The 284,886-nt window shown below is 50.2% G+C and overlaps 5 protein-coding genes and 1 long non-coding RNA gene across 11 annotated transcripts in view; 4 read left to right on the top strand and 2 right to left on the bottom strand.

Moving 5' to 3' along the window:
* Positions 1-32,017, top strand: part of RAB15 (RAB15, member RAS oncogene family) — a 32,122-nt gene extending 105 nt beyond the window's left edge. The window contains exons 1-7 of one of the 2 annotated variants that reach the window (XM_006270831.4): positions 1-95; positions 21,035-21,095; positions 23,361-23,421; positions 25,207-25,284; positions 26,669-26,758; positions 27,873-27,938; positions 29,432-32,017. The exon at positions 1-95 is cut by the window's left edge and continues 103 nt beyond it. In XM_006270831.4, coding sequence (XP_006270893.1) covers positions 1-95; positions 21,035-21,095; positions 23,361-23,421; positions 25,207-25,284; positions 26,669-26,758; positions 27,873-27,938; positions 29,432-29,590 — 610 coding nt within the window. In that variant the 3' untranslated portion in view covers positions 29,591-32,017. The remainder of the gene's footprint in view (positions 96-21,034; positions 21,096-23,360; positions 23,422-25,206; positions 25,285-26,668; positions 26,759-27,872; positions 27,939-29,431) is intronic. The other variant, XM_019498736.2, reaches the window with a different exon arrangement.
* A 99-nt stretch (positions 32,018-32,116) lies between these two features.
* On the top strand, positions 32,117-36,889 carry GPX2 (glutathione peroxidase 2). Its single transcript, XM_006270830.4, has 2 exons — positions 32,117-34,852; positions 36,275-36,889. Exons 1-2 carry the CDS (start codon positions 34,631-34,633, stop codon positions 36,623-36,625), a joined length of 573 nt encoding a protein of 190 aa, XP_006270892.2. The 5' UTR covers positions 32,117-34,630; the 3' UTR covers positions 36,626-36,889.
* Positions 36,890-43,281: 6,392 nt separating this feature from the next.
* On the bottom strand, positions 43,282-64,642 carry CHURC1 (churchill domain containing 1). Its single transcript, XM_006270829.4, has 5 exons — positions 64,534-64,642; positions 55,755-55,890; positions 52,256-52,326; positions 46,097-46,203; positions 43,282-43,975 (listed from the first exon to the last, which is right to left on the bottom strand). Exons 1-4 carry the CDS (start codon positions 64,570-64,572, stop codon positions 46,111-46,113), a joined length of 339 nt encoding a protein of 112 aa, XP_006270891.1. The 5' UTR covers positions 64,573-64,642; the 3' UTR covers positions 43,282-43,975; positions 46,097-46,110.
* A 126-nt stretch (positions 64,643-64,768) lies between these two features.
* Positions 64,769-82,579, top strand: LOC106740024 (uncharacterized). The gene is made up of 3 exons (XR_002093926.2): positions 64,769-64,896; positions 81,586-81,667; positions 81,879-82,579. It is a non-coding gene; the product is annotated as an uncharacterized LOC106740024 (long non-coding RNA).
* A 23,656-nt stretch (positions 82,580-106,235) lies between these two features.
* On the top strand, positions 106,236-241,738 carry SPTB (spectrin beta, erythrocytic). Of its 5 annotated transcripts, none has more exons than XM_059722418.1 (36): positions 106,236-106,437; positions 142,490-142,690; positions 147,477-147,628; positions 150,264-150,437; positions 156,458-156,549; positions 157,241-157,321; positions 157,792-157,907; positions 158,571-158,683; positions 159,986-160,173; positions 161,494-161,611; positions 166,959-167,117; positions 167,711-168,013; positions 170,237-170,387; positions 171,953-172,823; positions 173,853-173,990; positions 174,777-175,533; positions 182,785-182,987; positions 183,162-183,252; positions 184,465-184,611; positions 185,574-185,837; positions 188,063-188,278; positions 193,819-193,908; positions 195,439-195,717; positions 206,133-206,263; positions 206,893-207,097; positions 207,539-207,913; positions 209,317-209,561; positions 209,739-209,877; positions 210,991-211,075; positions 212,115-212,311; positions 212,842-212,951; positions 217,470-217,548; positions 233,343-233,602; positions 235,277-235,453; positions 236,464-236,506; positions 237,122-241,738. In XM_059722418.1, exons 2-36 carry the CDS (start codon positions 142,543-142,545, stop codon positions 237,287-237,289), a joined length of 7,065 nt encoding a protein of 2,354 aa, XP_059578401.1. In that variant the 5' UTR covers positions 106,236-106,437; positions 142,490-142,542; the 3' UTR covers positions 237,290-241,738. The 5 variants fall into 5 exon arrangements, with proteins under 5 accessions (XP_059578401.1, XP_059578400.1, XP_059578399.1 ...); XM_059722417.1 differs by having other exon boundaries at positions 233,340-233,602; positions 235,280-235,453; XM_059722416.1 differs by having other exon boundaries at positions 233,340-233,602.
* A 7,543-nt stretch (positions 241,739-249,281) lies between these two features.
* PLEKHG3 (pleckstrin homology and RhoGEF domain containing G3) lies at positions 249,282-282,709 on the bottom strand. Its single transcript, XM_059722420.1, is given in 21 exon segments — positions 249,282-250,474; positions 251,047-252,538; positions 254,363-254,476; positions 255,258-255,491; positions 255,923-256,081; positions 256,084-256,208; positions 257,748-257,786; positions 258,177-258,272; positions 261,752-261,862; positions 262,260-262,293; positions 262,546-262,632; positions 262,894-262,986; positions 263,612-263,794; positions 264,350-264,481; positions 267,006-267,156; positions 267,614-267,660; positions 268,059-268,128; positions 268,856-268,956; positions 269,663-270,036; positions 270,480-270,535; positions 282,553-282,709. Coding segments are annotated over 19 exon segments (4,365 nt in total). The 5' UTR covers positions 269,993-270,036; positions 270,480-270,535; positions 282,553-282,709; the 3' UTR covers positions 249,282-249,707.
* Between the last annotated feature and the right edge of the window lie 2,177 nt (positions 282,710-284,886).

The following is a 284,886-nucleotide window of genomic DNA, read 5'->3' as shown; positions in this document are numbered from 1 at the left end:
GCTGCTGCTCATCGGCGACTCCGGCGTGGGCAAGACCTGCCTGCTCTGCCGCTTCACCGACAACGAGTTCCACCCCTCGCACATCTCCACCATCGGTACCGAGCCGCGCGCGGGGCCGGGCCGGGCCGGGCCGGGCGGGCGAGCATCGGGGGCCGGGGCAGAGCTGCTCTTTGTCCGTGGCGCCGCAGCGCGGCCCAGCGCGGCCGGGCCCCTGCCTGCAGCAGCCGCTGCCCCTCGCGGCGCTGCAACCGCCTGCTGGGCCAGGGGTCGAGACCCAGCTTGGGGTAGCCTCAGCAACGGGGTGTCCCCGCGCACTGGGGTGGCCCTCAGCCCCGTGGGACCTCTGTGGTGTGCGTAGCGGGCGCGGGGAGAGCAGAGCACTCTTAACGTTTCCATCCCTGTTGGGTCTGAGCTGGTCCCTGGGCCGCTGCCCTGTCACCCAGGGAGCCCTGCAGGAGGGAGGTGCCAGAGCCCCTCACACTGGACAGGCCCCATGCCCACAGGCGCCTTCCCCTCGCAGTGCCCGGGGCAGTGTGCTGGCTTTGGTACGGGGGGCCTGATCTCTGTGACCCTTCTGGTGGTCGGACTGGGTGCGGGAGTCTTTCTGCCGTAGCTCGGTTCCACCGTTGGGAGGTCGTGTTGCCTAATCTTCCCCTGCCAGCTCAAGAGGTTTCTGTAGTCTCCTCGCTTCCCACCACAGACTAGCACATCCTGTTGCTGTGTGTTGTGAGGGCCCTGTTGGGCTTTGCCCCAGGCCTGGCTGCATTGCAGCAGGGGGCTGATATAACCATAACCTAAATTGAGTGGGAGAGAGGCTTTCCTTCAACATCCAGCCCTTTCTCTAGCTGAAGTACACAGCAAGGACTGCCATTTTCTGGAGGAGAAAGTAGTCCCGGAATCAAAGAACTAGAGCTATGTTTCATTTAGGAGGGGAGTGAACCTGCTTTCTTCCTGTGTATACTCATCTCTCTGTTGGGCTATACACTCAGCAAAGGGACTGGTCATTCTGTGCTTGAAGTCACTTACTCTCCTATGTGTGAATCCAGCCCTTGGGGCAGCAGCTTTCCAGGAGCCAAGATCTGGCTATTGCAGGAGGCTCTGTTCCATTTAATTCACCCTGCCCTGAGTTCTTCAGGAACCACATTGTGGGGCTGCATAGCTAGATACTGTGTCTGCCTGTCTTCTGTTTCACACTCACCCCAGCATGATCAGTGCCCTGGAGAGTCTGGGGAGACAGAGCTGTCTAGCTGTGAGAAGAGAGGAACTCATGTTCCTCCAAGCCTAGGTGACCCATCCCAGCCAGGGACAAGGAACTAGCCAGGCCACCAGTTGCCCTTGTGCTCTCTGAAGCCTGGAGGCTAGTGGGACCCAAGCTATTTTCTCTGCAATCCCAAGGGCTTGCTTCTTAAAGGAAAGCTGATGTTTTCCCAAAATCACCTGACTCCAGGGGTGGGGCTTCATGAAAACCAACCGATGCTGAATTCTGGGTAATCAGATGGCGGGAGCTGGCAATGCTGGCTGTGGTCCTTGGATGCGTCTGCCTGGGCACCTGTATCTTGGCAGGCAGTCTCTTGAATGCTGAATTAGTGTGGTTGCCTCTGAAGTTGCTTCCTTGGAGTGGGGGTGGTCTGACCTAGTGTGACCTCTGAAGGAGGGTAGACAGCAGGCTACTTGGAACAAGTCATTGCTGCTGAACTCAGGCCTTCGTCCTAGTCATAGCAATCTGGGCAGACTTGTATTAATGCCACTTCTCTGTGACTCACCCTGGTACAAGTTTAGCCCTGGCTCAAACAGGCACAACTCCTGTTATCACTAATGCTTATGTCCCAAGGTAAGTTTTGGCCCCCGGGTACCATGCTGAATGGCTGTATGGCTTTCCTATGCTACTGCTTCTGTGTTTCATGTGGTACTGGCTCCTCTCCTGGTAGGATCAGATTCTGAAAGGTGCTGCATGATGTGGATGCCTGTGATGGTACAGGGCTAGCTCAGTGACCTGAGAAGGCCTTTCAGGTCTGCTTGCCCTGCTGTGATTTGACTGAAACCAGAAAGCAAACAATAGCTCACTTGGAAGGGTCTTGATCCTTAAGCCTAGCTTCCGAATATTCAGGGGTGGTTATATTGTACCCAAAGCAATTCAGCTTGGTGGCCCTGGTGTGATTTTCCCAGAGGAAGAACTCTTGTTTTCTTTCTTCTCTCCATCTTTCTATTGATTAAGCCACACCTGAAATGTGATGTTTCACTGTGAATTTCAGATCTGGAGCTTGAGTTCTCATAGAATATGATTGCTTGGAAGTGATGTATGTAAGAGTAGAGATTAATTCCATTTAAAATAGCAGCTAGCTGTGAAGTCTACAACTGAAGTATGTCAAAACTTGGGGTGATATCACCCTGGGTTCTTGACTGATCATGAGAAACAGGATTGGCCCTGCCTCACTTCCTTAAACATAAGCCTGAATTCAGATTTAAGCTTTTTCAAAGTTCACAGGCATTTGAGGCCTGAGACTTGTCCTGACAATCTCTATTGTAGTATCATTGGTTTTTAGGGCACATATTTGAGGTATTTCTGTGTGTTTTTCCTTGAAGCCTCACCTCCTGGAGTCCAATGATTGGACAAGACTCTCTGCTCAGTTGTATAATGGACATTACTGGCCCTTATGGTTGTGGAGGAAAGCTGGAAAAACAAGACTCTCAAAAGATCCAACACCAGAAAACAAATTTTAAAATCCCCAGTATTGTGAAATGATGGATTAAGAATGAGTCTCCTGGCTTTTGGGGGCCTAACTCATGCTTCTCTAAGGATCTGTTCTCAAGACTGCTGTCACACTGTTTCCCTAGAGCAGGAGTAGGCAACGTTTTTTTGGCTGGAGTGCCAAAAAAACCATAATGTCTACCTTGGAAGGTGCTAGAGTGCTGACATGTTGGAGCCTGGAGCAGCTGACCATGGGCCGGCTGCAGCCAGCCCATGAAGCCCAGTCCACTTGCAGCGGGACTTGCAGCCTCCAAGCTTCCTGCTGGGAGCAGCCTGGGCTCCGTGGCTGGCAGCAGCTGCTTAGAGCCTGGGCTGGTGGTGGTGTGCCAAGCAAAATGGCCTTGCATGCCATGCTCGGCACATGTGCCAGGGGTTGCTGACCGCTGCCCTAGAGGCTGGTAGAGAAATGGAGTAGGGCAGTAGGAGGGGCCCTTGTGGTTAGGTTCCCTCATTTAAAAACACAACAAGTTCCAGCTGGAAAATGCAGCAGCTGAGGCTTTTTACAAAATGGGATCCTCTGTCTTCATCTGACAGATAAACAAATAGTGTGGCTGCTGGGAGGGCCAAACACCCCCCAGCCCCTGTGGAGTTTAATGGAGTGACAGAACAGCTAATCCTAATCTGGATTTGGAGCCAGTGATAGAAGAGACCTAGGTTTGACTTCGTAGAATCATAGAGAAGTGGGGCTGGAAGGCACCTCTGCAGGTCATCTAGTCCAACCCTCTGTCTGAGGCAGAATCATTTCTATCCAAACAATCCCTTGCAAATCATCTAACTTGTTGCTAAAACTTCATAGTGAACCCTGTCATGCAACTACAAGGTGTAGCACCTTAATCTGCCACAGGTAAAGCAGGGGGACAATGATGGTCATTGTCTTGCTGCTACAAGGATTGTTAAAATATGCTCAAAAGTTCTAAGGAAGAGAGCCACACATCCCAGTACAGGGAAGGCAGACCCTCCCCCCTCCATAGTCCACACCAGTCTGACCATGGGGTAAAATTCCTTCCTGACCCCAAATGTGGCAGTTGGTTGGATCCTAAGCAAAGGAACCTCTGGGTTTTAGTTCCAGCAGGAGCACTGGCACACCCCAGTCAAAATCCCCAGCCTTGGCTGCAGCCAACCCCCAATGCTTTTGCAGAAGATGAGAAAAAAAATCCCTGTTGTGTAGCAACAGGAGGGGGAAAATTTCCTTCTGGACTCCACGAGGCAAACAGCAAAGCTCAGAAGCATGGGAAATACCAATAGTAGAGCATAGGCAGACAAGGTTCCTTGGGTGAATCTGATATCTTTTATTAAACCAACCCAAATAGTTGCAGAATAGTTATTAAGCAAGCTTTTGGGTTCAAAAACCCTTCATCAGGCTAAGGAAGTTTCAGCAGTCGGTGTGTGCTCTTCCTGGATGGAATGAAAAGTAAAGAAGCCAGCAGCTAGGCTGGTATGCATACAAGACAGGTAGTCAGTGAAAATGTAGATGAGTCAATGGGTGAGAGACAGGTGGGTGGGGGGAGAAGAGAGAGAAGGGGGATGAAAGTGGAGAGATACCTGGGGAGTCAAATGTCAGGCAAAATCACCCCGACTCTCCCTGTGGTCACTGGAAATGGCTGCACTGTCATATGTGGTACAAGCATGCAGCCCCTGCCCAGGCAGATCCAGAGGGGGTTTGGTAGTGCAGTTGCACTCTCCTTTAATTCCTGTTCTAGTCAAAGTTTAACATAAATTGCCCAGCAGGGACAGCCACATTTCTATTCAGGTGGAACTGAGGGAGTCAGTTAACTTCATGGCTCATTACTATCTGTTTGATTCTTGCTAATCTCTTCACCACATAGCTATTAACAACCCATGATCTTTCTCTAATCAAGCTATTTTCTTCTACAATTGTTACATGTGTTATCTATTCCTGGCAATTTGCTCACCTACCCTAGGGTGTCCAATACAGGTGTGTCCCTACCTAGGTACCTGTACTGAGTGGCATTGGGTGTTTATAAACATGTTCTGGGAGGAGGTGGGGGGCACTTTAATTAGAGTGGCTCTGAGAGCTGCTCTAATTAAAGCTCCCAGAAAGTCTCATATATCAGTATCCTTGTACTTCAAAATGGTGATGGGGGCACTTTTTCTAAAGCGCATTGACACACAAGATGCAGGAGGTTGCTGGAGCACAGTAATTGAGCCTGCTCTGACATGCTAGAATTACAGCATCTCAGAACAGCCTCCCTGCTCGTGTATAGGCACCCTGTGTTCCTAGGGGATTTGAACCCACAACAAATCAGATGCAGGGGGGGACAGGGCTGGGTAAACTGAACTGTGCCATGGCAAAGTGGTAAGTAACAGCAGGGATTTGCAAAACAGGTAAGTTACTGTAGTGACCCTTTCCTTCAGTCACATTTGGGTGCTCAGAGGAGCAGGGGAGGGCTCAGTGGCATGTTAGAGCGGTGCTGCCAGGGCAGCATAAACCCAGGTGAAAGGTCCAGGTGGCTGGGGGATGATGGGGAAGAATCTGTTCAGGGTGCAGTGGGTGCATGGGGGCAGGATAGGACTTGGTGGGACATGAGGGGACAGTGATGTCTGATAGGGCTTGGGGAATAATGGGGTGAGGCTGAGTATGGGGGATATGTTGGATAATAGGGGACAGAGTAGAAACACGGGCATTTGAGGTGGCAGGGGCAATGCATAAAGGGCAGTGAGGGACTTCTTTGGGGGCATGGTGGAGTGTCTGAGGGACCCACATGTTGGGGTTCAGGCAGTTCTGTGTGTAGTCAGGTTGGGGGTTAACAGCTGTACTTCTCTGGCACCAGGTGCCTGCCCCACCATAGAGCTGGCAGTCATTCCTTGCCACAAACTCAGTTATGTTTTTGTTTGGATCTCAAACTGAATAATATAGCTCTAGGCCCCTAAAGCTTCTAGTTTATTTTTAATTGGAGAATAATATGCATTGTGTTATGCGATGATACACCACACCACCTCACTCCCCTTTTCAAAATCCTAGAACCATCCACGTACCTGCTGTGAAGGGTCAAGAAGTTTTCATTCTTTGTGGTGCCATGCAGTGGATTAAAAATCCCCACAGTGCCTCCCTGAAGCTGCTCCCAGCTGCATCCTTTCCTGAGTTTCTGGATAGGGTTGAAGCTAGGTGCTTTCTGACGAAGCAGAACCATGCCTTTCATGTGCGCCACAGGCACCTGAGCATTCACCCTCTGCTGACAACACTTCTGCCAGCAGTGAGGATGACCTCGTGCCTCCTTTCACAGTCTGTCCCATTGCTTTGATTAAGTCCCTCTCCTTTGGTCAGCTATAACCTTGCTTTGCTACCTTGTGGCTAGTAGATGTTGTTCCCTAGCAACTCCCTCCCAGAGGAGCAGCCCTGGAGTCCAGACGATGGAAGGTATGCACTCAGTATGCTGGTTAGCCCTCTCTTCTGTAAGGAAGCAAAGCAGGTGGATTTCTTTCTCTTCCAGAGTCTTGAGCTCATAGGCAAGAAACAGGCAGGATCTGTGATCAGACGGTAATTTAACATGGTTAGAAGCAGTCTGACAAAACTCAGCTTGTTAATCAAAGGCCCCTGGTGTCTTTATGCATGTGACAGATGCTCTGGAATATTACATAGATTTTTATGGGCTTGTCTGTGACTGTATTCTTGGTTCAGTAGGTAAGATAAAGGATTCATCCTGCAGGAACCAAGGGTGGGTAACAAGCCCTCTGACATGTCCACACCCCCTGCCCAGGGTAAGAGACAGACTGTTTTGACTAAGTGCAAAACCTTTTCAAAGGCCAAGGCCTTGAAATGTCATGTAACAACCTGTCCTAGGAGGAAAGAGACACTTTAAGAACTGCCAAATCCAGGACTTCAGCAGGCCTTGCAGAAGGACCTGGAATACTTTAGACCTGCCAAGTTTCCTGTCCATGAATGACACGTGCCCCCAGTGGCTGGGGGGCATGGTGGCGCTGGCAGGAGTGGGAGCATGGCAGCAGGGAGCTCCCACAGATGCTGCCAGCGCTGTCGGTGGCAGGGGGTGGCAAGCGCCAACCAGCAGTCGGCGACCACCCACACCACAGTGGGCAGTGGCCAGCAGTGATCACTGACTGCTTGCAGACGCTGCCGGCAGTGTCGGCAGCAGGGGAGTGGTAAGTGGTGACCACCCGCAAGTGCAACCAACAGTGTTGGTGGCACCTTTTTGTAGGGGGTGCACCACCACGCTCAGGGGGTGCACGTGCACTCGCATGCACCCCCTACACATCGCCACTGCTCCTGTCCTTCCTGTGACTACCCATTGTCAATGGGTCATTAAACTCAACATGCACCTGAGCTGTCTGTTGCTTTATGATCTGCTTTCTCCAGAGGGTTTTTGTTCTGAATAGATGGTACTTTGCTGTGTGAGAGCTGACTGGTCATTAGTTAACCTGAGGGAGTATGGCTGCAAGTGCTGAACACAAGTATGTTCAGCCTATGATGTGATTACAGTGAACAGCAAGGGTGTGTGGCCCAATGTCCTGGCCTGGAAAGAATCATGGAATCTGGTTCTAAAAAAAGAGGACAACTGGATGCCTGTGACTTGGCAGAGTACCACAAGAGATGCAGCTAACTCTCCTGTGGACAGCCAGAAGCAAAAACTAAGCTTCTGTGTCCACATACTACTTCACAGCATCTGGGTGACCAAAGGCCTCTGATAAATTGGGCCATTCCTCTTTCTGTATGTGCCCAGCGTGCAGAGACTTTATGACTTCCAGTGGTGCAACTGATCTGTCCACACACTTCAGTATTCAGCACTGCAGCCAACTATGCCAGTTGCTGTTTTTCCTTTATTGATGCCTATGTCCTGTGCTGCAGTTGAGGGTTGGAGCGGATTGAGCTGCTCCCAGGCTGTGGGGTCTAGTGAGCAGGTGTAACCAGGACAAGCTCCAGGAGGACCCTTGATGCCCCTTCTCACCCACCACACCTTGATGTGCTTATTGCATTGAAAGGGAGGCTGCTTAAGAGTCCTAGAGCAAGCCTCAGTCTACCTAATAGCCAGCAGATACTCACCCACCACACCTTGATGTGCTTATTGCATTGAAAGGGAGGCTGCTTAAGAGTCCTAGAGCAAGCCTCAGTCTACCTAATAGCCAGCAGATACCTGCTGGACCCCACTGATCTCAATCCTACCCTCAAGCTGTGTGGGTACTTTCAGCCTGCCTGTGCCTCATGGTTCCCATAAGCTTTAAGGGCTAATTACATAGCTCTGACCTCCCCTTTACACCATGCCCATGTCTTGCTAATGTTACCTGTCCAACCAATCTAATAACTTCCTTGTAAGGGACTTGGCCTCCACCCCTTCTCTCACACTGGGCCACTTAGCTCAGGATCCACTGTGTTGGACCCAGCTTCTGGGCTCCAGTCCTGTTGGGCTTTGGCTTAGCCTCTCTCAGGCTTCAGGCCCCTGGCTCCATCTCTGCCCTGCTCTGGGCACTGGGCTTGTGGCCCCTGTCTCCACCCCTTTTGGGCACTGGGTCCCCTGGCCCTTGTCCCCACCCTGCTCTGGGCACTGCTACCCCTTTTTGGGCTCCACGCCCTCTGGCCCTAGGCTCTGTCCTTCTCTGGGTTTGCTGCCATTTCAGGCTGTGGGCCCTCTGGCCCCAGTCTGCACTTTGGGCCTGACCCCTAACAGGGCCCAAAGCAGTCACGTGCCCCTCGGGCACTAATGGGACCTCTGAACTAACCCTCAGTTTCTTCTGCAAACCAGTATAAAATATGACAAAGAAATATGCCTATCTGGCTACCTACATGTACAACAAGGCTTCCTCTTATCCTGGGTCAAATTCCTCTGCAAGGTAGATGCATTCTGCTTGCCTTCCCCAAGGTAACACTGGTGCCAACTATAGGAGCTCTCTTGGTCTTTGTTGCTCCTTCCCCTTCAGCCTCCAGGACCAGACTGTCCACTCTGGCTCAGCCCCTGGGTTTATAGAGTTGGAAGCCATGCCCCAATTGGTCACATGGCTCTCTGAGTTCCCACAGGTGTTTCCCGAGTAGGCTTCCTGACTAGCCTTCAGTGCAGCTTGCTGCTGCTGGTCTCACTGCTTGGAAAGCAGGGCCTGTGCTCCCAAGCAGGGTTCTGGCCTGCTGGATTATTACAGAGTAGCCAGCTCTGTTGAGCAGAGTAACTCCTAGCCTCTGCCACTTCCCCAGGCTATATATTTTCCTTGTAGCCAGCCCTGCCTACTACTCTTTTCTCTTCAAGTAACAAGAGCCTTCTGGCTTTCTGTTCCAGCAGGACAGCTAGACACAGGATTAAGACCTTTGGACCTGCTACTACCCTGGTGGGTGACCCCTGAATAAGTTGTTTCCCCTCCTTCCTGGGACATGCTTAGACTTTGGGCTGTCTGGGCACAGACACCCTGTGGGGCCTGGCACTCTGGGACCTTGATGTGCATTGGCACCATTGGGGTACCCAAATAAATAAAAGACTCTGCTTTCCCCTCCTTTCATGCTTCTGGTAGTGGCTGGTTTTCTACATCCCTCTAATCTCTCACTTAATAGCTGACACTTAGTTTGGTGGTGTGAATGGGAATGTTTGCATGCTGTAGCAGGCCCAGTGAGTGTATCCCAGATCTGGTAGGGGGAAAAGCAGAGGGTGGAAGGGTCAGTGCAGTGAGCAGAAATGGCTTAGATGGAGTTTGAATTCTCTTCCAGCTCTTCTGGAGGCTCTGTAGTATGGTGGCAGCACTGCCCACTGCTTTCCTTTTCTCTGGTTCTGTTACAATTCTGCTGAGCTTTAAGCAATCAGGCATGGACTGAATCTCCCTGGAAAACTTGTCCAGTCATTTCTGGGGAGAAGGTTAGGGAAAAGAATATAGTGGTTTGATGCATTAAAAAAAAATTCCATGTTTTGTGGGTGCTGGTGGGGGCTGTAGTAATGAGTGATGGGCTGAGGGATCAATCATCACCTCTAGAGTCTGCATGACAGAACCACAGTCTCCTGGACCAAGCCCAGCGTGAGGCCTTGTCAGGGATAAAGCCAGTCTTGGCCTGTGTCCCTATGCCTTTCATGACCATGAGGATATTCTCTCCATGATTCGAGTGTGGGGTGCACAGTAGGAATTTGAGGGGGACATGATAGGGGATGACCTTCTGAGACTGTGAGTCAAGGGATGGGCATCTAGAGGGGGAAGCCTTGAGTGACTTTTAGGGAGGGCACTGGTAGGTCTGAGCGGGGAAAGAGGCTTCACTCAGGCCAGGCAAAAAATGGTGAGCAAGGAACTGGATACTCTTCAGTTAGGATGCAGGCTCTGCTAGAGCCTACTTGTAGCTGGAAGCTTCATCCTCAGCTCATACTTGCTTGCACTGCAGTCTGAGCTGAGCCCTCAGTGAGCCAGTTCAGTGGGGTCATTTGTCACTGTCATCCCTCTCCATCCTTATGGGCACGTGCTTTCTTCCACACTTCAGCCATGACTGGGGGCAAGCACTGCCTGGTATACTTACAGGGACAAGGGTATATCTCGAGCAATGCTGCTGCCTTGCTGTTTGCTACATGCTCTTGTGTGGTGGGTCCTCAGACCCCTGCTGATCCCCACAGAGACCTGAATCAACTCCTGATGACATCCTGGGGCTACAAACTCAGCTTCCTTTTAACAGCCCTCGCCCCTTGGACCTCTCAGCCCTAGTGCTGTGCAGCAGGCACTGGCAGGGGCCTGAGTCTGTGGTGCTGTGCACATTCTCACCACAAGGTCTCCCTGGTCTCACTCTGTCATGCCATGGCAATCATTCCTCTCAAATCCCACCCCATCTATTCTTCCCCGGAGCATAAGTAGCCTGGGAAATTGAAAAACGTCTATGAGCTCTGAATCTTAGAGCTCAGATGGCTGCTGAGGGAGGTTTGCTGCTGTAACTGATTGTTTGAGAGGGTGTGAACTCCTTATTGCAAGGAGTTCTTATATGCCGGTTAGATGACCACTTAGCTGGGATAGTTCAGGCAGGGCTGATCCTGCCCTGAGCAAGGGATTGTACTAGATGTGACCTCTTGAAGCCCCTCCTGTCCCTGTTTGTGAATGGACATTGGCTAACAATGCCAATCCATCGATTGATCTCTCTCCCTCCCACTCTCTCTGTCTCTCTCTCACACACAAAACCATGCATGTGCAGCAGTGCCTGCACAACAACAGCAATGACAAAGCCTTCACTGAGTAGTCCAGCAAAATCTGGTCTCTTCTTCTGTGCAGCTGGTCTTCTCCAAAGACAGCCCCAGCCTTTTCCTCTATACCAGAGGTGGGCAATTATTTCAGGCAGAGGGCCACTTACTGAGTTTTGGCAAGCCATCAAGAGCCACATGACAGGCAGCCAAGGGCAGATAAATATTTATTTTCTAAATTTTTTAGGGACCCTTCAGGCCGGATAGAATGGCCTGGCAAGCCGCATCCGGCCCATGGGCCGCATTTTGCCCACCCCACTCTATACTGAAGGGGCTAATTGACTATGTAAAAAAGCTACTCAGACACCCACCTTTCTGGTTCAAGAACTGTTGCTGTCTCCAGTTCTGTATCCATTTGGTTATGACAAGATGAACACCTGCTTCAGAGCAGGGGGTCCATTTAAGGTTAAGTTGGTTCTTCCAAAGTCATGTAGAGTGGCCTACCAGTTCTTTAGTAATGCAATAATAATTAAGGGCTGGGCCTGGCAGTTTGTACACTGTGGTGTGCAAGGTAGTATCTCAGGATCCTGGTGCTTTCTGCAGCTGACCAAGCTCAAGGTACTGGAGTCAAGTGACAGGAAAGCTAATTGACAAGCTAGGGACATATGCAAAAGCTGTGAGCAGAACTGAATGGACCCCATTTGTCTCAGAGTGACTATGCCAGTGTGCTGGGTCAGTGCTCAACACCCACAGGGTTCCAGGAGCAGCTTTTTGGTTAGATATGGGAAGAGGCACTTACAGTGCCAGGGTGCTGCCAGCTGCTCATCTGGGCATCTATTCTACGTCAGTCTCACTGGGAATTCAGACTCTTCAGAGCAGGAGCTGTTTCTTCTGAGCTTATCCAATGCTGAGCACAGTGGAGGTCTATATCTGTGGCTGTGAGGCCCAGACTGGCAATATATATAGTGCTCATGTGGAAGATGGAATTTGGTGACACTTTTAATACGTTCCCCTTTGCAGGGATATTTTGGGACTCTTAGAAAAGTGTCCTGAGATACTGTCTTCTGACGGTGCCTCAAAAATATGGAGCAGCTTGCAGGAGCAGCCTTCTCACAGTCTCCTTGTGCACGCTGGGCCTGTCCTGTTCTTTCTTTATTTGCTAAATCTATATGCTTCCCTTCCGTCAAAAAAAGACTCAGGTGGCTTGTGATACAAAACAAAATGTTATAGAAACAGAATAAAATATTAAAGTAAAATAATACAATCAAACAAGCCCCCAAAACACCAACAATTCAAAAGCAATCCACCCCACCCCTCCCAGTTCCCTGCCTCTGAAAAGGGGAGTCTCTTCCCACCTTCTCAACCCAACCTTGCTTCCCAGCCCACATTCACTTACTCACTACCTCTATAAAAGAACACAACCAGAAAATTGTTTCCTGTCCCCCCTCATATTTTTCCCATCCCTATCCATTCTCACTCCCCTGCCTCACACAGTGGAGCCCCCACCACCACCCACCCCTCACAATGTTTATTTTCTCTTCCACTCTTCCAATCTGTACCTCCCTCTCATAGAGGGCTGTTGCTGTCTCAAAATCCACTCACTCAATTCTTGCCCCACTAGGAAGCATATTATTCAAAATCTAAACAATAACATCAAACAATACAATATCCACCATCCCTCTCTCTGTCCTCTGTCAAGGGGCAGACAAGGGCAATACCAGAGCAGGCTGCTGTTCTTTTAAAAAGCCCCAGGCTGGTCGGAGCCAGCCGACTTCTAGCTTGGATAGTCATGTAGCATGCTTGATGCTCAGTATCTCAATCCCTCTGCCTCCCCTGTTAGAGTAGGCATCTTTAGTGGGCTAGCACCAGCTGCTTGTCTTCCTGATGCAGGTCTCCTCTGGAGCAAAGGATGGCCCCTCTATTGCACTGCCAAACCTGAATCAGTGTACCTTGACAAGGCAGACTGAGCAAGCTCAGGTGACAAGGCTGCCTCCTGTTGAAGAGGTATTGCTAGGCTCCTTATGGCATCATTGTAATGACACTGGCCTACGGCTCAATGGAGTCAAAATACACCAAATGAAACCCTCCAGTGGTAATGGTTCCTTCTACTGGAGCACTGCCCTAATTAGCTGGCTCTGGAAGGTGGCTGTGTGCACAGCACAGCCACTGCTGTATAGCTGTACCATGGACAGCTCCACACAGGGACGTGCTTCCTCTGCGCCTCCATCCGGAGTCTCCTGTTTCTGTTTCAAACACACCATATGTCACAGGGATCAGATGGCTGTGAACCCTGGTGCCCTCCCCCAGACAGGCAGTCTGAGACACAAAATGACTGTTGTTACTGTTGGGATTGAATGCATGACTCTGCTCTCTAAATAATAATAATTAGCAGCTGACGAATTCTCAATTTCCTACCAGGGCAAGATCTAAATTGGTAGAAACCAAGGAGGGGGGAAATGTTTAGAAACACATTTCAATCCAAGGCCTTGGTATTCTTCCAAATCACTCCCAACAGGGGGAGGGCAGAGAAAATGAGTCATGGGCCTGAGTTGAAATCCCAGCTAAAAAATTTTCAGGGGCATCTATGCTGCACAGCACAGCTGGTCTCAGTAACCAGCCACAGTACTGTGCATATGGACAGGTGTTGGAGGTGGGCTGGGCAAGAAATTATTTTTTTGTCGCACAAAACATTCTGAGATTTCAGAAATATTCCTGTTCTTCATCCAGACAAAACCAAGAAGGTTTCCCTACAAATCAAGAGGGAGCTGCACTAGACAGCCAGGACTGGTGGTTCTGTGTGCCTCAACTGTGGGAGACAACTTTACATCCTTTCTTTGACTGCTTCAGAGCAGGGACTTGCATCTGGATCTGTCTCACTTTCACCAGAAATGCCATCATTGGAGAGAGCTTCCCTGGCAAAGCTTAGTCACAACACATCTGTTCCCATAACATTTTGATTTTGATACCTCACCCTTTTCTGACCAAACTGCTTGAAAAATTCCTGGCCAGTTTTAATTGAGCAGTGATGCTCCACTAGCTCACAGTGAGCAGGATGGTACCCACACAGTTTTCTCAAGTGATTTGCCAATCTGGGAATATATGCATGTCTGCATGTTTGACTGGTGAAGATGTATAGAGCATTACTGCTGAATGTAGCCAGGCAAGGCTATTCTCTGTTTTCCTCTGGGCAGCTTTACACAGTGGGTTTCTAGAGCTGATTAGCATTCAGGGGCTTCTGATTGTTTGATGCAGTTAGCTGTGGGGAGGAGGGAACATAGCATAATAAATGGTGCCAGCCCTGCAGCAAGGTTTTCCTGCCCTACATTTACCTGCTTTGTATCAATTGAGCTTAATCTCATAAATTCCAAATTAAACAAAATTGGCATAAGCCAAAATTACATGTCCACCTATGCATTACCATGGATTTAGCTGAACTGAAGTTAAATGGGTGTAATTGTTATAAACAACCAAAGTCTCTGGTAGCAAAGGCAGAAAGCCTGGATGAAAAGACATTGCAGGAATCTCTTCTTTCTCTGAGATTTTGCAAAATTCCTGTTTTAGGGTGTGGCCTACCCTTGCCCTCAGTGCTCCTGTGAGAGAGATGCCCCCTGTCCTGTTTTTTGGGATGATTATGTATTATGCCTGAGGTTCATGGGGTGTTTAAGGAGGGGCAGAACCTTTGTTTCTCAAACAGCAATACCTTGTTAAGGTGGTTTGGGATTACTGGTCCTCACTCATATCCAACTCATACGAATAGCTCCACGTGCTGTACCTTGGGCAACCACTTTCGCCAGTGGGCTGAACTTGGTAAGGGGAGACAGTTCTCATCATTAAGAGCTGTCCTCTGATCATCACAATGGCAGCTGTGCTGGAAGAAGATATTTTTCAGTGGCAAAGCTGGTGGACAAAGATGACAGTAACCACAGCCACTGCTTTGGGGATTGCCTTGCGAGAGGTGAAGGCTAAAAGTAAACCCTGACAGAAAATCTGGAGTGGAGCCCCTAAGGCAGTTAGGCAATTATTTAGTCGTCTTTCTAGCAGCTTCTGCAACTTACCTGGCCCCACATCGTATTGGTTCTACCTTTCCAGTAGATAAGTTGGCAAAATCAATAGGGTGATTCTGAAGTTTGGGCAACTCTTGATCACCTAGCAAATGCCCAGTCTTTTGCACCCTGGAGAGGTTACTCCAGCTTTGTCAACACATTGAAAGAAATGGGAATCAACAGTTACTGGTTATAAGCCATGGATTGATTGGCATAGATCCAGGTGCCAGGGATTGTCTCCCATGGTGGGAGAGGTCATCACACCTCATTGGAAAACTACCACCTGCCTGAAGCTGGGCAGTCCCCAGCCAATAAGGTGTTTTCCCACCACAGTCTGGTGCTTCAGTGGGTGCTTGAAGCTTAGAGATTCAACTTGAAAGCAGACTGCTATCACGTACTACCAGCTACTACGAAAAACGTAAGGAAAAAACTTTATATCCTAAAGAGTGGAAGTTGGAATGTACGGACAATAACCCCGGGTATATCCAACGACCTCCAAACCATTGACAACACATGCGAAAGTACAGTAATTGATGCAGAACTGCTGAGACTGAATGCTGATATTGTCACTCTACAGGAGACCAGACTACCAGGCACTAGCTGCCTGAAAGAGAAGAACTACAACACCAGAAAAGGGTAGTTCATAGATGCATAGATTCTATGAATTTATGAACTACCCTTTTCTGGTGTGGGAAACAGCCCAAAGAAATTGGAGAGCATGTTGTTGGGTTTGCAGTCAAAAAATAAGTTGCTGTTTGCAATAGAACCCACAAACAAAGGCTCTGAAAGATTTATGGTTCTTTGACTCACTAGTCCTGTCAGTCTCTTATGTGCATACGCTCCAACTCTCACCACTTCTTCTGAATCAGAGGACTGCTTCTATGATGAGCTTAGTGCTTTAATAATATTTCTCCCAAAGAAAAAATCCTCCTGCTCAGAGACTTCAATGCAAGGGTTGATGATGATCACGCTGCTTGGCCTTACTGTTTGGGGACCAATGGTGTTGACAAAATGAATAAAAACAGACAAAGTTAAGCTATGTTCATGCAGTGAGCTGTGTATAACAAATTCTTTCTTCAGTGTGAAACACACAAAGTATCTTGGTGCCACCCACGATCTGGACACTGGTATCAACTCGACCTGATTATCACTTCCTCGTGAGACTTCCATGATGTAATCATTATGCAATCCTATTGGAGTACTGACTGATACCGATCATTCATTGGTATGCACTAAAGTCAAATTGCATCCCAGGAAATTGTACAAGAGCAAGAAACTCTCCTTACTATGAATAAATGCCACATGACTGAAAACTGAAGACACATCCTCTCAATTCACTAAAATTCTCTCCAGGGCTCTATCATATCTTAAGCTGTATAATACTGCTGAGGAGAAATGGGTTCAGCTCAAAGGAATGATCTATCGAACTGCCTTGGACTCTTGTGGTACAGGCAGTCTTGACTTACAATGCTTCAAGTTACAATGTTTGCACTTATAGCGTTTATAAATTGATACCCTGTTTCAACTTTGACGTCAGTTTCGACTTTACAACGCTTGATCTGATGCAATGCCATGCCAGTGAACAAGTTCACTGCATAGCCCATCTCCCCGGAGAACATCTGTCCAAACTTCCACGGACACTTTCTTTAAGAAAGCAGACAAGACTCCAGAAAAACCTGCAGCCAAGACTCCTGAGAAGACTCCAGCCAAGAACCCTTCAAAAAGCCCAGCAAAGTCACCTCAAAGAAGCCCTTCCAAATCAATATGATTACTATTTACAATATAAATACATTAATGCCACTATATTACTCATCTATAATTAATTGAGTACAACATTCTGGGGTATTTTTGGTGAAAATAGGGTATCGGGCCTTGGTTCAGGAACCAATCCCCCATTTATAACATTGTTTCTTATGAGAAAATTGGTTCTGAGTTGCAACATTTCGACTTAAGTTATGGTTTTCAGGAACCAATTGTGTCGTAAGTCTGAGGACTGTCTGTACCTTGCATTGCAGCTCAAATGGCTGGCTTGATGAGAACTCATCTGAAATGATCCCACTCATAGAAAAGAAATGGTCAGTTGTCCTTAAATATAAGTGTGACCCTAGCCACTCCAACTTTCAGGCACTTCAGGAGATCCAGCATAAGGTCAAACATACAGCGAGACGGTGTGGAAACTATTATTGGCTACGACCGTGCAAAAGTATCCAAAAAGCTGCTGACTGAGGTGACATGCAAGCAATGTTTGGGGGCATCAGGAAAGTTCTCAGGCGTGTTCTATGGAAGACCACCCCTTTAAAATCCACCACAGGTGAAGTCATCAATGACCACAATAAGCAGATGGATCAATAGGTTGAACATTACTTAGAGCTCTTTTCTTGTGAAAATGTGGTCCGTGACTTTGCTCTTAGCACACTTCAAAACCTCTCACCCCTGACAGCACTTGGCCATGAACCTACTGTAGACGAAGTAGAAAAAGCCATTGATCAGCTTGTTTGTGGTAAAGCCCCAGGTGTGGATTGCATACTGACTGAAGTTAAGTGCAGGAAATCTGTCCTCTTCTTCCATCTCCATGAATTAATATGTAAGTGTTGGAGACAAGGTGAAGTTCCTCAAGACATGAAAGATGCAAGCATAGTCACTCTACAAAAACAAAGGTGATATGAGTGACTGCAGTAACTATCATGGTATATCTTTTACTTTGCATCATGGGGAAGCTGTTCACCAAAGTTATTCTGCTAAGACTGCAGACCCTTGTGGACAGAGTCTACCCTGAGTCTCAGTGTGGTTTTAGATCTAGTAGTTCTGTGACAGATATCATATTCTTCTTGAGACAGCTACAAGAAGTGCCATGAACAAAAGAAATATTTGTACATAGTATTTGATCTCACCAAAGCTTTTGATCTTGTCAGCAGAGATGGCTTGTTCTGAATCCTGAAGAAGATTGGCTGCCATCCTAAGCTGAGTATCAAGGAGTTCCTTCTACCTCAGTATCCATGGAACAGTGCAGTTTGGGTCACAGTCAGAACAATTTGAAATTAAGAGTGGTACCAAACAGGCCTATGTCCTAGCTCCAACACTTTTTGGGGATTTTTTTTCAATGTCCTACTCAAATATGTATTCAACAGCTGTTTGGAAGGAGTATACCTACAGACCAGATCCAACTGGAAACACTTTTACCTTGCTCATCTGAAAGAGAAAATGAAAATGCGAGAAGTTCTTGTCTGTGAAATGCTCTTTGCTAATAATGCAGCAATTGTTCATTCAGAAGCAGGGCTGCAGAGTCTCATGGATCACTTTTCTCTTGCTTGTGACTATTTCAGTCTGACCGTTAGCCTAAAGAAGACAGTAGTCACGGGTCAACAAGTTGACCACCCTCCTGATGTTAGAATAAATTATGAAAGTCTGGAAGTGGTTGAAAAATTCACTTACTTGGATTCCACTATTTTGCAAGATCTTGGCTTGGAAGCTGAAATTAATGCTTACATTGGAAAGGCAAGCAACACCATGGCTAAATTTCAAAAGAGTTGGGAAAACAGAGCTCTCACTCTGTCAACAAAGATGTCCATCTACGGTGCTTGCATACTTAGCTCTCTATTGTATGGCAGTGAAACATGGACTCCTTACACCAAGGAAGAAAGAAAACTGAACAGTTTCTATCTTCAATGTCTCTGTCATATCATGGACATAACATGGTGTGACAAAATCCCCAACTTTGCTGTTCCAGAATGGGCTGAGATACCCAGTATGTTCGTGCTTTTAAGACAGAGATACCTCAGTTGGTTAGGACGCATGAATCATATGAGTGATGGCCAAATCCCCAAGGACATACTCCACGATGAGCTGTCCACTGACAAATATCAACTTGGATGGCCCAAACTTCATTTTGTTGATGTCTGCAAGAAAAATCTTCATGAGCTGCGTGTTGATGGCAAGTGCTGGGAATCAGTTGCTTTGGACCACTGAGAGTGGAAAGCTGCTGCGAAGAATGATCTACATCACTTCAAAATGGAGAGGGTCAATGATAAGCTAAAGAAGATGCACCAGAGGCAAGCAAGACAAAATGGTACTCAGCATGCCAGTGCAAGCTCAACTGAGTTTGTATGTGTAGCTTGTTGGAAGGTCTGCTTGTCATGCATTGGACTCCTCAGCCACTCGAGAAGTTGTGGTGGTATCTGGTAACTCACAAAACCCACAGTCTCCCTGGTCTCCTGAGACTGATGGCTGACAATGATGATGTGCTATGCCTGCTACCAAGGGGTGCCCTAGCTCAACCAGGAGCTGTAGTGTCAATACCTGAGTTCCCTGTGCAATATCTCAGCCTTAAAATCTGGAAAGAGTGATTGAGTCCATTCAGGTGAATACAAGAGCATGGAGACACTCTGACCGATGCCTTGTGTGGTCTAGGCCATGGCATGCACGCAGTCTTGACTTTTGGCTGCTCACTGTAGTGCACCAAAGTAAGGGAGCTGTTGCAGTCACAAAGAGCTGGCTCTTGGGGAACAGGGGATGGTAGCTCCAGAAAAACAGGTGAGTCAAGTGCAGAGATACCCATTACCAAATGCAGCTGCACTAAGGAGTGTGTGGAGGAAAGTAGCATGTCATAGTGCAAGCACTAACACAGATCTAGTCATCATAAGATGCATGGGTATCAGGGCCTGCCATTCAGGCCACCAAACAGATCTGTTCTCCCCTTCTGTTTTTCCATGCTGTGTGACTTCTCCAAACTCTTCTTCTCCAGGTGGGTAGGTGTAGTGTTCTGTCTTTGCTGCCAGCTGAACTGCACTATGAGGAATTTGTTCTTGGAACAAAGCTGAACAGGAATAGGGTAACCTCTTCCTAGCTGTCACACTGTTGCCCCTTGGAGCAGAAGCTCTCCCTTTTTTAGTCTTGAGATTGGAACAGTTCCTTTTGCTGCCTTTGGAAAGCCATCCTGATTTGGCCACTTTGCAGAACTGTGGGAATTTGCACAGGTGCCCATTCTGCCTCTGTTCCAGGGGCCCAGTATATGCTCCCAAGCCATCAAGCTAGTTGCACCAGCCTGATTGTGCTCTCACCTACATCAGATGTCCTCTAGCTTAGGGAAAATGTACTATGCTGAGAGCCAGGATGTTGTGAGTTTGATTCACTGCCTTGCTTTCTGCATTAGTTCTTGTTGAACTGACGTGATCTGAGATAACTGGAAGTAACCACAAGGTTTTAGCCTCTTTTCCTCCCTGAAGCACAAGAATATGAAGCAGTGATGAGGTGTATGTAGCAAGGCAAGTACCATGCTCATTAGAGAGGCATCCACTATATCTCCTAATAGCAGTGGGACTGGCAGAGCTGGAAAAGTGCTATTCACCGTTCCTGGAAAGCTGCAATTGCCCAGTGCTGCCAATGCTCAGTCAATTGGTCAGAGGAGGGCTCAGCAGAAGCCCTGTGGATGGGTGGTGTGAGGAAGCCTGCCTGTACCAGGGCCTGTGGGCCCTGTTCCTAGCAGAGCTGCTGAAGTGAATGCTCTCCTCTGCGTTGAAAAGCTGCCTGGCTAAGGCACATACCTGTGTGGTGCTGAGAGTGTAGGGGTCCTTGCTCTCCTCCATGACAGAACCCCTGTGCCAGGACCCCTCCTCTCCCCCTGCCCCCCCCCCCGGTTTGATATGTGAACTGGTGGATCTGCATCTTGTTCAGGTAGGCTTGCTGCCTTTCAGCTCAGTTTTTTGTTTGGCACAAATCTGAAGGGCCTCTAGAAGCAAGGAACAGCAGGACACTGGCACTGGGGTACAGAAGGAACCTGAGGGATATGGGCATTGCTAAGGACATAGGGAGTGGCAGGGGCAGGGCATAGAGTGAACAAGGCAGGTAGGGAGTGGAAGCCAGGGCACAGGGATCTACCTGCCCAACCCATCCTTTCCTATTTAGGTGTCCTCTCTTGCTCTGCTGCTCTAAGCACTGCCTCCTGTCTCTGTAGCTATTGGATGATTTTGGAAATATTGGTCAATAGAAATTTTGGTTCTTGCCACTGCCCCTGCTGATTGTGTTTGTGCTTCTGTGCATGCCTTTCATCTTGTGCCACAACCCCTGTGACATGCTCAGGAGCAGAGCCATGGCCAAGGGAAGGCCACAACCTGGTGCCTCATAACCTCTTTCTCTCCTTGCCTCCCCAGGGGTGGACTTTAAGATGAAAACTATTGAAGTGGATGGAATCAAGGTGCGAATACAGATCTGGTGAGTGCTGAAGTGAGGTTCCTGGGTGGAGGTGCTATGCTTACAAGCTCAAGGGCAGCAGAGTCAGAACTTGTGTGTAATGACCTGTGGGCTGCTGCAGGGCAAGGTGATGGCCAGGAGGAGCTGCCATTCTTAAGCTAAGTCAGTGCCCCAGCATCATGGTCTGGGGTTGGGATAGAGCCAACTGGATGTGCAGGACAAGTTTGCTAAAGACAGCAGGGGCATCAGCAAGGAGACAAAGGAAGAGTTCCTCAGTGGGCAGTCATTCATTGAATCTATTGTCCCGTTTTAGCTGGTTACAGCTTTCCTCTTCTACTTCTTCCCTAGGCTGCTGCTTGGCATTTTTGCACTCAATTCACCAGCAGCTGTGTTCTTCCCCAGAGGTAGCTGCATTTCAGTGTATGTAGCTAGTTGAGTTATTTGGCATTCCCAGCCCCTCATTGTGTGAGGCAGGGCAGTGTCTCATTTAAAGCATTAAGGACCTTAAGGCAGAGCAGATGCCACAAATAAGTCAGTGCAGCTGTGACAAGGAAGGCGCTGCCTGCAGAACTGTCCCTAGGGGTGTGCAGGGCCCAGGGCATATCACCCTGTGTGGGGCCAGGGGGTTGCAAGCAGCCAGGAGGGAGGGAAGGGCCAAGAGGCTGGAGCGACACTGTCTGCTGGGCCCCCCAAAGCGCAGGGCCCGGTGCAGTTGTCCCGATTCGTACCCCCTAGGGATGGCCTTGCCTGCCTCCCTTCCTCCCTCCTCAGGCAGACTCCTGTGTGTATGTCCATAGGTTTCATACCTGCCTCTGTCAGAGGTGGGTTCTGGCACTAGAAAGGCCATTTACCTCACCCAGCAATACCCTGTAGTCCCTCTCAGGGGCAAAGCAGGACACTGCCAGCCAAAGAGATGCAGAGCACCAAACCCCAGGCAAGAAGGTATTCTGGGGCTAAAGACACTTTCCATGGATAGGGAGGAGTGGGTTCAAAACTGCTGGGGTGGAGTGGACTTAGATCTCCACACCCTGGCAGGGTGAGGAGCTGCCAGCACCTCCACCTTCATTTCTTCCACTCGCATGAATTCTGCCTGGGATATATTTTTTTTTCTCAACTAAAACTATTCAGTGTATTTGGCCCCAAATCAATACATTATGGGATGGCTGAACCCACAGGACTGTGGTGAACTTCCTCTGGTGAATTTCCTCTCTGCAGCAGTCTTCTGGCCCAGTTCTGCTGTGGGGGGCAGGGGAGGGCATATAGATGCAGCTCTGCCTGGGGTGCCTCAGTGGAGAGAGGGCAATAGAGTTTGCCTGAGTCTTTGTGGGAACTGGTCTGTCACCTTATGGCAGCAAGGAGGAACAGCAACCGGTGGCACCTGGAGGACAGTGGGGAGCCTTTGGTGGCAGGGCAGGTCGGTCCCTCTAACCCAGGTTCTACATCCCACAGATCTGCTACACCCGCTGAAGAGGGGTTTTCCCTGGTGCATGTCACATTTGACTTGTACATCTACCCATGGCTATTTGGGGCAAGCCACACCATTTAACCCCTTAATGATATTTTCATGACTGCTGATGCCCAGAATAATAGTGAGCCTAGGGATGTCCATGGGATTTTCCTTCCCAGGGAAAGCTTTTTTCCCCCCCACCCCTAACCAACCCATTTCCCATGTGGACCTTTCCCCAGCCCCTTCTGAAGCTCAGTAGGCAGCTCCCCCTCTCCCTGGTTCCCTGCCTCCTGCTCTGTATAGAGAACTCTTTTGCTCCCTCCCCTTAATTCTGCTCTTGTCAGGAACAAATTGTAGAGGTGTAGCAGGGCAGATCAACACCTGGGGCAGTGCCCACTCCTGTCATGCTAATCACAGTGGCATGCCCAGCCACCACTGCAGCAGTGACCACTTTTGTGCTTCCTCACAGAGTCGGCACCCAGGGCTACTGTCCTGGTACACCCACTCTTGTGCCATTGAAAAAGAGATGAGGGAAGCATTGCTGGACTCCCTAGCTACATCCCCCAGATCAACCTACTGGGTCCCCCTTCTCTATTTACCAGCCTGTCCCTGTGGTCAGAGGCAGGTCAGCCCCTTGTACACCAGTCTGGGTGGGAGCTGAGGTCCTGTAGCCCTGAAGGGACTGAAGGAAGCAGCCTCAGTGCAAGGGCAGCTTTAACCCCTGCTCTACATGGCTGTCCCATGGCCCACATTCCCACCCACATGCAGCAGCAGGCACTATGTATCTGCCATCATCCAGGGAGTGCCCCCAGTCTGACCCCATCTCTGCTCTGCTGCAGGGACACAGCTGGCCAGGAGAGGTACCAGACGATAACGAAGCAGTACTACAGGAGAGCCCAGGTAATGTGGCCTGCTAGGAGTTTGGGGCCTTGGTCACCAGCAGTATCAGCCAAAAGCAAAAAAAAAAGGGGGGACTGTTGCTTGACCTGAAGTAGCCTAGCCCTTCTGATGCATCCAGACCAGGCGTGGGCCTGATATGGAGGGGAAGGTGTGACACCCCACAATGCCCTTCCTGTTCTGCATTTTGGCCCTTTGAAGAGGAGATGGCAAAATCCACCGTGATGGAGTCTGAGGGCATCTTGAGAGTGGACTTAACGTGAGCAGTGAGAATCAGGAGGGGCCTCAAGTGACAGCAAGCCCTGCTCCTGTATCCGTGGTTACAGGCAGGAGTCTTCTCCCCCAACCCCTGGAACTGGCTTGTCTAGATGTCTCTGCTGGCTGACTGTATCAGGAGGCCTTAGCCCTGTCATGCTGGGCACTGTGCTGAATGATGCACAATGAGAGACAAACCCTGGAGGCCAAACAGAAGAGACAGTGGGAGGGGAAGGGGCCATAGTCACCCAGCAGAGCCGAGAAGAAAACCCAGGTGTCCCAAGTGCCAGACCAGTGCTGTTTCTACTGGGCCACTGTGGCAGGACTAGCCCTGCTAGGAGGCTGTAACACTCAGCATCCAGCTAGCTTGCCCCCTGCCCCTTCTCTCCCCCCTGCTCTTCCAAACTGTCACCCTATATCTTATCTGCCACACCTTGATGGAACAGCCTATTATGCAGAAGGCATTATGAGTCTTAGAGTGGGGTTTCTCTTGGCTCCACCCTTTTTATACTTGTGCAGGCCCTGACCCTCTTGGCCTGAGCCTGCTTGCTCTAACTGTTACCTGCAGCCATAGACCTACTTAGTCCAACCTTGGCTCCTTGGTAGCAGCAACACAGCTGGGAATTAAGCCTCATGGCCAGGGCTCTGGGCCCTTCTGGTCTTCCAGCCTTGAAGGGGTTAAATCCCATATGTGCATGACCCCCTTCACCAACAAGGGTTGAAGGTGAATCTTATAAGGTGTTTTAAGGCACTTGCAATGTGCTCTCCATCTCTCCTCAAAGTTGTTCCCGATCCTCTGGTAAAACCGAAACAAAAAATGTATGCAACTGCTCTGAACTAAAATAACCACCCTTTCAGGCACTTTCAAACCAACCCAAAGTGAAGTGAAATCCTTTATCCCTCCTGGGTCCTGTGGCTGGGTAAAAGGAAACAGCAAAAGGAAAAAAAAAAAACCTCTTTCAGGCCTTAGTCCCCAGGGGTCCCCTTGTTGTTTCTGGGCACCCCCGTGGCTCACCTGAGAGTTCTGCCTCTTCCTCTGCCAGGGCTAGAATGCCCCTCCAGCCTGAGGGTGAGCCTATTTACTCCTCTGACCCCTCCCCTTCCAGTCAGGCTTGCTTGTTGCCTGGCTTAAGGACAGAGGTTGCTCATTACCCTCAGCCCTGCCAGCTTCCTGCCCTTTGGCTGCTATCTCCACAGCATGCAGCCACTCTCCAGGGCAGACCTACTGGCTGTTGCAGCTGCCTTTTCCCAGGGCCACAAAGACCAAGCTCTTAAATGGCCCTGCTAACCCCATAGCCTTCCTGCAGTAACAGGGCAAGGGTTTCCTGTTACAGTTGCACTAAGGGCAATCCTGCCTTGTGTTGGGGGACCAGAGAGCCCGTCACTGGGATGATAGTGGCCTTGAGCTCCAAGGCAGGTGAGGGGGAGGACAGCAGTGAGTTGCATATGTGAAGGATACACCCATGCACCATGGATGAGTCTCCACCATGATGGCTTTCTCCCATCCCATTTGTGCCTTGGTTCTCTTTGTAGGGGATATTCTTGGTCTACGACATCAGCAGTGAACGTTCCTACCAGCACATAATGAAGTGGGCCAGCGATGTGGATGAGGTAGGTGGCACTACACTGTCTTAGCTGCCTTGTTGGCCCCTAGCTGTCTTGTCGGGGCATTGAGCTGGGAGGAATTTAGTCTTGTGCATACCTACCCCGGAAGAGCAGGCAGCTCAGGGCTATACTGGCAGCTATATATGTGCCAAGCCTAGCTGAGCCCTAGGCAGGGAGACACATTAGCCATCATGGCATCCAGCTGCTCTTGACCAAGCTCAGAAGCAAAACTAGGAGCAAACAGACTAGCCAAACTCTGTGAAAGGGGTAGATGGAGCTGTGATCATGTTGCTGGAAAGGGATGCTCTATGGGACATGCAGTAGCAGGTGTGGGCAGCAGGGGGCATCTGGCCCACTGGCAATGAAGGCTGAAATCCACAAGGTGAAATGCAGTAAGTAAAGGTGCAAAGGCTATACAGAACAGGGAGAAAACACTAAACTGGAATAGGGACTTCTGGCTGGGCAGCAGCGCATCAGGGCAGGCCCAGGGCATGGGGAACATGGCTGCCCATGAGTCAGCAGCATGACGGTGGTGCACCTCATGCTGGCGTGATGTTGGGCTGGTTCTACGTCTGCACAGGAGATGATGATCTGCTCAGCTGGGGTATCAGGTCCAGGTTGAGGCACAGCACTGTCAGACATGTATAGCTCCAGTCCAGATGGGACCAACAAGAACAAGACCAGACTTGGAGAACACATGGCCTTTGAAGAGAGGTAGAAGGAACTGAGTTTTTATTCCATTTAGAAATCAGAAATATGAGAGGGGAAGTGATAACCCACGTCTGGGAAGTATGGGCTAGGCAGGGATTGATTGGCTTCCATGTCCCTGGGGGGCTTGATAGAAAGAGACCTACCACATTTTGAGCAAAGAAGATAGAGGATGGATGTCAGGGGAAACATTCTGTCTGCAACAGTAGTGAAGGGGTTCTGGAGCAATGCCTGAAGCATGAGGGGCTGGGGCTTAGTTAGTTCCTGGCAAGGAGCTGGCTCACATGAGCATGGGGCAGCCATGGCCTCATCAGGAAGTGCTGGCCTCAGGTCCCATTCAACACCCATTCAGCAAGGACTTCAGTCCTTGAAATGCTCTCCTGCCAGTGGGCTGGTATCACAGGCACCTCAACCCCCCAGGACAGGCCTGCTGCCTGGCCTGGGCCCCTGTTATGTGGGCACTGCTGTTACTGACTGCCACAGTGTGTGGGTTAGAGGGTGACTGGCAGCTGATGGTGCCCACATGAGAGGCCTTGGAGACCTTTTACCCATCCAGCCCTGTGTTGCTACCAAGAGCTGTGATGGTCACAAGGGGCCATGGCTTGTTTGTGGAGAGCTCTGTGCAGGACTGCTTGGTCCTGGCAGTGCACACCAGGTTGGCTCATGCTTCCCCTTCTCCTAGTATGCACCAGATGGGGTCCAGAAGATCCTCATTGGGAACAAAGCAGATGAGGAGCAGAAGAGGCAGGTGGGCAGAGACCAAGGCCTTCAGGTTAGTGCCAGCCCTGCCCTGTACCCCCTGCAGGGAGGAAGATGGGGCACTGGGGAGGGGCCATCCCAGAGGGGGCTTAGCTCAGGCAGCTGCATTGGCATGGCCATAACCTTTGCTTCTGTAGGAGTCAAGTGAGACTAGGGACCCACAACGAGAGCATGGGGGGCGGAGATCAGTAAGCAGAGTTCAGGTCTGATGGCAAAGGTAGGTGGATCACCAGTAGGTCCCTGGGGATGTTCCTTCCCAAGGGACAGGGGGCAAGCAGGGTGTGGGCTGTTTGCAGAATGGGACTGGGTGCTGGGGTCTGGGTGCCACACCATACTGAATTGGTCAGGGAATGACTCTGTTCTCTGCCTGACATTCTCAGTGCCAGGCTGAGACCAGTGGATGTGGGCAGCTGAAAAAACCTCCCACAAACATGGAGAAAAGGTCTAGCTGGCTCCTGAGGAGTGGGAAAACCTATCTGAGGAAGCAGCCTGCAGCCCTTTCTACCTGTAATGTGGCCTGGGGCTGTCCTGAGCAGTGGGCATGTGTTATGTGCTGAGACTTCTGCATCCTGGCCTGAGGGACAAGGAACCCACAACCTTCGTTGATGGTCATGGTGTATGGCCTGCAACCCTTTCCTTTGGGGCCAGAGTCAAGAGAAGGGGAGCTCAGAGCAGGAGCAGAACTAGGATTTTGAAAAGGGGGTGCAGCAGAAAGCTCACAGGCACCTGCAACTGGCAGTGAAGAGCTTACTGATTGTGCACTACATAGTGGGGTGCAAACTCACCACTGCACTTCCTTGGATCTGCTCCTGGTTGTGACATGTGGGATTCCTACAGACATGTTAAGAAGCATGTACCACCCTTGTGGCCTGTGGGGAGCAGCTGAGCTAAAGTTAAGAACTTAATGGGGAGAACTTGGGAGTCCCAGCTCCTGGTCTTCTGCTCTCACCCCCAGGCCAGGGTTTCCCTTTCTACCTAGCTGTTCAGCTTTCTCTGGAAAGAGCTTGGGAAGCCCCTGGGGGGCCTCTGAGCTGCCCGAGGGCCTGTGTCCTGTGGAGGGGAGGATGCAGGTCAGGAGATGGCTTCTTCTCAGGTGTTCCTGACTCTCCAGGACTATTCCCTTCCAGCTGGCCAAGGAGTACGGCATGGACTTCTATGAAACAAGTGCCTGCACCAACTTAAACATTAAGGAGGTGAGAGCCCCTGAAGGACCACTCTGTGTTGGGGGAGGGAGCTTTTTACCTGATGACTCCAAGAAACGAGCCAGTGTGACCTCAGAGCAGCACAGTCCCCTCTCCAAAGCAGGAACGGGGCTGTTCCCACATTTCTGCTGTGATCCAGCTTACAGGGGAGCCGCTACCCAGGCCAGTCAGGTCAAAGGGGCGGGGCAGCTGAGGGTTAAGGTCAAGGGAAAGGTGGCTGAGGGGCCACTTGGAGCACATGGATGGACATAAGGAGCTCTCTGGGGATCAGTTGTTTGTGTTGTAGCACGCAAGTCCAGCCAGAGGGACTCTCATTCCATGCACCATGGACAACTTGGCCTTGTGGCTGGTGAGTCCCAGCTGGCTGGGGAGTATCTAGAGTGTGTTCCCCCCTACATAAGGGGCAGTCTGAGGAGGGAAGGGGGAGTAGGGCCACAGCCATGGGATACAAAGGTCCAGCATTCAAGTGTCTGATGACCAGGCTTGGCATAGCCTGGGGCACAACTCCCTTGGGCATCTGCTGGGAAGAGAAGTCCACTTACATGGAAGGGCTGGGCCTGGGCATAGGGGATCAGGAGTCAGGACTCCTGAGTTCTCTCCTGCTCTCCCTGCACCTTTGGCTGAGTTGCTCCATGTTTGTGCCTGCTGACCCTGTGAGGTGGGGGGCAGGCTCTGGGTTGATTCCTGGCTGAAAGATGCTGTTTATCCTGTGTATTGGGAATGCCCAGAAGCCTCACTAGGGCTCCTTGTGCCCAGCACTGCATGAAGAGGCCCCTGTATCTCATCCTTTAAGGAAAGATAGCACCCTGCTACCCTTGAGTTGATGTCTCTCTTAGGCATTTCCTCATCCCTCCCCATCTAGTACTTGCCTAGTGCCCATCACCACAGCCTTTGGGGCCCCTCACTCACCCTAAGACAGAGCAGAGCTGTTGTGCCCTCTCTGCAGACCAGGACAGGAGAGGCTAAGTAATGTGCCCAAGGCTCCACAGGAAGTTTGTGGCAGAGCACAGGATTGAACTCAGCTCTCTCAAGCCCTGGACTAGCACCCTGACTACTTGACAGTCCTCCCCTGCCTCCCCCCATCAATCCAGCAGTATGGCCAACCAGAGGAGGAGAATGGTAGCCAGATTAGCCTTGGGAGGGAAACTGAGACTCCCCCATGGGTTTCTGAGGCCAGGAACCTGGGCCCATGAAGAGCTGCAGGGCTGGATGAGAGCTGTCTCCAAAGGCCTGGGAGTAGGGCATGGCACTGGTGATCAGGAGGAGGTACTCTTTCCACTCTGGGGGTATTGACATGAGTGAGGGGTGGTTCCCACTCCCAATTTATCCCTGGCCCACCCATCCTCTCCTGGGCCTCTGTCAGGGACAACAATCCCAGCATGGCACCACACAGGCATGTTAGGGTCCTGTTTTGGGCTGCACCTCAGAGGTAACTGTATTCCAGTGCCACAGGTGCCTGCCTAATAGTGTGGTCTCTCCTGCAGTCCTTCACCCGGCTGACGGAGCTGGTGCTGCAGGCTCACAAGAAGGAGCTGGATGGGCTCCGCACGTATGCGGCAGACGAACTGAACTTAGCTGAGCTGGAGGAGGAGGAGCGCAAGCCGGACGGGGCTGAGAACTCTCCCAAAACCTGCTGGTGTTGAAAAGCCCCACCCTGCCCCCATGTTACCTCTTCCTGCCCCAGGCCTGGCTGGCTGCCTCCGTTCCTGCCCTTGCATCCTCCAGTCACTGGTCTCTGCTGCCCCCAGTGTCCCCAGCACTGACATGCTTCGTGCCCTCCTGCCATGCCACATGTGCCATCCACCTGGCATGATTCTGCCTGCCCTGGCGGATCAGAGGCGCTCAGGATCTGCTTCCCCTGGAGGCGCCAGCAAGCATGGGCTGTGCTCATGTTGCCTGTGGGCTTCGCTACAGAGGGTAAAGCCACAGGCACTGCCAGTGTGATGGATTTGAGACAGGGCTAAGGAGCAACCTGAGCTCATGTCCCTCTGCCATCCCTTGGCAGGGTATCCCAGACATCGGCCTTCCCTGGACATCCACTGGCTGCAGCTGACACTGGCCCCTGCATGGGGGCAGAGGAGGGAGGCTCCCCAGCAACAATCCCCCCAAGTCTCAGCTTTTCCAGCGTGGAAGCTGAGGCCAGAACCATTGGCTCAAAATGGTGGGATCTCAAGAGGGGCTGATCAGCCCTGGCTCCTGCTGGGTCTGCCCAACTCCTTTAGGTTTCTGTCCTCTTTGCTCAGGTACCTGGGTTGGATTTAGGCCTCTGGGCTATGATTTCTCCTCAGCTGGTCAGAGAGAGAGTGGGGAAGGCCCTTGGCCTGTCCCTGCTCAGCAAGTGATGAGAGGTCTTAAGGGCTGCCCCAGTGCCCTCTTTGCCAGCAGGCTCCCCTGCCTGTCATGACTGCGGCAGGCAAAGATCTTCTCAGAGTCCATGGAAACTACATGGAGACTTCCCTCAGCTCTTCTCAGGCCTGGCCTGGGCTGGGAGGGAGTCAGGCATGGGGTCTGACTGCTGGATGGGGTGGGTGATGGGGCAGAGGTGTGACAGCCTGCTTTGTTCACTTCTCTGGAAGCTTCATTTGCAGGGTGCTGTCGGCTCACATGTGGAGAGGAGCCCCTGAGGGTCCCAGCCCAGCCCTGGGGGCTTCAAGAGGGGTTGTGGACCATGCTCCTACCCAGGGTGATGCAGCATAGGCCGCACGGACAGGAGCTTCACTGGGCTGCTGCTCTGTGTGCCATCATCCGAGGAACCCTTGCTGGCAGGGGCAGAGGGGCATGCCCAGGTGCTGCAGTGGGTGGCAGAGCTGAGCACCATGCTTCCCAGAAGAGGAAGGAGCCTGGGTTTTCTGATAAGTGTGCAGCTACAATAGTGCTATTGACACAGCTCTGCATTGTGTCCTGTAAGCAGCAGGGGCTCTGGGAGGCTGCCAAGGGTGGCTGGTAGGGCAGAGGTGTGACTCACAGTGCACTGATTAACCCTTCCTGCTCTAGAGCTTGCAATCACTGCTGCTGTTCCATCAAGTCCTGCACCACTGAAGAAACAGCAGGTACAGGGGCCTTGCGCAGGGTGGTGCTGCTAGAAGGGAGGGTGGAGAGGCCTGCAGGAAAAAGGGCCTTGTTTTCTGCAAACAGAAATGTGACACAATGGGCTGTTTGCCAACCCCACTCCGTCCATTTAACAGACTTTGGTGTGCTCAGGGCAGCTGTGGGACCTTGGGGCCCTTGCACAAAACAGGTGTGGAGAAAGAAATGGTCGGTTTGTCCTGTGTGGTAGGGGCAAACAGTCATCCTTCAGCTGGCATTGGGGATGGGGGGCAGGTTTTGGGCTTGTTGTTGGGGGGTCCCTCAGCAGTCACGTACTTTTACGTGAGATTCCTCCCTGCCTGCAGACACTGCACAGTCCAGCTTGGCTCCAAGTGTCCAGTCATGTTCACCTCCAGCCTTTGGCATAAAAAACCTGAGATCAAACCTGAGCTAGGCTGGGGGCTCATGATACCTAAGGCTGGGGAGGCGTCAGTTCACTCTGCTAGCTTATCTCAGCATGGACCCAGCAAGGGAGCCACAGCTTCATGAAGTGTGTGTGATGGGGGTCAACACTGGCTGTGGTGAGAGGGACAGTTTCAACCCTGCTAATAAGTTGCCTTGGGGCCTAGCTTAGTGCGTGCTCCCTTCCTGCCAGGCTGCATTGCCCTCCAGGTGATGCATTTGGAAAGCTCCAAACCCCCAGCCCTGGGGGAGGGGCACCCCTTCTGCACTTCCAGCTGGGAGATAGCAAGACCTGTCAATATTTGGACACCCTGGAGCTTGGCTTCATGCCTCAAGCTTTTGCACAAAGATGGCAGAGGTTAGAAACTCCACCTCCCCCAGAATCTCTGCCCCAGCCCCGTCATCTCATTGTCTGTCTGGAAGCTGTCTGCCTCGTCACCAAGACACCAACCACGCTGCAGCTCCACATCCCAGCTGTATGTGCACATCGTACTCACGGTGCCTGCCACCTCCCTTGTGTGACCCTCCCTGAAGTTCATTATTTTAGACACAAACGTTTACAAAATAAAGGGGGTTCTGAACCACTGCCTGGGCATCTCCTTTCTGCCAGAACTGCCCTGTCCACAAATGGGTCTGGAGGGCAGGGGTAAATGCACCTGTCCCAGGCAAGCTTTGGGTGTACTAGAGACTTCTGCCACAATGAAGAAGTGGTCTCAGGGCAGCTGTCCTAGGAACACAGGATGGGCAGTGCTTAAAGGAACAGTGCTAAAAGGAGCGAGGACTACATCCGGCTTACATTATTTCTGGAGGCTATGGCCAGAGCTGCACCAGAAAGGCTGGAGGCCAGCTGCCTTCTGCAGGGGCTAGGACATCAGTGGGAATCTGGTTTGGAGCCAGACTTGGTCATACTCTGCTTTTTGGCAAGGACAGCCAGGGAGATGCTCCTGCCAGCCAACCCCTTCTGGGGGGTCATTTGGAGGAGGTGGGTTCAGGACTTCTGCTGCTCTTAGAGCACAGAATGGGGGTGAGGGCATATGGAGGGGAGATTGGCAATGTGTGCTCTGCAGGAAGCTTTGCATAAGCATAGCAGGGAAGGTTGTGCAGAGCATCCAGAAGTCCTCAAAACCCGCTTTGCTCCTGAGGGTAGTGCTGGGAGTAAGTAGCTGTGGCCAAGCCTGTGTTTGCAAGACATCTGATCCTGCCATGAATAATTCAGGCTCTTTGTTGGGGCTAAGACCCAGATCCTGGGCACCTGGTGTTCTATTTCTGTGTCCTGCATTGCCACAGCTTTTCTTCAAAGCAGTGTCCTTAGCTCTCACATTCCCTCACAGAAATACTGTTGGAGTTGGGGGAAGAGTGGAGTGGTTGGAGAGACAGTGACTGCTTTCTGGGGAAGGGAGACTGGAGAAATCTAAATTCAGGGGCTCCTGAGGAAAGGAGGCAGTGCAGGGTGAGGGGAGGCCAAGGACCAGCCCAGTTGGGGAGAGGGAGGAGTGTGGGGTCTGACTAGTCAGTGGTGGTAGGTCAGCCCCCGAGTCTTAGATCCTTTCTGAGGTCAGAGAGAAGGGAGTGAGCAGCCATGGTGACAGCTGCCCAGCCTGATCAGGAGCCCTTGAGTGTGGAAAAGATGGTATAGTACCTCAGAGCGGTGCCCTGGTGCTGGGTGGGCAGCCAGCACTGCAGCAACACACACAGGGACAGAGCTGACCCATTCAGGCTCCTATCTAAGTTGTGATGATTGGACCCCAAGTAATGAGCCCTGGGGAGCCCAGCCCACTGTCACTATGGGGTGGCCCTGAAAGTATGGACAAGCAGCCCATCTCCTAAAATGAAGGTCCTCTTGGCGGCTGCAAAGGCCTGGCAGTGTGTGAGGGGCAGCAGGGGACTGGAATGACCTCTGCCTGCCTAAGGCAGCAGACAAGCCTGAACAGGAAGGAACACCTGGCAGAAGGGTGCTGGGGCCCTGGCTGGATGGCAGGAAGGACCCATACAGGACTCAGAAGTAGCCAGCCTGGACCCCTGCCCAATGCCCAGACCTCCCTTGAGCTGCTTGCTTGTTCTCATCTATTTTTTTAAAAGGTAACCTTTTATGATGTTGTCAGGAAAATAGCTCCTGAGTTGGCACTGCCAAGTCTGCAGCCAGCCTGGGGCTGGGGTGCAGTGAGGTTTGTACCACTCTCATTGGGAGCAGGAAGGGGTTAACATGGGTGCTCCAAGCTATTAACTGTGTGGGTGCATGGGCTGGCCAAGTCCATGCCCCATGCCCACAGCCCCACAGTGAAGCGGGACCCTCAGCATCACCAACACATCACAGAATCAGAGGTAGGGCTGAAAGGGACCTCAAGAGGTCACGTACTCCAACACCCAGCAGACTGAAAATCCACCCCATCTGCTATGAGCAATGCTTCTGTTTTCTCAGCTTACTTTGCAAGTGGGGCCTAGGGAACCCTTGATGCATCCTCAGTCTGACCCATATGCTTACGAGAAGGGTAAGGGTCGTGTATTTGAGGGCTGAGAGGCAAGAATGGTGGAGTGGGCTGGAGGGGAATGCGGGGAGCAAGTGCTCAGGAGCCAGTGTTCAGAGCTTCTTAGGAATTTGGTCCCTGATGGCAGTCAAGCCCACAGCAGCCAGACAAATATGTGTTAAGACACCTTGAATCCCAGAGTGCTCCCTGCCTCGGCCAGTCAGGGCCCTGCTGAATCCCACATGGCAAGAACCAGGCTCTGTACCAAAGAGCTGGCAGTTGAACTAAACTATGGGCAGGAAAGGAAACTAAGCCAGCCAGGGCACTTAGACCATCTCTCACTCCTTAGCTGCATAGTGCCTGGCACAAGGTGGCCCTGATCCTGGGGGCTCTTAATGCTGCTAGGAGCTTTGCAGTTGCAGTGTCCTAGAAGAATGTGACTTGCATGAATAATTGAAAGCTACCAGGCATATCATGTTGGTCTGAATACCCTTCTGGAGCCATCAGCCTTGCAATGAGACCTGTACTGGCCTGACCTGCTACTTCTGTTCTGCATCTGAAAGCAGCCAGATCACTCACAGGTGAGGTCTCTGATTTCCGTAAAGTCACGCCAGGGAAAGAGTGAAAGAGAGAGAGAGAAACCTTCGGAACAGTTGGTCACGTGGCTTGCAAGAGACAGCCTTAAGCTGGTTCCTGCCTCTTTGCTGGGCTCACAACACAGCAGCAGCCATGACGCCCATAGCCAAGTCCTTTTACGACCTCAGCGCTATCACCCTGCAAGGGGAGAAAGTGGATTTCAACAACTTCCGCGGCCGGGTGGTCCTGATCGAGAATGTGGCTTCACTCTGAGGCACGACGGTGCGGGATTACACCCAGCTCAACCAGCTGCAGGCCAGGTACCCCCGGCGGCTGGTTGTGCTGGGCTTTCCTTGCAACCAGTTTGGCTACCAGGTAAGTGGTCCCTGCGCTGTTCCTTCCCCTTTTCCATCAGAGGGACATTAACTGACCCATCCAAGCCATCTAATGTCTGTGGCAGAATCATCCCTGTTGTGAAGTACTGGCTGGGTGCTTTCCACAGCCAGTATCTAGAAATGATGTCTATGTACAGCACCAGCCCCTTTAGGGGCATGTGGGCCCAGGGCGGGCACTAGGGGGAGGGAGGTGAATGGCTCTTTCAGATCCATGCAGTGACATTGGTCCCAACTCTGACATCAATTCTGGAGCTGTTTCCATCTGCAATATCCCTCTCGCAGGGGCCAGCTGCCCCTTCACCACAGTGATGTTCCCCTTTCCACACCCCTTTGCAAAGAACAGGTCTCACCTACTGACTTTGCTCATCCCAGGAGGCTGAGATCCTCCTGAGTGGCATTGATCGCAGCTGCACTCTCATGGGCCAGTGCTGCTGCTCAAAGTATGGGCTGGTGTGCCAGCCACCAGTGTTCTTCCCAGGCAGCAGGACCTGGAGGGGCATCTCTGCACATCACTTTGTCCTGCATGTCTTAGCCATGTGAGTGCCTGCCAAGAGCAGCCCTCTCTGCAGCACTGAGCACTAGCCATAAGGGGTCACTAGAGCTGCTCCATCCTCTATGGGGAGGGAGACAGGTTCCTCCCAGGACAGGCCTTCAGAGCTATTGCCTGGGATAACATCTTCCCCTGGCTCTAAATGATGCTGTTTTGGGGGAAGGAAGTGGGGGAGGGCATGTTTTCTGGAAGCTATTGAGTAGCCTAGTGACCAGAGCACTGGGCTGGGAGTTGGGATGCCTGGGTTTTCTTCCTGGCTGGTGGCCATATCCCCTTCTCTGTGCATCAGTTTTCTCTGTCTTGCCTCTAACTGCCTGGCTCTCACTCCTTGTCTAGGTAGCACAATGGCACTCTCCACCCAGCTCTCCCCCCCCCCATCACTGCTCAGCCCCCTTAAAATGGGGTGACCCAATCTTGTTAGGATCCAGCCTAATGGGTCTTGAGAGGGATCAGGGGTGGCACTGATTTTTGCCAATCCATGCAATGCCTGATATGACTGACCCTGACATTATCTTGGGGTCAGGGGCACCCAGCGTAGTGAAGGGTCCTGGTCTCAAGCAGGGCCTGGTGCAAGGTTGGGGGCTCAGAGCATGAAGCAAGCCCTCTTCTGGCCGTGCTGCATGCAGTACCACCATGGGGCAGCCCCCCTCGGTCCTCCCCTCTCTCTAGCCCCAAGCTGTCTGAGCGCTTGTGGTAGAGGCCCCAGCTGGCAGAACTGGTTAAGCCAGGGGCAGAGAGCATGTTGTTGGGGGATGGGGGGCTTGGATGTGTCAGCCAGAGGATGAGTCAGCAGGGCAGGGCAGGGCTAGGCACCCTGCTCAAGGTGTCTTTGTCCTGTCCTGTCCTCTGCAGGAGAACTGCACCAACGAGGAGATCCTGAACAGCCTGAAGTATGTGCGCCCAGGTGGAGGCTTCGAGCCCAACTTCACCCTCTTTCAGAAATGCCAGGTGAATGGGCAGGACACCCACCCAGTCTTCGCCTACCTGAAGGCCCACCTACCTGCCCCCGTGGATAACCCCGCCGCCCTTCTGACAGACCCGCGGTTCCTGGTGTGGAGCCCCGTGCAACGCGCAGACCTGACCTGGAACTTTGAGAAGTTCCTGGTGGGGCCCGAGGGCGAGCCATTCAAGCGCTACAGCCCCAAGTTCCAGACCAGCCACGTGGAGCCTGACATCCAGCGCCTCCTCAAGCTTGCGAAGTAGGGGGCTTGGCAGGGCAGGAAGGGAGCAGGTGGGGTCCAGCCACCCCTGCTAAAGGGGCTAGCGCCAGCCCTCCCTAACTCTCATCTCAGCATGCAGTGTGCCCCCTGCCAGGGCTGACAGCAGCCTTTTACTGGGTGACGGCCCCCTTCATAAACGCCTTGGGGAGGGGGGCCTGAATGGGGTGAAGGGCCTGCGTGCCTAGCTCTCTGCCTGCCAGCGGGGCACCTTGTGCAATGCTGAGTCCAATAAATGAGCTGGAAATTAGGGGTGTGTTTTCTGTTTGTGCAGCCCAGCAGCAAGGCCTGCTGCATAGCCCAGTACCCGCAGGTATCCATGGGTGAGCTGTAACCAGGTCAGGTTCAGGTGGGAATGTAAACTAGTTCACATTTTGCAGTTCAGGTGCAGGTCAGAAAAAAATATTTGAGGGTTAGACTCAGATTGGGCTTCTGACAGACATGAGGGAAACCCCCCCCCCCCCCCAAATGGCTCATTTGAAACTGTGGGCTCCTGTGCCAAGCCCAGTGCATGCCCAGAAAAGGCATGTTAATTTGACCCTGCTTGCCCAATGTCTGTATAGATGGGGCGCTTTTATCTCATTGCTGATCGAATCAGCTATTAGATAAAATTGCGAAAAAACCCCACTAAAGTGCCAGATCTATACAGATGCTGAGGAGCTGGGTCCAATTAATGCACTGCTTCTTCTGGTAACGCATGGTTTTGGGGATTTTTCTCATGCCTGTCAGCAGTAAGGTTGTAAGTATCAATCAAATTTGTTTCACCTGTTGTAATTATAACAAGTTAAATGATTAATCAGTGGGTGCAGGGGTGGGGACAGTTGTGGGAGTGCCAGCCTGTGGCTCTGCAAAGTGTGGGGAGGCAGAATGAAGCCTGGGCCTGCCTTGCCCCTCTGTGGAGGGGCTGCACCCACCCAGGGCAGGGAGCCAGGGGCCAGAACTGCCCTGCCAGGGGGGTGGCACAACCCAGGGAGCCCTAGGGGCAGCAGGGGGGCTTTACCAGCTGCTGCAGACATGAAGCAAGGGAGGGAGCAGGCAAACCCTCCCCTCCCTGCAAGAGACAGCCTGCATAGAGTTGTAGCATCCCATCTGCCCAGGCTGCTGGTGGGCACAGCACTCTCTGTTGTAGGGCTGGCAGAAAGGGCACACAAGGGAAAGAGTGAAATGAGGGGGAGAGGGGCAAAAGAAGTGGTGCAGGGGAAATACCATGACCACTAAGGAGGTCTTCCTAGTTACAGGGGTGGAACCACTTTCTTGGCAGGGGGTAGTACCCTGACTGTTGTAATGCATAGACAGCCTCCCCCTTTCACTTCTAGTGGGAAGATCTCTGCTACACGCAGACTTTACGGAGAGTCCTCCCTAGCTGGTTCTTGTGGCCATACGGTTGAGAGCAGGTGAAACTTGGGGGCATCTGATCTGAACCCCAAGCCTCTGGGCTTGGGCCTGCATGGAGGATATCCACCAAAACATTTGGAAGCATCTGAAGCCCCAGGCAGGGGTGGAGGATGCTTGCCTGTAGCAGGGTCTTATATGGTTCTTGAATGACTCATGGATTTGGAATTGATATGGCTGATTTGCCCTGGAACATGAAAAATTTTCCATAAAAAAAAAAAAAGAAGTGAGGAACTAGCAGTGACAAGGAAGGAATTCCTGTTGAATGGAGAAGGCAGCAGCCTATGCCTGGCAAGGGAAGCTTGCAGCAACCTATCACAAAGGATGCAATGGCTCAGGGCTGAAGGAAACCTCGGCAATGCCTGAGAAGCAAACCAGCAGGAGAGCTGTTCACTGTAAATCTAGCCCTGGTGATGTCTTGGGAACAGCCCCAGAAGGGAGCATCATGCCCTGGTCCAAGAAATGCATTGGAAAAGGCTCAAGAGTGAGCAGGATAGGGGCCAAGGATGCGGGGTGTCCTCAATCCCTTTCCAAAGGTGCTTTTTCCTCCTCCTTGTCCCACCCCAGGGATGTGGCTAGGGAGCAATCCCTTCTCCAGGTTCTCCACTGCTGTTCCAGGTTGAGCCCCACACACTTGGGACCCTAAGGCAGGACTTTCTGGTGGCTCCTTCGAGCAAAACTTCCCCCCTTCACCCCCTCTCCACCTGAGGCCACCCAACCCAAGGAGCCCAAGGACTGCTGTCTCTTGGGCAGCACAGCAGCTGTGTAGCAGATGACATCTTCCTCAGGCCTTTCCCTGCCCACTGGACTTTCCGTGCCAAACTTCTAGTGTAGGCAGGTGGAAGGAGCAAGGAGAGGCCCCACTCCATTAGCCCAGCTGTCACCGAGGACCCCTGGGGACATGATCTGCCCCAGCATGTGGAGAGCCACAGTCCCTGGAATGGCAACTTGAACCTGCCACAGCCCAGCTGGATTTAGGTTCCACATTGTTTGATATTGTGATGGGTCCTCAGTGTGGCTCAGGGGCAGAATTATCAGACACTGGTCTGCCCTGCTCAAACCAGACCCTTCACACCCTCCCTTCAGCACCTCTCCACCCACAGTCCTTCCCAGCTTACCACTTCCCAGTAAGAGGCCACACTGCATGGCAAGGATGGCTCTAGCCAGCAACTCAGGAGCCCAGGTCTCCTCCTAGCTCTTCTAAAAATGTACTGGGTAACAGTTTCACTTGATGCCTCAGTTTCCCTCCCCCATTCTTGGGCAAAGACCATGTCCCATGCTGCATGTGTAAAGCAGCTAGCACAATATGCCCACACCATGGGATAGGGCCTGTATGTGCTCCCAACAATAACTTGATCGTGGCAATCCCTGGGCCTACGCAGTCAGAGCCATGGCCCACATTCTGGCCAAGGAACCCTAATGAACTCAGGAGGTGGGGACAGGCCTCACCCCCTACTTGCCCATTCTTACCTAGGGCAGCTGAGGAACAGTGAGCAGTGCTCACATTTCACTGCAGCCTGACACTCAGGTCAGCCCACTCCCCAGACAGAGATCTCTCCACACTCTTTACTCCACCTGCCTGCAATGCCCCTTCCACACACTGAGATACATCACACGATAGGCCAGTCCAGGTGCACAGGCCTACTGCTTTCTCCTGCAGGCAGGGTAGCTAGGAACAGCTAGGGATCTTTGCCAACCAGCTTGTCAGTAGGGCTGTGCAAAACGGTACCATTCTGTTTCAACTTATGTTTTGACGGAACAGCGTTTTGTTTCGATTTGAAACCACTGTTGTTTCATTTTGTCAAAACAGTTTCGCTGTTTCACCCATAGGATACAATGGGGAAGCTCAAAACAGCCTATAACTGTCATTTCTGGCCCAATTTAGATGAAACTTGCAGGAATGGTAGCCCCTTCTGAGGCCATGAAGCCTGCCGAGCTTCAAGGAGAATAGGGTCAGGGGTTTCTGCACCTCAAAGGAAACTGCACCTCAAAGTCTTGAAAGCAAAACATGTCACATGTATGTGTTACACCATAGCAGGGTCAAAACTGCAGGCATGCTAGCCCCCGCTGAGGCCACAAAGCCTGCCAAGTTTCAAGGAGATTGGTGCAGGGGTTTGGGGGAAACTGCACCTCAAGCTGTGGACAAGCAAAACTTGTGACATGGGCGACACTGTATGTGTTAAGGCATAGCAGGGTGAAAGCCCCAGGCATGTTAGCCCCTGCTGCGGCCACAAAGCCTGCAAGCTGTCAAGGACATAGGTGCAGGGGCTTCTGGGTTCTGGGGCCCTGCACCTCTAGCTGCTGACAGGCAAAACTCGTGACATGGGTGCTTGTACAACTGACTGTGTCTGTCTTACGGCACAGGGGGATGAAAACTGCAGGCCTGCTAAGCCCTGCTATGGCCACAAAGTCTGCCAGCTGTCAAGGAGATCGGTGCAGGGGGAGTCTGGGTTCTGGGGCCCTGCACCTCTAGCTGCTGACAGGCAACACTGGAACATGCAGCTCAGTACCTGACACCAAGGCAGAAAGCAGGGCAGTTCAAACAATGCTGCCTCTTATGCAGTTTTTCTATCCCCCCCAGCACGGGGATTGGAAAGGACCTCAGGGAAGGATGACAATCACAGGCCAGCTACAGAGTCAATAATGTGAGCACTCCTTCCCCCACCTTCCCCCTCCCTCTCCTTTAGTTCAGGGGTGGGCAAAATACAGCCCGTGGGCCGCATCTGGCCCTCAAGGCCATTCTATCCGGCCCGCAGGGCCCCTAAAAAAATGTAGAAAATTAATATTTCTCTGCCCTTGATTCCTATCAAAAATGACAGGACCCAAGGGCAAAAGGACCCAGGGGAAGCCCGTCCGCCCCGCCCCCCAGCCGGAAGCCCCAGCGGGGTTTCTGGGCTGGGAAGCTCAGGTGAGGGAGGGGGAAGTGGCCCCCTCGCCTCACGCCCGGTGCCCTACGCCGCAGCTGCTTGCAGCCCACGTAGGGCTGCCTGTGCCCGCTCTGAAAAGCCCCACACGAGCTGCGAGCACCTGCAGCGCGGGGCACTGGCCGCGGGAAGGGGGACGGGCCAGTACCGCCCCCCCCAGCGTTTCCCTGGGCTCCTTCCCTGCGCAGAGAAAAGCAGCCCCTGGCCCGCCCCAGGGCCAGCGCCTGGCGCAGCCTCGGAATGCCTGCAGCACGGGGCGCCGGGCATGGGGCAGGGAGGGGCTGCTTTCTCCCCCCCCAGCACTCAGCACCAGCTTATAACCCAGCCCCACTGCCAGGCTAGCAGTGGGGCACAACAAGCTTGTGCTGAGCACAAAGAAAAGTGGCCTCTTGCCCGCCCCATGGCCAGTGCCCCACGCTGCAGCCACCTGCAGCCTGCATGAGGCTGCCTGTGCCTGCTCCAGACAGCCCCACGCAGGCTGCGAGCACCTGCAGCGGGGAGTGCTGGCCATGGGGCGGGTGAGGGGTCACTTTTCCCCACTCTCAGCACCAGCTTTTTACCTGCTGGTGAGCAGGGGTTGGGGCTGAGCGCTGCCCCCCACCTGTACCGTGGGGCTGGGGGGCACTGGGTATGACCAGGCTGGAAGCCAGTGGGAGCACAGGGCCCACACCAGTGTCCTGGGGCTGGTGCTGGTGGGGCCCAGGGCAAGGTGGCAGGAACGCAGGGTCCCAGCTGGCAGGGGCTCAATGGATCTGGGCCAGCTCCCCACTCCCTGCTGGTGCAGCCCAGCCCAGCCCAGCTCCACAGACCCCTGCCCCGCTCTGGGCCCCACCGGTGCTGGCCCTGGGATATTGGTCCCAAGACAGTGACCAGGGGGTGGGGCACCTGTCAAGGAGCCGGGCTACCCATGCGGCCCTAGACAGCCTGCCAAAACTGGGTAAGCGGCCCTCCGCCCAAAATAATTGCCTGCCCCTGCTTTAGTTTTTGTTTCCCTGCAGGCAAGCCCAGCTTCAGCTTTGAAATTTGAAACATTTCCACTTGCCTCGTTTCATTTTGAGGCTGTTTCGAAGCTCTCTGTTTCATTCCGATTTTGCTGTTTTGAGCTTGAAACGAGTCAAAACAGTCTCGAAACGAAACTGCCGTCAAAATTTCGCACAACCCTACTGGGTAGCATGGTACCCAAAGCAGTGGGACCTGGGGTGTCTCAAGAAACTCCTATTGAGGTTCAGGCCACACTTCCCCCACCTTTTATTTTATACCCGCTCCATCCATGCATGGCTTCATCAATTTCACGCCTTGACAATTTCATGGTCGGATGGCTAGGGAACTGGCTCCGTGGAGGGACTCTGAAAGTTGATGGAATCAAATCAACTTGGTGCACTGTAAGCAGTGGCATCCCCCAGGGCTCCATTCTCAGACCTGACTCTTCAGTGTGTTTATAAATGATCTGGACTTGGGTGCTATAAGTGGAAAAGGGAACCCATTACTAGGTGAGGTCAGGGATCTTAGGCCCCTTCAGCATTGGAACTCAAGCCTTCAGGCCTGGGTTTGACCTTTGCGATAAACTCAAACCACATGCTTAGCTTGAATTGTGGTTGAGACATGCACCCAATGAAAGGAGAAGATGGAAAAATACTGTCCCTGACTTAAAAAGCATCAGGAAGTTGTCTAGCTAAATTGAATAAATATAATCTGGGCAAAAAAGGAACAGTCAGAGCAAAACCTACCCCCACCTAACTATGAAATGGTTACCTCAGAATAGAAATTCCAGTTAAAGTTAACCATATTTGGCAAACAGAAGATTATTAATATGCATTAGGAGGAAGGCTTGAACTCATTTTATGTTTAAGAAATGCAAGCTCTATGGTATATAAAGAGAGGTGAGAGCGTATCCTTTGGAACACTTCTGGAAGAAGCCTGAAGAGATCCTGTCACCGATCCAAGATCCTCAACATCAGACATGGGAACAAGGAGCCCCAGACAAGAATTCATGGTTTGATCAACCAGTGAAGTTGCGTTCGCAACAATACGGGGTGGTGAACATTTTGACTAACTAGAAACCTAAAATTTTTAACTGATAATGCTGCTTCAGTTCTAATTAGAGTTGTATCTGTTAGGGTTCAGTAAACTTCCCTTCAGTTTAGGACAACCGTGTTTTAGTTTCCTTGCCTGATATAAGACCCATTATAGCGCCATAGGGATGCAACACCAGGGACAGATGCTTTCCTCTTACTGCTTCAGCAATAAGGAGCAGCACACCACTCTGTCTCTCAACATGCTCAATGTACCCTGGGCTCTGGACTTGCTGTGAAGGAGATGCTGGCACTGTCCCAAAGCACAGATTTTATTACGTGCATGAGAACATGGTGTCTGCTACGTCTTTTGTCTGAAGGAGAATTTAACCAGGAAGGGAGGGGAGATGGGAGGAGGAGAGGGAACATAGGGACATGGTTGGGAGGGATAGCCCTGGGGCCGCACCGCAGCTACCCTTATCTTTAGGACAAAGAGAAACTATGGGCCTGGAACGCAACACTCTGGTTTAACCTCTGTGGCCTGGCTGCAGTCACAAAGCTGCTAGAACATCCCCAGCACAGCTCTGAACAGCCCATCATGTAGAGCCAGGGTTCCCAACCCCTGGGCCCAGTACCGGGCTGTGAAGGGTTGGCTGCCGGTCCACAGGAGGGTTGGCTGCCAGACCAGCAAACTGCGGACCAGCAGTGCCAGCATACTGAGGGCAGGCAGCCAACCCTTGTTTATACTCAGTATAAAAAAGGGTTGGCTGCCAATCCGCAGTATGCCGGTCACTTCCATTCCGCGGTTTGCTGGTCCTCAGCATAAAAAGGTTGGGAACCCCTGATGTACAGGGATAAACACAAGCAATCATGCTACACAGTGCACGGCAAGGAGAAGTGCAGACCAGCTTCTGGGATTCCCAAGGAGCAATATATGGGTGCAAAGGGCAGCGGGTCCAAACACTTTGCTTTGGTGATGGTTTGGTGTCATAACTGAGTTCAAAATACCTGTGAAAAAACAGAGCAGAATAAGGGTCCATTTGTACCACCCTCGAGAGCACCAAGACCCAACAGTCAGGCAGTAGCCTCAGCACGGTCTCCGGCATGCTTGCTGGCACGTACTCAGCGTTACACCACAACAGCTTCAGCACCTTGTTTTCAGGATGTGGAGCATGTGGAGTGGGGAGCAAGTGAGTAGGGCATGTTTGTGGCTGTGTAACAGACACAGGGCAGATGAGTCATGAGGGGTCCTGCAGGCTTACTGTAAGATTAACCTCCCAGCTATACAGCAGCAAAGGAATGGATGCTTCTCAGTAGCCACTGGGGATACAAAAAACAAATCTAAGGGTGTGGGCACATGGCAGGTTTGCTCATGAATAATTCAATTTGACTGACAAGCTAGCCTCAAGGGATGAGCCTGTCTAACTATCTAACTCCAATCCTCACAAGGCCACCAGGTGTTGCTACAGGCCCAGGTGCTAGTTGTATCTCCTCACCAACACAGACCACATCATCACTGGGCTGAACAACACAAATTATAGTGTCTGGGGTTCATTCACCTCTTCCTGTACTGTCATCTGTATCATCACCTGCTTACAGTGCCCTTCTGTTGTCTATGCTACCTGGGACATTCTTTCTTACATGAAAGAATGAATGGACATGGATTCAACATAAACTCTAGCATAAACTCTAGAAACACAAAAGCCTGTGGGCACAACACTTTAACTTCCCTGGACATTCCATCACTGACCCCAGAGCAACTGTCCTTAAACAAAAGAACTTTTAAAAACCAACTTGAACATGAAATCTCAGAACAAGAAATCATCCACAGACTAGACTGTACTAATCACAATTTCAAGAAGGACTGAATTCTTACCCATTACCCAGCCTAGGCATTTACTCTAGTGTTCCTCCAGGTATTAACTGCCTTGCTCATTTCAACTTATCTAATCAACTCACTCATTACCTCTTAACAGATCCCCTCTCCCTGCCCCTTTCCCTCCTACATAAAATCTTTTCCTGTGAATTCCTAGTATTTGATGAAGTAGGTTGTTGCTTACAAAAGCTCATACTGAACCAATTCGTCTCTAAGGTCCCTCTGCCCTGCCTTCTGCCCAACTTTACTCTGGGTAAAAGTGAAGTGGACACATGATAGGCATGTGAGCCATAATGCTCCAGGATAAACTTAATCCTTGGAAAACAAGGAGTAACTAAAGTTTGTGTCTGCTTCCCTAAGTCAAGGGTCAGAAACCCATGACCTACATAGCCTTTGGATCTGGACTACGGAGCTGTGCCTTCAGCAGCAGGGACTTTCCCCGTGTTGTGATGCAGTTGGGTACCTGCGGCTCTAGCAGAGGGGGAGCTCTGCCCATGCTGCTGCACCACAATCAGGCAACACAGGCTAAAGCAGAAGAGGGCTTTTGCTTCATCCTGCTGTAGCTGAGCATTGGAGAAAAGTGCCTGTGGTGGCCAGGTATTTAGTGCCCACCTTTTCCAACCTCAGCTGGGTCATTCTGGGGCCCCATGCAGGCAAACAATTGTTGCTGATCCCTGCCCTAAGCAATTCCATCTCCCACCTTGCACAATGCAAATAAGCTCTCCCAGCATTTAGTGGGCAAACACTCTGAAGCACACACTGCAGGAGGCCAACCTGCAGGAGGCTGTGTCCACTCCTTACTAAATAACATCTGGTAGAAGTTCCTCTGCAGTAACTGTGTTGTGTGTCCACACCCATATATTTGTTTGTGCCGGAGACTGATCCAAATCCCACCAATTGCCAAGTGTGGCTATGTACCCAAGCACATCCCCATCCTCTCCCTAACCCCATCAGTCCTGCCCTTCACAAGGCAAGCTGCTGCTTGTCCAGTCTTTGCATCCTAGGCCTCTTCACTGCTACTGCCTCCCTTCACCTGCAGGACATCGCTGCAAAGCAGGCACTGGCCTATTTGTGCCCACTGTACCGAGAGCAGTATGGTATGCTCCAAGCAAGGCCCTGGAGCCTGAGACTCTCCAATCTATGGCGTGGGCAGGAGCAGTTTGTAGGGTCAACCCACATGATGCTCATTCAGAACAAACTACGCATTTCCCACCCCCTCCACCCTGCCATTTCACTGCTAGTGGGTGCGTTACCCTGGGTGCCAGTTTCAGAAGAGCGGGGCCATCTGGCGAGGGTCATCGGGCAGGATGCTGATGGAGTCCTCAGCCCTGCCACACAACAGACACAACATGGTGTACTCCTGTGGGCAGAAAGAGATAGTAAATCACTGAGAGCAGCTGCTCTGATATACCTATGCTTCCCCAAAGTGCACAGCCTACACTTCCCACTAAAGGTGCATAGGTCTATCAGTCCATATTGTATCGGCACCAATAAAAGGAAAATTGACTTACCGGCAATCAGCTTTTTTTGGCCAATGGGGCTGATAATGTCACTGATAAATGGCCCATGCACGCATGGAGCCATAGCATGCATGTGGCCAGGAGTGCAGCCTGCCAACATGGAGAGTAGAGTCCAGCCAGTAAGTCTGTGGGGAGGAAGGAGCTATGGGGGGTATGGGGAGGCACACCAAAGCCCCCACAATGAGGGAGGGAGTGGGGCAGAGGCAGACACTGTCCAGCCGAGGCAGGGTGCAGGATGAAGCCGTGGGCTGCAAGGGGAGGGTGGGCTGCAGCAGCACTGGGAAGGGAAGGCTACAGGGTTGGCTATAGCCACCCCAAATTCTCTGTAGGCCTCCCTCCCAATGTCACCACCACTGCCCACCCCACCCCTGCCCACCCCATGCACAGCCCTGGCCCAGCCCCCAACACCCGGAAGAGGTTGGCTCAGACCCTGGCCCCAGCCTGCAGCAGGCAGCCTGACCCCACACACAAATCCAGGGCACATTCACCTCATGCCTTCCCTGGGGGTGCACACAGTAATGACAGCTGCACTCCCCCACCCCCGGCTCCATCCCACATCTCACCCCAGCTGGCAGCACCTGCCCCTGCGCCAACCCCATTCCCTCTCTCACTGTGGGAGGCCTCAATCTGCCCCTCTCATGCCTCTTCCCTCCCCTTGCCCCTTCCCCACCCCCCAGACACTGCTCTCTAAGCTGCCAGGCTGCATATCAGCAATCAGATCAGTATCGGCCAAAATGGCTGGCTAATAATTGACCCTCAGTATCGGCCCCAAAAAATCTTTATCAGTGCACCCCTACTTCCCACGTGCCCACCCAGGAGTCATCCTGGGCTCAAGGCTCCTCCTCTTTAATGCAAAGCAGCAAACCAGTATGTTGAGACCCATGGTCTCTCTGGGATTAAGGGGAGGACAGGCTTGGGCCAAGGGGTGTCTTCAGCCCTGGCTACATGTCCCAGTAGCTGTGTTGTCTTTGCAGAGCTGTTCCCATCCTGCAGTGTGTCCATTAGAAGGCAGCCTGCCCCTACCAGGTCCCTCAGTCAGACTGGCCTTAGAGAACAAAGGTGCTCACTGCTCCAGTACTTACAGGCAATGGCAATGCCTCCTCGTAATTCCTCTCATGTTCAGCAAAAAGCAACGCCCCGCTGCAAGGGACTGTCTTCCCAGTGCCAACCTCATTTCCACAGTGCATTACAGCCAGAGAAACTGGAGATGGAGCTGGCACCTGATCTTACTGCCACAGAGATGTCAGAGAAAGCCAAGAGAGCAGTCAGGCCTGCAAGGCTTGAGTTTCTCCCAGGGGACCTGTGCATAATGGCTCCCTGTAGCACCTTGTTTTAAAGCATACTAAGTGCTGAGGCAGTTGTGACCTCCCCAGGGAAACTCTTCAATGGCCATGTGCAGCTCCAGCCCCTTTCACCTGAATTATCCTTTCACTAATTCAGCAAGACAACCTACTCTGAAGGATAGCAGAAGTAAAATGAATCCATGACTGGGGCACTCCATGACAGTCACAGTAATCAGCACCAACCAATTCTGGGCAGGCAGGCTCCTGGCATGGTGGACCAAGTACCCTTGTTGAAGGTCCACAGCACAGCAGCTGGTTGACGAGGAAGTACCAAGGATGGCTTAGGGTACGCAAAGCCCTAGCACTGGAGCTGGCAAGCTGGACAGACTCTTTGTCAGGTGGTCAAACTTAAAGACCTGGGCATCAGGCAGACTGAGCTGGGCTTGGCCATGGTAACTGTAACATTTTAGTCAGTTTTCTCTGTAGCCAAGCACTGGTCCTGGGTCTGCAGTTGATCAATTTTCAGCAGTCACTCTCCTCAGAACAGACAGGGTTGCTCTCCTCAGGGTGGACAGGGCTTTCTCCTAATGAAGAGCAGGCACAGCCACTAAATGAGGGAAGGGGAAGCCTGGGGAAGTTTTCTGGCTGATCCATTTGGAATCACTGTCTGATTCTTGCTGTCCCAAAAGCGGTTTCAACAGGAACCAGAACTAGCATCCACCAGCATTGGTTCCTGTTTCCATGCAGACATACACTGAAATGGAACAGTACTAATTAGATTCAGCCTATGCTCAGTCCCTTCCAGAGCAGGCCAAGCCTCAGCCATTAAACACTGTAAGACTGGGCATCAGAACTTGATGTCAGATGTGGCTGTCCGTAGCCTCCCATACATAGGCTGCTTGGAGCAAAGCGGCAAGGCACACAGGTGGGTTGTGTCCTGCCATTTCTACCAGTTGCTGCTGTGAAGTATGAGACATGCAGCCCAGGCAATGCTTGGCTTGTGCAGCCCACTGGCTCCCTCTGATGGTCACAGGGAGTGGAGATCACACAGCATCAGATAATGCTGTGGCTAGGCAGGCACCCTACTGGAGCCCAGGACTTGAAAGGAAGCTCTGAACCTCAGCTTGGCAGGGAAGCTGTTCAGAAACCGTGGTGCTAGTCCAGCTCTGAGATACCATGGCAGCCAGAAAAGGAGGAAACAGAGGCACAGGTCAGAAGACAGCATTGATCTGTGGCTTAAGGCCAGGGGTGGACGCAAAGTAAGGTTTTGGTGGTGCAGCCGCACCCCCCACCCCGATGTCTGTTCCATTCAAAATTTAAAACAAGCTGCCTACAGGATCAGCTTCATATCTATTCAGGTGGACTGAAGAGACTATTGATTTCAATTTAATTTTTGCTCTTTGCTTCAAAGGTGTTGACAACCCGAGATCTTCTGCTAATCAAGCTATCCTTTCTTCTACTGTTATACTGGTAACGTTTCTCAGCTTGTCTGATAAAGGTGTGCCACTACCTAGGACCCTGTACTGAGTGGGTTTGTTCCTAGGGAATTCAAACACACAACAAATCAGACACAGGGTGGGCAGGGGCAGGACTGAAGGCAGGTCTAGCTGTCCAGTGGCTGTGGTGCAGGTGATCAGAGACAGGAGGGAGTTGCAAAGAGGTTAAGTTACTGCAGTGACCCTTTCCTGGGTTATTCATTGCAGCAGACGATGGGAAGCTGAACCAGCGGCACATTCAGGTCAACGTAAAGCCCAGCACTGGCAGACTCAGAGAGGTTGGTCTCCACTGGCAGGGGAAATGCAAGCAGCTGAAGCAAGTCCTCCCCCAACCCCAACTGTTTGTTTCAGTATTTGGGGTCAGAAGGAATTTTACTCCATGGTCAATTGGTACAGATTGTGAGGAGTTCTGCCTTCCTTTGTAGTGGGGGCATGGCCTGCTACCTGAGATCTCTTAAGCTATATTAACAACCTTTCATAAAAGCAGGAAATCGGCTGCCATGGTTCCCTTGCTTTACCTGTGGCAGGTTAGGGTGTTTTATCTTGTGTTGTGTCAGGATTGATGGTAGTTGTACTAAGACGTTAGATTATGGATTTGTGTAGGATGGTTTGGATAAGGACGATCCTGCCTCAGGCAGGGGTAGGACTAGGTGACCTATGGATGTTCCTTACAACCCTACTTCTCCATGATTTTTATGATTTGTATGTTGAGGGTGAAAGACAGTGGAAGACAGATATTGGCATGCTGTGGGGCAAAGGGGGGACACTGGAGGAGGGGGACAGTTACAGTCATGCCCCATGGCTGGAAGGGGCATATTTGGAAGGGGTTTTGAGGTGAAGGGGCTCCTGGAGGCCATCAGAGGTTAGACAGGGGTTCACAGGCACCAAGGGGCTTTTGTGGGGATGGAGGCCTGTGGGATAGAGCAGTGTGGGGTGAGGAGGAGCTGGGGTATTAGGGAGGTGTGGGAGTGTGACACAAAACAGAGTTTGGATCTGAGGGGTATAATGAGGGCTATGGTACTGAAATAGAGTCTGAGGGGGGTTGGGAAAAAGAGGAAGTGTGGGTGAGGGGGCCCCAGGGAGTGTGAGGGAAAGCAGTGAGGTCTGGGTGCTCAGAAGAGCAGGGGAGGGCTCAGTGGGATGTAAAGGGGATGGTGTGGTCTAATGGGGCTTGGGGCATGGTGGAATGGGGTTAAGTATGGGGGATATGCGAGATAAAAGTGGAGCCAAGGGCATTTGAGATGGGAAAGGCAATGCATAAAGGATAATGAAAAGGAATGTGGACTATCTGGGGGACCCAGTTGTTGAGGTTCAGGGAATAGTTATGTCCATAGCCAGGTTGGGGATTATATCAGATGTACTCCCCTAGCACATGCAGAGGAACCAGGCCCCAAGTGCATATGCACAATCTCAACTTTCATGCTTCACAAATGACCTCATTCTCTTACTGGGGCATCCAGAGCCAGCCTGCACCCTGTCATAGTTTCATAGTTCATAGTTGGTAGGGTTGGAAGGGACCTGAGCAGTTCATCAAGTCTGAACCCCCTGCCGTGGCAGGAAAGAGTACTGGGGTCAAATTACCCTGGCCACGTGTTCATTCAGCCTCCTTTTAAAAACGCCCAGGGTAGGAGCCAGCACCACTTCTCTTGGAAGTTGGTTTCAGATCCTAGCCGCCCTGAGAGTGAAGTAGCATCTCCTGATATCTAGCGTGAATCTACCCTCTGCTAGCTTGTGACCGTTGTTCTTGTCACTCCTGGGAGTGCTCGGGGGAACAGGGTCTCTCCCAGTGCCTGCTGGTCCCCCCTGACTAGTTTGTAAACAGCCACTAGATCCCCCCTCAGCCTTCTCTTGTGGAGGCTGAACAGGTTCAGGTCCCTTAGCCTCTCCTCATAGGGCCTGCCCTGCTGACCCCGATCATGCGGGTGGCTCTCCATGTTGTCCACATCCCTCCTGAAGTGCGGTGCCCAGAACTGGATGCAGTACTCCAACTGCAGCTTGACCAGTGTCGCATAGAGGGGGAGGATCACCTCCTTGGACCTGCTTGAGATGCATCTGTGGATGCATGACAAGGTATAGTTGGCCTTCCTGACCGCATCCCCACACTGTCGGCCCATGTTCATTTTGGAATCAATAATGACTCCAAGATCCTTCTCTGCCTCTGCACTGATGAGAAGGGAGTTCCCCAGCGTGTACGTATGCTGCTGGTTCTTCCTCCCCGGGTGCAGGACCCTGCACTTTTCAGTGTTCAAACCCATCCTGTTCTCTTCTGCCCACCCCTGTAGCCTGTTCAGATCCAATTGCAGCCTATTCCTTCCTTCTAGCGTGCCCACTTCTCTCCATATCTTAGTGTCACATGCAAATTTGAACACGGTGCATTTTACCCATTTGTCCAAGTTGCTGATGAAGATGTTGAACAGTGCAGGCCCGAGGACCGACCCCTGAGGAACCTCACTGCCCACATCCCTCCAGGTCGAATAAGACCCATCCACCACCACTCTCTGGGTGCGGTCCTCCAGCCAGTTAGTGATCCATCTGACTGTGTAGGCATCAACACCACAGTCTCCTAGTTTTTTTAATGAGAACGGGGTGAGAGACCATGTCAAAGGGTTTCCTAAAGTCCAGAAAGACTACATCCACCGTGACACCTGCATCCAGGGATTTGGTGACCTGGTCATAGAAGACCACCAGGTTGGTCTGACAGGACTTGCCTCTAATGAACCCATGTTTCAGATGTCATGTGAGCTGGAAGACATCAGTCAAGAAGCATAAGGCAGCCATGAACAAATTTAGGGCCAATTCAGAGGTATGCAGCTTTGGGTGTCCTGACCAGACAGCTGGAAACGATGCAAAGGATAAATCACCTTGTGCAGGGAATCTGGCCCCCAGGAAGAGAGGGAGGGTAGCTGTAATTATTCACCTACTCCCTAGCCAGAGAAGCACACAGCACAAAGCAGACTCAGGCATGCTCAAAGGCAATGGCATAAGACACCCAGAGAAGAGCAGTAAAGGCTTGGGTTTCCTATGCTTCTGCAGTGTTAGGTCTGGGGTCTTCACAAGACTCAGGAAAGCATCTGCAGAGAAATCAAGGAGTACATGTAAACAAGAGAGTATACCTGGTAATCGTCCACCACACTGAATGTGTACTCATGCCTGGCTATCACATGATGACAGTTCTCACACATGTCTGAAACAAAAACAAAAGATCACCAGTTTGCTGTGAGCCTTCCCATCCAGAATCTTGGTGGGGAAAAAGGTTCAATTTCTTCTGATTGGAAATGATGCTGATTCCAACTCTGGGACATATTATCATCCAATTCCTGGATACGAGCCAAGAGAGCACTCCTGATCCAAAAGAGCCAAGATTGATAGCTTTAAAGTCAAACATCGGTTGATCCCCATCCCCACAGTTAACTTCACGCTGATTTTCACTTATTTTTTAAGGAGCAAATTAGAAGTTCCTATTCCTTACTACAACACACACATGGATAAATGCTTGGTTTCTGCAGCACATTTCATTAAAACCTATTCAGTGTCTCCGACACCTGGATGGCTTGCTGTTAAAGCAGTAGCCAAGGATGTGGGGGACCTGAGTTTTTTCCCTGCTCTGCCATCCACTCCATGTGGACCTGGGCACATCACTTACCTTCTCTGAGCCTCCGTCCTCCACTTGTAAAACAGAGATAATAGCACTTTCCTGCATCATATGGGGGCCATTCCATGAGTATAAGAACAATAAAAGACTGTGAAGTGCCTGAACAGTGTGGTGATGGAGCTGTGTAATGCAAGGACAAGTCTCTGCTGGGTCTACAGCAGGTCTTGTGGTGGAATCATCAGGGAAAGACATTGAGTCCAGAAGGCTAATGAAAACATAGCCCCTGTAATCGTTCCCAGCTCATCAGCTGAGCCCATCTGGAAAAGCATGTTTACTTTCAGTGAGATTACCTCTTCTGCAATCACTCAAAGGAAACTAGGATCTCAATTCTGCTTGGGCCCAGGTGGTGATCCACCGAGTCACTAACTTAGTAGTTCAAAGACAGCCTAGGACATTTTGTGGCTGCTTATAGGCCTCTGAGTCAACTGTCAGCTCAGTTCCCAACCCACAAAAAACTAACATAAATGGACACTTTGGTTTCTGCGGGAAACTTGAATCCAAATGGGTGACGGAGAAGAGTTTCCAGATGGCCCCTCACAGTCAGAACTAACTTATATTTGCAACCTGTCTCACTGCAAAGTGTGACCAGCTACAGTGCTGGGGCCTTTACTCTGCAAGCAAGTAACCCCAGTGTCTTTACTGCTGCTCAGAGATTTTCCCTGAAGCAGCTGAGACCAACCTGACTCTAGTCAGTGTCACAGCTAGTATTCAGAACCAGTGCACTTACTCGTGTATTTCACTGTGCAGTCTCATAGTCAAAGTGAATGGTAACAAAGGTAGCGCAGCACAGAAATGATGTATCCGGGAGGACAACAACCCAGGAACAGTGGGTGAGAGAGGCATATGAGAGACCAGCTCTGTCTCAGCAGCCTGGAGTTTGAGAAGGAATGGTGCAGGAATAGTGAATCTTCCAGCAGTAGCATGGGGTCTCCTTTTCAGTCTCTGTTCTGCTAACAGTTATGTACATGTTCACCTGTCTGTGGGATTTGGGCCTTGACTTCTGTACTAATATAACCATGAAGGTCAGAAGGGCTATTTCATTTTTTTTGCCAATATAGTTATATTATTTCTAACCTTAATGTGGGTACAGTTATATTGTTGTATCTTGTTCTTCACCTGTCCAGAAACAAACTATACAAGATAAACACCTTGGTATCTGTGCCCATATAGCTCTTCATAGCTCCCTAGACTTTAAGGCCAGAAAGGACCTTTAGCTCATCTACTCTGCTCCCCCCCTCTGTAACACAGGCTGTACAACTTCACCCAGCTAAACTTGTGTTGAACCCAACAGCTTGTGACTAGCTAAAGCAGATCCTCCGGAAAGGCACCCAACCTGATTCCAAAGATACCAAGAGAGAGAAAATGCATCACATCCCTACAGAGTTCAATCAAGTGATTAATCACTTTTGCTGTTAGACATTTGTTTCTAATTTGAATCTGCCAGGCTTTAATTCAAACCTTGTGTATAATAACAGTACTTGTATAATTATAGCCACATAGTTCACGTATGCAGAAAAAGCTTGAGATACCTACCATTTGGATTCTGACACAAGATGAAAACCTCGGGTAAGATCCTAAGATAGCAGCAAGGTAGGAATCCCTGTGGACAGGATCCTGAACTCCTCCTTAGCGCATGACCTTGGATCTCAGTTGGGAGGCCTCGTCCATCCTAATATTATAAAACCCTACGTCTGTCTGTCTGTCTGTCTGTCCGTAGAGCTTTATTTGCTCTCTGATTGGCTGACAAACAGCCAATCAGAATGCGAATAAGCATTCCACCAGGAGCTGGCGGCTGGCAGAGCGCCACTTGTGATGGTGGGGACACGGGATGGAGGGGCAAGGCCAGCACAGCTGGCCTCAATCCCCCCCTTACTCCCTGGAGGCGGGGGCAACAGAGCAGATGGAACATGGCAGGCAAGGCCAGCAGGTGGCAAGGCTGGAGCGGAGGTGGGGGGCGAGGCCACCAGAGCTGGCCTCGCCCCTGCCCTTAATCCTTGCAGGTGACAGTGGCAGTGGCTCAGGGGCGGGGAGCGGGGTCAGGACACCACGGAGGAGGTGAGGCCACTGGCTCTGGCCTCGGCCTGTCCCTCCCCACTTCCATCGTCACCGCCTGCCAGGTCCAATGTGGGACAACGTGGTAGCGGCGTGGAGGAGCGGGCCCCGCACGGGCTGAGGGAATAGTGGGCGCACCACAGCAGCAGCAGTGGGGGGAGGGGAGGAGTGGGCCCGGGTCCCATGTGGGGGAGGAGGAGGACCAAGCCCGAGCCAGGGGAGAAGCCGACCTGCCGCGGCAGGGGGAGCAGCGTGCCCGGGCCAACTTGGGGAAACGAGAGGAGTGGGATCAAAGCCAACAGGGGATGGGAAGAGGCTCACTCCTCCCCTCCCCCAGCTGCTGTCATGTCAGACCAGGCCCACTGCTCCACCCCCAACACCATGGTGGGCCGGCTTCTCCCCTGGCTTGGGCTCGAGTCTCCTCCCGCACTAGGGCCTGGGCCCGCTCCTCCCCCACCATCAGCTCCAAGCCCACTCCTCCTGTTCCCCCACTGGGTCGGCCTGGGCCCACTGCTCCGCCTGCTGTGGTGGCCGGGCTTCTCTCCACTCTCAGGCCCGGTCCTTCCCTGCATCAGGCCCAGGCCCACTCCTCCCCTCCCCCTGCCACTGCAGCAGGGAGGGTGGGGAGCGGGCCGAGACCCCAAGCAGCAGGAGGTTAAGGGGGAGCAGGCCCAGGAGGGAGCCACAGGGCTCCAACCCTGCATGCCCCCCCCCGCCACCCCCGGTCATTCCTGATGGGCAATTGGCTAGTCTTTCATATCACCGTCTGGCAAACAGGTAACTTTTCCAAGTCAAGTACCGAAATACTATCCCTGCTATCAGATATAATACTGTGCCTCACACCCCCCACAGGGCAGCTTCCAACTGCCAACAGCCCCTGAGTGCTCATATACAGGGAATCTCCTTACGGTCATAGGTGATGATTTCTTCTCCATCCTCCTCCTCAGTTGCTCTGTTTGCGATCAGCACAAAGTCTCTCTTGTTGCACTCTGCACAAGCCACAAAGTTCAGCAGGAAAGACCCATTCTCCAGGCAGGTGTTACCCTAGAATATTGATGAGACAAAAATACAACCTTCACAATCTTTGTGGTGCTATTTACAATGCTTGCCTATCCCACAATTCAGTTCATCACCAAATTAAATTGAGTAGGACTGACAGTTCTGGCCATACATCAAAACAAGGGCTTCCCAAAACCCTGCACTGATTGGCAGTTGGACAGCATCCTGCTGTCACCTTCACAACAAAGGTTGAGCTGTTAGCCATAGGAAATTACAAGTCCAGACTTGCTATACCGCCAAGATCAAGATAGGGCATCACAAGATGACACCTAGCACCTTAGCAGCCCACGCTTTCGTACAGAGGTGAGATCCCATGTTTGAAAACACCACAAGGAAATAGGTGCAAACTCCAACTGACCAAGGAGATTCCCAAGAACAATTACAAAATTAGGAGACAGCAGCAATTATATGTCTGCTGCCTGATGCTATCAGTTTCCAAGTCACCCACAATGGCAAGAGACCGGTTGGAAGGGTAAGGACAAAGGGAACCACCCTCTGGTGCAGAAGTGGGTAGGTCACTGGTGCCCTAGGGGCAGATTGGAACATGCAGCCTTTTCAGTTCTCAGTACTGGTGGATGAGGGGCAACCACAGATTGCTTGATGGATATACTAGACGAGGGTTTTCCAACTGGCAGCCTGCAAGCAGCATATGGCCTGCAAGGGGTTAAGGTGCAGCTCCTGGGCTCCCACCCAGCTGCCACTCTCCCCCATCACTCCAGCTGCCACAGCAGTCAGAGTCCACCCCTCCTGCTTACACTTCGTGCCCCTGCTCCAGGAGGAAGGGTAGCATGGCATGACCCAGAGAGCTGAACGCGATGGCCTCATTGGCACAGAGTGTAGCAGTGGACTGGGGGAGGTGTCATGTTGCAGCAGTGGGGGCACCCATGCAGTTGAATAGCTCAGGGAACCTGAGGCTCACCCTTGTCGAGCCTATGTGACACGTAGCCTGTTGGGTATGAGGTTCCCAGCTGCTTAGGTGTTAAACAGCTTCATGCACGATGGCTTTCTCTTGCAGAGGGTCCCTTATTTAGGCATCTGTGACAGAAAGGCTTAACCTGCATGAACAGTCTGAGGACATACAGGGCTGTACTGCATCAACAGTGACTCTCAGGGACAATGGGACTCAGCAGGCCCTACCCATCTGACTGCAGATTTGGAATAATCTACCCTGAAGAGTTGTTTCATATTAACCAAAGTACTTAGCACAAAGGTTTATATATCCCTTCTGAAATACTTTAACAAAATGAGTCACAGGTAATACAATCTCATTTTCCACATTAACTGAAAGTCTCTGAACTCTGGGAAACTCTTTGTTCCACTGTGGCAGTAATTTCTTCCAGGCTGATTACACACAATAAAGGTGTTTTCTTTTATTAGTATTTAATATACAGAGTATATTAAATACTGTACAAATATACAGTCAGTGACAGACAGAAAGAGAGAGGACTGGAAGGTTTTTGCTGGGTTGTTGAGACTGTTTACTTGCTATTGATGGCAACCATATTATGTAATCTTATTTGCAACCTTATCAAGCTCCATCCTAATATTGTCTTTCAATGCTCTTCCAAGTTCCCTTTAATCATAAGAGAGGAGGGCCTCTACGCCACTCATATTTTTAAATGTATCTATCCAAGGAGATAAATTAACGAGGGGTTAAACCAGCGTGGGCAATTATTTCGACCAGAGGGCCACTTAACAGTTCTGATCAGCTGTCGAGGGCCGCACACATAAAATCTTTCAGAAGATATCATTTTAACAAAATATACATAAAAATAAATCATATAGTAAAATCAAATATCTACTATATTTTAATTTTATTTAAAAAATAATTTTCTCCTGATTTTTTTTGAATAGTGCATTTAAAGGGGACTGCATAGCTCAAAATAAAGTCTTACTCTTGTATATTGTGTGGGATGGGATGTGGGGGGTAGGGTGGGTGCGCGGACGTGTGTGAGGTGGGTGTGCACATGTGAGGGGCTGCCAGTATGCTAAGTCCTGGAAGCTGGTCAGGGGTAAGTGGGGAGGGGAAGGGAGAGAGGCAGGGGCATGGGGCACAAGCAGCAGAATTCGCTCAGACGGTGCAAGTGCAGGTGCACTCCAGGCCCCACCCAGCCCCATCTGGCCCACAGCTGCCCTCCGGCACTCTGCATGAGGCCAAGCCCCATCCGCTCTGACCTGGGGCAGCCTGCACCACGTTCACGGTCACACCCACTGGCTCTAGCCCCAGTCCCAGCCAGTGTGCACAGCTTCCCTGCAGGGCTGCTCCCAGTGCGGCTGCAGCTGCTCAGCTCTCCTGCCTCCAGCGGCTCCTCCTCCTGCCCCTGCTGCACCACTCCGGATGTGGGGGAAGCTGCAGCAGGGCAGCTCCTATCCCAATGCTAGGGGCTCCAGCTCCAGGCCACTTTCCACCTACTTGGATGCCCACAGATGGCTGCTCATCACACTTGATGGCCAAGTGGGTGGAAAGTGGCTGGGAGATGAAGCCCTGCATGTTGGAGCAGGAGCCAGCACACAGGGCTTCCCCTCTTCCTGGACTGGCACAGCAGGGGCAGGAGAAGGATGGGAGGGGAAGGGGACAGCAGTACTGAGGTGGCTGCAGCTGCACTAGGAACACCCCTGCTAGAAAGTTGTGCATGCTGGCCGGGGCTGCCCTGGGCAGGGCTTGGCCCCATAATTCATGAGTGCCCATCCACAGACTGTATTTTGCCCACCCCTGAGTTAAACACTCAGTCTCATCTTCTTGGTCTCATGATGAAGCCTTCTCAAGTCTCTAATTATTTTTATTTATTTATTTATTTGATGTATATACTGCCCTTCCCAACAAAGGCTAAGGGTGGCTTATAGTAAGAGAAGGGAATAACTTATAAAACAGGAGAACAAGCAAGAGAAGAAAGCAAATTATGAGGCAACAAGAGGATCAAAGTAAAACAGAACCCCAACAGAACAATATCCCAGTCTAGCTTTGTTTGCTAAGCACCTGCCCAAGCACTTCTGAAGGATGTCCAGGCTCAGGCACTGGTGGGCGTTGAGGGGGAGAGAGTTTCAGAGCTAAAAAGGAATGCCTGAGAATGACCTCCCACATATTTTTGCCAAGCAGACTTGGCACATTGATAGTACTATCTATATTGTTCTAAAACATTATAATTTTAAAAGTTGTTAATGCAACTCTGAACTACTATTTATTTACTAGCCAACTGCCTGTCAAGAATGGGGGGGGGGGGGGGGGGAGGGGCGCGGCGGCACACAGGCAAGGACAGAGCACCACCACTGATCACCCCATGTCACTGTTGCCTCCCAGGAACCGCCCGCCCCCTCACAGTCCCTCACCCCCATGCCCCTCATTCCCGACCCACAGTTTCCCGACCTCCCCCAGCCCTGCCAGGGGGCCCCAGCTATGCCCACCCTGCCTGGGCCAGAGTACAGTAGCTCCAATTCATACAGGCGGTGGTGGAGCGTGTCTGGCCCCAGCATGGGCTGGAGGGAAGAGGAGGGGAGGCTTGTGGCACCCCTGCCCCAGGATAAGGCTGCAGTTCCCTGCGAGCAGCCAGGCCACGGTTCCCTCCCCCTCTTTTCTCCCTTCCTCGGGCAGTGGCTCCTGGCAGCTCAGGCCCTCCAAGCACAGGCAATGGCGCCTGCACTGCCACCTGGCCATGGAGTTCCCCACTGCACCCCTGCCCCTTTCCCCTGCTGGAGAACAGGCAACCTTCCCCCACACCTGCCCTGTCGCAGATACAGCCCCCACTCCTGCCCTGACCAAATGTCTGGGATTTTGCTGTGCTCCAGGACTGGGGGAGGCAATCGGAGCCAGCAGGGAGCACCACATGGTCTGTGCACCTCTACAGCTGCAGGCAGGTCCAGGTCCACATGTGCTCCCTGCTGCCTCCAATCACCCTCCCCCCTGCTCCCACCAGCAGAGCAAAGGCAAATCCTGGACAACCTGCCTGGATGGCAATCAGAGGGCTTAAAAAGAGCAGGAACACATCCAGGGAAACCCAGACATATGGTAACCCTATCTTGGCAGCACATGCACACTTGAGCAAAAGCGTTATGGACAGACAGACAGACAAAGCCCTTTATTATATTAGATTTATTTAAAATATTTGAATCCTGCTTTTCTGCTTGCACTAAGCACCTAAAGTGGCTTAGGCTTAACAATATCTTTTTTTTTAAATTACATAATAGATAGTTAACTATTTCAATCCAGCAGAGCAAGCTTAGTCCTCAGGACAATGGCAGAGGCCAGACTATACTTCCCTTTGGCTCTGCAGTCCCAGGGCAACTGAGCAGCAGAGCATTCTTTCTGGCAGGGAGTGGGGAAGCAAGCTCCCTGCCGCTTCTCCTTCTCATGGAGGAGGCCAGACTAGACTAGACTAAAGTAAAAATCTTTTCCCCCTTTTGTTGCAGGAACTTGGTAGCTCAAGTGAAATAGCAGATTTACAAAAAATGGAAAATGAAAATGTTGAGCTGCCAGGTCTGGGGGAAGAAGAAGCAGGATTCTTGATTTCAAGATCACTGTCATCAAGCTTTGTGGACAAAATGTCAAAAGCAGATCAAGAAAAAGCAGATGAGACATTAGCTTGAGCTATATTTCAAGTACACCTCTTTCCATAACTGAAAATCAAGACTGGAAGGAACATTACAAACTAATTCACCCATCATATAAATTACTGTCACTTATTGCTTACCACATTCTCTCTTAGATAGAGAGTATGACAGAGTTCAAACAATGGTTATATTCAAAGGATTGGTCAAGCAGAATCACTGACTGATGTCAGATGGATGAACTGATATACAAGGAAATCCTTTATTGAACATTGTTAGCAACACCTGAACCAATATTCCTGAAAGCAACTGCTACCAAATCTTCTCATCTCACAGGTGAATACATAGCCAAATTACTGAGTGAAGAGATTGGAAGTGCAGGTCCCTCCAGGGTACAAGCCCTTGTAACTGACTATGCGAGTAACATGAAAGCTGCATGGCAAGTATTAAAGGCAAAGTATCCTCATTTACTAGTATTTGGCTGTCTTGCTCATGGGCTGAATCTTCTGGCAAAGGACATAGTAAGTGTGAATACAATGAAGACAATATTGGCAAACTACAAAGTGATTGTGAAGGTATTCAACAATCATCACATTGCTAATCAAGACTGTAAAGAAATTACAGAAAGAGAAGCAGGGGAAGGAAAGTGCATTTTTATTGCCACGAGAAACTAGATGGGGCTCGGCTACAAAGTGTTTACATAGTTTGCTGCACACAAAGAACTGTTTGCAGTGTGCTTCAAGAGATGACGCAGTATCCCAGATTATTCCTGTGAACGTAGGGAAGCAATCTCACCAATGATGCGTTCTAGGTTCGAGTTCAAGAAGCATTCAATTTGCTACTTCCAGTTTCAGTGGCTATCAAGAAACTTGAGGGAGATGCACCAAGACTTTCAAATATTCCAGAGATATTCAGACAACTGAATGAAAATCTAATTGAGCTTTTGCCTTCTTCACCTCTATCCAAAAAAGGAGGAGGAGTAAAACAAATGTTTACTAAGAAATCTGCGTTTTGCTCTCATCCAGTTCATCTGGCAGCAAACCTTTTGGATCCTCAACACCAAGCACATTTATCAGAAGATGAATTATCTACTGCTCTCAATACAATTATGGAAGTAGCTAAGAATGTCCCCAACATTGACGAAATAGCCATGATGACAGACATTGCCAAGTACCGACCGCACAAAAGAAAAACTTTGGAGCAAAGACATCATTTGGCGGGCAGCAGAGAATATGTTTCCCCTCCCATGATGGAAGGGATACTGTAACACCCGACTGTTGTCCAGGAGTGCTCTAAGGATCCTAAGCATTCCACCAACAGCAGCTTCCTGCGAATGGAACTGGAAGGCTTTCAGCTCAATCAAGACAAAAGGAAGAATAGACTAGCAAATGAACACACTGCTAAGCTTGTTTCTATTTCTCAAAATCTCTTGTTTCACAATTAGTGAAGAAGATTCAGTGTGATGATAAGTTGCCCTTGCCCATAGACTCATTGGTAACACCATCCTTTAGTGAAAGATAATGTGGTTCAAGTGGTTCTAAATCAGATCTGCCTCAATCTGATTCTGAAACGGCACTAGTAAGTAGTGCAAGTGATTCTACAGATAGTGACAGTGAAACTGGAGGTGCCTCAATGACCTCAGTGGAAGATAGTTCAACTCTGTTGAAGTAGATGAGTGGGCAACCACAGCATATCATGCACAGTTCTTTGGATGTGCTAAAATTAGTGTGTCAACAGTTTTCCGTGCTTTCATTTTTTTTCTTAAGTTTAAACAAACAATGTAGGGGAAGTACAGGCTATTGTGTATTGTTTTTACATTTTTACAAGTATTCTAATAAAATAATTGTTTTCATATAAAGCTTTGAATTTGTTTTAATATAGCATTTAAACCACATTAAGTGTGCTGTATTTAATTTTTTTCCCAATCAAATATTTCAGTTCATATACTTGTGGCTATTGGAACACAAAATTAACATGGGGGTACTTTTTTAGTTTTGTTTACTAAATGTAAGTCAAATAAACATGCTAAATCAGATCACACTCTATTTGGGGCATTGGAAAAAATTCCAATTCAAAATTTTCTGGAAAACCCACATCTCTGAATCTAATAGCCACCATCACCTCTGTCTTGTCTGAATTCAGTTTCACTTGGTTCACCCATATCCAATGTACAACTGCAGCCAGGCACTAGAAAAGGACTGAGGTTGCAAGGCCTGGGTCAAATGGGTATCATCAGCATATGGATGATACCTCACTCCAAATATCTCTGTACCATCTCACACAGTGGCCTCATATACACATGGAACAAGGGGTATGACAAGATGGACCCCCTAGGGACCTCATGGGAAGGATTCTGCAGGGCATGACATACATTTGCCCATCACCACCCTCTGGGATTCCCCTGCTAGGGAAGAGCAGAACCCATTTAGAGTAATCCTGCAAATTCCCAGTAGGTCATGTAAATCCTTTACCAGAACCCTCTAACTCATGGTCAACTGTATCAAAAGTACAATTTTCCCTGTCAATCTAAAAGCCAAGATCATTAACCAAGGCCATGAAGTCAGTCTCCACACTACTCAAGATGAAACCCAGACTCTTGAGTGTTCAGGAATCTCATGTCATCCAGATACATCCAGGGATGCCATTCAAAGACCTGCCCCAAAGAGTGGAGGTCAGAGACAGGGCAATAACTGGCTGGACTGGAGAGTCAGTGTCAAGTGATAGATTCTTGTGCAGGGACCAGACAAGTGAAGACGTGAGAACATCTAGCACCCTGCCATCCTGAAAGGAGGCACTGACAACCCTCACTAGTCTCTCCATGCTAGTTTCTACAAACCAAGATGGGCATAGGTCCAGTTCACAATTGGTCACCCTCATCCTCCAAAGCATAGTCTGCACATAGTGCGCGAAAGCAACATGATTCATATCAACAGGACAAGACCGGGCTGCCTCAACTTCAGACTGATCCTGCAGCAAAAGTGATGGTCCCCAAGCTGTGCCAGATACAGGCAATTTTGTCTCCAAAGTAGGCAGTCTGAAGACATGGCTTCCTGGCAGACGAGCTGGATTAATCAGGTCATTCGCCACCCAGAACAATTCCAGGGATGACAGTTTGCAGATGCAATGGCAGTGGAGAAGAAAAGATTCTTTGCCTTTGCCACTGCCCTGCCATAGCTCTTTAAGAAGGACAGTAATCAGTCAGTTCTGGCATGAGCTGAGGGCCACCTATGCTCTAGCCATCTACCTTCCTTTTCAAGCTGCTTGTTTCCCAGTGTACTGGAGGGGACTTGTCCCACTGCAACAGTAAGAATGGATGCCTGGGTTCCCCTATAGCTCTGACCAAGGTCACAGAGTTATTCCACAGACCAGAACAGCCAGCTCTGGAAACCCACTAGTTCCTTGAGTCTCAGGAGGTGGGCTAGCCAAGTCCACCATCCTGACAGGCGCAACAGAGGGCAGAGATCTGCACTTCTAGGAAGTAATAATCTGACCATGAAAGATTTTTAATGACACTCCCAGTAACTGGAGCTCCTCTATCTCAGCAGGTGGAAAACATTAGATTGAAGGTGAGCCTCATGGGTCAGCCCAGTTACTATCCTGGACAGCCCTGTGGTCATCATAGAGGCCATGAAGCCCAGCTCCAGCCCTGAAGAGTCAGCAGAGACACTTCAGTCCCCCAAGTAAGTCTAGGTATCCTCAACAGGGCCTCCAACGCCAGCTTGGCCGATCTGAGGGGGAACCTGCTGGGCAGCAGTGCGGCTGGCTCACCAGCAGGATCTGCGCCATCCACAGCCCCACAAAGCAGAGGCTCACGCCGGCTGCTCAGCCGCATCAAGTCGGACTGGGGGCGGAGGGAAAGATTTTCCCACGGGCTGAGGCCTGCCTCCACTCCGCATCCAAGGCAGTCTTAGCCGCAAGCCTGCGCCAAACCCGGCAGCGCACGCAGGGAGATGCCCGCGGGCAGGCTGAGGGGAGGCGCGGGGACAGGCCGCTCGAGCCGCCCCGCGAGCTGCACGGCGCCCTAGGCCCAACGCCCGGCCTCCAGGCCCAGGCGGGACCCAAGCGCCCACCACGGCCCGCCCTTACCCGGGCCGGGTACTCCGTGCCCACGCAGCCCCCACACATGGCGCTGCTGCCGCCGCCGCCGCCGCCCTTCCGGTCGCCGCCCCAACCCTGCCACGAGGGGAAGGGCTGGCCTGGGGGCGGGGTTTGGCCTCGCTGTGCTCCGCCCCCCTGAGGGAGGGCGCTGGGGCGGGGTGTCCCGTGTGACAGGTGTGGCCGGGGGGGGCGCGGACACGCGGCGGCACAGGGGATGCGGCTCCAGCGCCGGGGCTGCTGCAGGTGCTGGGCTGGCACCAGAGTGGCACGACCACAGGCTGCTTTGCTGCTCTCCTCCGCTCCCCGTGGGGAAAGCGTCAAGATTGGTATTAGAACAGTTTCAACGGTCAGGTAGCAATTTTTTTTTCCATTTAAATGTTTGCAGCACTGCATCAACACGTGCGTAGTTCCCAGTTACTGTTATTGTTGTGTAAGCCAGTGAAACAATATTATACTTACCTGCCAAATAACTGTGTGTCATGTTTGATCGGAGTTATAACATTTCAGGCTATTTTAATACAGGTAAGCAAATTCCCCTTTTTTTTAATATTGTGAAACAAGTGTCAGACTGCTGCGATACACAACGCATTAAAAATGTACAGCAAATTTACGAAGGGTTTTTGAACTCGAAAGCTTGCTTAATAACTATTCTCCAACTATTTGGGTTGGTCTAATAAAAGATATCAAATTCACCCAAGGAAACTTGTCTAGCAAATTTACTGTATTTTTAACTGCTGACCGGGAGTAATTTCTGCTTTTTGACATGGGGCCCAAGAAAAAGTCAGGTGCGCAAACAAAAAAGCTGGGAAAAAACAGAGCAGAAGAAAATAAGAAACTTGTAAGCAATTTAAAACATTGGATTTCAGCATCAGTAGAACAGCAGTCTAGGTCTAACAATGAGATGCCTAGCCAAGCAGAGGATAACAGTGATCGCTCAGATTTGGATGCAAGTTGAAAACATCAAAAATCTTTGTTTAAGTGAAAATGAAGTTGACCCTGAAGGGGCAGTAGCAGAGAGTGACAACCATTTAACACATCATCCCAGGCAAAACAGCATGGATTCAGCAAGGGCAAGTGATGCCTGACCAGCCTGATTGCCATCCATGATGAGGTGACTGGCTCTGTGGATGCGGGAGACCAGTGGATGTGGTGTACCTTGATTTTAGGAAGGCTTTTGATGTCTCCCACAACATGTTCGCAGGCAAACTAAGGAAGCATGGGCTGGATGAATGGACTGTAAGGTGGATAGAAAACAGGCTGGATCACTGGGCTCAGAGGGTGGTAATCAATGGCTCAATGTCTGTTTGGCAGTTGGTATCAAGTGGAGTGCCCCAGGCATTGGCAACGCATAGGGGGTGCATGCAGGTGCACGCGCACCCCCTGAGATTGGCTGTGCTCCGCCTGAGAGAAGTGCCAGCAACACTTCTGGTTTTGCTGCCGGCACTTTCGCCAGTGGTGGCCATCAGCTGCTGGGGGACCCCCTTCCCATCCTGGTTGGCAATTGGCCAATGGTGCTCTTCCCCTCCCCACCCCAGTATTAGGAGGCACCAGCTGCCCATGGCCCTAGGGGTTAGTCCTAATGCTGGTTTTGTTCAATATTTGAGCACTCCCAGCCAGGTCATGAGGCGCTACAGGGATTTGGGAGCAGGGCTCAAGGGTCTGGGGGCACAGGTGGTGTTCTCATTGATCCTCCCAGTCTCAGGCTATGGGCTGAGAAGGGACAGGAGGATCTATGTGGTCAACCAAAGACTGCGGTGCTGGTGTCGTCAGGAAGGCTTTGGCTTTCATGACCACAGCCCACTCTTTGGCGAGAGAGGCAGTGAGCTGCTGGGAAGAGATGGTCTCCACCTCTCTCCCCTAGGGAGGAGGCTCTTCTCAGCCAGACTGGCTGACCTGCTCCACCGGGCTTCAAACTAAGCCCGCTGGGGGACGGGGGGGCTACCGCCACTGCTGGCCTGCTGAGCAATCCTTGCAAAGCCAGCGGATCACGGCACTCAAGGGAGCCCACCCCAGCCCCAGCCCTGGTAAAATCTGTGGGCAAGGAAGGAGCCCCCCAGGGGGCACTTGCCTGCCTCTACACTAATGCCAGGAGCTTGGGGAATAAGCAGGAGGAGCTCATCCTCCTGCTCAGTGCAAACAATTACGATGTCATAGGGATCATGGAGACCTGGTGGGACTCCACCCATGACTGGACCACGGGTATAGATGGCTATGCCCTGTACAGGAGGGATCGTGTAGAGAAAAGGGGCGGGGGTGTAGCTCTCTATGTCAAGGAAAGCTACGCGTCCCTGCAAGCCGATATTGGCGACCAGGGTAGATGGCTGGAGACCCTCTGGGTTAAAATCCATGGGGAACACGGCACAGGGGACACAATGGTGGGAGTCTATTACAGACCTCCCACCCAAAGTCCTGAGCTTGACCAGGGGTTTGCCCAGGAACTGGCTGAGGCAGCTTGCTCCAGGACCATGGTTGTCATGGGTGACTACAATTACCCGGACATCTCGTGGGAGGATCGCTCAGCAAAATCTGAGCGGTTGCAGAGCTTCCTCTCGTGCATGGATGACCTCTACCTGACTCAAGAAGTCTATGGGCCAACGAGAGGCAAAGCGCTGCTCGACCTGGTGCTGGCTACTGGGGATGACCTAGTCGGCAACCTAGTGATCGATGGGAAGCTGGGTGACAGCAACCATGAGCTGATCACCTTCACCATCCGCTGAAAAGCTGGCAAGTCAGTCAGCAACACGGAAGTCCTTGACTTCAGGAAAGCCGACTTTGACAAGCTCAGGAGGCTTGTCAGTGAGGCCCTAAGGGACTGTGACCACAGGGAGAGGGGAGTTCAAGAAGAGTGGTTGCTCCTCAAGGGAGCGATCCTTAATGCACAAACTAAGTCTATTCCATCTCAGAGGAAAGGCAGCAAGAGGGCACAGCAGCCCCCCTGGCTCTCCAGGGACCTAGCAGACCTCCTGAGGCTTAAAAGAAAGGCCTACAAAGGATGGAGGATGGCAGTCACCTCCAAGGAGGATTATTCTGCACTGGTCCGGTCCTGTAGGGAGCTGACCAGGAAAGCCAAGGCTGCAACTGAACTCCAGCTAGCTTTGAGCATCAAGGACAATAAAAAGTCCTTTTTCAGATATGTGGGAAGCCAGAGGAAAAGCAGGGGCAACGTTGGACCCCTGCTGAACCAGATGGGGCAACTGACAACTGACGCCCAGGAAAAAGCCAACCTATTAAATAGGTACTTTGTGTCGGTCTTTCATCAGCCCCATGGGACGCCCATGCCCGCTACAGGGCCGGGAAGTCCGGGTGAGGGTGATCCCCTGCCCTCCATTGATGCTGACTTCGTGAAGGAACATCTTGAGAAGCTGGATACCTTCAAGTCAGCCGGCCCTGACAATCTTCACCCCAGGGTACTCAAGGAGCTGGCAAGCATCATAGCCTAGCCTCTAGCGCGGATCTTTGAAAACTCTTGGCGCTCTGGTGTAGTGCCCGAAGACTGGAAGAAGGCCAATGTGGTGCCTATCTTCAAGAAAGGGAGGAAAGTGGATCCGGCTAACTATAGGCCCATCAGCCTGACTTCTATCCCAGGGAAGATCTTAGAAAAGTTTATTAAAGAGGCCATCCTTAATGGACTGGCCAACGCCAACATCTTAAGGGATAGCCAGCATGGGTTTGTTGCGGGTAGGTCTTGCTTGACCAATCTCATTTCCTTCTATGACCAGGTGACCTATCACCTGGACAAGGGAGATGAGATTGATGTCATATATCTTGACTTCAAAAAAGCCTTCGATCTGGTGTCCCATGATCGTCTCTTGGAGAAACTGGCCAATTGTCACCTTGGGTCCTCCACGATCCACTGGCTGGAAAATTGGCTCTGGGGTCGGACCCAGAGGGTAGTAATTGATGGAAGTCACTCATCATGGTGTCCTGTGACCAGTGGGGTCCCCCGGGGCTCTGTCCTTGGACCCATACTGTTCAACATCTTCATTAATGATGTGGACACTGGAGTCAGAAGCGGACTGGCCAAGTTCACAGATGACACCAAACTTTGGGGCAAAGCATCCACACCAGAAGACAGGCAGATGATCCAGGCTGACCTGGACAGGCTCAGCAAGTGGGCGGACAAGAATCTGATGGTGTTCAATGCCAATAAATGCAAGGTTCTCCACCTTGGGAAAAAAAACCCGCAGCATCCTTATAGGCTCGGCAGTGCTATGTTAGCTAGCACTATGGAAGAAAGAGACTTGGGGGTCATCATTGACCACAAGATGAACATGAGCCTGCAATGCGATGCTGCGGCTAGTAAAGTGACCAAAACGCTGGCTTGCATCCATAGATGCTTCTCAAGCAAATCCCGGGACATCATTCTCCCCCTGTACTCGGCCTTAGTGAGGCCGCAGCTGGAGTACTGCGTCCAGTTTTGGGCTCCACAATTCAAAAAGGATGTGGAGAAGCTTGAGAGAGTCCAGAGAAGAGCCACGCACATGATCAGAGGTCAGGGAAGCAGACCCTACAATGACAGGCTGAGAGCCCTGGGGCTCTTTAGCCTGGAAAAGCGCAGGCTCAGGGGTGATCTGATGGCCACCTACAAGTTTATCAGGGGTGACCACCAGTATCTGGGGGAACGTTTGTTCACCAGAGCGCCCCAAGGGATGACGAGGTCGAATGGTCACAAACTACTACAAGATCGTTTCAGGCTGGACATAAGGAAGAATTTCTTTACTGTCCGAGCCCCCAAGGTCTGGAACAGCCTGCCACTAGAGGTTGTTCAAGCACCTTCATTGAACACCTTCAAGATGAAACTGGATGCTTATCTTGCTGGGATCCTATGACCCCAGCTGACTTCCTGCCCTTTGGGCGGGGGGCTGGACTCGATGATCTTCCAAGGTCCCTTCCAGCCCTAATATCTACGAAATCTATGAAATATCTTCATCGGTGACCTTGAAGATGTGATGGAGTGCATCCTCAGCAAGTTTGCAGATGACACCAAGCTGGAGGGAGTAGTAGATATGCTGGAGGATAGGGCTAGGATTCAGAGTGACCTAGACAAATTGGAGGGTTAGATCAAAGGAAATCTCATGAGGTTCAACAAGGACAAGTGGAAAGTCCTTGTTCAATCCCATGCACGAGTACAGGCTGGGGATGAACTGGCTGGGCAGGAGCACTGCAGAAAAGGACCTGGGGGTTACAGTGGACAATAGGCTGAATATGAGCTAACAGTGCCCTTGTTGTCAAGAAAGCTAACAGCAGACTGGGCTGCATTAGTAGGAGTGTTGCCAACAGATCAAGGGAAGTGATTATTCCCTCTATTCAGCACTAGTGAGGTCACATCTGGAGTCCTGTGTCCAGTTTTGGTCCCCCCCCACTACAGAAAGGATGTGGACAAATTGGAGAGAGTCTAGTGGAGGGCAGCAAAAATATTTAGGGGGCTGGGGACTTCTGAGGAGAGGCTGAGGGAACTGGGCATATTTAGTCTAGAGAAGAGAAGACTGAGAAGGGATTTGATAGCAGCCTTCAAGTACCTGAAGGGTGGTTCCAAAGAGGATGGAGCTAGTGTTCTTAGTTGTGGCAGAGCACCTTTGGGTGCCTGCAGGGCAGCTGGCAGGTGTAAGCTAGGGTAATGAGCAGGTCATATGGCCACAGGAAGGTCCTGGGATAGGAGGAGGGGGCTGAGCAGCCTCCATTTTAAACCCAGGCCCTCAGGACTGAGGCAGCAGTTTGCTGGCTGCAGCCATAGGTGGAACATTGCTAGGTTGGAGCTGCTGCTCACAACATCTTGGAGGTAAGGGCAGGAGCTATGGGGATGGCAGGAGGTTCCTGGTCCTGGGGAATGACCCAAAACTACACCCTGCTAGAGTGGGATGGTGTGGTGGGTTCACCCGTGGTAGAGTGGTCCCCAGGAAATGCCATGCCAGTTGCCTCCCTAGTGAAAGGCGAGGATGGGGTGCCTTAAAGCCCCAGCCCCCACAACTTGGTGGGTTACCCAGTTGTAGGGACAGGCAAGGGGTCCAGGCAGAGCTGTCCCTTGGTAGAGTGAATTGGGGCAACTGCCCTAGGCCCTGCGCTTTGGGGGGGCCCTGTGGAGCCTGGCGGAGCACACGCAGCCCCTCCTGTGGGGCCCACCTGGAGCTGGAGGCTTAGCCCTGTGCTGTGGAAGAAGTGTCTGGCTGCTTGCCCCTTTCCCCACCTGCCGAGTGCTGCCGGCTTCACGTCCACTGAAGAGCAGCTCATCCAGGGCACACAGGATCTGCTGGACCCCGGGAGCCAAATTTCATTGCTACAGCACTGCCATGCTCTGCCTGTGCAGGGGTCTGATGGCCCTGCGCAGTGTTAAAGGGGCTCAACACAGGCTGATTTGCCTCGGGCCCTGCACCCCCTAAGGTCAGCTCTGGGTTCAGGCATTGTTATCAGAGGCCTGGGACCCAAGGAGTGTAAAGCCTGTATTTGGAGGGGCCCGAGAAGGCGGATCTGTTTGAGAGGGGGTGGGCTAGCTGCTCAGAGACCTGGCTAGAGGAACTCTTAACTGGTCAGTGCTGGGGCCAGGACTAGAAAGGTCAAAAGGGCCAGAGTGCCCACCACGAGGGATGCCCAGAGCCAGGGTCCTGGCTCGGGCCTCTGTAGCCAGAGGTCCCAAAGAGGGGGCCACTGCTGAGAGGCAGAAGGGTTCAGGGAGCTTGACAGCCCAGAATGAAGGCAGAGTAGACTGCCTGAGAGGAGGGATCCAGGTCGGTGTCCGAACACCAGATTTTGGGGCCCAGTGTGGGGCCTGAGGTCACATAGTGGACACCATCTGCAAGACATGGGACATGGTATAGGGAAGGTTGGAGCCATGTATAACACCCTAGGCATCAGGGCATTAAATGGGCAGCCTCCCGCATTCTTACACTACTTATTTGTACAAGTCGTGACAGATGAGACTGGGTGGACTGTCCCAGAGACAGGTGGGTGGGCCGATGTTGAGACATGGCCCTGAGCTGGCACCTTCTCACATTAGTGGTGGCAGATGACATAACAAAGAGCAATGGTCTCAAGTTGCAGCAAGGGAAGTATAGGTTAGATATTAGGAAGAACTTTCTCACTAGGAGGATAGTAAAACACTGGAACAGGTTACCCAGAGAGGTGGTGGAATCTCCATCCTTGGAGGTTTTCAAGGCCTGGCTAAACAAAAATTTGGCTGGGATGATATACTTGGGGATGGTCCTGCTTTGAGCAGAGGGTTGGACTAGCTGGCCTCCTGAGGTCCCTCCCAACTCTACTTTTCTATGATCCTAACAGATTACAGTTACTGTACAGGGCTGGATGAAAATGAAAATGCTGAAGTTATTGCTTTAACTGAAACTTAGGCTAACTCTGGAAAAAAAAAAAGTAACCTGCTTAGACAGAAAAATTGACGATCCATTCAGTTGGTTACCCCTTACTGATAACATCAGATGTATAGTAGATCTTGGCATTGAATGAAATTGGTAGTATGGTTTTACTCAAACAGTATCTGGAAGTCCCAGGTGAAAGGTGTTTGAGTAAAGATTAATTTTATAAGAAACTGCCTAATGGCAAGTGTGTGGGAAGACACTGACTTTTTTCCAAGTACAGCAAAAAAAAAACCCACATTATCTTCCCCTCCTTGCATACTCTTTCCAGAGAGAATTTCAAATTATCCCAGTTGTGGAGTCTCCTTCATTTAAGATAGGCATTGGCCAGGAATGATGTAGGAGCAACTACGCCTAAACTCTGCTATGAGTATCTCGCCTGCTTCTGGGCTTTTCTGATAGTTGTTGTAACAGGGTGCTCCTCCAGAGACGACTGGATGCTCCCTCGTGGTGGGTCTGCTCCTGCCTACCTGCTCTAGTTCCCTAGTTTGGCCACTTTTCCTCATTCTCACCTGCCACATCTTGGTGTTATTGGAGATGTTTCCTTGAGGCTGCATAGGGCAGCCAGTGCTTATGCTTCTGCTTGCACCCGCCTGCCTCGGTCTAGGCTAGCATGCACAGCTTACCAGCAAGACTGCTCCTGGTGCAGCTGCCCAAGTGCTGCTTGGCTCCCCTTACCTCCAGTGGCGGTGGCAGCTCCTACTCCTGCTGTGTCACTCTGGGCAGGGAGGAAGCTTCAGCTGGCTGGCTCCTGCCCCAGTGTGCAGGGCTCTGGCTGAATTGGGCAGCTGAGTGGGTGAAAGGCAGCCAGGATCTGGAGCTGGAGCCCCATGTGCTGGGGCAGGAGCTGCCCAACTGAGGCTTTCTTCCTGCCTGGTGCAGCACAGCAGGAGTAGGAGGGCCAATGCCGGAGGCGAGGGGAGCTGAGCAGCACCAAAGTGGCTGCAGCTGCAACAGGAGTAGCCCTCTCATTAAGCTGTGTGCACTGGCCAAGCCCGCTGGCCGGATGCAGGTTCATGGATTTGGCACCCCCCCCCCACATGTAAGGGTGCAGTAAATAAATACAGTAATGGGTTTCTGTGTCTTTTTCATAAGATGACAATTTTTCCTTAATGGCACAATAAGCACATTAGCAATAGGACTAGCTGACAATTTTTCAGCTATTTTGTTTTTTTTTTAAACCCAAAATACAGTTCTTGGTTTACCAAAACATTTTGCAAATTTATGTTTATTTAGCTGAATCCTAATCAGTCAAAAACAGTATTAACTCTTTTTGGAAAAAGAAATTATGCGAACTATTCAAAATACTTAGTTTTGTGTTTATTTAGAAATTTAATTCAGTTTTATATTTTATGAAGTTAAAAAAACCCTCAAATTGGTTCAGTTTGGGCTGAATGTTTTGTTCAACCTGAAACAGTTTTTTTTCCAACTTTTTGCTTCAGAAAATATTTTGAATGTTATCATTTCAGGTTCACCCCAAACGAGTTTTTCTTGTTTCTTTCTCAGAATTGCTAACAAACCAACAAATCAGTTATTTGCACTGCTCTAATTATGTGTGCTAATATTTCTCCCATCCAAGTTTTCTCACGAATAAATGTAACTCCATTGTCTATGGTTATAAGCCCCAGTGCTGAGCCCTAGCATTTGACTAATTTGGAGAGTTTCTCCTCCAGTAGAGCAATACTCATTTTCCTACAGGTCAAAGTGTAGGTGTTATTTTAGGTCTAGTTCATGTAACAGCACATAACTACAAGCATCTAGCTTATAAAGTATTTAGCTATGGTTCGCATAGTGGCACCAAACAGTAAGCAAAATGTAGCCTGGATCATTCGTGTGTGTGGAATGCCATATGGCAGAGAAAAGGATTCAAGTGGCAAAGTGTGCAATCTTAAACCACTATGCAAGCAGTACAGTCAGTAAAATGATAGGACTTGTAGGTGTGCACTGTCTAAGTGCAATATTTAAAAAAAAATCTAGATATTTTAAAATAGCTCTAAGTTTATTTTTCAATAATTGATGTTGGGGGTAGTCCATGCTGTAAATTTTATTGGCTCAGAACCTTAGGTTCCACTTTAGCCTTAAACTGGAAGACTCACCTGAAAATATTATGACTGGCTTATTTTATTCATAAAGTCATAGAAAAGTAGGGCTGGAAGAGATCTCTAGAGATCAACTGTCCAACCAGCTGTTTAAGGTAGGATCATCCCTAACCAAACCATCCCATACAAATCCTTGTCTAATATTTTAATAAAACTACACAAAGCAACCCTGTCGCACAACTACAAGGCATAGAACCCTAATCTGCCACAGGTAAAGCAGGGGGACAGCAATGGACAATGTCCTGGTGCTGCAAAGGCTGTTAAAATATGCTGGAGATCCGAAAAAGAGGGAAACACCCCTGACTACAGAAGAAGGTAAAGCCCTGCACTCTGTACCAATCTGACTGTGGGGTAGAATTCCTTTCTGATCCCAAATATGGTGATCGATCTGACCTTTGGTCATAATATTTTCATATGTTTGTAACAGACTGAGGAGTGGTAGCTTTAGTATTTAAGGAGTCTTGTTCTGGTTCCAGCAATGCTTCCTATAATCAAACCAAGGAGTAAAGGAGCACCTTGTTGTCAGGCAATGGATTCAAAGGTGTTCAGATGTAATAGTAGTCACATCACTCCTTGTGTCCTTGGCTAGAGAAACTGGTTTGCCTTAATTGTTCTAATACAACGGGCTGTTCAGTTTGGACATTGAGCTTATTATTAGGGGGCTTGTAACTCCGGTACCTCCTAACCAAAGGACGTCAAATGCTCTCTACTTACTCTGCCCCATCAGCTGTTGATGAGTATCCCATCAGTTTCTTGAAATCTGGAGAAGCATGGGAGTTTGAGAGCACTTGAGAAAACCAGTGGGCAAACCTCAACTGCAGCGAGATTTTGTTGCCAGAGCAATGTGGAAGATCTTCCACTTGATAGTAAAAGGTTCTTTATGATTGAATGAATAAGATACTCCGGTTTGTAAAATACCCCAGGAGAGCAAGCTGTAGCTCTGGCACATCTCAGCCATTAGCCGAAAAGGAAAAGCACTACTTTTTTATTTCAGAAGCTGAATCTATGGCTTGCTTATTGCTTTTCAGACTAAGAAAAGTTAGGCCTCAATCAAGAAGGCATCCAAAGGGAAATCCAACCAGGAGGGTACACCTACATGAGACTCTTAGTGTGGTGTTGCCTAATTAGCTCTGCACTTAAGTCTCAGCACCAACACGTATGTCCCTATTAGGCTGCAGTAAACCAATAAACACTACAGGTTAGTATTTGACAGCACAAGTACTATCCTATGGTAGCATTTAGTGTACTGCAACACACATGTAGATGCTGACAAGGCTGGCTGGGATACAAGGGTGCTTCAATGCGGGGGCTGACTTCTGGCTAGCCCTACACTGAAGCACTCTTGTGCCCCAGCCAACCCCTCCGCAGCACGTTGAGCCAGGTCGGAGCAGCCCCGGGCTGTCAGGCTGACCCCTGTGGCTCCCTGCCAGTTGGGGCTGCTCCGCCTCAGCTCTATGCTGCAGTCCAGGGAGCAAGTGTAAACCGCGCTGGAGTTTATTCAGTTGAATTAATTTCATGTACAGACATACTCACAGATATCAAAAAAACAATCCGCTTTCTCCACCACAAGCTTTAGATTTGATGAATTGCCCAGGAACCTAGCCCTCTTCTTCCTTCAAACGATCTTCTTTTGTCTCACTTTAAAAGCTGCCTGGTTCATTTCTTATCTGCATGGCATGGAGTTGCAAGAGGTCACTGAATTCTGCGTATATCCCAGCATGGATACGTGGTTCATTTGCACTGCCTCCTGAGCTTCTTTCTCCACCCTCTTCAAGGATCTCACAAACAAGAGTAGATGAGGTGGATTCTCATTGGAGCAAGGCATGTGGGAAAAGATTTCTGCTTGAGACATGTCCTCACTGTCTGTGCTTAGTGATTAGCCTGCTCTTGTCACCAGGGTATTTCTATTGAAGCTAACCATCAGTGACAATCTGGTAATTGTCCTTGTAGCTGAAATGGCCAAGAGTTGCTTTCTGTTGCTGAGGTGAAAATTACAAAGAAAACCTTGAAAATCAGCATCTATGTTTCATCATTGCAAAGAATACAATGGGTGGGCCTCTGAAGTGCAGCTCCTGGCCAGAAGGCCTGATGAGTTGGATGCCACCCATGTATGCTTGATCTTGGCTATAAGGCCAAGAAGCAAAATGAGACCTTGTGAAAAGGCCTCTCCTGACATCCTGCGTGTTCGTGGCAAGTGTAAGGTACATTCAAATATTGTGTGAAGGCACTGAACCCACCCTTCATATTAAGCAACTGGAAAGCTTGAATGCAGATCTCTGAGCTGCATTAGATATATCAGATAAGAAGTGACAAAAAATGAAGTTTCCCCTCTCTAGGAGCAAGGCTCTAGAGCTGCAATTAACATCTTCAAATATGTGTGTACTAAGAGCAAAAACAAAGACTGGATAGCTTCAAGCTTGACATGCTGTTTAAAGAACCAGAATTGTAGCACTAGCCAGAGTTTGCAAATCAGCTATCTAGACCTGAAAATCATTTTAAAATTCTCCTAATTCTCCACTGCCTGCTGTATTTCTTTCTCTCAAATTTGAGAGAGAATTCTTTTAACCAGCAAACATGGGGGCTGTCTAATGCCATGATCAGTTGCTCAAAGGAATTATTCTGCTCCATGTTATTGGTCCCTGGCTGTTGTTGGTCCCAGGGAAAAATCTTTGTTTCTCCATTAATGTCACAAGTCATTGATTATTACTTTGTGGCAAAGGCTAGAATGGTCTCTGGCTTTAAACCTGACTGTTCCAGGTTCAACTAGATCTTCAACCATATTCTCAAAAAGCTCTCCCAAGGTGAAGTGAATGAACAGTGTACTGAATTTCTGGTGGACTTCTATCAGGCCTTTGATTCAAGGCAAAAAGCAACTTGTGGGTTCTCGTGAAGCAAGTCCATGTCCCTGGGATAGCTGTATTATAAATAGAAGAGTTTTATGGTGGAATGTAAAGCTGTTTTTGGGTTAATGGTAAATACAAGGTGTGATTTCCTATCTTCACAGGTGTTTATCAAGACTGCATCTTGTGATATTTTTGTTTACTGTTGGCATTGATTGGTTAATGGGTAAACGGAAAGAGGCAAATGTTTCCAACGTTGAATTAAACACCACATTATTTTAAGATCTTTGTCACGGGCAGGGGTCCTCTAGGAGGGCCGTGATTTCCTTGAGGCCCCTTCCCCTGTGCCAAGCTGGTCCAAGGGCACCCTCCGATTCTCGCCCTCCACGTCTTTGATGTTTGTATAAGTTTGGGAGGCTGCCTTACACCCTCTTGGACACGGTTAGTTGGGACCTCCGTCCCCGTGGTTTCCCGCACTCTCCGTAGGTCTCACTATACAATGGGTGCTCCCCGGGCACCCTAGCCTTATGGGCTATGCGTGGCTCCAACCACCCCTTATACCACGCCCCAAGCCTCGCAGCTGGACTAGACGTTGTTCGGTCTCTTGGTCTACTCCCACGCCCCTCTCTCCGGGGCCTTCTTAAGTAGCCGCCCCTCTCCTGGGGCTCGCAGTGCCCACCCTGGGCCTTCTCTGTAAAGCCTCCCCTCTCCTGGGGACTTCTCTGTAAAGCCGCCTGTCTCTCGGGCCCACCACACTGCTACCCCCTCTCTCCGGGGCTTACCGCACTACTACACCCGTCTCCGAGGCTTACCACACTGCTACGCCTGTCCTCAGGGGCTCACCACGCCCGCACTGGGGCTTCTCAGTAGTACCCCCTCTCTGGGGCTCGCCACACCCGTGCTGGCACTGGGGTTCCCATGCTGCTGTGGGGTCCCTATGAGTATACTGCGCCCTCACTGGCACTAGGGTCCCCGTGCCGCTGTGGGTTCCTCATGAGGCCTCCTCCAACCCCTAATAGCCTCACCCAAGCCACTGGTGTAATCCATAACAACAACAATGCAAAACACAAGCCCCTAGGCTATAACATAACCATAAGCCACCTGGCTATAACAACATGGCTCCAACGTCCCAGAGCTGCCATCCTTTACTCGGCTTGAGTAGTACCTGCAGTTCTCACATCTTAGCTCCAGGAGCTCCTGCCCCTCTAACTGCTGGCAGCAAACTGCTAGCCTGGCCTCAGCCCCTGGGCTTTGAGGGCCAGGCCCTGCCCCTTCCGGTCAGCTGACCTCCTGGTTGCCCTGGGCAACCCACAGCTGTGCTCCTTATTCCCTGCTAGGGCTCTTTCCCTGTCAGTTTCCCCTCTCTAGGAGCAGGGCACCAAGGTGCCCTGCGACAATCTTAAACGTACCAGTAACGTTGTGTTAATTAGCACAATTTGGTGAATTGCTGCAGTTAATGGATGGAGTTGCTAGGTAAAAAAGATTGTATGAGTGTAAGTTATCAAGCTAGACAAAGCTATCTGTAGCCATTAAGCAGCTTTCAACACTTGATCACAGTCCACTCAGCAGTAATCTGTCTAAATGAAATATTGAACAGATGGACATGGATGGGGAAGCATCATAAAGCTGGAAGATGCTCAGAAAGCTTGGATGCTTGTATAGGTGTAGTTGCCACTAAGTTTTGTGTGCTTTGGCTGCCTCTGACATTGAGCTTTATATGAAGCTGGGGGTCTGTAAACCACATTTATGTGAACTTTATTTCCCAGCAATGAAAGTGGTCATGCTGAAAAGCCAAATAGCAATGGATTGATGTTTTCTGTTTCTTCTTTGTCAGCTTCTCTTCTATTAAAGTGCAGGATACAATCAGCAATTAAGATGTTCAACCTAGCACCCAGATCCATAAGCACTGTTTCAGTTTTGTTAGTTTTCTTGGTATAGATATACTTATATGGCATACTACCACCACAACTTTGATGGCACAAGATCATTAACAATGGATGTAAATTGGCCAACTAGACAGTTTTTAAGGACCTAGGTAGAGATGAGGCTGGATCACATTCTGTCTCCATGTGGCCCATGAGAGGTTAATGTGGGATTCCCACCTAGCTACCACTCCTCACATTGTTTCTGCTGCTACAACAGCTGGGGTCTCCAGACTTTCTCTTTTTCTCCTTCAGCTTCTTCCTCCCCCCATTCCCAGGGGTGGAGAGATGCAGTGGAAAGACACCCAAAGAGGCGTCTGTGCTGCTTGCATGCTTCACACAGCTGGGGAAGGAGGGGTCAGACAGCGAGCATGACCAGGAAAAGTGAATGTGTGCACATCCAGAAGAGGAGCTGGGCTGCCCATGTTTGAGCACAAAGCAAGAGTGAGGATAGTTTGTCTGTCTAATGGGGGGGTGCCAGGAGGGCATGCAGCCCAAGGGCCTGTAGACCACAGGGCATGTGGCCCCCTCACTGCTCAGAAGTTGGACAACCCTGGTTTGGGTTCAGAGTGCTGAACTTTTTCCAGGATGGACCTAAGCTGTAATCAAGTACAGGCTCTCATCAAGTTACTTCTGGATTACTGTGACCATTTTTTGGTCTGGCAATTGCAGTTGGTTCATTCTGCCAGGCTCCATTGTTTACTTGCTAAGTTTTCAAGGAAGCAAATTTGTGCTTTCTCTTATGCTACATTTCATGCTTAGGGAGGAACCCCTGCCCTATAAAGATTCAAAGAGTTCTTTCCCAACAATACTTGGACTGCAGTTCCTGCACCACAAATGGCTCTTCAGCTGAACAGTGCTATCATTTTTTTTAAAACTGCATGTATTGGGGTATGTCTTTTCTGCAATTATAAATAATGCAACACTTACACAGGTTTTTTTCAGGAGCATTGTTTTGGGTTTTGTTGTGGGTTTTTTTTGCTTTTGAAAGGCAGTGTGTTTGCCACAATTCCTCTTGGGATGCGTATTGTTGTGGTTCTGTTGTTAATGCTGACAGCTCATGACGTGGCTCCTGAACCAGTGATGGCTGAGTGTCACTGGTCTGTATCCATTTCTTGTGCCTTTTGCCTAACTCTTAGGTTGAAAGTTCTTTGGACAGGGGCTGTTCTGTGTTTGTATGGGGGACTAGCCCATTGGGGTCTTGATCTGTGCCTAAGGTACTGATGTACTATGGAGCCTGTAATATAGGAGGTTTTGAGACTGCAGGGCTAGGTCCCTTTAAAGCTAGGACCTTCCTAGCCAGAAGGGATGAAGAGACACCGCTGCGGTCAAGATGCAGTCAGCCCACCTAAAGACTGCAAGGAGGCATGATAGGAACCCTAGAATTGCCACTTACTGGGTCAGATCATAGGTCCCTCTTATCTGTGGCCACCGGGGGAGGGGAGTGGGGGGCATTACCACTTCCTCTGGCTGCTGCTGGAGCTGGGCCAGGGAGCCAAGCTGAGCTCTCTTTCCTGTAGAGCTGCTACTCTACTTTGTTCCCCTGAGAGCAGGGCCATATTAACCCTTGAGTAGGCCCTAGGTCAACAGATGTCCTCTTTCTCAAGCCAGTAACATCAGTCTATGTTCTCCTTTTATACAACTTGCTTGCCATGCCTTGATGAGAGAATATGAAAAGAAGCAAACAAAAAGAAGAATACAGACAAATTACCAAACTGGTATTTCTCCCCAATACTTCTTAGGGATATACCTGGAGTGGTCACTGTTGCCCCTAGGATTCTTTTTTGCCAGAGACCCCCAAGGATTGACATGGCCACTCATCCAATTTGATATCAAGTGAACTTTATTAGTAATCCCTAAGCTTATTACAAGTATTCTTCCTTGCAGTACAACTTAGCAAGCAGCTTCTTATATATTACAGCAGCAACTTTCAGTGGTACCAGCCTCAAATCCTCTGCTGGGTGTGTGGGGTGTTAGTTTCTGGATTCCTCATTGTTCAGACAAGAAGTCCAAAGTTGCTCTCATCTCCCCAGGGTGGCAACACAGAACACAGTGTTCCTTTGTTTGTTTATCACTCTTTTAAATTTTTTCTCATCCCAAATTGTCCAATCCCCTGGCTCTGTGCCAAGCATTCTTTATATGGTGCACCAATCCCCCGGCACTGTGCCAGCCACATTCCTTACAGGGAACCTGTTGTCCCTTGCTTGCCTAGTGCCCAGTCGCAGCACTCGCATCTCCCAGTGCCACAGAAGGCAGTCTGTTTAATTTTGTTGCTTAGTTCTAGGAAGGCCTGGACTATGGCTAAAAGCCTTACCATAACTCACTTTCCCCACTAAAGTCACATTCACAGTATGTGAATGTACACTCACAGTCATTTAGAGTCTACATACACGTTATATAAAGTCTTTGTAATCGGCAAACAAGCAGCAGCCTAGTTCAGGGGTTGTCAACCAAGGGTACATGTACCGCTGGGGGTACTTGAGAAGGCCCCAGGTGGTATCTGTGGGCAGGTGGGGATGGAGCATTGCCCTGCACCATCCCATGCACGTGCTGCCCACCCGGCCGGATGTGGGGGATGGCAGGGGAAGCTCGCACACAGCAGCTGTGGCCACTCCGCCCAGCTGCATGCCACCCCCCCCCCCCCCCCATCCCCTGCTTGAACTCTGGCTGCATGCTACTCCCCCAGCCCCCCTTCCAGCTTGACGGCCAGGGGTATGCTGCCCTGCATCCAGCCGCCAGGGGATACAATGATCCAAAAAAACTGGGCCAGGGGTTTTCAGACTATCTTAACAGTCTATTTTTCTTTTTATCTTAGTCTCTCATAGCTCCTGACTCTCAGTTTTCACGGTTCTCAATCTAACCAGCTCCCAGAAGAGGTCTCACCTTATCTCCGGCAGGTAAGTTACCTCTGCTTTCCTGAATAGCAGCTTTTCTCTCCCAAGCTGCTGTCGGTTAGGTCCTACGCCTCTGCACAGGTTTCCGCAACCTTCATCAGCTGCTCTCACTCATCTTCTGTTGCCTTCCAGGGGTTGAAGCTTACTGACAGCAGTCTTTTTAACTGTTTCACGCTGTCTCAATTTCCAGTAATTTACTAAACTCTCTCCACAGGTGTGGGAAACTCCCAGCAGTGAGATGCTGTGTAATGATGTTATCACTCTAGCACCTTGTGCTTCAGGATCCCAGTAACTATTCACGGCACGTCCATCGTAACAGGTCAGAAGTTCTCTTCCCTGTTACAGCCCCTACTTAATATATTTATATTACTTTTTCACTTAATAATTCTAATATGTAAAATAAACACAATGGAGGGCCCCTTCTTCACTTGGGGCCCTAGGCATGTGCTTAACTTGCCTATGCAGTAATCTAGCCCTGCTGGAGAGGGCTCCTGCCAGCTCTGCACAGGTCCAGCCCCTACCTGCTCCCCCGGGCTGGCCCCTGGACCACTACCACTGCAGCTGCCTCCCCCCACCCTCCGCCACACATTGCGAGGTCGGGGTGGGAGGGAGACTGGAGGGCCTACCCCTCCACACACCTGTTTCCGATTTTCTAGCATCCATCCCAGTCCTTGCTGGCTGTCCTGCAGGTCAGAGAGCCCCTCAGTCCTAGAGGGGCCCCTCTAGTCCTATCACCAGTGGCAGCTGCCTAAGGGGACCCTACAGTGCCAGGAGGGCCCCTCCAATGCTCCAGCTTCTTTCGCAGCCACCACCCCCATCCTTCTCCCTTCTGTGATGTGTTCTGTGCCCCACCCCACAGCAGTGTGCTTCCTCCTACCCTCCTGTGACTGTGTGTGTGTGCTCCCTGGCCCCAGCCTCCCCTCCTCCACATACTGCCCCTCCCCCTACTCTCCTGCCTCTGCTGCCCCAGCACAAGCCAGCCCCCACCCCTACAGCACAACACACCCCACTCCACCCCATAATGCAGCTAGGAGGAGGCGCCTGCCCAATCCTTCCTGACCCTTTCAACCCCCCTGCCAATCAGTCATGACCCCCACGTCTTTCTCGGACATAGTGCTAGCACTATGTCCGAGAAAGACGTGGGGGTCATAATTGACCACAAGATGAATATGAGCCACCAATACAATGCTGCAGCTGGCAAAGCAAATAAAACTCTGGCTTTCATCTACTGATACATCTCAACCAAGACCCAAGATGTCATTCTCCTGCTTTACTCAGCCTTGGTGAGGCCACAGGTAGAGTAACGCATCCAGTTCTGGGTTCCACATTTTAAAAGCATGTGGAGAAGCTTGAGAGAGTCCAGAGAAGACCCACATGTGTGTTCAGAGGTCAAGAGCGTAGACCTTATAAAGAGAGGCTGAGAGACCTGGGACTCTTCAGCTTGGAAAAGTGTAGGCTCAGAGGGGACTTGATGGCAGCCTAAAAGTACATCAGGGTGTATATCAGGACCTGGGAGAAGGTCTGTTCACCAAGGCTCCCCTAGGGAAGACTAGGCCCAATGGTCACAAACTGCTGGAAGACCGCTTTACACTGGACGTAAGGAAAAGCTTCTTTACTGTCCGAGTCTCCAGCATCTGAAACAGACTCTCCCCAGAAGTGGTGCAAGGACCTACTCTGAACATGTTCAAGTTGTGTTTGGATGCTTATCTTACTGGGATCATCTAACCTCAGCTGACTTCCTGCCCCTTGGGCAGGAGGCTGGACCTGATGATCTTGCGAGGTCCCTTCCAGTCCTAATGTCTATGAAATCTATGACATACTGGGGACCTCCTAGACTATGCCAAGCAGGGGTGGGCAGATCCTGCTGCACTGGCCCAGCACATGGAGCTGCCCACACTGCGTGCACTCTGGTGCCTACTCCAGGAGGTCAAGGCTCACCTACATTGACCAGGCCCTGCGCAAAGGTAGTCACCACCTCCCAATATCTCCCAACCCTCCGAAGCTTATCACTGGGCTCCTGCCTAGGCAGGGCCTACGACACTCCCTGACCCACTGTCTTACAAGGCTGCAGGGTACCAAGCTGGTCTGCTTTTGAAGTTCCCACCATCCCCAGTTCTACATGCTCATACTCTGCATTGTCTAGTGTCTACCATCCTGTCCTCATATCCCACCCTGACAGCAAGTGGTGGGACACACTAGGTGAGGGCAGAGGTGAGTCCCTAGTGGACAAGTCTGTATTCCACATTGATCCCGCAAGCCACTGGGGACCTCAGCTGGCAGTTCCTGCATAGAGCCATCACCTCAGGTGTGTATCTGGCTCAGTTCACAGACATCCCCTGGCACCTGTCCCTTTTGTGAGCAGAGGGAGACCCTGGCGCATATGTACCTGGAGTGTGCCAGGCTGCAGCCCCTCTTCTGCCTCCTCCTGGCTGTACTTCTCTCTGCACCTTTTTTATTATGCACTACCTGTCTGTAGCCCCACCAACCCCTGGGACCTGGTGGTCGACCTCCTCCTGACCCTGACCAAGCTGGCCATCTGTAAGACTGGGAAGGAGGCTCTGGCTGGGGGGAACCCAGGTGAGTGTAGAGCTGTCTTCCTGCCACTCCCTCGCTTGTGTCTCCAGGTGGAGTTTCACTGGTCTGGTCAATATTCACAGGCTCCCTCAACTTGTTTGGGGGGCAGTGGGTGCTGGGCTGGCCTGTGTGCTCTGCTCAGTGTTCCCTTCCAAATCCCTTGTCATTAACCTGTGACCTCATTCCTGTTCCTGATTTCTTTTTTTGTCTCAAGTACTCAGTTGATGTGTCCTCAGTGGCCTCCTATCTTAAGGGAGCCTGATTGACCCTTGGCACATCAAATAGGCCTGTGACCACCAGAGGGCACTAGCATTTCTCCTTGGCTGCTGCTGGGCCAGGGAACAGTAGGAACCTGAGAGCTGCTGCAGGCTCCTGCTCTCTCCACCACCACCACCACCTCCTCACCTGGACCTACAGCCTCCATCCTCTCTCAAGAAGAGCGGGCAGGGGGGGTGTCCTCACTCACCCAGCACCAGCCACCACCTGCTGCTGCATCTGCCTGCAGTGAGAGGATCTCATAGTGCCCCTGGGGCTCCTCCAACAGCAACATCATCAGCTGTCCTGCTAGCTGCTTCAGCAGCAACCCGTGTGTCTGCACATAGTGAGTCTTGTGCTCCACTCCCCCTCTCCCTGTGTCTTGTGATTTGCTGCATAAGTCAGAGTGTGCTTCCCCCCCACCCCCGTGTCCTTGTTTTTCTATGTTTCCCCCCAGTCCCTCACATGCACACCACACTCACGCAGCCCCCCACCTACTGCAACTAGAGCCCCCCACCCTCTACAACAAGCCACCTTTTTCTTACAGGTTGAGGGGGAACTAACAGCTTCTCATCTTGCACCCCCCTGACCCCTTCCCAAATAGCTCATGGCAGGGCAAGGTCAAGGCCCCCCAACCCCCCCAGGGCTTTCACAGCAGTAGCCCCCAACCAGAGGGCTGCCAGTATGAGCCAGAGGAGGAAATCTTAGAAAGGGCCACAGCAAAAGCAGCCAGGGCAGGGGAAAAGGCAAGGGCTCCTTGACTTCTTGGATTTTTCTTCTGTTTAACCTTTCTCTGCTCTGTTACAGCTAATTGTTAAGTAAGGGCCTTAAGTATTGATCTGAGTTTTAGCTACTTCTGCTAGCTATCTAGGTTAGTTACTCTTAATTAAAGAATTTAACTTACCATAGAGATCCCCATTCAAAGAGGGCAGAGGAGCAAACTGACTTGTGAGCTATCTTGCAAACTGTCCTGTTCTCCCCTGCTTGCTGGGAAGGGCGGTGGGGGGAGAGATCTCCTTTTGTGTTCTCCTGGGATTGGACTGGGTCTGCCCCCTTGTTAAGGCTTTTATCAGACACATGCAGAAACCATTCATATGCAGGTTTCCCTCACTTTATGCTGTACATGGGTTCCTGGAAAACCGTGCACAACTCAAATTCGCATAAAGGGAATCCACTTTACAATGTAACAAACAGGGATACGTTCAAAGACCTCGACTGTACTGACCCCCAGAGCTGTTTCTACCACTTTCACAAGACAATTTTGGTACTCGCCAACATCAGACAGTACACACAAGCACAGGGTGGGGGTGAATGTTTAGTTGGTGTGAAGAGAGGGTGGTGAAGGGTCTTCAGTGTCAGACCCCACATCACTGGTAGGACGTACGGGCAGGGTAACAACCATAAGAGATAAGTTAGCGGGATGCTTAGAAGCTATAATGGGGATGACAACTACAGAAACACATGTTGCAGACAATGAGCAAGGAGCATAGATCCACACAGGAGGCTATATTTTGGTGCACATCACTCCCACAGTGCACCTCACAAAGCAGCTGACTGCAGGTTTCCACCACACCAATAGCATAAGAGTGAATTTACCTCGCATATAACGAATTTTTGGTATAAAAAGGATCATTGCATAAGAGAAAATTTGCACATACAGAACTTGCATAAAGCGAGGGAAACCTGTAGCAATATTCACTGGCTTCTCGGAGCACATGGCCTAAGTAAACACCCAAGCAAACTCAGCCTGTTCCCTCACTCCTATCATTGAGTGATAAGCTGGGATTCTGGTTTTCCCTGATACAAAAATCACAAATTCTCTGATAAAAATCCCAAAATCTATGATTAAAATGAAAGACCCCCCCACAGCCCTACTGGTGCTTCTCACCTCCAACCCACATTGCCCCCATCTTTGCTGGTGCCCCTTGCCTCCCACCCACAGCCCCTGCTCCCCCAGCTGCCAGGGCTACGGGCCAGGGATCCCAGGTCCACAGCCCCCTGCTCCTGGCAGGAGGTGGCAGCTGCTGCAGCAGATCAAAACCCGGCTCTCCCCCTCCCTCCCTCCCCCCCCCCCCAACAGGCTGGCGGGGTGGGCAGCTCCCAGCCACTACATGCACTCCTGGATCTTGGCACAAGGCAGGGGCGGGAGCGGACTGCCTACTGTGGGCTCGGACTCCGCGCTCTGCTGTCCTCCCCTGGGGCCTCCACAGCCTGGCGGGTGCGACTCAGTGCTTCAGGGCAGAGCAGGGCTTCACAGGGATCTCCTTGCCACTGCAAGCTCTGCGCTGCTGTGGTGAGGCATCCCATGCATGCATAGCAGCAGCTGGGGTGCCAGCCTTGCTTTTCCCTACAGTACCAGGTCACACCCACTGGGCTGCGGAGCCCCTGGGGGAGGGCAGCAGGGCAGAGAGCCCCAGCCCACAGTGGGCAGCCTGCCCCGTGCACAGATCTGGGGGACATGGGTCCCTCAGCCCCCAAGTGGTGTAGCAGCAGGGAGCCAGCCCCCCTCCCTGGACAAGCCACATGTGGCCCCATCCCACTCCCCACCAGGGCCCTGCAGCCATGCATTGTGGCCTCAGGCCCCAAGCTCCATGCACCGCCTGGCTGGGCAGCAGCCCTGGTCCCACCCAACTCCCTCCCTATGGGGGCCACAATCCCCGCCACCACTTACCTGCAGCAGCTGCTCTGCAGGCTGCCCGGTGGCCATGTACATATACATGCACATGGCACCCCCCTGCCTGACTGCCCTCCTCCCCCTCCCCTGGAACTCTGCCAGCCTGCAGACAGATCTTTGCAAAACTGCAAAATCTGTGGGTTTCTCCCCAAAAATGAGAAATCCACATTTTCCTCTGGTAAAGGGGGAAATCTGTGTTTTACTTCATTTTTCCATGGGAAGCAAAAAACCTGGATCTCTGGTGAATGGTCAGGTTCAACTTTATTAAAACTGGTGAGTATCACAGCTGGTCTTAATTCAGGAAAATGTGAGAAATGGTAAAGGGCTTCAGACCCCAAATCCAAGGCATGCAGGGGCCCACACATAATTTTGAACTTTCTGGGCACAGGGCTTTTTTGAGTGTTTATTGTTGGGAGAGGTGTGAGAAGCATGCAAAAGAAACAGCAGAAAAACACAGAAACCCCAGTGTTTTAACCTAGAGAAAAAGATTGGATCAGCTGATGGCTGACATCTGTGCCCAATGAAACATTTTTCTGCTGCTTGATTCCTCATGTGTACAGGGAAACAGAACTAAGTACAATTCCATTCCACAAGCCTGAAGTTGGTTCCTTACTCCCAGTTCCTTCTTCCTGGTTCCTTATTCCTGGTTTCCAGTCTTTTTTTCAAAGCTAATCTATACCCAGTAAAAGCTTCTTATTAATGAATCACACTTTCTAAAGAGAGAATTTCATTAGCTATGCATATTTACTAACTCATATGTAAAATAATATCTTGCATTAAGTACCAAACCCTAATGAAGGTTCAGATTAGGATGGGATTATGGGGCAAAATACTTCTTGGGCCACCCCAGACTTCCAGTCAATGCCACCAAGAAACTATCCCAAAGAACCTGAGTGCAGTCCTGCCTGGCCCAAAGCTCAGTTTGGCCCTGCCAGGCTGCATACTGATACCTCCCCCCGCCCACTGTATTCATATAATGGATCAAATAAGGAATTGGCTTTTGGGCTGGGATTATGTCTGGAAATCCTTCTTGGGCCACCCTAACAACATGCCTCTGTACCACTGGGGTACTCTCCTGGATATCCCTGACCAGAGTCTAGTCCAACCCAAAGCAGTTTGGCTCTGCCGGGCTGACAGTCCCCCTCCCCTCTACTAAGTATAGGGACCCAAATAAGAAACTGGTTTTGGGGCTGATATTACAGCTGGAAAGCCTTTCTTTGGGTCACCCCACACCATGATTCTGTGGTACCAGGGGACTCTTTTGGACATCTCTGACTAGAGTCTTCCCCAGCCCAAAGCACAGCTTGGCCATGCCAGTTAGCCAACTGACATCACCCAGTGCCCACTGTATTAAGAATATGGACTCAAATAAGAAACTGGCTTTTGGGTTGGGATTATGGCTGAAAATCCTTCTTGGACCACCCCACATCATGTCTCTGTGGGACTAGGGACACTCCCAGAGAACTCTGACCAGAGTCTTGCCCAGCCCAAAGCACAGTTTAGCTGTGCCAAGCTGATTGCTGACAGCCCCCATGCACACTGTGGACACCTCTGACCAGAGTCTTGCCCAGTCCAAAGTGCAGCTTGGCCATGCCAGGTGGCCAATTGACAGCCCCCCATGTCCACTGTACTAAGTAAATGGACTCAAATAAGGAACTGATTTTGGGGCTGGGATTATGGCTGGAAATCCTTCCTGGGCTACCCTACACCATACCTCTCTGGCACCAGGGGACTGTCCCAGACATGCCTGGCCAGAGTCTTGCTGGCCTAGAGCGCGGTTTGTTCGTGCCAGGCTACCAAAGGACAGCCCCCCATGCCAACTGTACTAAGGGTATGGTTTTGAATAAGAAACTGGTTTGGGCTGGAATTATGGTTGTAAATCCTTTTTGAGCCACCCCACACCATGCCTATGTTTCACCTGGGGACTTTCCCGGACATCGGTGACCAGAGTCTTGCCTAGCCCGAAGCGCAGCTTGCCCATGCCAGGCTACCGACTGACACCCCCCTCCCCCCAGCCACTGTACTAGGTATATGGGTTTGAATCAGGAACTGGTTTTTGGGCTGGGATTAGAGATGGAAATGCTTCTTGAACCACCCCACACCATGACTCTGTGGCACCAGGGGACTCTCCTGGACATCTCTGACTAGAGTCTTGCTCGGCCCAAAGCACAGTTTAGCCCTGCCATGCTACCAACTGACAGCTGCCCAGGCTCTTTGAACTGTGTACATGGTCTTGAATAAGGAGCTCAGATTATGGCTGGAAATCCTTTTTGGGCCACCCCACACCATGCCTCAATGGCACCAGGGGATGCTCCTGGACATCTCTGACTAATGGTCTTGCCTGGCCCAAAGCACAATTTGTTTGTGCCAGGTGTCCAACTGACATCCCCCACAGAGACTTTACTAAGTATATAGGCTTGAACAAGGAGCTGGTTTTTGGGCTGGGATTATGGATGGAAATCCATTTTGGGCCACCCACCACCATGACTCTGTGGCACCAGGGGACTCTCCTGGATATATATGACCAGAGTCTTGCCTGGCACAAAACGTGGTTTCTTTGTGCCAACCTACCAACTCTCAGCCCCCATGCCTACTGTACTAAGTATAATGGCTCAAATAAGGAACTGGCTTTTGGCCTCAGATTATGGCTGAAAATCCTTTTTAGACCCTTCCCACGCCATACCTCTGTGGCACTGCAAGACTCTCCTGGACATCCCTGACTAGAGTCTTGCCTGGCCCAAAGCACGGTTTGGCCCTGCCAGGCTGCCAACTGACAGCCAGCCCCCCATGACCACTGTACTGAGTATATGGACCCAAATAAGGAACTGGTTTTGGGCTGGGATTATGACTGGAAGTCCTTCTTCACCCACCCCACACCATGCCTTTGTACCAGATTAGGGCTGATAATTACAACACCCAGTTCTAAATTAGTTAACCTAGTTTCTGGGCGGCGGCTAGAGGTAAATGTGAAAAGCTATTGAAAAATCCCTAGGAGCGTTTATACACATGCTCCATGGTGGGGGAGGGGGTGTGGCGCTTTAATTAAAATGGCTCTGAGAGCCACTCTGTTTAAAGCAGTATCACATGTATTCAGTGTCCCATGCTTCAAAATGGCAGTGGGTGTGCTTTAACAAAGCGTGTTTGACAAGCTTTAGTTAAAGTGCCCCTGCTGCCATTTTGAAACATGGGGACAGTGAATACACATGGCGCATAGAGTGCTGGAGCACGCTAAATAGCACGCACCAGCAGACTGGTAGCAGACACATGCTAAATACCATGCGTCAGAGCAGAGGTCCTTTGCGTGTATAGATGCCCTATATTTGCATGCAAACCATTCTTCCTGCCATCCAGTGCCTGATGGGACAGCAGTATAGAGGTCTTGTTGCTTGGGTGTCAAGTGGCAGGCTCACACTCAAAAACCAAGCATTGAATTGAGCAGGGACATGCCCAGATTTCTTCAGGTGGCCCTTGGTAGTGGGGATGTGTTCTGGGATGATTCCAAGAAGGTTTTGCCCCATGATCCCAACAGAAAGGCAGCTTCTTATTGGTAGCAATATAAATAGCTCACAGTGATGGGGAGTAAATTGGAGCCTGGCACAGCCAAAATGTGCTTTGGGCCGGACAAGACTCTGGCTAGGGATGTCCAGGAGAGTCCCTCAGTACCACAGAGACATGGCATAGGCTGGTCCATGCAGGATTCCCAGACATAATCCCAATCCAAAAGACAATTCCTTATTTGGGTCCTTATACTTTGTACAGTGGGCATGGGGGGCTGTCAGCAGCCTGGCATGGATAAGACACGTTTTGGGCCAAGCAAGACTTCAGTCATAGATGTCTGGGAGAGTCTCCTGGTGGTACAGAGGCATGTTGTAGGGTGGCACAAAAACGATTTCCATCTGTAATCTCATCCGAAATTCCAGTTTCTAATTCAAGCCCATTTATTTAGTTCAGTGGGCATGGGGGGCTGTCAGTTGGCATCCTGGCATGCACAAACCACGCTTGGGGCTGGGCAAGATTCTGGTCAGGGTTGTCCAGGAGAGTCTTTTGGTGCTGCAGTCATGTTGTGAGGTGACCCGAGAAGGATTTCCAGCCATAATCCCAGCCCAAAGCCAGTTTTTTATTCAGGTCCATATACTTAGCACAGTGGGCTGATGGGGCTGTAACTTGGCAACCTGGCAAAGCCAATTCGTGCTTTGTGCCAGGCAAGACTCTGGTCAGAGATGTCTGGGAGAGTCCTCCAGTGGTACAGAGGCATGGTGTGGGGTGGTCCAAAGAGGATTTTCAACCAGAATCCCAGCCCAAATCCAGTTCTTCAGTCAATCCCAAATACTTAGTACAATATTTGTGGGGGCTGTCAGATGTCAGCCTGGCAGGGCCAAACTGCGCTTTGGGCCAGGCAAGACTCAGGTCAGAGATGTCTGGGAGAGTCCCCCGGTGGCACAGAGGCATGGTGTAGTGTGGCCTAAGAAGGATTTCCATCTGTATTCCCAGCCCAAAAGCCAGTTCCTTATTTAGGGACATATTACAGTGAGCACAGGGGGCTGTCAGTTGGCAGCCTGGCATGGCCAAGCCATGCTTTGGGGCGGGCAAGACTCTGGTCAGAGATGTCTGGGAGAGTCCCCTGGTGCCACATAGGCATGGTGTGGGGTGACCGAAGAACGATTTCCAGCCATAATCCCAGACCAAAAGCCAGTTCCTTACTTGGGTCTATATACTTAATACAGTGGGCATGGGAGGCTGTCAGTTGGTACTCTGGCACAAACAAACCGCAGCTTGGGCTGGGCACAGCTATGGTCAAAGATGTTCAGGAGAGTCCCCCAGTGCCACAGAGTTATGGTGTGGGGTGTCCCAAGAAGGATTTCTGTCTGTAATCTCAGACCAAAATCCAGTTCTTTATACTAGCCTATATACTTAGTACAGTGTGGGGCTGGCAGTCTGGCAAGGCCAAACAGCGCTTTGGGCTGGACTAGACTCTGGTTACAGATGTCCAGGAGAGTGCCCCAGTGGTACAGAGGCATGTTATTAGGGTCGCCCAAGAAGGATTTCCAGACATAATCCCAGCCCAAAAACCAACTCCTTATTTGATCCATTATATTTAGTACAGTGAGCACGGGGAGGCTATCAGTTTGCAGCCTTGCAGGGCCAAACTGTGCTTTGGGCCGGGCAGGACAGCATTCAGGGTTCTTTGGGACAGTCCCCTGGTGGCATCGACTGAAAGTTTGGGGTGGCCGAAGAAGTATTTTGTCCCATAATCCCATCCTAATCTGACCTTCAGTTAGGGCTCTGTATTTGATGCAGGGTATTATTTTACATATTACAGTAAAATCCCAGTTTTTCAGCATTCTACTAGCTGGAATACTCTATTAACTGGTACCGCACTGCCACCACCACCATCCCCCACCCCATGCCATCGCCACCACCACCGCGTGCAAACCGCGTGCAACCACCCTACACTGCTGCCATCTATCACCGGCCAAGTCCCGGAGGACTGGAAAAGGGGCTAACGTGGTCCCCATTTTCAAGAAGGGGAGGAAGGAGGACCCGGGCAACTATAGGACAGTCAGTCTCACCTCCATCCTTGGCAAAGTCTTTGAAAAAATTATCAAGGCTCATATTTGTGAGAGCCCGGCAGGACAAATTATGCTGAGGGGAAACCAGCACGGGTTCGTGGCAGGCAGACCGTGCCTGACCAATCTAGTCTTTTTTTATGACCAGGTTACGAAACGCCTGGAGGACAGGAGGAGGGGTGGATGTCGTATACTTAGACTTCAGGAAGGCCTTCGATACGGTATCCCACCCCATACTGGTGAACAAGTTAAGAGGCTGTGACTTGGATGACTACACAGTCCAGTGGGTGGCGAATTGGCTGGAGGGTCGCACCCAGAGAGTCGTGATAGATGGGTCGGTTTCGACCTGGAAGGGTGTGGGCAGTAGGGTCCCAAAGGGCTCGGTCCTTGGACTGATACTCTTTAATGTCTTCATCAGTGACTTGGACGAGGGAGTGAAATGTACTCTGACCAAGTTTGCAGATGACACAAAGCTATGGGGAGAAGTGGACACGCCAGAGGGCAGGGAACAGCTGCAAGCAGACCTGGACAGGTTGGACAAGTGGGCAGAAAACAACAGAATGCAGTTCAACAAGGAGAAATGCAAAGTGCTGCACCTAGGGAGGAAAAATGTCCAGCACACCTACAGCCTAGGGAATGACCTGCTGGGTGGCACGGAAGTGGAAAGGGATCTTGGAGTCCTAGTGGACTCCAAGATGAACATGAGTCGGCAGTGTGACGAAGCCATCAAAAAAGCCAATGGCACTTTATCGTGCATCAGCAGATGCATGACAAATAGGTCCAAGGAGGTGATACTTCCCCTCTATCGGGTGCTGGTCAGACCGCAGTTGGAGTACTGCGTGCAATTCTGGGCGCCACACTTCAAGAAGGATGCGGATAACCTGGAGAGGGTCCAGAGAAGGGCCACTCATATGGTTAAAGGCCTACAGACCAAGCCCTACGAGGAGAGACTAGAGAAACTGGACCTTTTCAGCCTCCGCAAGAGAAGGTTGAGAGGCGACTTTGTGGCTGCCTATAAGTTCATCACGGGGGCACAGAAGGGAATTGGTGAGTATTTATTCACCAAGGCGCCCCCGGGGGTTACAAGAAATAGTGGCCACAAGCTAGCAGAGAGCAGATTTAGATTGGACATTAGGAAGAACTTCTTCACAGTTAGAGTGGCCAAGGTCTGGAACGGGCTCCCAAGGGAGGTGGTGCTCTCCCCTACCCTGGGGGTCTTCAAGAGGAGGTTAGATGAGTATCTAGCTGAGGTCATCTAGACCCAGCACTCTTTCCTGCTTATGCAGAGGGTCGGTCTCAATGATCTATTGAGGTCTCCTCCGACCCTAACATCTATGAATCTATGAATCACCCCACGCTGCCACCACTGTGTGCAAACCTCCCCCACGCTCCAATATTTTTAGATATCTGAAATTGTTACATACCCAGCATTCCCCACTTATGCCAAATAACAAAGGTTTTACTGTAATTAGTAAATATGCATAGCTAATGAAATTTTCTCTTTAGAATGTGTAATTCATTAATAAGAAGCTTTTATTTGGGTATAGATTAGCTTTGAAAAAGGGTCTGGCAACCAGGAATAAGGAACCAGGAAGAAGGAACTGGGAGAAAGGAACCAACTTCAGCCTTGTGTACAACGTAAAAAGAACTGGGAGCCAGGAAGAAGGAACCAGGAAGAAGGAACTGGGAAATAAAGAACCAACTTCAGCCTTGTGTGCATTCCTATATTGTACATACTGAACTGAAGGTCAAGAATGGATCGAATTCCACCACTGCTTTCTTACAAACTGGAACACCTGCAAGACCACAAAGGTGTAACCAGCCATTTGGGCCAAAATAGGCCCAGAAAGGGCTTTGCTTTGTCTGTGGGCCATTGATGTTCACTGACTGCCATGGTGTATCAGGTTCCAGAACAGACCAAACAGGGAGCAGCTGTAGGATTAACTATGTGAGCATATAGCAGTGCTATTTTAATGCCATTCCCTGTTCCTCTGTAGGAGTCCCCAGTTTGGAGTGTACCAGGATGTGCCAAGGAAAAGAGGGAAGGAGGCAAGGTTGGATCATTCTTGTTCCCCATTATTCTCTGTTTGCACAGCAGCCCAGTGGGATCCACTGCAAGTCAGAGCTGCTTTGACGTATATCAAGGCCTTGGAAGCCTTGTGGGTGCTTTCACCCGCTGCACCAGGCTCTGTGCCATACCTGCGTAGTCAGGATTTGTTTTCTAGTATATTTATTCTTTACACTAGTGTCAGGGAAGAATGCTGCCTGTTGGATCACTGGCATGATGGTTTGGTGTATATGGTAGTTGGTGATGGTGGCATCATGATTCAAAGAACGATCAGTGACCTTGCCCTGAAGTCCTTACTATTACTTGCTTCAGCAGCATGTGTTTTTTTTCCAGTGCATTTGAAGTTTTTATGCTGGCCAGCAGGATTTCTCGGCATTCTGTAGCACTTTAGATAGGGGGTTGTATCCTCAGTTCAGGCTCTTTAGAGAGAAGATCTAGGGCACGGTTGGCCCTTTTCTGGTGCCAGCCTTGCATGTAGGGGACACTTTGTGCTCCCAGAGGCATGGGTGACTGGTGCCACCTGAGCCAGGAGGGGCATGTGCCCCCACAGTGGCCAATCACGCCAACCAGGAAGCGGTGCTCCTGGATGTGCCAGTGGGGCTCCACCTGGTGCCCCCACTCCCCGGCTGCCACTCACGGGGAGGGCACTGGCGCTCCCGCCTGCCCCCCCGTCAGTCACTTAAGCTAGGAGCACTGCCTGTCAGGGGGTGCACCAGCGCTCTCAGGGGGTGCACATGCACCACCGTGCACACCCTATGTGTCACTACTGCCCAGAAGATTATCTCAAGTGGTGCCTACTTGCAAGCATTCCATCCCTTTACCTTTACATAAGGTCTCCAGGGCAGTGATCTCCAGAGGCATGATCTCTATATAGGCAGACAAGGTTCTTTGGGTAGATGTGATATCTTTTATTAAACCAACTAAATAGTTGGAAAAATTGTTCTCTGCAAGCTTTCAGGCACAAACATCCTTTAGCAAGAGTCTACTGTTGTTTTGTGTGCTCTCCTGGGTAAAATAGAAGCCAACATGCAAAATGTAGGCCTATGAAAATGCAAATGTGTGTCAGTGAGGTTCAGAGGGAATGGGAGACAATAGGTGCGAGACAGGTAGGTAGGGGGAAAGGGGAAATGTTACCCTGGTGATACAACATAACTGGTAAAATGCAGACAGGTTACCTGGGTTTATCCAATGGTAGGCAGGTTATAATCTGCCATAAATCTAATGTCTATATTTAGTCCATGATTTTTTGTATTCAGTAGATTTATGAAGTGAAGTTCATAGGCTTATCTAACAGCAGACTCTCCCTATGCCTGAAGAAGGATGTTTATGCCCAAAAGCTTGTAAAGTACAATCTTTCCAACTATTCAGTTGGTCTAATAAAAGACATCAAATCTACCCAAAGAACCTTGGCTGCCTATGTCCTTAGACCAACACAGTACAACCAACAACCCTAGGATCTCTATGGGCACATCCAGACGAGCACGCATGTGCCTCTTGCAGCATCTCAAAGCCATTTGAGATGCTGCAAGAGGCATGTGCAAAAACAAAAAAACATTCCCCACACTGCAAATTTGCAGCGCAGGGGCAAAATTACACCCCTGGATATCCAGGGGTCAAAATATACCCCAGGCAAAAAAAGCTGGACAGGGCACAGTCCAGGACTATACCTTGAGGCAACTGGAGGCTTGGGTCCTCCACAGAATTCCTCTGATGCAGCTCCATGCACTGTCAGGCAGCTGGGGCCGCTGAGGCTGCGCAGTGCCAGGTGACAGCTGCAGCGGCCCCAGCTGCCTAACAGCACGCAGATCCCTGCCAATCCAAGCCACACCTGTGCCACACGATGGGGCAGTGGCAGTGCAGATGCCAGGAGGCTGGGGCCGATCCCCGCTGCCCTGTGCTGTGCAGGGGGGACGTTCTGCCAGGAGGCCCCAGTGACCCCAACAGCTACAGCTACTGCTGTTGAGCACGGGGCTTTTTTTTTTTTTTTTTTAAGTGCTGGGAGGCTGGGGCCGGGTGGGGCTGCAAGCTGGGGATGGGGCCATGTGGGGAAGCCATCGAGGGATGTGGGGGTGCAAGCAGGGGGTGGGGCTAGGCAGGCAGCCATTGGGGGGCGGGGCTGCAGGAGCCAGCAGGGGATGGGGCCAGGTGGGGCAGCCATCGGGGGTCGGATGGGGCAGCTATTCAGGGAGCTGGGGGAGCAAGCTGTGGTGGGGCATATGGGCCCTGTGGGGGGGGTGGGCCCTGTTGGGGGGCCTGTGGCCCCTGTGGAGGGCAGTCCATGAGCTGTGCGGGGGGGCTGCACCCTGCAGGGGGTAGGAGACCCACTCCTCCTGAGCAGCCCCCCTTCACTCCCCCCCACAATCCACCCACAGCTATGCACACACCCCACGGCCACCCACATCCCTCCATGGCTACCCACATCCCCCCACCCTCCTCCTGCAAACCCCACATCTCCCCAGCTCACACCCTGCATGCCCAGCTGCCAGACAGGATGAGACCTGCTGGCAGGAGCTGTGGCTGCAGGGCCAGCTGTCCCCACATCCTGGTAAGTGAAGGGGTCAGGGGGAGCTGTAACTGCTCTATGGTAAGAAAACCAAAGGCAAACCTCAAAATATATACATATTTAGAAATCATTTTATTATGTTGATAGAGACACTGATCAGCTTCCAAATTTCTGTAACACTGTAGATATATTAATAAAACATTGTCCAAATGATCACTCTCTCTCTCTCTCTCTCTCTCTCTCTTTCTCTCTCTTGTTCTCTCTCTCTCTCTAAATAGTCTTTAGTTTTAATTGTGAAGGAACATGAATTTTGGGGTATTTTACAAAGTTGGGAGTTTTTTATCAAGGATTTTTTAGTTTTCAAACAGGGAAGACCAAAATTCCTGCTAGGGAGGCAAGTGGCAGGACCCAGGCAGAGGAGCCTGCTCAGAGCTGGCACCTTGGACCACCTGGAAGTGTCTGACCTCCTGGCCAATTGCAGTCAGAAGGACATGCTTTGACAGCTCAAAGCAGGTCACAGCCAGGCAGCAGCCCCACTGCCAGACTGCTGCAGTAGGTAGAGGGTGCAGGGAACTCTCAAGGCTGCTTCAGCAGTCCAGCTGGAACAGTAGGTAGTGTCCCCAGGTACCAATTGGCCGGGCTCCAGAAGCTCCTGAGAGTGAGTAGCCCTGAGCTACTTGCCAGGGGAGCTCTTTGTACTGATGGGGCCAGGACAGGGTAGCTTTTTACACTGCTGGGGCCAGCACAGGTGCTGGCTCCAAGCTCTAGCTTCCCTTGGCTGCAGATCCGGGATGAGCCAGGCAGGGTTATTTTGCACCAAGTGGCACAACTTGCACCACACCAAAGTGCATGTCCGGGCATGTGCACTGAGGCAAAAAACCCTGGCTCAAATTTGCACCGCTTCTATTTGAGCTGCTGCAAGCACACGTGCCTGCATGAGTGGATGCACCCTACGTGTTATTCCAGAGGACTTTCCTTCCCAAAGCCTGAGCTGCCTTTCCATTGTGTACTATTCCTTCCACTCTGACCCAATGACCTGTCAATGTTTCCTTCTCTGAAGCCATTTCATTTGAATGACAGTTGTCTCACATGTTACTTACATTTGATCTTGCATGGAGGATTTCACGCTTGCCAGGTTGGAGCTACTGAATTCGTCATAGCTCCCCCCCAACGCTCCTCCCAGCGCTGCCGCTGCCCTCCCTGGCCCAACCCTCCCCACCCCGGGAAGAGCCCAGCACCACCCTATCCTCAGCCCACAGTGGCATCCTGCCCTTGCCCTATGTGGAGATTGGAGGGCACACACCCCCCATGACCTCCTGGGGTGTGTGTAGTGGTGAGAGCTGCCCCCTCCCATGTCCCCTACAGGAAAGCTGCTCATGGCTCCTTCCCATGCCCCACCCCAGCTGTGCAGTGCCTGCCCTACCTCAGCCCCACTCCCTTTCTCACCGCAAGGGCCTCGCTCTGCCCCTTCCCCCACCCCTTCCACCACAGACTTACCAGCCAGACGCTGCTCTGCATGCTGCCGGGCTGTGCTCCAGGCCACCTGCATGCTGAGCTGCAACTGCGCACATGCATGCAGCATTTATCGGCAACATTATCAGCCACATTAGCCAAAAAAAAGTCAATTGCCAATACTGACGATTTTCCTTATATCGGTGCGGATCCGATATAGGACCGATGTATCAGTGCACCTCTATAAAAATAATGCCAGGGATCAGTTCTCTGGCTGGTGTAATTACACTGAAGTAGCAACAAGGAAATTAACGTTGATACAAGAATCAGTGTAGCTCTGGTAGTTCGCACTCAGTTGCCCCTAAGAATGCCTTGTCCGTGGAACGCGCAGCTGAGGGGGTACGTGGAACAACACCAGGCTGGTCTGTAGTGAGCACGGCCCTTCCTCATCAGTGTTCTTGCTGTATGGTTTCTGCTGCAGAAGTACCCTCCTCGTGTCCTTGCAGGCATCCAGTGGTGTGATTTTGTACTAATGACCAAAGATATCTGCTATATAAAAACTGCTCCTTCACTCTGAGGTGCTCTTTGACATGGATGAGGATGCACGTGTGTAAGGTAAGGTTGCAACAATTATTTTGCTTGGCAGGCCACTTCATGAGTTTTGGTGAGCTGTCAAGGGCCACACACACAAATTCTTTCAGAAGATACCATTTTAACAATTTATAGATAAAAAACAAATCATGTATTAAAAATTATAACATTTTAATTTTATTTCAAAAAACAATTTTGTCCTGATTTATGGTTTTTTGAGTAGTGTATATACAGGTGATTGCATAATAGCTCAAAATCAAGTCGTACTTTTGTATATTGTGTATGGGGGTGGGAGGGCATGGGGGGAGGTGTGGTGGGTTGTGGGGGTGGCGTGGGTTGTGGGCACATGGGAGAGTGTAGGAGGTGGGGGGTGTGGGCATGTATGTAGAGTCGGAATTTTTTTTTTGGGGGGGGGGGGGGGGGGGGCTGCCTACAGGCCAGGTCCCAGGAACCAGCTAGGGGTGGGGAGAGGGAGGGAGGGAAGCAGTGGCAGGGGACATGTGCAACAGAGCTTGCCTGGGTGGTGCAGTGCAGTCTTCCCTATCTCACCCTCCTATCCAGCCACAGCTGCCCCTGCAGCACTCCACATGGGGCCAATTCCACCCAGGGCACCCTGCTGCACTCCAGCTCAGCCCAGCCCAGCTTCTCAGTGGGGCTGCTCCTAGTGCAGCTGCAGCCACCTGGGTACTGCTCACCCCCAGCAGCCACCCTGGTACCGCTCACCTCCAGCAGCTCCTCCTCCTTCTGCCTCTGCTGTGCTGCTCCAGACAGCAGATAGTGCAGGAAAGCCATGGGGACATGAGGGGCTCCAGCTCCAGCTCTCAGCTGCCTTTCACCCACTGGGCTGCCTGAAGGTGGCTGTTCCACAGCAGCCAGTACACTGTAAGGCTTTTCATTTCGGGTTGTCCTCAGTGCTTTTGTCTAGCAGAACAGACTCCTGCTTAATGGCCTGTCTCACCCTTTGACAGCCGCAGTTCATGTAACTCAACAAAGGTCTCCTGTACCAGCAAATGTATATATCAGGTAATCCACTCAACAGATTTCAAGAAGCCTCCCTTAAATTGGACAGTGAGGCATAATACAGCTGTTGTTCAGCCTTTGTTATGGAGTTGCTGGCCATTTAAACCAGGGGTTGGCAACATACAGCCCAGTTAGAAAGCAGGACTTTCCCTGAAAAAGACTGCAGAGATGCTGTAGCTGAGGGACGTGAAGATTGCAAGAAGCTTTTGATGGGAAGGACCAGAGATGTCAGACAGACTGTGACAGGGGGAGCAGAAAGTGGGTGCTTGGCTCTTAAGATGGGGGGACAGAAGTGAGGGACAGAGGTAAAGAGTGGTTCAGGGGTTGTGTGGAGCAATGACGCCACCAATTTGGAGGCCTGCTGGGCCATTCTCACAGGTGTTCATGATCTTAGACTGACTCTCAGTGTTGCAGGGCAAGCTTCAGCCCCATCCCTTCAACTTCACCAGACTAGCCGGCAATGCAGATTCTGCTGGCAGCTTGCATGCACTGATGCAGTGTGTGCTCAGACTGTGTAGCAACAGACATTATTCACTGGAAGTGATTGGTACAAAGAGGACTGCTAGAGTTTCTGACCAGAGTAAGAACTGTGTAAACAGCCCGAGGACTGCCGAGATGGGAGCACCTACGTCACTGCCTGTCACACTTGCTATCCACAGAACTGGCATCCATTGCAGTGATGTGCAGGAAGTGGATCACAGCTCTGCACGGGCCCCAGCTCCACGCTGTCACTATCCCACAATCCCAGCCTTGGCCTTGGCCCCAGCCTCTTGTCCCACTGCCAAATGCCACCTCCTGCCTGCCCATGGCCCCATTCCATCTGCCTGGCCAAGCGCACCCTGCCCACAGGGGTCCTGAGCCAATCTCCAGGGAGCCCCTGCCCACCTACCCCTTATGTCTGCCACCCCTTGTAGTGGATGTGGGATAGATGGACCTGGGGTAGGATAGCAGTGGTGTTTTGTGCTGTGGCATGTTTGCTAGCAAAATGCCTGAGACCTGCCAACTCATTGAACATAGACCATGAAAAAATCATATATGATAGACCTGACCTCTAGTCACCTCCCCACTAAGGCTTCTTTGAACCAATGGCCTCAAAGTTAAAATTTCTGTATTGTATTATGAATGCCTGGAACCACATGTCCCCACACAGAGGACTACTACTGGAAGTTGTCCCATAACACTATTAGCTAGCCATTCAGCACCAGTGCAGAAAAGCTTAACAGTCAGATCCGCATAGACAATAAGCGTTTTTGCCTTTCTCTGTTGTGAGGAGCATTGTCCTCTTCTTTGGATCTTTGGAGAGTATTTTAACATATTCGTACTTCTTGTCCTTGTAGTGGCAGCACATTGACAGTGTCCCTATTCCCTGCTTTATCCGTAGCAAGTTAGGGTGTTCTTGATCTTTTTGGTCATTGTTTTTAGTAGTTGTCCAAGAGGGTTGTTCACATAGTTTTGTTTGGAATAGGCTGGATGGACACTTGTATAGGATGGTTTAGACAGGGACTTGTGCACAGGACTGGGCTAGATGACCTTCTGAGGTCAGCCTTTCCTTTCTTCCAATCATACTTGTCTACAATTCAATTATTCTAAATCTAAAGCTTGTCCTCTCCTATGACCATGGCGCACACGCCATAGTTGCAAGAGCAGCTAGGAACAGATGGCCAAAGCTGATCCTGCCAGACTAGCAACTGCTTGTGGTGGACAGATTTTGTAATGTTTACACCTGTAAGGAGCTTCCAAAGGGCTGAGGCCACAAGAAGAGGCTTAGGGTCATCAGTAAGTGTTTCCTAGTATCTTAATAAGTAAGTAATTAGTAATGGGGCTATGGAAATAGCCTTGATGCCCATCATCTTGAAGCCCATCTTGCTGGGGCCATCTGACCCAAGCAAGCTTTCCTGCCTAGTCCAGGGGGGCTGGGGCCGATGATCTGTAAGGTCCCTTCTAGCCCCAAACAACTATGAAAGCTGAATTATAATGGGCTAGAGTCTTAGAGGTGGGGAATGTACAATTTTGTTATGTGCATATTTACTGCATGTGGAAACTCTGCCTTGTGTATTGCAGTGCTGCAATCTTATTGCAAGTCTGGTTATATCTGCTGTTCTCAAAGCCCCAGATGTTTGAACTGGAAGTCTACAAAAGAATCTCAACTTTAATTTTTTTAAAAAGGAGGAAGTTTCTAGCCCTAGACAAAGTCAGATTCAAAATAAGGGGTACATTTGTGACAATTAGAACAATCAGCCACAGCTACACTTTGTAATCAGCTGTGGTAGTCCACATCACTGGAATATTTTAAGTCAGAATTGGATGCTGTTCTGCTAGATTTGTGCAGAGAGTTGGATTAGATGACCCTTGAGGTCCTTTGGGAATATCTACACATGTCCATAAGGTGCCGTTGTTACTGCGCTGTCATTTAATACTTCCTTTTAGAAGTACTAAATGAAGATGCAGTAACAGCCTGTACTGCACTGTGTGTACCACGCACAGTTATTTTTAGCTGCTATGTCGCCATAGTGGCACTTTATACTGAGGGAGCATCTTGCTATGATGATGTAGCTGCAACATCATGGTTTTTGCCAGTGGATGCCATATCACCATAGTGTGTTGCTACGGTGACATAGCATCACATGTAGATGCGCTCTATCAGTCCATGTTCTGTGCAGTTTCAAAATTACTGCAGTCCTCCATCCTGTGTTATAAAGGAGATCAGACTGGAGAGTCCCAGTGGCCCCTTCTGTCCTTGTAATCTTTAAATCTAGTAGCTGTGCTTGTCAAGTGGAGCGTTATTCAAAAGTGCCCTGATTCTTCTGTGGGTTTCCTTCACAACAACATAGCTGGCACTGCAAGAAGAATCTGGGAGGGGTGAGCTGGGAGTGCCTACCTGTAACTCCCACCATACCTTGGTTTGCCATGATCAATGCTTGGGGGATGCAAGTGAAAAACCTATGGAGGAATTTACGTATGCCATAAGACCAAATACTTGGTAAAGCCAGTGAGAGCACATGATCAGGAATGGCTACATAGCTTTTTACAGGACCTACACAATTCCTCTCTGTTCTGTACTTCAGCCCTTCTTTCTTTTAGCTTTCAACTTATGAGTTCCTGCTTGCCTTTATTAAAGCTATAACTTTACTCTGCCTATCCAGTCATTGCCCTGCCAGGAGTTAACTAGATGCTCTGTAAAGTGCTTTGGGGTAAATGAAGTATGAGAGATATAGATTCTGTTCTCTATGATTTTTTCGGGTTAGTCTCAGTTGTATACTTAGCAACACGTATACTTAGCAACACATATACTTTGCAACACATATACTTAGCAACTCAAGAGGGTAGTTTAGAGGCTCTTAGAATACTACGTAATAACTCCATCCTCAGGAGTATGTTAAGTTAAATGCAATGCATGTAAAACCAGTCCTTCACCAAGGCTATTGATAACATCTTGGATTATTCAAGATGGAAATGTTCAAAAGCAGGTTAGACAGACACTTGACTGGCATGGCTTAGTCAGGGTTGATCCTGCCTTAAGCCTCATTGGGCCCCTTTTAGCCCTACTTCCCTATGAAGATAGGATCCTAAAATGGAAGATTTAAAAAACAAAACAAAACACTTATTTTGGATACTACTTTCAAAAGTCTGCTCAGTTCACTGTTGTTTATAATCCAGGTCATTTACAGTTTGGGTACAGTCTTTGGTTGTGATTCAGGAGACTATTTACATATTTTGTGAGTTCTAGCCCTGATTCTGTAGGGCAGTGCGAAACAGCACCATTCTGCTTCGACTTCCGCTTTGACGGAACAGTGTTTCATTTCGACTTTCATTTCGTTTAGTTTCAAAAGCACTGTTCCATTTCATTTTGTTTCGTTTCATTGAAACTGTTTCACTGTTTTGTCGCTGTTTCAATGTTTCGCCCATAGGCTATAATGGCGAAGCACAAAACTGCCTATAACTTCGTAATTTCTTGCCTGATTCAGATGAAATTTGCAGGGATGGTAGCCCCTTCTACCTGCTGGATTACAGGAGGCTGCTGCTGCTGCCTCCCACCACCAGGCTCAGCTCCCAGTGGATCACAGCCCCATGAAACTCAGGCCGGTGGTGGGAGGTAGAGCACGGAGCTGATTGGAGTGCAGCCCGACGGCGGGAGGTGGGCAGAGCCGGCGCTGCACTCCCATTGACTCCACCAGCCCCGCAGTGTGCAGCCCGGTGGCAGGAGGTGGGAAGAGTCAGGGCTGTGCCCCCCACCGGGCTGAGCTACATGGGGTTGTGAGCCGCTCAGAGCGCAGCCCTGGCTCTCTCCTGCCTCCCACCACTGGGCTGCTTCAAAGCTCAAAATATTTTGAAGCTTTTGAAATGTTTTGAGTGCCCTCATTTCATTTCAAAGGTGCTTTTTGCTTCCTTTTGATTTCGCTGCTTTGAGCTCAAAACATGTCGAAACAGCTTCGAAATGAAACACTCGGTGAAATTGCACACAGCCCTATTCTGTATCAGTTTAATTGCAAACTCTACATGTAGAATGGTGGGGTGTTTTTAAAATGAAAGCTAGGCCTTGTAAAATCACTTGACTCTAGTAGCTAGACCTTGAAGAAAGCCAGCAAATATCACAAGAATTACTGACAATGGAAACCAAGGGAGCACTTTCATTTGACTGGTCAAGCAATACATGGATACATTTTAGTTGGCCTTGAATTTAACTTGTGCTTAGATTGGCATTATAGAAAATGATACCCACGCAAGACCTTTTCCCATCATGCTGATTGAGGATCTTGCCCACGCAGGAAATATTGGGTGCCAAGTGAATGGAAAGCCAGTTAAATGCAAAAGCAAACTGGCCTAGGTGCACCTGATGTTGTTAAGAGGAGTAGCAGATAACCAGTTTTCTCAAGCAGACATGACCCCACACATGTACCCACATTTGCTCTTTTCCTGCTGTTTGTGAGTGCCACTCAGTGGAGAGGAAAATTTTGCATAGCTGTTACGAGTTAAGCAAAACAGTCCTTTATCTCATCGCTGCCCAGCTCCAGCTGGGCTCAGTGGTCTGTACAGATACCACTATGCTGGTGGCAGTCCAATAGTGCTGCTCCAGTGTGTTTACTGTTTGATTAGATTTTGTTTGAAAAGCTCATCTTCACGGTCACCTTTCAGAGGGGCGTTTCAGAGACATTAGGGCTGGAAGGGACCTCTGAAGATCATGGAGTCCAGCCCCCATCGAGTTACTTTAACCCACCTGTTCTTTACTCCTCCCCCAGCTCAGTTCCTGGTCACAACGCCTCTATAGTACCAGCGCATCAGGTTAAATTTTGGATCTGCCTAAGGTGCACCGCCTCCTCACCCAGCTACTCTCCAGCTGCTGAACGGCCTGTTTGGAGAGGTGCCTTGGTGGACCTTGGCCCTGCCAAGAAAAGATCGGCTGCAAGCGGGGTCTGGTATCTCCATGTGACACATGCTCGAGGCGCACCAGCCCTGCCACTCCCTGGGCTGTACAGGGCCAGCTGGGCCTTGCCTTTCGCGCCCCCACGGTGCGGGGCGGAGGGCTCGCTCCGGACCTGACACGGACCCGGGGCGGTGTGAGGCTCCGGGAGGCGGGGGGCACCCAAGGCCCTTCGCTACGCCCCGGGCAGGCGCAAGCCACCAGCTGGCAGACCCGGGGCGGCCTCTCTCCGTAGCACGGAGGCGGTGGTCGAGTGCAGCGGGTCCCACCCGCGCGGCCCGGCGTGTGCCCGGCCCGGCCCGGCCCGCTTGGCACGGCCAGGTGCTCGCTGCGCCGGGCATGGGCAGGTGCCGCTGCTGGCGCCGGCCGGGGGGGGCCGCTGTGCTGCATTGCGGGGCGGGCGCCGCCGCCCCTCCACCCCCGCCCCGGCGGGACCGGGACTATCTGAGCCGGGCAGCAGCGCTGTCCCCGGGCAGGAATGTCCCTGTCGCTGCTCGCCCAGATAATGTTATTTATATCGCAGGGCAGGGCCAGGGCGGCACCGCTCCGCTCGGCTCCGGCCCCGGCCCCGGCCCCGCCGCGCCGCCGCTGCGCTGCTGCCCCCGGCTCCGCGCTGCTGCCGCCGCCGTTGCTGCCGCCGTCCCGCACAGGTGAGGCGCGGGGCGGCAGGGCCTGGGGCTGGGCGCTGCCCCTGGAGAGAGAGAGAGAGAGAGAGAGTGTGTGTGTGTGTGTGTGTGTGTGTGTAACCGCGGACTTTACCTCGGGGCGGGCGGGAAGGGGCCTGCGGGGCGCGGAGGGAGGGCTCCTGAGGGACAAGCTGGTTTCCCCTTGTCTGGGATGGGGGTTGCCTTGGGCGTTTCCCTCTGCAGGATGCTTGGGCCCCGTGAGCATCTCCCCGGGGTGCAGCCAGCAGGCAGAGCTAAGAGGGGCAAATTGGGGCTGTGTGTGGGTGCACCCTCCGGCCTCTGAGTGCCCAGTATTTGGAGACCTCCTTGACCAGGCTCCTGGAGACGGCGACCTTGTGCTCTGGGCCTGTTCAACACCTGCCTGTGCGCTCCTGGTGCCCGGCTGGTGCTCTGGGTACAACTAGGGTCATGGGCCACTGGTGCTGCCTTAGTCATGGGGGGCCCACGTGCCCCCCCCAGCAACCAGCTAGCAACCGGGGTGGGGGGTCCTCCTGCAGCTGATTGCACTGACTGGAAAGTGGCTGCGGCACTTCATCTGGCACTCCTGCTCCCTGGCCAGCACTCGGGGGGGCACCCCCCTGCCCCCAATGCCTAAGCAGGGAGCATGGCCTGTCAGGGGGTGCATCTGCGCTCTCAGGGGGTGCGCATGCACCCCCACGCACCCCTTATGCGTCACCACTGACTTGGGTGGCCATTGAGGTACCTCAAGAATAGAGGACAGTTGCATTTTGTGCACAGTGATGGGGTTTTTTTCTCCCTTTCTGCTTTTTGCTATGAAGTTGCCTTCTTCTGACAATTCTGAGTTGAAGGACGTCTTTTGCTTGGGCATTTTGAATTGAGGGTGATGTCAAAATGATTTGGAAGACAAGCGTTTAACGGCGGCAAGCAACAGCCCTAACATAAGGGCGTCATTAGGAAGTGTGACAAATAGGATCTTTGTTGGCATTCGCAGGACCAATACAAACACGGGATTAATTAAATGACAAATATATTCACCAATGAAGATGAACAATCTAAAGTTCAATTGTGGGCCGAAAGGTTGGGTGTCTCAAGAGAAAAATAGAGGACATAAAGACATCGGGTTTCGTTATCAATAGAGGACAGAGCAGCAGAAAACTGGACTGTCCTCTATATAACCAGACGAATGGCCACCCTAGGTACAACTGCAGTACAAGTATTTTATTTATGAGCCCAGAAGTGGGTGGAGATGGACCCTCTGATACCACAGTGATGGGCAGCCTTATGCAAGTTCAGGTCTCTACTGAGGTGGGGTGCTGCCTATGGTGGAAAGAAGGGGTCATCAGCAGGTATCTCTCCCCCATCCAGCCTGGGTCTGTAATTTAGGATCAGCTGGTGTGTGGAGGTGATGGTGATAGTGTTCCTTGGTTAGGCTGTGTCCTGTTGGCAGTGCATGGGTACCTGTGCCGAAGCTATGGGCACCCTAGGCTGGAGTGTTGTGTATGACATGCTTTCCAGTGCTTGGTCCGCTCTAGCTGTTCTGTCTATCTTTTCCTGTGAAAACCATTAATTGAAATGATATAGGATAAAGTTTTGTGTAGTCTTGGAAGTGGTGGTTTCACTGCCAGGCTGCAGTGTGACAGGGGCCATTGTGAATCACAGAGCAGTTGCTATATGATACTGTGAAGCCATTAGTCTTCCCTTTAGAAAAACCCAGGGAAAACTGGGAAATCCTGTTAATGTGGAAAGTTGTTGTTCCAGCTATAAGTAGTTGTGTATAGTACCTGTTCAGAGCCCTGCACAGTGAAAAAGAGGTCAGAGGTCTACCCATGGTTGGACTGAGATAGACCAATTTCTGTAGCTTTTAGATCACGAGGGAATGGTGTGGCAAGTCTGAAAACCAGCTGTCTTTGACTCCTCTGCTTCAATAACTAGATTCCTACTTCCTAAGTTATGAAAGGCCGCATGACATCAGTTGTTTGCCTTTCCCAACTAGTCTGTCTGAGCCTGGCCCATCTTTCCTGTATATTAGCCTATTCACTTCATATCTCATGGTCATGGGATTTGTTGTCTCGTACTGTTAACTGAATGAAAAATAAGCGTATTTCTGCAGTTGCAGTTCTGAGACTGGCAAGAGCTGAGGCAGGACAAGTGGCTGCCCCTTTTCATTAATTTTCAATATAAGAACACCTTGGAGCATAGCTTCCTGCTACTGTGTTATGTGGGCAAGTGTGGTGCCCAGGTCTCACCCCCTCGCTCCTACATTCTGTGCAGTGAGACTGCCTGAGACTCTGCGAGCAGAATAACCCACAGAGCCATAGTTCTGGTTCCAGAAGCAAAGACTGTACTTCCCCATTGCCCCCAGCAATTAGTCACTCAACTCAGGACTCCAGAGGGAGCCTGGGGGATGTCATATGGTTCTTTGATTGTTGGGCACCCTACATCTCAACCCTAATGTTAACCTGGTTTTTGTAGTTAATATGCACAAATGCAGTGTGCAGAAACTGGAATGGATTACTTTAAGATGTACCTCTAAGATGTACCTGTCTTCACTATGGAAGATGTTAGGGGAATTCTCTCACCAGATCCATTCGTCTCTATGGGCAAGTCAGTGAAGCAAACCCAAATTGAGGTTTCAATAGATCAGGTCATAGAGGAAATGGATACACTCAACAGTAGCAAATCACCAGGACCTGATGGCATTCACTCTAGAGTCCAGACAGGTTGCATACTACAGTTAGGAGTTCAGCAATTTTCTATCACTAAAAACAGCCTCAATACCAGAGGGCTGGAGAGTTGCCAATGTTACTCCCATATTTAAAAAGAATTCTAGAGAGGAAATAAGGAACTACAAGCCAGTGAGCCTAACTTCTGTTCCTGGAAAACTGGTAGAAACAATAATAATTTTTTAAAAATTGTTCCGCACATGGATGAACATGACTTGCTGGAGAGGAATCAACACAGCTTTGTCAAAAGGAAATCATATCTTATCAACTTACTAGAGTTCTTTGAGGGTGTCAATAAGCATGTGAATTGGGGCAATCCTATTGACATAGCGTATCTGGACGTCCAAAACGCCTTTGACATGTCCCTTTTTACTAAGGTAGTCATGGGATTACAGGGGATGTCCAATCCTGGTTTACAAATTGGCTCTAAGATAGAAAGCAAAGAGTGAATATAAATAGTCAAATTTTCAGGATGGAAAGAAAAACAGCAGGATCCCTCAGGGATCTGTGTTGGGATGAGTTCTATTTAACATATTAATAAATGATCTGGAAAAGGGATTGAGTAGCAAGGTGGCCAGATTTGCAGATGACACAAAATTATTCAAAGTGCTAAAGACCAAGATGGATTGTGAGGAACTACAGAAGGATCTGGCACGATTGAGTGAATGGGCAACTAAATGGCAGATAAAATTCAATGTAGATAAGTGTAAAGTAATGCACACAGGCAAAAATAACCCAAACTAGACATACATTATGATGAGTTCTACATTAGCAGGTACCCTCACAGGAAAGAGATCTGGGAGTTATTGTGGGCAGTTTGCTAAAAACATCAGCTCGGTCCTCAGTGGCCAGCAAAAAATCCCTAACATCTTGTTTGCCTTATTAAGAAGGAAATTGTAAACAAAAATGGAAAGTATCATGATGCCTCTTTATAAATCCATGGTGTGTCCAAACCCAGAATATTGTGCTCAGTTCTGGACCCTGCACCTTGAAAAGGATATAGAAAAACTAGAGAAGGTCCATAGAAGGGCATCAAGGATGATTAGTGGTCTATATGAGATGAGACTAAAGAGGCTAGACCTGTTTATCTTAGAAAAGAGATAAGGGTTTACAAAATACTAAACAGAGAAGAGAAAATAAGTAGGAATTTATTATTTACCCTTTCATAATACAAGAACTAGGGGGTCACAAAATGAAACTAGTAGCTACTGTAGTCAGTTTAAAACTAACAGAAGGAAGTTTGTTCACAATATGTAATTAAAGTGTAGAACTCATTGCCACCAGATGTTGTGGTAGCTGATTCAAAAAAGGGATTGGACAAATTCTTGGAGGAAAGGGACATCAGTAACTATTAAGCATGAGAGTTAGGGATACAGCCTCTGAATCAGAACTGCCTAGTATTTAAATGGTGGAGGCTGCAAGTGAGACAGGAACAGTGGAAAAATACCTTGGTAATAACCAGGTCACTCCCTTTCAGCATCCACTCTCTGCCACTGTGACCCAGGATACTGGGCAAGGTGGACCTATGGTCTGACCCAGTAAATGGCAATTATGTTCTTGGCAACATTCTTCTGAGGGAGAGTTCCTTGCAGTTTGCCTTCTGCATGCATTTTGATTGATAGATGGTGTACTTGGGGATTAAGATCTAAATGGTTGATCAGTGCTTCTAAATGTACTGCTGCTTCAAAATGCAGGCAAGCCCTGCATTTCTTCATGCCTGGTGTGTGTACAGCCTGTGTCTCTGCAAGAGAGGTCTGCCAATGCCCAGGACTCGGAAATGAGGAGCATCATATTCTACCTGAGTTATGGCCTTAGAATGCAAAAGCAGGGACTGGGATTGAAAGCTCAGCATGTTTGTTTTTGCAGACCTCTCTGAAGAGACAGGCTAATTTAGGGCTTGGGAGATGGGGGTTCAATACTCTGCTGTCAGGGATTTTTTGTGGGACATAGCCATATAACTTAGCCTTTCTGTGCCACTCTTTCCATGATTTCTGTAGGGGTAATAGTAAGGGTGCTACAGATATGCAGTTATGAAAGACTGTGAGCCAGCCGCTCAGCTCCCCTGGTGATGGGGCCAGATATGTACCATTAGTGAAGTTAGCCTTCCTGTTATCTGATGTAGTCATAGTGACAGTGTGCCTGTGCTATGCTACTAACAGTTTCTATTTTTTCCCACTCCTTCAACAAGTGCTTCTGACTGGCCCAAAGACACCCTATTCCCAGTTCCGATACCATTCTTTTATTAGTTCTTTGTCATGGTCTTGAAAAACCTGGACCTGTCCATCACCCCTCCACAGAGCGCAGCTGTCAAGCCAGCTGGCATTCCCTTCTCAGCCAGGATACTGTCCAAAGGGATGCAGGGTTGCCTAGTGGAAAGAGCCCTGGGCTTGTGCCAGGAGAACTGGGTTCCCTTCTCCACCGTGCTGCTGGAGATCCTCGAGCACATCATTTCCTCTACCCCATGCTTTAGTTTCCCACTTTTTGCAAAATGGGAAACCAGTCTTTTTGTAACATTCTTTGAGCTGTGTTGACCAGCAGGAATCTGACAGAGCTAGGTGTATTACCTTGTGTTGATGTTTGAGCCCCCTGGGTCTTTTTCCATATTAACTCTGCCCCAAACAGTTTCTCAATGTGGCCTGTCATTGCTTCCTAGCTGTGTTGTATTAAAGGCAAAATGCAGGGAAGCCCTTGCTTTGCACACTTGAGATCTTGTGACTGCTCCTTTTGTCTCATGCCTACACCTGCTAGACCCATCTTTGGCTCAAGGTCTGAAACGGAGCTGTGAATCTGACTTGGGTCTGTGGACACTGCTGGGATATAACTAGAAGCCATTCTCACTGCTGCTGCCAGACCAGGGCAGCGGTAGGGCACAGGAAAGGGGGAAGTGCCCTCCCAAGCTCTGCCCACACTAGTCATTTTCCACTCCCATTAGACTCATGTTGCCCTGGGTGTTGATGTGATATTGCCTGCTGAGTGGCCCCTGGGCGCTGGCATGAGCCCAAGGGGTCTGCAGAGTATCTTGGGTCTTGACTGGAGGAAAAAACAATGACATGGACCCTTCCCAAACTCACTTGGGGCAGCAAAATGAGATGTTGCTCACAATGAACCTTGAAAACTGTGACTTGCCCCCTTCTCTGACACCAGCAATAAAATGTAAACATTTTTAATGATAATAATGATAAAACTTAAAAAATGTAAATGATCATCTTGGGCACCAGAATTAAGCCCTTCTTCTTTAGTATGGCTGACTTGGAGTAGCAATTATAAGTCCAGTTAAGGTTAGTTAATCAATCTAATGTTCTTTAGGAAAGGGAATGCATCTCTGCAATGTCACCATCAGATTTGTATAGAGGGCTGAGTGTTGTTATGTGGTCCATAGTTTGATCAGGATTGCCACAGTCACATTTTGCAGAACTCCTAATAGTGTACACCATTTGTGTATCAAATGACTGCAGCGGCCATGCCTGGTTCAGATCCTGTTTAGAGCCTTCCATGGTTTTCATGAGAGGTCGAAACCAGGAGGCTTTATTGTTGCTTTATAATTAAAAAAGGCTTTATAATTAAACCAGGATGGATGGGGTGATTCACAAAACTCTGATCTGTTGCCTCAAGCTTAGCTCTATCTTGATTCCAGCTGCTTTATAATTTGGGGCTGTTCTTTTCGGCAACCCAGACACCTAAAAGACTGGCTTGACCATTGGTGAAAGCTGAAATCATGGAAATCTTGAAATCCTGTGAGCCCATTTTAAGGGAAATATGGGGTCACATCTTACAAGAGTGGAGAGGCTGTTTCAAAGCTAATAATTAGGTTTCCTGGATGCCAGACATCCCAGTGGCCCATACTGAATTCAAACCATTTTTTAAAAGGACAAATCCAAAAAGTCTGAAACGAACCTTTGAACTTTTAGGTCCTTGCAGCAGCAGGACACTGACAGTGCCTTTGTCTCCCTCCTTTACCTGTGGTGCAGGCTAGTTTGTTCATGATGTTTCAGACATTATGCTTGGAAGTTGTATGAGAGGGTGGTTTACCAGTTTTTAAGCATAGATTAGACAAACGCATGTCTTGAATGGCTCAGACAGGGTTGATCTTTCCTTGAGCAGAGGGTTGGACTAAATGACTTTCTGAGGTCTCCTCTCTTCCTCCCCACAAACCCTGCTTTTCTATAATTCTGTGATTCTTGCTCAGATGAAAGAGAACATGTAAGTCCTTTAACTTTTTTGCACAAATATATGGATAGCCTGTGCTGCTGGTCAGTGTAGACATTTAAATAATAGTGTGTTGCGCTTCCCTGACATCTTTAATTTTCAAAAAGCTTTCCAAATACACCCTTATCTGCTCAAGGCCATGGGGCAGGTCCTTGGGAGGGTTTTAACATCACATTTCCTTCAAGTTTGTTTTCAAGGGGCAGCACCTAGTGTTAATAATAGTTATAATTAATTAAGAGCACCCCAACTTCAGCACTGGACCAGAGGAAGGGCATAAGAGCATGTGCAGCCTATATCAACCCGGCCTGCATGATACAGCCATCAGTGCCTGCAGGATGTGCTGACTGGTCATGCTGATAAAATGCCACATAAAACTTTTTGTGGCTTTGATTCCAGTTGACTTGGAGTAAATAGGAGACATGGTCCCTCTTTAATAACAATCTGCAGCTTGTTTGCTGAGAAGTGCCCACATATTTCAGCAGTAGGGCTGGCACGCTTCTCCTGCCTGACCATCACCCATTTGCACCATTCTCTGAGCAGATGGAAGTGACCTTGTTTGTGCCTAAATACTCAGTCCTGGAAGCAGTTTTAAATTTTCTGTATTGGCAAGGCGTGGGTGTGTCTGGACTGTTGCGGTGAGGCTGATCTGTCTGGTAAGTGCCAGCTCTGTGATGATGAAGCCAGATATCTGAGCTTCCTTAGTACTCAGCCAGCCTAGCTGAATGCCAGTTACTGTGGTGAAGTCCTGCCCTTGCCCCTCGTGCTCCATGTCAGAACTCGTAACATAATATGCTGGCCAAGTTTTGCATTCTGGGCTGAAGCCATTATCACTTGATGAATACAACTTCTCTACTACCAAATTTTTATCTATCACATCTTGTTTGGAAGGTTTTGCTTGTGGCAACAGTTTCACATCCTTCCTACTTGCCTTCTGTGTTGAACATGTGTCTGAGATCTCTAGTAAATCCATTGTTCTGAGCATTGGGCTGCTTCCTCAGTGTGCAGGGTATTCTTATGTCATGAGCTCAGGCATTTCTGCTTCTCCTTATTACAAACATACTGCTTAATCTGGGAAGCAGTCCTGGTTTTATCATCAGTCTCATAATGCTTAGGGTTCCCTATTCCTCCTCACTGCTTAAATCCCCAGATCATGTAATCATATACAGAGCTGACCCTAGGGCATGTGGGACCCAGAGCATATCAATCTGTGTCAGGGGAGGGAAGAGGGGGTGGCAAGCAGACAGAGAGCAGAGTGGGGGAGGGGAGAGGGGGGGAGAGGTGACCGTGTGGAGTGGTGGCACCCTCGGGACCTGTACAGCACTGTCCGCAGGGCCCCTCAAAGCGTGGGGCCCAGGGCAAGCTGCCCAGTCCCCCCCCCCTTCTCGGGGATGGCTCTGATCATATGAATATATGTTAATCTTGATCTCAGTGATTGAAGTGGTTATTTAAGCCATTGTGGTTATGGAGAAAAGCTTGAAAAGGTGCCCCTAAAGGCTGAAAAGGCACATAAGGGGAACCTAACATGTATTACTTAAAATCATAAGGTTTTTTTTAACAACGATCTTATGCTTTTTGGGGGTCTGACTAATGACTTTGGAATGGGTGTGATTGGCAAGACTGACACCTACTATGGAAGAGGAATTACTAAGAAGGGAGTAGAGATTATACTGTGTTTTATGTAACTGAGACCTATTTTTAACATAAAATGTATGTGGAGTGTCAGCAAGTATGTTTTATGTGTTCTTGCAGATTAATTGACATGGGACAGGCAGTGCAGACGTAACGTGCTCTCAGTACAAAAGGATCTGCCTTGGTACTGGCTGCTGGGAAAATGTGACATCTTTGGAAAATATTTAGCCAAGTTGTCTTTTTTATGCACTTTCCATTCCATTTGCTACCTCCCAAAATACATGAAAGCAAAGTGCCATCGACCTGACTGGCATGGGCAGCATTTTGCTTTTGCTTCTATCTGCACAGGGTCCATGCTATCACTACAAATGATAGTGCTGGATTAACCTCACCAGGGGAAAGCAAATAGATAGGGGCATACTGAGGGAAGGGTTGACTGAGGGTAGCTTTAAATACTGTGAGGAAAATACCTTTTTTAAAGTAACTTGTGGGGCAGAGCAAGGGATAGGGTTGTGTTGGTGTGTGTGTAGGAGGGACAGTGTTTGTTGCCAGCTCTCACAGTTGATATCACAAGTCTGCTATTTTTCTTGTAGACCCTGCTCCAGGATTTTGTGAGGATCTTGGATCTCATTTTCTTTTGAAAAAGAGCTATCTAGCTCTGTTTGATGTGAGAACAAAGCTTGCAAATATGACTTAAGTGACCTGAAAACGAAAATAAAAACATTCCCACTTCTACTATTGTTTTAATTAATTCACCTGATTCTCAAGATGAGTTCATGAGTTGTTGGGGTCTGTTGTGATATTTCTCATGGATTTCTGGAGTAGGCAAGGCTGGAGAGTGAGCCCAGGAGCAAATACAAAGCAGAGACAGGGAAAGAGAATAGCAGGCAGGGGCTTGGCAGTGCTGACAGGCAAGTGGGTCTTCCAGCAGGGTGGCCCACCTGACCTGCTCTCAAAAGGAGCACAGGTTTTAGCAGATTCAGAGTCCTCCTGATCTGATCAGCCAGGACCCATTGCCTGCTGGCCACCCTCTAGTGCATCATCTTGTGCAGGATGGAACCTAGGACCTGGGCTTCATAAGGTCTGGCTTCTCATTCCTGCTTCTCTACACCTGGGGAAGGGCATAACTTCACTGTACTTGGGAGTGCTGCCACAATGCCCCATGCATGCCAGCTCCTGAGACAAAGCCACGTGGATGCATGAGAGCTACCCTGAATGTCTGCTTGGTACCACTCTCAGGTGCCTAAATTGGGTGTTCTGATTGGCATGTGGCCAGGACCGCTTCAGGGTGGCTGTATCACCCTCTTCCTGAGGGGTACTGCTAGGTACAGTTGGGTGGTGGTAGATAAGGTGACTCTGCTCCTTCCTGGAATAAGGTTTTAAACAGTAAAACCTTATTAAAACCTTGTTTACTGACATCTTCCATCTTGGAGGAGGTGTCAATGCCACTAACGCAAAGAGCCCCTTTGCAGTGATTTCAAGTCAAAGAAAGCAGGGGCAATCCATCTGGCCCCATGGCCTCCTTCTGTGCTGACAGTTGCCTGTGGACACTGATGGTGTAAGGAGGGAAGTGGCCTGTGAATGAATAAGTGGTCAAAAGCCCTGAAGGCCTAGATGGACAGTCAGTGTGTATTGTGACTATATTTTAGGTGTTGTCAATTGGCAGAGGCCATAGGCAGTTCTCCAATGGTGCAGTGAGCCCCGGGGCTCTGCTTGGATCCATGAGGGGCTCTGCTCCCTGTTTCCATCTGTCAAGGCCATCAGCTGTATGACTCATACTCCTATTCCCACCCCAAATGCCAGTCCAGAGTGGGGCAACAGGGCTGAGGAGAGGCAGCACTGCCCGTCAGCTCATGCTTGCTTCTCTTGCCTGCTTCTTTTGCTAGCTTGACCTTCAGCTCACCCTAAGGCTTGCAGCACTGATGCCAAGTGCCCCACAGCATCTTGCAAATGCAGTGCACATGTCCGGGATGCTGGGTGGGGAGCTGACCCCACAGGCAGCGCTCTGTGTCCCCCCAGTGAAAATCATCTGGTCTTATGCCTGCTCTCTGTTCCCACCTCTGCAGGTGGGCACTGGAGGGTCAGGGTGGAAGGAGGGAGATGAGATTGCAGGGCCTATCCCTGGGATGGACTGCACCCATGTAACTTGCACTCTGGATTGGGGAAGAAGGGGAAGTTACAGAGGGTGGGTAAGGAGAAAACAGGAGGAAGCAAAATAGTAATTGCGTCTGTGGCCCCACCATCCCCATGAGGTTGAATCATTCTCCATCTTATCCTCTGTTCCTGTGATGGTGCTTTGCAGGGAATGTCCCTTCTAAAATGAGAGGAATGGGCAATCCAACCCTCTCTTTGGCTCCATTAGTATATATGGGAGCGAGTCCAGATCTTGGGTGCCTGTGGCCTTGGTGACACCAAGCATAGAGGGGTAGGTTCTGAATGAAGAAGCCAGAATCTAACAAGAGCTGTCTTGTGGGCAGGGCTCCTAGGAGTTAGCCTGTTGCATCTGAGTGTGCCCCCAGGTCCCACCATGAGAACTGAAGCTTGAGAGAGGCAGAGGAAAAGGAGAAGCCAGCAGGGCCAGAGCAGATTGCATGGCATAGTATCTCTCTTCCTGATCTTCACTAAGTGAGATCAAGACTTTGTAGAGGAGGAGGATCAGGTAGGGCTGATGCATAGCATGGCACTGACCCTAGGGGAGGTGGGAAGTGGCCTGGAAACAGACCAGGTCAGGGGGCAACAGCCTTTCCCCAGTGCCAGCTGGATGTGATCAGATTGTGGCTGTGGGTTGGAAGTCTCCACCTACTTCTTCCTTCTTCCCCCTCCCCTACCTGTAGCCAGCTGCCTGCACTCACTCAACTCCAACAGGTTTGTGCTTCACTCAGTATAGATTCCTGAGAGCCCCTCTACAGAAAAGGAAGCACAGACAAGGCGGGGTAGCAGGCTCTGCAATGGAAGGGCGTGTTGCAGAGGGGATGGGTGGTATGGTACAGCCCTGTGTCACTGATCCCCTGTGCTGGAATAGATGTCTGTAGGCTAGATTGGACATCCACAGACTGTAGGTGGCAAACCTCTGGATTAGGGGGCTTGCCAACTCTCATATCCTCCCTCGCTCGTGGCAGCAAAGCCGTGCTAACAGACAATCCTTAGGGAGCACACTAACTCTTGTACCATCAGTAATGGAGGTCCCGGGCAGTAATATGGTGAAGGTCTGGGTTGCCCAATGTGAGAGGTTTCACAGCCTGGCCCTCAGCATTCTCTCCCTTTGTCTCCTTGTTTTGGGTTAGGCCTGGCTGAACTAATCTGAATGAAGCCCAGTGACCCCACAATGAGATGCTCTTCAAGGAGGGTGAGGTGCGGTTCCAGCCCTTCCCTGTTGCTTCGTTGCAGATCTGTTGCAGGACAGTCACCAGGCACCCTGGGTCACAGTTCTCACCAGCTGCTCCCCCTTGCTCAGTGCAGTACAAGGCAGCTCTTATCCCACAATTCCTTGGGTTTTAATGTCCTTGGCCTCCTTGCCGCATCTGACTTGGATCAGGCAAGGCCCAGAACATGCCTGCCAGTATCTACTGGGAGAGGCAGGAAGGGCAGTTGTTTGGGGGAGGATAACTGCCAGGCATTTAACCTTCTTTTCTCCTCTTGAGCATTGCATTGTTGCCCAGACTTTCATTGAGGACAGCAAGCTCCCTCCCCAATTCTTAAAATAAAACACCCAGCTGTCCCAGAGCCAAGAGGCCCCCATTGTTCCTCGGCCCAAGGCCGAGCAAGCAGGGAGGACTGCGCTCACATTCAAGCTGAAAGTATCTCGCAGACATGGGGCTAGGCAGGGGGCTGGACCCAGACTTTCCCTATGGGGCTCTGAAGGTGCAAGGGTGGGGGTGGGATTTTTAGGGTTTAATCAGCCTGGGTCCCCATGGCTTCTAATCAAGCTCAAGGTCAAGATTCTTGGGAGCTTTGAAGATCCCCTTCCCCTTGTCCAAAGGCCCTTGCTGGGCCAGAAGCCCTGTTGCATCAGGCTCTGGGCAGCAATGGAGATGGCAAAAATCCATGTTGCAAAAACCTCATGATCTCAGTGGATTCAGCCTTCAAGTGGAGGGGACACAGGAGACAATCAGCATGGATAGACACAGATCCATGTTTGCCGATTTGTTGTTGTAGCTGCATGGAGAAGTAGCAGCTTTCCCCTTACTGCTACATTCTTATATGTGGACTGAGGAGCTGGTGCTGGGGTCATGGTGCTATGAATCACCTTATTGGAGGTGTGTCCAGTGCAACGTGGAGCACAGAAGGAAGACTGGGGGCCTTTGTATGAAGAGTGGGCAAAATGCTGGCCTCATTAATGGTGCAAAGGAGGTGGTGAGTTGACATGGTATGGTGTGGAAATAAATGGAGCTAGGTTATGAGTGGGGCACAGGAGAGATGGAAGAGAAGGAGTATGTATGTGCAGTGTGGAATAGGAGAGGGGGATTGGTCACGGGGGATATATGGAAGCCATAGTAACCATAGTTAGTGGAGATGGCTGGGTTGAGAGGATTGCAGCTAATGAGATGGTGGAGTCAGGCGGAGTTTGGAAACATTAAGGAGAATTTGGATGTGCCTGGGAGTGTTGGTGAGACAGAGGCAGAAGGGTGGGGGTTCTGTCAGCAGTGATGGGAAGGGGCACTGAGCAGTGAAATCTGGCCCGTCTAAGCTGGTTCAGTGGACCACAAACAGAATATTGAGGAGGTGCTGGAGACACAGGCCAAGACTCCTGATTTGTTGGAGGAGGTGGGTGTGTGAGTTATTGAAGCTGCGTAAGTAGATGCTGTTGCCCAGAGTCAGGTCATGAAATGGGAGTCCAGCGCAATTTGGATGCACCTGGGAGTGTCGCATTGCTCCAGCCTCCTTAAGCAGAGAGCAGCTCTTCAGCTACAAAGGCTCCCACATCATGTGGGGCTCTTCTGTGGGGTGTGAGGCACTGTCCTTCCTGTTGTTCCAAGGACGTTGGCAGTAGTAGTCTACATTTTCTGGAGAGGTGTGTGCCCCAGTCAGATGTAGAAAGCAGGCAAAGGCTCAGGTTATGGGCTGGAGCATGGCTTATAGGAGCTGAAGGACTCTGTACATGCTGGAAAGTGACTGTTAGTAACATGACATGTGAATACTGTGGGCTGTGAAGTCACGCTCCTGGAGCTTACTGTGGTGGCTTCTGATACAGCTAATGCAGACAGCCATTGACACACAGCAAATTGTGCTGGCCATTGCCATCCCCAGAACTCTCAAGGATGCAGGCATCTCTTGTGCTTTGTTAAGTGCAGACTCAGCTGTTTGTGTCCATTTACTGCTCATACTAGTCCTGGCATTGCCGTTCTTGTCTGTTTCACTGGTGCTCCTGGCCATCACTTAATTGCCCATCCAGCCAGCCTCCTATAAGCAGTGGGGATTATCTGTCCCAGAAAAAGGTTCAGAAGTCATTGGACTGTGGCCTTTCATGCCTGACTTGGTATACCAGGGAACCAGAAGGCTCCTGCTACTTAAGAGGAAACTAAAGCAGGCTGAGCTGGCTCCAGGAAAGCTAGCAGCTAAGAAACTAGCTACCTCCTAGCTGAGTTGCAGCCAAAGCCAGCAGTAACAAGCACAATGGATAGACAGCCAGGCTGCTCAGGGGCTAAGAGCTGCAAACAGCAGTTAAGCAGCCATGAGAGCAGGCAGGCAAGGCCTTAGGGTCAAGGTGAACAAGCGCTGATGGCTGACCAGAAGGAGGTGGGGCTTAGCATGTATACAAGCTCAGGGCCTGAGTGTAGAGGGGCAGTCTGGACCTGGAGGCAAGAGCTTGAGTGTGGGAGGAATACAGGAAAGTTTTTATCTGGCACTAGGGCTATCTTGAGGAAAGCAAACAGAGTGCTGCTGCCCTGCAGGGGTGTATAACCTGGGGTAAGGGCAGGTCTTGTTATGCAGGTAGGTAGCTGCTGTTTATGTTTGGACCCAGAGGGGGTTTAGTTTTGTACTTTCAGTAACCTAGTTGCGCTCCCCTCCTCACCCCCATCCCTCTAATGTTAGTTCCTCGCCGGGCGATCTGTGTTTCCCTACTGGCTTTGTCATCTTTTTGGATTCACAATCCTAAACATCTACTAATAAAATTCAGTGTGTTCTAGCCAGAGGGCATATTTCTTTATAATTTACCCATGGTTTGGGATTGGGACTGGTAGAGGTGGTACAGAGGTCTCAGCCGTGCCTGAGGGCATGAGAGTGTCTGGAGTCTTGCACTATCTGAATATGAACTGTGGCCTGATCATGCTGGAGGGCATCCATTAGGCCTGTGCGAAGTGGCTAATATTCGCTTCGGATTCGGTCGATTCAGGAGGCAGCGATTCGCTTTGGTGATTCGAATCACTGTCCTGATTCAATTTGGCTGAATCTGATTCGGAGATTCAGCAGCAGCAGAATCTCCGAATCAGCCAGGCCAGGACCATCCCCTGCCCCTCTCCCAGCCTGACAATGGTTGCCCCGCCTTCCCCAGCTCCTGGTACTGGAGGGGGAAAACATGCCGCGGCTCTGTGGGTGCTGCCGGGTGGGGGGTGGTCCCTGCTGCCCCCCACTGCCCCATACCGCATGGGGGGCTCTGCATGAGCCCCTGAACCCCCCCCCCCGCTCCCCCAACCTCCTCACAGGTGCCCCACACAGGCCAACTCCGGCCCTTTAAGAAAAAAAAAAAAAAGTGAAAAAACCCCGGGACTTGCTGCTGGCGGGGTGATCCCCACTGCCCCTTGCCATGTGGGGGCTCTCCAGGAGCCCCCAAAGCCCCAAGGCTGCGTGAGTCCCAGGGCTTTTCTCTGCTTTATTTTTGTTAAAGGGCCAGAGCCCCAGCAGGCAGGGCAGCGGGGTGGGGGGTCAAGGGGGCTCATGCAGAGCCCCCCCATGCAGCATGTGGAAGTGGGGGTTGCCACCCGCCCAGCAGCACCCAGTGAGCACTGGAGCTTTTCTTTAAAGTAAGGTGGGGGCAGCCATGGTGGGGGGGGGGGGGGTCCCTCCATGGTCCCCTCCCCCAGCCCCCTCTTCCCTGCCCCTAGTACTTACCAGCTCAGAGTGGCTGCAGCTGCCTGATACAGCCATTGGGGACTGCCTGATCAGCCAAAGCTTTGGAGAGCTTTGAATCGATTTGGACCTTTAAATTGCCCCCCTGATTTGATTCGGATTTGGAGATTTGGTCACCGAATCGGGCCGAATCACTCCTGAATCAAATCACCACCCGAAGCGTCGCACAGCCCTAGCATCCATGGTGTAACTAAGTCATTAATAGCTGTCCCAGAGATGGGGCTATTACCACTGATTCAGCCCTTTTGGGGCACTTCACTCCCGAACTCTAATGTGTTGAGCCAGAGATTTTAGTCAGCTGGGTAATCTCTCCTCCTGGCGGCATCCCCCACCCATGCCAGAATTAGCAACAACTTTTCAGTTCTCTGATTCCTGAGTTTGGGAATCAATCAGGAATCCACCCAGTTCTGGTTTGAGGTGATCTCACAGCAGAACAGCAGGTGGCTGCTACCTGTCCTGGTGTGAGAGCAGCAACGATCCTGGTTTTCTCTGATTAAAAATTGCAGATTCTCTGATTAATAAAACCCCAAATCCACATTTTTCCATGATTAAAATGAAACACCACTATACATAGATATCAGTTGAACACAATGTTTTGTTGATATTTACCATTTTAAAGTCGTTTGGAAGGCTACCACCAGTACCTCAATCGCTAAATAAGATACATTCTAAATACCTATAAATGCTGGTGTTTGATTTGGGGTTTTTTATCATGGAAAATCAGAGCTCCCCCTGCCCCCTTTGCTCATCAAGATGTGGGTCCAGATGCAGTTGTCCCCCTCTCTCCCTGCCCCCCTCCACTGCTTTGTGGCACTGAGAACAGCCCTACTATGCTGCTGCCCTGCCTATGCCATTGCCCCTCACTCCCCACCCACAGCATCCTAACTCCTGCTGGTGCCTCTCATTCCCCACACAGTCCCCTGGGCCCTGCTGGTGCCTTTTTAATCCCCACCCACAGCCCTCCCACCTCTGCTGGTGTCTTTTACTCCCCACCCACAGCCCCCACAGACATGCTGGTGCACCTCACTCCCCATCCATAACCCCCTGGCACCCCCAGCCCTGCTGGAGAGAGCCCCTAGCTGCCAGAGCTATGCGGCCAGGGACCTGGGTTCACAGCACCCCCTGCCCCCGCAGCAGCACCTGAGCTCCAGCTGCTACATGTGGGAGGTGGCTGCTGCTGCCACAGAACGGAGCATGGAGTCTGGCTCCTATGGCTAGCATAGCCAGAGCAGAGCTCATGGGGGAATGCGCAGTGCAGGCTGCTGGCTTCGGCTCCCCGCCCTGTTCCCGATCCCCAGGGCCTCCATGGCCCAGTGGGCAAGACCCAACACAGCAGGACAGAATGGGGCTGGGCAGGGAAGCTTAGTGCTGCTGTTGGCAGCTCCACACTGCCCTGGTGAGGTACCCTCTGCCCACCCAGCAGCACAAGGGGTACAGCTCTGTGCCACCGCCCCTGCTTCTGCTGGGCAGGCAGGGGGCATGTCACCATAGCGGCATGGGGATCCCAGCACTGGCACCAAGCTTCTCTGCCCCACTCTGCCTTGCTGCACTGGGTCTCACCTGCTGGGCTGCAAAGGCCCCAGAGGAAGGGCCAGTAGAGAAGAGAGCCCTGAGCCTGCAGTTGGCAGCCCACTCCATGCACAGATCTGGGGGGCACATGCCATCCCCCAGGAGTGCACCCAGCAGTGGGAAGTCAGCCTCCGCCCCCTGGAAAAGCTTCCTGTGGCTCCATCCCATTCGCTGCCCAGGGCCCTGAGGCCACACACTCCAGCCCCAAGCCCCATACACCGCCCCAGCCAACAGCAGCCCCAGCCCTGCCCAACTCATTCCCTACCTCACTATGGAGGCCACAATCCCCTCCCCACAAAACTTACCTGCCGGAGTTGCTCTCCAGGCTGCCTGGCAGTTGTGTGCATGTGTGAGTCTGCGCATGTACATGGCACCCCCTGCCTGGCCACCCTCCTCCTGCCCCTCCCAGCCCCTTGAAGGCTGGAACTGTGCCGTCTTCAAGGGGAAACCCATGGTTTCCAGTGGGTTCTTTAAAAGAGAAAATCTGGGTTTTTTCATCTTAAAATGAGAAAATCTGGGTTTTACTGCATTTTTACGTGGCATACGGAAAACCCAGATCCCTGGAGGTCAGGCACACGTTGTCCACACACAGTATCTTGCAGTCTCTTGACCAGGGTGGGAGAGATGCTGTAGTTTCTTCTGAAGCTCCTCTCCTTTCCCAGAAGAGTAAGTACAAATAAATGCATGTTAGCAATTAAAATGCCTGCTGTTTTTTAGGTCAGGTTGAAAACCCTGTACTACATGAAGTAAGGCCGTTCTGCCTGCTAAAAGCTCACATCTGCCTCATGCTCGACTGAAATGGTTCCTTCTTGAAATTTTAAATTAAGAGATCAGCATCCAGGTATCACAAAGCCTCTGAATATCAGCAGCAGGAGCCAGAGGCATCCCAGAGATTTACAGCAGGCCCACAGTTGCAGGGCTGAGCTCCAACACAAGGTCTGTGCCAGTTTGCTCTGCCCTATAAAGTGTCCACGAGATGAAGGATGAAGGGTTGATTGCTTGTAAAGCAAAATTACATCTGAGAGTCCCTGGAGATGCTATTCAGGGTTGCTCTTTCATCCTAAGGAAGACATTCAGTGTTAAAAGGGAGCAGAGAAGTCTGGTGATGGCATTAGTACCTGGCTGCTGGAGCTATTGTGAGGCATTTCCACATGCAGTGTGTTTGAATTCCATTACGAAACATGAACACACTCCCTCACTCTTGGAGGTGGTCACCAGAGCCATCTGGTTCAGCTGAAGCCCATTTTAGGCTGTGGCTGGTCAGAAATATTCCAACTAGAGAGTTTTTTTCCCTCTGTCAAGAAATGCTGAAGAGATAAAACCAAACCATCTAATAGAAGCATAATGGGGCTGTATTATTTTTACATTTTGTTATAACCCTTTTGACTACATTCTTTTCACTTTTATGTTAGACTGTCAGTGGTATTGGAGTGCCTACCTTCCATGTGTCCCCATTTACACAATGCTTTAGTTATAAGCTGGAAACATGGAGGCTGGGAGGATCAAAGGAGCCAGGGTGCCATGTGGCAATGCAGCTAAAAGATGAGCTCCTGCATTGGTTTCAGCAGTTTGACAGTAACCATGTTTCTCTATGATAGCTGAAGCCCATGTAGCCCAAGGTCAGGCCTGGGATGAGCCCTTCTCTCATAACTACTGGTTTTGCTGGCAGCCTGCAGGTGATCTAGGTTTGTGATGCACTGTTTAGGGAAGAGTTGGGGGAGAGAAAGACATTGGTCAGGGCCCCCTGCTCTAGGTTGTATTGCCTCCTTTGTTTAGTGATGGTTGATGCATTAGTTAATGAGGATGCTCCAGCCCTGGCTAACAGGGGCAACTCTTAGCTCGTGCATAGATGTCTAGAGACCATAGGTTTAATTCCTGCTGCTGCCAAGCCACTCAGGGTTGCAAGGGTAAATTCCTGAAGTTTTGCACCAAGCTTCTTGTATTTCACCAGTAGAACTGTCAAGCATAATTGATTAAATCAGCAGCACCTTGGAGGCTTTCCCAGCATTACTTTGCTTTCCCAGCGTTAAGTGCGTGGCAAATACGACGCCACCATGTCAGTTTCCAGAGCTGGTTCTGCACAAAGGTCCCATGGCTAGGTCAGATCACTCCCCACCACAGGCAATGGACTGATGCTTTATTAGCACAGAAGCAGTGAGGGATGGGAGTCATTATACAAAGGATATTGCCCATGGCTTTTCTCTGTCAGATGCTGTTAGTTCTGAGGCATCGGTAAGTAAAAGCAAGACCTAAAGCCTTTGAGAATATCTGCTCTGTAAATGAATGTTGTCAGCCCAGTTTAATCCTGTGGGAGCGACTCCAGAGCAATTTTCCTTCTCTAGAGGATGGGTTTGTGACAGCTCTGCTTTATGGGAGAAAACACTGCTTTTGTTACTGTTGTTTAAGCACTACTGTAATATGAACAATCAAGGCTCTGGCCCAGATCAAGGCCTTGTTCTGCCAGGTGCAGTGCATGAAGTGAGAGCAAGACCTTGCTCCAAAGAGCAAGGGAATTTGAGGTACAGGGGATTGAAGCAGTTTGCCCAGAGTCTCACAGAAGGACCAGGAGTAGAGTGTAGCTGTCCTGATTCCCAGTCCAGTACCTTTCTCCCATTAGATTATACTTGTGTCACTGATACGCACCTCTCATACCTAGAGAAAACTGCACTCTCCCTTGAATGGGAAATGTCAGGCAACCTTAACTACAATTCCATCTCCTACATTCCAGTCCTAAAATTTGATAGCTGAACAGGATTCAAAGCCATTACGTCTTCCAGAGGTCTCAGCCTAGTATCAATGCCCTGTTTCCGGGAATCAAGAGCCCTCCCACCCCAAAATAAATAAAGACTCCAAGTAGAACTCAAGGCAGAGAGCAAACTCTAGGCCTGTTTGCTGAGTTCCTTCTCTCCCAAAGCTTCCTTTTTCATCCCAGAACTAAGTGCAGCATTTCTTCCCCAGAGTCATAATTTGCCTATGCACTGAAGGTATGTTTGTGCTGCACCAACTGCAACTCGTACATCTGGAACTGGTGCAAGAGTACTATTAAGAAACACCCCATGCATGGGCATCTTCAGTGACATTGTGATCTAACCTTAGAGCTCATCTCCCTAAACTTTTCCACTACTGAGGATTGTGCGGGCCGGGGGCAAGCCGGGCCCGTCTTTGCGCATGCGGGCTGTGGCCAGCAGCCCGGGCATGCGGGGCTGGAGAAAACCGCGGGGTGGTTAGGTACGCACGAGCTAGAATTAGTTACAGAGGTGTAGTGGTTGATTGAAAAGATTATTTACTTACACCCAAGATGGTCACGGTGTAGGCTGGACAGTTTTCCAGGTGCAGCTCCGCTTAAATCCTCGTTGGAGGACTCTGACAAACTCAGTTCTTTGGCACCGGAGTGGTTTAGGCTCCGTGGGTTCGGCAATTCTTTCCTCACGGAGTGGCTGAATCTCCGTGGGCTTTGTTCGGTTCCCAGGTCCCCCGGAGCTATTAAGACTCCGTGGGTTCAAAAATTGGGCATATAGGATAGGGATGCATCTAGGATTGCGCTCAGCGACGGGGAGAGGCTAGAGGCTGTTTAGACCTCTGTTGGCTGCTTAAGAAAGGCGCATTGGGTCCACATCGCTTGGAGATCTTCACACAGCGTGAAGTCTCCTCCTCCTGACGAGTTCTGTATCTCTCCAATTTTCTTCTCTCTCCGGCTTGGGCGGAAGCTACCCAAGCCTTTTGTATGGCTAGCAAGCCAATAGCTAGCTGCCACATATGCCTCCATTTAGAACCGGCCAATAATGTGGCGCGAATCTAAATACAAATGGCGGGAACTCCTTTGCACCGTGCATCTCTGAGATGCAAAAGAAATGCACCATGCAAAGAAGCTGCTAATTGGTGGGAAATCCCCCATTGCACCAGAGTTCTCTCCCACAGCAGAGAACTCTACTGTGCAAGGAAACTGTAATTTTAACGGGAACATAATTTAGTGTTGCCGAAGCACACACAAACAACAAATCACACCTTTGGGTTGTGACGAGGATGTATACCAATAAATACTAATTCAAAACCAAACATAGGCCTAGTGTGCTTGTTAAATTTTTGCTAGCATTCCCTTATTAGGTTGGAATGTGAAAAGACCATCTCTCCTTGACTGATATGGCTATGGCGATAGGTGTCACACATGGAATTTTCTGGAGCTCTTTGTCTAGCTTGGGGAACTGGTTCTAGCTGTATTGGCAAAAGCATTCTTCTGCTTGTATAAGCTGCACTGCAGCCATATTCATGCAGGAGTATGATGTACTTGAACTAAACTCTCCTGATCTGTGCTGAACTCCGCAAATCTTGCCTTTTATTAAACCCTGACATTTTTAATATTCTTTACAATTCGTGTGCAGATTTTTCAATGGTGAGAGCAATTTGCCAGCAGAATGACTGTCCTGGGGAGGTGGTAGACTCTTCCTCACTTAGAGTTATTAAATCTAGACTGGGTGTCTAGCCTTTCTGCTCAGCCAGACATTCCAGCTGGTGGCAGGGGTCCCTAGGCAAGGGGTCCTTGCTGTGCTATGCAGAGGGTCATATTACATCTTCAGAGCTCATAGTCCTGCAGCAGAAATTTACACACATGCATGTGCTGTTCCATAGATTCCTAGGGTTGGAAGGGACCTGTTAGATCATTGAGTCCGACCCCCTGCTCTGGGCAGGAAAGAGTGCTGGGGTTAAGTAACCCCAGCCAGGTGTTTGGCTAATCTCCTTTTAAATGCCTCCAAGGTCGGGGAAAGCACAACCTGCCTTGGAAGCCCATTGCATATTTTGGCAACCCTTACCATAAAGAGTTCCAGCATCATTCTTTTTTTGATGTTGAGTTTCATGCTTACTCTTTGCCATGGCATAGACAAATGTTTACAGCAGTAGTCCCTGAAATTGGGATATGATGCTCTGTACAACTGTGATCATTACAGATTCCCTTTGTGAATAGACCTGCACTTCTAATTCACTTCCTCAGCCTTGATAATGGCAACCTTTTTTATTTGGGTGCATGTATGTGTTTATTTTTATCCTTCCTCATTTCTAAGTGGTTAAATGGACTTTTACAAACACAGACTTTTGTGCTCAAAACAATCCTGGATGAGTTCAGCCCTGAGGAAAATGGTTTTGAAAAGTCGTATATGTATGAAAGCCAGGGGAGGGGGGGTTAGAATGTGACATTCTTGCTGCCTCTAAGGCCCTTTCTTTTATATGATTAAGTGGCAGTGCAAATAAGCAAAAAATTGTTCTGTTAGGAACCAATGCAGCAACACTCAAATCATTGCATTATTGTACTCTGGACTCGAAGCTTTGGTTGAAAAGCGAAAAGGCTCAAGGTGCCTCAAATGCGTCTTATAGGATGGATCATGTGGTAGGCCTGGTTAGCATTAGAGACATTTGTGCAAGGGATGCTCTTCCAGTGCCTATCTTTCATCCTTGATGGCAGAGCTGGAGAGCTCCCGCAGGTGCCACCATCAGCGGCAGGAGCAAAGCTGGCAAGCTCCTGTAGGTGGCGGTGGCTCTGTCAGATGGGGCACATGCCCCCCTCTCCGCCCCCGCAGTGCCCTTCCACATGTCGCCTATGCTATCCCTACTGCAAAAGTCTTGCCATAGTGCAAAGTCCTTAGTGCAGACAGACCTGCAGAGCCTGATTCAGCAATGCAAAGTTTCCCTGGCCCTTAGAGCAGGGAGTGGGTTGCAAGCATCTTTCCTGCTGCACAGTCATTGGACAGTTCCAGGGAAAAGGGATGTTGGGAAGAAACTGAGTTGATCTGCTATGGCCTTTGAAGGTGATTTGGATGTTGGAGAAGAGAAAGGAGAGGAGCTGGTACCAGGTGACCAGCTTTTCACAGAAATGTCCAGGGGATTGAGAAACTCTGTGCAATGGTGGAAGCAATGGCCAGGATCCAAGTGGAGGAAAAAGTGAGGTATTGGCACATGCCTGAGTCTGCAGGCAGCCTGTGATACCAGTTCTGAGTCTGGTGTGAGCTACCCAATGTCCTGAGTGGTATTTCAAGGCCAATCATTATAGGAGAAACTTAGCCAGTATGGCTGCTGTGAAGATATTGGGGGTTGGATTGGGGTATTACTAAATCATCACAGATTTAAGAGCTGCAAAGCTCTGGCTCCACAACCTGTTCCCTCTTCTCCTCCCCCCACAGCCCTCACCTATAAAGTTACCTCCAGTCTTGCTTGAAATGGAGAGGAAAGAGTTGCTGCATCCTTTCCCAGAACCCAGGTGGCAGGTGCACAGAGCACTCACTGAACTGTTGAGAGGGAGGGTACAGCAAGTCATGATATAATGTCACCCAGGACACAATCTTGGTGTGTGGGTGTGAACTATAAACAGGGATCACTTCACTTCCTGCCCCTTCACTTCCTGTCCCATCAAAATGGGGCCATCTCTAAGGCAGAGCATGGTGGTAATGCAAAGTGACACCATCCATTTAAAATCCATTCTTCCATCCAAAAACACTTGCCCTGCTGTTGCTGCAGGGGACAGGAAGTTTTTCTTATTTGGAATCTCAAGAGAGATTTTTGAGCAAAAAGACAGCAGTGCCTGTTGCTGGTTTGCTCTGCCAACTGGACAGCACTATGTGGAGCAGGTCTCCTCTTTCCTGGCTTGTTTGCATGGGTCTTCCCTGGGTTTTAGAAACTTGCATCTTTCTCCACATGAATGTGGGCAGTCAGGCTAGGGCTGGGGCAGCTCTGGCAACAACACACAGCCCATTGTCTGAAATTAACTTCATCTTGGGAATAGCTCCTGTCCTGATGGTGTGGTAGTTTGGAGTGGGAGGTGATTTGAACTCTGGCTTGTAATTAGCAGGGCTTATCTCTAAATCAGCCAAAAAATTTTCACTTGCATACTCCAGGGAAGGTGCCCCAGGAAGTTTTAAAGACCACAAGTACCATGGCTTCAGCTTTATTCACAGATTGTAAGGCTGGAAGGGAAGATCATTGGGTCCAGCCCCCTGCACCAAGCAGGCAAGACAACTGGGGGTCAGGTGATCCCAGCAAGGTGACTGTCCAGTCTCCTCTTGACGATTTCCAGGGTAGGCGATTGCACCACCTCTGGAGGGAGCTTATTCCACACTCTGGACACCCCTGACTATGAAGAAGTTTTTCCTAATGTTGAGCCTGAATTGATCTTCCAGGATTTCGTGGCCATTACTCCTAGTTTTGCCGTCGGGTGCCCTGGTAAACAGTTGCTCACCGAGCCCTTGATGTACTCCCCTAGGGTAGTGGTAAGCTGCTACCAGGTCCCCTCTCAGCCTTCTCTTGCTCATGCTGAAGAGTCCTAGATCCCTCAGCCTTTCCTCATAAGGCTTGCCGTGTAAGACTTATCATACGGGTGGCTCTTCTTTGGACTCTCAAGCTTGTCCACATCCTTTTTAAGGAGTGATGCCCAGAACTGGACGCAGTACTCCAGCTGTGGTCTCACCAGTGCTGAGTAAAGCAGAAGAATCACCTCCTTGGTTTTTACTGGAGATGCATCGATTGATGCACGCCAGAGTATTATGTGCCCTACTGGCAACAGCATCGCACTGCCGGCTCATATTCATACTGTGATCTATTATGATTACCCCTAGGTCCCTTTCATTTGTGGTGCTAGTCCCATCCAAACAAAAGCAGCCCTCACACCACCTTAGGACATATCAGTATAGTGACTAGGGCTCGCCCAGTTTGAGTGCCTGAGATCTGATGGGAAGAGAGCTGGAGCTAGTATGATATACTGTGCTTGTTGTCATAACACAAGTGTACACACATACTGTTCTCTCTCATTACATGGCAGCTATCAGCTGCCAGTGCATGCCTGCTATTTGCTGTCGTTGCAGACTATTGCCTGTGTCCACGATCTGCTCTTGTCAGGCCTCCAAATGCCAGCTGTCTGTTCTCCCACCATGTGCTTGTGCTCTCCCTGTGGCACCCACGCATGCTGTCATACTGCACACATCACACACATGTACATTCAGGCACCTGCCTGGTGCTGTAATCAGGATGGATTGATTTAAACCCAAGTACTTTAAGTCACTGATTTGAATGAGGATTTAGATCAGCAAACAGGAAACCTTGATTTAAATTATTACTTTTAATCTTGTATTGCATTTGTACTCTTTCATTGCTTTTTCTAAAGACAAGCTGATTCTCATCAGTTCATTTAATCTGGTACTTCTTTTTGCTAACCAGAAACTAATCCTTTATTTAGGCAATTGTACAGCTGAACATTTATTTTATTCAAAGTCTTAATTTTTGTATTTGTACTACATTGGAAAGTGGTGAATTGTGCTTTTCTTATTTGATAGATGATGCTTAATTTTTGTATCAGTTACTTGTATCCAGAACCAGTTGGACAGAAACTGAAATTTAATTAAATGCATAACATCAGCACTTTAATTTTTTTTGTAGTTAAGTAAAGCTATTTTAATGTTCTGGATGCAAGAGTCAAAAAGTAAATTTATGAAAATTACATTTAAAGGTAACTGATATTTTAAACAAAGGAAGGATTATCTGTAGTAAGTGAATAGAATTGCATGTTCCACCACCCATGTCCTTCAGAGTCTTGGGACTGGGAGTGATTCTCTCCAGTATTGTTCTTATCCATTGGGTGGAAGAGGAGAACAAGACTTTTTGCTTTTCCATGTTAGGCTTTCGTGTAGGTTTTCATTTCAGAATCAAAATTGAATGGATTTTTAACAAGAGCATTTAACTTGAACACCATCAAATTTGAATTTAAAAATCCAACTAAATGAAACACCTATTTTTTCAAAATCATCAATATTTATCTATCTGGAGAGGGATGTGTTCACAGAATAGGTGTTGTCATTAATTAAGATTGTGTATTTGCTGAGGAACTTTGTGTGTATGTGTACGTGTGTATGTGTAAGTAGACACTGTGACCCAGAGCCTCTTCCACCTAAGCATGAAAGTGGACTTGGTTGTTTTAGCAGGATTTTTTCCACCCTGCTTCAGTTCCTAGAAAACCATTAATGTGCCTACATTGGTAATACATCACCATCTCAACCTTGAGACTACGTCACAGAAAGCAACAAGGAGAAGGAGGACCCACCTGTTAATGGTTTTTCAGGGATTTTAGTAGGGTTGAATAGGGTCACTGTAAAGCACCTGATAGCTGGAAGAGGATCCTGCCATGAGTCAAGTCCCCAGCTGCAACCAAATGGGTCTTTTGTTCAAACTGTAGGGGAGCCGGTGGAGCCGGTGTTTAGCTCTTGTGGCCTGTGGTTCAATCCTCAGGTGTCAGAAGGGCAATGCTGATGAGATGTATTTGGTTAAACCCTAGAAAAGCGACCTTTTCCTAAGACAGCAAATAAAGCAAGGAAATTAGGGCATCCTAGCAGTGTACTCAACTGGTAGTTCTCAACAACTATTTCACATCAAGAGTGTTTGCTCTGGCTGTCAAATTCTGATTCGAATGTGAAGATGATCTCTCGCTAAAGTGCATGGATTCCTCCTGCAGGATGTGGGCAGCCTGGGGTGTAGCCTGAGTCAGATCTCCTGCTTCTGAGCTGAGACAGCAGCTCTGTGGTCGGTGGCATGGCACCAAATGTCTGCATGTGGTATTTCTGATTAGGGCATTTCCATAGGTAGGGCTATGACAGGCTGTGAGATGGAGGAGCGCTGTTTGCCCCAGATTAAGTTGGGTTGCTGCATGTGGATGTTTCCGGGTAGGTTTTTTTGTAGCTGAGTTTAGCATCAGCTCATTTCTCTCTGAACATCAGCAGGGAAGGGTTCTGGTGTTTAGAACAGGTAGCCTGGATTTAGGATGCCTGGGTTGTCTACTTCTGATTTACTGTGCAGACTTCAGCACATCACTGGACCCCCTCTGAACCTAGTTTTTTTTTTACCTGCAAAATAGGGATAAAATGTCCTTCCCACAGAGGGATCGCACTGCTAAATCATTAGCAGCCTCTGCACATTTCTGTAACTAGCTCCCCAAAGCAGCAGAAGCAAAGGCTAGCTTGTCACAGTCTTGCAGTGACACAGGGGGTGCCAGAGTTGTGTTAAAAAAAATGTGGCTTCATTTGCATCTTCATCCTAGTAACATTCTCCGCGCTAATAGCCATGGGAATGACTTTGTAGCCAGTGTTCAACTGCTGAGCTGACAGAGCAAGGAGGGCAGTAAGGCCTGGAAAGTTTTACCATGCTGCAGAAAACCCTACCCTCTGGTGATGTGTGAAGTGTACAACAATGAGCACACCTCTGTTCCCAGCACGTGGTTGCCATCTCCTTCTCCTTTCATTTGTAGGAGGTAACTTCCAATTGTAACCATTTCCAAGTATCTTACACTTAACATTTCTCAAAAAAAGAAAGACTTAATTAGAAAATGGCATGTTTTAAAAATTGCTATTGTTTGAAAGCATTTAATAAGACATTTGGTTGTTAGTTGCCCTGTAAAGGGTGTTGTCACTTTTTAGGGTTTTTCTTTCCCTGATACTTTTATATTGCAGTTGGGATTGCTTGGCTTACTAACAAGGCAAGATTTTTTTTTTCAGTGGCCCAAAAAAGTTGTCATCTACCCCTCACCCTTTTCTTTTTTTTTAATTAGATTTTTTTCTTTTTCCAGAAAATTTTCATTTTCAAAACTGGGGGCATTGGGGAACTGATTTAAAATATTTAGAGAATCTGAAAAGTGGACAGAATCAAGCTATTAAAAACGTAATAGAAAAGAGAAAGCTTTGTAATGCTTGGAATTGTCTGTGAAATGTTGGTGTTGCCTTGTAACTAGGTCTGTTTTGCCCCTTATGCGGTGTTTTGTCACCCTTTATACGAGTCAGACTTTCCTTTCTCACACAGCCTTTATATTAGTTGTTGGATCTGGGCAGCTAACCTACAGGAGGGCAGGGTCTTGGTGTGTGTGGTTAAAGAGGTCCATGGCTCTTTATTAAAAGGTCTTAAAGGGTAATTTGTGTCTCAGAACCAAAGTTTAGAATGTCATGCCTGTCTGGAATTAGGTGAAACATGACTTAGGCCTAATCTATGCATCTACTTAATTACCTCAGCTAAAATGCTGCTTGAATATAATTGTCAACTCCTATATTGACCAACAGTCTTAAAACCAATGTACTGCTGACTTTTAGCAGTGCAAACGCAGAGTGCAACCCAGCTCTAAGCTGGTTTAAATGTGCCAGTACAAGGACTTTTGACATCATTATCCTTGTTGCAGAAGATCTGAGGGGCACAAGAATGTCTATTTTGGATACCCTACCCCAGGCTTGTCCAACATGCGGCCGTCCAAGCCATTTTCTGAGGCCTTAGGTGCTGCGACGGGAAACAAAAGTAAACACTGTACTTTCGTTGGGGAGGGGGTTCCACTTCCTGGGTGGTCTTTGAATATGGCTCGCCGGCCCACTGGGTGATAAAAAGTTCATGATCCAGCCCCACATTCGAAAAGGTTGGACACCCCTGCCCTACCCTGTTTTCTTTCAGTCCTGAGAACGATTCACGTAGCCCCAGAGGCCAATTCTAGAGGGTCTTGCACATCACAGTGAGAGTCCAAGGCCTCATGGTTTAACCAGTCTTCATTCCCATTGCCATCTCTAGCTCAGTGTGCTGAGATCTTCCATTTTTTCTGACCCCACCAGAAATTCCTCTGCTCTGTTTTCCTGGTTTGGTGGTAGCACTGAGACCATTAATCATCAGTGTCCTATACTTGGATAACTTGCTGGGAAGCATCATACTAAAGGTTACAGGATCTTCAGTTTCTTAATAAGCCATGGGTGGGTCCTCAGCGTGGGGGAGGACTCCCTTGACACAGCAACAACTAGGACAGGGCGCCAGGAAAGACGGGTCCATTACTATATCTGTGGTGCCAGAACTCCCTCAGCATGGCAGGTGGGGCAGAGTGCCAGCTCTGGGAGCGAGAGTCAAGCTTCTCCCCTCCCCTTTCTCCTGAGCAGAAGAGCCATTGGCAGGCAGTTGAGGAGCCCTGCTGAGGCCAGCCCTGCTCTCCTGGCCACTGGCTGGCACAGCGATACCACCCAACCCTCCCTTCAGACCTTCTGTCATTGTCATTAGAGCAGCAACCCCTTGGCCAGAGCAAGCAGGCCAGGCATTCAGAGCAGGGATGGAAGCCAGGGAAGTGGAGCCAGCCCAACTCCTCCTGAAGAGAGATGGGTTCATTCCCCATGGTTTAATGATTCCCTCCCCATGACTACAGCAACAGGCAGAAGGGACCTGGCTTGATGGCTGCATCTCCAGCTGGTGGTCAGGCTCGGCGAAGGGGAAGGGAGGACGCCCATAGGGTCAAGACACAAAGATAGCTCTGTGCTGCAGCAAAATCTGACTACCTCCGTCTACTCCTGCTGGTGGTAAGATCAATGTGTGCCAGCCCCCTCCCTCCCTGCCTGCTAGGAAAATGCTGGCAGCCAAGGTGCGGGAATAGAGGTGGAATTGAAAACATAGGGCAGTCTCTCCCTCAGTCTCTCACGACTCCTTGTATCTGCATGTTGCTGTTGTTTCTCACATCAGCTGCGGCAGCTTGCCCCTCTCCACTGGAATCTCTTTGGCTGCTGGCATTCAGCACTTTAATCTGGCTAACTTTCCTGAGTGGGGCCATGAGATGCATGACTGCAGTGCTCTTGGAGCCTCCCAGAGTCTTTCCAAGCTGACAGTTGCTCCCAGACCATTTCATACGCCACCACTTGCTATCTATATCTTTCAAATGACCTGCCCAGGCAGGCGGGTGCCTCCCCCATGCCCCCATCCCTGCTTGCATTCTGAGAGAGGAAGAGCTCAGCGGCAGCTGTTACTGGTATGGCCAAGCCATGCTATTTGGAGCTCTGATGCTTTCAGCGGGGAATTTCCAGGCCAGGCTTGTTGCAGACATCCCTTCCTAATTCCAACCAAGGACGGGGGGCCCTTCTGGGTAGTCCGCTATCTATGCCAGGAATTGCAGGGGCTTGCTACAGCTGTTCTGGGTGATACTGAAACTTGTGCTCTTCAGCAAGCTATGTGATAATGTTATCAAGCTGCACCTTGGAAGCGCTTTGCTGTGGACCAGGCCAGCAACAGCAGCCCAGGGCTGTTCTCAGCCTTCCACTGCAGGGAGCCATATGCGTTCTTAGCCCTGTGTGTCCAGACAATCCAGCTGTTGGGTTATCTGCACTTGCTTTTCTTCCTTCTTGTTGCCCATCATCATGGGAACTATAATGTCAGATCAGTCACATACCTACCATACTGGGCAGGAAGGTGGTAATTATTCAATCATAGAAAAGTAGAGCTGGAAGGGCTTCAGAAAGTCCAGAGATGGCCTGTTTTAATGCTGCTGGGCCTGTTGTAATTCAGCACAGATGACCCTATCTTTCTCTCCCTTTTCTGCTGTGCAGATTGAATAGGGGGTGGTAGGCAAGGTAGCAGTACACAGCTCTCTGGTCCCCTGGTACCAGTCATACTGGATCCCCTGGGGAAGTAGCTTGCAGTTGGCCTGGTACTATGGAAAAGGGGGTGAGAGTATTGCTCCAGAGAAAGGGGGGATCTACCCAACAGCAGGTCTTATGTGCTCTGTGGCTGAAAGAACTAGAATAGCAGGGCCAGACTGAGTACACCGTTCCTTCCAGTCTGCTTGAACCATCCTTGTGATAATTCTGCTAGAGCAGGGGCCAGCAATGTTTTTGAGAAGAGTGCCAAAAACACCCCACACCAGGGGTGGACAGCAGGAGAGCTGTGAGGGACCTGATCCTTGTTGTGGCAGCACAGCCCTGGCCCATTCCCCGCTGTCTGCTCTGAGGCATACACACCAAGCAAAATGCCTTCACATGCCATGCTCTGGCACCTGTGCCCAGGATTGCCTACCCCTGTGTTACAGTACTGGAAGGAGTCCAGGCCATTAGTGCAGAAGTAGCAGGGGGAGGGAATGTGGGTTTATAGATCAGGCCCTTGGCTATGACTCTAGAGCTGCAATTCTCAATCAGGGTGCTGCTAGTGGAATTGTTTTTAGGGTGCTGTACAATATTAGCATGGTTAAATGTGCAAACACCTATACCTGGTTCACAAAATAAACCCAGAGATTTCAATCAGGAATCCATACTGCCACATGCTGACCTGTTGTGTAGACTTAGAGTTTTTTGCAACAAAAAAATTGCTGTATTATTTTGCCACAGTCAAAAAATAAATGAAAGTTAAGAGCTGGTGTTTTCTGAGGGGTGCCTTGAGTCTAGCAAGGAGTACCTGCAGTCTAAAAAGGTTGAGAGCCCCAGCTCTCAAGACATGGGTCCAGTTCCTGCCTGTGCCACTGAGCAGCTCTGACCTGAAGAGTATGATTATCTTGTGCATTTAGCCTGGAAAGCTCCTTGCAACGGGATATCTCTCTCAGCCTTTGGCTGTTCAGTGCCAGGGGTGTAGGATTGCAAATGTATGCTAATGACTATTAATGTAATTCTAATACTAATGACTATTAATAAGAATGCAGGGCAGGACGCCTGCTGTGCAAGCTACATTTCTGCATGGCCCTTTCCAAACAGCCCCTCAGGTAGTGCTGCTATCAAAAGCTGCACATGGGGCTAGTGGGTGGGGCAAGGGAGTGGTGCCACAAAGTACAGGAGGGCTGCAAAAGTTCCTGAATTTTTGTTAGGAAGCCTTTGCCTGCTGTTTCAGCATATATCTTCTTTAGCCCAGACAAATCTTCATTTAACCTTTTCTGATGCTAATTGAAGGGTAATTAACCACTAGATCAATTCACCTGCCACTGCTGCATGCTGTGGCATTTGGCTGAGTATGCAGAAGAGCCAGCTGCATGCTAGGAACCTGCTGGCAGAGCAGTGTTGGAAGGAGGATTTTTGGGGTGATATTTCTATGCCAGAGAGACAGAGTTAGCCATGCTAGTCTGAAGTCAAGCAGAAGGCAGGTTAGATTTGCACCTTATAGATAACCTAAATTAGAGATACAGTCAGACCCCGAGTTACGCGGGGGATACGTTCCTGAAAAACACTGTAAGTTGAAACCGTGTAACTCGAGGCATTAAGTCAATGGAAAACGGGGATAGGGACCTGGGACCAAGATTTGATAACATTTTTTCATAATGAAAGGATATTTTATCTCTAACCACCAGACCATATTCAGGTGCCTCCCTGACCCTCCTCTTTAAGTTGACCTACTTCACTTCATATTTTATTTTCATTGGCTAAAGTGGGTGAACAACACTGGGGATGTTTCTGCCCCCAGGGGAGCAAGGATTCAGGCAGGAGCCCTCCTTCCTTTCAGGACAGTGTCCATCTGAATTGCCTGACTTCCAGCTCACCTGTGACCTCAGGTAGCCAGAGCACTTCACTGGGAATCAGGAGTTACAGACTTAAATCCCATTTGGTGAAGGGGTCCTGTATCTTGGGGTTCCCATGTCCAGTGCCTTCTTTCCTTCTCAGACACTGGAGGAAGAAACCTGGGTTCTTTTCCTGCTGCCAGCAGTGTTTATGCATTTTGTGTTGGACACTTGTTGGTTAGAAAACAGGTATGAGTGGCAGCAAGACTACGACCTACTGGCCTCCCCCTACCAGGGCCCAAGGGCACGCTCTCTCTTGTTTGCTTCCCTTCTGGGCCCAGACTCTTTCACATTTGCCTGGCCCAGGCCCAGCTTTACCAGTAGGAGTGGAGGGTAGTCCCCACCCAGCTTAGCTCACAGCCTTTCTTAGGAAGTGGGCAGTGGAGGTTCAAATCACCACAGGGTGAGATGGGCCTAGGTCCATATATGTTCTGCTTCCTGGATGAGTGCTAGTGCCACTAGGCTGTTATGCCATAGGTAGGGATCCCTGTCCCTGCAGTTTGTCCAAAGCCCAATGCTGCTGTCAATGTGAGTTAGGCATCCTAGTCAGGTAGGGACTACTCTCCAGGTGCCTGGCACCCTGATATTTTGGGGATGCTAACCTGAGCTTGGATGTAAGTGGTCTGAGAAGGAGTGTGCTTTCAGACACCTCCCTGTGCCCAGAGTTCCCCACTGGCTTCCTACAGATGCCTGGGTGTGCTGGGTGGCACTTCCATGGTGGCTAGCAATTTCCATTGTCTTTGTGGGTCCTGAGGGCCTAGCCCTATGGATATGGCTAACACATCTAAGGCAAGGTGTTGCAGCACATAAATGGTGGCACCCATAGGAGCAGATTCAAATTGCTCCCAAGTGACATGCCCAGGATCATGCAGGAAGTCTGTGTCAGAGCCAAGACTTGTCTCCAGTTCCCTTCCAGCTACCCCATCTCTCAAATGAGGGGTTCCCCATGAAGCTGGCTGCATTTCTGAGGCAAGGAGGGAAGACAAGGATGGTAGGAAGGGAGGAGTCACCCAAACAGTGGAAATGGGAATGAAGCATGTTAGGCATTGCAGTGAGCAGGGCAGGTGGGGTGAGGATATTATTTGCCTTGATGTTAAGGAATTTCCCTCTCACAGGAGCCGTGATTGCTCCTGGCTGAGATTGTCTAAAAATAGGAGCTTCCAGTTCAGTGGCTGGCTTCCCTGAGCAATAAGCTCCTAGCAGCTCTCACCAAGGCCTGTGGGGCTGTAGAGTGCTCTGCTCTTCAGAAAACCAAGCAACAGGGCTAAATGTGTACTTACAGACATCTATGAATCCTAGTCTTGGGAAGTCAGGCTGCTGCTGAGACCATTGGAACAAAACTTTCCAAAAAAACCAAAATCCCTTTCTCCAAAGGAATTTAGGCCCTTGGGAACTTAAATGCCCTGGACTTTCAGTAAAACAAAGACTCCTAATTACCTAATTTACCTCTTGAATATGAGACAAGGCCTCTAAATTTAATGAATCACTGTTGAAAACCTTGTTTTTGGCTGCTAAAGTCAGGCTACTTGTTTTTAAAACTCCTGGCCAGGGTGCTTAGCTGGCAGCAAGGGATAGGCATTTTTCACCCTACCCATTGCAACCCAGCCAAGCCCAATGCTGTCAGCAAGGTTTTTACATGTTTGAAATCTCTCCCTCTAGTGCAAAATCAGGTTCTGATCCTGTTGGTACCATGGTGTGTTTTGGAGAGGCTGGCTTCTGCAGTCTGCAGGGGCTAGTCAGTTTCTGAACTGTCACTGCTCCAGGCTGCCAAGAGCAGGGGGCTACAGTGGCACTCTTTGATCTGTTCTGGCCCACATTTTTCTTCTTGCCCTGAATTGTTGTTGTGTGCTGTGGAGCAGGAGACATGTGGGACTTCAGAGGCATTCCAGCACTGAGCAACGTGATCACTAGAGCTATGTGTAGCATGCAAAGTAGTGCTTTGGGACCCTCCAGGAAGAGAGATAATAGAAATATATGGGGTTTACAGCTAGTTCTAGTTGGTTCCTAGTACACACAGAAATTTCCTGGGCCATATCTCCCTGTGGTGCCATCTGGGAGACGGTCAGTGCAAGAGCTGCCTCTTTCCTCAGGGGTGCTTTGCAGCAGCATCCAGTGAAGCTGGGGAGAGGGAGCCGCACTTGGTCCCTTCTCCAGCTCTGGAGGAAACCATAGGCATATTAATATGCTTGCAAGCTGCAGGGAGCCCCTGTCCATTGCTGAGGCAGTAGTCCCAAATAGAATTTCCTACTGGAACCACTTGGCAGCCAGGTTGGAAGACCTTTCCTGGCTGTCTGCCTCTGCTTTTTTGCTGGAGGGATTTTTTTGCTGGAGGAAGTGGTCTGTCCTCATCCAGTTACCTGCAAACCTTCAGGGTTCCTGCCAAGCCCCTACATAGTTCCTTGTTATCCACAATCCCCTGGGCTACTACCAGATCCCCTCCACTCCTTGTTACTCACAATCCCCTGGGAAGGTAGTGCCCCATTCCCCATGTGAGGCAGGGCTGACTGGATTGGACTGGACCATGGTGGCAGGGGGTGGTCCCTGTACAGGGCCAGGCCTTTGGGGGAAGGAGGGGAGGTGCCCCAGTTAGAGAAGGTAGTAAATGAGCGATTGACAATTCCTTGGGTGGTGTTAGAACAGCTACCCTGCCCTGATCCCTTTAGGGACAGTGTAGTCCAGAAACCCTCACCACCTGATCAGGAGCAGCCATAAAAAGTAAAGGTGATTCATTATTTTATGGGATCTTCCTTAAAGCTGCTGGAGCTGAGCAGGGATTTTCCATCAAGATGTGGAGATGGGCTGGGGGAGAGGGTTGATGGAAGATTTCCCTGTCTGGATGGCATCTTCTATGAGGAACTCCTACAGCATGGGTGGTCATGGATGTTGAATAAAGTCGCAACAAAGCAGTTGGAAATGTTGAAACAGAATGTATCCAGCAAAATCATTTCTTGAATTTTCCAGTCTGCAGAAATTTTCCATATTTCAGCTTATCTTCCCAGTTCAGGATGGGAAGAAATGATGGAATTTCACGTGGGACAGGAATCCAGATTTCTGACCTTCCAGGACATCCAGACAACCCTGCTTTTCTGAACAGATAGGGCTTTTCTTCTGAGCTGCATTGCAGGGTGGGGGCAAGTTCAGGCCTTGATTCAAGAGATTCAAGCACATGCTTATGTCCCCTTAAAATTCATAGAACTTAAGCATATGCCTGAAATTAAGCAGACACTATTCCCAGGCATTAAAAAAATATGACCCCAAATGCTATGAGACTGACTTAAAATGTGGAGATTAAAGAAAAATGAAATTTGCTTGGGGTTCTTTCTGCTTTTGATACTTTGAGTCATACTTGGAAGCTACTCATTTCTAAGTCACAACTCTATCCGTGAAGCCCAGATCAGAAACCATCAGCTCCCCATGCCACTGACCAGTGCTCATAGGGCCACTGCAGTGTTGCCTAACATGCCAGAGCCTGGGGGACTGGTGGCCATGCAAGATTTTTAGCTTCCCTGAACAATTGTGGCATATCGCTGGTTGGGGTGGTCTCAGGAGGAAGCTGACGCTCTTGTGTGCTTTTCTGCAGGGTCCCTTTCTCTGTAACCAAAGTAGGAGCCACTGTGGACACCAGCACGGAACATGGCATCAGACAATGACTTTGATCACTTGGACATTCAGCAGCAGTACAGCCGCATCAACACTCGCTGGGAGGCCTCTGATGATGAGCTGGACAATGACAACAGCTCTGCCCGGCTCTTTGAGAGGTCCCGGATCAAAGCCCTGGCAGGTGGGTGCTGCTGTTTGTTGCATGCTTCTTTCACCTCTGCACTCTCTCTTCTTGGGGCCCTTGCACAGAGCTTCTTAAAATGCCCATGGCTAATGCAAACAGTCATTTATACTGGGCAAACATTAGGTCAGTGAGACTGGAAGGGCCTCTTGGGCTGAGTCTGGTGCTGACCCTTGACCTTCACTTTAGGTCTCGGTGATCAAGATTGCATTCACACTGTGTTCAGCTACTTCATGTTCTGGCTCAGGTCAGCAACCCCTGGCACATGTGCCGAGTGTGGCATGCAAGGCCATTTTGCTTGGCACACCGCGGCCAGCCCCGGCTCTGGGAAGCTGCTGCCAGCGACGGAGCCTGGACTGCTTCGAGCAGGGCTTGCAGCATCCTAGCTGCCTGCTGGGAGCAGCTTGGGATCCCAGCTGGCAGCAGCTCCCCAAAGCCAGGGCGGCTGCAGCCGGGAGGCTCCAAACAGCTGTGCCAGGCTCTAGCACCAGCTCCACACCAGCGTGTGCAGGCCGGTCCTCTGAACAGGCAGTGTGGGAGGGGCCTGAGGCAGCGCAGCCCTGGTCTCTCCCCTGCTCCCAGCATGGAGGTGATAAGCCTGGCTCAGCTGTTTGCAGCCTGCCTGCTGCTTGTTGCAGCTGCCCAGAGCCTGGGCTGTCTCCAAACAGCTGTGCTGGGCTCATCGCCTCTGTGCCGGGAACAGGGGAGAGACCAGGGCTGCGCCGCCTCAGGCCCCTCCCCCACCGCCCGCTTGGAGGCACGCCTGCACATGCCAATGTGGAGCTGGTGCTGGAGCCTAGAGCCTGGCACAGCTGTTTGGAGCCTCCTGACTGCAGCCACCCTGGCTCTGGGAGGCTGCTGCCAGCCGGGATCCCGGGCTGCTCCCAGCAGGCAGCTGGGACGCTGCAAGCCCTGCTCAGAGCAGCCCAGGCTCCAGCAGCTACCCAGAGCTGGGGTAGCTGCTGGCAGCCACAGAGCCCAGGGTGGGGGGCAAGGGGCAGTAGGGCTGGGGGCCAGGGGCTTTGGGTGGGGGGGCAAGGGGCACAAGCCAGGGCATCCTGCCATGTACCCCTTGCCCTCGTTTTGTTTTTCCACCATGCTGGCACTCCGGCACCTTCCAAGGTAGGCATTATGGTGTTTTTTGGCACTTCGTCATTTAGACCCAGCACTCTTTCCTGCTTATGCAGGGGGTCGGACTCGATGATCTATTGAGGTCCCTTCCGACCCTAACATCTATGAATCTATGAACATTGCCTACCCTGTTCTGGCTACTTCCATTGAGGAGCTGTAAAGTTGATGTTTCCATCAGTTTAATTGATAATACCAGCCCTACTTTTACCATCCAGCTTGCTTAATGGAGATATAGTCCCAAGCGTACTGTAAGCATTGGACTCTTCATTTTATTTGCCAAGCTTTTAAAAGCCCTGATTCAGGAAAATCATGTCAGTACATGCTTATCTTTTAAAATGTTGCCATAAAATGAAGCGTGGGCACTATGTGGGAGGTTTTCCTTGGAAGCTCAGTTTCCAGCTTTCCTCAGCAAGTTTCTCCACCCATCTTGTAATGATTCCATTTTGAGTGTAGGAGCGTGAGAGGGTGTGTGGAGGAGAGGAGCACTTCTCACCAAGGAAGAAAAGAGTGAAGCCAACAGTCCCTGTGCCTTCACAAGTGTGTGGACAGTGTCTTGCACAACAGTTCCCTCAGGATGTAGGAGTAATCCATGCTGTAGCTAAGCAAAGTGTGAGGCCTCACTGTTCTCCTATTACTTACCCCTCAGACCCTCCATGTGTGTCACTCATCACTGGCCCTCAGCATCCCTTGGACTCTTGGAATGCTACCAGGAATATGTGCGAAGCACTGTCTGCTTCCTCTGGGCAGGGAGCACTCCCTTTCACTGGCATGTGGGAGAATCCCTCTGCATCTCCACAGTGCACAGCTCCAGAGTCAATCTAGGGAGGTAGAGGAATGGGATGAAGCTCCCAACCCCACATGTTGGTGCTAGCTACATCATAAGACTGTGGAGTAGCAGAGAAACTCTGGCCTGCAGTACAAGAAGCCACGTACTCCAGGCTGGGCTGGGCAGAGTGGGGGTGATTTAACACTTTGTGCTGTTTACAGTGTATCTGAATAGTTATTCACAGGAATAACTTGCTACTATAATCTCGTTAGTTGGTATGCTGAATCCTTGCCAGTGTCCCATTGTTCTGTACACAACATCCTCTGGCTCATTCGTTATCTGTCAGAGTATGATCAGTTACTTGCAAATGTTCACACTTACTAAATAATGGAATTTGTTTCTGATGATTAGTCAAGTTAAAAGGCACTGACCTGCATTCTCCTCAGCAGGTCAAGCAGCACCTGTCAAGCAAGTGGATGCTCATAAAATGGAGCTGTCAAAGATCCAGCCCATGGGCCAAATCTGGCCCCTAGACTACAGCCCTACCATCTGGCCTTTGGTGCTGCTCATGGGTCTTGGAATGGACCTATGCATCACACATAGTGCATACTGGGCCAGATCATGTACTGCATTCAGCAGGAGGGGCTGGCCTGGTATGCATTGCCCATGTCAAACTAGCCCCATGCAGTGAATCGGACACACGGGGCTAATCTGTGGACCTAGTTTGGCCCATGGACAAGCCCCACATTACTCTTCAAACCTGTGGACCAGTTCCATACTACATGGGCTGGATGAGTTTGACACCCCTGTCATAAAGCACTGGGCCCTCTTCAGCTTTTCTTGCCTCGGCATGACCCGTACAATCAACCCAGACAATCATTTGCTTGAGTGATGAATGCATCTGCGAGCAAAGCAAAAATCTTTGACTTTTTTTAAGGGCCAGCTTGACAAAGCCCTGGCTGGAATGATATAGTTGGCGATGGTCCTGCTTTGAGCAGGGGGTTGGACTAGATGACCTCCTGAGGAGCCCAGCCAACCCTAACTTTCTATGATTTACTCCCTTATACTCATGGAATTCTTATATTACAGACACTCTGTGAGAGAGAATTTTACATTAAGTTTTCATTTGCATAATCACACAGTTATCATACAGTAAGCCAGTAAAATTTGCACTCAGAACTTTTGTAATATATATTTTCTTCATTATGTGTCAAAATCCTTTATCATATCTCAATCTAGCATACAAAGTACATCTCACAGAAAGTAGAAAATGGCTAACTACTGATGATTAAACACTTATGAATAATTAATTATCACTGCCAGTCCCCTTGGAGTGATGAATTAACCAGATGATACCTGGGGTTTAGGTTGTAGCCGTGTTGGTCTAAGGATATAGGCAGACAAGGTTCCTTGGGTGAATTTGATATGTTTTATTAGACCAACCCAAATGGTTGGAGAATAGTTAGTTATTAAGCAAGCTTTCGGGTTCAAAAACCCTTCGTCAGGCTAAGGAAGCTGCAGCAGTTGGTGTGTGCTCTTCCTGGATGGAATGAAAAGTAAAGAAGCCAGGGGCTGGGCTGGGGAGTCAGTTGCCAGGCAGATTGTAATGTATCAAAAATCCAATGTCTATGTTTAGTCCCTGATCTCTAGTATCCAGCAGGTTGATGAAATGGAGCTCATAGGCTCGTCTCTGGGAAGTGTTGTGTAAGTTTCTCTTGAGGATCAGGACTGAGAGATTGGAGAGAGAGTGGCCCTCCTGTGAGAAATGTGCCCCCACTGGTAATTGAGTGTTTCTTTGTTGGATTTCCGGTGTGCGTTCATTCTGGTGCGCAGTTGTTGTCTGGTCTCTCCTGCATATCTTCCATCAGGGCATTTGGTGCATTGGATGAGGTATATTCCATTTCTGGAGGTGCAGCTGTAAGATCCTGGGATGCTGATGGCTCTGTTGTGGGGTGTAGTAATAGTGGGGGTGGTGATGTGTTGCAGGTTTTGCATTTCTTGTCCTGGCACGGTCATCCTAAGAAATCCTTTCTTCTCATATAGTTTCTGGACCATCAAGGCTACATCATCACTCTTAGTCTACTTATTAAATATTTGTATTATGGTGCCACCTAGTGGCTAGTTTTGGGACCACAGTCCTATTTGTACTATGAATGTTAATGCTGAGCTAAAGAAGTCCCATCCAAAAAGTTTTCTGATGGAAAATTGGATTTTAGACTACAGATTTTTTTTTACTATGTTAAAGGAGTGGAATTGCTGCAGAATTCCAATTTTTAATGTGCAAAGGAATTATTTTAAAGTGAAATATGTTGATTCAGAAATTCCCTTTCTCTGCCCTGTTTTCCTACTGCACACATGGAGTACCTTAACCCCTGTAGACAGAAGGAGAAGGTCCTCTCCCCACTGACCTGATTCAGGGGAGCCAGGATTCCACTCCTGAGGTTTAAGCATTAATAACAATATTGAAGCCTTACTTCTGTCATCTCTGGATCTTAAGGTGCTTTACAAAGGGGCCCAAGGATCTTACTGCAGTTCTGCTTTTGGGGAAACTGTGGCATGAGCTGGTCCAGGGCCTCCTAACAGTGTAGAGGTAGAGCTAGGAGTAGAACCCAGGTTTCCTGAGTGCTAGCCCCACTAAGCCACACTGCCTATTGCCAGAGCCTGCTGACAGACTGGGGCAGCAGTTGAGTACCAGATAGTCCCAATTCAGGGAAGCAGTGAGGCATATGAGAAATGTCTTGGCTTAGATGCCTAAGGTTCAGCACTTACCCAGGGGCTTTCCAGAATAGGGCCATCCTTTGACATAGGGCCTACATCCCTGGGACCATGTTCCTGCTTGCTGTCCCAGTATCTGCTGTTTTGTGACCTGGTGCCTTCCTCATGTTTCAGATGAGCGGGAAGCTGTACAAAAGAAAACCTTCACAAAATGGGTGAACTCGCACCTGGCTCGCATGACATGCCGCATTTCTGATCTCTACATGGACCTCCGAGATGGGCGGATGCTGATCAAGCTCTTGGAAGTGCTCTCAGGAGAATTGCTGGTATGTGCCCCCTGTTCTCTCTGGGAATGTTTTTGAGAGCCTGATAGGTAGCAGAAGGCAGGCAGGGAGGGAGCCTTGGGCCTGGCCAAGAATCCAGGTTGGAGGGGCATAATGTTCCCTGGCACCCTTGAGAGGAGGGAGTGGTGTTGGCTATGCAAAACCCATGGCCCAGCTGGCTTCTGTCAGCTTCCCCATAGGAAGGCTAAGAACAAGTGTGTTCATCTACCTGTGAGGGGATATGTGAGCTGGCACTGCTCACCAACCAGGCTGGCTCTATCTTGTGGATGCCTGTAGGGAGTCTGGCACTGCTGCCAGGAGAAATGTCCTATCAGAGTTGAGAATGCCCAGGGAAGTCCCCTTCCAGGGCTGCATCTTGCCTGCAGAACGAGATGACTTCCCAACTGCCCCACTCCAGTTTCTCTGTTCTCGGATGGCTTTGGCAGTGTAGGAAGGTAGCCGCAGAGCCCTTTGTTCTACCTCATTGTTTTGTTCCCTGAAGGCTGCTCTAAGATACACTGGGCTCTGCCATTCCTCTGGGCTTGATAAACTTTTACCAATGGCAGGCTGCTGCTTGCGACTTGGCCTCTGTCTTGGGCTGCCAATCCCCCACACTGGGCATTTTCACCCAACCTGATCACCCCAGTGTGCCACCTACAGGGCGCATCTACACAAGACACTTACTGCACAGGTGACTAATTAATCGCACAGTAAATGTCTTGGTGTCTATACATGCACCCTCATAGGGTGCATGAAACTAATAAACTCCACAGCAGGGTAGTCTTGTAAAATACAAGTACTGTCTTCTGCGGAGTTGTTTTGTTTGCAACAGAGCATATGTAGACAGTGCCCTCACTGGCTGGGGCAGAGGGTTTCTCAGTGTAAGGCTAGCCGGCAGGCAGCCCCTGCTCTGAGGCACCCTGCACCCCAAGCAGCTGCTCGGCAACACATGGAGATGGAGGGAGCAGAAGGGGGGGGTAGAGAAGGACATGCTCCCTCCATCTCCATTTGCTGCTCAGCGGCTGCCTGGGGTGCAGGGTGTCTCGACGCAGGGGCTACCTGCCAGTTAGCCCTGTGTTGAAGCACCCTGTGCCCCAGGCAGCCAGGGCAGCATCTACATGTGCACTGTTGTGCATGAAGAAACTCTGGAGCAATAAGCTCTGGAGTTTATTTGTGTGCATTAATCACATATGTAGATGTGCCTACAGGGTCTCACATTCCAGTAGTCCTGGGCCCCTCGTCAACCTCAGCCACCTGCCTTCCTCCCTCTGGGAGATGCCATTGTTGTGTGGGGGCAGTCAGGCGATTAATGCAGCAGCCACTGCGAGTAAGAACCCTCTCATGCCCCACTACGCTGGCCCTTTGTCACTGAGTGCTGCTGAGTCCTGTCATCAGTAGCAATGGGCAGTAGTGAATTCAGGGGTGAGAAAGGCAGTGACTACAGTGTGGGGGTGGAGCTGGGCGTGGAGAAGTGGATGCATTAACTCCCTGGCTTCCCTGTCAGCTGAAGGGGACTCTTGTCTGCTCCCCATGGCCACAGCCTTAGGCCCTGCTGCCTAAAGCCCCAACCTTCTCCTTTTCTCCGAATACCACTGATTACTGTTGCCAGCCATAGTAGGGACTGGTGGATTCAGTTGTGCAATGAAGTGGCACATGCTTGCTGAGGGCCCTCCATTCCATCAGATCAGGCCTTTACATACCAGATCTAGTGTCTTTGTGGGCTGGGCCATAGGTTGCCAACCCCTATTCTAGACTGTGATATCACAGAGGAGTAGGCAGAGGAACCCTTCTTGACCCCTTTTTCCACATTATAAAAGGGTGAGTGAAAGCAAGCTGATAAGATGACTCTGTGCCCTCCAGGACCTTCTCCCCATGCCTGCCATAGTGCTGCTTTGTAGGGACAGGGTAGCAGGGAGCAGCATTTCTCAGGTCAGAGGATTGTGAAAACCTTCTGTGGATCAGGGCAAAAACTGATCATTAAAAAATATGGAAGCTCCACATGGTTTGGTGAGGGGAGGCAGGGTGCAGCCTAAGTGGGAAAGGCTAGGAATGGGGAGGCAGCACTGGAAGTTCACCCAGTAGGATGAAGGGTGGGTAGCTGAGCAGTGGGAGGCAACTTGTAGGTCATCTTGCTGTTCCCAAAGGTAATCATGATGAGCTGTTTGGGTTACAGCAGAGTTTGTTAGAGCCATACATTCAAACTGAAGCTCAATAGAAACTAGCTACAAAAGCGTTCTACATTTTTTCAAACAACATTGAAGCTCGTTGGCCATTTTTATTGTGCAGTAATTACTTTCCATGCGTAGCATGTCTAAATTTATTATGTAGTTAAACAGTTAATTGCTCAATAGATGTAAAGTGTGTCAGGGGCCTGCATGTCCCAGGCAGCTGGGGACACCATCATTCTAGGTGCTGCACAGTGCGATGTCAGAAGTGACGTCAGGCATGCCGCTCGGCATGGTTAGGAAGAGGAACATCTTGGGCTGTGGATTGTGGGCCGGGACAGCACAGGTGCTGTGTGGACTCCGAGGGGTTGGGATTTCTCCTTCCACAGTGGGAGCTAGGTGTCAGCAGGTGTTAGGCAGCAGGGTAGGGAGGGCATGTTCCAGGTCTGACCTGCTCTGTGGTTGCTCTGCAGCCCAAGCCTACCAAGGGGAGGATGCGCATTCACTGCCTGGAGAATGTGGACAAAGCCCTGCAGTTCCTTAAGGAGCAGCGCGTGCACCTGGAGAACATGGGTTCCCACGACATCGTTGACGGCAATCACCGCCTGGTCCTGGGCCTCATCTGGACCATTATCCTCCGCTTCCAGGTAGTGTCCTGGCACTACCTGGAAGCATCCTATCCCCTGAGCTGGCTCCCCAATTACATAGAAGAAAGAAAGCCCTAGCTACCCCACAAACAAGGGCAAGGTGTAGACAGAGGAGCAAGAGGAATGAGTAGGACAATGGTGTCTTTGTCCTACAGACACTTGGGAGATTTGTGAAATTCTTCTTGTCTTGAACTGGGCCCAAAAGTTGAGAATTTAAAAATGTTTTCTTCTTTCCTAATCAAAACATTTTTGTTTTTATAATTTTGAAATGTTTTCTTTTGTTTTCATCCCCTAAAGTCATACATAGACACCTGGGGTTGGTCCAAATTCAGGAAATGCCACTCTTGAATCATCCCTGATCAATGCTTATCCAGCCTCTTCTTGAAAACCACTATAACTTCCCTGGGCAGTCTATTGCGTGACCTTGGTGTTCTAATAGTCTGGAAGTACTTCCCGTGATCAAATCTAAATCTACTTCTCTGCAATTTAAAGACGTTGCTTTGTGTCCTGCCCTCTGCAGCAAAGAAGAAAATTTGTTCTCTTTCTTCTTTGTTGCAGCCATTCAGATATCTGAAGACTACTATCAGGTCCCTCACCACCCCCGTGATCCCTTTTTCTTTGAGCTAAATGTACCCAGTCCTCTCAGCCTTTCTTCATATGGCTTATCTTTCAACCTCCTTATCATTTCTGTTGCTCACTTCTCTATCCTCCCCAGCTTCTCTACATTCTTAAACTGTGGAGCCCAGAACTGCAGATAATGCTCTAGGTGAGACCTAATCATTTCCTACCCATTTTCATTGCAATTTGTCTATTACCACTTACATTTCAAAACAAAATGTTGCATCAAGCTGGAAATCAGGCATTTTTTCTTCTAAAGGTGCACATCTACACAAGATAGACTACTGTGCAGTAAACTAATCTACTGTGCAGGAAGGCTTCGCCATGTAACCGTGAGCAGCAACTACTGCACCATATATTAGTCACTGTGCAGTTAGACAGTTGTAAATACAGGTACTAAATTAACTGCACAGTAGTTACTGTGCAGTAGTGCTCCTGTAGACACTGACCAGAAGCAAATTTGCTCCCAGTCAGCCACACTAGCAGGGGGCCTCGTCCCAGTACTGCTCAGCTCCTGGCTCTCTCCAGGAGCTGATTAGAGCTGGGATCAGGTCTCTCTCTTTATCCCCCTCTGTCCTTGTGCTGTGTGGCTCCAGGTTTCCCACAGAAGCTAGAAGCTAAGCAGTGCTGGGACTAGGGCACACTGTTTCCCGCTTAGTGGGATAGCTCCTGGCCAGCCCCTTGCTGGGCACTGGGCTGGCTGGCAGTGCATGCAGTGGAAGAGCTCTGCCGGCTTTAGCTGCAGCAGCTGTCTTCCAGTCCAGTGCACATCAGAACCCCTCCCAATATGCATGGAGCCAGGAGACAGCTTTCACTGCAGCGGGCAGAGCATTTTTGGCCCCATGTGCATTGGGACCAGGCCCATGAACCCTGCCAGCCCCTGGACTAACATCCTGGGGGAGCATGGAACTCCCCCTGGCTGCTGCAGTGGGGGTAGAGAAGGACAGGAGCAGCTTTGTACCAGGCTATTCCTATTGGGAGCACCCAGATTTGCCCCCAACAGGGTGCACATGTAGTCGTGCTTTTGGGAAGGCATATTTTACTGCATAGTATTTTACTGTGGGTAGTGGTGAGACTTTAATTTGCTCAGCTCCAAGAGCCATGCTAATTAAAAGCACCCAGAATGTCATATGTGTCAGCATCCCAGTGTTGAAAAATGGCAGCAGGGCGCTTTGAACTCAAGCTCATCAAATGAGTTTTAGTTTAAAGCACCCAGCCTCCATTTTTCAGCATGGGGATGCTGATACATGTGACACTGGAGTCTGCTGGAGCATGGTAATTACCACGCTCCAGCAGACTCAATTAATTGAGTCTGCTCCAATGCACTGTAATTACAGTGTGTCAGAGCAGCCTCCCTGCACTTGTATAGGAGCCCATAATGTGCAGGTGGATGAAAGCTTAGCATTGTCACGCCCAGGCTTGTCTTTCTGACAGTTATTTTTTGCCTTTTCAGAGGTGGTGTAAGGGTAAATACATTGATGTTTTATTAGCCAAAAAGCAGACTTAGCAACACCAAAACTTTTCATAATTACATGTCCATTTTGCCAAATGTTTAAATAAAAAAACCCAAACAACCGAAACACAGTTGAAATATCCAGCTTTGACATTTTCAAAGCAAATTTGAAACATTTTTAAAAAAAAATGATAAGGCTTCAAATTGAGAATAAAACCTTTTATTTTACTGAAATAACATGTTCTGCTTGACCCAACACAAAACCCCTTTTTAAAAATTTTTCACCATTGTTTTTAAAAATGTTTACAGGATCAAGGCAAAGTAGGGCTGAAAGGGACCTGACAAAGTAATCTGGTTCAGCCCCTTGCTCAAGGTAGGGTCATTCCTAGTCAAGTGTCAGTCTGACTTGCTCTTGAAAATTTCCAGGGCTGAAGACTTTACAACTTTTCTAGATAGGCTGTTTCAATGCTTGACCACCCTCATAGTTAGAAAGTTCCTCCTAATCTCCACCCTAAACTTCTACTGTAGCTTGAAGTCTTTGTTCCTAGGTCTGTCCCCTGCAGCCCTAGAAAATGGTCTAACTCCATCCTCTCTATAATTGCCCTTCAGGTATTTGAAGATTGTTATGCAATCTCCCCTCATTTTTCTCTTCTCCAGAATAAATAATCATAGTTCTCTTAGCCTTTCCTCATAAATCATGCTTCCTAATCCCCTAATCAATTTAGTTGCTCTGCACTGGCTTCTTTCCAAACTATCCATATCTTTCTTGAAGCGTGGGGCCCAAAACAGGACACAGTAGTCCAAGTGAGGCTCCATCAGTGTTGAGTAGAGTGCAAGAATTGATTTTTTTTTTTTTTTTCTTTTGAAGTGACATTCCTGTTAATACAATCCAGCATGCTGTTGGCTCATATTCAGCTTATGGTCTACTGTAATCTTCAGGTCCTTCTCTGCAGTACTGCAGTCAAACCAGCTGTTGTTTTCTCTCCAAACCAAATCAGGTTTTCCACATTTATTCTGCTATTGCCAAGGTGCTGGAAAAGCCAGTTTTGTTCAGCTCTTGTGCACAGATATCTTAGCAGTGCGAGCCCAGTCAGCTCCCACGACAGAATCATAGAAAGAAGGACCAGAAGGGACCAATAAGATCATCAAGTCTAGTCCCCTGCCAAGGGCAGGAGGTAATTGGGTTCAAATGAGCTCAACAAAGTATTTGTACAGCCTCCTCTTAAAGACTGCCAGAGATGGCAACTGCACCAGCTCTGCTGGAAGTGTGTTCCAGATTCTAGTTACCCATATGGAAAATAAGTTTTTCCTTATGTCCAGCCGAAACTTTTCCTCAACTGGCTTGTGTCCATTGGTCCACGGCTTCTCGGTGGGGGGCTTTTCTGAAAAGTTGTTCACCTAGGTCCTGGTGTTCTCCCTTGACATATTTGTAGGTGGCTATCAAGTTGCCTCTCAGCCTTCTTTTGCTCAGGCTGACCAGTCCCAGATTCTGAAGTGTCTCTTCATAGGACCTGTCCCCAAGGCCCTTGGTCATGCAGATGGCCCTTCTCTGCACCCTTTTGAGCTTGTCCACATCCTTCTTGAAGTGTGGTGCCCGGAACTTGACGCAGTACTCCAGCTGTGGCCTCACCAATGCCAAATAGAGGGGGAGGAGTACCCTTCTGGATCTGTCAGCGGCACACCTGCTGATGCACACCAGAGTTCTATTTGCTCTGTTGGTGTCTTCGTCACACTGGTGGCTCGTATTCATCTTCTGGTCAATTGTCAACTCTAGGTCCCTTTCAGACGCAGTGCTAGCCAGTAGACCACAACCCATCATATAGATATGGTGGGGGGTTTTCCTACCCAGATGAAGGACCCGGCATTTGTCCCTGTCACACCTCATCTGGTTATGTTTAGCCCATAGGACCAGCCTGTCAAGGTCATCCTGAATCCTTGACCTGTCCTCTGATGTGCCCTCTTGTCCCCACAGTTTGGTATCGTCTGCAGACTTAATTATTGCACTTTTCACTCCCTTGTCCAAGTCATTAATAAAGATATTAAAGAGCACAGGGTCAAGCACTGATCCTTGGGGTATACCATTAGAGACGGCGTTCCAGGATGAGGTCACCCCATCAATTATGAATCTATGAATCTATGAATTAAGACTTGTTGGGATTAGCTGCTGAGCCAGTTCCCAACCCACCTCACTGTAGCCTGGTCTAGGCCAGAATTCTCCAGCTTAACTGAGAGGATTTCATGGGAAGCAGTATCAAAGGCCTTGCTGAAATCTAGGTAGACAACGTCCACCTCCTGTCCTGTGTCCAGGTGGTTAGTTACCTGATCATAAAAGGACACCAGGTTTGTTAGGCGTGGCCTCCCCTCTACAAAGCCATGCTGACTGCTTCTCAGTACCCCACCAGATGTGAGCTTATGGGTGATGTCCTCCTTGAAAATTTTTTCAAAGATCTTCCCCAGGACTGAAGTCAGACTGACCAGTCTATAGTTGGCAGAGTTGTCCTTCTTTCTCTTAAAGATGGGTACCACATTTCCCTTCTTCCAGTCATTAGGGACAACTCCTGAGTTCCACGATTCCTCGAACAGCCTTGCCAGAGGCACTGCTACGAGCTCGGCCAGCTCTTTCAGCACTCTCAGGTGGAGGTTGTCTGGACCAACTGACTTAAAAGCCTCCAATTGATCTAAGAGTATCTTCACCTGTTCGGGACTGATTTTATGAGGACTACTATCATTGCCATATTCTCTGTGCTCCTGGTCTGGTGACCAGTTCTCACCTGGTTTCAGGAATACTGATGCAAAGTAATTGTTGAGGAGCTCTGCCTTTTTATGGGGGTCAAGTGTGGGCTTCCCCTCCATGTTCTGTAGGGGTGCCACAGTGGAGCTTGATTTTTTTTTTTCTTGCTCCCTATGTACCTATGGAAGGATTTTTTGTTATATTTAATTCCAGTTGCCAGCTTGATTTCCATGGACCTCTTGGCTTTCCTTGTCTTCTGTCTGCAGATCCTGGCCACATGAGCATACTCTTCTTTGGATCCCAAATCATTTTTCCATTGGGTGTGTGCTTCTTTTTTCTTTTTGAGATGTTCCTTAATGTCTCTGTTGAGCCAGGAGGGTCTCTTGGCCTCTCTCCCTCTTTTTGATCTCATGGAGATGGCCTCTTTTTGAGCGATAAGAATAGCCTCCTTGAGGAAGCGCCATCTTTCTTGAGCTCCCAAGTTGTTCAGATGCTGGTTGCGAAGGGCTTTCCAACTAGACTTCTGAGTTTACCAAAGACTGCCCATCTCAAGTCTAGGACTTTTGTTCTGCTGGTAGAGTTCCCAGGCTTTCAGTGGATGGTGAATCTGATCAGATCATGATTGCTGGCACCCAGAGCACCTGCAATCTTCAGGCCACCTACCACGCCTTCCTCTTTGGCCAGCATCAAGTCCAGAGTGGCTTTCCTCCTAGTTGGCCCCTCCACAGTCTGTATCAAGAACAGGTCATCTCTAGTCTCCAGGAAGTTGGTTGGTCTGCTGGAGCAGGCTGGATGATTTTCCCAACAGATGTCAGGGTAATTGAAGTCACCCATGACAATCAAGTCTAGTACTGACTGCTTTGACCAGTTAGCTGTAGAATGCCAGGTCATAATCCTCTTCTTGTTGGGGGGGCCTGTAATAGACTCCCACCATCACGTCCCCTTCTCCTGAGCCTCCTTGTAACTTGACCCAGAGGGTCTCAAGGGACTTTCCCCTGCCATCAAATGTAACCCGCAGGGAGGGGTACCACTCCTTCACATAGAGGGCCACCCCCCCCACCCTTCTTGCCATTTCTGTCCCTCCTATAGAGTCTGTAGCCCTCAATATCCACTGCCCAGTCATATGTGTTGTCCCACCAAGTCTCCATCAGTCCAGGTAGAAAAATCCTCAGTTAGAAAAACTTGAATTTCACTGGGATATTTTTCTTTTTATTTCAGATCCAAGACATTATTGTCCAGACTCAGGAAGGCCGTGAGACACGCTCTGCCAAGGATGCATTGCTGTTGTGGTGCCAAATGAAGACTGCAGGGTACAGTGTAAAGCCTGATGCCTGTGCCCAGCCCAGGACTGAATGAGCAGCAAATGTGGGAGGAGTTCATACTGGCCTAAAAGATCTAGCATAGTTCAGTCTAATTTGATTAATTAGATCAGCATCTCCTCCTGGTGGACAATTGATTAGGCCCCAGTGGGGGAAATACAGGTCTTCAGTAGTCTAGCGCAGTGATTCCCAGCTGGGGTGCTACAGCACCCTGGGATGTCATGAGATCCTTTTAAGGATATTGTGTAATATTGGCACAATTACATATGCAAACACCTACATGATTCACAAGATAAACCCAGAAATTTCAAATAGTGTAAAAAACATTCTGATCTGTTGTGTTCCTTACTGCAGAGTAAAACTACTTGGGAGAAAAAAATCAGGATAAATTACTCTAGGGGAAAATCATGTCATGTGCCATATCTTGGGTTTCCAAGAAGTTCCTGGAATTTAAAAAAATAAGAAGTGTTTATTTCCTATGCAACTTTAGGGACTGAAAAGCAGATGCGGAAAATACTCACATCGAGATATCCCATTTCAGCTGTTGATTCTCCTTTGATCTCACTAGGGTTTTTTTGGATTTGTGACCTGGAAACTGGGGGTGCTTGTCTAAACCTGCCTGTCTAGCACCTGTTTGAAGTGCAGTGTAAGGTGATGCCTTGTTTTCCTCTTGGTTCTGCAGCTACCCTCATGTTAATGTGACCAATTTCACCTCCAGCTGGAAGGATGGCCTAGCATTCAATGCCCTTATACACAAGCACAGGTAAGAGACTCCATGAGCACCAAGAAATGTCCAGTGGACACTTTAACATGCTGCAAACAGCCCAGTGGTGAGAAGCCATGGAAAACCATCGTACATCACCATCCTCTGTCCCACTCTTGTCACCATCCACCATCCCACTCTTGACACCACAGCCATTGTTAGTCCTACCTTCTGCCTGCCATATCTGCTTCCCATCCTGGTGCCATCTCCTCATCATGTCCCATGGTAATGGTTGTGATGATCTAATAGGCACAGCATTAGGCTTAGACAGGGAGAGGTGGGTTCCTTTCCCTGACACTGACTCCTTGTGTGACCTTAGGCAAGTCACTTAGTTGTTTGCATCAAGACTTCCCTTCTGTACAGCATGGCTTAGGCCCAGAGGAATGGTGCAGTGTTGAGAGTGAGTCAAGGACCTGGATAGTGCCCCACACTGTCATTTCTGAAAGCATCATGTTCCTTTTCCTCACCAGACCTGAGCTCATAGACTTTGAGAACCTGAGGCATTCAAACGCCCGGCACAACTTGGAGCATGCATTCAGTGTGGCAGAACGGCATCTGGGCGTCACCCCTCTTCTTGACCCAGAAGGTAAGATCCCTTGAGGTGTTACACATTGGATATACCTGCCTTCCACTTCCTAAAGTATGTCTGTCCATGCACAGACACTGAGTTACCATGCTGAACCTGGTGCAAAATATTAAATGCTACCTTAAAACCAGATGGCACCCTCATTGTGTTTGCAAAGTGTATTCCTGACTGTGTGTGGTCTCCTATTTTAGATGAAAGGAAGCATTTCCTAGGGGACAGGGCACCAGGCTGGCACTCAGGACACCTGTCTTCTATTCCTAGTTCTTGAAAAAGGACATTTTTGAAAGATGGCATGCAAACTGTGAAGCTCTCTCCCAAAAGTTTCTTTATTATGACATATTTTTATCCAAATCACTCTTGGTATTGCTTATTTACCAAAACACAAGTTTTCAATCAACAGTAACTTTTTTTTTTCCATGTTAATGGAAAAAAAATTGTGAAAAAACAGATTGGTTTGAAAACCTGTTAAGTGGTATTTTCCAGTGTGTTTCCCATAGGTTGTGCTGCTGGCCTTGCCTTGTGTGAGCCTGCTTCTTCTTGTGTGAGCATGGTTCTTCTGTCTCTGTCCCTGACAAGAGTGATGGGCAGAAGAGCCTTTCAAGCCTGGGAGCTGGGTATGTTCTCCAGTAGCCTTAATGCCATTCTCTCCTGTTTTGCTGGCAGATGTTTTCACAGAGAACCCAGATGAGAAATCCATCATCACCTATGTGGTGGCCTTTTACCACTACTTCTCCAAAATGAAAGTCTTAGCAGTGGAAGGGAGACGGCTTGGCAAGGTAGGGTTGCTGTCTACTGTCACACCCTTCTCTGCCGCATGTTCCTCTTTCTTCCCTCATTGAGTGTGGGGAAACCTGTGGAGTTCCAGTGTTAGGAACTGATGTTGCCAGTTGATGGCAGTTATACCCATTGTGGACATGCAGCAGGAAATGTAAGGCATTACCCCATCACAGGACTGGGAGAACTCACTGCAGCCTGTACTGGCTTTGTCTCCTCAGCCCTATGCATGGCTTGCCTTTCCCACGCATCCTCTCAGTGCAACATGCATCCTGTTCAAGTCACCAGCACAGTCATGCATTTAAAGGTTGGACCCCCAGCTGGGATCAAAGAGCCAAAGCTGCAGGAGAGTCATAGGGCTGGATGCTAAGTAGATGTAAGCCAGATGCAGCTCCATGGCAATCCATGGGCCAGGTCTCTAACTGGTATAAACTGGCCCAGCTCCACAACCATATGCCTGGTAGGTTGAAACTGCCATTGCACCATAAGCCCAGGGATGGTGACCAGCACGTAGCAGCTGGAGATCTGACCAGCAATGTCCATAGGGAGTCATTTGTCCCAGATCTGCTTGCCAGTCTGAGACATCCATGAGGAACCAGCCAGGCAGGTCCCTAAAGTTCATGGTGAGGCTACCTCCTTAAGCACAGAGAAGCAGAGAGCTCTTTGATCTCTCAGCCAAAGAGAGTGAGATCCCAGAACTGGAGCTGAATCTAGGACAAGGTGAAAAGTTTGCCCTCGAGAGGGTTAACCTACCAGATGACCTGGCCAGGTCAGGTCATGGTGGAGGGGGTTTTTTCCCATCATGCTGAGGTCTCTGCAGCATGTCTGGGTTTTCCTGAAAGACTTGCTCCCAGGCAACCAGGGGGTCATGTTGGAGTTGGGGGTCCTGGGGCAAAGGTCTCTGCCCTGGACTGTTATGCAGGAGGTCAGACCGGGTGTGCAACTGGTCAGTGAATCTTTAAAGAGACTTATCCTTCTCACAGGCTCCATCCCTCATCCAGTTGCCCCAGTTCGGGCCTTCAAGCAACAGCTCATGGAGTGTGTACAACCTGGGTTGCTATCTGTTACAGTAGAGAGCAACTTTCATGCATGGCACCATGCTGGTTTTGCTTTGTTACTGAGCTATGGTCCCCACTGCTCTGGAGCACCAGCATGCCACTCACCTTGGCATACATGCCTGGGGCATGCCTGGAAGGCATGAGTCAAGAGGTTGGCATTTCTCCCTTTGGACTCCATGCAGTGGCTCTGAGGAGCAGACAGGTCCCACAGGAGGTCACATTCCCTGCTTTCTCATCCCTCCCCAGGTGATTGAGCATGCAATAGAGACAGAGAGGATGATTGATCGGTACAGTAGGCTGGCCTCTGACCTACTCGCTTGGATTGAGCAAACTATCGTGGTCCTCAACAGCCGCAATTTTTCCAATTCACTGGCTGGCGTGCAGCAGCAGCTTCAGTCCTTCAGTACCTACCGCACTGTGGAGAAACCCCCAAAGTGAGTAGCATGCTATGCTTGTTTCTCCCCCCATGCCCTTCCCTTCCTAGGGCCAGGGAAAGGGCCATTTATTCAGGTACATAATCTCTAGCGGAGCTTTTCACCCCTAGATCTCAGAGCTCCTTTACAGGAGACTGTAGCATTATCCCCACAGAGGAACTGAGGCAAAGAGCAGGCAGAGGGTTTTTGCTTAGGGCTGGACTCCAGGGATAGCCAGTGCTCTGCCTATTAGATATCACTGTCTATCTCCCTGATAGTTTTTGACAGAGATTTCAAGAAATTTGCCCCTGGATGCAGTAGTGGTGTGGGGACAGCACAGTAGCAGCAGGACAGTGTGTAAACTCCAGGTCCTCATACCACAGAATTCTGGCCGAGGAAGGGGAGGCAAGCTCCACTCCCTGCAAAGCTCAGATGGAGAGACAGATCAAATGGTCCTGTGAGTGCACAGTTAGCACACACCCGTAGCTAGTAGTGTCAGCTGGGAGTAGGGAGCTGTGGGGCCAGTTTCCTGTGTACAAGGAAGTGATATCATGAGAAGTCCAGCAGTTTTTAATAAGGAATGAGGAAAGGATGGCCTAGTGTTGAGGGTGGGCTGAGTTCCCTTGTGTCACAGCCTCCTGTGTTACTAAGGTCCTGGACAGGTTATACAGTGGTATTATTTAGATTGGCTTTGTACACCAATGTGTTTTACACTGGGATTAGGAGTGGACAGATGTGCTGCTATCCCAGGATTCCTGTGTGCAGTAGGTAGCTATTACTATATCTTGTCACTAGACAGCAGGGGATCAGTAATAGCCTGTCTGTCTTTATCCAACAGCTGCTCTGGGATGAAGGTGGACAGACAACGCTTAAACGAGGGTAACTTACACTGGTGGAGTTTTGCTCAGTTTCTTTTAGGGATAATTCTTCACCAGTTTAGATTAACTTGCCCCAGTTTAGATGTTTGCATCATCTGTGACATTCTTTTACACTTTTCTGTTGCCAGTTACAGTGGAGTAACTGTATCATCTGTCCATGTTCTTATTCTCACTGTGATTCAGTTTTCCATGTGTGGGTGACAACACTGCCCCAGTGCAGGAGGGAAGGGGGAGGATCAGTACAAAAGTCCTGCCCAGACAGCAGGTTGATGAGCTGGATCACTTCCATTAGCAATCTTCCTTTGGAAACTTTGAGATGAACCCAGTACAGCTGAGCAGCCAGGCTAATTTTAGTGGTGGGCATCCTATTGCTGAGGTTGTGGAGTTTCTGGTGATGTTGGGGAAGTGGCTGGCTTGGTCTGAAAGGTGTGAGCTCTTTCTCTTTTGCTGTGCTTTCCAACAGGTTCCAGGAAAAGGGGAATCTGGAAGTTCTGCTGTTCACCATCCAATCCCGAGTGCGAGCCAACAATCAAAGAGTATTCACTCCAAATGAAGGCAGGCTTGTGTCTGACATCAACAGGGTATCTGACGATTTCCCTTCTAATATGTCTTGCAGAGGGATGAAGTGCCAGAACACACCATTTTAAACTAGCATAATTGGCCTTTACATCAGTGTAAGAAAAGAACTGGACACTTGATATAAAGCCCTATGTGAATGCAACTTATCTGAATCTGATTTAGAATTATCTAGGAAAAAATCAGAGGTTAAATTACACCAGTATAAGTGTCATGTGTTCACAGTTATCGGTTTCTTAGGGTAACTGTTTGCTCAGAGCAAGCAGGCTATTTCTAGTCTCACAACTTTGCCTTATCTTCTGCTCTGGATCCCAGTGTTACTTATGTTGTTGTGCAAAACCAATGTAAATTACATTAGTGTAAGAGTGCTGTGTGTCAAGGCCGCCTGATGCAGGCCAGAGCAGCATGAGGAGGCTCATTGAGGGTTCCTTCTGCAGCATCCTTATCTCATGATGTGAGGTGAACATAAGATTGGATAGCAGTACTGCAGCTTTCCTGCTCTCTGCTGCCATATTGGCCAGTATGGTGGGACACTAGGGGGCCCTACTACACTGAGCCACCTGTCTCACTGTGCCCAACCAAAACCCTGCTTTGGGTGCATCTCCTAGGGCGCCTACGTCTGGCTAACCCCCTTCCTGGAGCACACCCGCAAGCTGGGGGTAATCGCTTCCACCACCTGGGCTCTGGTCTCTGTTAGGGCTCTGTGCAGCCCGGGATACACAGACCCTGCAGACCTTGGGGATGCTTAACGCCACCGCGGTATTTCAGGGTACTTCTTTTAGCCTGAAACATTCAAAAATAGCCTCCTGTACCAGAGGAAAGTAAAGAGCCAAGCCCACCTTAGGTAGCTGAGCAAAGGGAGCTATAAAGGCTGTCTGACCCCTCTCTCCTCAAGAATCCATGGCCAACATGCTGCATGCAGGCAACCTTTTATTGTTCAGAGAGAGAGAGAATGGGATAAGAGGAAAACAAAAGGGGATTTCAGAGAAAACACATTTGGGAGAAGGACCACTGAGAGACTGAGCCAGAACTTTCATTTTACTGAGGATTGTGACATTCTAAGGGTAGTGGTAGGGGCGGCGGTGGGGACACTTTTTTTGCACCATAGCAGATAGCCAAAACTTCTCAAGTTGCCATAAAACAAAAGTCCAGAGTACTTGATTTGGCACCAAAGAAATATTTCATTTTGATATGGGGAAAATCTTGTGCTTTGACTTCACTCTTGGGATGCAATTTGCTTTGATTTTTATATTATGATGAAATCTTACTGGTAATTTGAACAGAGATTGTTGCTGAGAGGATGAAACTGGTGGGTGCAACTGCTGTCCTTTGGTTAAGAGAATGGAAACAGTTCAGTTCCTTTATGAAACAATAGCAATATCCTAATCAAAGCAAAGGCACATGAACAGACACCCCGTCTTTGACCCTTGAAATCAGACTGACATTTTAGCTGTTGTTTTCAGGAGGGGATATTTGTAGTCTGGAGGAAGAAGAGAAGCTTCAGAAGCATTGCACAAACAGGCATGAAGGATGGTCCTAAAGCTAGACTAGTGGTGCTCAACCTCTCTGGCCCCACAGGCTAGATGAGTGATGTGGGGCTGGTCCATGGGCTGGATCTTATGCACAAGGTCAGTTTGAAGGCCTGATCCAACAGAGGGTTGGCATGGGGGATTGATTAGTCCATAGGTGTGATCTAGTGTGTTGGCACAGTGCTGCACACTGGCCAGACTCTGCACACTGTATCCAACCATGGAGTTGACTGTGTTGTGGCTTTCAGAGCAATTGGTGCTGCTGCCACTCTTCTGCTACCAAATTTCTGGAGTCAAGGGGAGCCCCACAGGCCAGATGACATAGTTCAGTAGGCTGGATCTGATGTGTGGGCTAGAGGTTGAGCACCACTGGCTTAGATGGAGCTGGTTGGAAGAAGTTGCAGTGGAGAGCAGGGAAACTCTGGTTTGATTTCTTCGCTGTTCAGGGAAACTGGGCTTTGAATTATAGAATCATACAGAAGTAGGGCTGGAGGGGACCTCCAGAGGTCACCTAGTCCAAACCCTTGCATGAGGCAGGATGTCTCTCTCCAAACCATACTAAACAAATCCATAATCTAACCCGGGGTGAGCACAATATGGCCTGTGGACTGTATCTGGCCTGCCAGTTTACTCTCTCCAACCTGCAGTGCCAGCAGAGGCCAGAGCTGGAGCTGCCACAGACTCTTGGGCTGGATAGAATAAATTGGTGGGCTGCAGGTGGTGGCCAGCTCCGGCCTTCACTGGCAGGGACACTGGGTGGTAGCAGCCCTGCTTGCCCACTCAAAACTGTGGGAGCTTAGGAGATGGAGTCAGACCTCACGGTGCCGGGCAGGCATGCAGGGCTGCTTCCACTTGCCATCCCCTGCCATGCCAGCAGAGACCAGAGCCCTGCCTGCCTGGTCCCCCCTCGCTGGGGTCTGCACAGTGTGGGGGGAGGCTCCATCACAGCTCGGCTCCACGGGACTGTGAATGTCATAGTCCCACCCCCAACATAGCATGGGTCTCAGCCCCAATCCTGCTTGTCAGTGTCAGCCAAGCCAGGCAGTGTGTTGGGTGAGTAGAGAGGAGGAGCAGAGATTAGATATTACAGACCCAGGTGGGCTCCTGCTCCTGCTTATGCTGCTGCTCTAGTGCCAGCCTCAACCTGGCAGTGGGGACCTTGTGTGTGTGCAACCCTGGACAACTCACCAAAACTCATTAACTGGCCCTCCAGCCCAAATGATTGCCAACCCCTGATCTAACCCATTAGCATAAATACACAGTCAAACCCAACAACCACAAGGCAGAACATCCTAATCTGCCATAGATAAAGCAGGCAGACCATGGTGGCCAACATCCTGCTGCTGCAAAGGTGGTTAAAAAAACACTTGAGAGATCTAAGGAAGAGGGCTTTCCTGCTACACAGGAAGGCAAAAAAAAACCCCTCAGTCCATACCAATCTGATTATGGGGTAAAATTCCTTCCTGAACACATATTGGTGTGACCCTAAGTGGAGGAATACAGCTCTCTATCCAAGAACCTCCTGGTTTAAATTTCAGCAGGAGCATTGGCACACCCCAGTTAAAATTCCCAACCTTGGGTGCAGCCAACACCCAAATGATTTTGAGGAAGGCTTTAAAAAAATCCTTAGCACATGTAGCAGAAGGAGGGTGAAAAAATTCTGGCCCCCTGGGAACCAGCAAAGCCCAGAAGCATGAGAAATACCCATAATAGAACATGGGCATAGCTACGTCTAGATGATCCCTGGCCAAATGCTTGTCCAACCTCTTCTTGAACACCTGCAGTGATGGACAGTCCACACTCACCTTCTTTAGGCAGTCAGTTCCCCTGCTTCACTGTTCTAACGGTGAAGAAATGTTTTCCTGATATCCAACCTAAACCTACTTTTCTGCAAATTCAGGCCATTGGTCTGTGTCCTACTCTTCAGTAGGAAAGCAAAGGTTTTTTTTCTTCCTTTTAACAGCAGCCTGTAGCAGGAGACGTGGGTCTTCTGATACTTTAAAAGAAGGCAGGCTCCCTGAGAAGGAGCTTACAGGTGTGCCAGCTGGCAGTTAGGAGTCAGATAACCTGCAGGGGCTGGACTATCAGGATATAAGCCCAGAGCTGGAGCTGGAGCTAGCCAGGCAGTCCAGCCCTGAGTCATGGAAAGGGGAACTGCTGGGCAGCAAGGCTCCTGGTTAACATCTGAGTTGGAGTAAGCAACACTGGTGGTTTGTAAAAGGGACTAAGGGGAGTTAAGGAGGTCGCAGCTGGCTGAGAGAGAGGAGAGCAAGAGAGCGAGCGAGAGAGCGAGAGCGCAGAAGGCCCAGAAAGAATGGAGGTTCAGAGGGCTGGAGGTCTCACTGGCCTGGGAGAGGCCAGGGCTCGGAGGGCTGAAGCCCAAGAAGGGCCACAGCTAGAGACTGGTGGGGTTGGAGAGCCCATGAGTCTCAACTGGCCTGGAAGCCGGGCCAAGGTCTAAGAAGGACTGAAGGCCAGGAGTGCCACAGTCAAAGACTGAGGGGGCCAAAGTGCCTATATCTCAGAGAGGGGCTGGTGTAAGGACGAACAGAGTCAGGAGCTGTACCTGTAGGGGCAGATATGACTTGATTAATATGTGTGTCATCCGTGAGGCATGGTCGTGGATGCTGGGTAGGAGGGAACCCACATAATTAGCCCCTAAGGCAGTGAGCAAGGCAGTGTTCATGAGTGTGAAAGCAGGTTTGGGGAACCCTGGGGCAGTCTCCTGTTTTCTAAAAGTTAAATACACAAAAGCATGGCAGATGAGGAGAAGGGGAAATTGCCCAAAGAGCGAAGTTGATAAGAGCATCACGGCCACCCCTGGAGCAGGACCTAGTTATGCAGCCCTTCAAGTATTTGAAGACTGCTATGCTGTCCCCTGTTCAGTACCTTTTCCACAAGCTGAACATGCCTATTTTCTTCAACCTCATATGACTTACTTTTTAAGGCCTTTATCATCCTTCTCACCAGCCTCTGGATCCTCTGTAACTTCTCTATGCCTTTTTAAAAATGTGGAGCCCCAAATTGTACACAGTACTCTAGATGAGGCCTAACCAGTGCTGAGTAGAGAGGCACTATCACCTTGCATGTCTTGCACCTAATGCTTCTATTGATACATTCCAAAAGTGCATTCACCTTTTGTGCAGCTACATCACACTGCAGACTTGTATTCAGTCTGTGATCTACTAAGACTCCCAGATCCCTTTTTGTAGTGGTACCATCCAGCCAGGTGTCACCCATTTTGTATTTGCATTTTTGATTGTTCTTCCTGAGGTATAGCACCTTACATTTGTCATCATTGAGCCTTATTCTGTTAGCTCCAGCCCAGCTTTCCAATCTGTCAAGATCCTTCTGAATTGCACTCCTGTCCTCCAACATTTTTGCAATCCTCCCCAGTGTAATGCTCCTTTCGAAATAGAAAGGGTTACTTCAAAGCCACCTTACCTTAAGAACAGCTTCTTCTAGCTCCAAAGAGAAATTTTGGCAAGCTGGTTGCAGGGAATTATTATTGTATATAATACATGGTACCCCTGAAATGAATAGTTATTGAAATCTAAAAGTCAGAAGTAAATGCACTGAAATAGTGGCTCTTTTTTCTGTCCTGGAATGAAACAGCCCAACCTGACTAACCTGGCAGATAGAAGGTGGAACAGTCTGTTGTAAACATTTACCCATCACTAACATTGTCAAGATGGGCAAGTTCCCAGGATGGTTTGGGTTTAAAGTGAAAGGCTGTATGATAATGGCAGGTACCTGGCTAGCCCCACTCAACATAAGGGTGACCATATCTTTACATCTCTGCTGTGTATTTATGTGTGAATAGGCATGGGAGCAACTGGAGAAGGCAGAGCATGAGCGAGAGCTGGCCCTGAGGAATGAGCTCATCCGGCAGGAGAAGCTGGAGCAATTGGCCAGGCGCTTTGACCGCAAGGCAGCCATGCGGGAGACCTGGCTAAGCGAGAACCAGCGCTTGGTTGCCCAGGTAAAGGAGTCTGTTGTCTGGGGGCTGCCCACTTGGGATGTGCACACCTGCTGTGGTGAGGGTGGTTGGAGGAGTATGCCTATCTCTGGCAAGGGGGCACAGGCTGCGGGAGCATACCTGTATCAGGCCTCAATGTTTTGGCTAGTGGATCATGCCTGGCTCTGGCCCCAGGTGTCACCTGTGGGAACATGGCAGGCCAGCTTCCCACCCATTGTAAAGGATGATGACTGTGGCTGAGGGTGACCAGGGCTAGTGAGCAGCCTCCCTCTGCTCTGTAGCAACACCGTCTCTCCTGAATCCCTTTTCCAAGCAGGGCTTCCTGTTCAACCTCTTTCTCCTCACATACCACACTCCCTGCTCCCAGTCCTGCAAGCAGGCCCAGGTCCACAAGGGTTGGTCTGCAGTCCTGCACTTCCTGTTAGGGTCTTCCTGGCCCTTGATTCACAGCACCCTGGGGCTTTTGCAAAGTCACCAGATGGATCTAGAGCTTCCATTCCTATTAGAGCCCATGAGGCACCTGGAGGATTTTGGTGTCTCCTGACATTCTGCAGTCCTAGTGAAGGCCTAACCAGGCCCATGTTTGCTTTGGGCAGGATAATTTTGGCCAAGACTTCCCAGCAGTGGAAGCAGCCAAGAAGAAACATGAAGCCATTGAGACAGACACAGCTGCTTACAAGGAGCGTGTGCAGGCCATTGAGGAGGTGGCGGCAGAACTGGCAGCAGAGAATTACTATGATATCAAACGCATCAATGCCAGGAAGGACAATATCCTACAACTCTGGGAGCATCTGCTGGAGCTGCTACGTGCCCGGCGCCAGCGCCTAGAGATGAACCTCACTCTCCAGGAGGTCTTCCAAGAGATGCTGCATAGCATTGGCTGGATGGATGAGATGAAGGTAAGGAGCGGGCTGGAGAAACTCACATGGATCTTGTCATAACCGCAGTCTTAAATACCAGGGTGTCTGCCCCTCATGAGCCTCCAGCCCCCTATAGCGCATGCCAATCCAGTCTAGATACTAGGTACACTCATTCCAGAACAGAGGTGGTCACAAATGGCATGTTGGAAATCCCTTGTGTTAGGGACATCAGTCAAACACTAGTGCCCTGTGTAGCTACCTCCATAGAATTTAGACGGAAGAACATAGGTTGCACTTTGTTCCAGTGTTGCAGGAAGGAAAAGGCAACAGTACATTCACCCTCTTCCAGTGGAGAGGAGCACACGTGCAGTGTGACTTCATCAGGAACCACAACGCTCCATGCACAAACAAACAGAAGGTGGCTGTCAGCCATTCCACTACTCTCACAACTGTTTTATCAGACCAGTGGCACACTCCATACCAATAGGCCTGCTAAAGAGTCGCATGTTAGCTTGGAACACTGTGATTAACTACTGCTGATGTCCATTAACCCAGTTTGAAGCCAGGGGGCTAATACAAGCTGTTGGTAGGCTACTGTAAGGGATGAGATCTCCTGGAGCATGGAATTGTTGATGTGCAGGAGCTCCATGCACTATCAGGCTGCAGGGCATCTCATCAGAGTCCCATACCAAGGAGAAGGGTGGCTAGCCTCCAGTGTTCGAAGACAAGCCAGGCTTATTCCAAAGATAGAGATGTCTAGTAGCCTGGTCCTATTCCCTCATTAGGTGTCTAAGTGTCACTCCAGTGCCTGTGTGTGATCTTATTTAGTCTCTGAAAAGTATCAGTGCAGAAGGCCAGTATGTCTTCTTCCTTCTTCTTGCTGCTTTGTGTACCTTCATCTTTAATCTTAGTTGGACAAAAGTATGTTCATTAATGGTTTGTCAGGACATGAATAGGGTGGAATAAATTCACATTAGACACTTAAGGCCAGATTCTGCTCTTCCTATTATGCACTTAAATGCAATCTTAGGGTGCTACCTTTAAGCCATTCTAAATCTGTGGAATGTTAGCCAGTGTTAAAGTTAGAACAGTTTCAGAGCAGTTGCTGTTTAAGGTTTAATGCTGCCTATAACCTGCACGACTGTGACTTGCCATTAGATGGGCTGGCATGGAGCAGCGTGGCCAGGAGCCAAGACTCTCTCTCTCCTCTGGGAATGGAGCCCCAGAGGTTGTGTGGTGAGAGCATGGAGTCCAGGTATGCATGCTTTTGCTGCCAGGTGGCTCTGTTCCCAGTGCAGAACTGCCAAGGGTTAACTGCAGGAACAGCATGGACCCTGGGGAAGCATGCCTTCTTAGGTTCCATGCACTTGTCACTAGGCAGCCCTCCCCCACCAAGAACACAGGAGGCTGGGGAGGGAAGCCACACCCCCTTCTCCCTCCACCAATTCACTCTGCTAGGGGAAAGGTGCCTAGATGTGGGGCAAAGACTTAGCCCCACTGAGGGGAAGGGGCTGTATACCTGGTCCTCAGCCCAGGGGCCTGGGTTCCATTTTAATCCTTGGGGCAAATGCCACCTCCTGGGCAGTAGAGCTTGGGAGGCTGGAAAGTTTGTTAGGGATAGAGGGGCTGGGAGCTATGCAACCTGGGATGCTGGATGACTGCAAATTGGTCACTATTTCTGTGAAGCAAGCTAACGGTACCCTAACCTGAGCTGGGTAGAGTAGCTGAAAGATAACCCTTGCCCAAAGTGGCATAACTTTAAGATGCTTAGAGAGTACTTAACACAATTTAACACCTTTAAAGTATGGATGCTCCCGTTTTAAGTTTAAAGGTAACCTGTAACACCATCCATATTCCACCCTGCTTAAGCCTCTCAAAAACTATCATCTGGGCTTTAAGACAAAGTTCTGCAAAGCAGTGAGCAGGAGGACTTGCCCATCTTTGGCATTAACTGTTTTCAAGGGACTTAAACAGTCACAGATGGGTGCTTAAGTCAACTTAAGGCAGAATGTACTTGAGAGAACACATTGAGCTTATCAATAGAAGCCCACATAGAGCCCTGGAAACCACCAGCATGCGGTTGAGACTATGGTAACTCCTGCACAGAAAATACATTGTTGCCCCATTGCCCTCATCACAAAGTGTATTCACGGTTTAGGCATAATGGGAAAAACCCTCTGGTAACCTGGGAAAACCCTTTGTCAGGATAGGCCAGTAGCTGAGGCATGTCTGATTCCATCTAGTCTCTTTATTGTTCCATAGGTGCATCTCTTGTCCCCTGAGTTTGGAAAGCACTTGCTGGAAGTGGAAGACCTGCTGCAGAAGCACAAGCTGATAGAGGCTGACATAGCCATCCAAGCAGAGAAGGTGCACACCATCTGTGCAGCTGCCCTTCAGTTTGCTGACAGTAGTGGTAGGTGTAAATGAGTATTTCCATTTCTCTTCTTAGAGCCAGCTACCTGCATGGGGCAGGATGAGCTTTACATGCAACCAAGCCACCTCTTTGTGCCCATTGTGGTCACTTCCAAGGAACTTACCTCCTCCCCAAGGCTTATCATCTTATTGCTGTTCTCTGACTTACCCCAGTCTTGCCTCTGAGATGCAGATCCCAGAGCTGAAAGCAGCTTAAAACCAGCTCAGTGAAAGAGCTTACTATTCTACAGGGGGAAAGAGCCTGGGACTGAACAGATGGGGATTCAGTTCCTGGCTCTGTTGGAGATTTTCTGCATGATCCTATTCCACCCTGCTTGATTTTCTGTAAAGTCATGAACACGCTTGCTTTTGTCACATTCCATCTCAGCCATGAGACTTGTGATGCAAAGCAGTGAGCAGGAGGACCCACCTGCCTTCAGCAGCAATGTTTGAGAGCCTCAAACAGGATGGAATAGGGTTGTACTTAGGCACCTAAGTCCACTTGGATGCCTAATAGATGGGATAGAACATGCCTATGGACAGATTTGAGATCCAGCGCTAAGAGTTTCCAGGGAATTCATAGTGCTTAAAAAAATAGGTCAGGGTTGGTGGCGTACAGGCATTTCAGTCACCTGGCTGGAAAGCTACAGAGATGCATCAGGGTTGAGCTTTCCAGTCAGGGGGCTACTCCTTGGATGCCCCACCCCTAGAGGAGCTTGCCCTCTCACTTGCTGGGGAAGGGGGTAAGATGCCAATGAGCAACTACTAAGGACAGATCTTCACCCTACAGGGTACTGGAAGGAACAGGACCTCCCCTCCTTGTCCTTTGCACCCCTCATATTGCCACTGCTCCAGCTCTTCCAAGGGTTTTTGTGGTGATAAGGGAATTCCCTAACTGGAGTCACCCCTGATCTGTTCAAGGGGCAGGAGGCAGAGCCAGTGGGACTTGACCCATCCAAGGGACACTCAGAATAGTTTGAGCTATGGGGGATGCTCTCTGCTCCTTGCACAGCCCTGCGGTGACCCAGGTCTAATCAGTGGGGTGGGGTGGGGTGGGGTAGGGAATTTCCAACACTGCTTGAATAGTCTGAGCAGCTTCCCACTGGATGGGCTATTGGGGAACCACTGCTCTCCTTCCTTCTTCCTTACCCCTTGGGAGGGAAGGAGAGAAGGTTACAGCTATTCAGGGTGGTGCTAGAAAACTTCTCCAGAGAGAGAATTCCTGGTTGAAAGTTTTCTTGCCTTTTCATGGAAGAGCCAGTTTTCTTCCATGAAAAAAGCCTTGGATTCTTGTATGCTAGGTTTTTGTGCTGGAACAGAGGTATTTCTCCTAGCTCAAATGTAACACCTGTCCATAGCTCCTGATATCCCCATCTGCAAGTGGAGGGGTCAACATAAATGGGCAACAGCGGGCATATATTTGGATGTCTCTGTTTTGCACTGCCCCCTTGTTAGGCCACCTGGTTGGCAGCATAGTTATTAAGGCCTAGATGAGAAGCCTTGTTTTTCTGTCTCTGAGCTCTTGACGAGTTTCATACTGTAAAGCTACCTCTGCTTCCTGTGCAGGGTATCAGCCTTGTGACCCCAAGATCATCCAGGATCGTGTCAGCCACCTGAAGCTCTGTCTTCAGGAACTGGTGGCACTGGCTGCCCAGAGGAAGACTCACTTGGAGCAGTCCAAGCGCTTGTGGAAATGCTTCTGGGAGCTGGATGAGGCAGAGAGCTGGATCAAGGAGAAGGAGCAGATTTATTCCTCCCTGGATTATGGAAAGGACCTGATCAGCACCCTCAACCTGCAGAGGAAGCACAAGGCCTTTGAGGATGAGTTGCGGGGCTTGGATGCCCGCCTGCAACAAACTATCCAGGAGGGAGAGAGCATGATGGCCCAGAAACATTTTGACACTGCCAGGATTGGAGGCAGGATCAGGGAGGTGAAGGCCCTGTGGGCTCAGCTCCAGGAGTTGGCAGCTTTCCGCCAGAAGAACCTGCAGGATGCTGAGAGCTTCTTCCAGTTCCAGGTGGATGCGGATGACCTGAACGCTTGGTTGGAGGATGCCTATCGCCTGGTGTCCAGTGATGAGGTGGGGCATGATGAGTACTCCACCCAGGCCTTAGTGAAGAATCACCGGGACCTCATGGATGAGGTGAAGAACAACGAAAAGGTCATGGATAATCTGACCGAGCAAGCCCAGAGATTCCCGGCTGAGCTGCGTGGTGCCCCAGAGTTTGAGGACCGGCTAAAGGCCATCCAGGTGCTCTATGCAGAGGTGGTGTCCCTGGCCGATGTACGGAGGCAAAAGCTGCAGGATGCACTAGATCTGTACACGGTATTCAGCGAGACAGATGCCTGTGAACTCTGGATGAGTGAGAAGGATAAGTGGCTGGAGAAGATGGAAATCCCAGACACAATGGAAGACCTCAATGTAGTGCAGCACAGGTGGCTTCCCCTTCCTCTTCAGGGATAGCCATTTTCACCCCATCCTAAAACCCAAACTCTCCCCACTGACACTAACTGGAGACTCAGGCTACCGAGAGGTTGGGGGGCATAGTTGTCCATTCTCCAGTTGTTAGCAACTCAGTCTTTCCCAGGCTGTAGCAGAGCCAGGTTCAGTTGAGGCTTGCTGACCAACCTCCCAAAGTTGCAGAGTAGAGGCCTGGCTTGTACTACCTCAGTCCAGCTCTTTCCTCTGTCCCTCCTTGCAACAGTGGCCATGGAGCCCTGCTCTGCATGCTGTGGTTCTAGGCACACTTCTAGACCTCCCCTCTTGGTGCCTGTAAATATGGTATACCATTGTTCGTGGTTAACAGTGCTACTCAGTTGTTTAAGATCTGTCTTCATTGAAGGGTTAAGTCAAGCTTTTAGCTGGGTCCTGTCCCTGCGCACTCTTCTACCTCACTCAAATTCTTCCCCTGAGCAGCCTGGTATGTTAAAACAGGCCTGCCTGGAGGTGTCGGGGAGCCTGGGTGCTGCTTTCATTTGGCCTGATAGTGTACCTATTCCTCCAGGAGGACAAAGGCTAAATTCTTGATCGCTTCAGCACATTCCATGCTTCCCTTACCCCATGTGCCCACAAGGACAGATAAGCTCTCCCACAATTCCTTGGGAACAAACCAAAGCAATTCAGCTTGCTGCAGCACAGAAAAGGGTGGGACATGCATGCCCCCAGTGATCCTAGCAACACAGCCTGAGTGTGTTACATCAGTGAGGGCACAGTAATTTGAGTCTGGCACTTGAAGAAGGCTAACCTGGGTACTTGTACCAGGGTGCTGAGTTAATTCTACAGAGAAGACTAGTGCCAGTTGCAGTGCCCATGGCAACTTTCATGGAGGTGAATGCTGGCACTAGGAGAGTCCATGAGCCCTTGTACTAACATGGCTGTGGGAGGGTGCATTTTGCAGCACTGCTGTGGGGTTTTTAGACAACCTTCACCTTGCCCTACAAGCCTCTGTGTCTGTGCTCTTGCAGGTTTGTCATCCTGGAGCAGGAGATGAGCGCGCTTGCCTCCCAGATTGATGGGGTCAACCAGGCAGCCAGCAACCTGATTGAGAGCGGGCACCCGCACAGTGCCCATATCAGGCAGTGCCAGGACCACCTCAATATAAGGTACACCCTTTCTCTGCAGCTGCTGGTGTAAGGCTTGGTTCTTCTGGAGGGTCATGTTAATTGTGGCTCAAGCCTGCCTATCTGGAGCACTTCAATACTGTGACAGAGTTTTATAAAGGGTCTGTCCCTCTAGGCTGGATCTACAGCTACTTTCATGCTAGAACTGGTGTTGATCTCATAGTCCCAAAGGTGGGGGGAGAGGCACTGCCTCATTGCTGACATCTCCATGGCTTTTCCTGTGGAATTAGACTCTCAATACCAGCTGTGCCATAGGAGAAGGAGCAATGACAAATATTCCCAGACGCATCACAGTGAAGCAGGAGCCTCAGCTCCATTTCCTAAAGTAGCTTAGGCCTTTAGGAGCTTAAATCTCATTGGAAGGTAGTGGGACTAAGGCCCGAGTCCTGCCTGCACGCAGCCGGGTACTTGAAACAAAAATGATTTCTTTGATCCAAAATGATGCAGCCAGCACCCAGGCCTGCTTTCTCTGCCAGAATGCAACAGCAGCTCCTAGCTTTGCAGCCAGCACTGTATGGCAGCCCCATGGATGCAAGTGGCCTAAGCAGAGGTTCCCTTGCCTTCTTTGGAGAACATGCCTTCTTTGGAGCCAGCCCCAAAGCAACAGAAAGCCTGTCTTAAGGGGGAAACCTTGGAGGGTTGGGCTTTCACACATCTTCTTGGTAGAGGGATTATCTCCCTGGTCCTTGGAGCAGAGCAAGGTCTTCTCTTGAACCAGCAGCTTTTCTGGGGCTTGGATTGCTAAACAGAAACTTGTGTTTCCTGTAGTTGGTGTGACTTCCAGGAGATGGTGGCTCAGAGGCAGAAGGCTGTGGACTCAGCACTAAGGCTGAAAAACTATTGCCTGGACTGTGAAGAGACCTGGAAGTGGATACTGGGGAAGACAAAGGTGATTGAGTCCACCCAGGACATGAGCAAGGACCTGGCAGGCATGCTTGCCATCCAGAGGAAGCTGTATGGTATTGAGCGGGACTTGGCTGCCATCCAGAGCCGTTTGGGAACACTGGATCAGGAGGCCTGCCGCCTGGCAGAGGAGCACCCCGATCTGGCCAGAGACATCTATGAGCGGCAGGCAGTCGTCATGGCTGCCTGGCAGGACCTGCAGAAGACATTGCAGAGCCAGGAGGCCTCACTTGGAGAGGCCAGCAAGTTGCAGAAGTTTCTGCAGGACCTAGATGACTTTCAGGCATGGCTGTTCAAGGCACAGAAAGCTGTAGCCTCTGAGGAGGTGCCCAGCTCCCTTGGGGAGGCAGAGCAGCTGCTCCAGAAGCACATGGCCATCAAGGAGGAGATTGACCAGCACAAGGATGTCTACCACAATGTCAAAGAGATGGGGGACAGGGTCACGCAGGGGAAGACAGATCTGGAGTACCAGCAGCTGCAGCAGCGGCTTGAGGGCATGGACACAGGCTGGAGCGCCCTATGCAGGATGTGGGACAGCAGAATGAAGTTCCTCTCACAGTGCCGGGGCTTTCAGGATTTCCTCAAGAATGCAAAACAAGCAGAAGTTATTGTTGGTAAACAGGTATGGCTGCGGCAGCCTCCTTCTCGGGTTTCTCTGTGGTCCCGGTGGTGGTAAAGTACATTCCCCAGTGTGCTGGGGCATAGTCCTGTCCCACAGACCTCCTAGCCTAAAAGAACAGGGTGGAGAAGGGAAATGGAGGAGACAGGATCTGTCTTCTCAAGCAGAGCAAGGGTAGAGCTGAGGTCTCCTGAGACCTCCCTGCCATTCTGGGCCATGTTACAGGCTTCTAGCTAAGGTCATATTGGCTAGACCTATGAAGGACAAAGGTCCCCCTTTCATGAGCCCCTGGGAAGAAATGCTTGGCACCAGCCAAGAACTGCCCATGTCGATCCATGCCAGCCAGCTGCCTGAGCCTCAAAGCTACTCCCAAGGGGGAGCTAACCACTCGTTTAGGGAAGTGGCCCAGAGACCCAAAGTCAAAAGGGCCCTGACATTGTATTCTGCATATGACAGAGTCCTAGAGTTTGAAGCCAGATGGGACAATGTCATCAATCATACTACCTGGCCTCCAGTGTAACTCAGGCCAGAGAATGTCACTGAGTTGACTGTTACTGCACTGGATAACTTGAAGTTGACTTGGCAGAAATTTAAGGAAAAGAGAAATGGGCTGAAGTACAAGGTGTGGGGGGCCCCAGGTTTGCTTTCTTATTCCATCACAGGTTTCTGGTGTGACCTTGAACAAGTCACTTCATCTCCCTGTGCCTTGGAGTCGCACCTGTAAAAATGGGATTGCAAGCATGTGTGAAGATAAATGCACTTTGTTGAACAAGATGGAGGAGATTACATAGGAAGAGGCTGTTTTCAGCTTGGTTCCAGCTAACAGGAAGGAAAGAATGGAGGGTTTCAGGGGGAGGGCAGCTGGGATGAAAGTGTTCACAAAACGATAGAGTTCACTGTTCTTGGATAGATCATCTGAGGGACACTGGCGAGCAGGCAGTAGTTACTAGGAGAGACTGTGTTAGAAGTGCAATAGCCAAGTAGTTCAACAGGGAGGAAAGGTGGAAAGTGCAGTAAGAGACCAGTGTGGCTGTATTAGGCGCTTTAGTGACCTGAAAACCCAAGAGGAATTGTACAAAAAGTGGAAACAAGGTCTTCTGCCCAAGGAGAAGATGGTACTAAACTTAAAACTGACACAGATCTAAAATCATTCCTAGCAAAGGTCATAAAGGACAACAAGAAAGGCTTTATAAATGCATGAAGAAAGAAGACCAAAGAAAGTAGGCCCATTGATTAACAGGGAAGGAAAGGGAATCAAAAATGATTCAGAGAAGGCCAGAGTATTCAATGCCTTGTTTGCTTCTGTCTTCACAAGAGAGGTGAAGACAGAAACACCTTTGACTGGATGCCTGACATAATTAATTTTAATGCAAGGATAGGAGCATAGGGAAAGAATGGGTTAAGGGTAGATGCATTCAAGTCAGCATGCATGATGAGATCTACCCCGGACTACATAAGGACCTATTCAAAGCCATCTCTGAACCATTGGTCTCTCTAAGAACTCCTAGAGGACAGGCAAACTCCCAGAGTGCTGGAGAAGGGCAAATGTAATATCTTCCACAAAACAGGGGGAAAAGGAGGACCCAGGACACTCTCTAGACCACAGGTTCCCAACCCCTGGGCCATGGCCTGATGCCAGTCCACAAAGGGTTGGCTGCCAGTCTGCAGGAGGGTTGTGACTGGCATAGTGGCAGCCAATTCTTTTTTATACTAAAAATAAAAAAGGGTTGTCTGCTGCTCTGCAGTACGCCAGTCATTTCCGGACTGCAGTTTGCTAGTCTTTGGTCACTTTCAGTCGGAGATTTGCTGGTCTACAGTCTAAAAAGTTTGGGAACCCCTGCTCTAGACCAGCCAAACTCATTTTGATACCTGGAAAGATAGTAGAGAAAGTTATTAAACAGTCAGACTATAGACACCTGAAAGATAAGGTGATAAAAGGGAATCCTGGTTTTCTCGGTTTAAAAATTGCAAATTCTCTGATAAAAATCCCAAATTCTCTAATTAAACCCCCCAAAATCCACATTTTTTCCACAATTAAAATGAAACACCACTAATATATATATAGCGGTATCAATGTAACACAATGTTTAATTGATATATTTACAAATTTAAAGCAATTTAGAGGCTCACCAGTGCCTCAATCATTATAATAAAATAAATTCTAAATATTTCTATATTTTGGTGTTTGATTTTTATCATGGAAAATCAGAGCTTTCCCTGCCACCTTCACTCATAAGGACACAAGTCCCGCTGCTGCCTTGTGTCACTGAGCAGCCCTGATATGCCAGTGCCCTGCCCCTGCCCATCCTGTTGCCCATCACTCCCAAGCTACAGACCTGCCAATGCCCTTACTCCTGACTCGCAGCTCCCTGGGCCTGCCAGGGCCCCTTACTCCCAACATACAGTTCCCCACCCCCCCAGGCCATTTTGGTGGCCCTCACTCCCTTCCCACAACCCCTTGGCCCAGCCAGTGTCCCACATTCCTGACCCCATAGCGCCCTGTCCCACCCAGGCTGGAGTATAGTGGCTACAGCAGTTCCAACATGTGCAGATGGCGGCAGAGCGAGTCCAGCCCTGGCGTGTGTTGGGGGGAGGAAAAGGGGAGGCCTGTGGCACACTCTGCCCTATGCTGGGGCTTCCATGCTGCACCATTTGGCCTGGCCACAGCACTGCCCCCACCCCGGCAACGTTTCTTGGTTGCCTTGCCCCTGTGACCACAGGCACTGGCCCTGGTGCTCCTGATCCAGCCACACAGCTCCCCAAAGGACCCCTTTGCCCCCTTCCCTCACTGGAGGAGCAGGCGCCTCCCCTCCGCCACTCTGCCGTGCCGCAGCCCTAGAACATGCATGTCTTTCCATGGCAAACAGAAAACCCAGATCTCTGGTGATCAGATAATATTGGTCCCTTCTGGCTTTGCAGTCCAGGGCTCTCTGCTGTTGCATTGGCCCCAGAGGATGCTGCAGCAGGTTAGGAGGGATGCAGCATCCCATCTGCCTATTTTAAGTTCTCATCTGACCACCCCACCACAGAGGAATCTGAGCACCTCACAATCTATATTCTAAGACCCCCAGGAACATCGGGTGGAAGGGCCCTCAAGAGGATCTCTCCTTTGCCCCTGCTCTGAGGCTAGTGCAAGCATGCCTGGACCAGCCCTGTAATTAATGCCAGTTTTGCACTCCTGTTTAAATTATTTTAGGATTAGAAGTGGACAGATGTTGCACCTCTTCTGTGGTAGTGCACACACTAGGCTGTGCAAGGGTGGAAATAAGCAGACAAAACCTAAACCCATTTAACTTTACAATGGCGGATGCTTTCAGAGGTAATTCTTTACTGGACTGGGTGACATTATCCAGGTTTAGGGTTTTGCATAGTCTGTACCCTACTTTTTTGTATTGATGTAATACCAGTCAGACCAACATAGACATTTTGTCTGTCCACACGTTCACACTCAACTTTTGGCCCATTTTCACCAATTCTTTCCTGCTGTATCGGGGCCTAGCCAACTAGTCCCCAGCTTGTATCTTGCCTTGATGTCCTCCTCCGTCATCCATCTATATTGAGTTTTATCCTGTTGACTGCGGACAGTTTTTACAATGTATGAAGATCATTTTGGATTCTGATCCTGATCTCTAGGATGTTCCCAGCCCTTCCATCCTGGTGTCATGCACACAGTTTAGAATTGTATTCCTCCAAAATAGTCATTAAAATATTGAACAGAGCCAGGCCCAGGCTACATGTCCATGGGACTCCACTAAATTGCCCCTCTCCCCCCCCCTCCAGTCTGTCCATGAACCGTTGATAGCTATGATATGAATGTTTTATCAGTCAGTCCTGTCCCTCTTTAAGAAAAATCTCACACATTTTCATAACAGCATCATGTATGTTGGCACTGGATTTATGACCCAGATACCTTGTTCCAGGCAGACCTAAAACCCTCTGACTGACCACAACCTCTCCATTCAATAACAGGCAAATTGAATGCAAACAATTCTATATCTACCAGTCCTAGAGCTGTCACAGAGTCAAGGTGTCTGGCCAGTACGTGAGCTCCACCCTGAAGTTCTTTCATGAATGTCAAATGTCAGCAGCCTGGAGATCGTGGGCCAAGGCTGCCCTGCCCCACTTCCCCCCGCAGTGTGGTGGGTGAGATGGGTTGGTGATGGGACCTTTTGTTCATGGTGGCCTCGGGTTCCCCTCTCAGGGACCTTTTGCTGCTGTGAAATCCCTTCTTTTGTATTTTTTCCTCCCCTCTGGTTCTTCATCTCTGGGCATCATTGATTGATTTCCCTGTGGTCATCATACTGTCCACATTCTGTCCTGTCAGCAAATTGCTCTGTTTCACAAACCCATCACATGCACACATCTTAACTTGGTTATTTCCGGTGTCCTCCTAATCTGGCCTGCTTACCAAAACCGGAAATCCCAAGTGCTCTGCAACTGGGCACTGTGACCTAATGCCACCTTATCTTATGTTAGGGAACAGAGTGGTACATGTCTTCAATCTCCCAGCCTGTGTCCCTGCTTGCTGCTCGCCTGTGTCAGACACAGTGAGCCTTGAAGGAAACAGACAGACTTTTAGAAATAAATTAAGTCTTGCCATTCCCCTGGACCATTGTTCTAATGCAATATCTACTTCACCTACAAGCCAATTCTCAAAAGCAAACCTCTAAATCTCATTTTTTAGCCATCAATATAGGATGATGTCAGAAGCCTTATTAAATCCAGCAATATCACCTCTACTACTTCCTCTTACCCAGTAAGCCAGCTAGTCTGAAAGGAGACTAGATTGGCTTGACATAAATTATATTTGACAAATCCATGCTGGCAGTTTTTATTGCCAGGGATTTGGGTTTTCTGTTTGCTGCTGAAAAACATGGATTTTCTCATTTGAAGGAGAAAAATGCAGGTTTTTGCCTTTAAGGGGGAAAAATGTGGATTTTCCTTTTTAAAGGAGAAAAGTGTGGGAAACTACAGGTTTTCTCTTGCAGGCTGGCAACAGCAACCTGTGAGGAGCTGCTTGGGAGTGGGGGGGAGGGCGATAGGCAGGAGGTGCCATGTGCATGTGCACATACAGTCAGGCAGAGTAGTGGGGGCAGCCTCTAACTAGATGCAGGTATGTCTGTAGGGGGTAGGGATTGGAAGGCAAGGGCTTGGGGACTGTTTGGGGGATTTGGGGGCATGTGTGTGTAGTAGAGGTAAGTGGAGGGGATGGGTGCCTGCCAGTGCTGGGGGAAGGTGTCCGAGTACTGGGGCTGGGACTGGGGCTACGGTTGAAGCTGTGGCAGGCCAGGGGAGTGGAGGGAGGTGTCTGTTCCTCCAGCAGGGGAAGGGGGGAGAGGGGCCCTTTGGAGATGGTTTTCACAGATTTCACAGACATTAGGGCTGGAAGGGACCTCGGAAGATCATCGAGTCCAGCCCCCTGCCCGAGGGGCAGGAAGTCAGCTGGGGTCATAGGATCCCAGCAAGATAAGCATCCAAATTTCCTTGAAGGTGTTCTATGTAGGTGCTTGAACTACCTCCGATGGCAGGCAATTCCAGACTTTGGGGGCTCGAACAGTATAGAAATTCTTCCTTATGTCCAGCCTGAAACAGTCTTGCAGTAGTTTATGACTGTTCAACCTTGTCATCCCTTGTGGGGCTCTGGTGAACAAACGTTCCCCCAGATCCTGGTGAATACCCCTGATAAACTTATAGGTGGCCATCATATTGCCCCTGAGTCTGTGCTTTTCCAGGCTAAAGAGCCCCATAGCTCTCAGCCTGTCCTCGTAAGGTCTGTTTTCCTGACCTCTGATCATGCGTGTGGCTCTTCTCTGGAATCTCTCAAGCTTCTCCACATCCTTTTTGAATTGTGGAGCCCAATGCAAGCCAGGGTGCAAGCCAGGAAAGCTGCATGGCTGGGCTGGCAGCACCAGGGCCAGTGCCTGTGGTCACAGGGGCAGGACAGCCAGGAGACACTGCCAGGGCAGGGGAGGTGCAATGGCCAGGCTGCCTGGTGCAGTGTGGGAGCCCCAGCCCAAGGTGGGGGGTTTCACAGGCCTCCCCTCTTCCTGTAGCCCATACCAGGGCTGGATTTGCTTTGTCACCATCCGTACATGGTTGGAGCTGCCACAGCCACTATGCTTCAACCTGGTTGGGACAGAGGCAGCTGGTAGTCCCCTCCAGCAGGTCTTGTGGGGGTGTGCTGTGGAGGTGAGGACTGTGGGTCAGGAGTGTGAAGCACTGGCAGAGCCAAGGGGCTGTGGGTCAGGAGTGAGGGGCATTGGCAGGGGGCTGTGGGTCAGGAGTGAGGGGCATTGGCAGGGTTGGACGGGGCTGTGGCTTCGGAGGAGGGGCAACAGCATAGACGGGGCAGAGCACCAGCATATCAGGGCTGCTGGTGCCACAAAGCAGCTGGGGGGACAGGGGGAGCTCTGAATTTTCATGATTAAAAAACCCCCCAAATCAAATGCTGAAATATATAGGTATTTAGAATTTCTTTATTATAATGATTAAGGCATTGATGGGCTTCTAAACTGCTTTAAATGTGTAAATATATCAATTAAACATTGTTAAATTGATACCCATATATAGTAATGTTACAGTTTAATAACAAAAAAATGTGGATTTGGAGAGTTTGTTTAAAAAATCCCAAATTTTCTTATTAAGAGAAAACCAGTATCCTGCTGATTGTCCAGAGAACTGCACCCTAATGAATATGTCTACTTGGCTACAATGGCAATTTGTGTCTGATGTGCCCAAGCTAGATTTAAGTTGGTTAGTTTGGGGACTGTTAACAGGGCAGCTGCTGGGGCAACTGTGCTGAATATTGCTGTGGGTACAGTGCTATCCATTTCCAAGCTGCCTAGGGTGAGGCTAGCTTAGGAATGTCACTGCAATGTAGTCAAGCGCTGTGGTTCTCAGCAGGTAGGGGAGGGAATGAGTCGGTACCAGCTGCATGTGCCAGTCAGGCTTTCTCCCCCTTCACCAGCACGATGAGTTCATCCTTGGTTTAATGCACTGATCCTACACCAGGGAGGATGCCTCTTTTGCCAGCCTCAAGCTGCTGCCAGCTTCCCATGATGTTATAACACAGGGTATGCTGTTGGTGCCTTGACTGAGCCCCCCAGGATAGTCTTATGCACTTAGTGACTTTCATGGAGCACAGGTGGTCCCAGGTTGGGTGGGAGCAGAATCAGGGAAGGGCAAGGTGGTGGCCATCCTGACTCAGCCACCTTCTAAATAGCAGTCCCTCTGATGATCTGTTCTCTATTCCAGGAGTACACGCTGGCTCACATCGAGCCCCCAAATACCTTAGAAGCATCAGAAGCTGCTATCCGGAAGTATGAGGATTTCTTGACCAGCATGGAAAGCAACGAGGAGAAGATAACAGGGTTGGTGGAGAGTGGGAAGACTCTGATGGCTGAAGGGAACATTTACTCTGACAAAATTGATGAGAAGTGCCAGCAGATTCAGGAAAGGTAAATTCAGCACTGATTGCTTACTGCCACCCAGATACCAGGGTGCGGAGCACCCTGACTGACAGACAGCAAGCACTTTTCCTACGCTCTTCTACCTGATCTGAGCACAGGAAGAGGTGCAAGATGAGCCCTGGCAGTGATTGATTCAACATAAATTTCCTCCCTGTTTTCCAGGTACAGGACAAATGTGGCTAAATCTCAGGAAGCATCTGTTTTGCTGCGGGACAATCATGCTTTGCAGAGCTTCTTACAGAACTGTCATGAGGTAGGGGCCAACACTGTCTTCCAGAATGGCCTTCTGCTGCAGCTCACTCTCTGACTCCTCTGCTTTGAAAGGGGGCAGTTCCTGTTACAGGCCCTGCTGCCCCGTGAAAGCCTTCTGTGGCCAGTCCTGCAAAGACAAAAAACTGATGTGCACTTTCATTGCAAAATTACCCTGTTCCACTATCACAGATTTCCTCCCAGCTGTCAGAAAGCCTTTGAATTTGGGGACCTCTGCCAGTCTTGCTAGAGTCCCTCCCCTCCTGGGTCCCTGCCATCACCTCTCACACCTTCTCCTTTCCTGGTGGTGTGAATTGGAAGAGATCTCAAGGATCATCTCTTCCAAAATCTTGGTTGAATGCAGGAATGATACTCTCAAATCATCCCTGAGCACTACTTATCCAGCCTTCTCTTGAAATCCTCCAATGAAGGTGATTCTACAACTTCCCTGGTCAGTCTATTCCACTACCTCACTGTACCTCACAGTAAAGATGTTTTCCCTGATAGCTATTCTAAATAGACTGCTGTGATTTAAAGTCATTGCTTTGTGTCTTGCCCTCTGGGGCAAAAAATAAATGATGTTCTCCAGCTTCTTTATGGCAGCCTTTCAAATATTCCTGAGCTGCTAACTCTCTCAACCCTTCCTTTGCAGTTTGTCTTCCAACCTCCTTATGTTGTTTTTTTTTGTCACCATCTTTGGACCCTCTCCAACTCTCCCACATCCTTCTTAAAATGTGAAGACCAGAACTGCGCACAGTATTGTAGATGAGGCTTAACCGGAGCTGAGTAGAGTGGCACTATCACCTTCTGTGTCTTACAGCTAATACTCCTGTTGATACAGCCAAAAACCTTGTTTACAGTTTTTGCAACTGTCACATTGCTGACTTGTCAAGTCTGTGATCCACCAAAACCCCACCATCCTTCTCAGTCAGTTACTGAACAGACAAGCCAATTACCCAGGGAGGACATGGGGGTTTTTCCTTCCACATATCCATTCCCCACCCAGCACCCTATTACATTTGTAGGGCCTGGTCTGACACTGCTCATTGTCTCAGGGTGAACAGATGCAGAATCCCAGCTGGGATTTCAGAGGAGGCTGAATCTCTGTGAGCTTTGAGTACCTGAATCCCATGGTCCTCTTGGAGCAGCCCTGGGGTTCTTGTTGGGAGGGGTGCCATTGGGAAGTGTAACATCCATTTGCTCCCTCTTTTTGCAGCTAACCATCTGGATCGAAGAGAAGCTGCTGACAGCCCAGGACAAGTCCTATGATGAAGCGCGGAATCTGCACACCAAGTGGCTGAAGCATCAGGCCTTCATGGCAGAACTGGCATCTCACCATGGCTGGCTGGAGAAGGTTGATAAGGTAGGCAGCCTTTTTGCTGCCCTTTGTGAGCATTCTCCCATGCCTGGATGTAGTAGCTATTGTTTATAGTAGCTGGCATTCAGAAGCATACTGGCAGGGTTGTGTGAGCCATACAGGTGCCCAAATAAGGCATCTGTCCACATCATTGGAGCTTGGAGCAAATGCTTAGCTTTCAGCACATGCTGAAGTGCTCTGCTAGATAAAGATGCCTTCCAGAACTGGGCCTGGGGCAGCGCTCCTCCCTAGGGCTGCAGATCTACTTCACTGCCCGCACAAGTGCCCCTGGCCCTGTCCCAAGGGTAAGGAGAGGGAGGGGAAGTTGAATGATCTGTCTGACCAGGTGGGGCAAAGTAGCAATAGGCAGGTCAGGTGAACAGCAAATAGATCCATCATTGGCTCCTTGCAGTCTTAATCTCTCCCTTATCAACCAATGTGGGGGGAGATCCATACTCCCCTGCCCGGTCCCTGGCTACGTGCCAGCACTGACCTTGCTGGGGGGAGGGGAATTTTTCACTGCAGGCACTGCTGAGAGGGAGTGTTCTGCTTTTGACACTTGGGGCTGGCCGGAAAACCTTCAAGACTGTTTCTGCTGGAACAAACCATTTTGACAGCTTCGGCTTTTTTTGTAAAATTGTGTAGATGAGACTTTCAATTTCTTTTTCCTGCTAAAAATGAAATGTTGGAAAGTCACATTTTTTGGAAAAGAAGGCTTACCTTTTTTTTCATTCTGAAATTACTCTTAATTTAAAAGTGTATTTTATAACAATATGTTTAAAAAATGGTTGAAATTTTAAAAATGACCCTTTTGAATTTCTTAAAGTAACATGTTTCTATTGACCCAAAATAAAGTGTGTTTTTTTCTGGAATTTCATTTTTTTCTTTTGATATGGACAAAAACTTTTTAAGATTTTCAAGTTTTTGCAAGAGAATTTTCACTCCCTCCTCTCTGCCCCATTCGCTAGGAGGGACAGCAGTTGGCCCAGCAGAAGCCCCAGTACAGCACCATTGTATCCCAACGGCTGATGGAGCTGCACCAGCTATGGGACAAATTGCAGTCGACCACAGCAGAGAAGGCCCAGCACCTCTTTGAAGCCAACCGCTCAGACCTGTATGCACAGAGTTATGCTGACCTAGAGATGTGGATCAATGAGACGGAGCAGCAGCTGCAGGCAGATGACCAGGCGAAGGACCTGGCCAGCACCAACATCATGATAAAGAAGCTTACGGTGTGTGGTGAGGCTGGGATGAACAGTCTGTGCTTGCTGCCTCAAGGAGCACTAGAGAAGGGTGCAGCTCATGGTGTTAGCCTGTCCTGAGCCTCATGGCTCTCTAACAATTCAAACTCATATATGTTTGTTTAACTCACTGTTGACGGTGTGTTACATGCCCAGTCTTTGGTGATTTGCTGAATATGTGAGTCTGTTAGAGCAGGAGTCGTTAATCTGTGGCCTGTGCGTTGAATCTGGCATGCTTTGCCAGAGTGATGGGGAGAAACAAAAGGTGCATTGCGGTGGGGAGGGGGTGGAAGGGGATGACACAGCGGCTGTGGCTTGTTTGGAAGCAGTGGCCCACCTTCGGCATTAGCTCTGTTAAAGCAACCCACAATTCCAAAAGGGTGCCAAACCCTGTGTTTAGAGCATCTGTTGAGCAGTGTGGTCTCTTTAGTTCAACCTGTAGCAGCTCATGCTTTTCATTACTAAGAGCTGTGGTTTGATCCCCAGTGTGTTGACCAAGATGATTCTGCCCCACTCAGTAGTGATCGTTTCAGGACATCCCTTCCTGGCATAGGGAGAAGTACCATATATCTTGGAGGGTAATGAGATGTATGTGAGGAATAGCCACAGGGTGACTAGTAGACAGAAAGGTTTCAGTCCCTTCCTGTCTGCATGACCCAAATGACCTGTCTGTAGGAAAAAACTCCCACTTACAAGTCCTTTGAAAATTCTTTTTTGAAAAGCCTCTCAAAATCTGAAATGAAGTCCTTTTTAACTTTTTTGAATGGTTTAAAAGTTTGAGAAATGTTTGCTCCAGCTTACCCTCAACAATTGTTTGTTTGTTTTCATTTTTTGGGGTATTTCATGTTCTAGCAGAACAAAGAAATCCAAACCTAAGGCAGTTTTCTTCATGTACCAAGGCCCTAAAACAATGGGTTGTAGGCTGGCAGGGTGCATTGTTCAGAAGTGAGACAGGCAGACGAGTCTGGGATCACAGAGTGGGGGCATAGGGCAGCCCCTGCCCTGTATAGGGGGCTGGGGGGTGCATGCACATGTAGGGCAGGGGAAGCTGCCTGGGTGCTAGATCCCAGGAGCCTGCCAAGGTGAAGGGAGGGAGCAGGAGGGACATGCAACAGCGCTCACCCAGGTGGTGCAGTCCATGGCTGCCCCCACAGCACTCCTCTTGGGGCAGCCTGTGCCCACCAACCCAGCCCAGCCCTAGCCAGCGTGCACAGTTTATCAGTGGGCCTTCTCCTGGTGCAGCTGCAGCTGCCTGGGCGCTGCTTGGCTTCCTTTGCCTCCAGTAGCAGGTCCTCCTCCTGCTGCATTGCTCTGGGCCTAGGAAGCTTCAGCTGGACTGTTCCTGCCCCAGGACACAGGGCTACTGCTCCAGCTGCCGGCTGCCTTCCACCCACTCAGCTGCCCACAAATTTTTTTTGGTCAGTTTTTTGCCACTGAAAATTTTTCAGTGGTTATTTCGGGTAATTGCTAAAATGCCAAGGAGCGTAGGGTCAGAAGCAAGCCCTGCAGAAACACTGTAGAAACGGACACACTCACAGATGATTTTTGTTTACCATTACATTTGGAGGCCTATCGTTTTTATGGACTTTAATGCATTTGTAAGCCATGTTGATTTAGTAATTACTCTAAGTAATTACTTGATTAAACTGATGTGTGATATTAAATCAGCTCAGAGATCTATTGCATAAACACTATCTTCATCAATGAAATGTAGTAATATGTTTGACAAGGATTTGTATGAGATGGTTTGGATTGGGATGATTCTGTTTCTGGTAATGGTTTAGAATAGATTCCTTCCAGCCTTACTGTTCTAATTCTATAAAACCTGTCATCACTTAAAAAAAAATTAGCTAATTTGACAAGCAGTATGGATTGGCATTAGCTGTATTACATTCCTTGAATTCATTCACTAAGATGCAGTCTACCCAAAGCCCATAGAAAGGAATAGAGAATTCAGGAAAATGGATTAGACCTTTAGTGAGGGAGCTTTAATGAGGATGTGTCCACATAGAAATATTCCAGATTTCAGCTTTTTGGCTTATCAAAAAGAAAAAAATTAATGGAGAGCAGACTTCTTTTTCCCAAGACCCCAAATTTTCTTTAAAAAACACAGCAATGAGAGGAAATACTAAGCCATCTCTAGGCAGTGACCATCCGTGCCCCCATGGCTGCTTGGACCAGGGTGGGTATGTCCAACTGCAAACTTGTCTTTTCAGAGACTTGATGAGCAAGTAAATGAGCGGCAGAAAGAGTTGAAAGAACTGCTGTCGCAGGCCCCTCCCCTCAGAGGGGATATGCCTGAAGTGGATGGCCAGCAGCGCAGCATTGAGAGGAGGTTCCTGGACCTGCTGGAGCCCTTGGAGAAGAAGAGGAAGGCGCTAATGTCTTCCAAAACCAAGTACCAGCTCAACCGGGACCTAGAGGATGAAACGGTGAGCTTATCAAAAGACCCCATGGGCCCTTTGCAGCTCCTGATATTTTGTGCCTTCTCACAGGACCTCTGGTCACTGCCTAGCTCCTTGAAAGTATCTGCTACTGTGCCTCTGAGTGATAAATGCATCATTCTCCATTGGCCTGAGCAGTTTAACTGTACTGAGTGCCTGGCATGATGGTGCCCAGGAGGAAGAACAGATAGATCTTGCTGGGATCTTTTGACCCTAGCTGACTTCCTGCCCCTTGGGCAGGGGGCTGAACCTGATGGTCTTATGAAGTCCCTTCCAGCCCCAATGTCTGTGAAATCTATGGTCTGGGTCAGGTGTATTTTTGGAGTATTGTAGTTCTGTCCAAGAATACCCACCCAGTCCTGGTTCCCTAAATGCAATGGAAACAGATGGCTCCTCAGAAATACACTTGATCTACCTCTCCAGTGATTTACCCATATGCAGGAAACTTTATCTTTTTGCTTCCTCCCATGATAATTCTCATAACTCCCACCTGTACCACGCACTAGTGGTTAACCTGATCATAACCTCAGCATTTGCAACTACAGAAATGCTTACATCCGCATGGCTTAAGCTCTAACATGCTGTTAAGGCTACTCTTGGATGGTGGCTTGCAGCTGCCTTTATCCCATGGAGGAACTGGATTGTTCTTCCTTTTCAACCTGTGTGCATGGCCTCAATGAAATTTAGAATTGCCTTTAAATCTGAAGGGAAACACTAGCACTTCCCAGCCTAATACTGCCATCATTCCCATTTCCCAGAAGACAGTGTTTCCTAAGAGGCATAATGCACCTGCTTTTCTCCAAAGCAGCCAGTATAGCAGCATCTTTTCCATGCCCAAGAGTTGTGCCTAGTGCATAGATCTGCCCAGCCTATACTACGTTATCCCATTCACTTTCAGAACAAGTGCTTTGCTGTGGCCAGGCAGCTCCTAGAAAGGGACTACCTGATATGGATCATTGGGCAAAGTTGCATGTGTAATGTCTCTGTCTTTAAAATAGTTTTTTTTTTCTAGGTAGGATCTCAACAGTTTGAGACCCTGCTAAGAAACAAAGCTTGGAAAATAAGATAAAATAATTCTTTTTAACTTTATTGAGAAGTTGGGGGAAAAGAAGCAAATGATCCAAAAGATCTGCTTTTTATCCCAATATGTGAAATACCTGTGTTTCTTTGCTAGGTGCAGTGGCTGCCTTGAATTTTTCCACCATGGGTCCATCATGGGATTTGGTTGGAGTTCACCAAATCCCACTGACCTGTGCCTCCTGATCCTATACAAAGTGCTTAAGTCCCTGTGAAAGTCAGCGGCACTTAAATTTGTGCTTATAGTGATGCATGGACTTACTGGCTTTGCTGTTTTGGTGCCAGTGAGGATTCATGGATGAATGGAAACTGTGTCTTACTTAAATCCTGGCCCACATTCCAAAGTTTTGCCAGCATAGCAATGTTTTTGTCTGTTTGTTTTTTAAGATGATTTTTCGTATTCCGATCCAAACCGGCCAAATCAATTCCAAATCCGTGAGTCAGTCAAGAACTATAAGTGGCCCTACTACCAGCAAACATCCTCCACCCCACCTGGGGCTTCAGTTGTTTCCAAATCTTTTGGCAGGCATCCTACGTGCAGGCCCAACCCAGAGGCTTGGGGTTTGGATGCCCCCAAGTTTTGCTCACCCTCAGCCGTAAGGCCCCAGGGGCAAGCTGTTGGGTGGATGCATGGAAAGATCACCTCCTCAGCCAACATAGCTCTGCTGACAAAGTCTCCTGTCTGGATACAGTTCTGCTGACAGGAGAGGGCTGTGGCTGGCATATTCATGAGGGGGCTGTGCCAGCACAACTGTGGTAGCAGTGTTACACTCAGGATTACTCTGGGGATCTTTTTTCAGAGAACTACTAAATGATATGAAACAAAATTCCTGAGCAATACACTGGTTTATTGAGCTACTGGCAATTAGGCAAAATTACCAATAGCAGCTACAGGTAGTAGAAAATATATGGCTCTACTCTTTGCTTGTTGGTGAGTTCTTTGGCCCCTCAGCATCTGTCCTCATACATAAGGCAAATTCCAGACTCCATACACATGCTTCTGCATATTGGCATTTTTTTTTTTCATTTTTATTTATTTATGTGATGTATATGCTGCCTTTTCCAACAAAGGTTCAGAGTGGTAAGAAAAACAGACCAACATAAAAAAGAGCAACTATAATAAATAAAACAAAATAGCAAAATAAAGCAGAGAATCAATTAACCAACATCTCAGCCTAGCTTTGGTTGCTAAATGCCTGCCCAAATAAGAAGTTCTTGCAGGGCTTTTGAAAGATGTTCAGGCTCTTGCAGGCCTCAAGAGGGAGGGAACTCCAGAGCTGAGGAGCAGCTGCCAAAAACAATCTCCCATGCATTTTTTGCCAAGCGGGCTCAGCATACTGATGGTACTTGCAGGAGGTTAACTCTTATGGACTGCATTGAGGTATAAGGGAGAAGGTGGTCCCTTAGGTATGTAGGGCCATTAGGGCCTTATAGATCAAAGCTAGCACCTTAACTTGTGCCCAGAAAGCTACTGGGAGCCCATGAAGACTCTGCAGGTCAGGAGCTATGTGCTCCTGTCAACCTACCCCAGTCAGAAGGTGGGCCACCACATTCTGCATCAGATGCAGCTTCCAGACAGTTTTCAAGGGCAGGCCTGTGTACAATGCATTGCAGCAGTCTATATGAAGGCAGGAATGATGGCCAGATTAGAATCTGAAAGAAAGGGTCCCATCCTTCTCACCAAATAGAGTTGGTGAAAGGTGCTCCTAGATATGGCTGCCACATGAAGCTCCAGGTTCAGAATCCAGTTTTCTGTATTTCCTGCCCATTTCTCTGAGAAATAATCTCTTGCTAATTCAGGGGAAGCAGGGAAAGTCTGAGTCATGACTTGTGCTCATTGTTCCTACCTGGGTTCTTATCAGCATTTATGTGGTCACCTGCCTATTCATCTCAACTGACTTGCAACTAGGGGAGTAAATAACTTTTAAAATGATCAGTTTAACCTCCTCTAATTGTATCAGTTAAACAGTTAACCAGTAACATGTATTTAGTCCTGGCCAGGGGCTGCAGAGCCCTGGGCTGGCGCCTGCCCTGCTCAGCCCTGCCATGGGGAAGGGGCCACAGCCACCTGCCCAAAGCAGTATGGGGAGCCAGGGGCCAAAAAACAGACCTGCTCAGACGCAGCTGCTGTGGAGGACTTTGCACTTGTCCTTGTTGAACCTCGTGAGATTTCTTTTGACCCAATTTGTCTAGGTCACTCTGAATCCTAGCCCTACCCTCGAGCATATCTACTATTCCCCCTGGCTTGGTGTCATTTGCAACCTTCTTAAGGGTGCAATCCATCCTATCTTCCAGATCGTTAATGAAGATATTGAACAAAACTGGCTTCAGGACCAACCCCTAGGGCACTCCACTTCATCCTGGCTGCCAACTAGACACCGAGCCATTGATCACTACCCACTGAAGCCAACAATCTAGCCAGCTTTCTATCCACCTTACAGTCCATTCATCCAACCCATACTTCCTCAGCTTGCTTGCAAGGCTTGGGTGATCATATCAAAAGCTTTGCTAAAGTCAAGGTGCATCACGTCCATTGCTTTCCCTGCATCCACAGGGCCAGTTATCTCATCATAGAAGGCAATCAAGTTGGTCAGGCATGACTTGCCCTTGATAAATCCATGCTGACTGCTCCTAATCACCTTCTTCTCCAAGTGTTTAGAAATGGATTTCTTGAGGACCTGCTCCATGATTTTTCCAGGAACTGAGGTGAGGCTGACTAGTCTGTAGTTCCTTGGATCCTCCTTCTTCTGTTTCTTAAAGATGGGTACTATATTTGCCCTTTTCCAGTCATCCAAGACTTCCCCCTAATTACCATGAGTTTTCAAAGATAATGGCTAGTGGCTCCGCAGTCATATCAACCAACTCCCTCAGCACCCTCGGATGCATTGCATCCAGCTCCATGGACTTGTACACATCTACATTTTCTAAACAGTCTGTAACCTGTTCTTTCACCACTGAAGGCTGCTCACCTTCTCCCCAAACTGGTGCATGGTACAGTTGTCTAGGAGCTGACCTTGCCTGTGAAGACCAAGGTAAAAAAGGCATTGAGTACTTCAGCCTTTTCCTCATTATCTGTCCTCCATTCAGTACGGGACCCACACATGCCCTAACCTTCCTGTTATTGCTGATGTATTTGTAGAAACCTTTCTTGTTATCCTTCATGTCCCTCCAGTTGCACTTTAGCCTATCTGATTTTATCCCTGCATGCCCAAGCAATATTCTTATACTACTCCCTAGTCATCTGTCCAAGCTTCCATTTATTGTAAGCTTCTTTTTTCTGTGTAAGCTCACCTGAAGAGTTTTCTGCTAAGCCAAACTAGTTGCCTGCCATATTTGCTATTCATCCTGCACATTTGGATGATTTGTTCCTGCACCTTCAGTAAGGTTTCTTTAAAATACAACCAGCTCTCCTGGACTCCTTTCCCCCTCAGAGTGGCCTCCCAGGGGATCCTGCCCATCAGTTCCCTCAGCAAGCTAGACACACAGGCAACCCTGGCTCACTTACCTTTCCAGAACAGTATCTGGTGCTTGGTGTCTCTTCCCCTTCCTCCTGTTGCTCCCAGTGAACTGCTTGCAAACTGGCCTGTTTGCTTTTCTCTGGTCACTTGGACTGTCTCCTTATATACCTCTCCTGGGCCTCGCTAGGACCCTTTGTTAGGGACTTTTTTCAAACTCAAGCAGCAGTCAATCAGCGATCGGCCCACTCAGCTGCTAAGAGCATGTACCTAAGCACACAAACCCACCAAACAGCCCTCAGCAAGCCAAATGCATAAGCAACCCTGGCTTACCTTCCCAGAGCAAGATTTAATGCCTGGTGTCTCTTTCCATTCGTACTCTTTCCCATTGAACTGCTTGCAAACGGTCCTGTTTGCTTCTCCCTGCTTGCAGGTTATATCAGTTTGGTTAAATGCACTCTTGTTCATTTTGAAATGGGATGCCCAGGGCATATGTTGAAAAAGGGACTGTTTTACACACCCCTACCCCCTTCTTCCCCTCCCCCACTATCTAGACTGCTTAGCTGAGACCAGAGCTTGGAGATAGCTGAACATGCCATGGGACAGGGGAAGGTAATATCCTATTTTGACACTCTGGAAATATGGTCACCCTAATGGTGCTGTGTAACCACAGAACAATGAAGTCACAATCTTTGAGTGCTGTTCAGCAGCAGAAGGGGTGAATTGGGGGTGGCCCAGACCAGCATTTGGGGAGCAGGGATTATCTCCCTTCAAATAACTGTTCCATGGACAGAGGGCTCAGGGAGCTGCAATTTCTGGGATCCTCTGATAGGGGTGGCCCTGTTGGGTCAGACCTCCAAAGCAGGGTGGGAAAGGCTTGTGTTCTGTTTAAGCAAAAATGGTTGGCATCTACAAGTTGTTCTGTGGCCAGAGTGGTGGGTCCCAGGCTACTTTGATAGTTCCGCCAGCTACCTATTCTCTGCTTTTGCTTTTTAGCTCTGGGTACAGGAGAGGCTCCCCCTGGCAAAATCCACTGACCATGGCACCAACCTGCAGACCGTGCAACTCCTTATGAAGAAGAATCAGGTGAGTCCATGCCTTTCAGGTTCTTGCTTCATCATCAGGATCAAAGCTGGCTCATGGGCATCACGAGGCCGAGTGGACCTGGGTTAAACTGTACCAGAGGCCACAACTCTTGAAAAGTTTGCAGGTGTCTGAGGGGCTGCACACTCAGGCAGCGGCTATAAACTGGTACTTAAGCCTCCCCTGAGACTCATCTGTGCAGTAACATTCAGCTGCATGAACTAAGGCTTTCAAAATGGGCCAAAGGACTTAGTCACATCATTCCCATTAAAAATTAATATTAAATTGAGCATTAGATTTATTACATATCATGTGACATCCACTGTCCAAATGAGGTCAAGGAAAGTCATGGAATGATGACAGAGTGGCCATGACCTGCCTAACCCCACAACCATCCTGTAGCTGCAGCTTCTCATCACAAATTGACCATGACCCATTGCAGCACAAGGACTCCTTCAGTTTCCAAAGTCCTGCCTGTCTCCCATCCTTTCCTTGGGGTGAGCCTGTCCCCCAACAAATGCAAGTTGCCAGCAGAGAGAAGAAGTGACTTGACACCTCCTTCCATGTATGTGTAGGATTGTAGACCTCATTAGGATCCCTGAAGGCTAGTGAGCACCCAGATCCATGGACAGTAGAAGCAGACAGTGCTGGATATCACTTATCTCATCTCTTCTCTCATGGAAAAGAGGCATAGCATAGAGGCATAGCATGGAAAAAATGCACCTGGGGCAGTCCTCTCTCACCATTCCCCCACTCCTGCCCTGGTACCTTCTGGCTTCCAGGGCACAGGAACAACAGCTGGGCAGCATCATGGAATGCAAGGGAATCGTAGTTCTCTAGAGTGGCAATAGAGTTTGCTGCTGCTGTGGGGAAACATTCACCCCATTTATTACCACCTGAAGACCATGTCCACTGTCACTCGACAAAACTACGATTCTCAGATTTGCCTTTTGTTCTGTGACATACATAGTCTGCACCATCTGCTTCCTGCAGCTGGAAAGTGCAGGCAGAGCAAGGCAGGCAGGGTGAGGCCCCTCCTTGTCCTTCTAGTGCCCCTTTCCTTAAATAGCGTCTGGGGTACATTACCCCGCTTGCTTACCCCATGTTATGCTGCTGTCTGACCCCCTCAGTGTCTGTGTGCTTGGTGGCTTCCCAGCCAATTTGTCCCTCATGTTGGGGTTCACTGCCTGGACACACTGATAGGCCAAGACTATATCTTCCCATTGCCCTTAGTTATGCTACTTATAGGGTCTTGGTGCTGCAGTTATCCTTAGTTTGAAGTAAATTTACAATGTTTGTGGCCAGGTTTCCTTATAGACATACAGTGTTGGCTGTCCATGTTCACCAGGGCAGTCACCTGGCAATGCAGTGATTTAAACACACATGTACAGCTTACAGCCATTTTGCAGAGGTCTGCAATCACATCTACTGACCTCCTTGTAGAAATACAGCCTTTGCTGGGAAGCAGTGAGGGCTGGTTGGGAGTATGGACTGAATTTCTGAGTCATAATCAGCTCTCTTCCCCCTCATTAGACCCTGGCAAAGGAGATCATGGGCCACGCCCCGCGGATTGAGGATGTTCTCTGCCAAGGCGAGAATATGGTGGCAGACACTGTTGGGGACTGCAGTGACATTGAAGAGCGGGTGCATGTGCTGCGGGAGCTGTGGGCCAGTCTGCAGGAAGAAACAAGGAACAGGCAGAAGCGTTTGCAGGAGTCCAGTGAGGCCCAGCAGTACTACCTTGACGCTGGTGAAGCTGAGGCCTGGATTAGTGAACAGGAGCTCTACATGATTGCTGATGAAAATCTGAAGGTGAGACCTCCAGGAAAACTTGCCCAACTGGTACCCTTGGGGAAGCAGATACAGTGGGAGGGTGGAGGTGTGGAGTGGAAGACATTTAGGCAATGTCCCTGCTCTGTTGCCTCCATGTCATGTCCATGAACCAGACTCCACCAATGGGTCCTGCTTCACAGGTACCAAATCACAGACAGGCAGCTATTCAGCTGCCTCAGAGTAGCCTTGGACATGTGCCCTGTATTGACTCAGATAAGGGTCTTTGGGTAAATGTGATATCTTTTATTAGACCAACTAAGTTGTATAATAAAACTGAACCTCGTCTGCCTATGTCCTTAGACCAACACAGCTACAACCAACACCCCTGTACTATCTCAGGCTGTCAGTCTGGAGCATGCTTCTTGACCATGTGCTCAGCCCCTGTGGCCCACTCCTGACCTGTTCAACCAGTGCACACCCCACTCAGAGTCCATGATGGATGCCCAGGCATGGCACAGATGCAGGGTAGCCGGAGCATGTCTTACCCTTACCTTGCAGTGACACAATCTATTTCATGCTTGTGGCCCTGTCACCAGTTCATGCACTGCTGTGTTGTTTGCGAATACCTGCTTAATTGCCCAGTGTTGTCCTTTGAATCCCAGTTGCATCTCCCACGCCTCAGCAGTCATAGGCTGCCTCTTGCATTTTAAAAGCCTGTGTACTCTTGCTGTGTTTGGCTGAAGATGCCACTGAGTAATATGCTTACTCAGAATACCTTAGCAAAGCGGTTCCCTCATTCTCTATGGCAGGGGCCTATTGTTCACGTTCCCTATGACTTGGGTGTGCTGACAGCCAGCTGTGTTCACTCATCAGTGCCTTCTTAGGCCTTTCCCTCCAGTAATGTAAACCTGCCCTTGGGATGGGCTTGCTGTTGTATGCTTATTACCTTCCTCATTTCAGCAATGTACATGTCTTGCTTTTTGGAATATCTAAAACAGCAGTAACATCAGTGATGATGGACAATCACTCGCAAACGAGTAAGATTGTCTTCCAAGGATCTTAATAGTGAGTATGCAGGTGGCTCCATGGCCCAATTCTGGATCCACATGTCTTGTTGCAGTGAGGACAGGTATTTCCAGGAGGGATGGGCACTGTGTTGCTGCGTGAGATGTTCTGATGTTCTTTTTGCCTGTTCCTCTTTTCCTCTTCTGCCTGTTGATGAGCTGTTTCAAAGTGTTGAGGTCCCTCCCAAAGAGTCTTCCTTCATTTTGGTCGGTCCTGAGCAAAGTTCTCCCAAATGTTGATGTCGATGTTACACTTCTCCAGATTTGCCTTCAGGGTGTCTTTGAAGTGCTTTCTTTGCCCTCTGCTACTTCGCTGACCTTCTTTTGTCTGTGAGAAAAAGATTTTCTTTGGAAGGCGGGAGTCAGGCATGCGAACAACATGACCTGTCCAGCGAAGTTGGTTTTGGAGGATCATGGCCTCAATGCTGTTAGAATTTGCTTTGGCCAAGATGCTGACGTTTGTGCATCTATCCTCCCAGCTAATCTGAAGGATCTTGTGAAGGCACCGTTGGTGGTATTTTTTCCAAGCTCTTGAGATGTCTTCTGTATGTGGTCCAGGTTTCCGAGCTACACAACAGAGTTGGAATGACAATGGCTCGATATACCAAGGGTTTCATTTCAACAAGGACATCATGATTTAAGAAGACTCTCTTATTCAGATGTCCAAAGGCTGCACTTTCACATTACTACACTGCTTGAATTTCCGCGTCAGTGTCTACCTTTGATAGTTTCGTTGACTATGATGAAAGATGGCTTCCAAGATAGGCAAAGTGATCCACATTCTCCAGCAATTCTCCATGGAGTTGAATGGAGGGGGGGGTGTTGTTTCTCCATTTGGAGCAGGTTGGTAAAGGACTTGTGTTTTCCTGATGTTTAGAGTTAGGCCGATACAGGCAGTCCTCGACTTAAGACGGTTCGAATTCTGACGAACCACAGTTCTGACGTTTGTAAATTGACACCCAGGGTTCCAACTTTATGATGCTGCATGCCAGAGATGGGTCTGTCAGTGAAAGGGGAGGAAGAAGGGAAAGGATGTGGGGGGACAGATCAGGGCCCCTCCAGTGAGGGAGGGGCTGGGGCTGGGACAGGCTGGGGCAAACGCTGCCCAGCTGGGGCTGCACCAAGTTCTGCAAATGCGGGCTATGGACGGTGGGAGAAGCCATGACTTGTCAGGCTGCTCCCCTGGCTGCCCCCGCCGGGGCAAGGCAGGCAGAGCCGAACAAGCCATGGGAGAAACCATGGCTGCCCAGCTCCACCTTCCTCGCCCTGGCAAGGGCAGCCAGGATAGCAGCCAGGCAGCCGCGGCTTCTCCTAAGGCTTGTCCCGCTGCTCCCCTGGCTGCCAGTGCTAGGGAGAAGCAGGCGGAGCCTGGTGGCTGCGGGAGAAGCCGTAGTTTGTCTGGCGGCTCCTACCACTTGTCATGGGGCAGGGGGGGAACTTGTGACCCCAGATCTGATCGGGGCAGGCTGCGGTCGGGGCAAACCTGGGGGCACATCGCACCCCCCCATGCCCTTCTGGGGATGTGGCTGGAGAAGCAGGGTGCTGCTCCTCTGGGAGGCATTTGTGGGGCAGCTTCTTTAGGAAGCTCCCTGGACATTTTCTTTAAGAAAGCAGACAAAACTCCAGAAAAACCTGCAGCCAAGACTCCTGAAAAGACTCCAGCCAAGAGCCCTTCAAAAAGTCCAGTAAAGTCACCTCAAAGAAGTCCTTCCAAATAAATGTTTGCTATTTACAATATAAATACATAAATAAATGCATATAGACGAGTAATATAGTTACAATTGTTTATTTTATATAATTGATTAAGTACTGTACAAAATTTTGGGTTATTTTTGATGAAAATAGGGTATCAGGCCTTGGTTCAGGAACCAGCCCCCCATTTATAACATTGTTTCCTATGGGAAAATTGGTTTCGAGTTACAACATTTTGACTTAAGACATGATTTTCAGGAACCGGGTTTGTCGTAAGTCTGAGGACTGCCTGTACTCTCATAGACTTCCAAGAATATATTAAGAATGGTTTGGAGGTCCGTTTCAGATTGAGCAATGACAGCATTGTCAGCCGCATACTGGAGCTCCATTATGGGGGTTGTTGTCGTCTTTGTTTTGGACTTGAGTCTGTCAAGGTTGAAGAGTCTTCTGTCCATCCTATACACAATTTCATTTCCAGGTGGGAGCTTTCTGTCGACGAGGTGCATTAGGGTGGAGATGAAGATGGAAAACAAAGTTGTAGTGATTACGCAACCTTGCTTCACTCCAGTTTTTACCTTTATATGGTTCTGTTTGATTCCCATTGCTGAGAACCGTTGCTGGCATATTGTTGTGGAGAAGTCTCAGAACACTGATGAACTTGTTTGGGCAGCCAATTTTGGACAGGATATTCCATAGGGATTTGTGGTTTACAGAATCAAAGTCTTTAGAGAGGTCGATGAAGGCCAAATAGAGAAATCGATTTTGTTCACAACATTTCTGGATTTGACGTGCTGTAAAAATCATGTTTCTCAAAATGTTCTGAAGCCGCTTTGAGATGCTGGAAAAATTTCTTCTGTAAGTGGGAGAAGGTGGTTAGCGAGGATATGGGCAATGACTTTCCCAGGAGTGGCCAACAATGAGGTGCCTCAGTAGTTTCCACAATCAGCTCTGTCCCCCTTCTTGAACATAGTAACAATCAAAGCATCCCTTAGTTCAGCTAGGATTTCTTCCTTGCTTGATTTTAAGGATGAGGACATGAAGCTGATACGTAAGTTGTTCTCCTCCTCCTATGAAAATCTCTTCAGGTATTCCATTAACACTGGATGCCTTGTTATTCTTTGTTTTCCCAATGGCACTTCTGACCTCTGCCAGGGTAGGTGGGAAACCGAGGTCTTTGACTGCTTTTTGCAGAAAGTTGTTGATTTTATCTTCATCAGCAGTTGAGTCGCGATTCAGAAGGTCCTGGAGATGTTTTTTCCAGCCAGCATTTATGGATTCACTGTCTTTCAGGAGTGTTGCTCAGTCCTTTGATCTTAAAGGATTAAGGCCTTGAGTGCTAGGGCCGTAGACAGCTTTGGTAGCACTGGAGAAGCCATGACAGTCACAGATGAGAGCAAAATCTTGGATTTCTTTTGATTTCTGAATCTACCACTCATTCTTCAGTTTTTGTGTTCTCCTCTGCACCTCTGATTTTGCACCTCTGATTTTGCTTGTTGATGTGCATTTTTCTTGATAGCAGAGTTGGCATCATCCTCCCAGACACAGAAAGCTTTCCGTTTCCTGTCAATGAGACCTTGAATTTCGGTGTCATTTTCATCAAACCAGTCTTGATGTTTCCTGGTCTTGTATCCTATGGTATTTTCATAGGATGAGAGAACAGCTGTCTTGAGTCCCATCCAGTGCTTCTCAACTCCTTCTGGGTGCTCTGTTGGTAGTGTTTCATTCAGGAGTTGCTGGAATTCTCTCTGCTTGAGTGGATCCTTCAAGCACTCAGTGTGTACCTTGCGCCTGATTTGCTTCCTTTGCATTTTTTGTTTAGGAGCAATCCTGATGGACATGCAGAAATGGATGAGGCGGTGGTCAGTCCATCAATCATCAGCACTAGTCATGACTCTCATAATCAGGACATCCTGGTGATCGCGAGTCCAAACAATCACATAGTTGATCAAATGCCAGTGTTTCGATCTAGGGTGTTTCCAGGACATCTTGAACTTGTTCTTTTGACGGAACAGGGTATTTGTGATGACAAGTCCGTGTTTTGTGCACTTCGTCAGGAGAAGGATCCTGTCAGCATTTGAATTTCCAATGCCTTCTTTTCTGATAGTACCATTCCAAAGTTTTGAGAGTCTTCCCACTCTGGCATTAAAATCTCCAAGAAGGGTGATCTTGTCTTCCTTTGGGATATTTGGGAGGATGGCATCAAGCTGTGAGTAGAAGTTTTCCTTCGTGATCTCATCAGCATCGAGAGTTGAGGCATATGCACTCACAATTGTCACCTGTTGGTTATTGGCAAGTTTCAGACAGACGGTCATGATTTCTTAGACATTAGGGCTGGAAGGGACCTTGGAAGATCATTGAGTCCAGCCCCCCGCCCGAAGGGCAGGAAGTCAGCTGGGGTCATAGGATCCCAGCAAGATAAGCATCCAATTTACTCTTGAAGGTGTTCAATGTAGGTGCTTGAACCACCTCCGATGGCAGGCTATTCCAGTCCTTAGGGGCTCGGATAGTAAAGAAATTCTTCCTTTTGTCCAGCCTGAAACGGTCTTGCAATAGTTTGTAACCGTTCGACCTCGTCATCTCCCTTGGGGCTCTCTGGTGAACAAATGTTCCCCCGGATACTGATGGTCACGCCCTGAGGCGTTCATTAATGCCAATTGGGAATTCTAAGAGTTGGTTCACAAGTTTGTTTTTGATGACAAAACCAACTCCATGTGTCTGTGGCTCTTCTTCTGCTCTCCCTCTCAAGAAGATGTATCTTCCGTCTTCTTCTTTCAGATGACCTCCTCCAGCACGTTGATTTTCAGATAGGACAGCAATGTTGATGTTGAACTTCTTCAAGTCATAAGAAATGATTGCTGTCCCTCGTTTGGGGCAATCATTATTTGCGTAGTCCATTAAGGTTTGTACATCCCAGGTTCTGAAAATCATTTTTGTTTCTTTATGACCACATAGAGGTGATCCCACTGGATCTTGTTATCCAGTCAGGAACTGATCGAGACAGACTAGAAACATAGCCCCCACCTCATGTGGGGTGAACAGAGTGGATCCTTAATAGTGTCGGAGATCAGAGCAGCGCCGGCAGCTGCTTACTGACCTCCCCCCACCACCGGCGCAGTAAAACTGTCGCCTCAACAGGCGGGTGATTAATGGATGGAGTGGAATTAACCAGGTATAGACGCGTGTTGGTTATAGGAGATTGTTTACTTATGTCGCCCAGATAGTGACGTGCAATGCAGGCTGAGCCTTTGTTTCATTGCAGTTGTTCCGGTTACAGCTATTATAATCAAGCGTACGGTTTCGGGTTACAGCTAACGATGACGGACGTGGCGCTGAAAAACGTGCTATTGTGCCTGCAGGGCTTTGATTCGTCAATATTTATGCTGACAGGGAGCTATTGACAGCTGATCAGACTGTCAATTTACTCTGGTGATGGACTCAGGTTTCTCCTCAGAGATTTCCCCAGAAGTCTCCGACTTAGGCGGAAGTTGCTAAACTATTTATAGACAGAGGTGTCTCTCAGAGATATCCAATGATGAACTGCTAAGTGGAATCTTTAATTTTCTGGCAAGCAGCAGTTCTTTGTGCTCTCAGGTTGCTATCAGGTTACAAGGTAGTGGGTTAGGTTTTCCTGCCTGTTACGTGAGAGGGGTCTGGGCTTGTTTCTTGACCAATCGCAGGGATTTATGGCAGGGCTATCCCCTTTTACTCTGACCAATCATAAATCAAGCTTAAGTTTCGTTTCTTGTTTGTGACGTGGGCATAAATTTAAGTCTCTGGCAAGGATTTCTTTTTAACCCTTAGTTGATCAGATGATGGTCTGAATGGTATCTCTTGCAAGTGACATGGGCACTGATTAACTGGGTTGTGACAAATAGGACTACTCAGTTGTGGGTGCAGCTGCTGAACTGCTCTTACTGCCTCTGTCCTTGAACAAGACGACTGAAGCAAACACCCACCGCCTATGTGCTGGTCCATGACTAGTAACTTCCAGATCTCACAGTCCTGTCCCCGTCTCCACTCGCCAATTGCTGTAGGACTTTTCTGTTGTGCAGAGAAGATGTATAATTCCCATAAGGAAGATGGCTGTGCATGACTTCTTTTAACATGAGAATGTTGTTACGTGCCAACAAATGCACGGTCCTTGCCAGACAGGGATCTACATCCAGTTGCATGGAATCCAAGACGATTGGAGACCCTTGATCTGCTGCAGTCTTCATCCGTCTTCACAGCCGCTGAAAAGGGGGTTACACTTTTCTTCTGCCTGGTCCGCCATTGAGATCTTCTTGGATCGCTCTTAGTCAGGAACATCTCCCTCAACCTTGCTACCATGGGTGACCCTACCAGGAGCATGAAGCTCGCGATGGCCTTCCTCTGAGGATCATTGGAACACACAAGCCTTTCCACCACTACAAGGTGGCGATCCTCAGAGAGGACTGACATCAGTATTACCATCTCCAAGCGCTCAAAAGCCAGGCTTAAAAATTACGAGTAAAAAAAAAAATAAAGTCAACGAATAGAAAAGTAGCACTGAAATGGACCTTATGAGGTCATATCTAGCAAAGCCTCTTGCTTAAGGCAGGATCATCCCCAACTAAACCATCCCAGACAAGTATTTGCTAACCTTCTTTTAAAAGCTTTCAAGGATGGAGCTTTCACAGCTTCTCTAAGCAGCCTGTTCTGGTCCTGAACCACTCTCACCCTGACAATTTTTCCTAATAATCAGTCTAAATTATTCTTGCAGCAGTTTCAGATTGGTTATTCCTTATCATGTCCCCTGCAGCCTCAAAGAATAGTCTATCACCATCCCCTTTTCAACCATCCTTAATGGCTTTGAAGACTGTTATTAAATGGCGCACGGTAACCAGGGCTCTGTACTTGGACTAGTACTCTTTTTAATATATTTATAAACTATCTGAATTCAGGTATCAGAAGTGGAGTGGCTAAATTCACTGATGGCACCAAATTATGGGGAAGTGTGGTCACACTACAGGATAGGCTGGTGATTCAGGCCAACCTGGATAGGCTTACAAGGTGGGCAGATCAAAACCCGATGGCATTCAACATGGAGAAATGCAAGGTGCTCCACCTTGGCAGTGGGAATCCACATCATACTTATAGGCTTGGCATTGCTACACTCACGAGCACCACAACTTAAAGAGACCTGGGGGTCATGATTGACCACAAGATGAACATGAGCCACCAATGCAATGCTGCAGCCAGCAAAATAAACAAAACCCTGGCTTGCATCTACCAATGCATCTCAAGCAAGACCCAGAAGTCATGCTCCTGCTTTACTCAGCCCTGGTGAGGTCACAACTGGAATACTGTGTCCCGTTCTGGGCTCTGCACTTTCTCAAGATTCTCCACATCCTTTCTAGAGTCCAGAGGAGAGCCATGCGCATGATTAGAGGATGAGAACAGGCCTTATGAGGTGAGGCTGAGAGGCATGGGACTCTTTAGCCTGGAGAAGTGAAAACTCAGGGGGGGATTTGGTGGCTGTCTATAAGTATATAAGGGGTGTGCATCAGAGACTGGAAGAATGTCTGTTCACCAGGGCACCCCGAGGAAAGACAAGGTCTAATGGTCACAAACTCTGAGAATACTGTTTTAGGCTGGACATAAGAAAAAAATTTACTGTCCATGTTCCCAAAGCCTGAAATAGATTTCTCCCTCAGACGTGGTGCAAGCACCTACTCCAGACACTTTCAAGAAACACTTGGATGTCTATCTTGCTGGGATCATTTAACCCCAGCTGACTTCCTGCCCCTTGGGCAGGGAGCTTGACCTGATGATCTTGCAACGTCCCTTCCAGCCCTAATATCTATGAAATCCCTCCTCAGTCTTCTATTCTGCAGGCTAAGTAATCCCAGTTCTTCCAACCTCTCCTTGAAGTCATGCTTGGTTCTTCCGCTTCTAGTTTCTGATCCTTTAAAGGGTCACCTTTCATAGCTTGATTCCATAGCCATGAGAGCTAAAAGTCTTTCATAATCACATGACTTCAGGCACTGAGTCTTGAAGAACAGGGCCAAATTATTGTGAACCTTAGATAGAATTGTGGCAGCACTGTGGCACTGGTCTTTCCAATCTGGAATGTACTTCTACTGATTAGCTGGGTTCTTTTACTACACAAATTGGCATCCAAGATAAGGAAAAAGTAGCCTCTTACTCCCATTGCTGGCTCTTACCATAGGACTACTGGCACTGAATGCGCAGTGCAGGAGGAGCACAAGTTTAGGTGGCTTTGAGCCATCTTTCTTCCCTCCTGTTCCTAGTCTAGAGAGGCCTCCTGGTAAGTTAGAGTTGGGGTGGGGCACCTAAGTTAAAGCCTGACAGTCTGCTTTATACCTCAAGATCCCTGCATGCTGTGGCCATGCCCAAAGCCCCACCTGCATATGACCCCTTTAGCAGGACATGTTAAGGGGTTCTTCAAAAGGCAGCTTCCCAGCTGTTCTCTGTGTTGCCTGCTTCACATGAATCCTCTGAGTAATATGCAGGGCTGCCGAGCCCCTTTATATTTTTCTGGTCTTTAATTGCAGGGGTGATAACTTCACCCATGGCCTCCCTCTGACCTGGGAGATTTTGGTTAGTACCTTCCAAGCCAGATCCTGTCATTAAATCAAGCAGATTCATGTTTACCTAAGCTGCTGCATCTACTGTATTCTTACTGCCCAGCTGGTTAGGCTGATTCATGGCTAGATGACTACTCTAGATGTTTGCTATTGCTACAGCAGGAGTTGGCAACTCATGGACTGTGGACCAAATCCATCCTGCAAAGCCATTAGATCTGGCCTGCAGATGTGGAGCTTTGGCAGCATTGGTGGCAGGGGCTTTTCCCATGCCATGGTGGGGAGCAGTGAGAGCAGCGCATGCTCCCTGTGCTGTGAGGGAGAAGTGGTGGGGGCGGCAGTAGCAGTGGCAGAAGAAGCTGAGTCTTAAGTGCCTAACCACTTGTCCACCCACCTCTGACCTGAGCTGGGTCATTCTGGTCTACAGCCTGAAAAGGTTGCTGAGCACTGAGCTAGAAGATATGATGCTATTGCATATGGTTCCAGAATGTGGATTTCTTGTTCTTGGTTTGTGAGAGCAATAACAGGGGGTCAGCACTGCTTGCCCTAGCTGTTAGCAAGGCTCCCTAAAAATCCATGAGTTTAGGTTTAAAACATCAGGGGATTTAAAATAACCAGTAAAGGCTGTGTCTCTTTCAAAGCCTTCTAGTTCCTTGGGTCTCATTTTCCAGTTTTCCTTCACAGCTACATGGGCTAAAAACTTCCTTCTTTTAAACTGAAAGCTTAAATCTTCCCTGAGTTGCATGACTCCTGGAGCTAGGGATTAATGAAAGCACCAAACTATAGCGAGATGTGGCAACGCTGATTGCTCCAGCTCTGTAATATGCATGGGTTCCTTGTTGCAGCGGTTGACCTGAATGCACCTAGAGAGAGCAGTAGATTGACCAAGTGGGACTACCTATAGTATGGCACAGTGGCGGGGGGCCCACACATGACAGTAGTAGGTTTGGGAGCCAGTGGACCGAACCCCAATTTCCTGCATACTGCCTGAATGTGTGGAATCACCTTGGGCTAATTCAGCACAGGGGGCTGTTGTTCCAAGTGCTCCCCAGCTCTGGCAAGTCCCTGCCAGATGTGATGGGCACCTGGATTTACTCCACCCAAAATGGAGATGGCCTGGTTCTGGTTACAGGATGAAGAGAATGAGCAGGTGATGCTGAAAAGGCACCTCTGCCGGCAGCGCTCCATTGAGGACTATGGCACAAACATCAAGCAGCTGGCTGGCAGGGCCCAGGAGCTGCTTTCCACTGGCCACCCGGAGGGGTGCGTATGAACCAAGGAGGGTGGGAGCAGCATCAATCAACCTGCTGGCACAGAGACGTGGGGAGGAGCCTTGCTGAGTTGGAATGCCCTCCCTAGTTGCTGCTTCATTGCACAGATCCCCCTCCATTTAGCACCCCTGTGCAAATGTGAGGCCTGATTCCAAAGGGGTTAGGCACCTAAAGCTGCATGATAGACTCCTGGGTGCTTTTGAAAATACCACTAGCAGCCTATCTGCTAAGGCAGGAGTGCTCAGCCTTTTGGCCTCGTGGGGCAGATGAGAGGCCCAGGGCTGGTCTGTGGGCCAGATTGGGACCCTGTGTCAGGATCAGACCCATGTTGTCTCCACCTGGTACAAGTTTGGCTGACTTCCTGAGTTCTCTTCCAAGTTCTGTCACTGCTTTGTAGGATGACCTTGTGTGTAACCAGACTTAACGAAGCATTAGCAGACTGCTCACTCTGAGTGGTGCCTTAAGCATTGAAATCAGTGGGATCTGACAATGGCCTGGTGCCTGTATTGTTTATGTTCAGGTATCTCCAGTGCCTTGCACTGTACAGCCTTCCCAGGGAAGTGCTGTGGACTCCAATACAGGAGAACACTGGTTAAGAGCTGTGGCTTCTCATGCTTGCAGGGAGCAGATCATCCGGCTTCAGGGGCAGGTGGACAAGCAATATGCGGGGCTGAAGGAGGCAGCTGAGGAGCGCCGTCACAAGCTGGAGAATATGTATCGCTCGTTCCATCTGAAGCGAGAGGTGGACGACCTGGAGCAGTGGATTGCTGAGCGGGATGTCGTGGCCTCCTCACAAGAAATGGGACAGGATTATGACCATGTCATGGTAAGGTGGCAGCCCAAGTGGACATGGGTGTGGTACATCCAAGCCAGGACAAAGGTGGCTCCAGACACAAGGCCTTGCTAGCCTGGGCCTCTTGTCCTGTGTTTCTGTGGCTTGCACCACTCAACTGCAGGGTACTGTGGCTGTGTGTAACGGTAGTTCATCTACTAACCAGAGAACTGCATGCAGCCTGGTAGGGAGAGGGGCCACCATGGCCAGGGCTTGGATGTACAGCAGGGGGAGTAACACTCCTTGGGAGGGGGAGGGTGCATAGCAGCCTGTTGGAGAGGGAAAGGAGTGTTTTTGGGGAGGGGGTTGTATGATAGCGGTGGGATGGGGGGGTACCATTGCTGGGGAAGGGGGGTTGTATGATAGAGAGAGGGGTGGTAGCCCAGCGCAGGGGGGAGGAGCAGGTCCCTGTTGTGATGGGACATTTCTCCACAGCTGCTGAGGGAGAAGTTCCGGGACTTTGCGCTAGAGACAGGCAATGTGGGGCAGGAGCGAGTAGACAAGGTGAACCTGGTCATCGAGGAGCTGATTGATGCTGGTCACTCAGAGGCAGCCACCATTGCTGAGTGGAAGGACAATCTGAATGAGAGCTGGGCTGACTTGCTGGAACTTATTGACACCCGGATGCAGCTGCTGGCCACCTCCTGTAACCTGCACAAGTACTTCTGCGATAGCTCTGAGATCCTAGCCCTCATCCAGGAGAAACAGAAGGAGCTGCCTGAGGACCTGGGCCAGGACTTCAGCACAGCCGAGGCCTTCCATCACACGCACACAGCCTTTGATCGTGACCTCCACCCACTGGAGGAGAAGGTAGGGCTCTGGGAGAGGGACCCCAGAGGTCAGGATCAGAGCCTCCCTGGGAGGGCACAGATGATAACTCATCATGTGCATCCACAAGCAGGGGCTTCTGGGAACCTTGGTCACAGCTTTGCCATCACAATAGCAGCTGCTCTGGAGCACCTGCCCCAGCACTTGGCAGTATGGGGGGAGAGCAGGACAGGGCATGCTTCTGGCTTTGTGGGGATTCCTTGGAGTTGCCCTGCTAATCCACATGGTCCTGTGCTGCAGAAGGTGCATTTGGGTCTCAGATCTTACGGTGGCCAAAGAAGGGCTCCTCCTGTCTGATCCCCTGCAGAGGATATAGTTTATACCTTCACCCAGGCACAGTACTCTAACCCTGGAACTGCTTTGTGTAGATCTTTTGGAAAGAGAATCCATGTGGGTTTTATGTGGGAACCCTGGATGTTCTGGTGCAATGTTGAAATCCCTCCTTGTCAAATATTCTCATGAATTCTGAAGTGTGAGCTCTGCTAATTTCTGTCCCTGACAGCTAGACCTCAATCTGATTTGTGCTGCTTCAGTAAAGAGCTCTCTGCTCTCAACATCCTTCCTCTCCTGACAGACTAATCAATCATCCATTCAGCCTTGGATAAATTGCAGGGATTGTGCTCTCAAAGTCTGGTTTCTAGATTTTGACTCATCCTTGTAGCTTTTGCTAATCCTTGCCCTTTTCCAGGCGCCTGCCTGCAGCACCAATACCCAAACCAGAACCAAAGTTCAGGAGCAATCTCCCTAATCCCACACATGGAGGCAGCCCCACTTCCCACACCTGCTCACTATCCCTGATGACATCTCTTAGAGCTGTAGCATTGCCCTGGGAGCCTATGCTGCATTGTGTGCCCATGGTGGCTGCCACAGCCTCTTTTCAACATCTCTACTATCCTGGACAGCATCCCTCCTGTGCTGTAGGCATGGTTTTCATCCCTGTCTGTAGACCAGTAGTTGTCAACCTTTTTTACAATCAAGGCACCTCAAAATGCCAACTTTTAGCTTTCATTAGTTTTTTGACCATGGAAAAATTATTAGAGTAATTCTTCTGTTGCAGTTTATCTTGTGAATAAGGGGCAGGTGTTTGCACACCTAACAGTACTAATATTGTATGGCACACCACAGCACCCTTAAAAGAATATGTCTCTGACAACAATCTAGATTGCTGGGGAAAAAAGGATCTGTCTCTGATAGTGATCTAGATTGCTGGTCACTGTCAGACCACCTTGCCTCTACTGTGGGTCACATACTCAGATAGTTGATAAAGGCCAGCCTCACAGGAGATAGGCATAGGCCTCGAGTGGAACCAAAGGCATGGACCACAGAAACTGTGGCTTCCCTCCAGAATGTGCTTCCCAATGCTGTCTCCCATTTTGTGGTGACAGGTCCAGAAGTTTCAGGGAGTGGCAGCACAACTGCAGACAGCTTATGCTGGGGAGAAAGCCAGTGCCATTCATAAGCAGGAGCGTGACGTGGTGAAGGCTTTGGACACTCTCCGGGATGCCTGCAGGAGGCGACAGGATCAGCTGGTGAGCACAGTAGAGAAATTCCGCTTCTTCAGTGAAGTCTGTGACCTCTTGTCCTGGATGCAAAACATCATACTGCAGATCGAGACTCAGGAGAAGCCCAGGTAGGCCATACATGGGAGCAGCCCTGGTCCCAGCCCACCCTGATTTACCCCTTCCTCACACAGACCAGTTCCTTCACAACGTTGAGGGGGCACCTCTGTTCCCATCTTATAAAATCACAAGACACTTCTTAGAGGCTGGCTAATGGCTCTGCCTGCTTCCAATCTCTCCTCCTACAGGGATGTCTCATCTGTGGAGCAGCTGATGAACTATCACCAGGGCATCAAGTCTGACATAGACACCAGGAACGAGAGCTTTGCCACGTGCATTGAGTCGGGGAAAAAACTGCTGGAGGGCAGACACCGCTCAGCTGCTGAGGTGAGAGTTTCCACCAAATGCTAACCCAGGGTTTTCTGCAAAAGAGTTGGGGGGGGGAGGGGGTGTTAATGGAAAATGATTTTTTTTTTTTGAAAAACCTCCTTTTGACAAGAAGTTTGACGTTCTAATTGTCAAATTACCAAATGGCCAATGCCCTATAACAGTGGGGAATATTTTCTGAGCAATGTAGTTCAGGTATCTCATGCCCTCTTTCACTTATGGGCTGGGCTGCCCAGCTCCCAAAATGCACCAAGGCCACACAAAGGCTTTGAATCATAGAGAAGTAGGGCTGGAAGGGATCTTCAGAGGTCACCTTATCCAACCCCCTGCCTGAGGCAGGATCAGCCAACACTCTGCTTCTGAGGAAGTCTTAAAAAAAGGCCCTGACACATAGCAGGAGGAGGGGAAAACTTCCCTCCTGGCCCCATGTGTCAACCAGTGAAGTCCAGAAGCATGGGAAGTATCCTCAATAGAACACAAGCATAGCTATGCCTAGTTTATCCCTGACGAATGCCTGTCCAGCCTTGCCTTGAAAACCTCCAGTGATGGAGAGTCCACAACTTCCCTAGGCAGTTGACTCCATTGCTTCACTATTCTAACAGTGAAGTTTTTCCTGATATCCAATCTAAACCTACTTTGCAGCAACTTCAAACCATTGGGCTGCGCCCTACTCTGCAGCAGAGAGAGAAAGTGTTTTCCCTCTTCTTTTTGGCAGTCCTTCAGCTATGAAGACTGCTATCCTATCCCCTCTTAAGCACCTTTTCTGCAATATGAACATGCCTATGTAGAACGACCTCTCCTCTCCAAGCCCTTGGTGCCTTGTGGAAAATGCTGTCTGACTGAAGAGCCTAGATGGGGAAGAAAACGGGAGTATGATGCACCTGGAATACAGATCTCAGAAGCCACCATGATGGCATTTCAGAATCCAAAGATTCTTGGATCAAAATTTTCTGTGGAAAATTCAAATGAAAAATAGACCAAGACTTTCCTGGGGGTAAAACCACTTCATTTCTGGCCCATTCTAGCCCTAGATCTGGGAGCACTTGATGGCACTGCAACAGGAGGATACTGTTTGCATGGGAGATAATGTTCCTCTCTTCCCTCCACATTCAGGTCAAAGAAAAGCTGATGCAGCTGACAGAGAAGAGGAGGGAGATGGCAGAAATCTGGGACAAGCACTGGGACTTCCTTCGTATAAGTGAGTGTGGGGTGGAGTGGAAGGCAGGCAGAGGAGTCTGCTGGGATTTCGCCCAGTGGTCCAGGCTTCCAAGTGATGAGCAATAGAGATCTCTAGCACACAGAGCTCTCCCACAAAAGTCCAGTGGTTTGTTAGGAAGTTCTAGGAAATCCATCCCATGGCTGGTAATGGTAGAGAATTCCTCTGTCTGGTCATCAGTGCTTGCAACCCAGAGCTGGCTCATCACAGATGTTTTTTGGTCTGGATTGTCCCGTTTTTCCTCTTTTTGGCTTTGGCTCTTGTGAACTCTCCCCCTCAAATCTTCTTTGCTTAATGCAAGAGCTGGCCAGTCTCTGATGCCCCACACACAGCGGACTCCACCTGCATCCCCACCATGGGTTCAATAAACAGGAAAGAGAGCAAGGGGCAGGGGAGGCACAGCTATGTATTGGCTCCACCCACCTGCCAGCTGGTAGATCTGGGATGGGGACAGATCTTGCAGCCCTGAGTGTATGTTATAGGCAGGTCTCTCCCCAGCACAACAGGATGAGACCCAATCAATTTGTGTTTTCTCAATATTGCTAACCAGGAGCTGACTTTGGCACCAAAGGCACAGGATTGGCAGCTTCAGGGGGTGTTGGGGGGGGGGCTTTGCCCAGGCCCAGGAAGAAGAGACAGGTCAGGCACCTATTGCCTTTTGGACCTTGAGCTGTAGAGATTTGCCCCTGAAGGAATATTTCCAAATCCCTTGACTGCGGGCTCCTTTACTAGCAGTGCCTTGCCCAAAGGCAAATTTGCTGCTTGACTTAGAGCCTCCCTCTACATGGAAGGGAACATTCACCGGGCCAAGAGGGAGCAATCCCTGAGGGTGGGGGAGCACTCTCAGCTCCTGAGTGATGAGAACACCCCCCTACCCCCTCCCCCCCCAACTGAGGAGCAACCCAGAAGCAACCCCTCCCTGTCAGTGCCAGTCCTGGCATGAGGGCAAGTCCTGCTCTCTGCCCATCCCATGTGTAAGGGGGCCCATGTGTAAGGGGTCCCTTTGCTCTCTCTGTGGCAGGGCTAGAAACATGCCAGTTTTCCAAGGACGCGTCAGCAGTTGAGAACTGGCTGATCTCTCAGGAACGCTACCTAGTCAGTGATGACTATGGCCAGACTCTGAACAGTGTGGAGAGGCTGCTGAAAAGACATAAGGCCTTTGAGAAATCCACAGGTACCTGGGATGAACGCACTGCTGCGCTGAAGAGGCTGACAACGGTAGGCATATCTTGTGATGTCACACCCTGCCCAGGAGGGTTGTCCTGGTTAAGACAGGGAACCAGGGAACAGAGGGTATGAGACCTTGCATCTGGAGCTCACACATAGTGTGCTTTTCCCATGCCAGCACCCTGCCAGGGGAAGGCCCGTGGCACTCCTCCAATTGACTGAGAGCACTGCTAAGAGCAGACGCTCAGTGTGGCAATCTGGGCTCACATCTGCTACTGCTGCTAAGAGCTGGGTCATTCCTTGCTCCCTTCACTCCTCCAAATGACAGGGTCTCCTCATTCCCTTGAATGTTTATTCTAAGGGGTTCTCCCCTGAACTCAGCTTAAGCTTTTCCCTTTTGTACATCCCATTTGTGGTCCCTCCCAGTACCGCTTTCTTGGTATTCAGACACCTCCTACTGGCCACTTCTATCCAATTCCTTTTTCTCCACACTTGAGAAGTGTGGAGAAAAAGGAACTGGATAGAAGTACAGCCTGCCCCTTGCCAAGCTGCAGCCTTTGAAAAGCCCAATCCTTTCCCAGCTGGAGTTGCTTGAGAAGCGGAAGATCCAAGAGGAGCCTTCGCCCCGCAAAGTGACCTGGTCCATGGACCCCACCTTTGATTTTGATTTTGAAGCTATGCGAGATGTGAGGTAAGTTGTGGATTTGTGTGATTTGCTGTCCTATAATTCCTTTCTGGCATTCTGCACCCAAGTAGTCCTTTCTGGCAAGCTCCACCCAAAGCAGAGATTTGCAGGGCAGGTGGATCTCTGGAGTCATGACAGACCTAGGAAAGAAGGCAAATGAAGCAATCCAGTGGGGGGCACAGTGCACTTCCACCTTCATCTTCCACTGCCCCAGCAGTGATACCTGGTCAGGTGCGCCTGCTTTTCTTACTGAAGGGCATTTGCAGAGAAAGTCAGTTTGTAAATTGAATCCAAAATTCCCTTTAGAAGATTGCCACTGTCCAACCTCAACAGCAAGCAGCATCCCCAGGTCCAAGGCTGAATGGATGGCCAGCAAATCCAGCTTCCTGACCTTTGAGCTTCAGAATGCAGGTGCAGACAAGGCTGGTATAGGGAAAACAGACTGGAGTTTAGTCCCTGCCTGGAGAGGCACAACTGCCCCAGGAGCAGGGGGAGCCCAATGAACAGCCTAGCAGAGAGCTGATCGTAACCCTGTACAAATGTATTTTTGCTTTCAGCCTTTCTCCAAAGCATTCAGTGCTGATCACTGAGACAGGCAGGAAATGAGAAGAGTCACTGGCCTGTTCTTTTGTGGCTTTTCCCTAAGCCACAAATATACAGCAATATTTAAAAAGCCTTTTGAGCCAAAAGAATTCTTTTCAGTAAAGAGTAAATTCAGTGAATAGTTCCAGCCAAAAAAAGGGGGAGTGGGGAAATATGACTGTGGGGGGACAGTGATATGGCAGTGCCCTGCCCCTGCCCATTCTGTTGTCCCTCGCTCCCAAACCGCAGCCCCACCAGTCTTGCTGCTGTCCCTCACTCTCAACCTACAGACCCCAGCCCTGCCAGTGCCCCTCACTCCCAAACTGCAGTACCCTACCTCCCTGAGCCAAGCTGGTTCCCCTCATTCCCGACCAGCAGCCCCCTGCTTCCCCCCAGCCCTGTCAGTACCCCTCACTCCTGATCTGTAGCCCACTACTCCCCCTAGCACTGCCAGGGCCCCTAACTCCTGACCCACAGCCCCCTGCTTCCCCCAGCCCTGCCAGAGGGGCCTCAGATGCCCCCATCCCAACCAGGCCGGAGCGAGGTGGCTCAGAGCAAGTCCGGCCCAAGTGGGCTGGAGGAAAGAGGAGGGGAGGCTTGTGGCACCCCCCGCCCTGGGCAAGGGCCGCTGCACTGTGCCAGGAGACCTGGCCACAGCCTCCCTGCCACATTCCCCCCTCTCCCCCCAGCGTCTCCTTGCCACTCTGCCCCTGCAAGCACAGGCCCTGGCTGACAGCCCAGCCACAGCTCTCAAAAGCCCCTTCCACCCCCCCTTCCCCTGCTGGAGGGAGCAGGCAACCGCTCTGGCCCCCTGCCCTGCCCCAGCCTCCCAACCCAGACTTACCTGCCTGCAGCTCCCTGCCTACAATCACCCCTCTCCCTGCTCCCACCAGCGGAGCAAAGCAAAAACCCAGCCATTTGCTCAGATTTGAAAAACCCGCCCAGGTGGCAATAGGAGGATTCAAATAGAGGACATGTCCAGGAAAACCCAGACATATGGTAACCCTACCTGGGCTGCCTCAGATACAGCTAGCATGTGGAACTGCTGTAAAGACAGCCCCTGTAGCATAGTGTTGAGCTCTGGCCATGTGTCCCTTCTTTGTCATGACAATGAGTCAGGCCCAAAGACCCTTGGGACCTCTTGATAGAGGAAAACTCAAGATACTTGGATGAAAGACCAGCATCTGCAGCATGGTATGGTGACTAGTCCATAGGGAAGTCCAGTGTCCTTACTGATGCAGTTCCCCCCCTGGGCATTAGAGGGCATGTTAGTACAACAATTGTGGGATATGCTTCATGGCAAGGGGTTATTTTGTCCCTTTCCAAAAGGAGCCAAAAGGGTTGGGGGCTGCCACTGGCTTTCAGCAAAGTTGAATGCCCAGCTCCCTTTGACAACTCTGCCGTTGTCTTTTAGGAGTTGTGCACAATGGTGCTGCTGCCCACTGGTGCTTATTAATACCAGGTGGAGGTGTCAGGCCTGGCTGAAACCCAACATGGGTAATTGCATGGTGCTGGCTCACTTCCCAGGGCACTTTTAATGTCAGAAGAGATCCTCCATTAGTTTTTTTTTAAATCTTTAAAGCAGGGGTGGGCAAAATACAGCCTGCAGATTGGATCTGAACCACCAAGGGATTTTGTCCGGCCCATGGCAGGTCCCTTGGTCCCACCTGGCCCAGGTACAGGGGGCAGCCGTGGCATGGGCGGTCAGTCCCATGGCCCCTGGGTGTGCAGCAGGGCTAGAGTGGCACAGTGGCTGGACTCCATTTCCCAACAGCCCTGTCAGTGACGGCTCCTTCCAGCTGCTGCAGCCACTGGACCCGGCCGTACTGCCCAGGCACCCCTGCCCATTTGCCCCACACCCACCACTGAGGGCAGGACCACAGGCAGGGCATGTGGCCGGACAGGTGGGATGGGGCCACAGGGAGGCAGGGGGTGGCATCTGGGCGGTCGAGGAAACCCTGGCAACTTGGGGAAACCCTGACAGCATGGGACTGGGGTCCAGAGCAGAGCCCCAATCTGCTGCCCGCATGCCCCTGCAATGGGTGCAGGTTTGATGGGCAGGGATGTGTGGAGAGAAGATCACAGCTTTGCCCCAGTCCTGTGCTGTCACAACCCCATGGTCCCAGGGTCTCTGTGGAGACTGTCCGGGAGCCAGAAGGGCAGGACACATGGCCAGGCAGAGGTGATGGGCAGTGACAGCACAGGACTGGGGCCATGGTAGACCTGTGATCTGCTCCCCACATACCCCTGCCCACAGAACCTGCACCCGTCACAAGGCTGTGCAGGCAGTGGATCATAGCTCTGCCCCAGCCCTACGCTGTTACTGCCCTGTGACCATGCCCCACAATCCCAGTCTCACTTGCCCATCCTGCTCCTGAACACTGCACCCAACTGCCTGCCCGCAGCCCCACCCCACATAGGGAGCTTTTGGCAAGGTGTTGTGTGGGGGGGGTGGGAAGGGGTTCTGACCCAGTCCGTAACAGCTCAGTAAAAACTTCCCTATGTAGCCCTCAGGCCCAAATAGTTGCCCACCCCTGCTTAAAAGTATTCTTTAAAGTATCCTTGAGTCTTACAATGAACTGCTGAAAGCAGTGGTTCTCAACCTTTTTGGACTCCAGACAACTGTCATCAGACTTGTGGCACTCCTCCACATTTGAAATGAATAGCACCCAATTTCAAAAAATAAATTTACATATTACAGTGCTTGCTTCCTTGCAGAGAGGTCAGGCAGTAGGGATGGGAGATCAGCCAGGTAGGGACAGGGATGGATCCAGAGTGGGTGCAGTGGCATGCTGCAGGAGCAGCAGCTGGGGACTTCAGATCAGGTAAGAATGCTCCCCCTCCCTTCCCCTCTGTGCTCAGTGGCATGTTCTTGCTCCTCACCTCCCATTCCTCCCTTACCCACGACTACAGCTGTCTCTAGCTCCCTTGGGAGCAGGGGGAGCTCCAGAGTTTCTCCTACATTGCTCCGTCTGAGCTGCTTGTGGAGCTAACTTCTGTCTGGAGCAGACAGCTGTGGTGGCAGATGGGTTCTCCCTCCCTGCCCGTCCCCCCTGGGTGTTCCCCATCAGTCCAGAAGCAGGCTCAGGAAGTAAGGACACGCCAGCTAGAGCAGGACAGCTCTGGAGCTCCAACTAACCCCAGAGCAGTTGGGGACAGTGGAAGTGGGGGGAGGTGGGCAATGGAAGGGGAGGAGAACTGCTGCTGAGCATGGAGGGGAAGGGAGGGGTGCTGAGAGTAGTGAGAGGATGGGGAATCTTACCTGCTTCAGGAACTTTTAAAAATCCATGGCTGCTGCTCCCACAGCATGGTCTACCTGCCCTAATGCAGGGGGAGCTGGGAGCAGGGGTATGTCCACCTCTGCAGCACTGGTCACTGTTCCTGCACCCTGTTGTACAAAATCTTGGATCTGCCCATGGGCAAGGATAAGCCTGAGCCTGCACTTACTGCCTCACACTTTGTGGTACCCTTCAAAGGATCTCATAGTGCACCAGGTGGCACAACACCCTGGCTGAGAATCACTAGATTAAAGAGCTGTTGCGTTCCATTCCAGAGGTAGCTGAATCTCAGTGAAGGGAGGTAGTAGGGCACTAAATAAATGTTTATACATTGAATAATTTGTAAGGTGGTTGATAGAACAGAGACTATGCGACTTCAGCATTGTGTGGATACAGAGCTTAGCTTTGCTGAGTTTGTTGTGTTGGGACTGGGACTGCGATGGAAGTGATCAGTCAACTACACTTGTCAATTTACATTACTGCAGTCAGGATCTGGAAAAAGATATTGCCATCTTGTCTAATGTGAGAAATACATAGTCTGAAAAGCAACAGATTCAAAATAGTTTGGTCTAGTTGCTCTGGATCAATCACTGACATGGCAGCTGACCTTACGTTGCATAAAAGCCAATAACGTACTTGTTAAAAGGATTTTTTTTTTCTGTAGGTCTCAACAAGCTGAAGAGAACAGGATGGGGTTAATTTTACAAGATGCCTCTCCCACTATTAGCGAGGAACCATCACTGGTCAGTTTCCCATTTTAGTTTTCCTTTCTGGAACCATGGCAGCCAAATTCTCCCCAAGTTTTTAAATGCTCTTTTGCAAACACTCCCTCTGCACAAACATGTTAACAATGTGCCAATGTTTTCCTCTTGACAAAAGTCTCCTGTTTCTCAGCAATTTCTCATTTGCTTTGTATCTACTCATCTCTCTGTTAATTCCTCCTCCCCAGTCGGTGGGAGGATTTTTTTTGTAACCTGCACAATTATCCATTGAATTGTTTCTTTAGTTAGGTTAATAAATGTTCATGTTATGGAAAATGTACTATTCACCACACCCATGTACCCACACTCAAATATACAAACATGCTGTTTTTCTCCCCCAAAAGAAAGCTATCTTTTCCTCCAGCAGTAACATCGAACGAGAGAAGATATAGAGTGTGTATTTGTCTTACGGAGCCCATTGCTGATATGTACCTCAGATACGTCGGTTTGAGCTACCAGACAGGGCTGTGGCTCACTCAACTAGGAGAGGGTTTCTTTGTCTACTGTAGCCTAAGTGGAGTAGAGATTGCGTGAATTGCCCACTTCGGATATGTCTGCTACTGAGGCAATAAGCTCCATCCACTGCCCACATTCACCAAAAATGAGGCACTAGGGGAAGCTCCTGGAACAGAGCTCAAAATCTGAGTTCCTGGCCTGCTCAGGAGTGCTGGCTTGAGGTGCCCAGGGGCCATCCTCTCCACCTCATTTCGGACTCAGTGTGGAAGTAGGTGGGCTGGGCTTATTTCCTCTACAACATGACTGAGCTCTCTGCTGCCACAGCGTAGACATAGGCTTAGACTCATGAGGTGGAAGGCCAGAGGAGACCCTGAGATTCCCCAGATAATGCAGGCCGCTTTGTCACCCAGTGCCATCAATGTGTCTGTCTTCCTGAAGACATTCAGTCTTGATTTGAAGGCATCGAGAGTCAAAGACCCTGGTACTTCCTGGGTGTGTGCTCCAAGGGTTCATCAACCCCACTGGTCAGTGGTTGTGCTGTGTTCCTTATTTGATATATTTTGGTTTTGATTCCCAGCCACTGGCTCTCATTCTGCTTACCTCTGCTGGTACCTTGGTATTTGTCTCCCTGGGAGGATATATACATCTGTGAGATGATTTGAAGGCATTTTGCACCCTTCAATCCCTTGCCCTGCATATTACCAGCCCCACAGGAAGCTAAGCATGTTCAACGTGCTGCACTCTCTTAGAAGCACATTTTCTGGCCCACTGTGTCTACCAGTGAAAAGCTGGGGGATAGCAGAAGAAAGGATTTCAGTGGGTGAGTATGGCTTATAAGGGAGGGCCGGGGTGTAGGATTGTTTAAGCAGAAGCAGGAATTGGACCAGGGCTCCAAGTCAAATAGCCTTGTACTGTGACGCAGATAGCTACATGGTTCACCTCTGCCAGTCTGACCCTGACTCAGCCATAACTCCTGCTGAAATCCATAACAGCCTCCATACAACACCAAATTAATCCTTCATTGAGTCTCATCTTGACAGATACAGAGAGATTGCTCTTAGAGCTAAAAGCAGTGGGAGCTTACCCCAGGGCTTATGCCTTGATCATACTGTAATGTGCAAACAAGCTAAAGTCCAAATCCACTTGGGAGCTGAGCCAGTTTCTATGAAAACAAATGTGAAACTGCCTTTCCTCTCACAGGTGCAGAACTGAGGCCTTGGTGCTGGCAGGGGGCCAGGCTCCTAGAGCCAATAACATTTCTGAGTCAGATCAGTAGGTGGTGACAGTAGCTGGAAATAGGATGACTCGGGTAACTATAGATTTAGCTCTATAGCACTCTTATCTCAGTTCTAGGCAAAGTAATGGAATGGTCAATAATTCCCCTGTTCCAGGGGAATTTCGTGTACGTCGAATTCGCGTAAGTCAGGACAGTTTTCCCTGTAGGAAATAATAGAATAGTGAGGGGTCGCATACCCCAGACGTACCATAGTCATAGCATTTTTTCCCTTTTTCTTGGTGGAATGCCTTTAGGAGGTGTGTCTAGCATCTTACCTATGCCTCTTGAGATGCCACTACCACAATGGTGGCACAATGGTAGCACAGCTCCGCTTAATTCCGCCTGCAAATCTTGTGAGGCATTCATGTATATATGCGAATCTTGTGAGCATTCACATATATACACGAATGATGCGCATCTCGAGAGGCATTTTACAGTCCAGACCCTACTAAAAAATCACGTAAATGCGAGACACGCATAAGTCGGAATTGCATAAATCGGGTGTCTACTGTAATAGAGAATTAAAGGAAGGTGAAATAATTAATATATGTCAACTTGGGTATAGGGGAAAAAAGATCATGGCAAACTTACTTGAGATATTTTTTCTTTTTGGTATTGAAAGCTGAAACCAGATCAGTTTGGTTCAGAAAAAAACACCTTTTTTAACAGGTATTTAGGTTGTAGCCATATTGGTCTAGAGGAAAAGGCAATCAGGATTCGTAGTAAAGATGATATCTTTTATTAGACCAACAAAATTTTTGCAAAAAAAATCTTAACTTGCAAGCTTTTGGGCACAAGCACCCTTTCATTTCTACCCAGGAGAACTTTTACAATCTTTTCTCTAATGCCTGATGAAGAGTTTGTGCCCGAAAGTTTGCAATTAAAGACTTTTTTTGCAAAAATCTTGTTGGCCTAATAAAAGATATCATCTCTACTATGAGTCCTGATTGCCCTTTTTAACAGGGAGGGCAACTACCCACTAGAGCATCTTACCAAGAGACTGTGGTAGGTTCTGTAGTACTACTAATCATTGAATCAAGAGTGAATAGGTCTCTGGCAAGCCTAGATCAAGCAGGAGTTAAGGCAGAGCAGTCTTCTGGTCTGCATGATGCAGGTCAAATGGGATAACCACAGCAGTCCCTTCTGACCTGGCAGTTTCTGAATTACATTGTCTCTTAACTCTTAGATGGTGCAGCAGCATCCTGCCCTGTCCTGATGTGAGCCTCTCTTCAGTTACAGAGAGGTTCCAATCACCAACCAGCAGTCAGGAGAAGGGGCTGAGCTACACAGCCCTTTTCAGGTGGAAAAGATAACCTACAACCAACCTGGTCTCTCTAGAGATTAAGACCAATACAGGATCAGAACATTTTACACATCCTCCCCTGACTCCTGGAGGAGAGGTGTGTGTTTGTGTGTAGTTTATTGTAGTCAAAGGCTCACTAGGACTTTTATTCTGAAGGCCAGGACTTTCTGATGTCTTCAGATTTTGGTTACTGATATGGCCAATCTTCCACTGCTGAAAGATTGTTTAGGGAGGAACCTGTGTGCTGCCGCTGCCACTTTCCTGGGCTGAGCACAGCTTGCTGTGTCATCACTCCCCACAGCTGTTGGCTGGACTGGCACAGGAACAAAGCTGGGGTTCCCCATGCACCTAGATCAGCTGAGGATAGCAGTGATGGCTGGCAGGTCCCAAACTTTGTGTGCTTGCTTCCTGCCCTGTTCCCTGGTGTCCTCTTGCCGGCCCATGGGCTGTAGCTACACCTTGCCCCCACTCCCCCATGGTCTGAGTGGCACCCTTCTTAGTAAACCATAGATCCAACCCATGTGTCTGCTTATGGCTGGGTGGGGAACAGGAAGTCTGCTCGCATTCCTGAGGGTGAAAGATGGTCGTGGTTCTGTTGGATTGTACAGGCAGAGTCATGGGACCTGGAGAGATGGAAGCAAGGGATGGGTGAGAGGAGCAAACAGATAGATGGACAGGTGGGCTTCAAAAGAAACCCAGTCCCCTTCCCCTCACCCAAGCCTACTGGGTTCACATCAAGTGATAGTAAGGCTGCAGGAGAAGTGCAGAGAGGCAGTACAGGGTTTGAGTGTGAAATGTGATGATGTGGGAACAACCAGGTTTGATGTAAAGGATGTGTTCTGTGGGGAACTGTTTGCCACCCAGGATTCCCTGATTATATTTATCCCTTCATTCCAGTGAATCATAAAAGAGAGAAGGGAGTTTGCCCTGCACGTGCAATAAAGGAAAGTCCCGTGTCCAGTCCTTGGAGGAAAGCAGAGCATTCAGCCAAGGCCACATCCTCTCTCACACACCCTTATGGGCTGCATTCACACTATGAGTTGTGTATAATACTGACATTGCATGAAGCCACTGGTGACACATTTTCCCGTAAGTGTCCCATACTAGGTTTTCTTCCTAGCCACAGCCCATGTAACCACAGATCCAGTGCTCTCTAGAAAAGGTCCCTAGAACATGTGGGACATTGCAGGTCATCCTGGCTCAAAAGAGGTCTTCTTTGCACTGGCCTACACTCCCAGTATGGGTAGGTGATTGCCCAGCCTGCCAGTTCCTTCCCCCTTCTGTGGGAGAAGCCAGGTTGCAGGCATGACTTCATGGATAGAGGCCTGGGTTGGGGCTTGCTAGAGCTAGGTTCTGGTCCTGGCTCTGTTTTTGCCACAGTTTGTGACCTGGGGCAAGTCAATTACTCCTGGTTCTCAGCTGACCATCTGTAAAATTGTGGTAACATTTCCCTGCATTACATCTATGGCTTTGAGGAGCTCCATGTTGCTATTACTACAGATAACCAAGGAACTTCAGTCTGTTGGAGCTATCCCAAGATGTCCAGGTGTGAAGCCTTTTGTTTTCTGAGATAATCATGCCAGTACCCCCTTAGGGGCAGACCCATGGTTGGTTGGGAGGAATAGTCCAGAGCTCTACTCAAGACAAAGGTTGCTGACAGTCAATGCCAACTAAGGCTTTTTCCCCAGGATCCTGGAAACCTCTGACACCAAAGTATGACCTGCAGGAGGAAAGAAGATGGAGTGCTGCCCCTGTCTGGAGGGACCTCCCCCAAGCTAGGAATGGCTTTGCTGACCTGTCAGGGTAGCCAACATTTTCTCCATGGTGTTGTCCAGACTCTGGGTTATGCTGCTTGACCCTATCTCTCTGGCACCACAGCAATGGGTTCCATGGGAGCTTCCCACCTTTTTTACTCTATTTCAATCAACTGTGTGGCCAAAGTGGCCAACTATGGAGGGGCATTAGCCAAAACTCAGGGAAACACTTGGCTACGGAGCTGGAAGATGCTGAAGCAAAGCAGAAGTTCAACAGATGGTTCTTGAAATAGGCCTACATGTCTTGACACCTATTGCTCCGAGACAGGCATATGGACACAGGTGGTGTCTTTACACATGGGCTCCTGGCCAGAACCCTTTAAATACACTATTTTCTCTGAACATGTTTCAGCTATTCTTTCTGGAAAAAGAATAGTGCCTCTGTGGTTCAGGGGGTGTCTCAGGAGGCATTTAATCCTTTTTTCCCTCAGCAGTGTTGGGGCATCTGCCTCATGGCAGCATGTCTGTGAGATGTGGATGGCTCACTGGCTGCTCAGCATCAACCTTCACACTGGAAGAAGTCATCTCCCTACCCCACTTTCCACCTGTACTGTTTATAGTGCTGGACCATGCTGTCCTCCTGGATGGCTTTCATGGCTTTGCAGGCTTGTTTCTAGCTCAGCTTATCCCTACTGGTTTGTTCTTTCCATGTCTACAACTTCTTCCCCAACAGCAAGGCTGGAATCTATATAGTCTTCTTTTTCCTTCTACTGTCTCTTCCTGGGCCATCTTCCTCCTAGCTCTGCTTTTATCTGATGCTCTTCTATTGGTCTCCCGCCCAGGGGCCTCCCACCATTCCTGCCTTGGGGATTCTCCCCACCCTCATTTCTCCAGCAAAGCCTCTTGCAGATGGAATTTCTATGTCTGAGGGATCAAAGCATCTTCACACTCAGCTTTTTCTTGCTCTTTTGTAGGCAGCCTGCCAAACTTTTCCTCTCTTCCCTCCCTCCACCTGTACCATTGACAGTTCATGCTCTGCTGCACACCTGCTAGATTCTTCATGCCTTGCTAACCCTTCCCATTACCAGGTCTGGCACCTCCTGAATGCTGATACCTTCAGAGGGCAGAGAAGCCTGAGCTTTGTCATCCCCGGTGCGCGGCGATGCTCCTACCTCCCTGTCTGCATCAGGATCCAGGTTCCAGCTGCTCTCTTGGTATTTAAACCTTCTTGTGCAGGCCTTGCATTGCCTTCAGTGCTTCTCCTGCCCAACCCTGGCCAGCTTTCTGTTATCTGTTGCTAGTGTCTCTTCCTGCACCTACCACAGTGCATTGGCATTTGTTCATATAAGCTGCCTACTACTTTGTTCTCCCCCTGCATACACAAGGGCACTGTACCTACTCCAGCAAGCATCCTGGGATGAAGCTTTCTAAGATGCTTCTGTTTTGCATGACCCTTCTAATCTCACCAGGAAGGATGGTGAGGATGCCCCAGTGTGATGGGACATATCTGTGCCATGTCCCCCATGCTCTGAGGGAGAGGTGCTCTAAAACACAGTCTACCCACCTGGTTACCATCATACAAACCTGGACATGCTCTCAAACTCTCAACCTCCAGGTTGCTGGAATGTGGCCTCCCCCTTGGGTCTTTCCTGGCTCACCTTCAGGCTTCAGGTGTGTAAGCAGGAGGAAGTGGCCAGGGAGCAGGCATGCATGAGAGTGCTGAGGTCACAAATACAGACATACCAAAAGATTATCACACTGAGAATGCCGTAATGGGACTGAAGGCCACCACCTTGCCTGTTAAGACTCAAGAGAACCGACTCCTGGGGTGGACATCATGACCCTTGGCCCTGTGTGGCACTTGGTGGCCCTTGCCCCTTCTTGTCAAGTCTTTGCCTTTGTCAGGCATGCTAGGGGCCATAGGCAGGGCTCAACCTGGAGCCAGTACCTCCTGTTCTGTGGAAAGAGAAGCCAAGGGTGTTCTTTGCAGTAAACAGAAGCAATAGCATAGGAAGCACCAATAAGAGCCCTGCTGCCCTCACACCCTGAGCCTTACAGAATACAGAAATTTACCTTCATGCTCCCCCTGAAGGTGAGCACCCAGGTTGGCTAGAGAGGCCCCTGGAAAATTGGCCTGAGGCAGTGGGACTGACTCATGTCCAGAGTTTCAGTGGTGCCTAGTCCAAGAGTAGAGGAAATTGGAAGGGCAGGGCAGGGCTATGTGCTGAGCCTCCCTGCCAGGACCAGGGACAGAGGGATCCTGGCCCAGATCCCAACCCTGCTGTGTTCATCCAGACAGGCCATGGGTTCTGGGTGAGCAGAGGGTTGCCACCCATCCTGGGGTAAACAAGGGCTTGAAGCCTGCTGGAATGGGGCATCCTGAGATACTGCCAGCGCAGTAAGGAACCCCCTGAGCAGGTCAGCCTATAAGGGACATGCCAATAAGCATCATTATTCCCTTGTGCTAATAATACCCTGTTGATATGAACATAGAAAAATGTCTTGCCCAGCAACAGACTCAGGCTGTCTGCACACTCAGTCTCTGTGTCACTCACTCTCTACTTATATTTTGAAGGTTTCCTTCACATGTTTTCACACACAAAGACTTCTCTTTGCAGGGGAAGTGGAAGTTCTTGAAAACCAGGCAACAATCTGAGAAAAAAGTTCTGGGTCCATAACCTGCTGGGGGAGAGACCTGACCTCTCCCTCATTATAAGCATACAGGGTGCATCTATGTGGGATGCTTTATTGCCCATCAGACTAATCTCATGCACAGTAAAGTGCCAGCATCTACACATGCACAGCAATTACTGTGCAGTAGATTAGACTAATGTGCCATTTTCTAGTACTTGTATCCACAGTGGATAAACTAATGCACTGAAGTGCCTGTGTAGAAGCTGGCTCCTGGTCAGCCTAGGCAGCAGGGGGCCACAGAGATCAGGGGAAGCTATCCTGGCTCAGTGGGATGCTGCCTCCTGACCACATGGAGATTGAGACTTATCCTGACCATCATGTGGCTGGAGAGATGTCTGGCTGCTAGGACAGCTGCCACCTAGCCACATGGGGATTGGGACCAGCCCCCGTGTCCCCTGCCAGCCCAGGGCTGGCACGTGGGGGAGCCTGGAGCTCCCACTGGCTGCCTCAAGAGGGGAAGAGCAGGGCATGAGCATCCTTAAACTGAGCTGCTCCCATCAGGAGCAAATTTGTTCCTGATGGACACACTTTCAGATGCGTGCAGGGGCCCAGTTTAAGGTGCATGAATTTTCTGCCCAGAAAATTCAGGTGTTATTTTATTGCATATGAAGACATGCCCACAGACATTTAAATGCCACTGGTACTCAGGTGATAGGAGTAGAATGGACATCCCTAAAAAAAACACGTGTCCTCTATCCCTCCAAAGCACACCACTCCCTGTCCTGGACAGCTGCAAAGCATGGGAGATCATCAGGACCTTTGAGTGCCAGAGCTAAGGACCCCCACCACTGCAAAATCGTACCAGCAGCCCCTTCATGCTTCATCCAACTCCATGGCTTGTCCCAGGTCATGCACAAAACAAGGGCTGTTTATGGAAAAAAGGCACTCCCTGATCATGTCCTGGCAGCAAGCAGGCTGATGACACAGCAGCTGGGGCACCAGTGTCATGTGCTCCAGGCCAAAGGGACCATGGTTGAAACAGGCTATGGTCATTGCCCTCACCATACGTAATGGTGGCAAAGCACCCAGTCCCAAGAGGCCATGCCATGCTGAGAGGAGGATAACTGACTAAAAATGAGCCAACATCCTTTCCAAGTCAGAATAGATCTTCCCAGGAGTTTTGGAGCTCCTCCTTTCCCACACCTTCCTCTCCCTGCCCCAGCCATCTCACTTTCCTTTGGTACGCAGTAGGATGATACCAACACTTTGATGCCTGCTAGTGCTCACTCTAACCTGGGCACTCCTACCATCTTGATCGCTGGCAGCAAACTCCCTTCTCTCCAATAACATGCTGGCACAAGTCCCTGCCACACCCCTGGTAAGATACCACAGTGTTCACTAAAGGGTTGGCAATATGGTGATATTTCCACTCTGCCCTTCCAGCCCTGGTTATTGGGCAGCAGTAGTGATTTGGAGAGGCAAATCTATACCAAGGAAAGTTTTCTAGGGCATCTCATCTGATCCCAGCTCTCTTTCCTGCCTAGGCAGGGGGTCGGACTCGATAATCTGTTGAGGTCCCTTCCTACCCTAGCACCTACGAATCTATGAATCTCAGTGCCCTATCCCTTTCAGGCTTTCGGACACACACAAGGTGCTCCAAGGACTACAGTATATAAAACTGTCCATTGAGATGGTTTAGGTCAGCCTGGAAGGATTCAAATCCCAGAGCCTGCATTTCACTGCAGAAGGACAGGATTAAAGCCTTATGGATCTCAGGGCCCTGTAGCTTGGGCCACAAATCTGCCCTGCAGTGAATTGTGTTTGTTCTCAGAAACTAATCTTCAGTTTTCAGTTAAAAGTTGCCAGAGATGAAGAAGCCAGCCCAACCTTTGGTGAGGTGCTCCAGTTACCCTCATAGTCATTTTTTTAGGCTGAATTGTTCTGGCTTTCCAATCCAGAAATGAGATCTTGAATCTAAAGAGCCCTCTGTTGTCAATATGTGCTGGCAGACTGTGACCACATCAGCACTCAACCTTCTCTTTGGTCAGCTATACAGATCAAGTTCCTGGGGCATCTCACTAGCAGGAGTTGCTTTTCCAGCCCTTGCATCATCCACATGGCTCTTCTTCAAGCCCTCACCAATTTTCAGCATCTTTCTTGAATAATGGACACCTGCACTGGTCCCTGTATTTATTCCTGTATCAATCTTGCTAGTGCCATATACAGAATTTTTAGCACATCCCTACTCTTCCTCAGCAGTTTTCCTTTATGCATCCAAGCCCAGGGTTTTGGAACTGAGAGCTCCTGTCCAGGTGATGCTTTACGCTTACCAGTAGTCCTTTTCAGCATCCCTGTTTCCCAGGAGAGAGGCTCTAGCCTGTGAGCTGAACCTGCATTCTGACCAGTACCCCTGCTCGGAGTGCCCTACTTCCCACCCCCCCACCCCCAACTTTTCCTCCTCTCCAGCTCTTGAGTGCTGGGGCATGTGTTGGGGGGGGGGGGGGGGTGTTAATTTTTCACGTGTGGCAACAGTTCCAGGGTCATGAGGAATTCTCTTGTTCTTCAGATGCAAACATACAATAAACCAAAAGCAGCCCCCCATGAAGTTCTGAGGCAAGGATGCTCAAACCCAGCCCAGTCTGAGTTGTCAGTACCTCCCAATGGCGTGAACTATGCTTGGACAGGTTAAATAGGGTAAACTCTCAATAGAATCAAAGAAGGCAGAGGTACTCACCAGCTACTTTGCCTCAGTCTTCACAAAAAAAAAAAATTAAGCTGCAGCCAAACACCTAATAAGGATTATTTGGATAAGGAAAAGGGCAAGCTGAGGAATGAAATAACAAAAGGGACAGAGAGATTTTGATGGGTCTGAATGAATTCAAATCAGCAGGGCCTGATGAACTTCATCCCAGGATACTGAAGGAGGTGGCAGAAGTGATCTCAGACCCCTTGGGTATATTATTTATCAAGTGGGAGATGAGTGAGGTACCAAAGGACTGGAAAGGGGCCAATATAGTGCCCTCTAAAAAGGGGGAACTACAGACCGGTTAATCTCACCTCAATACTTGAGAAGGTACTGGCGCGTATTCTAAAGAATCATAGAGAAAGAGGGCCAGAAGGGACCTCGACATCATCTAGTCCAAACTCCTGCCTGAGGCAAAATCATTCCTGTCCAAACCATCCTATACAGTTCTATCATCTAATCTCTTAGTAAAAGTACATAGTCAACCCAACCCAGTTTTTAAGTGACACTTAATGTGCAGTAGCCTATTTTACTGCACATTAGTGTGATCGCACAGTTTTTTACATGACACTTTAATGGCTACTGTACATTAAAGTGTATGGGTAGATGCACCCATATTGAGTCTGTGATCTACCAGATCCTTTTCCATAGTGCTGCCATCCAGCCAGGTGTCACTCATTTCTTATTTGTATTTATGACTATTTTGCCTGAGGTGTAGCACCTTGCATTTGTCAGCACTGAACCATATCCCAATAGCTGCAGCCTAGCTTTCCAATCTGTCGAGATCTTTCTGAACTGCATTCCCACCCTCTGTGTTCACACTCCTTCCTAGTTTTGTCATCTGAAGACTTGCTCAAGAAGTTCATAATTCCAGCATCCAAATCATTAGTAAATAGGTTGAACAGCACTGGGCCCAGAACAGACCTCTGTGGGACTCCACTCAAAATCTCTTGCCATTGGACATTCAGTGGGGGACTACAACTCACCTGCTGGAGAGCTGAGGCCTGCCTTCCCTGCCCCAAGGTTGAGTTCTGGAAGGGGGCAAAATCAGTTCCCCTAGAGACAAAGGCCCAGGTCCTCAGAAGTGTCTGGGCCTAGGAGTTGGGCACCTAAAGCCTTTTAAGGTTCTGGGCTCACATGTCTTTGCTGTGACTTCACCTCTCTGAGAATCAAGGCGTAAAAGAGATCTGGGCTGCTGCTCCCTCCCAGCAGGCTGTTGCCCCCATCCTGACCAAGTAGAACAATGAAAGGTATTCTTTCTACAGGACTCAGCCCAACTCCTTGGTGCCACTAACTTAGTGAATCCCACCTCCATTTTTTCCATTTTTTATGGACCACTGAAGAGCTGTAGGTTAGCAACAACTTCTGGTTGATAGCAAGTTGGGCTGATTGAGTCTGGCTCCTTTGTGTTTTCCCAGCCTGCTGGGCCACCCAGCTCTGCCTTTGTCACTTGTGAGCCAGCTTCCTCTGGGTGGCAATGTGAAAATGCCCGTGTCCCTTCTGAGCCAGTGGTATGTTCCAACCAGGTCATACCCGTAGAGACCTGTGTACTTTTCCATGTAGCATTCCTGGGAAAGGGGTGAAGACAGAAAGGGGAGATATGCCAAAAGGCCTGATTTACAGTGAGAGATTGCAGTTGGATATTGAGAAGGACTTTGTGACTCTGAGAGTGGCTCAGAACTGGGACAGATTTATTTAGGGGCAGTGGGATCTCTGACACTGGAAGTTCTACAGCACAGCTTAGGGCCTTGGTACACATTTAAATTAAAACTGGATAGAAACCAGCTATAGAGTTGTTGCACATTTTCAAGCACTAACTTTGCAGCTGGTTGGCTCTTTATATAGCTCAATGGTCATTTTTATAGATAATTACTTTGCATATGTGGCTGGTCTAACTATTGCCAATTAACCCATTAATTCTGTGATAATTACTTTGCACTTGTGGCCAATCTAAATTTATTGTGCAACTAACAAGTTAATTGCATAATATATGTCATGTGTAAGCAAAGGCCTTAGATAACTACTTGTCCAGGTTGGTTCAGACAGAGCTACTCCTGCCCCAAGCCCTGATCCTGCCCTGAACAGGGCCCTCCTGGCCCTATTGCTCTATGATTTCTCCCCTCATAGTGTGAGCACCAGTCCAGGGCTTTTGCCTGGGAGCACCCAGCATCTCAGCCCCCTGTAGGACACCACTACCTGCAGCATCCTGTCTGCAACCACAAAGCAAGGTTCCTTATGGGGTGTCAGCCTATATGCAGACAGGGGATAGCAAAAGTACTTCCTACCCCTCTTCCCACATGTTACACACTACAAAGGATGGGGCAGTCCCTGTGGTCCCTTCCTCTGTCAACATCCTGGTGCCCCTCCCACCTGGGGATACATCGGGATTAGCATAGTTGCTGGGAAGGGTTGCAGTTGACAGAGTGCAGTGAGGCCTGATGGGTAGGGCACTGAATTGGGATTTGGGATTTGTTAGTTTTGTTTCTAACTCTGCCACTGGCCTGCTAGCTCTCCTTGAGCATGTCTTATTCCTGATCCAGGCCTGTTTCCCCATATGGAAAATAAGGGTAATGATATAACTCTTCTTCTTGAAGCATTTTGAGACCCATGGATAGAAAAAAGCCAGAGAAGTTAGGCAGAACTGCCACTATTAATAGCAAACCGGTCAGTGACTCAGGACCTGTAACTGATGTCCTTCCTAGTATCTGTGCCCTAATCTAGTCTGGTGAAAGTGGTCTCTGGGTGTGTATATTTGTGTGGCCCTGTCCCAAATCATTCTGCAGTTGTGTGTACATTATTTGAAGAGCTTTTCAGAAAAGCTCCCTTTGATGGTATGTCCCAGATACCCAAATACTTCCCACCTGTGACAGCAAAATGGTGTAAATCCTGTGGGTCTGGGGACATATTTGCTTTCAGTTCTGGGTCTCTTTGGTGTGCCTGCCAGTGAAGAGTCTATGTCTGATACCCTCCTGGGGCAGCAGGACCCTGCATTATCCAGAGTGATGAGAGAGGCAATCAGAGTTAATAGCCCAGAATCTAGATTGCTCTCGTATTCCACAAAGTGGGCTTTCCAAGTTTGACCTGGTATTTTTTTTACCCTTTTTACCCTCTGTTCTGGGTGAGCAGCTCCACCATACAGAAGACATACTTTTCACACTTGCTGCTCTCATTCAAAATAGAGGTTAAAAGGAGAAGCAGGTGAAACCTCATCTGTCTGTTCCAGTGGAAATTCTGACATTGCAAACATGCTTTCATTCTGCATACAAACCCAATATATTGAAAACAAGTATGTTGACATTTCCCAACAAAACAGGTTTTTTCAAGTCAGTCAATACATTTCATTCCCGCTTCAGCTTTATATTTTACATTGTTGTCTAAAATACAATGTAAAATTAAATTTGACTGAAGAAGTCACTTATAATAAAAGTGGCCAAAGCCCAGAAATGTTGTTTTATGGGATGTTATGTCATTTTGAAGTTCATTTTCCTTTCAAAGCAAAATGAGAAAAAAAATCTCAGATTAAAATATTGGCAATCAAAACTTCAAAAGAAACAGGTTTTGAAAAATATGTGTTTCCAAATTATATAAAACAAAATTGTAAAATTCTCAACTGAAATTGTGAAATTTTCCAAAACAAGGACACTACTAATTAAAAATGTTTCATTGTAGATCTGTTGAAATCAGTACAATGTAATGAAAACTCAGATTCATCTAAAGAGCATTTAAACCTGGAGTGATGAATGTTTCCATTTTCCAAATGAAAAAGCAAATCGCTGTTCCAGTCAGTTTGAATGCTTCATATAATTTTTTTTTTCCTAAACAAAATGTTGTTCTAATTAACATGTCACTTTGGAAATGTTTGACTCAGATGAAATGGCATTTTCTCAAGGAAAGGTATTCCTTTGGATAATTTCCAAATAGATCCATATATGCTACAGACTACAGATTACCATGAAGGCCATGGTCTAAGATGGAGACTGCAGTACAAAATAGCATTTCCCTTTGACACAGACATGTCCCACGCTGTGGCAGAATATTCTGATTAACAGCCAAGCGGTCCTTGCCTCAACAGCCTCCACTCTAGGACAAGAGACAGGGCCTTAGCCAGGCAGAGGACAGAGCATAGAAACAGCGGAGCTGTGCTGGTCAGTGGGCTGAATCTCAGGCTCAGCCATTGCTTCCTGAGGTCATGACAAAGGACAGCTTTAAATAGAGCTTTGAAGAAAGATGCTAAAGTAGAGCTGGGATGTTTGTGAAGAGCATGAGGGACAGCATGGGTTATGGGGGAAAAGAGCTTTTTATACAAATGTAAGCAGCGGGTCATGAAGGCTACATCACTGGACATTTGGGACAAAAGTTGATATCCCTATGGCACAGAGTACTGGGAGATTGGCCATGAAGGGACCTGACAAGTGGTTTAGGATCTTGGAACCTGTCAATTTTTCAAGTTTCTAAGCAGAAAGCCAGGTGGGCACTGTACCTGACACCCCCGGCTAACTGTCTCCACACAACAGGGGAACATTTGCTCGCTGGGACTGCCCCTCTCTATCTCCTGTGGTATAGGGATGGTTGTCCCTATTGTATCACCAAAGGAAAGTCAGGACACAGGAGGATATTTTTTTCAAAGTGATTTTCTCCTTTCCAAAGGAACTGATGCATTGAGGTGGTTACATATACCTGAAAATCAAAGGGTCTTTTGCTCTTAAGGGGCACATCTACATTTGCGCTTTAATACACAGTAGCCTATTTTACTGCATATTAAAGCATCATGTCAAAACCCATACTAATACACTAATGCACAGTAAAAATAGGCTACTGCGCACTAAGCATCACTAAAAAAGCATGCAGTTTTGATACAGCGCATTAGGACAGCTTAATAAGCATTTATTTAGTACCTCCTATTAGAGGGCATTTGTACACATGTATGCGCTGCAGCACTGGGCACTTTTAAAAGCGCCTGGCGCTGCAGCACATTCATTTATATAAAAGGCAAAATGCACATCAGTGCTGAGAAAATGGTGGTGGTGCACTTTTGAATTAAGACATCGAAGGTGTTTTAGTTCAAAAGCACATCACTGCCATTTTCTCAGCACTGACATGCGTTTCATCATTTATACAAATGTATGCAATGCAGCACCGGGCTCATCAGTTTGCGTGCTCCACAGACTTGATTAATCAAGTCTGCTCCAACGCACTGGATTTTCAGCATGTTGGAGCAGACAAATGTATGTGTATAAATGCCCTCTGGTACTAAATTTAATGCACAGTAGCAAAAGCGCATTAATGAATGTGTAGACATGCCCAGGGACTTGAAACACTTTGTAAAACAGGTCCTAAACCCTTGCTGAACTCAGTGGGAGAGGCTCCTAAATACCATTGTAGATTTAGTCCCTAGTGTATTTTTGGCAGGATTACAAATGTACCTGGAGTCAAGCAAGCTGTCTGAGCTCACAGGGTGACTCATTTGGAGAAAGACAGGAGAGCTTTGTCCCCAGTACTGACCCAGCCTTGTGTGGCCCTTTTGAGGGTAGAATAGGATCAGAACCCCTACTGACATTGTGCTTCCTGGCCACATGCAGGTACAATACCTGTGCTCCATGTCTATAGCAGGTGCAAGAGGAGGAGAAAGCAGTGCCACCCCCAACTTCTGCAGAGGCTACAGAAGGGAAGCAGACTGACAAGATGGTTGAAGTAGATGGTGAAGAGACCTCTGCTAAGGACTCGTTCAAAGTTGTCCAGACACCAGCGAGTGAAATAGATGAAACTGCTACACTGCCAGCCCAGCTGGATAGATCTCACAGTGTCCAGATGGAGGGCTACCTGGGACGCAAGCACGACCTGGAGGCTCCTAATAAAAAGGCTTCAAACAGGTGAAGTACCTGTCTGCAGGGGGATGGGGGCCCTCTCCACATGCTATCGTTTCCCTAGCTTGACTCCCCAGTAGGGGTCTGGTTACTCCCTCCCTGAGGGGCATTGGCACCTCATCAGCAAGGGGAGGGCCTGATCCTCACTTGTATCACAGAGCAGCTGGGCTGCTGGTGAAAGGGCATGCTGTAGCAGCCCCAGATCTGCTGCGTGGGGAGTGATACCTGCAGGAGGCCTCTCAGATGAGTCCAGAGACAGCATGAAGGTAAGCACTATGACTAGGGGCTGCACAGCCTCCCAATCCCTCCCTGTCCCCTTTCAGGAGCACACATCACCTTGGGCCACTGACTCACATAACTTAGAAGGGTCCAGCCCTGTCATCCAAACATAGCATAGGACTGGGGGAGTATCTTCCTGTGGTACCAAGTCCAGGCTCTGCAAGTGATTCAAACAAGCTTCTGTCTTGATTTGCCCTCATCGCTCCCTAGGGAGAGGCTCACTGATCTGATCATCAGAAGCTGCTTGGGTTTTCCAGTGTAAATGTATTCCTGGCCAGATTGTAGCCATGTGGCCTTGTACCAGCAGTCTCTTTTAGCTTCAACAGCCCTTGGCTCTTGTCCTTGTTTGCCTCCCTGCTGTACAGTTCCCTGACTCTTAGCCCAGACTCCTGTTCCACTGATCACCCTAGCAGCCCTTCTTTGCACCTACTCCCACTCAAAAAACCCTCTTTCTGGAACACACTGACCAGATTGGCACACATAAGTACAGTAGTTACTTTCTGGACTTGTGGTACCATTCCTGATTTGACTGAGTTAACTTGAATCTTGGGGGAAATGTCCTACTTGTTCAAACAGTAGGACAGCAGAGCCAGCTGCTGAGGGACACCGTGGAACTGTTATTGGATGGGCATCTGTCTGGGTTTGTTAGGAATGGTGAATCCAGTATCTGTGTAGGAGATTGGGTTAGACAGCCCTTGAGGATCTTCCCCAAGATGAGATGTCCATCTGCTTGGGTGTAGTGTCACCCTATTGCATATCCTCTGTTCTGTGGCTTGGGAGAAAGCATCTTCATCTCTTTCAAGGAGGTGTACACAGCTTTCCTGTTCCCCCTTCCTCTCACCCTCTGCTAAAGGCACATCCCATTTTCCCAGTAGCATAACTAGCAGTGGGCAACCAGGCCACAAGCCCTGGGTGCTGAGTTACAGAGGTGGCAGTGGTGGTAGCTGGACCAGCACTTAGGAGGGTTGTGGGGTCAGAGCAGCAGTCATGGAGTGGGTGGGTGGCAGAGCAACAGGCTAGAAGGGGTCAGTCAGGGGTTGGGGCAGCTCCCTGCCCCCCAAATTCTGTGTTTTCATGGTCCACTGGCAACAGGATTTGGCAGCACACAGACATGGTGGGAGTTGTAAGGGCTGTTAAACTCTTGGCAGCTGGCAGCACTGCACCAACAATTCCCCCTGACAGCAGCAGCATCTCCCAGACTGCAAATCTTAAGAGTTATGACTGCACTTATTCTTCTGACCTTTCCTTATGTAGCTTGCTCACCAACCCCCTCTCCTTGGTGCTCACCTGTGCAGCCTCTTGTGTCACTCCACTCTCTCATGTTTCACCTTTCAAGATCTGCACCTCATGGACAAATTAACAAAAGGGTCCTCTCTTTCCCTTTTCTCACTCTCCTACCAGCAGGTCGTGGAGCACAGTGTACTGCGTGCTCAGGAACAGTGAACTGACCTTCTACAAGGATACAAAGGGCCTGACCCTGGGCGTGCCTTATCATGGAGAGGAGCCCTTCACACTGAAGAATGCCCTCTGTGAGGTGGCAGCCGATTACAAGAAAAAAAAACATGTTTTCAAGCTGAGGTAAGGCCACCATGGGCAGGAGGAGCCTTTGGGCTGAGGCCTTGGAGTGAACTTGGCCTTGGCCAGGCCATGCTCAACAGGGGTCTAACCCACTCTGATCTGGAGGTGAGGGACCCACAAGGGCCAGCAAGCTAGGGTTACTCAAGGCCACCTTAGGGGATATTCGCTCATACACATCCTGAGTGCACTCTGTCTGGCAAGGGGTCTGCTGAAGGAGGAGCTGTTTAGTCTTGGAAAGGAGATTTTCCAGACCACCCCATTCAGGAAAGAGCAAACAAGGTTGGCAAAGGGAAAGTAGGAGAGTGTTCATGATGAGGAGTGGGGGGTAAGGCCTAGTATCTGTTGGGGAGGCAGAGAGTGTTTGAGATGAGGGGCGGCTGTTACTGTTGGGGGAAGGAGGAAAAGTTTGAGGTGAGGGTCTATTATCAACAGAAGGAAAGGAAGTTTGGGGGGCTGTTTATTGGTGGGAAGAAGGAAAGGGTTTAGTGTGGGGCCTGTTAAGATCAGTGGATGAGAGAGGCAAGGATGTCAGGATAATTGCTGGGCCAGACCCTAAGTGCATCCCTGTCTCCAGGCATCTACCCAATGTGCCTGTTTGCCAGCATGGCAGTCCTGCCTGGAGCTGTTCTCTACTGCAGGCCCTGTCCTGATCTTTGCCCAGGAGTGGAGGGCACACCTCCTACTTCCAAGCACTGTCCCCTTTGGTCTCTTCCCCTGGCATTTTCTCACAAGCCCCAGACACCAGGCCTCCCCTTTGCACTACTGGCAACCCCACTTAGGGAAGGTGCAGTGTTGCATATACATGTTCGAGGCTTCCCTTAGACAGGGGCACCCTTGGAGATACCCCATGGGCATGCACCATGGCCTCTGAAAACCCAGGCCCCTTCCAAGGCCAGGGGAGCTAAACCCAGGCTCACAGTACACTCATGAATGGGTTTGAACTGTCTCTTGACAGGGTGACATGGGGCAAGGTGAGGTTGAGTAATAGACACCTCTGATTTTGTTGGCAGGCTCAGCAATGGCAATGAATGGCTCTTCCATGGCAAGGATGAGGTAGGTGCCCACACAGGCAGTTTCACCCTCTTTCTTTGAGGTATTTGGGCAGGGCTTTGCTCAGGTGGGACATTGGAACTGTCAGGTATGGCCCTGCAGGGCTGACTGTGGGATCCTCCCAGCAAGAAGCAGAGCCCATGGGCTCCCAGCATGGGGGCTTCTGGAGTCATAGTTGTGCGGGGCTGCTGTGCTGTAGAACCAGGCCAGGATCATAGGTGGTGAGCTAGAAATCCCATCCCTCTACAGAAGGGTGGCCTTGTGGGTGTGGGCTCTGTTGCCTTTTCCTGGCTACTGTGACAGCCTGCTCCACATATCACATCAGAACAGCTCTAGTAGCAGGTGGCAGAAGTGCCTTACATTATACTTTGGCCTGTATGGTTCCTTCACCCTTGGGAGCTCCCTATATAAGCCCCAACATTCACTGAGCCCACCAGATCCTGCCTCCTGATAAGCCATTTCACACCCAAATCCCATCTCCAGATGTACCAGATCATACAGTTGTAGCAGGCTCATTGGGCTAATAGCTACCTGCTCTCTACATCTAGTGAAAAAGAAGGGGACCAGAAGAGAAAGGGAAGGGATTACTGAATATCTGTCTTGTCTCTGTCCCCATAGGATGAGATGCATACATGGCTCCAGGGCCTCAGCACAGCAATAATTGAATCCCAAAGCATTAAAGCCAAGGCCCAGAGCCTCCCTCTGCCTTCCATCACCACCATGGACACCAGCCTGGCTAAGAAAGAGAAAGAGAAGAGATTTATCTTCTTTCCCAAAAAGAAGTAGCCCCAGGGTGGCTCAGTGCAGCCTGCTCTGTTGCCAAATATACAGCAAGCCTAGCACAGAACAGTACATGTAGGTGTGTCAGCGGGTGCTCTGGGCCCAGCCAGCTGCCTCTCTGCAGACACACACTCCACGCTGGAGTCCCTCTTGCTCACATGTGCTGAACACTACCCCCCTCTGCTTATCCACACACCCATGTGCCCCTCTCTGATCCCATGCACTTCAAGGGAGAGAGCAGCAGATGCAGCCTAATAGCCAGCATTGGCCAGAGCAGGTGCTTTTGCGTCTGCTGGTATGGAGAGCTCAGCCTGGTGAAGCCTATCTTTTGGACTACCTGTAGCACTCTGGATCTGCCCATAGCTCCTGGAAGAAGCACTGACTCAGCAGGCACAGGTAGTGTGGCCACCAGCAGCTCACTGCTGGGCAAGGCTGGAAACATGGAGAATCCCAAGCAGCAAGGGTCTGCAAGAACATTTTCAGGGTTTTGCCTTCTTCTGTGGTTTGGGGGCAGTCTTCTCACAGGTGGAAATCTTTCTCTGGATCTTTTTTTTTTTTTTGGTGGGGGGAGGTTGGCTGGCTCTGGTAACCTGCTCTTCTAGCAATAATCAAAAAGCTGTCCAAGACATCCCAGCTGTCAGAGGGAGCAGGGCTCAGGGCCTGCCCCCATGCCTCTGTGGGCCAGAGAAGTTCCAGTGGTCTAGCCTGTTTCAGCTGTGGCCTCTAGGGGGTGACTGACATCCATCTAGGCAAGCCTGACATTCCTTCCAGCAGGCAGGCCATATGCATACATCCAGGTACCACTACTTCAGGTGTCCACGGCTAAAGTGGGTAGCCATTTATACTGGGAATCTAGTGTTAGCCTTTGCCATCCCCATTGGTCAGTGATAAAGGCATTGCTTATGATGTGTTATATGTGCTGGTTGTTTCTTGCAGACTCAGCTGACCTAATAAGTTTTACTGCTAATACCAGCTCTAGTTATTCATCTGCCTCATATAGAGGGCAGGTAGCTGTTAGTCCAATGAGTCCGCTACAAGCATGGGGGACTATAATATGTCTAAGTTTGTGTGTTTCATACACAAGCACTGACCACATTACAGTGCACAAGGCTCCTTCCAGCCAGTCTGTACACATTGGAAAAGCAGAACAGTAAAATAAGGCTAGGGGACAGAACAGATTTTGCTCTAAATTGGGAGTGGGGAGAATCATTTACAGTCCATGTGTGTCTGTGTGTGTGTCTGGGAGTGTGTGTCACCCCACAATTCTTAAGTGTTAGAATCACTGCATTTTATTGAAGAAGGCCTTGTCTGGGATCACTCTGTTCTCATCCTGTCTTCTGTTTCATGCTGCCTCCCTCTGTGGGCTGCATCGGTGTCTTTCAGGCCTCTTGCTAATCCTCATCTTTCTAGCAGAGCCCAAGATAGTGTGGAGGGAGCTGCTGCCTCGTGCCTAGGATGAGCTCCAGAGGGGGCTCTTGGTTCTAATATGCTAAGAATAAGCAACTCCCTGGGGATGGGTGGGGAGAGCACCCCTTGGCTTCGACACCAGGGAGGCAATAACCCCACATGGATCTGGGCCCCCAAACAAATGATCAAGCTTCAGAGTGCCTGTGTGTTGAACAGGGGCCAGTGATGGCAGAGGGAAGGCTGGAGTCACGAGTCCTGCCTCCCATCCTCTGGGACAGGCAGAACTCCAGAACTGTAAACTTCTATCCTGCATTTAGTGGAGTGCAGCTTACAGTGGCTTCAGTAATCAGCAGCAAACCCAGATCTCAGGACCAGTAGGGTGCAGGCTGTTGAGCTTAGGCATCACTGGCTATGGGGAGGAGGGTTGGGGAACAGCAGCCCTGCAGAAATCCTCCTGCTGCAGCCACTAGCTTTAGACTTCTTCCAAAGGCCACTCCAGGATTCCCAAAGAGATGTCAGAAAAGGAGGAGCCTGAGGCCAGCATCCTTGCTTTGTGCTTGTCCACCTGCCTGGAGGAAGTGCCAAGCTTGCTTTCCATAGCAGCCTTCAGCCAAGCAGACCTTCCAGAAGTCACTTAGGCTCCCTGTAGGCTAAGTCTCAGCCAGCTGCCATGCTCTGTTTTGCATGCTCATTTGCCATGGCAGTAAGTGTCAACCATGCCCAGATGGCACCTCAGACCAGAGTACCCCCAACTCGTCCCCTGGATCTGACCCAAAACTCATGTCCCCAGGACTGGGACATACTCTACCCAGCACTTCTCAACCCATGGGTTGTGACCCATAAGTGGGTTGCAAGAATATATGAAAGGTTCACAAACTTTAAAAATGGATTTTCTTGTAAAGGAGAAAAATGTGGGAAACCATGGCTTTTCCTTTGCAGGCTGGCAGAGTTCCAGCCTGTTGGGGGTTACTTGGCATCCCCCCGCCCCATACCTCCCCCTCGCCCCATACAATGGGGATCTGAGGCTGGGGGAGTGGGGCAGCAGGTCAGGACTGGCCATTGATGTTTACAAATGGATCCTGATACAAAAAAGGTTGAGAACCACTGCTCTATCCAACCCAGAGATGCAGTTGTGTCCCCAGAAGACCACCTATGCTTGGAGCTCTCAGCCTCAACATCAGTGGTACCTTTCCCCAGCAGGGGCTGTCTGAGGTGGCCTGACAGTGGTACCAGCTATTGCTATCCATAGTAAGAGAGCTGTCCCGCACAAAATACAGCCTAGCTAGCCATGCAAGGGCATGAACTTCCATTCACACCCAGGCCCAATGGAGACAAACTGAAGCCTAGACTTGCTGGCCCCTAATACAGCCTGCAGGTTGCAATCAGCAGGTTTCACAACAATGAAGCCTAATGTGTAGAGAGATGGGAGCAAGGCTGACTTCATAGCAGCTTGACCAACAGAATTCAGACCCCCAGAGGAAATGTCATTTCCAGGGTTATTTATAGCTGTTTCCTCCCCTCACATTTACTCTCTGCCCCTGTAGGATGAATGAAAGAGAAACTGATTCTTTACCCCTCTGTACCAGCACATGCTTTCTCAGACAGTATGGGGATCCTCAGAGAGTTTAAAGATGCAAAAATAAAACTGGTTCCCATTGGATCTTTCTGGATCTCTTGTAACCCAGTGTGTTTGTCCAAATTTCCCACGCCACTGTTGTATTTTGTAAGCCTTAAACGGTTGAGCTGTACCACAGTCTGACACCTGCAAGAACCATAGGGCTTTCATGAGATAGAAATCAGGACATGGAGCAAGAGTGTGTGTGTGTGTGTGTGTGTGTGTGTGAGAGAGAGAGAGAGAGAGAGAGAGAGAGAAGACTTCTTTGAATTTGCTGAGGCACACAAATGCTACAAACTGGGTGCATTTACACATTCATTACTGCCCAGTAGTTACTGCAAATTTAATTTCTTACTTGGATAATCAAGTACTAAATAAATGTACACTAAGTAGAGTTACTGCGCAGCAGGACTGGCGAATGCCTTTTTAGTGACGCTACTATGCAGTAGCCTAATAATACTGCACAGTAGCATATTAGCATGGTTTGTGCTGTTTTGCGCTACTGCTCAGTGTTATTAGCAAGGAGCCTGGTTTTCTCTGATTAAATAAATCCCCAATTTTTAGATTTAAAAAAGTAACCCCAAATCCACAGTTTTCCATGATTAAAATGAAACACCACTATATATATATATAATATATATATTATAGTTTTTTAAATCCAAAATTTGGGCAATTTTTTATTAGAGAAAACCAGGATCCCTGGTTATTAGGCTACTGCACATTAAGTATCTTGTGTAGATGTGCCCACTGTTTCCAGGGACTGACACTGCAATGCTAGATTGACACCCGGACCGCCTCCCACCATCCGTTTGGCAGCTCTACTGAGCATGGCCGCCTGTGGCATGGGGCAGCCTGAATTCTACGCCCATCCTACACCCAAGGAAACCACTGGGTTTCCCTGCCCCTTCGGGGTACTTCCCCTCCATCCATCCTGCCTGCTGTCAGCACAGCTTCTGAATATAGTTCTCCCCCTCTCTTTCTCTGTGCTCTGATGCTGCCTGGGAGTGTTACATTTGTCAGTCATCCATGTTTTCATCCACCCATGAAAAAGGCCATTTCCAATGGCTTCCAGCACCATCACAGCTGTTATTGTCCTACTCCTTGAGAAAAATGAAGTCCATCTCAGCAAGATCTCTGCCCTACTGGCTGCTCCCCCAGCACACACAGCACTCCCAGGCAGGCCCCTCACAGTACTGCTCAGCAGTTGGAGGAGGAGCACCCAGGCACAGCACCCAGGCAGCTCCTACCAGGTGTGTGGGGTCACTGTTGAGGCCCATGTGGCTAGTTCCTGACAGCTGGGCCCTGTGGTGAGCCTGCTTGGACATATTTCCACAGTGCATAGAATGAGCTGAATCTCCAGAGAGAGCTTTGGAAGCTGTTGATTCATGTTTTCTTTCCTTTTTTTTCTAATAAAGAAACAAACCAAAATGCTGTATAGGTTTAATGTTTGGCTTTGGTTTTAAACAGCAGGTTTCATGCCAGGATCAAGCAATGGTCCCAAGCAGCTGGGTGACAAGACAGTGCCCTGTGGAGTTCTGCACAAGACTGGGGAAGAGCTGTCAGTGGCCAGTATGCTTCTGGGCAGTCTTCAGTGAACACTTTTGTGAAGTGATAGGCATGCTGTGATGTCATAGGAGGAAGGCTATGAGGTGCAGCCAAAGGAGGGATGGATGGGGACCAAATTAGACAAGGAAACTAAGGCATAAAGTTTTGCAAAAGCTGCTAGGAGTCGAAGGGCAGTGCCTTTCATGAGGGCCTTAGGAGCAAATGTCCCATTTTTTTAAAAGCATGGAGCCACCTGGGAGTTCAAGTCCATGGAAGTCAATGGATGGCAGTTTTGAATGTCACTCAGTAATAGGATTGTAAAGCTATCAAGGGGATTAAATGAGACAGAGACATGCCATAATACCACTGTAAATCCAGAACATGACACCCAGCAAGAAAAAGCAACTCCCATAGAGTCACATGGAAGGGTAGAAACAGACAGTGCTATGCCAAGAGTTTTTCGTGGGCCCTACACAAAACAAATCCCCAGATCCCTCTGGAATTTACTGCAGCTCCCAAAACCCCAGCATGATGGAGTTGACCCTTTCCAGGCTCTGCAGGCAATGCCAGCTGTCTGGGACAGACTCCTTAATTACCACCATCTGCAGCATTGTGGGACCAGAGGGTAGAGGCATATGCCTAGAATTTGGGCCATCGGGGTGCCATTCTCTGCTCCACCACAGACTTCCTGTGTAACCTGGGGCAAATCACATAGGACCAGTTCCAACAAAGGATCCCAAAAGAACTCCTGCTAGTCTGGTAAAAAAACTCGCTTGAGACTTCCATGCTGGACACTGCAGCTTTGCAAATCTGCGCGCGACTGCCTGGCCCATCTCCACAGCTACAGACTTGGTCAAGATGCAGGCTGCTCTGCTGAGGTGCCCGGTGGGGCTTAATCCAGACAGCGTGTTCAGAACACAGTGCATACAGCCGAGGAGGCAGCACTCATGGTTGCCTGCTTTCACATATGAGCCAGTAGTAGCACTGACCCCCTATTTATATCGGGACCAAAAATCTGGGGTTAGGAAAGGGCATGCCTTTTCACAATCACATGTCCCACCTCCAGAAGAAAGCACTTTCCACCTGGCTGCAGAATAAGCTAGGAGCATCTTGCCACCTCGCACCTGCATTGAGGCTGGGCCAATGGGCAGGACCAGTTTCAAGATCCATTGGGTCAGAAGGGGTCTGTCTCTTTAACCTCACAATTAAGATATCTGGCAACACTGGGGTTGACAATAGGGGTGCCCTGGGGTCCTCCCCCTGGTCCAGGGCCTGCCCCTGTATTTTGCATAGTCACAAAATACACAAGCAGATCTGGGATCTGGGCCCAGACTTCAGCAACTTGGAGGTGGTGCAACTATGCCTGTACATGGGGGAGGAGTGTACTTCCGGGGGGGGGTGTGGCACTCTTCTATGAAAGGGACCCAGCTGCAAGGGTGTGCCCTGTGGGGAAGCACCCTGCCATGGGATTCTGCTCTGATGGGCATTTGGCAGACACCAAGCAAGTGCAGCCCAGGTATACTGTCCCTCCTACTCCCCCTGCCCCCAGTCTATGTACAGCTGCCAAGCCACAGCATCTGGTTCACCCTGGCCCGTTCCCCTTTGGCTCCATGAATGCACTGGGACATTTCTGTTGGCGAGACAGCTTGGAATCCCCGCAGGCTGAGCCGGGCCTTAGGTGACCCAATTCCTGGCAAGTGCTTCAATCACCGGTCCGTGAGCAACAAGAGTTTCCCTTCCAGCTGTGTTTCAAGAGCAGGGAGTTCTACTCCAGTATTTCACAGGACAAACAAGGCAAGGGGTCTGGGTGCTGGGTCCCACAACACACGAGGTACCTGCCTGCAGCCCCAGGACAGGACACACTGCGGTGCTCTGACTGACCATCTCATTTGCTTGGGGAGTCATCAAATGCCCCAGCTCAGAGCACTCCTCCCATGACTGGGTTCCATCCCAATGGCACATGAACCCCCAACAGGAGGCCCCATGAATAGTGGGAGGTGCTGCAAGTCTTGGCTCCTCTCTTGCGTGTGTCCCATGTCCTTCAAGACACTTTCTGCTCTATGCCTCAGCATTTACCTCCACTGGCTTATGCTCCTCTGGACAAGGCAGAACATCCCCTCATCCTTTGTGCCTGCCAATGACTGATCCGGTAGGCACTGTGAGTTTGGGGTGTGCAGGGTGCCTGCAGGGAGTGTACCATATAGTGCAATGGGACAAGGGCACTGCCTGCTGCTAGAACAGCAGCAGGACTTGCCCTCAGTGCACTGGGCTAGCAGTGCATGGCCATGCTTGCTGGGCGTGCCCATACACCCAGCTTTGTGGGCAGGGGGGCAGCACACTTGGCAAGCAAAAATAAGAACATGCAGTATGTTCTTACTAGGTCCTGGACAGAGCTACAGAGATGTAGGGTGGCACCTGCTTTGCCAAGTCCCACAGTGTGGGTCTGGAACAGCCCAGGTAATCACTACCAGGGGTGATGGAGACTGCAGACTGTGCTCGTATCTGTGGAGTTTCATCATGACCATGGAGGTCCCAGACCCACAGGCTGCATCCTCAGAGGGAGGGGGCAGGGCATGGGCAGATCTAGAATTTTGAGAAGTGGGGTACAGGTGGTGTGATGCATCATCACATACAAAAGGATGCATCTTTTTATCCAGATAAAAATAAACTAGAAGCGTTGATAATATGCTAGGGGCTTAGGGCTATGCGATTCAGGTTCAGATTGAAGCACAAACAAATATAACTTATTTGGGATGTGTGCAAAACAATCTGCAGGACTGTGAAATAGGAGCTTCATTGCAGCTAACAGACAGGACAACAGAATTGCAGAACAAAGGATAGCTTGATTGGTGGAACATCAAGACTATTTGAAAGGAGAGGATCATTAACACCTGTGGAATGAAGAGTTTAGAAAGGATCTGGTAGATTATGAGCCATGAAGTCAAGTGACTTGCTTAGCTATGCCTGACTAGAAATGCTGTAGCCACTGCCAAGCAGTTGGTTTTAAACTTTAGGTGGACCAGGAATCAAAGTGGGGTACAAGTATACCAGTGCTCCCCACACCCCTCCCCAGATCTGCCCCTGGAGGGGGTGGGTGGGAGCTGGACTACTCCTTCCACGCTTGCACAAGGTCCCAGGCTTCTGCCCTCACTGTGTCCCAGGCAAAAGGAGGGGACAGGCATGTGGGCAAGTGACTGGATCTAGAGCAGTGGTTTTCACTTGCCACACTTTTAGTTTTCAATGTGTTATGTGGGCTGCACCCACACATCTTACTTCCTGTGTATCTGTTTATAGGGTATAGGTTGTTGTCATGCTGGCCTAAGGACATAAGCAGGCAAGGTTCTTTGAGTAAATCTGATATCTTTTATTAAACCAACTCAAATAGTTGGAAAGATTTTTTTTTTACAAGCTTTTGGGTATATTCCTCTTCCCCCAACCTGTCTCTTACCCATTAACTACCTCAATTTACATTTTCACTGACTGGCTTTCTCGCATGCATATTGGCTTCTGGCTTCTTTACTATTCCATCCAGGAAGAGCACAGACCAACTGCAGATGCTTCCTCAGCCTGACGAAGGGTATTTGTACCCAAAAGCTTGCAAGGAAGAACTTTTCCAACCATTTGAGTTGGTCTAATAAAAGATACTGGATTTACCTGAAGACCCGTGTCTATTTAACAAGATGTCATGTGGGCTGCAGCAGTGTGCTGACTGGCTCATATGCGGCTTGCGGGTTGAGAACCACTACTCCAGAGGGTCATGTGTTTTCTTTAGGGCCTGGGTGGCCTTCTGGAGCGCTAACTAGTGCTCTTCACTAGAGCTTTTGGGGGCTTTGTAGTATCTGTGCAGTGACATGGAAAGCTGTATGTGTTAGTTTGGGGTGGGGTATGACTGTACGGACAGATGCTGGGGGTAAGTGGCAGGTATTATACAGATAGGAGGTAGGCAGGGCTAAGTTTTTGTTCTCTGGGTTTGTCCCCCAAACTTCAATAGGCCACTCATCCCCCTGAAGACACATGCGGTTAAGTGCAGGTGGGGTTCAGGGCCAGCATCCCCCAGAAGCCAGTGCATCCCCTACACCCAGTAGGTCCTTGGCAGCTAGGACATCTGAACTGCCGGAGTCCTGCTAAGGCACTTTTCACCCTGCCCATTTAGCAGTAAGCCCTTAGGATGGGGGTTAGCAGTGAGAGACCACCCTGAGTGTGCAGGGCTGCCAGCCATCTGCCTGCCCCCATGCTCCCAGGGAACAGCTGGTGTTGGGAAGAGCTCTCCCCCCACCATAGAACTCATTCTCTTGGACTCAGCTACCTCTACCCCAGCAGTCTGGCATTTGGAGCAGCAGGATGGGGCAGTGTCCAGTGAGGGCTGTGTATGTTTGAGCACCATGCTTCATGGGAGAGGTCATGAAAGCCATGCTGCAGCATGGAGTAAAGGTCATTCAGTTCCAACTTACTTCTTAGGGTGGGGTTAGAGGGCTGCTCCTGGTGCCTGAGCCACGGCAGCTCTCTTTTGCTAGGGTGAGAGGGACAGCTCATCCTTTGGGTCCAGCTGAGCTGCCAAAACTGACAGGTGAGGCACCAGCACTAGTGGGGCTTAGTTACAGGAAGGGGAAGCAGGTGGCTTACCTTGGAAGGAAAGGGCCCTCTCTGCCCCACAGTCTCCTGCACTGAGGTAGGAAGGGGCAAGTGTTTGGGATGGGGAGTCAGGCCAGGGGATGTGCACAAGGGCTTCTTAGAGCCCAAAATGTTCATGCTCATTGTCTCTCTCTCTCCCCCACCTCCCACCCAGGAAGGACTCAGAGGAACAGCTGATAAACTGGCACAGGGGCAGGGGACATGAGGCAGGTGATAGGCAAGACTATGCCCACAGGAGGACAAGGAGGTGATGGATAGACAGACTGATGCATTGTGCCTCCAGTGAAACAGGCTAGCATGGATAGCCCCTTCCTCTCTCAGCCAATTATTGGCATTGGCGCCAGGCACAGAAGAGCTCAGGAGACATGGCCAGCTTGGGATGTGCCCAACCCAGGGTGGTTGCTGCTGGTAATATCCCTTCTGGTCACCTACTTTCAAACTAATTCCAGGCCCAGAGATGAAACGGGCAGTGAATGCCCCATAAAACCCTTCCAGGGCAGGCAAATCTAGACCACTCTGCACAGTGGAGGTACCACCCAGCCCTATTACCGAGGGGACAGGTGGCAAGTACAGGCCCTGTCTCCTGAATAACACCAGAAGAGCTGAGTCAAGCCCCATACAGGCAGCATGGCCCCAAGTTTTTCACTTGCAGCTGAGACTACTCCTATCCTGTGTCCACTACCAACCTGGGCTCCCACCCTTGTTCTGTCTGCCAAGCTGCTGGACCCTGCACCTAACCCCAGCCTCAGTGCTCAAGCTGGTGCTACTAGGGAACTTTGCCAGAGTACATCACCTCCTGCCCAGGCCCAGCCCTGCTGTCTCACACAGCTCCCCACTCCCCAACCATGACACAGAGGGAATGGGCATGGCTTGGGGCACTGAGGACCTTAGTAGGTTATCGGGGCTTTCCCCAGTCCTGAGGAAGGGGACATTTCTGCCCTAAAAGTTTTTATGTTTAAGCTAGATAGGAGAGACTCAGTGGCTTGCCAAAGACCTGGGAGTCACAGGATGAGCCAGTACTCAGGCACGTAGAGTACCCTGGTATGGCTACCCACCTTACCAGAGGTGGGGAGAGGGTGTGGTGAGCACTGACCCAGCCTAGCAGAGTGTTGCCCACCCTTGCCCTAGGCTCTTCATTGCTATTTTCTCCCTGTCCAGCCATGTATTAACTCTTTGAAGCCTGAGGCCATGTGGTCTGGCCCATGATCTATAAAAAAATGGTCCCCATTCCACTACCCACATTCCTTGCCAGGGTCTTGCCATGGTACCCACCCTACCCCCCTGCTGCACCACTCCACTGCCATGGGGGCTGGCTCAGGTGAAGTGGCACAGGAGTCCTGGTGTCCCCAGTAAGGGGACAATTCTGACCAACCTCATTCTTGGACCCAAAACTGCCCCGAGTAGGCAGAGGCTCCTGCTCCTTTCAGTCCCACCCTCTGCCTGCCCTGGCTCAAGCAGCTGGGATTTACCCACCTTTTCCACAGTGCCTCACTCAAGCCAGAAAAGCCTGTTTGGGGCTGATGTGGGTGTTGGAACTCCAAAGCAGATGCCCTTACCTTCAGGCCCAGCCAGCAAGGACCAGGCTGTCCCTGAAAAAGCAAAGCCTAGTGCCTGGCCAGTATGCTCCATGGTCAGGGCAGACAGGCAGAGGCCTACAGTCACATGCAGTAACCTTGACTGTTCATGGTGTACATTAATACCATGTATCTGTGTCCAAGAAGGCAGTTTTCCTGAACTGCCTCACAGGAGAACTGCTCTTCTGGTGTGGTTCAGTACCTGCCAAGGTGCAGCAGTTTATGGAAATGGGAGTCTTCTTCCTTGCTTGCCCCAAGGGCCTTATGGCTAAGGGCAGGCAAAACTCGGGGGCATCCGAACCCCAAGCCTCCGGGCTTGGGCCTGCAAGTAGGATGCCTGCCAAAGTTTTTGGAAACATCTGAAGCCCCAGGTGGGGTGGAGGATGTTTGCCAGTAGTAGGGCCACTTATGGTTCTGGACTCTTGGATTTGGAATTAGTTTTGGCTAATTTGGCCTTGGATACAAATTTATATATATATAATACCTTACTATTCTCTCCTCTCCAGGGGTCTGAAAAAGGCACAAACCACAAGTTCCAGTGCTCGCTTACTCACACTGGCACAAGTAAGGAGAATCTGCCTCCCTTTCCCCCCAACCAAATTCATGTAGTGGGGTAAGAGAGAGCCTGCAAAGGGCAGCTCTCCCCACATGACCCATACTAGTGTAGCAGGGCTCTATTCTGGCACCCTGGGTTCAACTCCCTTTGGATGATGCTGGGCCATAGACCCAAAGACTCAAGCAGCTGATGCCTGGATGAGTCCAGCCTGGCTTCCTCCTGCTGTGTGGTGCAGTAAAAGCTTCACTAAGCTCTTGTTGTCCCCAGTACACATATGAGCTGCAATGGCACAGCAGCACCTACACCTGGCACTAAGCTTGTCCCACTGAAAGCTGTGACCTATGCAGGCCTAGCAGTCCCTGCCTTTGCTAGCTCCAACAAGCCTGTGACCAGTGGGGTCTCAGCTGAGTAGAGCTCCAGCACTGCTACGTCAGCGCCAAGTGTTGTACATGTGTAAGAGGCAGGGCCTGCCCGAAACAGATGAGAGAGGGGGTGGGCAAAAGAGGCAGGGACTTTGTCCAAGGTCACTCAGCAGGTCAGTGGCAGAATGAGGAGTAGATGTTCTGTTTGTCTCTAGTGCTCTATGTATTAGACAACACTGCTCCCTTCCCATCCCTCCAGCACAAAACCCCAGAAATTTCCCCTCCCAAGGAAGAGGCGGGAGGCATATTCTCCGACAGCAACTGTTATTGCACAGAAGTTTGTGCACACCTGCCTTCTAGTATATACAGGCCTCCTGTAGGCTGGGTGGCAGTCAGGCTACTGTTGCCAAATGCTGTACTCCCAGTAGGCACAGAGGGCTGGCCTTGCTCCATGCTGCTTTGTCTGTGCCAGTGTGCAAAACAATGCTGTGTGGACCTGAGCCACAGTCATGGCCCTCCATGCAGCCTTACCCCAGGATCTGCCCTTAAATGTAGTATCCACCAAAGCCCACAAAGCCACAGGCCAGTATGGGCTCTGCTTGCAGTGACACAGGCAAAGCCAGTAGTGGCTGGAGGGAGTGGGGAAAAGAGGAAGATGTTCTTATATACAAGAGGTGCTAGTCTCCCCCAGCTCAGACATAGGCCCCATCCAGGCCCTGTCTCAAGCTCCCACTCAGCAAGTGGAGTTCAGGGTCTGGAATTTTTCCCGCAGGTTCCTCACCAGGCCCTGGTGACCAACATCTGGCTTGTCCCAGACCATGGGCCTCTGGGGCTGGCCCTCTTCATCCTCCCACTCTTGCTGGGGGCAGCCATCCAAATCCTGGTAGACCTTGCAGCGCTCCGCCACAGCCTTGAGGGAAAGCTTCTCTCGGGTGGTGGGTGAACGGATCTGCACATAGCTTTCAGCTTCAGGTGGCACCTTCTCCAGCACAATCACACGTTGCTGGTTGTCCAGGCAGGTCTCTGCAGCAACATACAGTGCCCCATCACTGTGTTGCCGCTGGTGCTGCCGGCTCCCAGTGCTGGGCTCCGGGCCCTGCTCAGCACTCCGGCTCCGCTCAGCTGCCAGCCACGATTTCTCCGTTGCCCGCCCGCTCCGGCCTGCCTTCCCTGAGAGGGCTCCTGGTGGCCCCTCTGCCATCTTCTCTGGTGCTGAGCGGCTCCTGTTCACTGGGGGAGGCCTACGTGGGCCAAAGCCTGCCTCACTGGACTTTCCAAGGGAGTACTTGGAGCGCAGCTCTCGGACGTCAGGCCAGCTGAACTTCTCAGCCAGAATGGGGCTAAGTGGACTGTGGGAGGCCAAACTGGTTGGGGAGACTGGATAGGAACTGGTGGAAGAGGGACGCCGGGGTGAGGACGAAGTGGAATGTGGGGTCAGTGGGCTCTGCTCCGGGATCACCTCCTGCTCGTAGGTGAGGGATAGCGCTGGCTTCTGCTTGCCTGAGGAGAGAAACAACACAGCACTGAAGGGGTGAGTCATGGCCTGACCTCCCTCATGGGGAGACTCACCTTGAAAGGGCTCACGCTACCCATGGGCATGAGTGCACAGACATATACACGTGCATGAACATGGGTCAGCCACAGGGTGCAGACCTCTGGCCACAGAACTGGACCTGAGCCAATTTCCAGTCAACCAAACATTTTTCTTTTCCAGTAAATGAAGCTCTGGGGCAGCTAGCTCTTTCAACTGTAACGTTACAGATCCCCTCCCTGACACTGCATCACCCCCAGGTGAGATTCTTGGCTGTTCTGGCACATACAAGCCCTCCCCACCCAGCACATTACCCAGAGAAGCCCCAGCTTCACTGCCCCATGAAATCCCTCCCTTGTAAGTACTCCAGGGAGTTCCCCTCTCAGTGCCCCAGGATCAGCCCAATGCCCCAGGCAGCATCCTCTGCTCCACACGTCCCCCAGCCAAACACCCCAGAAGCCCTCAGTTCACCAGCCCAGACCAATCCATTGCCCAAGGGTCTCCCCCCATTCATCAACTCATGACTGTCCCCCCTCAGTACCCTGGGAACCTGTTTCCTCCTCCTCTGCCTCTGGTTGTGTGTGGTGAAGCAGGATGGGCACACTGCTCCTTGTGTCCTCTTCCAGCTCAGTGAGATGTCTCTGCAGGACTGGCTTGTGCCTCTTGATCCGCAAGCTGTACTGGCGTGCCAGCTGGTACACCCGAGTCTTGGTACGCTCGCACAGCTCAACCTCCCCAGCAGGTGAGAGCTGCAGGATGCGCGGGTGCAGCAGGGGGGGCTGGCCCAGATCACTGGTGCCCAGCTCCTGTGCCAGCCTCTTCATGTGGCAAACCAGCCTGGGGGGCATTGCCCTCTCTGTGGGAGACTTGCTCTCAGGTGAAGGCACAGTGGACTCCTCTGTGATAGCACTCAGGTCATCGTCCTCCAGGATGAGGAGAGGCTCACGTGTGGCCAGGCCATTTTCCTGGCTCCTACCCATGGGTTGCTCAGTGCCATCTGAGGTGCTGCCAGTGGCGGTGCCAGCCCTACCCACTGCCAACTGCTCCTTCCAAGACTTGCCTTTCTGCTTATCCATCCCCTCCCAGACCTTGATCATCTCTGAGGGTGGCCTGAACTCCTCATCAGTGATGGGGGCTGGGCCACCTGCCTCAGGCTGGCCAAGGGGAGCTGCAGGGAGGCCAGAGAGCACCCAGGCAGCTGTCCTGCTGCTGGTGCCATCAGCCATGCTGCTGCCCAGTCTCCCATGGGCAGCATTAGCAGTATCCTGGCTGGCTGCTGCCCATGGCAGGCTGTCGATGCGGAAGACAGAGTTTTTGACCAGCCCCTTGGGGATGTAGGACAGGCTCTCACGGCGCTTAATGCTGAAGCTGGCATCCTGGTGCTCGGCCTGGTCATAGTAGCTCTTGATCTTATCCAGCAGGAGCCGGTCCTGCTTGGAAAGCATGGATTCTTTCCTGCGGCAAGAGGCTCGTTCAGGCTCCTGAAGGCTGGGTGAGGCAGCCCTGCTGCGGGCAGCACTGTGCAGCTGCTGGCCCTCTGCTGCCATCTCCAGAGGCAGGAAGCAGCTCTGGGTATCACTGCTGCTGCCACACCGTTGCCCCTTCTCACTGCCCTCAAGACTCAGCATGCTGCTGCTGCGGCTAGCCAGCCGGGGTGTGGGGATGCCTGCAGATGCCCTGCCCTCATCCAGTGCCAGGCTGCTACGCCGGGAGAAACTGCTGACAAATCTCTCAGCAATGATGCTGGCCTGGTCCAGCACAGAGGGTGGGAGGATGCTCCTTGGGGGATGCAGGGCTGCATCTTCATTATCATCCTCCTCCTCACTACTAAGGGTTTTGAGCTCCTCTGCATTCTCTGAAGTGGCAGGGTCTGAATTGTCAGGGTGCTGGTCCCTTTCCCCTTCTTTGTGCTGGGCTGGCAGAACCAGCTCTGGGGTGTGAGCTGACTCCAGGTCTGAGCAGGTCTGAGCCAGGCACTCTTCCTGAGTAAGTGACACCTCCTGAGCTTCTTCATGCTCCATGTCGGTGGCAGCCTGGGGAGTAAGACAAAAAGTTGGATTGCATGCAGGGGGCTGCTGCCATCAAGCAGCACCTCCTTTGCCCTAATCTCACCCCAAGAGGCAGCTTCCACAGTGACATCCCAGGTTACAAAGAATCTAGTACACAACAGTTATGTTTGACACGAGGGCTATGGAATGGCCTAATGCGACCAGTCCCCCATATGGCCTCTGTGAGCCATGAGGCTGACTGCCTGCCATGGCTGACTCGCTGTCTGTACTCTGGACATCCCCACAGGAATGTCCAAACTTGTTCTGAATCCTCATGGATGTTTGGCTAAAACTTTTCTGCCACCTTCTCATTTACCTAAAATATCCTTTCTCCTGAAGAGAGAAAATGGGATCTGGGTTTTGAAGGCACAGGAAAGCAGGCCAGCTACAGACAATTGGCAGCTCCCACCTACTGGCCTGGAATGGAAGGGACTGCTGGTGATTGTTACGAGAGGCATAATGAGCCATGGCTTTTGGGTTCTCTCCTCAGCTTTGAGAGGGGGAGTGGGACTCAAAGGGGTCAAAGCAGCAGGGATTAGGGGTCAGAATGCCTGAGTTCTAGCATCAGTATTAGGAAAGCGCTCCCTCCAGTAATCAGAGCAGTAGACAGTCAGGATGACAGCTTTCCCCCAACAGTTTGGCTGTAATCTCACAGGTTTATCTTACACCTCTATGCCTCAGTTTCCCTGTAAGCACTGCAGTGGGAATCAGACAGGAAGCTGTGATGAGAAAAGTTTTTGCAGAACCAGAATGTGCTACCTCCAACTGCCAGTGGGCACAGGGAAGACCCTGGATAGTGTTTCCAGCTCTGTCATGGGCTGCAGACAGGCACAGCAGGGAAGGAACATGGTGGTTTTGTTCTCTTGGATATTTGTGCTGGGAGCTCATGGGCACAAGGATGGTACATGAAGAGCCCAGGGCAGCAGGAAAATCCCCAATCCAAGCCTGGCTCTGGGCATCTTCTGGGCAACAGGCCGCTGGAATATCAGGACCCCTGGGCTCTGCCCTTATTCCAAAGCCCTTTCCACCCTGTGGGTGTCTCAAAGGCCATGCTCACCACTAACAAACAGCTACGTCTGGGGCAGGTGGCAGGTCATGCATACAGTCATGTTCCTCCAGTGGAACAGCCAAATGAGGCCATGAGGGGATTCCTGGCAGGCAGAATGATTCTATTGCCCCGATACTGCACCCTGGCCACGATGCCAGGGCTCACCCCTTTCCTCTAGGGTAGGGGTTTCAAACATGCGACCGCGGGCCAGATCCGGTCCACAAAGTTGCCCTATTCAGCCTGCCAAACTACTGGTGGGCCACCAGAAGGGGAGTGGGAATAGCCTACCCCAGAGTCTAGGGCCTGAGGGCCCTGATAGGCATGGTAATCAGCAGCATGAGAGCAAGCAAGGGCTGACACAGCCCCAGTTGCCATCCAGCCACTTCACCTGTCACCAGTGCCCCTGCTTCTAGAGGTTGGGCTGGGGACTGCAGGGCTGCTCTGGGTAAAACCATGATGGTCCCAGCTCCAGGGAATTGGTGCTACTTGACTGCCAGTGGTCCTGATAAAGCCTATTTTGTTTATGTGCACAGGCCACAGGGACCTTTCCCCTGCTGAGGACTGGGAGTGCCAACAGCACCCCCTCTGTGCCTGTGAGGAACAGTGCAGCCAGGGGGCAGAGGGAAGTGCAACACAGGACACACTGCCACAGGAGAACTGATGCAGCCTCTTAGCACAAGGTCTAGCCATTGCCTAAAGGGATCCCTTTCTGCCCTGAGGGCAGGTGCAAAAACAAGGCCCACTAGGCTTTGCTCACTCACCTCTGGGTCATCCAATACCCTCTCCATGCTGTGGTGCTTCTCACAGCTCCTGGGAGACTGGCTGGCAGTCCTCTTGCAACCCTTGGGTCCTGCTGGCATACAGTGTCCCTTGCCCTGAGCCAAAACAGAGGGAAGGCTTCACACAGCTGGCCAGATGGGTGTGCCCAAGCATGGGTATGACTCACCCAGCACAAAGGTGCCAGGCCCTGAACCCAAGAGACCAGGATGGCAGAGCCCCCAGGCAGCCCCTATGGCCTCTCTAGGTCAGCATCTGCAGCTGCCAACTGCTCCACATGTCCAGGCTCCAGAGGCTCTGCAGCCTAAGCCTCCAGCAGACCACTGTCTTTTTGGAGGGGCTGGGTTTTTTCTCCACACAGGGCCAGAGCTCTGAGGGAACCAGATAAGCCTCGCATCAGAACAGACAGACCTGTGGACAGGGTCATCCCCTTGAGTTCATACCCTACATCATCCAGTTAATCCCTTCAGCCTCTACCCAGGAATCAGGTTAGGCTGGGAGGAAAATGCAAAGCACACTGGTTATCATGCAGCCACTCCACCTTGGCTACAGCAGGCAGGGAAGGGCTAGGAGCAGAGAGGGGCACAAGCTTTGCTCCAAAAGCCAACGGCCCTACAGCTGTGGTGACCAGCTTGCTCCAAAGCCAGGACCAAGGTTGGATCTTCACCCCTAAGCACAGGAGAGTGGTCTGGGCCTGGTGAATGGGGGGGGAGGGAGGGAGGTTAGAGAGTGGCAACAGGATGGCAATCCCAAGCCATGCATCAGGGCAGCATGCAGAGAGAGGCTGAAGAGAGACACTCCAAAAGAGAAAAGCAAAGTGTTGGCCTAAGAATGCCAGCAGTGCAGTGCTGCCAGGAGGCAGCTGGCCAAGTCCACTACCTGCTCCTCTCCCACTGGGCCCTCCTCCTCCTCAGGCCCCGTTTCCTTCTCGCTGCTGTCACTCCCTGTCAGCTCCTCCAGGGAGTTCTTCCCAACAGCCTGCTCCTCCTCCTTCCCAGAGGCCTCTTCCTCTGTCTCCTCTGCATCCCCCTCAGGCTCAGCCTGTTGCTGTAGGCTGCTGGGGGGCTGCAAGGGCTCCCCAGTGTCCAGGAAGTCTCCATCACTGTCTGTATGCTGTTTGAAGTACAAACAAGCCCTTAGCTCCACCTCATCTGTGGGTTGCCAGAGTGCCTGGCAGAGAGGGGTTAGTAGCTGTGCTCGGTGTCCCAGCCCAGTGGCTCCCACTCCCCAACACCCAACCCCCTGTGTTGACTCCATACATCTACAACAGGTAGGGGGACAGCTGGGACACAAAGCAGGGCCAGAGCACAAGCATGTGTGCGCATGTGCACAAGGACAGATGGCATGCATGTGATGGGAGCATGGCATTTGAGGGCATTGGGGCTGGGAGTGTCACAGGCTCATAGGCCAAGGTTTCAAGGAAGGAGCCTTGCAATGAGGTATGCCTGTTCCAGTGCCACCTAGAAGGAGAGAGGCCCCTTCAGACTGGCACCATAGAGACCTCCATGCCCTCCCACAGGTCCCTGTCTACTCTTGGATCTCACCTTCAGTCCTTCTGTGCATCCCCAGCACATGGAAGAGAGGAGACAAGCCATTAGCAAAAGGATTGCTGGGCATGAAAGATAGTTCCAGGACAAAGGAGGCAAGCCCCATCCCCTCCTCCAAAGAGCCCTTTCCCACTGCCTTCTTGTCCGCTGCCCCCTCAATTGTTACCAAGGAAGGGCTGCCAGCCCTGCAGTCGCCTGGCTCCTGGAACACCTTGCTCCCTATGGATGTCAGCAGGAGCCGCTGTGGAGGGGGACAACATATTGGGTGGGCAATGGCCCCTGCCTGGGAGTGGAAATGCATTACTGGGGTCAGACAAGTTCATGGCATGTGTAGGTAGGGAAGCAAGGACGGGGGTGCATAAACATTGCTATCATCTGCTGTATGGATCATGTCAGATTTGTGCCAGCCTCCACGAGTCAATAACCTTCAAAGGCTCCAAACCAAAGAGGGGAAAGGGAGTTTTCTGGGTAGGTCAAGGGTGTGCAGTCTCTAAGACTGGAAGAGATTGAGGGTGTCCTTGGCAGGAAGGGGGAGATGGGAGGGGTCATCTAAGCTAGTTGTTCAGTGTCTGGCCCCGAAGGGTGACTGTGCTAAGATGAAAACATGCAGGAGGCAGCACTTCCCCTTGGACCCTAGGACAGCTCTGCTGAGAGCTGAGGATGCTACGAGCAGATGCTACCTCTTCACCATTGCAGCAGCACCCCCACTTTCTGCCTGTTTCACAGAAGGGGAGGGTGGGGAAGAGCACTGGCTATGGCCTCCCTGAGGGCTATGGGAACCCTAAGACCAGAGCCCATAACCTGAGCTGTGGCAGTCCAGGAAAAGGAGAGTACCCTTTCTCCACAGGCCTCTGGTGTGGGGAGTGGTGCGGAAGTCACCCTTTGGCTGGCTAGATTCTCTGGCCTAGCCTAGGTCACAACCGTCTGGCACCAGCCAGCAAATCAGCCTAGCTGAAGATCACTGAAGCATGAACCAGATGCTCTCAGGGACTGAGAGGAAGGGACACCCAACCTGTGGGGATTCCCATGGCTCCATGGCCAACAGAGATTCCCCAACCCAGCAAAGCAGAGCTGTAGCTGCTGTATCATCCCAAGGAACCAGCACATCCCCAAAGCACCAGAGGCACCTCAGATAGATCTGATCCTTTTTGTTCCACTGAGGGGGCAGGGCAGGCAAGTGGCTTGACCCCGAAGCACTCAGCATGCCCCATATCCCCCAGTGCTAAGCATGTTGCCTGTGCTCAAGCCAGGCCTCAGAGGCTGAAGCCTTGGAACCAGGGGCTGAGTCCCACTCCACTGTGGCACTGACAGTGCCCTCACCTCCTGCTTTAACTGTGGCTAGCTAAGGTGCTCTTGGTGTTTTGAGGCACTGTGCTGAATAGTTATGCAATAGGGTTGCTTGTGAAGTTTTGAGAACAGGCTAAACACAGGTCTAGGATGGTTCAGTCTGGGATGATCCTGCCCTCAGCATGGTTTTGAAGAAGATTACCTCCTGAGGTCTCTTCCTGCCCTATTTTTCTATGATTCCTATGGCTGCACAAAGGTGGGCTGGCCAACATGACAGGTGCAGCTTAGCAATGATGCCACAGGCCCAAGGGTAGGTAGGGGGAGATGGGCATCTGTACCCATCTCCCCCCACCTACCCTTATGCTGTGCTGCTGGCTCCACTGGCCTGCACAAAAGGCCAATGGAGCCAGCAGCACATGCTGGGCTCAGCTGTGTCTTAAACTATGATGGCCACACTGCAGAGCCCCAGCGGCAGCCCCCTAATTCTGCCATGTGCCTCTGTCCTCCCAGTATGTGGGGCAGGGGTCTTACTTACCTTCAGCACCGAGTTGCTTGAGAATCTGTTTGGATGGCTCTGTATGAAGAAGAAAACTGTTATCAACTGGGCTGCTGTGATCCAATCCCCAGGACCCCTGGCTGAGGACCCCACCTTCACCCTACAAAGCTCAGGAAACCAGCTTTCTCCCCAGCACACCGGCAGTCACAGACACCAGAACAGAGCCCTTGAAGCAGCATCAAATGGCACTGAGCCACAGAACATGCCAGCATCAGCCATCTGCTCCTGGTAACAAACTAACAGCTGTATCCACAGGTCAGCTCAGCCTGGGGATGTGTGTTAGCCAGACCATTCCCCACTGTGCAGCAGTGGATCAGCTTCACCTCCATGATCAACCCCAAGCCCCAGACACTGCATGCAGTACTCCTGACATCCACACCCAATGATGCCCTGGGCCCCTGCTCGCACCAGACTTCCTGCGGCCAGTGCGCCCGGGCACCAAGCAGCCCTGCGGTCCGTTGTACTGGGGGAGCTTCTCAGCACGGGAGCAGTAGTGGAAAGGTTCTAAGGATAGGACAGAGATCTATTAGAGCCTGGCATATGATCTGGTCTCCCCATGGTGCAGTGATTACGCACACCCTGTTTGCATGGCACTGGCAACAGAAGATGGAGTATGGCTTGCCTCACCATGTTTCAGGGCTGCTGACCACATCCTGAGATCCTCTTGCAACCAGGCCCCAAACCTGTCTTTCTGTCTTGGCAGCCATGGGACTGGCACCAGACTCCATGCAGTGTTCAGCACCTAGGACCCCAGGGCTTCAGAAAACCCAGAACCTAATGAGACTCATGCTAGTGTGGAGAGGGGAGGCAGGGCTGGGACTCTATAATGGTGCCACAGGTCAGGGGCAAAAGTTTGTAGGGGTATGCAAGGATGGAGAGAAACTGGGGACCCTTCCCTGGCATCCCATGCCAAGGAAAGGCAGGAGAATTTGCTTGGTGCTCCTGGGACAGGGGACTAAATAAGACCCACAGTTAATAGAAGTTCATGAAGTGGGGAAAGGGTGTAAATGGCTAGCTTTGATTCAGGAAGGGCCTGTAAATGGAGTGGGGAATAGTTATTCCCTATGGGCCCCAGTGCCCCCAGCACAGGACTGAAGGGCACCCAAAATTGATCAATGACAGGCAGAGCTGGGCAGGTCTTTCAACTGGACGTGCGGTCATTCACCTGGCCCCAAAAAGTGCTGTGACAGAGCCTTGGACTTCACTTTGCCTGGGTACGCAGCAGGCTGAGCACATTCTGGTCAGAGGGGTTGGCTGGGGCCCTGCTGGGGGGGGGGGGTTCATTCCCTTTTCTGCCAAAATGTGCACCTTATTTCTAGCCTACAATCTTCTGGCTATGAACCCCCTCTGACAAAGCATGTGCCCACATTTCCCTCTTCAGCAAGTTGCACATACAAGATAATAGCCTTCCACTGCTATTCTTTCAGTTCAAGCAACACAAGTCTGTGAGGTGAAGTGAGAGGAACCTGACTTGCTGATGACTTATGTGAGCAGTAATGGACTTTATGACCTGTCAATTTTCTTTGAAAACCAAATAGAAATGATGCCATAAAATGTAGGTTAACATATTTTAAGGAGGCAAAGTCAAGTACAGAAACATCTGGATGAAAGTTGCCTGTGCAGCAAACTGCACTCCTTAGGGCATCTGCATTACAACACAGTCTTTGATGACATGATCACACACTGATCCCTACCCAGGATAGATGGGGATCAAAGGATGGAAGGGGGAAGGGCACAAGGGATTAATCTGAAGCCTCCAGGCTTCCATCCAGCTGTTACTACCCACATCACTCCAGCTTTCAGCTGGGGTTTCTGTGCTCTTTCTCCCTCCCCCAGCTTCCACTTCCTGCCCCACCCCAGCCTTAGAAGTTGGACAGCCCTACCTGAAGCAAATGAAGCAAGAAGTGACAGGGAGAGAAAGGACAGTGTCACAGTTAACATAGTTGAACCTCGGCCTGGAGCACTGGATTTTATTCCTGCCTCTGCCACAGAGCTCCTGTATGATGCTGGGCAAATCACTTAATCCAGATTTTCCCCATGTGATTGAAAACTGTGCACTCCTCATTTTACCCCTTGAGGTCTGAGCTGCAGAAGGGCTGAGCACCCCTACCTGCAACTGACCCCAATGGGAGCTGGGCGGTGAACATACATAATGCTGAGTGCTTTGAATGATCAAGCACTGGACAGTATAGATTGAGCATGCAAAGTCAGTGGGCACATTTGACCACAATCTCTTTGCACCATAGCTCCTTGCTGGTGAAATGGGATAGCATGACCTCAAGCAGTGAAGTGGGAAAAATTAATTCCTGATGGGCTGGGAAGCACTCAGATGTGCCAGCAAGAAGCACAGCAGGAAACTTAGGAGCCGGGGATGAATGGTAGGAGGTAAGAGAGGCAGAGGCTGTACATCACAGAACTACTGAATATGTGCAGCACTTCAATACAGCAAGGATGGACAATGTGCAGTGTATGTTAGAGACTATACAAAATGAGCTGAGCAGTACGGGATGGGCCTAGTGAACATCCCTTCAGGTTAAACATTCTATGCACTGAGTAGGGCAGCATGTGACTGCATAGTCAAAGACTGTCTTGTAATGCAGGCACATGATGGGCCAAACTGCACTTGCCCTGTGCCTCCACTGGCTCCAGAAAAGCCCCCCAGGCCCTTTTCTGCTGGTCCCAGCCTCCCAGCTCCACCCCTCTGCCATTTGCTCTTGCAGCATTCCAGAGAAAGCAATGGAGGCCCACAACATTCCAGACCAGGGGCTGGATCTGTTCAGCCAAAAGGAGGTGGGGTGAACTGCTGCCCACAGAAATGTGTTGCAGGAAGCAAGCAGGCTCTGAGACAGGCATGGCCTGCATCTAGAATCTGCTAGGGCAGAGGTTCCCGAACTGTGCTCCGCAGACCAGAGCTCCATTCAGGTGGTCTGCAGAAAGGTTGCGAAACAATTGAGAATATCTGTACTTGTAAGACTACTGATATTAAAATATGAGTTGTGTGCTTTGATTTGTAGAACAAAAAAAAGTTTATTAAGTGGTCCGCCAAGACCCTCAGCAATTTTCAAGTGGTCTGCGAAAAAAAAAGTTTGAGAACCACTGTGCTAGGGGAATTCAAGGCAAGCCCAGTCATGATTTGCCACATGGTGCCCCCCCTGTGGTATTAATCATCAGTCATAGCCACCCAGGTATCTCATAGCACATCCTCCATCTGGACTGCTATGTCACAGGAAGAAGTCAAGTTCTCTTGCCTCCTAGTCAACCTGGGATTAGAGTGACTTGTCTGGAGCCCAAGCTCTAGCTTCTGCCACCATCTCGGTCCTATGGGCACAGATCAACTAGACACACTCCTTTGCCTGCTCTGCTTTCAGTGCAGGCTGCTGTGCTCACTCTTACAGTGCCCCCACCCAACGTGCCACACAGACACAGCACCCTTCTACATCAACTGTTGAAGAATATGTGTGTCAGATACATAGCCATGGGGCTGAGGGCTGGCACTTAGGGAGTGGAGGAGTCCAGTGGGAACTTTCCCAGGCCATGACCCACGAGGGTGCATCTGAACTGATTCCTCCAAACCATGGACACTACTGCTCCCCTGCCAGGACCCTCTTTCTTGGAGCTGCTTGGAGAAACTCAGGTGCCTAGGAGAGGGACACCAAACTGACCTGCTTTTTCCTTGCAGGACAGACAGGAACCAATCTCCCAAGGTCAGAGACAGTGAGGAACCCCTGCTGCAGGCTCCAACCCCAATCACATGGCTGAACTGAAGGACAGCCAACTTTTGGAACTGCCCCTGCAGCTACCAGATGTAGTTCTGCATACACCAGTGATTTACTGGGCCAGCACAGTTCAGCCAGCCACATGGGTGAGAGTCAATAAGCACTTCACACTGTTGGTAGCTTGTGGGGACTCCATAGATGGAAGGGGGAATGGGCACACCAACCCTATGACCAGCTGCACCTGTCCCACCACCCCTCTTCTCTTACCTGACTGGCGACGACCTGCCAGGTGCCGCATGTGCACTGGTACCTCATCCATGGGCTGGTTTGACCTGGTTTTCTTCAGCCCCTCTGGGCTGCACCTGTAGCGAGGTGGGTCTGAAGGGGCAGAGAGGAAGCACATGCATGAGGCCCAGCTAAAGTCAGTCCCAGTTCCTTCAGGCAACCTGGTGGGCCCAGATGTGCTCCAGCACACGTAATTTAGCCATTGTGGCCCTCTCTCAGTAGGTGCCCCATGCAGAGAGGTCACAACTGCTCTGTGTGTGCAGAGCCAACCTCTCTGCTCAGAGATGGCTGTTGAAAGTTTCAATGGGCCAGGCATCAGACCCTACAGTGAGCCCTTCTTGCATATGGGCAGGGAAGGATGGAGAGCCAGGACACCACATGCCCCAGCTCTCACTCTCAAGACCAGAGGGTGCTTTTCAGGAGTGAGGATTAAAACCCCAGAGCCTTAGTGGTGGACAAACAGACAGGTGCACAGCCAGCCAGCACTTACAGTAAGAGTCCATTTCCAAGATGGCTTCCTTGGCCTAGGAAGGAAGAAGACCTCTTGGTTAGTGAAGCATGGAACAACATGCCAATGCCAGAGCATTGGGACCTTGCAGAGGTGCTGCATCCCCCTTTCAGAAATCCCTGCCCCTGGGCCTGGGCCTCATCCCTGGCACACATCTCTGGCCACATAAAGCACTGTGTTCCCCAGCCTGGCACACTGAGGGTGGTGCATCAGGCCAATTCTGTAGTTTGGGGGGGCCAGGCTGGCTGGGGATGCCAGTCCTCCTCACCTTCTGGGGAATTATGGCATGATGATTCTCCAGGATGAGCCTCTTGATGTGGTGGGTCCACACCCGCTTCTCCTCCACGCTCCTGGCCTGAGGCAGAGACATTATGGATTACAAACACCTTCAGCTTCCCTTTCCCTGCTCTGAACCCAGCCTACCTTTCCTGACCACCTCTAGCCCAGCCCCTGAGCCCCCATCTCACCCCAGCTTGCCCCATCCAGCTTCACCCCAGGCCTGACCAGCTGTTATGCACCTCCAATAACATCCTGTCTGGCCCTTGCACCTCTCTAAACTTTGACCTGCCCAGGCCCTGTGACCGCCCTAGCCCTGCCCAGCCAGCTCCTCACGTACCTGAAGGCTGTACTGCTGCTTGCTGTGCTTATAGTGAGTGACACTGAAACACAGCGAGTCTCGGGTGCTCTCAATCAGCATCAAGGAGGAACACTGGGGTGTGGGAGACAGGTATCAGCATCAGGAAGCAGAGCTTTCTCCCTGGAAGCTAGCACAGGCACAGCCCCAAGGCTGCACCACCCGGGCAGCCATTCATTGGCACACCACTGGGCAAGACAGCCAGAGAGGTAACAGGGAGCAGCCAGAGCCTAGAGTAGATGGGCTGTGTCAAGAGATGGCTGAGAGCAGATGAAGCATGGGGGGAAGAGAGATCAAGAGCTGCCCAAGGAACAAGTCTGATGCTAGGGAACAACTGCCCTGTTTGGGCCTGGGATTTCAGCCCCAGGCTAAGTAGGCACTGCAGTGGCTAGCAGGTATTGTCACCAGGTGGCCAAACTACAAGTGAGGCTTTTCCTGTACCCAGAGACAGCCTGCTCTGATGGGAGGTAAAGGGGCATAGGGAGAAGGGATAGGCAGTACAGTGGGTAGGGAGCCAGTGGGCAGAGACTCCTGTAGCTAGGCCCTAACCCACAAGTGAGCAACAGGACAGCCTGGCAAGAGAAGTCCCCAGACACATGCCCTCACTCCCTGACACTTGGGAAAGGGGGCCCTGAAACCCCCCACCATCTACCAAGTGCCACAAGGGAGTGTGAGGCTGCTTGTGGCTGCAGCAAGGTACCGGGATGTGGCTCTTGTAGATGAAGTGGTCCCCACGCTTCTTGGTGATGAGCAGGGTCTTGTCAAAAAGGAAGAAGGTACGCTCGTTGCGCACCCGCTGAACGCGGAAGGTGCCCTCCAGCACCAGCTCCCCATACGTGGTCAGATCTGGCCCCTTCCAGTTCAGCAGCAGAGACTGGATCTCCTGACCAGACAAGAGCAAGGGTGAGTATGAACACCTTGGTCTGGTTGCTCAGTTCACCCCAGCCATAGTGCTAGGGGGAACACTAGGTCAGAAACCAGTCTAATGTGCTGCAGGGACCCTTGCTGCCAGCCCTGACACAAAAGCCACTGCCACATACCTCCTCCCTATCCCCTAGTGGAAGAGTTAAGCCACCTTTCGGGAGTGGTAGGCTGCATGAACAGGGCTAGGGCCAAAGGTAGGGCAATACTGCTGACCCAGCCCCTGCTGCTACTGCTGCTTTTCCCCCATCCCCCTGCCCACTGCAGTGCCACTGACCTGCCACTGAATTGGTTATAACATTCCTGACACCAAACTACCACCCAGCTCCAATCACTCCCCATGCTGAGCTGCCACCCAGATCTGACAGCTTAGTGGGCCATGTGGACCATATATTGCTGATCTCTGCACTACTGTCCTTCTGCCTCATTCCCCCCACCCCACAGGATTAGGAGCCTCTGTATTCCAAATCCCCATGTGCCTTCATAGCTCCCCACACCTTCCCCTGCTCTCAGTAACCTGCAGGCGCACGGCGTGTTCATGCTTGCGTTTCATGTCATTGATGTACCAGGCCACGCAGGTCATGGTGTCAATAGCCTCCTCCACCACCTCGTAGCCCGACTCTGCCAAGTCAAAGTGCTTTGCAATCTCCTGAGGGCACAATGGAACATGAGGGCACACCCAGCCCCTCAGCTTCCAAGCAGCTCCCAGCCCCCTACTCAGCCAGCTCCACACCCAGGCCTACTCCCGCAGCACCTGACCCACTCATACCCTCCCACCTGAGCCCTGAGATCCCTGCTCCCCAGCCTTCCTCTCTAACAGATACTCATGGCCTGCCCCGACTTGGCCAGGGGGGATTGCTTGGCTTGGGGCAGCAGGGGAGTGTGTAATGGGGATGCTCAAAGTGCAAGCTTCAAATAGGGTGCAGCATCCTTGTCAATCCTGCGATCATAAGAAAGGAGGGCTGGAAGGGACCTCACAAAGTCATCTACTCCAGCCCCTTATTCAAGACAGGATCGTTCCCGACTAAACCATCCAGCCAAGTCTCTTTTGAAAGTTTCTAAGCGTGGAGATTCCACAACTTCTCTAGGTAGCCTGTTCCAATGCCTGACCACTCTCATGATCAGAAAGTTCCTCCTAATCTCCAACCTAAATTTCCCTCTGCTACACCTTGAGGCCATTGTTCCTAGTCCTGTCCCCTACAGGTACAGGGAAAAGCCCATCATCTCTATAATAACCTTACAGGTATTTGAAGACTGTTATCAAATCCTCCCTCAGTCTTCTCTTCTAAATAATCCTAGTTTATTCTGCTTTTTCTCATATGTCTGGTCTCCCAGGCCCCTGCTCATTTTTGCTGTCCTGTGCTGGACTCTTTCCAAACTGTCCACATCCTTCTTGAAGTATGTGGCCCTGGACACAGTACTCCAGGATGAGGCCTCACCAGTGCTGAAAAGAGCATAAGAATCACTTCCCTTGATCTGTAAAGCGACACTCCTGTTAATACAACCCAGAGTGCTGTTGGCTTTTTTACAACAAGAGGACACTGTTGGCTCATATTCAGTTTACACAATCGTAGAAAGTTAGGGTTAGAAGCGATCTCAGGAGGTCATCTAGTCCAACCATCTTGTCCTCAAAGCAGGATAAGCCCCAACCATATAATTCCAGCCAAGGTTTTGTCTAGCCGGGTCTTAAAAACCTTCAAGAATGGAGATTCCACAACCTCTCTGGGTAACCTGTTCCACTGTTTTCTTACCTTCCTAGTGAGAAAGTTTTTCCTAATATCTAACCTAAACTTCCCTTGCTGCAACTTGAGACCATTGCTCCTTGTTCTGTCATCTGCCACCACTGAGAACAGTCTAATTCCATCCTCTTTAGAACCACACTTCTGGTAGTTGAAGGCTGCTATTCAATCCTCCCTTAGTCTTCTCTTCTCCAGACTAAATAAGATCAGTTCCCTCAGCCTTTCCTCATGTGCGCCCCAGACCCCCAACCATTTTTGTCATCCTACATTGGACTCTCTCCAATTTGCCCACAAATTGGCCCACCAATTTGTAGTGGGGGGCCCAAAACTGGACACAGTACTCCCGATGTGACCTCACCAGTGCTGAATAGAGGGGAATAATCACTTCCCTTGACGGGCTGGCAACACACCTACTAATGCAGCTCAGTATGCCATTAGCCCTCTTTGCATCAAGGGCACACTGCTGGCTCATATTCAAGCTTATTGTTCACTGTAATCCCCAGGTCCTTTTCTGCAGAGCTGCTGCTTAGCCACTCAGTCCCCAGCCTGCACTGGTACATGGGATTGTTCTGTCCTAAGTGCAGGACTTTGCATTTCTCCTTATTGAACCTCATAACATTTCTTTTGGCCCAATCGTCCAACTTGCCAATTTGTCTCTCTGAATCCTATCCATTACCTTCCAGTGTATCTACTACTCCCCCACACTTGGTAGCATTTGCAAACTTGCTGAGGGTGCACTCCATCCCATCTTCCAGGTTGTTGATGAAGATATTGAACAAAACCGGCCTCAGGACTGACCCCACTTGATATCAGCTGCCAACATCTAGTAATCAAACAAGCTATTGATTACTACCCTCTGAGCCCTGGTCTATATTTCCTTAGCTTGTTGATGGGAATGTCGTGGGATACTGTGTCAAAAGCCTTGCTAAAAGCAAGATATACCATGCCCACTGCTCTCCCCTCATCCACAGAGCCTGACACTACCGCAGAAGGAATTCAGGTTAGTGAGGTATGACTTGTTCTTGGTGAATTCATGCCGACTGTTACTGATCTCACCTTGTTCTCCTCTAGATGCTTTATAATGGAGATTCCTTGAGAGCCTGCTCTGAGAACTTTCCAACTATAGAGGTCAGGCTGACTGGCTGGTAGTCCCTTAGATCCTTTCTCTTCGCCTTAAAGATGGGTACTATATTTGCCCTTTTCTAGATGGATGGAGGGGCTGCCTTAGACATGAGAAGGGAGGGGCCAGGAGGCAGCAGCACAGGGAAGATACCAGGTAGGTGTGGGCAAGAGCTGGGGTGGGGGTAGTGGACAGGGTGGTGGTGGTGGATGGGGCACCAATACCAAGAAACTGTTGACAGAAGGCAATGAGGTGGGGGTAGGCAGAGGCTTTGCAGGGCCTGGGGGGGGGGGGGGCACTGCTGCCTGGCTTACCTGGAGCAGCAGGTGGTACTTGAGAATCCTCTGGACAGGCTTGAGCAGGTAGGCTCCCAAGGGCAAGGCATGCTGCATCTGCTCCTGGCACTCACGGAAGAACCTGACCTGTTGCTTGTTCTGCATGCATTCAGTCAGTGCCGCCACTGAGCTGCAAGGATTGTTACTGGGATGAGGGGGGATGCCTAGGTGCCATGGTGAGGAACACAGGGCACAAGCAAGGCTCAGCAGAAGCCAAGTGGCATCCAGTGATGACGGGTACATATGACATCCTAGGCTGCCAGGGAACAAGTACTTTCCTCCACCATCCTGGAGCGCAGATGTGCCCCCAGGTTCTCCCACAGCCATGACACAGGACCTCCCATCTCAGATTAGACCCTGGGGGCAGCGGGCCCCAAATCTATCCATGACTGCATGGGCAGCAGGGCAACGTTACCTATGACCTCCAACTCAACTCAAGCTCTTGCTGCCAGACCCCCAGCCCTCAGGAAGCACCTGCTACAGGCCAGGGAGGGGACAAGGTTTTCCCCATAAGGCAGTACTCTCTACTGCCAGCCAGTGTCCAACCCTGTGGCAGTAGAGAGTACCCACTCCATGCCCACACTTACTTAGGGTAGTTGTTGCAGTACTGCGTGTAGATGTCAAAATCCTGGCTCTGCAAGGAGAATGAGAGGGAGTATAGCCAAGGAAGGGAGCTCCCCACCGCACTGCCTCCTGAGGTTCAGCCCCCTCACCTACAACCCATTCACAGTGCCCCAGCCCATCCACCCTGGCACCATGAGGCACCCCATCCACCCTCCTCTCCTCCCTTTCCCCCCTACCCCTGGCATTTCTACAGCCAACCCCATCCTGGTGCTATGACCCCCACTGCTAGCTGGAGTCCTTGCCATCTGTCAAGGCTTCACTGCCTCAGCCATGTGAGGTGGGAGGCCCTCTCCCATCATGACAACTGGCTTCCGTGTCAACCCTTAGCTTCTCAGCTCCCCCATGCAGCACCATGGTGCAATGTGCTACCAAGACATCCCCCAGGGAAGTCATCCATGTCCCGCTTACCCTGTCTACGAAGCACCTGGCCACAGCTACAGGGTTGTTGTCACAGCTCTCTAAGTCGTGCAGCAGCTCACTGAGTGGAGAGTGCATTGGTTGTCTGGGGCAGTAGCTGGGCTGTGCTGCCCCCACAAAGTGAACAAAACCCGCTAAGAACATACATGCTCAGGACAGGTAGGTACATGGGCTGGGCACATGCTGCAGGCATGCAAGAAAACCCCCAAACACACGAACCAACTGGCCAGTGGAGCATGCAGGATCCAGACATGGTACCCACCTGGGCAGGGCCTTTCAGAGCCAGCAGAGAATCAAAATAGAGCCAGGGTTATGAGACATAAGAGATGCAGTGGCCAGATGCCCCCTGCCCCAGACCCCAGCAGCTGGCTCTCACTGTGCCAGCCTCAGCAGCCCTTCATTGTGCCATGTTCCTGTCCCAAGCAACACACAGTCTCTATAGACAGAGTGGCCTTCACCTTGCCCTCAGGGCTTCCTGCCAAAAGGCTCTTAGCGGAGACAGCTTCAGTGTCAAGAACAGGACTGATGAGCACCCACAGAACTGTGGGGAGAGCCCAGGGTTGGGTTTCTAGGGGGCTGTGCATCAGGACTGGGGGCCCTAGCAGGGCTGGGGGGGGGAGAGGCCAGGGCTGAGATATTTAGGGCTACAGGGCAGGAGTCACGGGCACAGACAAATCACCATGGCAGTAAAAGGAGGAAATTGGCTTAGTGCTGGCTCTCCTGCACCACAGGAATGCAGCAGCATTTCTCTCTCTAGAAGAGGGGGAAGAGGAGGGGCCTTGGCTCACCTGCTCAGCTCATAGATGTCCTCGATGTTCCCAAAGAGTGCGCTGACCTGGTCTGGCTGTAGCAGCTCCTCCCGCACATCAATGATCTTGCCCAGGTAGCCCTGTAGGATGACCATGACCAGAGGTAGCATAGGCCAGCACCTCCCAAAGGAACTCAGGGCATATTGCAGGCAGTGCCAGGGGACTCCTTGTCCTCCTGGATTACAGCTGCTTCTGACTAGCAGGGAGCTCCACCCTCAGGGCCGGGCTAGTCAACTGGCAGCAGAACCATCCCCCATCCAGGCCAAAGCCTTCCTGTCCCCACCACTGCCCACAGGCAAAGCTGTGTTCTGCACCATTCCTACCCCTGGGCAGGTATTAGGCATCTGGACTCAGGCAGAGCTCCTAATCCTAATCAACATCAGCCCAGATTCACATAACATGCTGGGAACTCCCCTTGCCCTAGAGAAGCCCGGGTGAGAAACACCACCCAGCACTAAACCAAATCCCAGCCCCTGAGGCAGTATGGGGGACAGTCTCAAACAGCCATAGTGCAGTTTTCTCCCTCCTTAACTCTTCTTATTGATTAGCTGCTGGGAGACCAGAGACCCTGGGCATCCCCTGCATGGGAGAATGGAGCCCAGAATAGTAGTAATCTGTGTCAAGCTAGATACTCCACTCCCATTACCAGCCCCTGTGGATGTCAGGAACAATGGGGCGCCCCCAAAGCCATGCTGGGCCAAAGTATATGATGTACAGAGGTATTGAAAAGCCCAGAGTCCCAACCTGGGGAAGGCACTGCCCTGCCTAGCACTGGGGAGTGCTCACCTCCACAATGCTGCGCAGGTCCTGCACATACATGCGCTCTGACTCCACAATCTCCAGCACCACACGCTCCACGTAGCTCAGCTCACGGCGGCCAGCAGTGGAGGCCTTGGAGCCATAGGGTGAGAGGGAGTGGGAGCCTTTCTGGCCCAGCCAGCCCCTTGGAGATGCATTATTGTTACTGTTGTGCAGATGGCTGACCCGCAGAGCACACCTATCCCAAGTTGGTCCCCGGCGCCTCTCTTCCTTTCCCTCCATGGCGTGGCTGGCATGAGATATCAGGTTCACCAGGTACTCCAAGGCATGCAACCCTGCAGAAGCAGGGACAGGCATCCTGTCATATCTGCCAATGTTGTCACAGAAGGGGCACTGGACGACTGAGGAAGAGACAGAGGCACTGTGATTAGGAAGCACACAGTCCCAAAGACTCCCCACTGCCAGCATCAGAGTTCAGGCTCATAGGACACCATATGCTCTCCCAGCTCAGAACAGGGTGAGCAAAGTGGGAGCTGCAATTGAGAGGGATGATCCCATGAGGTGCAAGTAGAAGCAAAATAGCAGGGCCTTGCCCTGGCATCCCTAGTTCACTTGCTGTGGCTGGGCTGTCAGTAATGCAGAGACCTCATGGCTCCCTGGGGTAGCAGCTGGCATGTATGTTGGGAAAAGAGAGACACTCTTAGTCTCCTGCTGGGCACACAAATCAGTGACCCCTCATGAACACTCTGGCATAGGTGGCATACCCAGGGCCACTTGGCAGGAAGTGGCAGAGATAGGTCTTAACCACAAAGTCATCCCCCTGGGAACACAAATACATACTTACATTCAAAAAGCTGTTGTCTCTTCAGCAGCAAGTGCACCTCTTTCACCTCAGCAGCACTGATGGGCAACAAAGAGGAGCCTTTGCTCAGTCCCTTAGCAGAGCAGAGCTGCTTCAGGGGGCTGAGCATGAGGCCTGTGCTACAGAGCCAGTGGGGGCTTAAGCTCAGGGAGGTGTATGGCACTGAAAAGCCTTCACTCAAGGGAAAGCCAGCAATGGCTGAGGATACAGGGGTCCTGACACATATGCACCTTTCCCCTCCCCCTCCCCCTCCCCCCCCCCCAACTCATACACACACTTTCACCACCTCCCACCCCAAGTCAGAGAGATGGGAACCAGCCCACTTTCCCCCAGAAGGAGCTACCACTTGAGAGCTAAGAAATGCCAGCCCCATAGGATTTGTGGAGAGCCCTGGAAGCTGGATGACATGGCTCTGGGGTCTGGATTTGGCTCACAGACCCAGAGTTAAGCATCCATGTCCTATACCCATCACCAGAGCATCAGGCCTACAATGCTACTACAGAACAGGATTCCCCCACCCCAATCTCCCCAGAAGGGGATGCTCTGTTTTCAGATCTCAGGTAATTTGCTTCCTCGCAGTGTTGCCACCCCCCAGCAGAGTTCCACATTTTTTGCAGCATACACAACCAGGAACACACCCTCCAGAATAGAGCAGGTGGGCATGTGGCTGCAGGTCTGTGCTGCTCCAGCTCATGGGCATGGCCTCACTGATCCTTATCCCTGCCCCAGTTACCGCTCCCCAGAACCATTCCTGCAACCTGCCTCCAGGGCTTCCAGCCAGGCAGACTCCCTTTCACCCCAGAGCTTGGAGATACATGCTGAAAGCCAATCCTTGCTGCCCTTTTTCTCCCAGATAAACATGCTGGTTGCAGGCCAAGGCAGCTCAGTTTGTTCCAGCCCAGGCAGTGTGAGCTGGCACCACCGGCCTGGGAAGGAGCAGCCTGCAGGCAGCAGGGAGAGGCTTAGCGCTGCTGCGTCATCCCTGTACCTGGATCTGCTCTGTCACCCTCCCATGCACCCACACAAAAGAGCTGTGCCACACCCAGGGGGAATTCTCTTGATAAGCTCAGCCCTGGATGCTGGGCTTCCTCTAGGCACCCTCAGCCTTTCCTGCCTTTACTTAAGTCCACAAAAGAGCCATCCCCACTTTTGTGTGCTACAGACATGTGCACAACAGTCCTCAAATGCAGCCAGCTCTGTGAGGGCCAGGTAGCACAGCAGAGGGAGAGGGATCTTCCAGCCCTGGCTGCAGAGGTGTGTCATGGAGAACATGAGCTGCTCCAAATTAAGGGGGCCTTGGTTTGCAAGCTACCCCGTGCTCTCACTGGGCTCAGGTATCCCCTCAGAGACACAAGAGCCCAAGCAGCAAGGGCAGGATGGGAAACAGCAGAGCAAGACAGGCTGAGAGTGCTTTTTTAATCCACCTTGGGTCCTAGCAACTTTCTAAGAAGACCCTGGACTTTTCTGGGCAGGTTGCACACACCTACAGCTGTAATATCTGGCAAATGATTTTCAGCAGTGGAAACCTCCAGCTTGGTGCCTGGGTTTTTAGATCAGCACCTACATCATGCTGAACATTATGGGCCCCTGTAGACACCAGCCAGAAATCAGGGCCTCCCCATCACGCTAGCTGCCACAAAGCTTCAACAGAGATCATCTCTCTCCCCACCCATTTTGTCAGACGCTACCGAGCCACAAAGGCAGCCAGGGCCTCAACACTCAGGAGCACCACACACACCTGAGCTCGCACAGGTTGCAGCTCACTGCTCCGTACATCAATGTGATACCACACAGAGCTGCACTGCCACGCATGAAGAGAGCCCTAGAGCCCCCCTGTGGAAACTGGACATAACCCTCCATAAGGCCCAGAATTGACCCTGTGGGCCTTTGCTGCCCTACACTTACGGCTCCAGCAGAGCTGGAATGAGTGTGCCTTACAGGACTACCACAAATAGAAAAGATGTACAGGGCTCATGCAGAGCTTCACATATATGGTCCCTTTCATAGGGATGGACAGGTGCTTCCCACTCAACAGCCTAGGACTGCATTTTGCTGCAAACTTCAAAATTTCTGGGCTTCACTGAAAAAGATGATAGATAGCAAGCAAGCCCTGGCAAACCAGTCCCTTTCCAGACCCTATGAACCTATCCTTGAATGGGCAGGGGCATCACATGCTCCCACTGGGCACATTTTTGCTGGAAAAGGGCTCCACTCCAGAAAGGACAGGTGAAGAATATTTAGCACACTCCTTTGAGTCCCAGGCACCTTCTGGCATTCATGTGAGAATCTCAGCTCGCAATTATGGCTGAGGGCTCAGCACTTCTGTCACAGCCAAAACGAGACCCAAAGTGGTGTGAGAACAAAAAAACAAAACAGATCCTGGCAGCTGTAGCAGACAGTGCTGGGGAGGTGGACCAGCCATTCCAAACATAGTAATTCTTCCTTCTGAACCAATTTCACGCTGCTCTAATAGGCAGAGGGAAGAGTCAGGACATTCCTGCATTTCAAAGCTGGAGGGGCCATTACTTCACCCAGTCTGACATCCTGTAGAGGCTGGAGCAGCAAGCCTCAATCAGGGCCTGCCCTCTCTCTTCCCCCCAAGCTCTGAGATAGAGCATATCTTTTAGAAAGGGATTATGGCCTTGATCTGGAAAGATTCCAGCTAATAGGAAGTTCACCCTGCCAGCAGGATGACACCTCCCCCCCCCCCCTCCCCCCCCCATTTTGCCTCCTGCTACCTCCCAGCCTCCAGGTTTTACCCTGCCTACCAGAAATGGACTCAGGCAGGTACCTGGGGCCAAGGGACTGGTCATACTGGCTCTCAGGAAAGGCTTCTCCTGGAAAGCCTTCTCCCTAGCATTCTTGTGCACCAACGGAGGCAGCACACCCTGGAGGGCAGAACCCTGGGCTTGGAGCCTGGAGACACGGGGTGCATTGTCAGTTCTGCCACTGCCTTGGACAGTGACCTGGGGTAAGTCCCCAGTGCAATTACCTCTCTGCTCTCTGTCAGCAGCCCCCTTACCCATCCACCATCCTTTTAAGTGGGCCAAGAGCCAGAAGTGTCCCAGGGTCCAAAGTTCCCATTTTTACCTTGTTTTCATCCAGAGACCTTTCAGCTACCATGGCGATGGGTGCTAGAGAAACCCTTCAGTTCCCTGAAGCCAGCCCATGGCTATGCTCACCTGGTCTGCCATCCCATAAAAGCCCTTTCAAGAAAGTTTGAAACTAAGGGGGCTGCTGCCTCCACCAGAGCTCCATGGATTGGTTTGGGTGGCTGAAGAACAGAACTACCAGGGCTATGAGCCACATGACAGCCCTACTGGGGTCCACAGACAGCTAAGGCAGCAAGTGGGCTGAAGGTTGATCCAAATTTGGACTGTCCTGGATGGCTATGGCCCCCATAATTCCCAGCTAGTTCCAGGCACAGCACAGGATGAGTCCAGCCAGGACTTCCAGAGTCCATGGTGCTCAGTCATGCACCTTCTTCAGCTGAGGTGGGAGCAGAGACGGTCTAATCCAGAACAGGTATTCAGCCAATCTCTACTTCTGTTAGCACCCTCTGTGCTTGGGGAAAGGATAATGTGCTGTCCCCTAGCCACCCAGCAATCACACCTCCATGTACTGAAATACAGCCCCCTCCATGAAGTGACATAGCAAACAGTTCTTTGACAGGGTTAGCAAAGTCACCCAGTGCTTTACCACATGGATTTCCAAGAGGAACCACATAGCAGTATTACAGGGGGCATGGGAAGGAAGGGAAAGGGTCTCCTGAAGCCCAGGGCAGAGCAGCCAGTGGGTGCAAGGGGCAGGGGAGGGCAGGGGATTAGCACTGTATATTCCTGTCTCTGAGCAATGAAGCTGAAGCAGCAGCTCCAAGAGCCATTGTAGCATGTCCAGGAACCCCAGGTCTACTTGCAAGCACTGACACTATCCCAGTGTTTCTTATTCATGTAGCTATAGGAAAAAAAAATAGCTGCCACAGGGAAGAAACTGGCCATGGAGATCTGTGCTCCCTGACAAATGCACTTGGGTTGCATCCCAAAGACCAGCCCTTGACCCAAGTCCAGTCCACACACTAAACCTTCTCACTCAGACCTGGTGGTGTTTTTAACACAAACTAGTTGTTCTACAGGGCCTTGCAGGGCACAGCTAACACCAACACAACTCATCAGCTGCTTGGTACAGTGGAGGCACCTTTCCACAATTGCTCAACTTGCCCACGAAGGACAGGGGAGCTCTCCCCTAAGCTGCTGGGGAGGAATGCCTAGCACAGCTCAGACTAGTACAGTGACAGGTAGCAAGGGATGCGCAACCAGGCATTCTGGGAATTACACCCGAGCATGTGTAGTCATGGCAGACCAGCAGCTCAAGGGTTACTTCACAGTGCAGTTGTTCTCTTTTGAGTGAGGCTGATTCAAGTTAATTCTGCCACCTCCAGATGCAGTTTAAAATGCAAGTATGTCCCAGAGATGTGGCTCTGTCATCCCCAAATGCTTTGCAAACATGGCTGCAGCTTTGCTGTCAAGTTGTTATCAGTGAGATGCGATCACCTCTGGGGTGGAGTACAACAGCTGTTTAAGCACAGAGCAACACCACAGAAGGAAAAAAAGAAGGAACAGAGGCAAGAAATTGAAAAGGATGCTCCATTTAGAATAGCAGGGAAGGTTATTTAGCAACTGACTGAGAGCCGCCTGCCATAGTAACAAAATGCTGTCTGTCAACGTTAAGATCTACTGCATTAGCAAGCCAAGGGGTACTAGGACTTGAGGATGGAGAATGGCATTATCTGGGATTATGCCCATTGTGTATGAGAAGCAGCAAGAGAGCCTGAGGGACTGTATTCACACCTCAGCGGGGCTTCAGGGTCCCAGCACCTGCAAACAGTGCCACACATTAAGAGATTACACTTGCCTTCGGCTGCTGAACAGACACAGTGGGAGAAGGGGAAACTGAGGCACAGAATGGAAAGGGATTCACCCCAGGCCACTGACTAGGGCAGAGTTGAAGGAAAGCCTGGATCTGCAGCCTTTGGAGTCTAGTGCCCCATCCTCTCATCTAGACTGCCACCTGCAACACAGGTCCAGAAAAGCATTCACTGGTACAGATTACCATATCCTGAGACATGTCCCATTTAAGTGCCAACCTCCTTAGGATGCACAGCATGGCAGCATCTCAGTCCTTGGGAGCCCTCTGGGGGAAGCTGTTTGGCAGGGAAGCAGTTAACGTAGTTAGCATACAGTGGGTCAGGAGGCGGCTTTGAAGTCAAAGAGCAGCAGCCGCCTTCTGAAAACAAGTTTGATAAAAGTGTTATTCAGAAGGGAGTTCTGCTGGCCTGTCAGATTGTCTGCGTGCCTCAGCTTTGCAATCAGCACCCGCCGCTCAGGCCACTGCCCTGCAGGGTCTGGCTCAAAACCCCTTAATAAAGGAGGAGGGCAGGGGCCTGATTTACAAGCAGTGCTGGGCATCTGCCCTCTCAAGAAAAATACCTCCACAATGCAGTGCAATCCACATCTGGCCCAGGCCAAGAGCATCCCCATTTCTTCCTCCCATGTCAGCCTATCTTGCTGTGGAGAACACAGGAAACAAATAGACTGCATCTGTTTGCCAGGCACTCTGGCCCTGTCTGGAGACAGGTGTGGTTGCCCGCAAAGTACGTTTGAGGCGTTAGTGAGACCTTACTTGCAGTGGCTGTGTTTATTGGGTTTGCCCACAGAGAATGGGGCACAGTGTAGCTACATGAGGGTTGGAGCCCTCTCTCAACCAAGGGGCTGGGGTGAGACGTCTTATCCAGTCTCTGGCTCTATGGTGCCCAGGTGCCAGTGGTGGAAGCACTGCAGGGGGTCTCCATACACTCAGACTTTGCACTGCTCTGATCAGGGAGGGGACATTAGGCAGTGCCATAACTAACCTAGATTTTTCAACATTATCCTCTGCAGCTGGACTAGCCTCACTGAGGGAAAGAACACAGTGCCCACTACCAAGCCCAGGCTAGCCACAGGTAGCCCGGCACTTAAGAGCTCCTGGGGAGCAAGACGGGTTCCTCAGCCTACCTCTGTCAGTAGCACAAAATCAGGATGCTTGCTCTCCCACCATTCCCCGTTGCTACTGGGAGGCCAGATACCTAAATGGGCTAGAAGGTTGTGTTCCCCTGTGTCTGGAAAGGCTATTCCAGGGCACAGCGGGCAGGCAGTGCATGGCAGGGCAGGACTCCCAGATGCCAACTGGGCACCTGTCAACAACACAAACTTTCCTTGCAGAAAAGAGCTCAGCTGGAAAAACCCAGCCAGAGCACAAGACCATCAACCCAGAGTGCAGTCTGGACTTGTCACTCACACAGGTGCAGTGCAAAACCCTGAACAAGGAAGCAGAGCTTTGAGCACCCGGACTGGCTTCTTGGAAAGCAAGGAAGTCACAAACCCTCAGCCTGGGATTCCAGCCAGGCCCGCAGTAAATCAAGCAGGGCTGGAGATTAACAGAAACCAGAGAGCATTCAAACCAAAGCTAGTTCAGAGGCTGGCCTTGCAATGCACCTCTCCATGGTTGAATGAGTCCCCAGCATTTTGTGCTGCCTGCAGGTGCAGGGGCCTACCAGATTTCACACCCAGTGCTAAATTATGACAGTCATATGCTGCCAGAGAGTGGGTACAGGCCAAACAAAACTTGAGAGCAGAACAAGTTGGCTTGAAGGGGGAAGCTAACTTTGGGGCCCCCACCTCCCCCAGGCTAGGCTGAGATATGGATTTCTCCTCATAGATGTGAGGGGATTTGTGGCCTAGCAGCCTTTGTAGCTCACCTGCAAATGCCACCTATGACGCCCACCCCTGGTAAGAGCCTGCTGTCTCACTGGGATGTTCTAATCCCACTAAGCATGAGTGGATTAGGGATCTCAATACCACAGCTCCTGGAGGCTGGACAGAGAAGCTGTGAGATTCCAGCAATAGAGCTATCTGCTCCCAGCTCCAGCCCCAACCCCTGAACATGGAGCAATCAAGCACCCAGCAAGTACCTTTATCCTTTTATTCCACCCTGCCTTGGTCCCCTCCCCACTCCCACAGCAGGCACGTGGCAGGTAAAAGCCTGCAGACCTCTCTCTGCTATTTCCTCAATAATCAGATTAGATAAACACTAACACCAGGCTGCAGCCTCAAAAGGACCTGAAGCTGAGAAATGCAGCTGGGCCTAGGAAGAACCACAGGAACTCCTGCCTGGGTCTGGCAGCCTTCCCACCATGTAATCAAAGGACAGCTCTTTCAAGATACAGCCAAGGAGATCTCTGCTTCTTCCTAGTCCATCTGAAAACTGTCAGGGATGGCTCCAGGCATGTAGTGGAATTGATCACTGTTCTTTTGAATACTTTGGGAGCTCTCTAATAGGGATCATCATATTCTGGTTAAAGCGGGGTGCATTGAAACAGCCAGGCCTAACCTGGCCATCATGCCTGTGCAGCTAATACAGTTCTTCAGTTTGCACTATGCCTGCTGGTTTGCTGTGTTGTTGTCATGTACAACAGCTTCCCAGGAATCTATTAAAAGCGAAAGTTGGCTCTCAGGACCACTTAAGTTGTATTTACTGCTCTGTCGCTGACTTTCATTTGCCTGGTTCCTCTCTATCACTCTATCACTTTAATTTGCCTGGTTCCTTGGCCTGCTGATGATGGCAAGGAGCTAACAGTATTGACACATAAATCCCTATACACAACAAGAGAGCCTGAGGGACTGTATTTATGCCTCAGTGGGGCCTCAATGGGCCCCAGCACCTGAAAACAGTCCCACACATTAAGATTTCTCCCAAGGGATCTTCTCTGGCAAGGGATTTCTCCCAATCTCTCAGGTAAGACCTGTAATAGCCCAGTCCAAAACCACCTAGGAATCAAGTTGAGTGGCACTGAGCCAGCTCATTATCACTGGGCCCATGATTAAAGGTGGAATACTTTTGGAACTGCCCAGCACAAACCCACCCAAATATGTTCCGAGATCCCAAAACACCCATGGGAGGCAGGTGCCCAACTCTCCTTTGATATTCACAGCCCATGCTATGGTTATAGCTGCCAGTCCTAAGCACTGTGGAGCCTGGAGTCTGCAGCTTTGGTGGATGACACAGGCTCACCTTCAGCCAGGGAAGCACTTTCATGCCAGCATCTGCAAGCATCAAAGCCTAGTACTTAACAGAGTGGGACACCCTCAACAGTGAGGGAGGGGGCCATGGCAGTGCCTAGCACCAGGCAGATGGAGAGGGAAGGCAACCCCAGCTCTGGAGCCATCTTCCAGTCAGTGGCATAGGCCCAGGCACTCCTGTTCCCTATGTTCACCTGGAAGGATGGGAAGAGAATAAAGACTGAGAGAAGCCAACACTGGCACTTGCTGCAGGACTTTAGGCAACAGGATGAGACATTACCAGACATGTCCAAGAGCTGTCTGCCCTTGCAGCTGGGGCGGATGCAACCAACTGTCTCCCAGAGGAGAGAAAGAGGTACCCTGTTAAAGGAGGCTGAAGCCCTTTAAAAAGCAGAGCTGACTGCACCCAAGCTGGACAGTACCCCCATCTCCACCACTAGCACTCTCACCAGAGCCACTGAGCAGGGCTAATGTAATACAATGCTTGGGACTGGTCCTGTTACCCAGCCCTTCTTCAATGTCACTGGAAGAGGGCACCAGGTTCTCTTAGGCACCTATGGTAGCCTCCAGGCCACAATATTTTCATTATAAATAGGCATCACAACCACCTGAATTACAGAAGTGCCCTAACATTATCTGAGACCAGTGTCTGATTGCACATAGGATATGACACAGTCCCTGCCATAACCAACCACATAAACAAAGTGCAAGAGGGGAAACAACATGCATAAAGTCACTCAGCAGGGCAGTGAGAAAGCTGGAAATTTGCCCAGGTCTCCTGGCTCTAATCAAGCGTCCTGCTCACTAGATCCAGCTACCTCCAAGGCTCCCATGCATTACTTGTTGCATGCCACAGAGCAACCTAAGATAACTGGTAGGGACCAAAGCCACACAGAGTGGCAGGGGATCCCAAAACTTGTACGCTCTACGTGGCAATTGTGTGTGGAGATGGTGCAGAGTTGTGCCAGCAGTGGACTAATCCACAGGTCCCAGGAGCAGTAAAGGAGTTTCCCATAGAGAGGCTGGCCTTTAGGCATGGCTGGTATTTTTGTGAGATGGTTGTTGACAGGGTGAGCTCAAGGGATTCATCCAACACAAGAAGCCTGAAGCCTCAGGGGGGGACTGGTGTGAACAGCTGGGGATCTTGCATCTGTCTCTCCCAGCTGTGGAAGCTAATTCATTGCTACAGCTGGGCTAGAAAAATATGTGCCCAGGCACCACGTCCCAGGGCACTAAAGAGCCCAAGCCCAAGCCCCAGCCCACACCTGTGTAGAACAGTGCAAAACTACAGTGCTGCTGTTAGGCTCAGCAGTTCAAGGGCCTGGTACCCAATCCAGCCTCCTTAGGGACTCATACCAAGTGCCCCAGAACCAGGGGAAGGTGCCAGCTCCTTGTTAGCCACTTCTGTCTCGACAGATCACCCAAGATCATGAGAATGTATGTACAGTCCCATGGGGGTAAAGGGAGCTGGGTAGGGACCCATGGGGTATATAGGCAGAGAGGGAAAATGGGCCCAGCATAGCGGAGGAGAGCAGGAGCAGGCCCAGCCCTGAGCTCCCACGCCCACAGGAAGGAACAGGAGAGTGTCCTATCCAGTCAGCCCCCTCACATTCCTGTACAGGAAACTCTGAGCAAGGCAGTGTTGAAGGTACTTTCCCATGGCTCTCCACGGGCTGGGAGGAAGGGGAGGGGAGAGGTAGCAAGCATGTGGGAAAGCAGCTGGCTGCAGCCCAGGCAGGGAGCAGGGGGTCTGGAATGAGAGGGGGAGCAGGAGCTGGAAGCTGCCAGCTCTGTGGCCCGCCCTCCTGCTTGGCAAGTGCCAGGTAACCCGGGGACTTAGCTCATGCTGTGGATGCAGACACGCATCAAACACTTGCAGGGAAAAAACTAGCTTGGAGCCATCTGTGGGAAGGCTTGCTGGAGGAACCCCTAGCCAAGAGGCACAGCTAGGCTGGGAGGGAAGGCGACTCAGTACCCAGGCAGATTGATTGGGATCTGACTATAAACAAAACCTCTAGTAGCACCCAGCCCTACAGCAGTGGAGGCCGAGAAAAAAAAAAAAAAAAAAATCACACAAATCCCTCTCCCTCTTGCCTCCTTCTCCTTCCAAGATAGAGGCTGCATGTGGCACACAGGGCCAAGCCTGGCCCAGATTTCTTGCCAAGATCAGCCCCCCTAAAACACCAGGGAGGCTCAGTGGGAGAGGTGCCAGTTGCACATGCTAAGTCCTGCTGGAAACTCCAGCCTCAATGACAACTCTATCACCATATGATTTTCTTGGGCCAGTGACAGTCTCCAGTATGGGCAGGATCCAACTGTGCCTGTGGGGTAGACTGGCCCATCTGACTGATGGCACCCCAGTCAGCTGACTCTCCCACAGCCCCATCTGCTCTGTAGTGTAATGGGGAAAAAAATCAGGAAACCCTTAGCTCAGCCCTTGGAGCTCAGAGGAGACTGAAATGTGCTGCAGGAGCTAACTGGTAGAAGACAGGTGCCCACTCCAGGTCCTGGGGAAACAGAGGATGGCTGAAACATGGAGGCTGCCACCATGACTTCAGCTCCATCACATGGGGCACAGCCAGCAGCTGGCTGCAAGATTCCAGCTGCCACAAAGCTAACCTGCATTAGGCTACAGTGCACCAGCAATGCCTCAGTCCTGGCCAGCACACCGGCAGGCTCAGCTCCATCATGTGGGGCACTGCCTATTTGTACAATGCTACAGCCCAACAGGCCCAGGCACCAGAAACCACCAAGTCAAAAACCCACCCTGAGCAAGACAGTGTGCAGGAACCACAGGCCTTGGCCAGACTGTGGCATGTCCACGTTGCCCAGGATCTGATGTCAGTAAAGCTAGAACTCAGTTGTACAAGGAGTCTACCAGTGACCGTGCAGAAGACGCCAGGGAAGCAGTGCTCCTGGATGGGGGACAGCAGGGGACAGCAGCCTCTTCCCATTTGATTCACAATGCTCAGATCCCAGCAGGGAATCTGGGGAGTGTCCAATGTGCATCTCCATGGAACTCATGCTGGGGAGAAATGAGCTGCCCTTTTCCAAGGCCCCAATATACTCCAAGCAGTTAGCCTCTCTAAGCTGGGGCCTGAAGCAACTAAATCTCTCCCCATGCCCCTCACTGCCCAAAAAAACACTGATAACTCTAAAGCCACATCTAGCTGATACTGTAGCTGACCTAATCTACAAGCTCTAGGCCCAGGATGAGTTTTGCCACCAGGCAGTCTGCATCTCAGGCTCCCTCCAAAACTACTGGGAGCAGAGGTAAAAGTCCACTCCCCACCCCCCAAGGGCATTGTCCCCAAGAACGCAGCTGCCCCCTTCAACACTACCGTGGCACAAGGGGGGCAAGACAGCTCCTGGCAGGAGACACGCACAGAAACAGAGCTCAGCGTGCGGATGCCATGCAGCATGGGGGCACCCAGGGTTGTGGCAGCCAGCTCTGTTGCCACGGTAGGGCTTCCCAGGACGTCAGCAAGGAGCCGAGCGCTGCCCTGGCACATCAGCATTCCTCAGCAGCAGGTGATGCAAGCGCCCCAACAGCCCCGTCCTGGCCACCAGCCGCCCACTCTCCACCCTCCTCCCAGCGCCCCAGGCCCGCGGCTTCCACACGGCAGGAGGCCTGAGGGCCAGCCCGGCCCCGCCCCGCCCCGCCCCGCCCCGCCTCCCCCGAGCGCGGCCGGGCAGGGGCAATCTCTGCAGGACCTGGCGCCGCGGCGGGAGCGAGTCCAGCCGGGCGAGGCAGAGGGGCTGCGCCCGGACCCATCCCGCGCGGGCCGCCACAGCCTCCGCACCCGCAACGAGGCGGCCGCGTCCCCGCCCGGCGCGGGCAGGAAGTTATTGCCGGCGGGCAGGGGCGCCGCGTCCTTGGCTGCCGCCGGGAAGAAAGCACAGCCGGCCCCGGCCCCGCAGCTCCCCACGCGCGGACTCACCGAGCCGGGAGCGGCGATGCCAGCAGCCCCGACGCGCAGATCAGCGCCGGCAGGAAGTGGGGCGTGGGGCGCTGGGCCGGGCTGGGCGGGCCCGGGGGAGGTGGAGACTCGGGGCTGAGGGCCGGCTCGCTGGAGGCTAATGATTAACGTGAGCCGGCCGCAACCCAGTCTGCTCAGTCCCTTCCCCCGCAGCGGCGGGGCGGGCCCTTCCCACACGCGGCCCCGCGGGACGCGAGGGGCGGAGGCGGATGGCGCTGCCCCCTCGCCCTGCCTTGTGGTGCCCGCCAGCCGGGGCCTGCAGTGGGCAGCCCGAAGTGCCTCTGGCACGGGACAGACTCCCCGTGCCTGCCCTGCAGCCCCTCCCCACCCGGGGGCCATCGCAGAGGACAGGCCGGTTGTCCTCTACTGACACGAAACCCAACGCCTTTACGTCCTCTGTTTTTCTCGTGGAGAAAATAGAGGAGGGCAGGGGCCTGATTTACAAGCAGTGCTGGGCATCTGCCCTCTCAAGAAAAGTACACCCACAGTGCAGTGCCTAGGCCACTGCATCCCCATTTCTTCCTCCCATGTCAGCCTGTCTCTTGGGAGCAAACGCAGACCTCATCTGTTTGCCAGGCACTCTGGCCCTGTCTGGAGACAGGTGCGGTTTCCCGCAAGGTACGTTTGAGGCCTTAGTGGGACCTCGCTTGCAGTGGCTGTGTTTATTGGGTTTGCCCACAGAGAACAGGGGCACAGTGTAGCTACATGAGGGTTGGAGCCCTCTCTCAACCAAGGGGCTGGGGCGAGACGTCTTATCCAGTCTCTGGCTCCATGGTGCCCAGTGCCAGTGGTGGAAGCACTGCAAGGGGTCTCCATACGCTCAGACTGTGCACAGCTCTGATCAGGGAGGGGACATCTCTTGAAGATAAAAATAGAGGACATCAAGGCATCACGTCAGGTTTCATATCAACAGAGGACAGAGTAGCAAAAAGCCGAAATGCCCTCTATGATGGCCACCCTACTCGGGGCTCAGCTATACGTAGCTTATCGAGGAAGGCTGTCCTGCTGGGTGAAGGCAAACATTTCAATGGCGAAGGAAGAGGCTCAGAAAAGGTCTTAATATCTGGGATGGGGTCATAGTAAATGCAAATCTGTGGCTGGGAAGCCGCTGTCTGTACTCCAGAGACACCCCCCCTACCTCCCTCCCTCCCAGTGCCTGCACCAGAAGAGAGGGCTAGGCGCAGCACTTTAGGGAGAAAGGCCAGTCTGACCCCTGCACAGCACAGAATGAGCCTTTTGATCAGCAAACCTAAGTATCTACAAAGGAAGGTGCTCTGTGCTTGGCTTTTAAATGTGTTTGTTTTTTTTATTTAAAAAAAAAATCTCAGATATACTGAGTATGTCATGTCTGATCTTCCCTGAGGACTTGGCAAGATAGACTCTGTCTGAGCCTTCCTTCATTCAAAGAAGGGCGCTGAAACTTTAACAAGATTTTTCTTTCTCCCAAGTGTGCCTGGGGCCTTTCAGTTAGCTACATGTTACCAAAGAAGCTCCAGAGTTTGAAACTGCATGCAAAATCACTCTCCTGTCTTCAGTTAATTGGCTTCCCATGTGCTGGAGGTCTCCTGTTACAAACAGGCCCCGCATTTCTAGTGTTAACATAAATCAGCTACACACTTTTATGTTTAGCAAACAAACCAATGTGCAGGCTGTCTTCATGGTTCCCCAAAGATAAACTGGCAGACAATTTGTTCCCTGCAGGTCCCCTTCAAGTGTTTTGTCCAAGATCAGGCAGTGGGTAAGTGCCTCTGGCTGAAAGAAGGACCAGGGTTAGATTGGCAGAAGACTTCAGTATCCCTAGGTGTCCCTGAGCTCAATGGAAAATTTCCCCCAGTCCTCAAGCACAACGGGACCTGCTGACTGTTCAATGCTTTTGAAAATCTGACCCAAGGAGTGCTGACTGCACCCTACTCTCTAAGCAGGGGGAACAGAAAAGCAAGACAGGGAATTTCTGATTCTCAGAGTCTGTAGGGCCCAGGCCAGAATTATGGTCAGAGTGCACTGCAACCCCAGTGACCTGGAGAAGGCATGGCCATGTGGCACTGCATTATCTGCCATCTGTTTCCCCCAGAGCCTATAAAGTGAGGAGGTGAGATGGCACTACGCTAGGGCAGAGGTTGATAACATACAGCCCACAGGCCAGATCCAGCCTGCCAAGCTTTTTTAGCCAGCCTGCTGAGCTGTGGGACACAGCAGACTGCAAGAAGCATCCTGAAGCACAGTGCACTTGTGGACATCTGAGGGAGCTGTGGCAGTGGCGTGGTCCATTCTGCACCATGTGTTGGGCAGCAGCTG

Source organism: Alligator mississippiensis, chromosome 2 (genome assembly GCF_030867095.1).
Source record: "Alligator mississippiensis isolate rAllMis1 chromosome 2, rAllMis1, whole genome shotgun sequence".
NCBI classification, from domain to species: Eukaryota; Metazoa; Chordata; order Crocodylia; family Alligatoridae; genus Alligator; species Alligator mississippiensis.
Note: the sequence above shows the minus strand (reverse complement) of the source record. Positions and strands in the feature narration are given on the sequence as shown.

Coding starts and splice junctions, on each gene's coding strand:
- SPTB (XM_059722416.1), top strand. CDS start 142,543: ATGGCATCAGACAATGACTTTGATCACTTGGACATTCAGCAGCAGTAC. Junction 147,629..150,263: donor TGCTCTCAGGAGAATTGCTG/GTATGTGCCCCC, acceptor GTTGCTCTGCAG/CCCAAGCCTACCAAGGGGAG. Junction 158,684..159,985: donor AAGGGAGACGGCTTGGCAAG/GTAGGGTTGCTG, acceptor ATCCCTCCCCAG/GTGATTGAGCATGCAATAGA.
- CHURC1 (XM_006270829.4), bottom strand. CDS start 64,572: ATGTGTGGGGGCTGCGTGGGCACGGAGTACCCGGCCCGG. Junction 52,327..55,754: donor AGAAATCATCACCTATGACC/GTAAGGAGATTC, acceptor TTTTTGTTTCAG/ACATGTGTGAGAACTGTCAT. Junction 46,204..52,255: donor GTGTGGTGGACGATTACCAG/GTATACTCTCTT, acceptor TTCTGCCCACAG/GAGTACACCATGTTGTGTCT.